This window comes from Suncus etruscus, chromosome 17 (assembly GCF_024139225.1).
Source record: "Suncus etruscus isolate mSunEtr1 chromosome 17, mSunEtr1.pri.cur, whole genome shotgun sequence".
Lineage (NCBI taxonomy): Eukaryota > Metazoa > Chordata > Mammalia > Eulipotyphla > Soricidae > Suncus > Suncus etruscus.
In genome coordinates, this window is record NC_064864.1 from 9,272,539 (window position 1) to 9,560,896 (window position 288,358).

The following is a 288,358-nucleotide window of genomic DNA, read 5'->3' on the forward strand; positions in this document are numbered from 1 at the left end:
TTAGAAACAGAATTAAAACCTGGGGCCAGAGAGATAGCACAGCGGCATTTGCCTTGCAAGCAACCAACCCAGGGCCTAAGGTGGTTGGTTCGAGTCCCAGCGTCCCATATGGTCCCCCGTGCCTGCCAGAAGCTATTTCTGAGCAGATAGCCAGGAGTAGCCCCTGAGCACCGCCGGGTGTGGCCCCAAAACCAAAAACAACAACAACAAACAAAAAAAAAAACCCTACGTAAAAGACAACAAAATTTATGCATATGTAAATTTTTCCAGTTGTGCTCCTGGCTTTCTCTTGCCTCTTTGCTCAGGAGTCACTCCTAGTGAGCTTGGATGACCACATGGGATGCTAGGGATCGAACCTGTGTCAGTCACATGTCCTACCTGCTGTACTATCCCTTTTGCCCTAAGTTCTTTTTTGAACCTTTTGAAAGGAAACGACTGTAGAATTAATTAACTTAATAAATGTCCTAGATCGGGCTGGATGATGGTGGATGGATGGTGAGGCCTTTCTCAGCTGGGCCAGGGCACCTGCATCCCCTTCCAGCTGGCAGGTTTGTGGGTTCAGGGTAGCAGTGAGGAAAAGATCCATTAGCAGTCAGTAGAAGTCAGAAGACATGAAGCTTTATTAATAATACCCTAGCCACCATGTGCGTATCCTACATGGCTTCTTTTTTTTTTATTTATTTATTTAAACACCTTGATTACATACATGATTGTGTTTGGGTTTCAGTCATAAAAGGAACACCACCCATCACCAGTGCAACATTCCCATCACCCATGTCCCAAATCTCCCTCCTCCCCACCCGACCCCTGCCTGTACTCTAAACAGGCTCTGCATTTCCCTCATACATTCTCAATATTAGGACAGTTCAAAATGTAGTTATTTCTCTAACTAAACTCATCACTCTTTGTGGTGAGCTTCCTGAGGTGAGCTGGAACTTCCAGCTCTTTTCTCTTTTGTGTCTGAAATTTATTATTGCAAGAATGTCTTTCATTTTTCTTAAAACCCATAGATGAGTGAGACCATTCTGCGTTTTTCTCTCTCTCTAACCTTTTAAGCAGTCCCATTCATCTGCCATGCATCTAATCCTGACTCTGCCATCTCTCCATGCTGCCTCCTCCTACTGAGACTTCTTGCTGAATCTCTCGCTGAATTTTTCTCACTCCTGCGGCAACCCCTTTATTAGCAACCACCCCTCCCAGATGTGGAAGGGTTTCCCTCTCCATGTGAGATAGCAGGAAGTTGGGGGGAAGAGAAACAACTACTACCATATACTATTCACATTCCCCTTTCTTTTTTAGGCCATCACAAATTACAAAGGAGAATGTAATCCTGTGTGCTAAGTCTAACAAAAAGAATTCCCGTGAATAGGGTAAGAGTTCCACCTGCCTGATTTCCAACAGTATTAAAACGAGGATGCAAATGTGACATTTGATACTTCTCCCAAGAAGGGTATGCTTTATAAATAATGAAACACAAGCTAGAAAGGATAAAAGCTAGAAAGGGAAAAGAAAACCTAGAATCTCAAAGAAGAGAGGTTAAATTTATGAACCAATATCATCCAAATATAACTTGTTTTCTGACAATGATATATCAACTTTCCCTGTCCAAGGTTTGAGCCTTTCTCTATGACACTAATGAAGAACTGATGCTTTCAGGGACTGGAATGGATGTGTGTAGCAGGTAGGGCATTTGCCTTGCATATGGCTGACCCAAGACAGACCCAGTTTTGACCCCCAACATTCCTTATGGTCCCCCGAGCCTCCCAGGAGCCATTTCTGTGCACAGAGCCAGGAATAACCCCTGAGCATTGCCAAGTGTGGCCCCAAAACCAAAACATATAAAAATTAAAAAAAAAAGAACTGATCCTCTGAGGTCTTGTTATTTAGGAGGCAGGAACAAGCTGAAGTAGACTGATATTAACCTGGATGCCCTTTTTGTTTGTTCTTTTTGGGGGCCACACCTGGTGGTGCTCATGGGTTATTCCTGGCTCTGCACTCAGAAATCACTCCTAGTAGGCTTGGAGGACTATATGGGATACCGGCGATCGAACCTGGTACGGCTGTGGGCAAGCCAAACATTCTACCTGCTGTGCTATTGCCCTGGCCTCAAAGGTCTGGACAATCTTTATTTTAACTTTGGTCTTTTGCCAAGAATGATGAATCACTCTGGGCTATTAGGACAATGATGACTGGAATGACAGACATGTTTAAACAGTTGTTGACACACTGAGGTATTAGCAGTCCTGAAATAGACTGTTGGAAAGCTGATGGCCTGTTTCCATCTCCTTGATTCTCAGAGAAATTTATCCAGCAAAGTAAGGGAATGTGCAATGTATCTCATAATAAGATAATATTCTAAGTGTCATACCTGAAATGAATTTAAGCTATTCACCAATATGTTTTATTAAAATATACTTAACGGGAAAAACATAGTAAGAAAAACTTACGTTAAGTTTCAAGAAAGGTAATTTAGAGAGACTTTAAATATTTAGTATATCCAATCTTTCATCCATTCAACAATTTTTCACTGTGTAACCTTTTAGGCTCTGGAAAAATCAATGAATAAAGACATGTCTGAGAACATAGTTTCAGAGATGAATGGGAGAGCCTCAGATTAATAAATCATAATGCAAAAAAAATGTAATATAAAAGTGATACATTCCTGAAAAAAAAAAAAGACAAGATGTGAGTGAATAATGACAAAGTTGAAGTGGAGAAATCCTAAATAAGAAATGGCTTTTTAGGGGCAGGAGAGATAGTATGGAGGTAAGGCATTTGCCTTTCATGCAGAAATAAGGATGGTGGTTCGAATCCCGGCATCCCATAGGGTCCCCCGTGCCTGACAGGGGCGATTTCTGAGCATAGAGCCAGGAGTAACCCCTGAGTGCTGTTGGGTGTGACCCAAAAACCAAAAAAAAAAAAAAATGGCTTTTTCAAAAAATAAATAAAGTGGATGGGACCCAAGGGCCAAGCGGTCTCAGGAGCATTGAGTGGAAATCAAAAATGGTCAAACCTAAATAGCCAATCCAAAGTCAATGACAATAGAATTAAGAGACCCAAACTACCACAAGCTAGACACAAAGGGTACCTGTTACACTTAGCAGTTCAGGGGGCTAAGTGTGGGGATATGGGAGGCATGCTGGGAACTATGGTGAAGGGAAGTCAACACTGGTAGTGGGAATGGCCGTGATTCACTGTCACTATATACCTTAAATACAACTGTAAAAGACTTTTAATTCTCATTGGTCTCAATAAAAATTAAAAAAACAAAAAGAAATGGCTTTTTCAACTTGAAGCATCTCTACTGAACTAAAAAATTAACTAGAAAAGAAGAGATCAATTTTAAGACTAAAAGCCCACATCGGTAAGTACCAGAAGGAAAGAGAAAGAGGGCTTCATCTTTATGATTAAGGATAAAGCTGAATTTTAATGGCAAGTTTTACATAGAAGTTGATGCATAACAATGCCTGCAGCAACCCTTATAGTGCAATGTTATTTCAATTGAAACTTTAAAATTAAACAAAATTGAAATGGAAGAAAAGAGGTCTATTCCAGACCCCACCCTATCTTCCTCTGGCCTCTCCAAACCTAGAGCTACATGCAGACAGTCACACATATGCAGCCCCCTTATCTAATAACCCCAGATTTAATACAGAGATTTGTTTTTCTATTTTGGGGCCACACCTGGCAGTGCTCAGGACTTACTCTTAGCTCTGCACTTAGGGACTACTCCTGGCAGTCTCAGGGGACTATATGGGTTGCCAGGATTTGAACTTAGGTCAGCCATGTGCAAGACAAGTGCCCTACCTACTGTACTACCTCTCTGGCTCCAACACTAATATTCTTTTTTTTTTTTTTTTTTTTTTGGTTTTTGGGTCACACCCGGCGATGCTCAGGTGTTACTCCTGGCTGTCTGCTCAGAAATAGCTCCTGGCAGGCACAGGGGACCATATGGGACACCGGGATTCGAACCAACTACCTTTGGTCCTGGATCAGCTGCTTGCAAGGCAAACGCTGCTGAGCTATCTCTCCGGGCCCACACTAATATTCTTAATTTTAAAAATTATACTTTGCAGGGGCCGGAGAGATAGCACAGCGGTAGGGTTCTTGCCTGGCACACAACAGATCCAAGACAGACGTTGGTTTGAATCATGGCATCCCATATGGACTCCCAAGCCTGCCAGGGGCTATTTCTGAGCACAAAGCTAGGAGTAACCCCTGAGCGCTGCTGGGTGTGACCCAAAAACAAAACAAAAAATTATACTTTGCAGATATTGCTAGCAGCTTAAAATGAGATTTAGTTATTGGAACTGAAGCTTGAATTATTTTTTCCTAATCAGCATTAAAAATGTTGGGGGTAGGAACGCACCTGGCCATGCTTAGGGTTTACTCCTGGTGACATTTGAGGAATGATATGAAGTACAATGGATCAAACCTGAGTCAGCCACTTGCAAGGCAGCCTAGCCTGCTGTACTAGTGCTCTGGCCCTGTAGAAATCATTAAAATAACAAAGAACTGTAAACAGAAAAACTCAGGAGTAAACAAGAAATATCAGTACTCACACGCTTTTAAGCAACTAAGCACCATTTATAATACCACAATCAAAATAACTTTTACCCCTGAGATTAATATCTATATTTTTTTATCAATTTGGACAAAGCGGAATGGCTTTCCTCTGGTTAAAAATACACCTACCTAGTTCTCAAAAAAAAAAAAAAAGTGCTCACCAACGAAAAAGAAATAGAAAACTTCTTAAATCCTACCTTGGAACTTGCATTTAAAGGCAGCATCCTGTAAATTTCCAATGAAACCATCAGAAAATATCAACAATTAGATCCTGGAACAAACTATACCTCAACTGAACTGGGGGTGTGTGCAAGTTCTGAGTTTTAACTCTCACACTTTCGCACCTTAGGGCCCAATTAATAAGCAAGAGCAGTCAGTATAATCAATACATTGATTTTTAGACTGGCCTCCTGTCTGAAATGAAAACCAAGAGTTACACTTAGAGTTCTTACAGCTCTGTCCCAACACACAACACACAATTTTAATTTTTTATTTTTGTTAACTGCAGATAACAGGAAGTCAGGGAAAAGAGCTTTCAAAAAATAAATCCATATAACCTTATTGGTTATTTGTGACCAAGGCTTAAAAAGATTCACATGAAACCATAAGTGGATTCATCTGGAATAATTCAACCTTCAAGAGGAAGCAAATGAGTAACAAGCTTTGTTTATGTTCTGAAAATATATGTAATCCCCAAGAAAGAACTGTCAGTTGGATTCTATCACTGGGTATGGTTTGTTAAGTATACAATTTATCCAGGCTAAGAAGAATATAGATCATACTTTACACCTACAAGACTCTACCAGCCTGGCACCACAAAAAAAGTTGAAAAAAAAATAAGATTTATCTAGTCCCCTTTGCTAAATCTACTGACTTAAGCAAACTCCATCTTCATTCCAAGAAATAAATGTCAAGACATGATATTTAGAGCTTTATACTTCATTAGTTGAGGTCTTCAGTGACAGTCCCTGCTCCCACACCAAAAACAATTTTGTTCTGTCTATATAAGATTATAAAAGTTTACATATAAGACTCGCTGGTGGATAAACAAGGTCATCACAAAATTGCCACTTATTAAAACATTTACTAGGGGCCCGAACAAAATCACTGAGGGTAGGATGTTTGCCTTACATGAAGTCGACCTGGGTTCTATCCCTGTTATCCCATATTGTCTCCCCCACCAAAAAATGAAACTGTCAGGAAAGATCCCTGTGCACAGAGACAGGAGTAACCCCTGAGCATTTCTGGGTATGCCTCTCCCCCCACCTCAAAATTTACCAGTCTATCTGTAAAATGGGCAAACAAGTATCACCTGGTCTATTTTATTGATTTTTTTTCTTTTTTTTTTTTTTGGCTTTTTGGGCCACACCCGGCTGCACTCAGGAGTTACTTCTGGCTCTGTGCTCAGAAATTGCCCCTGGCAGGCTCAGGGGACCATATGGGTTGCCAGAAATTGAACTCAGGTTTTTCTCTGGTCAGCTGCATGCAAGGCCATCACCCTTCAGCTGTGCTATTTTTCTGCCCCCCCCCCATTTTGTTGAATTTTTAAAAAGAGAAAAATACTTTTGTATCAGCAGGATAACATTTTTTTAATGAGGCATGACCAAGCAAAGCAGTCACCTCAGTGGTTCATGGGCCACAGTTGCAGGCAAATCTGCTGCTAGTGTCTGGGGCCATGCGGGTGGGTGTTAGGGTGCTGATAAAGTAGGATGCTCATTTCCTGTAGTCTAGGCAAGCAATAGGCAGGCTGACTTACCACTGTCTTTAAAAAAATTTTAATTGAGATTCTGTGGTTTACAATGCTATTAATAATGGTTTCTTGTGAACATAATTTTAACACCACACTCATCACCAGCCTACCCCTCCCTCTCCAGAGGACCCTAACATTCCTCCCTCTGACCCCTCAAACTCAATGGTGTAGACCAGTTCTCCTATTATGTTGCCTTTAGACCTTTGTTGCTACCTCACTGTGTATCTTAAATCCCACACATGAGAGATCATTCTTTACTTATCCCTTTCCTTCTGATTGACTTCATGCTGAAAATTATAGAATTTGTTGTTTTTTTTTTGGGGGGGGGGGGACACCCAGTGACACTCAGGGGTTACTCCTGATTATGTGCTCAGAAATTGCTCCTGGCTGAAGTGACCATATAAAACCATATAAGGTCAAACTTCGATCCGTCCTAGGTCAGCCACGTGCAAGGTAAATGCCCTTCTGCTGTGCCACTGCTCTGGTGAAAATTATAGAATTTTATTTTTTCTTAGGGCTCCATAGTATTGTCACTGTCACTTTTTTGTTCGGTTTTGGTTTTGGTTTTTTGGGCCACACCTTGTGTCGTTCATGGGTTACCTCGGGCTCTGTGCTCAGATCGCTCCTGGCTCAGGGGACCACATGGGATGTCTGGGATTGAAGCCACATCCATCCTGGGCCAGTTGCATGCAAAGCAAATGTCCTATCATTCCAGCCCATTGCCACTGTCTTTTAGCAAGCCTCGCAGTTACAAATTCCAGAATACAGTGGGCAATATGAGTTCATGGGGAAAATGGAAGGGCGCTGGAGGAAGAGAACTAAGCACTTTCTACAGTCACAATAATATTATTATAACATTACTTATTATAACATTGCTATACCATTACCCACTTGAGGAAACCTGAGAGTAATAAACAAATGTATTTGCTTTTATATATTCATAATTAACTCTAGTTCCTTTTTTGTTTTGTTTTGTTTTGTTTTTGTTTTTGTTTTTTGGTTTTTGGTCACACCCGGCGGTGCTCAGGGGTTACTCCTGGCTGTCTGCTCAGAAATAGCTCCTGGCAGGCACGGGGGACCATATGGGACACCGGGATTCGAACCAACCACCTTTGGTTCTTGATCGGCTGCTTGCAAGGCAAACACCTCTGTGCTATCTCTTCAGGCCCTAACTCTAGTTCCTAATTGACTTATATCTCTCATAAGGAGCCATATGGTTTTTCTAGCATGGAAATAAATTTAACATGTCATCAAAGTTCATAATGAAGCTTAATAAACAAATTATTTGAAAGTAAACTTGCCCAGTAATCACAAGAAAACCAAGGTGAGAGTGGTAAAATGAAAAAACAAGTTATTAGGCACATTAATTGATTTTGATCTGAAGGAATGAGTTTAACACCACAATCACAGGAGTTTAATTTTGTTTTGATTTGGTTTGTTTCTTCACCAATTCCCTTTCTGAACAGGACAACTAATCAAGGGACCCTACCAATCTCTGGGTGCAGATTAAAGAATTAAGCAGGGTGGCTGGAGGGGTGGCGTTAGAGGTAAGGTGTCTGCCTTGCAAGTGCTAGCTAGGATGGACCTTGGTTTGATCCCCTGTCAAGAGCAATTTCTAAGCACATAGCCAGGAGTAACCCCTGTGCATCACTGCCTGTGCCCCTCCTCCCCCAAAAAAGAATTAAGCAAAAAAAAAAAATTCTTTGCTGTCTATATAATCTGTGCATAAAATAATTTATTTTTTTATCTGTGATAAAAGAATCTAGATGTTCCCAAAGTGGGAGATTGAGGAAGCTTCTGACAAAGGCAGCGTGGGGAAAGGGGAGGCACTATGGAACAATCAATCAGAGGCCTGTCACTGGGGAAGGAGACTTGCAGAGCCATGACCTTTAAGGACTATAGGGAATGTCAGTCGCCAAGAGCAGTGGAAAACACCAACATCAACCAACAGTTCAAAAGAAGCTAATCATCGTGCAATGGATGCCACTGTCAAGTAAACCACCTATTTCATGTAAAGAAAAGGAAAACATAAATATTTCTTCTGTCATCCAGAGAACTAATAATCATCTAATTTTCCTACACAGAAAAAATATCTATGATTTGATGAATAATATATATTGGTCTCTACCCCTGGATCCTCAAATCCCTTGGGATTTTCTGGGTGATGGTAACTTTTATCCAATGAGATTACTCTTGGTAAACTCTTTGAAAGATCCTGGTCACCAAAAAGAAAGAAAACATTTTTTTTTTTTAAGCGCTGAGAACTAGGGGACGGAGAGATAGCACAGGGATAAGGCATTTGCCTTGCATGCGACCAACCTGGGATGGACCTGGATTCAATCCCTGGCATCCCATATGGTCCCGAGAGCCTGCCAGGAGTGATTTCTGAGCTCAGATCCAGGAGTAACCCCTGAGCACCTCTGGGTGTGGCCCAGCAACAAAAACAAAAACAAACAAACAAAAAAAGAGTTGAGAACTTTCAGCCCTGAAACTATTCTTTGAAGAGCATAAAAATGTAATGATTAGGGGCCAGAGAGATAGCATGGAGGTAAGGCGTTAGCCTTTCATGCAGAAGGTCATCGGTTCGAATCCCGGCGTCCCATATGGTCCCCCGAGCCTGCCAGGAGCGATTTCTGAGCATGAAGCCAGGAGTAACCCCTAAGCGCAGCCAGGTGTGACCCCAAAAACAAACAAAAAAAATGTAATGATTAATTAGTCAAGTGTATGTTATGGACCTATCTGCCAGGTAGGTGGAAAAGGCTGCCTACAGAAGAGAGGGAAGCTCTCTCTCTGCACCATCTGGACATTCATCAGTACTCATTACCAAAACCTATGTTAGTAAAATAGAAAATAGTAAAGAACTATTTTTGTTTTTGTTTTTGTTTTTATTACGAGCTGTCTTAACAGCTTAACCAAACCCAACAAGGGGCCTGCAAGAACCTCACATTTTTGGTTGATTGATGGAAAGCACAGCTGATAAAGTGATTGGCACTTAAAATTGGTGGTAGGGGCCAGAGACACAGTTCAGCAGGTAAGGCATTCGTTTTGCATGTATCTTAATTCATGGTTGGCACCACACAGTGTCGCCAAAGCACTGCCAGGAGTAATCTCTGAGCACAACTGTGTGCCTACTCCTGAGAAACTGAACTGGGGTACACGCAGTCTTGTGGGACTGAGTAGGTAAATATTTGCCTTGCAAATGGCCAACCTGTGTCCAATCATTGACATCCCATAATGGTTCTACCATTCAAGCCCTTGATTCCTAGGGTCACAGAGGGAGAGGGAAAAAGAAAACACTACTAAATGCCCTCTTTTGGCCTTTACCCATTTACAAGACTCCACTTGGTGTAAATTCAAAAAAGCCTGAGAGATAATGTCGGTTTTAAGATTATAAGCACCTGGTGGTGACCATCTTCAAGGTCATTGGAGCCTGTCATCCATTCTCCAGGTGCAGGGCAATTCCTTCTGAAAGTCAACTCCGCATTTAATCTGAGTTGACTTTAAGACTAAGTCAACAGTCTGAACATTCTACCCCTTTTTAAGCTCCTGGATATTAGTTTCACGGAGGGAGAGGTGAAAAGAAAATGCTATTAAATACCTCCTTTGGTCTGTATCCATCTACCTGACCCTACTTTGTGAAAATTGGAAAATACAAAATAGCCTCTCTTTATTGAGCTCTTCAGATATTGCATTTCTATCATTGTTAGGCTATGGAAATGCTGTATTGAGTACATTGGAGCCATTTTTCTCAACAGTGTATGTATATTTTGTGTCTATCACATTCATTTAAATTTTGTACTTGTTTCTTTTTTAAGGCTATCACTTAATAGACAATAGTGTTATATAAAAATATATTTAAGTGTAGGTATTTGCCATACTTAGTGTACTTAGGGTCTCTTTTCCAGCAGTGTTCAAGGGGCCATATGCAATGTTGGGGGTTGAACCAGGATTGGCAAATATCTTAACCTCAGTACTATCTTTCTTACAAGAGATCATTTTAGAATAAATTTCTTTACAATGCCTGTCTTGAAGATAGGCATGGGGTAAGGGGAGGTAGAAAATGGAGAGAAAATGGTGGCAGGAGAGTTGCACTGGTGAAGGTGCATTTTTATGGTTGAAACCCAATTACTAACATGTTTGTAACCATTGTGCTTAAATAAATTATTTTTAAAATAATTTTGGGCTTTTTTGTTTTGTTTTTGTTTTGTTTGTTTTGTTTGATGCTCAAGGGTTACTCCTGGCTATGCACTTAGAAATCGCTCCTGGCTTGGGGAACCATATGGGACACTGGGGATCAAACCGAGGTCTTTACTGGGTCAGCCATATGCAAAGCAAACTCCCTACCACTGAGATACCGCTCTGGCCCAATTGTAATATTTTTATCTGTGTTTTATTTGTAAATATGTTTTATGTATCTATACCAGATCATGCAAACATTCTCAGATGGAGGGTCATGAATTGAACAAATTGAAGTCATGCACTAGAGGAGGGGTCGAAAGTTTTAGACCCAAGATACTTGTACATTTTCCATTCTCAGCACCTTTATTCCCAAAAAATGTAATATGAATAAGCACTGCCAGAAACACCTGGGACTTATTACATATTGATTTGGAATTAATTTGGGGGTTTTTGCACATTTAGAAACCTGTGCCAAAATTTCTATAGCCCTCATATTGTTATGTGAGTCCATTTAGGGGTCATCACCCGCATTTAAGAAACTAAGATGTAGACCAAACAGTTAATAACTACCACCAAGGGCCGGTGAAGTGGCGCTAGAGGTAAGGTGTCTGCCTTGCAAGCGCTAGCCAAGGAAGGACCGTGGTTCGATCCCCCGGTGTCCCATATGATCCCACCAAGCCAGGGGCAATTTCTGAGCACTTAGCCAGGAGTAACCCCTGAGCATCAAATGGGTGTGGCTGAAAAACAAACAAACAAAATAACTACCACCAAACTTGAAACATAGAAGAGGGGACAAGTTAAGCCATCAGAGATAATAGATAATTTTCAGCCATAGTCAAGAAAAGCAGAAAAATCACTTAGCTGAATACAACTCAAATTGCTAACAGAATCATGAGTAAATGAAATGGCAGTTGCTTTACATCTGGTCAGTATAGTACTGAATCTGTCCTGGTATCATCACATTGCTTAAACCAGTGCCTGGTACCTGGCACCTGGCAAAAAATTGCCAAAATACTATGCCAGACACTATAGCAAAATCTATAAACTATATCAAATACTACTTCAAAATATCTTCATTTAACTTAAAACCCTTCATATTCATATGAGGCAGACAGCAGAGATTTCTCATCTCCTTTTATGGATGAGGTAAAAAAAAAAGGTTGAGAGACAAGAAATTAATTATCTGATAACATAGTCTTATATTGATAACATGAGCATTTAAGATTTGATCTTGTGAAGCCCTGTCATGAATCCAAGGAGTCACAATGAAAGGTTTCTCATCTCTATGGTTCCTGAGTGTCACCAGGATTCACTCTTGAGCCCAGACCAAAATAGTAGTTGAGTACTACAGAGTATTCAAAAAAATAAATAAAAGAATGATTGTTGCCATTTTAATGATAGGCCACATGGATCTGTCAATCATGATTATTTTTTTCCAAAAGTTACAAATTCACTAATTTCCCAGAAACTTTAGTCCCATATTTTTTAGTCCCATATGGATACCTGTGAATTTTAAAATTTCTTATTCTTTTATGAGTGAATGATGAACTCAATTCCCTTGAGCCAACAAGGACATACATTTTCTGCATGCAAACATTTATAACCCTCTACTCCTACCTAGATGTCCAAACATAGCTAATTGCTTTCTTTCTTTCTTTCTTTCTTTCTTTCTTTCTTTCTTTCTTTCTTTCTTTCTTTCTTTCTTTCTTTCTTTCTTTCTTTCTTTCTTTCTTTCTTTCTTTCTTTCTTTCTTTCTTTCTTTCTTTCTTTCTTTCTTTCTTTCTTTCTTTCTTTCTTTCTTTCTTTCTTTCTTTCTTTCTTTCTTTCTTTCTTTCTTTCTTTCTTTCTTTCTTTCTTTCTTTCTTTCTTTCTTTCTTTCTTTCTTTCTTTCTTTCTTTCTTTCTTTCTTTCTTTCTTTCTTTCTTTCTTTTCTTTCTTTGTCACACCCGGCATTGCTCAGGGGTTACTCCTGGCTGTCTGCTCAGAAATAGCTCCTGGCAGGCACGGGGGACCATATGGGACACTGAGATTCGAACCAACAACCTTTGGTCCTGGATCGTCTGCTTGCAAGGCAAACACCATTGTGCTATCTCTCCGGGCCCTCTTTCTTTCTTTCTTTCTTTCTTTCTTTCTTTCTTTCTTTCTTTCTTTCTTTCTTTCTTTCTTTCTTTCTTTCTTTCTTTCTTTCTTTCTTTCTTTCTTTCTTTCTTTCTTTCTTTCTTTCTTTCTTTCTTTCTTTCTTTCTTTCTTTCTTTCTTTCTTTCTTTCTTTCTTTCTTTCTTTCTTTCTTTCTTTCTTTCTTTCTTTCTTTCTTTCCTTCTTCCCTCCCTCCCTCCCTCCCTCCCTCCCTCCATCTTTCTTCTTTGTTTCTTTCTTTCTTTGTTTGTTTGTTTCTTTCTTGCTTGCTCTTTCTTTTTCTTTCTTTCTTTTCTTTCTTTCTTCCTTGCTCTTTCTTTCTTTCTTTCTTTCTCTCTCTCTTCCTTCCTTCCTTCCTTTCTCTCTCTCTCTCTCTCTCTCTCTCTCTCTTTATTTCTTTCTTTCTTTCTTTCTTTGTTTCTTTCTTTCTTCCTTGCTCTTTTTTTTTTTTTTTTTTTGGTTTTTGGGCCACACCCTGTGACGCTCAGGGGTTACTCCTGGCTATGCACTCAGAAGTTGCTCCTGGCTTCTTGGGGGACCATATGGGACGCCGGGGGATCGAACCGCGGTCCGTCCTAGGCTAGCGCAGGCAAGGCAGGCACCTTACCTCCAGCGCCACCGCCCGGCCCGCTCTTTCTTTTTCTTTCTTTCTTTCTTCCTTTTTCTTTCTTTCTTTCTTTCTTTCTTTCTTTCTTTCTTTCTTTCTTTCTTTCTTTCTTTCTTTCTTTCTTTCTTTCTTTCTCTCTTTCTCTTTCTTTCTTTCTCTTTCTCTCTCTCTTCCTTCCTTTCTTTCTTTCTTCCTTCCTTCCTTCCTTCCTTCCTTCCTTCCTTCCTTCCTTCCTTCCTTCCTTCCTTCCTTCCTTCCTTCCTTCCTTCCTTCCTTCCTTCCTTTCTTTCTTTCTTCCTTCCTTCCTTCCTTTCTTCCTTTCTTTCTTCCTTTCTTTCTTCCTTTCTTTCATTCTTTCATTACCTCAGAAATCATTCTTCATCAGCTCTCTGACTTTGTCTTCAAATTCTATTATCGTATGCCACCATTTCTGGTAGTATGCTACCATCTCTACTGGCTGTCCTATTAATGTCTCACACTTGATCTAGTTGCCTCCTAATTGACTTCTCAGTTTCCAATCTTTCTGGGACAATTCTAATAAATCTTCTAGAATGATGGGGATGTCCCACACTTCCACATTCTTATATGGTAACCACTAGCCATTTGTAGCTATTTGAAATGAATCCAGTAGATCTAAGAAATTAAAGCTATTTAGAGCTGGCATAGCACAGCAGTAGGGCATTTGCCTTGCATGTGACAAATCCAGGATAGACCAGGTTTGATTCTGGCACACAATATGGTACCCTGAGCCTACCACGAGCAATTTCTGAGCACAGAGTCAGGAGTAACCCCTAAACACTGCCAGGTATGGCCCCAAAACCAAAACAAACAAGCAAAAAAGAAATTAAAGCTATTTAATTTTAATTTTATAAGTCACATGAACTAGTGCCTACCATAATTGGATACCACATATAAAGAATAGGTGTCCAAACACATAATTTCCTGTTTAAAATCTTCCACTGGGATTTAAGGGAGAAAGGGAATAGTACAGGTGTCTGCTGTGTGCAGTCAACCCTAACCCAATTCTTGGAATTTTTAGGAGTGATCCCTGAGCACAGAGCCAGGAAGTAGTTCCTGAGCACTGTCAGGTGTGACCAACATTGGCCCCTCACAATAATAAAGTAAAATAAAATCATCCACTGAATTTGGAAGATAGCTCAAAGGGTCTGAGTACATGTTTATTTGTTTTTTGTTTTTTGGGCCACAGCCATTTGATGCTCAGGGGTTACTCCTGGCTTTGCGCTCAGAAATTGCTCCTGGCTTGGGGGACCATATGGGACGCTGGGGGATCGAACCGGGGGATCGAACCGCAGTCCATCCTACACTAGTGCTTGCAAGGCAGACACCTTACCTCTAGTGCCACCTCTCCGGCCCCCTGAGTACATGTTTTACATATGAGTATTGAGTATAATCCCAACACTTCACTGTCTCCAAGCACCACTAGAAATGACTCCTCAGCACTATGCCAGGGACCTTAAGAACCTCTGAGTATGCCCCTAAACCAAAAATAATAATAACTTAAACTAATTTATTTTAGAGCCATATAGTATAATGGGCAAGGTGTTTGCCATGTATGCAGCCAACATAGGTTTAATTTGTGACTTCTCATATGGTCCTCCAGTCCTGCCAAGAATGATTCTTGAATGCAGAGCCAGGAGTGTCCAAAAACCAACCAACCAAATAAACAAGCAAACAAAAACAAACAAAAAACCTCTTGCTGCAGTATAATAAAATTAAGAAAAATAGTTACCTAATACACAAAGTTCCAATTGCTCTGGCCCGCATTTACCTTCTGCCCTTAGCTCATCTATTCCAGCCACATGGATCCACTTCATGCCTTTCAAACTTATCCAGTTCACTCTCTAACATTTATGTGTCTTCCTTTCGTGGATCCTCTTATAATTTATCCCTTCTTTTCATTTTGAACCTATCTCTTCGTGGAGACATCTCTACCTTTATCCCTAACTGTTGCCTCAAATATTAACACTTATAAAATATACAATTTGTAGCATTTATTAGAACTGAAATTATTATGGGTGTATTTGTTTCCACATGTTTGTTAATATGCTAGATTTCATTTAGTTAGAAAAAATTGAAACAGAGAGATCAGAGGGGAGGAGAGAGAGAGAGAGAGAGAGAGAGAGAGAGAGAGAGAGAGAGAGAGAGAGAGAGAGAGAGAGAGAGAGAGAGAACACATATACAGCTTCACAGGCAGAACACATGTTTGCATACAGTGGGACACAGGTTTAATCCCAAACCCTGCAAGGTCCCCCAAACACCACCAGAAATAAACCCTAAGCATAGAGTTGAGCAAAGGGCAGAGACCTGGGAGTAATCCCTGAGCAGTGTCAGATAATGACCCAAAACTACCACCACTCCACAAAAAAACCCACTAAATAGAAGACCTTAGTTAATTTTTATCTACTTAGCACTATTCTAGTGTCCTAAATGTCAGACATTACAGATCCTTGGAGGTAAAGCCCTGAGGATAATATCCTGCAATAAATAGGAGAGGATCACATGTTGTTCTATTCTGACATAGGACTTACTGGGCACAGACAACACATCTTAAAAGACAAAGAACCAGCCCTAAATGAGGGGTTTAGAATTACTCTGAGAAGGTGTGGACAGTTGCAGAGATCATTTATCCTGTCTTTCTCTTTCCTGTTTCTTCTTACTAGCACCAAAGAAATAACCTCTGGACAGAATCAAATGATGAAGAGTTGCTGAAATCCTCTCATCTCCCTGCACACAGGGAAAGTAAATGAAAGATGGCAGGAAGAGATTTCCGAAGCCTGTTGTTTCAATCACAGTCCTCTGGGGGAAAGGTGTGGATTGACTACTCCTGTGATAAAGTCACCGGAATATGTGGTGGCTTTCAAGGCACGCACACATTGCTGGTAATGATGGCTGCTGATTGTCAAAGCTGCATTGTAGCCCCAACCTCAGCACAGGCTTATCTGGAAGCTCTTTGATTTCCTGAAAGGTTTTACCTAGGGACACACTAGATTTACTAAGACTTCCTTGACCTAACATATACAGACCAGGATAAAACAAAATAAAGCCTATGAATTTTTGTTTGTTTGCTTATTTTGTTTTGTTTGGGGGTGTACACCTGTTGGTTCAGAGGGGTTACTCCTGGCTTTGTGCTCAGAAATCACTTCTGGCAGACTCGGGGGACCATAAGGGATGCCAGGAATCAAACCCAGGTCCACCCCAGGTCAGTTGCATACAGGCAAATGCCCTACTGTGGGATTACGGGATTTGTCTGTCTCTATGACAATCAACTCCCACTTGGTTTCTCATAGTTATTTATTTATTTATTTATTTATTTTGGTTTTTGGGACACACCCACAGCACTCAGGCATTACTTCTGACTCTATGCTTAGAAATTGCTCCTGGCAGGCTCGGAGGACCGTATGGGATGCCGGGATTCGAACCACCGTCCTTCTGTGTCTAAGCCAAATGCTTTGCTGCTGTGCTATCTCTCTGGCCCCTCTCATTGTTACTTTATGTTTATTTTTTTTTTATTTTATTCTCATGTTATTTTATGAATGCAGCACCTCCAATTGGTATTGAAACCTGATGGTCCCACCTTCTAGGTGGGATGTTTTTCCATAGATAAAAGGCAAGGATGGAAGAGGAGATGTGGCTTTCATTCCAGGAGCTTCCTCCTGTGGGTTCTTGCAGGGTAGTCTGCGGACTGGAGTTAGGGCAATATGGGAAATTTCAAAGACTTTTCTTTCTTTAAATGTGTGTTTGATTATTTTTGCAGAGTGCCTTCTGGTTAAAACCTGTCTTGCTAGTGTTCAGGGTCAGAACCCAAGGGTTTAGATTTTAGACTATCACTGAACTATTGCTCTGCTCTGGAAATTGATCTCTCATATGATCCAACTATAGTACTCCCAGGGATATACCCTAGGAACACAAAAACACAAATACAAAAATGCCTTCTGCACACCTACATTCATTGCAGCGCTATTTACAATAGCCAGAATCTGGAGGCAAGAAACTCAACACAAGCCATTTACCAGTGTCCATAGGGTGATTAGTATTTCCTGTCCCAGAACTTTCTTGTCTATTAACTTTAATCAAATCATGTAGACCATCTATGAAAAACACTAATAATTCATGTGGATCATGTTTGTGTCCAGCAAACTAGTCATTAAGTTTACCAATAGCTATTTTGAAGCTTTCGGGGTTCATATGTCTATGATATGCACTTCCCATGGTTTTGATGATCTGGCCAAATTCTTCTGCTAATTTGTCTTTATGTCCCAAAGGATTATTCCTGTTAATGTCTAAGCAAGCTAAGCAGCCTCTTTCCTGCTGCTCTATGATCCCTCCTGCCTCTGATCTCTTTCTGTACCCCTCCCCTCAGCCTCTCTATTATCCTTTATCCCAAACAACAGCCCTCCTAGGTGGGGGTGGGACTGACCATCAAGGAAAGGTTGGCATATGGAATTGAGGGAGGGGTAACAAGTAAGGACAGATAGCTCACGTAATCCTGAGACAGTCCTGACCAGGTTTACATGTAAGATAATTCTGGGGTTTTTTTTTGTTTGTTTGTTTGTTTTTAATTTTGGTTTTTGGGGCCCGGAGAGATAGCACAGCGGCATTTGCCTTGCAAGCAGCCGATCCAGGACCAAAGGTGGTTGGTTCAAATCCCGGTGTCCCATATGGTCCCCCGTGCCTGCCAGGAGCTATTTCTGAGCAAACAGCCAGGAGTAACCCCTGAGCACCGCCGGGTGTGACCCAAAAACCAAAAAAAAAAAAAAAATTTTTTGGTTTTTGGGTCACACCTCAAAAATCTCTCCTGGCTTGGGGGACCATCTGGGACACTAGGGGATCGAGCCACTGCCTGTCCTAGGTTAGTGCATGCAAGGCAAATACCTACCACTTGCACCACCACTCAGGCCCCAAGTCAATTTTGTTTGGGGGGGTGGGGTAAAACCAAGTTGTAAAGAAATAAACTCTGTTTTGGGTCAAATAAGGTGTTAAATAACAGTCTTGCACTTCTAAATAAAGACCCCGGATCAGAGAGAAAAGCCACTTGTGGTTTTGGTTATCCTCTACTGAACTTTCTGCTTGCTGGTCTTAGTACTAGAAGCAGAAGGCTTATGGTGGAAGTTCCGGAACCTGTTCTGTCTCCTTGACTGTGTGTGGGTTATTTCCTGTGTCAGCGTTTTCTTCCAGACCCATGTCTCTCCAATCCCCTGAGGTTGGGGCATGAGGCTTCAGCTATATAAAGAGATATTTAAAGCCAATAATTCATTCACTCTTTCATTTCCTTCAATAAATTATTTTGGAAGTCCCTGCTATGTGGCTCTAAGAAGTCTGGGAAACTGAGATCAATATAAGGTGGCCTATGTTTTTCTTTAACTTGGGACAAACACCAACCTCCTCTGCCCTCCCTCAACTACCACCACCAACAACAACATGCCTGCTGCTCTTCCTCTACTGTCATAAAAATCTTTCTGCATAACTAAGTTGGTGAAATACAAGGTTCCACCCTCTGACCTCAGCCTTTGCTCCCAGGCGTTCCCGTCTGGGACTTAGAGGAGAGACTGCCACTTGCCTCTAGGGATGTTGATCTGGAAACCTCACATCATCGTGACCGAAAAACATCATGTGGAGAAACATTCTTAGCAATAAGTGTGAAGGGAATTACTGCACAGATGGAAGCAGACTTCCAAGACAAGTACAAAAGAGAGGAAAGAGAGAAAAGTGAGAAAGGGGAAGGATGTGAGTGAAGATGAGCAAAACCACTTTAAATTGTTTGCTGCCTGAATCCAGTCATGCCAAATACTAGTTGCACCTTTGCATTCAAAAAATGAATTTTTTTCTTTTATTTATTTATTTTTTGGTTTTTGAACCACACCCGGCAGTGTTCAGGGGTTACTCCTGGCTGTCTGCTCAGAAATAGCTCCTGGCAGGCAAGGGAGAACATATGGGACACTGGGATTCGAACCAACCACCTTAGATTCTGGATTGGCTGCTTGCAAGGCAAATGCTGCTTTGCTATCTCTCTGGGCCCCCCCCCCTTTTTTTTTTTTTGATTTTTTAATATATATATATAATCCTTCATCAGTGTAACTTTCCCATAACCAATATCCCAAGTGTCCTTCCTCCCCGCCCTACACCGGCCTGTACTCTAGACAGGCTTTCTACTTCCCTCATTCAGTCACATTTTATTATGACAGTTCTCAGTGTAATTATTTCTGTGACTGCACTGAACAATCCCTGTGGTGAGCTTCATGTCAGGAGCTGGACCCTCCAGTCCTCCTCTATTTTGTCTCTGAGAATCATTACACAAATGTTTTTCATTTTTCTCAAAACCCATAGATTTTTGATAAAGGTGCAATAAATCCTAAATGGAACAGGGAAGGCCTCTTCAATAAGTGCTGTTGGCACAACTGGCTAGTCACTTGTAAAAAAGCAAACTTAGACCTCCAGTTAACATCATGTACAAAGGTAAAATCCAAATGGATTAAAGACCTAGATATCAGACCTGAAACCATAAAATATATAGAACAACATGTAGGTCAAACACTCCATGACATTGAGACTAAAGGTATCTTAAAGAGGAAACAGTAATCTCCAAACAAGTGAAAACAGAAATAAATAGATGGGACTATATTAAGCTGAGAAGCTTCTGCACCTCAAAGGAAATAGTTCCCAGAATACAAGAGCCATCCACTGAGTGGGAGAAACTATTCACTCAATACCCATCAGATAAGGGGTTAATATCCAATATATACAAGGTAAAAAAATTAATTTGGGGGGGAAGGAGAAAAATTAATTTGTGGACTAAAGAGGGGAGAGGGACTTGCCTTGCATGCAGCCAACATGAGGTTGATCGCTGAGTCTACAAATGGTTCCTCAAGCACTGCCAGGAGTGACTCGAGCACAAAGACAGATGCAAGCCCCTAATAGCACACTTTCAGGTATGTCAAATCTCCAAAAATTCAACTTTGGACCAGAGACATAGGACAGAAGATACAGTGCTGCCTTGCATGTGGCCAACGCCAGTTTTATTCCCAGCACCATTTATAATGCCCTCCATAACCGTACCAGGGATCACTCCTGAGCACAAAATCAGGAATAGCAGCACCCTGAGTATTATCATGGGGGCACAAAACTCCCCCCAAAATCAATTTCATGATCATGAGGCAATAAATAATCTCTAGTGCCATGTATGTCCTTTGCTTTATTTCAAATACTAGCAACTGAACAAACTGAGATGAAATCATCATCTGAGACAGCCAGTTTAGCAGTACAACAATAGTATCATAAATGAGTCTTATTGTGCTAAAACATAAATATATTTATATGGTTGTAATGTATATACCATCACAGGCATGAGTGTGAGTATTGAACCAAAATTTCAAGAATGGAAACAAAGCCTACATACATTGATGTGGGCGCTCATACTTTTCCCAAGTATGTTTCATTAAAAAAATTAAAAACTACTACCTGAAGGGTAGACTGGTATGGGAATAAAGCTCTATGGTCAAATATTTTAGGGGAACAGAACATACTATATCTTCTTGAAGTTTCACAAGATTTTCTAGCAATTATATATGGTTAAAAAAATCCAATGCAAAAAGCTTTATAAATGTTGCTAACTGATTTCTCAAGTGTATACAGCCCTGCCATGGCATACATAAACTTAGGGGAACTCAGGAGACTCACCAGATATAGCCCCAGATTTTCCTAGTGTGAAGTACTGAAATAACCCCCATGGGGTTCCTCAAAAGGCCTGCTGTGGACACATTTTCCCCTGTGTGGATAGTTGAGGAATTCCTGAAGAGATAAACACATGCTTGGTATTACATTTTCTGTCATTATTTGGCTATCTCTCCTTTGTAAAATCTCAGGCAAAATTGTGGCCTCAATCAAATACTTTGACTCAGAAATTCCAGCACCAAAGATTACTAAGAGAACCCCTTTTCTGGACAATATTTAGCACCTAAAAGCAAAGAAAACATTTTTTTTTCTCTTTTTCTAATATGTCCTTGCAGCTTCAGTTTCTGGTAATCAAGGGTGTAGCCAGAATGCAGATCCTGAGCTATTGATTCTTCTCAGAAAAAGGGAACCACACCTTAAGGGATTTGGCTCCTTCCTTTACTTGACCTCTAAAACAATAGAGCCCAGCTCAGCGAAGACCATGTTCCTAGATATTTTCTACTTCCTAATAATCCCTGATTTTGCAATTGAAGTAAGCTTGCAAAGAGCTGCCTTGTGTTATAACCTTCTCATTTGTAACTCAGAATCCTTATGGCTCCCATCCATAGCTCAAGTATTGTTTACTGTTAAACTTTGCTTTGTGATTGTAAACATTCTCTACACCTCTGACTGGTTTTCTTTCCCTTATAAAGTCCCCTGCTTAAAGATTAAATTTCTTTCTGCCAGAAGATGTGTTGACCCCACATACTCTGTGTGTAGTTTCATTATTTCATATTTCATATTTCTTTTTTTGTGTGTTTTTTGGGTCACACCCGGCTCCATGCTCAAAAATTGCTCCTGGCAGGCACGGGAGACCATATGAGATGCCGAGATTCGAACCATTGACCTTCTGCATGAAAGGCAAACGCCTTACCTCCATGCTATCTCTCTGGTCCCTCATATTTCATATTTCACTGCTCATGCAACCCACTCTCCCTGAAGTAGATTCATTGAAATCCCACTGATGCTGTCAGACAGAAATCACCTCCAGCACAGCCCATCTGTTAAATTTCCAGGGCTGAAGCAGGAGTCGAGAAGGGTCTACTAGGACAGTGATAATGAAACTGATCACTCTGGACAAGCACTTGGCACTAAAAGGAGAGAAACAGTCAAGGCACCCCTCCATTAACAATAGCACAAACCACGGAGTCAAAGAGTAAAGGGGTATATATATACATACATACATACATACATAAATACATACATACATACATAAATACATACATACATACACACACATAAAGAGAGAGAAGGAAAGAGAAAGTGAGAAAGCAAGGTAGGAGTGGGGTGAGAAAGGGTGAGAGGGAAATGGGAGACACTGGTGATGGTGATGAGAAGGCTGCACTGGTGAAGGATAATGTATATTGTATGATTTAAACTCAACAATAAACACATTTGTAATCACGGTGCTTAAATAAAGCAGTTAATTTCTTTTTTAAATGTAACTTGGTCAGGGGCCAGAGAGATAGCATAGCAGTAGAGCATTTGCCTTACACACAGCCAACCCACAATGGACCCCAGTTTGATTCCTGGCATCCCATATGGTTTCCCAAGCCTGCCAAGGGCAATTTCTGAGTGCAGGGCCAGGAGTAACCCCTGAGTGCCAACAGGTGTGAATGCCTCCCCCCAAAAAGGAAAAGAAAAGAAAAGTAACTTGGTCAAATGGAAAATCATAGTACATTTACTGACAGAAATATTAATGTTTTCAGTGAACATGTATTAGCTAACCATCATAAATAATCACACACACACACACACACACACACACATACACACACACACACACACACACACACATATATATATATATTGGTTTTTGGGTAACACCCGGCGACGCTCAGGAGTTATTCCTGGCTCTACTCTCAGAAATCGCATGGGGCCCGGAGAGATAGCACAGCTGTGTTTGCCTTGCAAGCAGCCTACCCAGGACCAAAGGTGGTTGGTTTGAATCCTGGTGTCCCATATGGTCCCCCGTGCATGCCAGGAGCTATTTCTTTTTTTGTTTGTTTGTTTTTGTTTTGGGCTACACCCGGCGATGCTCAGGGGTTACTCCTGGCTGTCTGCTCAGAAATAGCTCCTGGCAGACACGGGGGACCATATGGGACACCGGGCTTCGAACCAACCACCTTAGGTCCTGGATTGGCTGCTTGCAAGGCAAACACCGCTGTGCTATCTCTCTGGGCCCATCCAGGAGTTATTTCTGAACAGGAGTAACCCCTGAGCAACGCCGGGTGTGGCCCAAAAAGAAAACAAAACAAAACAATACAAAAAAAAAAAAAAAACAAACAAACAAAAAAAAGAAATCGCTCCTGGCCGGCTCGGGGGACCATATGGAATGCTGGGATTCAAACCACTATCCTTCTGCATGCAAGGCAAATGCCCTACCTCCATGCTATCTCTTCAGTCCCCAATCTTATATATTTTAATAAATATTTTTTTCTTCATTGTATAGCTGAATAACTTTAGCAGAAATTTGACATATCTTTTTGACATGACATGTTTCTATAGTTCTTGTTTGGAGAAATGAATATAATTATATTCAATTCTAATAAAGTCTAATAAAGGAAAAACATAATGAAAATAAATAAAATTTTGTTTGTTTTTTGGGTCACACCCGGCAGCGCTCAGGGGTTATTCTTGACTCTACACTCAGAAATCGCTCCTGACAGGCTCTGGGAATCATATGGGATTCCGGGATTCGAACCAATGACCTTCTGCATTAAAGGCAAAAGCTTTACCTCCATGCTATCTCTCCGGCCCCTTTGTTTTTTCTTTTTTCTTTAACTAAATAAAATTTTTATGGAATTGACAATTTGTGGATTTCTGTAATGTGGCAATTCATCCTACTCTCCTTACCACAAGAAACTGCTTTTCTCTGCCTAGAATAAAATCAAGTTTTTTTGTTTTGTTATTGTTGTTGTTCCATAAAGGGTTAAGTAATACATATTTCAGACTTTTCTAGCCACATGCATCCCTGTCTTATACATTTGTTTTCTCTTTTCCTACGCTTTTCCCCAACTCTTCAATGCAAAATTTCAAAAATGCAAAATAAAACAGAACAAAGAGAAGAATTAATTTCTCAGTGGCTGCACAAAACTGGTTTGTGAGCCAGAGAATCATAGTTGCCACCTCTGGCCTGAATCTACATGGTTATGAAATGATTAATCATATTCTTGATGACAGTTGTTTGTTCTAGAAGTGGGTGCATAACCAAGTAAGGGCAATTAGGAGCTATTCCCTATGAAATTAAAATATGACTAAGAGATACTTGTCAGATGGCATTTTAAAAATGAAAAGAGAGAAAACTAAAAACAAGAAGCAATAATCACTCACTTTCTGTCAAGTGGCATGATAATGAGAAGCTAGAGCTTGATGGAAAGTAAAAATGAAGCAACTGAGAAGAAGGTGAGATAAATAATAGAGGAACGATTTCAAGGGCATTCTACAGTGCTCAGTGTTGTAGAATGAAGTTTTTCCTGCATTTCCAGATTGTTGTTTTATTTATATATCTCGGATAAAATGAATATCTCTGCTTTACACTATTCTCAAAATACGTTTAGTTCTTTTATTTAAATTTGGTAGAGGTATTCTCTGTAGTGGCAAGCCAAAGGATCTCATTAATATTTTCTGAAAAAAATTAAAAAATAAGCAATATATTTTGTTGCATCAGAGCCCTTTGTATGGGCTTGGATGGATGGAGGGACCTTTCTCTGCCTTCCCAGGCCATGTGCCTCCAATCCCCTTTAGCTGGTGGGTCTACTGGTTCAGGGTGGTGGCAAGAAAAAAATCCATTCACATGGAGGCTTCAGGAAATATAAGCTTTGTTCATGACCTATCCACCACATGTGTGGTCTATCATAACCATTTACGCTGGATCCTTATTCAGCCCAGCATACTAACTTGTCCTTCAGCCATCTTTTCTCCTGCTACTTCTCCATCCAGGTAAATCCCTCTTTTTGACCTTGAGGCCAAACCTTTTGAAACCTCCCCAAAACCCCTCCCAGAAATGGGAGGTCTATTAGCAGGTAAGATTACACAGGAGGAATGGGGGTGTGGTAACAATCTGCCCCTTTCTTTTTAAATCAAAAGAGCATAAATTCTCTTTTGTTGTCCTGGCTTCCGCCTTTAGCCAAAGGCGGGTAATATTTCCAAAGCAACGAAGTATACAGTGAGAAATTAACATATTGACCTTTTTTAAAAACATAATTTTTCTGCAAAATATATCTATAACTTAGAATTTTCTTAAAACTTTTTTACCCAAGCACTATCCTGGAACTTCCTTGTTCCTATTTTTCTTAATGCTATATAACTTTTTTCTGGAACTTTTCATGTTTCTATTAACCTTCCCTACACACAAAGTACAAAAGCATCTATACAGAACATACATTTAGAAAACAGGCTAGTACATTAAAATACACAGCAAAACATTATTATACCATTGGAAACATTAACTATGGGAAACAATAAAGCACATTTAAATTAGCAAGAAAATGACTTAAATCAAGAGATACACCTGAAACAAAGTTAGATGCAGGCGGTTTTTAAATCAAAATTTTAGTTGGGCTGTTATTCTTCCCCCCCCCCCTTTTTTTTTTTGGTTTTTTTGGCCACACCCATTTGATGCTCAGGGGTTACTCCTGGCTAAGCACTCAGAAATTGCCCCTGGCTCGGGGGGACCATATGGGATGCCGGGGGATCGAACCGTGGTCCTTCCTTGGCTAGTGCTTGCAAGGCAGACACCTTACCTTTGGCGCCACCTCGCCAGCCCCCTCCCTTCTTTTTTTTTTTTTTTTTTAATTTTTATATCACTACCTAATTTTATCCCATCACCAACACCAATTGTTCAGATGTGTAAAATCTGTGGCCTTTCATTTTATTCCTTCATCTAAAACCATTTGTCCAGATGTTGGTCCTTTCCCAGGCCATTCACCACGTGGCTTACTTCCATGGGGCCCCAGCCCCACAGCTGGGTTCGGGGCTGGGTTCACATGTGCCTGCCACCTCTGGCCACTTTTTTGCCCATCTAGCTGGACCTAAGTGGCTGTATCTTTTTGCTGAGAATGATCCCGCCTGCCACTGCAGCTGCTGTCTCCGCAAGCTTCTCAGGCTGTATATTTTCTGCCAGGCATGTCTGGTTTAGAGTTCAAAGTGATCCACGCTAAAAGTCCAGTCCGAAATTTTTAAACTCGAAATCCGTTTTTCATGCTGTAGGTCATGATTCAAGTAAATCAGTCCATTTAGATAAACTTTTTCTTCCTGATTCGTTTCCAATCAAGGCCCTCCATCAGTCTCTTAGGAGGCTGAGACCTTTGAAAAAGAAGGATTTTTTGTAACATAGCTTCAGTTCCCGGCCTCAGATGGGGGTGATCCAAGTTTTCACCACCCTTATTTCACTGGCCCTTCTGCCCCAGAAGGAGTCTTGGCCATCTTTTAAAATGGCTCCACATGGTGGCCCAAGGTTTTGGGCTCACTGCCACTGAAAAGAGCCAAAATCAAACTGAAGAACATAAGTTTTGCATGTTCAAGGTGCTGAGTTCAATCCCAGCACCACAAGAATCTGATAAATCCTAAAAATTGCTGGGCTGCACACTAATGAATATGGTTCCCAAAATAAAAAAATTAAATGAAAAATCAGAAAACTGTTTTTTTCTGATAGTACATCAAATAGTGCACTTGCTTTGCATGCAGCTGACATAGGTTCAATTCTTGGCACTCCACTGGGTTCCCTGAGCCCTACCAGGTGTGATCTCTGAGTGCAGAGCCAAGAATAAGCCCTGAAATTCTCCAGGTCTCCAAAATAAAAATAATAGTAATAATAATAGAATTAATTAAAATCAGAAAACTAGTGTGGGCAAAAATATTAAGAAACAGGAATCATCATATATTTCTAGTGGCAATAAAAATGGTGCTAGCCACTGTGAAAACAATTTTTACATAGTTTCCATATGACTCATCAGTTTCATTCCTTGGTATTCACATAAAAAATAAATTTGTGGTTCAAAAATGTGTATTCATGGGGCCAGGGAGAAAGTGCAAAGGACTCAATAGATGCTTTGCATGTAGCCTTATGTTTAATCCCTGACCATGCAAAGTCCACTTGGAAAGTACCAGATGTGAATCTCAAGCTGAGAGAAACCTTTGAGTCCAACTGGATATGATCTGCAAACAAAACAAAGAAAACAAATATTTTTATTAAAATTTTCCCATAGTAACTTTATTGGCAAAATTTGATTTATTTGATGAGAATATGAACAAAGTGTAGTATGTAACTATTCAATGGAATAATAGGAAAAAAAGAGCAACGTAAATTTTAGGACAACAAAATACTGTCCTAAATATATACTGATAGATATTCATTATATATTTCTCAAAATCCATAGAATAGGAGACCACAAAAGTAAATTTTAAGGTGAATAGGAATATTTGCTTTCTGTAACAAATAAACCATTTCAGTGTGTGACATTTAGATTGGAGTATACTTTACACTTGCAGGAATAGTGGCATAACAAAATTCTCTATATCTTATTGTCAATCATGCTGTGAATTTAAGTCTGCTCTAAAAAAAATAAACTTAAGACAAGGTGTTGACTAACATAAAACAAAAGATTAAGGAGAGACTTTAAAAAACTGAGCTTTGCATGTAGGACCCCCACATTAGAATATCAGTGCCTCATGGTCGTTAGCACAGAGGAGCTAATGAGCACTCTCAGTTTGGGCACAAAAATAAAACAAAATAAAGTAATACTAAGAGGCCAGGAGATAATACAGTGGTTAGCTGCAAAGATTAGGGTTTGATTCCTGGCACCACATGGTCCTTTGAACATCACTGGGTGCAGCCCAGGTAGCCTTCAGCACTACCAGGAGTAGTTCTAGAAGTCACCACCACTGCCAGGAATGACTTTTGAGAGGCCCAGAGTCACTGGGATATCCAGGGTAATCACAGGACTGTAGACCCAAAAGTATCATACTCTACTGCCCTTGCAGTGAACAACCACCATGTTGGTTATGAATTGTCAGTGGAATTCCTGAGTCTCCCAAACACTTGGGAGACCCCCTGCCAAATAAAATAATTAAACAAAAATATATATTCTGCAGACATATTGATGTATTTTATATGATTCCATCTTTATAAAGGCCAAAAACTGGTTAACCGATGCCATTATAGCTGAGAATACTGGATCATGTAACAAAGGAGTAAAGTTGAAAAGAGGAAGTGAGAGGCTTTTGAAGTCCTGTAACATTCAGTTTCTTAATTTGGTGACTTTTAAAAAAGTGTACTTTTAGAAAATTGTTATGTACAATGATAATGAGTGAAAGAAATACAATACCTATCTTGAATACAGACAGGGGGTGGGGGAGAAAGGACATAAGGGGCATTGATGGTGGGAATGTTGAAAACAAATTGTTATGCTAACTGCACCTATGCAAAAAAAGAAATACCTGCCACTTTTGCCCCCCCCCTTTTTGTTTCTTTTTATTTTATTTATATCTTCTAGAAAGAGGCTCCCACCTTTTTCATAGAACCTTAGAATTTGAATCATTTTGTTCTGCCTCATATTTCTACATCTTTCTACAAATTGAGAAAATAATTAAAAAAAAAAGTGGATGGGATCCAGGGACCAAGTGGTCTCAGGAACATTGATTTTAAAAAAAATAAGGCCAGATCTAAATACTACCCAAGCCAAAGTCAATGATGGTACAATCAAGAGACCCAAACTACAACAGTTATACACAAAAGGGTTCTATTACACCAGCAATCTAGGGGACTAAGGGTGGAGGTAGGTGTTGCATGCTGGGAAGAGTGGCAGAAGCATGCTGGGAACTCTGGAAGAGGGAGATCAACACTGGCGGTGGGAATGGTCCCAAATCACTGTCCCTATTTGCCTGAAATACAACTGTGAAAAACTTGGAATTTACAATGGTCTCAATAAAATTTAAAAAAAAAAAATGTTATGCTGAAAGCACATGCACCTTTTTTGTACTTTTTTTTTTTTTTTTAGCGGAGAGCACAAATGCAGTCCCTCAATACCACAAATTATGCAGTTCAGTTCCTCACATTTGTGGAAATCACAGGGGTCAGCACACCTGGAGTACAATGGATGTTTCGCCCTGGGGAAACCACCTTCGTGATCATGGTATCTCCCCTACCAGGTAAGTATGACCTTTTTGTACTTTTTTTTTTGTTTGTTTGTTTTTTTGGGCCACACCCGGCGGTGCTCAGGGGTTACTCCTGGCTGTCTGCTCAGAAATAGGTCTTGGCAGGCACGGGGGACCATATGGGACACCGGGATTCGAACCAACCACCTTTGGTCCTGGATCGGCTGCTTGCAGGGCAAACACCTTTGTGCTATCTCTCCGAGCCTGACCTTTTTGTATTTCTTTTTTTTTTGTTTTTGTTTTTGTTTTTGGGCCACACCCGGTGACGCTCAGGGGTTACTCCTGGCTATGCGCTCAGAAGTTGCTCCTGGCTCGGGGGACCATATGGGACACCGGGGGATCGAACCGCGGTCCGTCCTAGGCTAGCGTAGGCAAGGCAGGCACCTTACCTCTAGCACCACTGCCCGGCCCCCCTTTTTGTACTTCTAATAAGTTTATTTTAAAAAGAAAAATTAAGGAACAAAGTAATGATATACATAAAGCTTTCTACTTAAATAGATGATGACTAGGTCCTTTGTATAACAATATTTATGCAAGAACTTGGAAGCTTGCATTCTCTAAAGTAGCAAATCTTGATAAATATTTAAAATCATTTGCATTTTATTTCATTTCTCTGGATTTCCAGTAAAATATGTATATTTTAGACATTTTGAAAAACAGATAAAAACATAAAAAGGAAGCTTAATATCACCAATAAACATTGGGAAAGAGGAAAAAGTAAAATGTCACACTCAAGCTTTTTCCTCCTCACTAACTCCCATCTTACTAATTCCATCCACTTTTATCAATTTGACCCTTATCAATTCTGCCAACTTTTCTCTACCTTATTTATTTACTGACTCTGCAAATACTTAGTGAAAGGGTGCTTGAGACAAACACTGCTCTAATTATAGTTGAGTCACTGGTAATTGAATCAAAGAGCAGTGTTTCTGATATTGAGACAAGATCCTTAACCGGTGAATAAATGAGCAAACAGAAAATTATTAGCTAGTAATAAATGTTATACATAAAATAAGATAGCAATGGTCTATCTGACATTATACTATAATAATGTCAAACCAATGTAGATGGAGAAAAAAATACTACAAGTACAGGAAAACAAACAAACAAACAAACAAAACCAAAGGCCCGTGTGGCAACAGCACTGTGGGAAGGAAGGCAAGGAGTTATGAGATAAGGTTGCAAAGGTGAACCTGATGCACATTTTAAGAAGGTCATTTTTGTTTGTTTTTAAGACTTCTTACCATCATATTCCCTATTTTATTTTTAAATTTTATTTTATGAAAACCATTGTGACCTAGAGTCCTTCATAGTTGAATTTCAGTTATACAATGAGTCAGGACCCTTCCCATCACTGGTCTTAATCTCCCTCCACTAATGGCCCCAGAGTGCATCCTATCCTACCACCCTTTGCGCACTGGTCTGCCAGTGGAACAGGCCTCTTTGAGTTTAGATTGTTCAAGTTAGGTCCCTTGATTCTATTATTGACTTTGGCTGGGATATTTAGTTCTGTCCTTATTTATTTCCTTATCAATGCATCTGAGACCATTTGGTCCCTGGTCCCCAGTCTTTACGAGGGTTTTTTGAAGAGGGGAATGCCCTGTCTGGATTTTAAGTGTTGGAGGAAGCCAGTGAAGCTTGTTAACAAAAAAATAATATGAACCATTTCTAAAATTTGCATTTAATTTTCACTATGGAGAATAGATTTCGAGCACAGATTGCCCTTTGGAGCTCAGAGACTCTTCCAATAAGTCCATGGATGGAATTTGAGGTGCTCATTACTTAAAGAAGGGAAATCATATCACTCAGATTGTTAAGGAAGTAAAAATGTCAAAACTATTTTGTCAATCCTCCTCTTCCTTTTCCTCAACTATCAAGATAATTCTCTGTGATTTTTAAGAGTACCATGGTAACAGAATTCTCAATTTTGGCATAGAAAAGCTAATCTTTCTTATTATTGTCTTGAGATAATAGTTGCAAGCCTGGAATGAGGCTCAGCAGTAGAAAGTGTGTCTTATATGCATAAGGCCCTGAGTTCAGTCTCCAGATATATATATATATATATATATATATTATATATATATATATATATTATATATATATATACACACACACACACACACACACACACACACACACACACACACAAATAATGTCCTTTTAGAGACCTACTAACATAGATTCAGGGGGTCAGAAAGATAGTATAATGGTAAAGTGGGTAAGGCACTTTCTTTGCATACAACTGAAGATGATCTCTTAAAAATGTACATCAGGATAGAATAATCTCACTCTCACTCATCTGTGGAATTTAAGAAAAACAAAAGACAGTGTGGTAATAACATCCAGAGATAATAGAGATTGGCCCATAGTATGAAACTCACCATGAAGATTGGTGAGTGCAGTTAGAGAAATAACTACAGTGCCAGGGGTCTCAAACTCAATTTACCTGGAGGCCGCAGGAGGCAAAATCTGGGTGATCCTTGAGTGCAAAGTCAGTAGTAAGCCTTGAACATTGGGGGGTGTGACCGAAACAACTAAAACAAAACAAAACAAAAAAAGATTCCTCTAGGGCAGGGCCACAAAATGTTGTATGTAGGGCCGTTTGCAGCCCGAGGGCTTCGAGTTTGAGACCCCTGACACTGACAACTACCATGACAATGGCAATGAGTGAGAGAAGTAGAATGCTTGTCTCAAATACAGGCTTATTCCTCTGGGGGAGGAATAAGATTGGGGGCTTTGGGGGTTAGAAGGCTGCACTGGTAAAGGGGGGCATACTTTTTATGACTGAAACCCAACTAAAACATGTTTGTAACCATGGTGCCTAAATAAAGATATAAAATAAAATAAGATGTGCATCAGGTTCATCTTTACAATCTTATCTCATAACTTCTTCCCTTCCTTCCCACAGTGTTGTTGTCACACTGGACTTTTTTCTGTTTTCTACTTTTTCCTGTACTTGAAGTATTTTTCTTCTGTCTACACTGGTTTAATTATATCATCATAGTATAATGTCAAATAGAATGTTGCCATCTTATTTTATGTATAGCATTTATTACTAGCTAAGAATTTTCTGTTTACTCATTTATTCATCAGTTATGGGTCTTGTCTTGATATCCCCAGAAACACAGCTTACCAATGAAACCACTATAATTAGAGTTGTGATTGGCTCAAGCACCCATTCACTAAGTGTTTGTTGAGTCAGTAAATAAGTAGGGTAGAGATGGTAAATGGTAATTTTAAGATGATCCCAAGCATCACCAGGAGTGATCTCCAGAAATAGAACCAAAAGTAAGCCCTGATATAGTCGAGTGTGGCCCCAGGACTTTGAGTAAAACAAATAAACAAACAAACAAACAAAAAACAGAGTCAAAAGCAAAACGTGGGCTGGAGTGATAGTACAGTGGGTAGGGTGCTTGCTTTGCACATGGCATATACAATGTTCGATCCTGGGCACACTTTATGGTCCTTCAAGCTTTCCAAGAGTGATCCATGAGCACAGAGCTAGGAGTAATCCATAAAAACTACCACCAGCAGTGGTTCAAAAGCAAAAACAAAAAAAAAAAAAAATGTAACTTTAGGTATGATCACTAAACTACTAGTAATTTGAATTGTTCCCACAATTTAAACAGCAAACTTCAATAGTCTATCCAATTTATCTCAAATTCTAGAATCCTTGTTGCCAATAGGGGGAAAAAGGTAGCAGGTATAAAATAGTACTTCATCCAAAAATGAACATTAGATAACAAATTCTTTTTTTTCTTTTTTCTTTTTTTTTTTTTTTTTTTGCTTTTTGGGTCACACCCGGTGGTGCTCAGGGGTTACTCCTGGCTGTCTGCTCAGAAATAGCTCCTGGAAGGCACGGGGAACCATGTGGGACACCGGGATTCGAACCAACCACCTTTGGTCCTGGATCGGCTGCTTGCAAGGCAAACGCCGCTGTGCTATCTCTCCGGGCCCAGATAACAAATTCTTATCCACAAGTCTACACACATCGACTCAGAATTCCTAACAGTAGGAACTTGCTGGAGCTTGAAGCCCAACAATTACAGAGCGATAAATAATAGTCTGACTCTATGAACCCACACATCCAGGTCTTGGCTTAAATAACTGTAGGAAGCTGCATGGCAGATCATTGGAAGTGACTAGCATATTAAGTTAACTTTCTATTCCTTTACTGACATTGAAAAAGAGAAGGGGGCCCGGAGAGATAGCACAGCGGTGTTTGCCTTGCAAGCAGCCGATCCAGGACCAAAGGTGGTTGGTTCGAATCCCGGTGTCCCATATGGTCCCCCGTGCCTGCCAGGAGCTATTTCTGAGCAGAGAACCAGGAGTAACCCCTGAGCACCACCGGGTGTGGCCCAAAAAACCAAAAAAAAAAAAAAAAAAAAAAAAAAAAGAGAAGGATTTCATTTATCTACTATTGCACCCTTCAAGATGTAAAATTATATCTTCTCCTACTGCCAGAACAAGTAGACTCCATGGAGTGTTGCTGAGGCCAAACAATTTATTAAATGGCATGTAGAAGCTCCCATAAAAATGATTAATACACGTGCCCCCTGAGCTCTGAGTATCGTCATTGTTCAGACAGCCTCTTGTTTCTTTCTTATTTCTTTTTCTTTTGTTAGGTTTAGGATTAGTGAGAGGGTTAGGGTTAGATTAGGTTGTTATGATAAGGGTTATGATGTTTTTTATTGTCCCATATGAAGTTCAAGAGTGCTTGATCCATTTCTTTGAAAAATGTCGTTGGTCAGTTAGAGAAAGATGTGAAATGCCTGTCTTGAAGAGTCAGGAAGGGACCGGAGAGATAGCATGGAGGTAAGGCATTTGCCTTACATGCAGAAGGACAGTGGTTCGAATCCCAACATCCCATATGGTCCCCCGAGCCTGCCAGGAGCAATTTCTGAGCATAAAGCCAGGAGTAACCCCTGAGTGCTGCTGGTGTGACCCAAAAACAAAAAAAGAAAGAAAGAAAGAAAGAAAGAAAGAAAGAAAGAAAGAAAGAAAGAAAGAAAGAAAGAAAGAAAGAAAGAAAGAAAGAAAGAAAGAAAGAAAGAAAGAAAGAAAGAAAGAAAAGAAAGAAAGAAAAGAAAGAAAGAAAGAAAGAAAGAAAGAAAGAAAGAAAGAAAGAAAGAAAGAAAGAAAGAAAGAAAGAAAGAAAGAAAGAAAGAAAGAAAGAAAGAGAGTCAGGAAATGGGGGAAGGAGTTGTCATGTATCTTATCTTCCAACTCACTGATTCTGTCTTCAGGAGCTTTGACTCTGTTGGGGAGGCTTTCCAGTGAGGTTTTGATTTTGTTATAGTTTTTTTTTCTTTTTGGGGGGGTCACCCGGTGACGCTCAGGAGTTACTCCTGGGTATGTGCTCAGAGGTCGCTCCTGGCTTGGGGATCATATGGTACGCCGGGGGATCGAACTGCGGTCCATCCTAGGCTAGTGCTGTCAAGGCAGACACCTTACCTCTAGAGCCACCACGCCAGCCCCGAGGTTTTCATTTTGACTACTAAGTTTATAGCCCTGATATTTCAATTTGGAGCTTTCTTATTTCTACTTTCTTGTCCTCTTGATTCTCATTTATGGTTCATTTGGTTCATTCCATGGATTCTTTGAGTTCTTTGAACATCCTCCAAATTTTCCCTCTACAAGACTAGAATGATAGCATAGCAGTAGGGCATTTGCCTTGCATGCAGCCAATGTGGGACAGACCTGGGTTCTTGGGCATCCCAGATAGTCTCCCAAGCCTGCCTGAATCAATTTCTGAGTGCAGAGCCAAGAGTAACCCTTGAGAACCACCAGATGTGGACACACAACCCCAATAAAAAAGAGGAACTGCGAAACCATATTTTCTCTCTAAATCTTTCTCAGAGAAGTGATGTAGGTGGCTGATACTTCAGATGTAGGTGGCTGGGTTTTCAGATCCAACATCTTAACTGTAAAGCATGGTGGTATCCTGTGATGCTTTCCCATAGTGTCCTTTGCTGTATGTTTTTTTTCCCCCTACATGTTGTGTTGGCATACATTCATTAGAGGGTAAGCGCAGCCATGGAGTGAAGCAAAGTGACTGCACTCTTCTGCTTCTGTATCTGGGCAGGAGAAGCCTGTGTTCCCTCAGGAGAGGAGTGGTGTAGCCTCTCAGGTTAAATATGTTCTTTAGGGAAGGAGGCACTCGCCCCTCTGTTTCTCAGGGTTTCTGCCAGCCTCCAACTTCTCATTTCTTTTTTTTTTTTTTTTTTTTTTTTTTTGGTTTTGGTTTTTGGGCCACACCCGGCACTGCTCAGGGGTTACTCCTGGCTGTCTGCTCAGAAATAGCTCCTGGCAGGCACGGGGGACCATATGGGACACTGGGATTCGAACCAACTACCTTTGGTCCTGGATCGACTGCTTGCAAGGCAAACACCGCTGTGCTATCTCTCCGGGCCCCCAACTTCTCATTTCTATATTTACAGAACCAACTTGCATGAGTGTGAGAGTTCTGCAGGAGGAAGACTATTTTTGGTGTTTTTTAAATTTATTTATTTTACAATATATTTTGTTTGGGGGTGGGGGCTTACCCGGCAGCACTCGGGCAACTCTCCCTGCTCTGTGCTCTGAAATTTCTTCTGGAAAACTCAGTAAAACATATGGAATGCCAGGGATCCAACCAATGTCAGCCACATGCAAGGCAAATAACAATTTACCAATACTTTTGTTATGACCATCCCAAGCCTCCATTATTGGATAAATATAGTAGCATCCTGATTTATAACTTTTAAATAAAAATCTAAAAAAGGAAGTTTAGCTTTGAAGCACACCGCACTGTGCTCAGAACTTACTTGGAAATCTGCATTCAGGGATCACTACTGATAAGGGTTGGGAGGTCATAGGGGATGCCAGGATGGACCCTGCCCCAGTGGACTGTGTGCAAGGCAAGTGTTGTATCTAAAGTACTGTCCTTAAGTCTACTTTGGTTTTTCATTCATCTACATTTAATTTGTTTTTGTGCCATACTCATCATTGCTGGGGGAGTTGCTCCTGGAGGCAACTGGAAAACTAAGTAGTGTGAAATCAAACAGAGCCCTTCCACTTGCAAAGTGTTTTAAGCTCATTGAGCTCTCTCTCCTGCCCTTTCATCTAATATAAAAGCTAAAGGATTTTTTGTTATTGATGTTTAATTTTTATTAAGTTTATTAAGGCCAGAATGACAGTACAGTAGGTATGATGTTTGCCTAACATGGTTGAGTCAGGCTTGATCCCTGTCACCACGTATTTCCTCTTTCCATCCCAGAGAATTTCCTAAATCTGGGTTTTGCTGACTGCCTACACATAGCAACATTCCAGTGCTCCAATGTCCTTTGAGTGGTTTATAAATAGGCGATGAAAACAATACTTTGATTCGATTCACTCTTTTGGGGTAGGGATTTAGTGCAGTGGTGGGGTGCTTGCTTAGCAAGCACTAAGTCTTTCAGTTGATTGATTACCACCTATTTTTTGCCATGTGAATTGATTTAAAAATAAAAATCCCCACACCATTCAGTCCTTTAATAAAATCTGCACCATTCATTCTTTTACACACACACTCTGCATATCTAAACTTTTACTTGAAATAAAATTCTATTGAAAAGGGGGGGTGGCATGCACCAAAGGCCAAAGAGAAGTCAGCCAGAAAGGCATTTGCAATCAAATGGGTTTGATTCTCAGCACCCCAAATTGTTTTCCAGTACTACCAGGAGTGATTTATGAATACATAGCCACATATATATATATATATATATATATATATATATATATATATATATAGGTTGTGTCAGGGATTACTTGAATATATATATATATATATATATATATAAAGGGGTAGTTATCTTTTCTCAGGCACACACTTCTCTTTCTCTTACACCCACAAAGATGAACAGATTCTTAAATACAGAATGAACTCAATCTGTTTTTTCTAAAGGTCAAGCAATTCATCTTTAGGCCACACTAAGGCACACATTTTATTGTTAGCATTTAACACAACCGAGAAAAGTAAATAAATACCCTTTATTATTCAAATAAATTGTGTTTCGATTTTGTTTTGGGGGGTCACACCTGTAACTGCCCCCACCCCCAAAAGTACACTGGATAGAATAGCACAGTTTATATCATTCATTTGGTTTGTGGTTCTGGTTTGTTTTGGGGCTGCACTGACCTTGCTTTGCTCTCGGGGATCACCTCTGGCGGTGCTTAGAGGGCCATCTGTGATGCCACAGAGAGAATCCGGGTTGGCTGGAGGACACAGTGATAACAGCGTGCCACCATTCCCCTGTTCTGTCCACTGCCTCTTCGCTGGTGAGGTGCCCAAGAAGATGAAACTGAGGGGAGAGTCAGTACTAATCTCCACATAGGCCCTCGCTTCCTTCTCGACTGCAAACAAGATTTACAGGAGGTGACAATATAGCAAAATGGTTTTCTTAAATTTTGGGGGGAGAGGGCCCAGAGAGATAGCACAGCGGTGTTTGCCTTGCAAGCAGCCGATCCAGGACCTAAGGTGATTGGTTCGAATCCCGTTGTCCCATAGGGTCCCCCGTGCCTGCCAGGAGCTATTTCTGAGCAGACAGCCAGGAGTAACCCCTGAGCACCGCCGGTGTGGCCCAAAAACAAAAACAAAAATTGGGGGGGGAGAGAGAGGAAAAAGAAAACTTATCTAAGAGAGTATGCTGGTTTCTCCAAATAAAGGACATTCCTATAAAGTAAACACTCGCTATATTAGTGCACAGACTTCAGTTAAAATGAGCTGCAGTCTAATTTTTCTGCAAAGCTAATTTTCGGGGCCATACTCATTGATGGTTCAGGCCTATTCTCATCTTTATGCTAAAATGGGGACCCCTCCTGTCAGACTATGTGTGACCAGGAATGAAATCTTGGCCTTCTGTATGCAAAGCATGTGATCTGTCCTTTGAGTTTTTTCCCCCACCCCAGCAAAATTACTTGGCTTGAGACTTTCTTTGCAGAATCCATTGCTAGGGCATGTCAAAGACAAATAACTGGTGACCTTCAGTTCTACATTTAGTTTCTGCTTTAAAAAAAATAAGTCTATTGTTGAGTCTTTTGATGGGTTTTATGGACCCTGGCCTAAGGTTTGAGGTATCTTTTAGTCTGGAGTTGGGGGCCGCAGGCAAGAACTCCTTTACAGATCACATTGATTATATCACTTCTTGAAATGTATTGCTAAGCCCCAAAACTGTCTATTTCAGAAAGAAAGAAGTAATAAGAATTAATTTTTGTTTGTTTGTTTGTTTTGGGCCACACCTGGCAGTGCTCAGGCATTACTCCTGGCTCTATGCTCAGAAATCGCTCCTGGCAGGCTTGGGGGACCATATTGGATGCGGGGATTCAAACCACCGTCCTTCTGCGTCTAAGCCTTACTGTTGTGCTATCTCTCCGGCCCCAAGAATAAATATTTTTAATAAATCATATAGGTGGAAAGATACTACAGAGTTAAGGCTTTTATTTTGCATGAGGCTAACCTGGGTTTTGACCCCCAGCATCACATATAGCCCTACCACCCCCAGTACTGCTATAAATAATCCCTAAGATTAGAGGCAGAAATAGGCCACACCACACTATTATTTATAATAATAAATGCAACGTATATGATAAGATAATTTAACAGTAGGATAGATATTATTTTGGAATAAATAATGAAATATGGTATTAGAATGCTGAGCAGAGGAGACAATAAAAATATAACAAAATGTAATTCATGATTCTTAATTGCTTAACTATGAATATGTTCAACCAATTAGTCACTCGATGCAACACATTATCTGTTTGTATTTTATTTATTTATTTATTTATTTTGGTTTTTGGTTTTTGGGCCACACCCATTAACGCTCAGGGGTTACTCCTGGCTATGTGCTCAGAAGTTGCTCCTGGCTTGGGGGACCATATGGGACACCGGGGGATCGAACCACGGTCCGTCCAAGGCTAGCGCAGGCAAAGCAGGCACCTTACCTTTAGCGCCACCGCCCGGCCCCCGTTTGTATTTTATTTGAACCATTCTCTACACTGCTAAGAGAATAATCATTCCTCTTGTTATGTTTTATATATAAGAAGCTGAGACACTTCAGTTGCAGAAGCTTTTTATAGCCATATAGTTAGCAATGACTGGGGCCCTCATCTCCAACAGATTTACATTTGTTTACTGCCTCCACAATAACTTGACTCAAGCATTCGACCCTCAGGACAGATGCGGGTTCGATCCCTGGAATCCCTTATGATCCCCCAAGCCAGGAGCAATTTCTGAGCACAGAGCCAGGAGTAACCCCTGTGCATCACCGGGTGTGGCCTCCCCTAAAAAAAGTACTTGATCCTTAGACACTATACATATTCACTAATTATTTGTATGGAAATATAGATACTACAAGACAAAAAGTAAGCCTAATCTAGAGCAGGAAGGAACAGCTGAAAAATCAAAGGACAGAATCATAATGTCGGTTGTCTAATTCAATTAACTTTTTGGTACTAAGGAAATAACTGACATTTGCAGTAAAATGCAGGGTTTCTCAACGTCAGTGCCATTAACATTTTGAAGTAGAGATTTCCTTGTGAGAAATCTGCCCTGTAAAATATACGTCTTACATCTCTAGCCTCCACTCATAAAGTGTTTATAATGGTCTCTCATTGTGGTAACCAAAAATATCCCCATTCATGGCCAAAAGTCACCTACAAAAAAATACCTCCACTGACTGAGAACCACACATTTGTTCTTTTGCCATATATTGTTATTTAATTCTCATAATAAAAGAATTTCAAGCATTAATGAGTGAGAGAAGTAGAATACAGGCAGGGGGTGGGGAGGAGGGAGTTGGGGGGGCATTGGTGATGGGAATGTTGCACTGGTGAAGGGGGTGTTCATTTTTAATGACTGAAACCCAACTACAAACATGTTTGTAATCATGGTGCTTAAATAAAAATATATTTTTTTTTAAAAAGAATATGAGTGTCTTGAGCTACAAGGAATTAGTGGCAGAGCAGAGTGGCAAGAGTTAAATGACATTGTTCTTAAACTCTAGAGTCAGTATTTTTTTTAAAAAATGATTTATTTGACGGGCGGGCAGCTGGCAGGCCTCCGTATGTGCCAGCGGCCCCTTAGCCCGGCCTAGGGTAGGGGGGCTCGGACATGGGTCACCCGACCCCCCTCTCCCCCTTTCCTCCGGATCTCCAGGTGGGTTTCTGGAAGGAGCTGATGGGGCACCCTGGGTTTTCCCCACTCCCTGGCCGGGTCCGGACCCTGGCCTAGGGTGGGGCTTAAATCCCTGTCCTTCGGGCTTGGGAGGGTCTCTCTCCCTTCCTGGAGCAGGATTCTTAGCCAACACGGGCGGGCAGCTGGCAGGCCTCTGTATGTGCCAGCGGCCCCTTAGCCCGGCCTAGGGTAGGGGGGCTCGGACATGGGTCACCCGACCCCCCTCTCCCCCTTTCCTCCGGATCTCCAGGTGGGTTTCTGGAAGGAGCTGATGGGGCACCCTGGGTTTTCCCCACTCCCTGGCCGGGTCCGGACCCTGGCCTAGGGTGCGGCTTAAATCCCTGTCCTTCGGGCTTGGGAGGGTCTCTCTCCCTTCCTGGAGCAGGATTCTTAGCCAACACGGGCGGGCAGCTGGCAGGCCTCCGTATGTGCCAGCGGCCACTTAGCCCGGCCTAGGGTAGGGGGGCTCGGACATGGGTCACCCGACCCCCCTCTCCCCCTTTCCTCCGGATCTCCAGGTGGGTTTCTGGAAGGAGCTGATGGGGCACCCTGGGTTTTCCCCACTCCCTGGCCGGGTCCGGACCCTGGCCTAGGGTGGGGCTTAAATCCCTGTCCTTCGGGCTTGGGAGGGTCTCTCTCCCTTCCTGGAGCAGGATTCTTAGCCAACACGGGCGGGCAGCTGGCAGGCCTCCGTATGTGCCAGCGGCCCCTTAGCCCGGCCTAGGGTAGGGGGGCTCGGACATGGGTCACCCGACCCCCCTCTCCCCCTTTCCTCCGGATCTCCAGGTGGGTTTCTGGAAGGAGCTGATGGGGCACCCTGGGTTTTCCCCACTCCCTGGCCGGGTCCGGACCCTGGCCTAGGGTGCGGCTTAAATCCCTGTCCTTCGGGCTTGGGAGGGTCTCTCTCCCTTCCTGGAGCAGGATTCTTAGCCAACACGGGCGGGCAGCTGGCAGGCCTCCGTATGTGCCAGCGGCCCCTTAGCCCGGCCTAGGGTAGGGGGGCTCGGACATGGGTCACCCGACCCCCCTCTCCCCCTTTCCTCCGGATCTCCAGGTGGGTTTCTGGAAGGAGCTGATGGGGCACCCTGGGTTTTCCCCACTCCCTGGCCGGGTCCGGACCCTGGCCTAGGGTGGGGCTTAAATCCCTGTCCTTCGGGCTTGGGAGGGTCTCTCTCCCTTCCTGGAGCAGGATTCTTAGCCAACACGGGCGGGCAGCTGGCAGGCCTCCGTATGTGCCAGCGGCCCCTTAGCCCGGCCTAGGGTAGGGGGGCTCGGACATGGGTCACCCGACCCCCCTCTCCCCCTTTCCTCCGGATCTCCAGGTGGGTTTCTGGAAGGAGCTGATGGGGCACCCTGGGTTTTCCCCACTCCCTGGCCGGGTCCGGACCCTGGCCTAGGGTGCGGCTTAAATCCCTGTCCTTCGGGCTTGGGAGGGTCTCTCTCCCTTCCTGGAGCAGGATTCTTAGCCAACACGGGCGGGCAGCTGGCAGGCCTCCATATGTGCCAGCGGCCCCTTAGCCCGGCCTAGGGTAGGGGGGCTCGGACATGGGTCACCCGACCCCCCCTCTCCCCCTTTTCTCCGGATCTCCAGGTGGGTTTCTGGAAGGAGCTGATGGGGCACCCTGGGTTTTCCCCACTCCCTGGCCGGGTCCGGACCCTGGCCTAGGGTGGGGCTTAAATCCCTGTCCTTCGGGCTTGGGAGGGTCTCTCTCCCTTCCTGGAGCAGGATTCTTAGCCAACACGGGCGGGCAGCTGGCAGGCCTCCGTATGTGCCAGCGGCCCCTTAGCCCGGCCTAGGGTAGGGGGGCTCGGACATGGGTCACCCGACCCCCCTCTCCCCCTTTCCTCCGGATCTCCAGGTGGGTTTCTGGAAGGAGCTGATGGGGCACCCTGGGTTTTCCCCACTCCTAGGCTGGCTACAGAGGTTGGCTAAGGGGGTGGAGATTGATCTGGGGGGTGGCAGATAGCTAGCTCAGCTATACTTAGGCTGTCACTGGCAATTTCATACCAGTCTACATTTTGCAAACCACGCGGGGGCTCGTGAACATATGCTCCTCCCAACCATTAGTACCCCAGATTTACTCTTCTTAAGTTCAGTAACACACAGTTCTATTCTCTGACGAAAGACATACAGTAGATCTAACAAATCCCAGAACTACTTAGAAGAACAGAAATTAAACACATATTGAACACATATATCTTTTGAATATTTTATGGGTATTTTCTTTAACTGATGTAACTCTCTATATATTCTTCTACTATGATGTTTCTATCCACTTTTCATCTTGTCTTTTCTTTGTAAGCTGTTCAGTAAGGATTGTTGGTGGAACTGTCCCTCAGTTTGATTCCTATGATTGAACTATGTCATGGAAACTGCTGGTCTTGTTCCCATTGCCTCCAGATGCACCAATAACGCTTCATGGCATTGATCCTTGTTTGCATAGACACATTAAAATGGGAAAACACCATACATACAGATAAGTTCTTATCTAATAAATCTCAGTACAATGAACCTTACACCCTGAACATTGATATAATGACCTGGCACAGGCCTCAGAAGAATGGGCATCCTCCATTCACGCCGGAACCAGGCAAGCTATCTACGAAACATCCAAGGTCTTTTATAGCAACAGCTGGAAGCAGTCCTCTACCAGGAAAGACTCTACCAAGGGTCTGACATCGACCTCTTAAAAAGAGACTTCCGTTTACACTGAGAAGACTTGACAACAACAATGACCTGCTCTACAGGACATGGTTCTCTCTATTGCCCCATAAGTGTGAGGTGAAATGAGAGGATGCTCCGCACCATCCTGACTACAATATGGGATATGCAGACTCCAGGATCTTTAATACAGAAGCATGATACCAACAACAACAGAGACTAAGTGAGGAATGGAGGTGTATTGCCACTACAGAGGATGACTTGAATTGGACAAACTAGTGTGCCTGGAGCCTAGAGTCAGTCCTGTGCCAGGAAACTTCAGGGGTAGGGTCTCCTTGTATTTAGACCATAATTTGCCTTTCCAGATCCCTTATGTTTTGGTGGGCCTATGCAAACAAATGCCACTTTAATACCGTTTTTTACTATGTTCCCTTGACTCCAATCCTTAAGAAGAACAACCCACTAAAACTTTTGAGGCTAACTTAAACTAGTAAGCATATGCATGGAACTAGAGAAATGTACTTTGCCCTCAATGTTTAAGGAGTTACATAAGCCTAATGTCTTTAGATTATATTGTGTGCTGCTAAGAAATAGTATGTACTACAACTGGGGATTTGAGGGACAAAGTAATTGTATTGTACATGAGTTCAGTTTTGTTTTTCTTAATGTTCTTTGGCTGAAAGTTCAAGACTGGGATATCATCGATGGGACTACCGAGAATTCTGTTTATGGGTGATTGGGCTTCCACTGTAACTTTACCCTGTCCTCTTTCTTTGCATCTTTGTTGTCATAATTAAAATAATAATAAAAAAATTAAAAAAAAAAATGATTTATTTTCTTACAATGATAATATATTTATTTAAGATGCCTAGTTTGAAGCTTCTCAAACTGAGTCGAGGTGCAATTTTCTTATATTGTTTATTATTGTATACTAGAAAATGTATACAAAAAGCTAGTAAATCTCTAATAACACACAGCTACACATTTTCCTTGCAGTGAGGATTTACTTTCTTAATAACTTTCAAATATATAATACTGTATCAACTACAGTTCCTCTGCTATTACTATATCCCTAGGATTTATCTCTTTTATAACTGGATATTTATACTATTAAAAATCTGTATCTCATTTCCCTCTACCTTCTACCTCTGACAACCTTTAATCTGTTTTCTATATCTGAGCTTAGGTTTGTGTGTTAGTTTTTATATTCCAAGATAAGTGAGATCATATAGTATCTGTCTTTTCTCTGTCCCAAACACAATACTTTTAGATATTAAACAATTTCTCCCCTCTCTTACACACAAATACATATGGATACACAAGAATCTTTAATGTAAGTGGGAGAAAAAGTATGTGGCTTGTACAGGATTTGAAGAACCTGGTCAAATGCTCAAAGATTTATTTGAATTCACATTCCAAAGAAGGCCAATGCCCTGCATGAAAGTTCCTTAGATTCCATTGTCTCCACACTCCCACTGTGCGGGGTTGTTTTGTTTTGCCCTATGTCAACCCAAATAAATTCCTTTTATAAGTTCACAAATCATGCACCCATCCATCCTGACTTAACGTCTTACAGAATCTCATAAGCTTATCATTTTAAATAAATATAAAACTTAATATAAGAAGAACCTGATATAAAACTATAATAATATAGTTTTAAAATAATCTCATAGGTGCTGGAGAGTTAGCACAGTTGTAGGGTGTTTGTCTTGCATGCAGATGACCTGGGACAGATCTGGGTTAAATCCCTGGCATCCCATATGGTCTCCTGAGCCTGCCAGGAGTGGTTTCTGAGCACAGAGCCAAGAGTAACCCCTGAGGGCTGACGGTGTGGCCCCAAGCCAAAAATAAATAAATAAATACAATCTTTAATGTAAATGGGAGAAAAAGTATGAGGGTATATTAGAACCCCCAAACAAGAGAAATTATAGTCCTCTCTTGCTATGATGGTGAAAAATCGCATTATGCACAAACATCAATGTAGCTTGTACAGGATTTTAAGAACCTGGTCAAATTCATATAAAATAATCTCATAAATCAAATACTGAATAAAGATTGTAGCATGTTCTCAAATCTTCTGTTAGACATTTTTTCCCAAATTCTATTAGGCAGGAAAGCATCAAGACTCCACTCATCACACTACTTACATTTCCCTAGGCTGCTTCTCTCTGTTTTCACTCTCATCCCATCTTCAAAATTAAAGCTTTTCCCCTTTTATCTGGGAAATCAATAAGTTTTGTCAAATCCAGTATATTTTGTTATTTAAATAGAAAGGTTTTTTTGTTTTTTTTTGTTTTTTGATTTTTGGGCCACACCCGGTAATGCTCAGGGGTTACTCCTGGCTATGTGCTCAGAAGTTGCTCCTGGCTTGGGGGACCATATGGGACACCAGGGGATCGAACCGCGGTCCGTCCAAGGCTAGCGCAGGCAAGGCAGGCACCTTACCTTTAGCGCCACCGCCCGGCCCCCTAAATAGAAAGTTTTGAGGTTTTGCTACATTTAGAAAAAAAAATCACTTTATTTTTTATTGTCAGTTGGTAGCTGAATCAATAGTCCTCATCTAAAGGTACATTTGGGGGCTGGAGAGATAGCATGGAGGTAAGGCGTTTGCCTCACATGCAGAAGGTCAGTGGTTCAAATCCCAGCATCCCATTTGGTCCCCAGAGCCTGCCAGGAGTGATTTCTGAGTGTAGAGCCTGGAGTAACCCCTGAGTGCTGCCGGGTGTGACTCAAAAACTAAAAAAAAGATAATAAATAAATAAATAAATAAAATAAAGGTACATTTGTCCTCCTCTCTGCATTCATGACGATTCTTTTATTGTCATACTAGAAAGGTATATTCTACTGACTAATGTGTCAGTAAGGCTTCTACAATGTTCAGGACAGTTTCCCCACAAAATATTATCTAACCCAAGATGGTAGTTAGTCCCCTAATCTTTCCAGCATATAGACAGATACTGACTAATGTTCTGATTATATGATCACAATTGAATATAATAATATTATTTGAACTATATCATTAGAGGGGCTGCTTGATCACTAGTTCAAATCTCCAGGATCTTATGTACTTCAAGTGTGATAATGGCAGACCTGCTTGCCTACAGACTGTAGAGTCACAGTCATTTCCTGCTGCCTGACAAGAAGGCATCCGCCAGCAGTGCCATGAAGATAAGAGCTCCTTAAGTTCTACAACTAAAAAGACGTGCACTAGTCATGGCCAGGAAGTGGACGCTCGGTGAGCTAGTGTGAAAGCACAGTGTCGAGTCCCCAGTAAGGCTCACAAGCATAATTCATCTACTTCCATGAAGTGTATGAACCCTGGTGAGCACCACAGCTATGAGTATGCAAGCATCGCCTCTAAGAATGTGTGTGTACAACTCAGCAGCAGAGAGAAGGGATTTGGAGGGGGAAAATAAGCCAAATCATGGGGCCGGAGCGGTGGCATAAGCGGTAGAGCATTTGCCTTGCACACGCTAACCTAGGACAGACCATGGTTCAACCCCCCAGTTTTCCATATGGTCCCCCAAGCCAGGAGTGATTTCTGAGTGCATACCCAGGAGTAACCCTTGAGCATCACTGGATGTGGCTCAAAAACAAAACAGAACAAAAAAAAATGAGAGTTGTAGGAAAAGAGTTATACAGTGAACCAATATTTCTGTGATAGTTCATTGATCTCTTTACCTAGTAGTTTTTAATGTTCATATTTTCAATTTACAGACATAGTACCTCAAATTCATTTTTTTGAGTAAGCACCAATAATACTTTCATAAAAAACTACCTGGCCTAAAATAATAATGCTAAAATCACAATAAATAAAAATAAATGCATCCAACTCAAGTTCTTATGGCTACTTGACCCGTTTTCCTGTACTGTCTTATGTGCTTCCCAAATTGCAACCATATAAAAAAGCTTTCTTTTTTTAAAAAAAAGAATTACTTTATTTAAACATCATAGTTGACAAAGTTATTCGTAATACAGTTGTTTCTGGCATTCAATGTGCCAACATCAATTCTACCACCACTGTAACATTCCCTAAAGGGTAAAATGTGGTGAAGCTTTCTTTTTAAATTTATTACACTAAGGAAGTACTCTCCTGAAATTGCTAATCTTTTATCTTTCATCATTGTTCTTTCCTATAGGAATAGTGAACGTAAGGTCTGTTCAATGTTTTGATAAGTAGTTTCCTAGACATAAGAAATATATTCCTAAGCGGTTAGTCATTCCTTAGTAAAAATTCTTTTGAAATTATTGACCTTTGGAAGAAAGGTGACAAAAGAGAATAAAAAGCACTCATGGTTCCAACCCCCAAAATCAAAAAGTCAAGACAATTCTCCAGATGATATAACCTTCTAGAGAGAATTCTCTTTCCATTTTGATCGTGTTAAGATGAATAACAAAGGCATGTTTGATTCTATCTCATTCTTTATGACACATGGGTAGGAACTGACAATGTACATCAAAGAAATAGTTGAACTCCAGCCCAGAACTGTACATGACACATAATTTTTCTTGAAGTACAGAAAAAGTCAATTCACCCAGCAAGCTCTCAAGGTTTCCCATTCTATTTCTTCAGGGGAATTGCTATTCTACTTGAAGGGGAATAGCTATTCTACCAATTCTTCTATAATGCTGTTTTGAATAGGGAGATATTTTTCCAATGTACTAGACAATCTAGGGAATAATTTGAGTATAATGCAAAATTTGTCTTTATCAATGTATAATTTCTTTTTTAAGTACATCATAGCAATGTATAATTTCTTTTTTTTTTTATGTACATCATACCATTGTATAATTTCATTCTATTGAAAGCATGAGGTGAATGGACAAACCTTTACTAAGCAAAGATAAAACACACGTTTCAAGCATTCACTAGCTCCATCAAATCACTGTTCTAAACCCACATAACCATAACCAGTGTTAATATTTTTGGTGTGATTTCAGACCATCTTCTTTTCATCACTGTCTGAGAATTTACAAAAGCTAACGCATTTCTGCAGTCCAACTTCAGGCATTTCTTGAGGCAAATATCATGCTTGTTTGTTTCCCTTGTGCATTTATCACCACCTAACATTCACAAATCCGGGTTACTATTTCTACTGACTTCCTCTTTTTTATATGTTTGACCACATCTTTAAGTGTTTTTCCCTTAACCTCATTTTTCTCCATAAGCCCTGTAAGGGTTTTTTTTTTGTACAGTTTTGTAATTTGCTGCAGTATAGCACAAGTGAATTTATTTGAAAATAGCTAAGGACTTTCTATATGTTGTAATATATATTCTATATATATTTCTATATGTTGTAAAATATAGATAGACCTTGTTTACCAGGATACAAGGAAAGCAAAGTCAATGATCAATAAGAGAAAATAATCCTGTATGAGAGGAGAAATCATTTCCATAAAACCAACATAGTACCTAGGAAAGTAGATTTCCCTTGATTAACAAATTTAAACAATTCTATGAAAACATGATGCTGGCAGGTAGATTGAAAAGACCCACACACCAGGCAGAAACACAAACTTTCATATCTTTCTCAGCTCGGGTGGATGAACAATTTGACAAACAAACGTGATCACTTAAGCCAAATATTTTTCTTTCTTCTTAAAAACTTGTACTTGAAAAAGAAAAAGCTGGGGGGCCACCTGCAGTGCTCAGGGAACCATGCATTGGATAGAGGACTCCCATATGCAAATTTTATACTGCTGTCACAACCCCAAATTTCCACCCACCATCACCACCAAAGTGACTATATCCATTAACTATGTGACTAGCACATTCTTATTTATTGAGTGAAAATATAAATTTTTGTCACATATATTAGTTTGTTCCTTTGTCTTTTTTGTTTGTTTATGGCATACTTCTCTTCCCCCCTGATTTTTGCTTTATGTGTTTTTGGAGGACATACCCTTTAATGCTCAGGAATTACTTCTGAGCTCTGACACAGGAATTAAGCCTGGTTATGCTCAGGGAACATACTAGATGCTAGGGATTGAACTTAGGTAAGTCATGCACAAGGCACGAATCCTTCCCATTGTACTGTCACTCTTACCCATCCAGTTCTTACACAAGGGCCTTGCCATCTCGGTGCCAGTGGTATCATGTTTGATCATTTTCATGCATGAAATTTCCCTATTGCTTAGCAGCAGTCCAGCTTTTTGAGTTGTCTCTGCAGCAGGAAATTCCACTTTTATGGGTTTGTATGAGCTGATCAGACTCAACTAGATAAGCTGGTGTGATGATAAGCTTGATTTCTTTTTAGAAGGTCCTTAAGACTTTACTTGCTGTCTCTCTTGGCAATTTTTAAATGAACTATAGTTACAGTTTCCAGAGATTGAGAATGTTTTTGAAGGACAGTTATTTCTCCTTCATAAAAAAATTTTTAAATGTTTTCTGTAGGTGCATGAGACATAACACAGGATCTTAGACATGATGGTGTTTGTGAAGTGAGGCAATTATACATCAAGACCACAAATGTCAACATCAACATCATTGGAAGTAAACACATTACCTTAACTGTAATACATTAAAGAAAAGCACTTGTTCTTTTATGGACCTTGCAGTTTAGTGGACAAGAGAGCCATTATTAATTAATCGTATTAATAAACCTGGACAATGAGAAAATTCTACTGTGGTTATGTTATCTATTTGACATATAACTAAGATTATATAGTTCTATTTCTTGCCCCCTTAATTTTATTTTATTTTTGTTTTTGTTTTTTTGGGTCACACTCAGCAGTGCTCAGGGGTTCCTCCTGGCTCTACGCTCAGAAATCACTCCTGGCAGGCTTGGGAAACCAGATGGGATGCCAGGATTCGAACCACATTCTTCTGCACGCAAGGCAAACGCCTTACCTCCATACTATTTCTCCGCCCCCCCCCTTAATTTCTTACTTCAAAAATAATTGTTAATTTAGAGGAATGCTGCAAAAAATAATGCAGAGTAGTTTCTCAACTGAGGACTGTGTGGTCCCACTGTGTGCCCCCTGGATATTCCGAGGGCCATGGGTAAAAAAAAAAAAAATTGAGTAAATGAAGACCAGAGCATGAGACCAACTGGCAGACCAGAAGAAGCTACAGAAAGGAAAGCAAAACCAGAAGGGGTCAGGGTCAGAAAAAGACTGAGATCTTTTAATCCCTTGATTAGAAATCTATTCTTCATTAAACTATTTCATTAAAATAACTTTCTTATTTTTACAACACATTTACATGGTTCCCAAGTAAAATCAAATACCTCTGAGAGTTAGCTTTTCTAGCACCTAATCTTCCTGTTCCTTCTTATTTAAGGAACTCTGATCTTTATCCTTTTTCTTTGTGTCATTGATTCCTCCTTGCTGAGGAATTCCCTCCCAGTCTTTCTCACATAGACAATTACTTTTCAGGGCCCATTGCTTTTTTCCTATGGCATTTCTCAGGAGAAAGGGAAGTGCTATGTTGAAGCTTTATGACTTCTCTTGCCCAAGATGGCAAAGGTTAGAAGAGAATTCCTATTTAGTATTCAGGATACACTCTAAATCACTTACTTCACTCTCCTTTCCTTGGAATCATTGAATATAGCATATCAGATAATATTCCGATCATATATTTTTTCATTTTTTTTATTTTCTTATATATTTTAACCAGTTTGTTCCTATCATATTTTATGCTAACTAAAATATCATAATAGGGAATAGGCTTTACCCCCTCTGGAGAAGCTAGTGTTTTCACTTGAACATGTCTCTTTCTCTCTTTCCATTCACATTTTTTAAATTTTTTCCCAATAAAAACTGTTTTTGCTACACTAAAAAAAAAATAAAAATAAAATGCCATTCATAGCACAATTGACCATTAATTCAATAACATTTTGAAGAAAATCTAAAGGACGCTGGGATATGAAATGAACATACAAACTACAAGATGCATACCAGTTTCAAAAGTCTTATATTGTACAATATAAAAATATATCTTTGAATGAAGAAATGTGGTACAGATCATGCTGTAGTTAAAGTATCTACATTATGAGAACTGTCTTTGAAGTTGGTCCTAAGAGATTAAAAGTTGAACTCAGTAATAGAAACCAGAAAACTTGTCTGGAAGAAATGGATGAAAATGCTGTGTAAGCTCCCTTCTAGAGGGTGGGGGTCTGGAATACTTTATCAGAATCCTTTATTGCATAGACACAAGGGAAGTATGCCTTCGGGAGCCATCCCTGGAGGGAAATTATTGATTGCTCTGGTGCCCATCAGTCTGTACCCCACCTTCTCTAAAAATATTTCCCTCTTCTCCATTCTTAGAAAACTGCTACTTGTGAGCATGTAAGCAAGATGGCTCCATTGAGCACGAGTCAGCCATCTTCTACCCTGCCTGCCGGCTGCCAATAAAGCTCTTTCTTGAGTCATAACTATACTTCTCAATGACCCTTGAGCAACAGTGGAAAAGGACCTTAGCAGTTATTCTTCCTTCTTATGTTATATTATGCTGTTGTTGTTTTTATTTTGATTTCTGAGGGAGATAACCAAAGCCTACACCATTCTTAAAATGTACATGCTATGTTTTAAAGAAATTTTAAATGGTTGATTAAATGGCTAATTTAAATGGGTGATTTAAATTTGAGGCATTTAAATTTTAAATTTGATTGATTCTTGTATTCATATTGTGTCTCAACAAACTCTAAGCCAGCAAGTTAGCAAATATTGTGTCAGGAGCAGTCAATCCTGGGCAAATAGGTTCCTGCAAGTCTGATCTCTGTATTTTCATCAACCTGCCAATAACTAACCCTGTTTTGTGTGCATTTCTCTCTAAAGATAGCTTGCTTAACACTTATTGCTAACTCTTCTATAATAAATTCATTACCAACAAGGCTCTAACTCATTCTTAAGGGTCATTGATTTACATTAGATCTTTGTTTTCTCTCTGTATGATTCCTTATTACTTCCTAAGGTACACTAGGGAAATCTTATACTTTGCTACTTTTTATAGCTCTGTATATGGGACCCCCTTTAAACACTGGAAAAACAAATCACCTATCAGGGACTGGAGTGGTAGCACACCAGTAGGGCATTTGCCTTGCAGGCGGCTGATGTAATTTGAACCTCGGTTGGATCCCCAACATCCCATATGGTCTTTCAAGCTAAGAGCAATTTCTGAGCGCAGAGCCAGGCAGGAGTAACCCCTGAGTGCCATTGGGTGTGGCCAAACAAACAAAATCCAAACAAATCACCCAACAAAGGGGTTAGAGAGATAGTTACAGGGTGTTTTCCTTGCATGTTGTCAACCCAGGTTCAATCCCCAGCACTCCACATAGTTCCCCAGCCATACTAGCAGTGGCCATTGAGAACAGATTCAGGAGTCCCTGAACATTGCCAGGCATGGTCCAAACACCTAAAAAAGGAAAAAGAAAGAAAACTGCCAGCAAAGAGCATAGTAGATAGATCAGAGCACTAAAAAGACCTTGAAAAAATATACTTCATAGCTGAATTACTGACACGAAAAGGCAAAAGAATCAATGGTTTTATCTCAGCTGTAACATATCAAATGACTTAATTTTTTTGCTTGTAAATAACCGAAAATGTAGCACATGCATTTATTTGGGAGTTGCAAATAAATTTTAGAGATTAGGCAAATTAACAAATACAGAATCAGTGCATAAGGAGAAGTGATTGTATTTTAAAGTTAAAGCAAAGGGTTGAACAGATTGGTATGCACAATCAAGCCATGTCAAATGTTAACAATTTTTTATAGTTAATCTAATCCTTTAGATATTTTTTAAAAATAAATTAAAACATTATACATTACAGGGAACGGAGTGATAGCACAGCCGTAGGACATTTGCTTTGCAAGAGGCCAACCTAGGATGGATCCAGGTTCTATCCCTGGCTTCCCATATGGTCCCCCAAACCAGGAGAGATTTAGGAGTAACATCTAAGAATCACTGGGTGTAGCTCAACCCCCCAAGTTACACATTACAGAAATAGTTGAACCCCTTTTATCTTGGTATTTATTATTAAAAATTATACATTGTAGGGGGCCATAGAGATAGTATAGCAAGTACAGAGATTCTTTATTGCATGCAGCCAACCTAGGTCCAGTCCCTGGCAATCCATATGGTCCTTGAGTTCATGTCCCTAAAGTTTAGAACCAAGAGTAAGCCGTGAATACTTCTGGATGTGACTCCAAACCAAAATGAGCCATTGTTAGATTTAAATTTCGTTACGAATTTGAAGTCTCTGTAAAAAAAAAATATATATATATATATATATATATATATATATATATATATATATATATATATATTGGTCATATTGTGGTATTTGGGTTTCCCTTATTACTAATAAGTTCTAGCATTTTGTCATTTGTTTAGCGGTCATTTGGTTTTCTGCTCCTGTTGAATTGTCTGACTATATCCTTCACATTGTTGCCTCCTTCTGGTTTCTCTTTTTTCTTACCACTGTCAGTTAAATGATACGCAAATACCTTTCCTGGGACATTAGTTCTCAGGGATCCAGGCTAGCTGAGGTTCCACAATCTGGAATTTGGGTTTTCTACAGAGGCACTCAAAGGTTCAGTCAGAAAGGGAAAAAGCTTTGAGGGCTGTATTAGTATTTTACTTGCCATGTCTGGCAGTGACATACTCTACTTCTATATCTATATCTATCATCTATCTATCTATCTATCTATCTATCTATCTATCTATCTATAGATATAGATATAGATATAGATATAGATATATTTTTTTTGGATCACATCAGACAGCTCTCAGGGGTTCCTCCTGGCTCTACACTCAGAAATCGCTCCTGGCAGGCTCAGGGGACCATATGGGATGCCGGGATATGAACCACCATCCTTCTGCATGCAAGGCAAATGCTCTCCCTCCATGCTATCTCTCCGGCCCCTCCACTTCTATTTATATTTTACTATAGGAAATATTAGCGTATGTCACACTTAACTGCAAGTTGTGATGCCTGAGAGATACATACATAGTAGAGTAGTGCACTTGCCTTACATGTGGCTAACTTGGATTCTCCATGTGGTTCACATCCCCATCAGGAGTGATCCCAGAACTCAGAGCCAGGAGTAAGTCAGAGCACCAAGTCGTGGTCCTCCACCTCCCACTCCCACCCCACTCCTAAATCACCAATGAAGTTGGAAGATAATTATTTTTAAAAAGAGAGAAAAAACAGTTTTTGGTTAGCAATATAGTAACTTGTAACATTTTTTTATTTTTTAATCCCTTAAATTTTTTCTTTAATAATTTGTTTGTTTTGTTTTGGGGTCACACCCAGCAGCACTCAGGAGTTACTCCTGGCTCTGTGCTCAAAAGTCATTCCCGGCAGGCAAGGGGGACCATATGGGGGACCATATGATATCTATCCTATGTTGGGAGCTTACAAGGCAAAAGCCTTACCACTGTGCTATTGCTCCAGCTCCATCTTTAATAATGTTTTATTTAAACATAGTGGTTATAGAAATGTTCACGGTTGGGTTTCAGTCATTAAATGAATACCACCCTTCACCAGTTTAACTTTCACACCCCAATGTTCCCCATTTCCCTCCTCCCTCACCCCCTGTCTAACTTCAGACAGGCATTCTACTTCTCTCTCTCTCTCACTATCACTGTCATTGGTAATTCTCAGTGCAGTTAGTGCTCTAACTGTTGCACTCTCTGCTCTTTGTGGTAAGCTTCATATCATGGCTTGGTCCACCTGATCCTCAGCATTATTGTCTCTGGATATTATTACCACACTGTCCTTTGTTTTTCTTATATCCCACACATGAGTGAGACTATTCTATATCTATCCCTCTCCCTCTGACTCATTTCACTCAGCATAATAGTCTCCATATCCACCCATGTATAGACAAATTTCATGACTTCATTTTTCGTAACAGCTGCATAATATTCCGTTATATAGATGTACCACAGTTTCTATAGCCACTCATCTCTTGTTGGGAACCTGGGTTGTTTCCAGATTCTGGATATTGTAAAGAATGCTGCAATGAACAAAGAAGTTCAGAGGACATTTTTGTATTGTGCTTTTGTGGTCCTAGGGTATATCCCTAGCATTGGTATTGCTGGATAATATGGGAACTCAATTTCCAGTTTTTTGAGGAATATCCATATTATTTTCTAGAAAGTCTGGACTAGATGGCATTCCCACCAACAGTGAATGGGAGTTCCTTTCTCCCTGCATCCCAAACAGCGTTGGTTGTTCTTGTTTTTGTGATGTGTGTCAGTCTCTGTGGTGTGAGATGATACTACATTATAGTTTTAATTTGCATCTCTAAAGCATTTTTCATGTGCCTTTTGGCCATCTGTATTTCTTCTTTGAGGAAATGTTTATCTATTTCTTCTCCCCATTTTTGATGGGGTTGGATGATTTTTTTCCTTGTTAAGTTCTGTCAGTACGTTATACATCTTAGATATTAGCCCCTTAATCAGATAGGTTTTGGGTGAATAATTTCTTTCATTCTGTATGTGGACTTTGTATCCTCATCACTGTTTCATTTGAATAGAAGCTTCTCAGTATTTTAATATAATACTATTTATATATGTCTGCTTTCACTTACTTGGACAATGGTGTTTCCTCTTTGAAGATGCCTTTAGTCTCAATGTCATAGAGTGTTTTTCCTGTTTTCTCTTCTATATACCTTAGAGGTTTTGGTCTGATATCAAGGTCATTAATCCATTTTGATTTGACCTTTGTGCATGGTATTAAAAAAAGATTTAAGTTCACTTTTTTATATGTAGCTAACCAATTGTCTCAACACCACTTGTAAAAGAAGCTTTCCTTATTCCACTTTGTGTTTCTTGCTTCTTTATCAAAGATTAATTGGCTGTATGCCTAGGGATTATTTTATAAATACTCAAGTCTATTCCATTGATCTAAGGGTCTATCTTTATTCCACTAACATGCTATTTTTTTGGGGGGGGCCACACCCGGCGGTGCTCAGGGGTTACTCCTGGCTGTCTGCTCAGAAATAGCTCCTGGCAGGCACGGGGGACCATATGGGACACCGGGATTTGAACCAACCACCTTTGGTCCTGAATCGGCTGCTTGTAAGGCAAACGCCGCTGTACTATCTCTCTGGGCCCCTATTGAGAGTTTTTATTATGAACAAGTGTTGAACCTTATCAAATGCTTCTCTGTATCTATTGATATGATCATATGATTTAAAATTTTATTTTTGTTGATATGGTATATATATATTTGGTTTTTGGGCCACACCCAGCGGTGCTCAGGGGTTATTCCTGGCTGTTTGCTCAGAAACCTGGCAGGCACAGGGGACCATATGGGACACCGGGATTCGAACCAACCACCTTTGGTCCTGGATCGGCTGCTTGCAAGGCAAACGCCTCTGTGCTATCTCTCCGGGCCCGATTTGGTATATTACACTGATTGATTGCATATGCTATATCATCCTGGCATCTCTGGAATGAATCATACTTTGTTGTGGTGTATGACCTTCTTGATGAAATGTTGGATCCTATTTGCTAGAATTTTGTTGAGGATATTTGCCTCTGTTCATCAAGAATATTGTTCTGTAGCTTTATTTTTGTTGTTGTTCTATTTTTATTTTTGGCATTTGGTGTCATAGAAACTATTCAGTAGTGCTTTTGTTTCTTCAGTTTTCTGAAAGAGCCTGAAAAGAATTAGCAGAAGGTCCTCTTAAAAGGTTTTAAAGAATTCACTGGTAAATCCAGTTGAGCCTGGGCTTTTCTTTTTGGGAAGAATTTATGATTATCATTTTAATATCTTTAATAGTGATAGGTCTGGTCAAATATATCAGATCACTTTGGTTCAATCTTGGGTTCAAGAATTGTTTCATTTCTTCCAGGTTTTCTTTCTTCTTGTTTTGTGGCATAGAATTTCTCCAAGTAATCTCTGATTACTCTTTGAATTTTTGTAGTATCTGTAGTGACGTCTCCCTTTTGGTTTCTAATTGGGTTTATTAAGCTTCTCTCTCTTCCTTTCTTTGTAAATTTTAATATTAGTTTATCAATCTTATTTATTTATTTATTTTTTGATCTTATTTATTTTTTCAAAAAACCAGCTCCTGCTTTCATTGATCTTTCAAACTGTATTTTTAAATTGCCAATTTATTCATTTCTGCTCTAAGCTTTATTATTTCCTTCTACCTTCCTGTTTTTGGTTCATTTTGTTGATTACTTTCCAATTTTATAAACTGTGTCATTTACTTATTTATGTAGGCCTCTTCTTCCTTCCTGATGAGTGCTTGCAAAACTATAGGTTTTCCTTCAATACCACTTTTGCTTTGTCCCACAAATTCTGATAATTCATGTATTCATTCTTATTTATTTCCAGGAATCTTTTCATTTCCTCTTTGATTTAGTCTCTGACCCAGTTGTTCAGTTGTGAGCTGTTTAAAGTTGTGAGTTGTTAAAGTGAAGGGAGGGTGTGTGGTGTTTTTTTTTTTTTTTTTTTTTTTTTTTTTTATAACTGAAACCCAACTACAAACATGTTTATAATCAACGTGCTTAAATAAAAATATAATTTTAAAAAAAGAAATCACTCCTGGAAGGCTCAGGGGACCCTATGGGATGCTGGGGATTGAACCTGGGTCTGCCATATGCAAGGCAAAGGACCTACCCACTCACTGTACTATCACTCCAGCTCCCTTCTTTTCTCAAAATTCTTTTATTTCTTGTTGTAGGTAGGATCAATTATAGTTATTATGCTACCTTACATATCTGCATACAGTTTATAATCTTGATTACATGTGTGTGATTTGAATTAATTCTATGACTCTTTTTTCTTCTTTTGTTATTTGTTGTTGTTATTTTTTAAAGCCTCCCAGTGAGCAAATGTTTGCTGTTCTCTTTTGTTCTTTTTGACTCATCAGGAAATAAAAAGTTCCATTTCTAGGCCCCAAAAACTATTTAGAAAAGATATTTGCATTTCAGTGTTCATTGTAGCACTGTTTATATTAGTCCAAATCTGGAAATAACGTGTTTAAGAATAAATGACTGAATAAAGAATAATGATAAAGAATAAAGAATAATGACACATATTAGTTGTCATGGATCTGGAGGGTATCATGTTTATTGAAGTTAGTCAGAAGGAGGACAGATACAGAATGATCTCTCTTATATGTGAGATATAAAGGAACATAGCAAGGAAATAACTAATGCCCAAGGCAACTAAAACTGAGAACTGGTCTGCACAAAGCTTACCATGACAAGGGGACATAATGTAGCTGGGTGACATATTGGAGAAAGAGACACTGGGACAGTGGTTGACATGTTGGAGACAGAGACACTGGGACAGTGTTTGAAGAAAGTTGACACTCTAGGGGAAGGTGTGATGCTAGAATGTTTTGTGCATAAAATGCTATCAATAGCGGTAGTAAATCACCATGCCTAAAATAAAATAATATTTCAAAAATAAGTTAAGTGAGGGGCCAGAGAGATAGCACAGCAGTAGGGCATTTGCCTTACATGTAGCCAATCCAGGACAGATGGTGGTTCGAATACCAGCATCCCATCTGGTCCCCTGTGCCTGCCAGGAATGATATCTGAGCACAGAACCAGGAGTAACCCCTGCGAGCCACCAGGTGTGACCCAAAAAACAAAAATAGGTAAGTGAAATAAGATAATTTATACAAAAATCTGTGATTTCCCCCCCCCTTTTAGTGCCACCTATCATACGCAAACATTTATATAAGATATGTGCTTTATTTATCCCATGTCACATATTCCAGTTTAACTTAAAGATTTAGGCATGCACCATTCAATAAAGTCAATGATTAGCACTTATGTGAATCATTGTCTTCATTTTTGTTTTTGTTTTTGGGTCACATACAGCGGTGCTCAGGGGTTACTCCTGGATCTGTGCTCAGAAATCGCTACTGACTTGGGGGATTATATGGGACGTTGGGGGATCGAACCGCAGTCCATCCTAGGTTGGTCATGTGCAAGACAAACACCCTACAGCTAGTGCCATTGCTCTGACCCCACACTCACTCTTTTTTAAATGTTTTAGCTTTCCCTAAAATAGTAATTTTTGTTGTTTAAGCTCCCATTATTCACCATTACCATTATTTTATGCTGATACAGTCAGTATGTGTTTATATCCTATTTAGTTTCTTCCAAAATATTTTGCTCCTTATTTTTGATATTATATCTTGTATCTTTCAGAAGCATATCTAGAAATTCATTTAGCTCAGCTAATGAAGTTGGAGATAATGTATTTGTCTTCATAATTAATAATAATAATAAATATAACGCATAGATTCCAAATACATTATTTTCTCTTGGTATTTTGTATTGTGTTGTATTTTACTCTGTTTCAATTCTTGCTATTAAGAAATACCTTGAGGTGGGGCTGGAGAGATAGCATGGAGGAAAGACATTTGCCTTGCATGCAGAAGGTCGTTGGTTTGAATCCCAGCATCCCATATGGTTCCCTCGAGCCTGCCAGGAGCAATTTCTGAGCATAGAGCCAGGAGGAACCCCTGAGCGCTGCAGGGTGTGACCCCAAAGCCAAAAAAAAAAAAAAAGAAAAGAAAAGAAAAGAAAGAAATACCTTGAGGGATGAGAAAAAGTACTGGCTTAAGTCATTTGTTTTTATGTGTCTTCATTAAAAGAATTCCTAGAACAACATATGGTCCCTTGAGCACCGCCAGGGGTCACACCTGAGCTCAGAGACAGGAGTAGCTTGTGAGATTCAGGTTGGCTTTGTCAAGATGTTTGTATACTGTTGTAAGTTATTTATTGGTAGGTAAATACCTCTCTCTCTCTCTCTCTCTCTCTCTCTCTCTCTCTCTCTCTCTCTCTCTCTCTTTCTCTCTTTCTCCCTCTCTCTCCCTCCCTCCCCCCTCTCTCCCTCCTTCCCCCCTCTCTCCCTCCCTCCCACTTCTCTCTCCCCCCTTCTTCCCCCCCCCTTCCCCTTTTTTTAGGTTTTTGTTGTTTGTCTTTTTTTCACTTTTGGAGTAACCGCCCAGCAGTGCTTAGGACTTCACTCCTGACTCTAAGCTCCAGAATCACATTTCGGGGTCAATGCTATGCTGTGAGTTGCAAGGCAAGTATTAAACCTTGCCCTTGCTCCTTATTTGCTCCTTATTTTTTTCTTTTATATTATATCTTGTATCTTCCAGAAGAATATCTAGAAATTTATTTAGCTCAGCTATTGAAGTTGGAGATGATATCTTGGAGAAATATAATAGTTCATAGATTCCATGTACATTATTTTTTTCTTGGTATTTTGTATTGTATTGTATTTGTCCTATGTTTTTGTTTGCTTGTTTATTTTTGTTTTGGGGTCACAACTGGCAGTGTTCAGGGGTTAGATTACTCTTGGTTCTACACTCAGAAATTGCTCCTGGCAGGCACTGGGGACCATATGGAAAGCTGGGATTTGAACTACTGTCTGTTCTTGATCGACTGCGTGCAAGATGACCTACTGCTGTGCTATCTCTCCAGCCCCTGTTTTTTATTTTTATTTATTGTTTTGGGGGACACACCTGTTGGTGCTCAGGGGATACTCCTGGCTGTCTGCTCAAAAATAGCTCCTGGCAGGTACAGGGAGACCATATGGGACACCGGGATTCAACCAACCACCTTAGTTCCTGGGTCGGCTGCTTGCAAGGAAACACTGCTCTGCTATCCCTCTGGCCCCTCTTCTATGTTTTAATAGATTTTTGTGACATCTGTTCTTCAGAATTTTACTAATAAATGTTTGAATCCCTCTTGATTATATTAATATCACTTTGCCAATTTTAGCCCTCAAATAAAACTTTAATCTCTTAGTTTTGGAATGTTCTCACTCATTATTGAGTATTACCTCTCACTTCTTCCTCCATATTCTTGAATTCTTGAATACCTGTTATATGTATGTTGGGGCTTGTAATTCTTACCTCTAAGGCTCCTTTCAATTTAATCCATCAAGTCTAACTCCAAGGTATCAGCCCAATGAACCCTGGCCTATTGCTGCAGGCTTGACAGCTTAGTGCTCCAGCTCAGACCAACAGTGCTGGGGCCTCTAGGGCTATAGCAAACCGGAAAGAGATTGAACTGATTACCTGACTGTCTTTCTAGTCCTCTTGGAAGTCTTATATCTAGAGGAGAGCTAGGGGACATTGTTGCACTGTTGGATTAACCTGTCTTCACCCTAATCAAAGAGAAGGACCTCTAGCTAGGCTCTTTACTCCAACCTCTTCTCCACCCCCTTGGAGTGGCCCTATTCTTCCCAATAAAGACTGCAGCTCCCTCCTGGTACTGGGATCACAGAGAAAGACTTTGGGGTTAGACAATTTAGTATACTCGGAGCCTGTAGTTGGTTTTATGCCAGGATGTTTCATGGGTAAGGTCTCCCTGTTTTTAGGCCAAAGGTTTTTCCTTTCTACTTTCCCCATATTTTGCTGTACCTATGAAAAACAAATGAGCAACAAACTAAAACTACCACACTTACCTTTTTTATTGTATTATATATATGTATATATATATGTGTATATATATGTATATATATGTGTATATATATATATATATATGTATATATATATGTTTTTGGGCCACACCCGGCGGTGCTCAGGGTTTACTCCTGGCTGTCTGCTTAGAAATAGCTCCTGGCAGGCACAGGGGACCATATGGGACACCGGGATTCGAACCAACCACCTTTGGTCCTGGATCGGCTGCTTGCAAGGCAAATGCCACTGTGCATTTTTTTTTTTTTTTGCCTATCTCTCCGTATTGTATTATTTTTTAATCTCTTATATTTCAAATTGGGGCTTCCGCCTTCTTTTTTTATAGAAACATGGGGCACAGATTACTTTATTTTACTGCATTTCCCCCCATGTTTTTCTATAAAACTAAGAGGAAAGGAATAAAGAAAGGTTGGGGCCAGGGGCCAAGTGGTCTCAGATGTATTGGTGGGGAAATAAATAAGGACAAAACTACATATCCAAGTCAAAGTCAATGATAATAGAATCAAGAGACCTCAACTTTAATAATCTAAACTCCAAGGAGCCTGTTCCACTGGTAGGCCAGGGGGCAAAAGGTGGTGGTACAGGATGCACTCTGGGTCCATTGGTGGAGGAAGGTTGACACTGGTGGTTAGAAGAATCCTGACTCACTATAAATCTGAATTTCAACCATGAAGGACTCTGTACATCACAATGGTTTCAATAAAATTAAAAAAAAAAAAAAAAGACTGCAGCACCAGTATATCTTGGTGGAAGATCCCCAGACCTGTTTCATCTCCAGTGTTTGATTTGGATTATTTCCTGCAGCAACCCTGTTTCCAGACCCACTTCCTCATTCCTATTGAGATTGGGGTATGAGTAATTATCTACAATGTACTTTGTGTTTCTTGTTTTGTGTATGTTTAGGGGCCATACTTAGCTGTACTCAGGGCTTACTCCTGACTCTCTGCTCAGGGATGACTCTTGGTGGGGCTTAGGGACCCTGTGTGGTACTGGGGATCAAACCTAAGTTGAATATATGCAAGGAAGGACCCAAAAGACTGCACTAACTCTTTGGCCTTCTTTGCTGTATTCTAATTTTTTTTCACATCTGTTCCCAATTTTAATAATCAATTATTCCCAACCTGTTAATAAATCGGCTATTACAGGATTTATATTACAAATAGGTATTTGAGGGTTTTTATTTCCCATTTTAGGGTTTTACATTTTAATCTCTCAATAAATTTTATTTTATTCATTTATTTTTTTTCGGGGGGGGGGGTCCACACCCGGCGGCGCTCAGAGGTTACTCCTGGCTCTGCGCTCAGAAATCTCTTCTGGCAGAGTTGGGGGACCATATGGGATGCCGGGATTTGAAACGGGTCCATCCTCTATTGGCTGCGTGCAAGGCAAACGCCTTACTGCTGTGCTATTGCTCCGGCCCCCTCAATAATTTGGTTTTATTTTTATTATCTTCTTTATTATTGTTTCTTTTTTTTGGGGGGGGGCAAATCCAGTGACACTCAGAGGTCACTCCTGGCAACACGCTTAGTAATTGCTCCTGGCTTCGGGGACAACATGAGACGCCGGGGATCAAACCCAGTCTGTCCTGGCTCACTTGCGTGCAAGGCAAACGCCCTGCCACTGTGCTATCGCTCCAGCCCATTTTTCTTTTTTTCCTTCATTCTTCTATTTTTTCCCCCCGCTATAAATTTTAGTAAATTTCTTTTTCTGTTTTGTTTTGTTTTGTTTGGGGGGGCACACTCAGTGACTCTCAGGGGTTACTCCTGGCTCTGTACTCAGAAATTGCTCCTGGCTTTGGGGATCATATGGGACAGGTGGGGGGGGGGTCAAACCCAGGTCCATCCTAAGTCAGCAGCGTGCAAGGCAAACCCCCTACCGCTGTGCTATCGCTCCAGCTCCTCCCCCTCAATAAATTTTAAAACCTTCCGGTGGTTGCTCAATAATTTCCAACTTGTTCCTAAGTTCATCAGAGATAGTGGTCTAAATTTTTCTTTCCTTGTGATTATGTTTTCTGGTTTTTGCTATCAGCGTCATTTTGGTTTTTAGTATATATTTGGAAGTATTCCTTTTATATATTTTAAAAAGAATCTGAGGGCTGAGAGATAATACAGCAGGCAAAGCACTTAACTTTCTTTTTTTTTTTTTTTTTTTTTTGGTAGTTTTTGGGTCACACCCAGCAGTGCTCAGGGGTTACTCCTGGCTTCATGCTCAGAAATTGCTCCTGGCAGGCACGGGGGACCATATGGGACGCTGGGATTCGAACCGATGACCTCCTGCATGAAAGGCAAACGCCTTACCTCCATGCTATCTCTCCAGCCCCAGCACTTAACTTTCATGTATAGGACCCAGGTTTGATCCCAGGCACAATATAGGGTCCCTCAGTGATCAATATATGGTCCCAAGTGATCTCTTAGCACAGAGTCCCGAATAAGCTCAGAATACAGCTAGATGTGGCCCAAACTGCACCACAGTCCCCCGAACAATCTGTGATAAGTCTTTTTTTTTTTTTTTTTGATTTTTGGGTCATACCCAGTGATGCTCAGGGGTTACTCCTGAGCTCTTTGCTCAGAAATCACTCCTGGCAGGCTCGGGGGACCAAAAGGGATTCCGGGAACCAAACCTGGGCCTATCTCAGGCCAGCAGCATGCAAGGCAAATGCCCTACCACTGTGTTATCACTCTGGCTCAATATATTTAGCATAATTTTGAAGCATTTTCTGATGACTAATTCTAGGTGGTCCATGTCGAGACAAAGTTTAATTATATACCTGCAGGTATCCAGATTTAAAAATCATGCTTCATTTTTTTTTTTTATCAAAATCGTTCTCAATTGAAATTGATTTTCCATTGATTTACGTCAGCTGCTGATTTATTTCTTTCGACTGCTGTCTTTAGAAATGACTTTGATTCATGGGATCCAATAATGCGTGAACGGAAGCAGAGCGAGATGAGAATCAAGATAATTTAGCAGCCATTATCTCTTCTTGAGTGGGATGCAATGATATGTCAGGCCGGTTTTCTAATAAGTCTAAGATGTTTAAAAAGCATGTGGAAGAAATGGGGTGGTCAAAGACAGCAAAAGTAGGAAATGTGGATATGGTGGTGTGGGCCCAAGATTTTCTAAATAATGGACATTAGGATTTTGAAAGAGATTCTCAAGACAGCTCAGTGGTAAACAACTTTATTGCCAGAAGAGAAGCTCCCAAGTGGATCTAGTTATGCCCTGCAGAAGTAATTGTTCTACTCTGTCAGTGATTCTCAGATATACCTCAGTGAGTATTGGAGTTATGTCTGGGGACATGGTTGGCAGCCAGTGAGCAGAACAAGGAGTACTTTTGATAAACATTCTATAACGCATAGTGTCTTCCTGTTCCCCAGCAAATAGTCTAGTCACAAGAGTTGTAGGACCAGTGTTGAAAACATATATAATGGGCCAGAGCAATAGCATAATGGTAGGGCATTTGCCTTACATGCGACCAACTCCAGACAGACCTTAGTTTGATTCCCGGCATCCCATATGGTTCCCAGTGCCTACTAGGAGCGATTTCTCAGCACAGAGCTCAGAGTAACCCCTGAGTGCCACCGGGTATGACCCAAAAATTAAAAAAAAAGAGAGAGAGGGAGAGAAGGCATATATTTGGCCAAAGAATAGATATAGCCTCTAACTCATTAAATAAAATAAAACCAATATAAATCATTGAATAAGTGACTCTAAAACAAATCAGTAAGGCTAAAGAAATTAAAGTAAAAGTAAATTGATTAAACTTCTTGGGGCCAGGAGATAGCTCAAAGGACTGGAGCACACTGTGTATATGGGGGGCATGAGTTTGAGCCCTGGTATTCAAGATTCTCAGAGCATTGCTAGGAATTTTCACCCAGGAGCATCACTGGGTGTGATTACCTCCTTCCCAGCCCCCAAGAAAAGTCATCAAATATCTTTCAAGAAATGACAGCACAGATTAGCACATTTTATGAGTCCATTGAAATTTGGAGACTATGTGAGGACCAGTTCATACTTCGCTTGCTCCCTTGATTCTTAAAATTGTAAAATTTAAAGACCTGAATGATAGCACAGTGGTAGGGCATTTGCCTTGTATGTGGCCAATCTGGGATGGACCCGAGTTCACTTTCTAGCATCCCTTATGGTCTCCTGAGCCTGCCAGGAGTGATTTCTGAGCGCAGAGCCAGGAGTAATCCCTAGTGCCACCAGGTGTGGCCCAAAAACAAAAACACAAAAACAAACACAAATAAAGTAAAATTTAAAACGACAAAATCCTTCAACCAAACCACTCAAGTGTACCAAAACACTCGTATCTGACATTGCTATAAATAGGTAAATATGCAGCATTTCATCTGCAGTCATTACAAACAACAAAACATTGCTCTGTAATTTCTGCCATTATTTTTATTTTACTATTGAAAGTGTCAAGGCCATAGAGTAAAATTGGCTGCACAAATAGTATTAGACAAATACAGATTTTTATGTGGAGCTTTGCCATTAGATGATAATGCATTATTATTTTATTATTATTTTTGCCGTTATAGTTTTTGCAGTTTGAATTCAGGCCAAGGTAAATGTTATGTCTCTGATGGAAGTGATCATCAAAATTTCTCTCTCCTTCCTTCAGGCAGCTCATACGACCGACCATTTCTTCTTCTGATTCATTTCCTCCAGAAAGCCAAGGAGTTTTTATAATGATGTTATGAGGAGTTTTTATAATGACATTATTGGTTTTATAACTCGTGTTTCCAGTGGAACACTATCCCTGAACCAACATGGTGATAAACGGTCTGTTTATAAGAGGAATCCCTTTGACAAGCAGTTGAAAATTAGACACGCTTCTGCTTTGCAATAACAATAAAAAAAATTCACAGTGAAAAAAAAAATATAGCCCTTAGTTTACTCCCATCGAGATCAGCAGAAAGCCATCTGGAAGATGCTTATCTTCCAATTGTTTTTAAAATTTATTTTTAATTTTTATTTTTTTGCTTTTTTTGAGTCACATCCGGTGACTCTCAGGGGTTACTCCTAGCTATGTGCTCAGAAATCTCTCCTGGCTTCGGGGACCATATGGGAATCCTGGGGATCAAACCACGGTCAGTCCTAGGTTAGTGCGTGCATGGCAAATGCCCTACCCTTGTGCCACTGCTCCTAAAGTCTTGTATGCATGCAATCACTGCCTAGCCTACCTAGAAGGACAATGTCCAAATGCCAGTTTTTCTCCCAAATCCTGTGCAAAAATCAATATATTCTTGACTCTACCGCAGCGTGGGCCCTTTAAGTCAACCAGGCCTTCTTCAACTCCTCCCTCTGCTGACTTGGGGAGCTGCAGGTCTGCCTTTGGGGGAGGCAGTTAGTGGGTGGGAAAGCAAAGTGAAGGCCTGCTTGCCCCCTGCTCTGCAAGGAAGGAATGTTGCTGTTGCAAGAAGCTTTGCAAGTGGAAGCTTTAAGCTTCTAGGGGAATGGGGGAACAATAGAAACTTGTGAAGGATGGAAGCCAGGCCGCCCTTGAGATTCCATCACGGTGCTGAATAAAGTGGAAGGAATGCTCTGAAATCTGGCCTTCCTGCTGTGCTGCTGCTCCCTGGCTAGATTTTTTTTTTACCCCAGCAAGTCATTTTTCCAGAAGTTGTTTTCTTCTTTGAATGAGCTGCTGGTCCCATTGAACAGATCTTCCCAAGGAAAAGTTGGGGGAGAGGAATTATGGTCATTGAAAATCATTCCCATGGTCGCACTGGTGAAGGGGGGTGTTCTTATTTATGATTGAAACCCAACTACAATCATGTTTGTAAACATGGTGTTTAAATAAAAATATTATTTAAAAGAGAAAAGAAAATTGGGCTGGAGTGGTGGTGCAAGCGGTAGGGCATCTGCCTTGCACTGGCTAACCTAGGACAGACAGTGGTTCGATCCCCCAGTGTCCCATATGGTCCCCCAAGTCAGGAGTGATTTCTGAGCACATAGCCAGGAGTAACCCCTGAGTGACACCGGGTGTAGCCCCAAAACAAAAACCCAAACAAAAACAACTCGCAAAAACAAAAATAAAAACAAACAAGAAAAGATAAAAGAAAATTATTCCTATGGTCAAGGCAAGGAGATGAACTTCTAACAGGGTGTTTTACCTTGGTTACAGGTTTCCTGAAGAAGAGAGTGATTTTATTTATTTTTTTTTCTTTTTCTTCTCCGGATACAGGGACAGTGCCTGAGTTCCTGAAGGCTTCCAGCATTAAATAAGTAACTAGGAGTAGTTTGGAGTTGAATTGAAGTTGGCATTTCTGAACTGTCTGTAGGAAGCAGCCATCTTGGTAGAAGGATGATGTCATTTGGAACACTTGGGAGTTTAGTTTCCAGGAGCCACCGGATAACAGTTTAATCATTAGATCAAATTTAGGTTTGAAGATAATAGGAGTGGGAAGGGAAAAAAAGAAAACCCATTAAAATGACCTCTTTCTCTTTCCTCATTTCCAAAAGTTCAAAGCCATAGGAAATAAAAAAAAAAATAAACTACCTTTGGGTTCTATTTTCGGTGTCCACGTGTTGGTTCTTCCATTGCCTAAACTTGGATAAGAAGAAAACAAGTCTGTTCAGTTTCACTTTCCAATTTTTATACTTAAGTGAAAGCTGTTTTGTGTCAACTTTTGTCAACTCTTAGAGTCGCCTCACCTGCTGGGCCAATTTCCTGCAAGCCTCTCTTATGGGAGAGGGGAAATAAAAAGCTTTTATTGTCGACTTCTTAGGCTTCAAAAGCAGAACATGAGGGTAGTGAATGTTTTATTTGGGGGCCCTATTAAATTTTCTGGGATAACAAGGAAAACAGACTGGGTGATTTTTGTCTTCATCATCAACATCATCACTATTTGTGGAATAGCATCCCCTTGCATTTAATTAAATTTTGGGGGAAATTAGCACTTGAAGAGATATATTTCAGTCCACTAAAAATGTTTATCTATTTTCCCCCCTCTTTGGGTTAGATAAATAGATGTTTGTGTATTAATCTTATAGCGTGGCAGGCCCTGGCACTGCTTTGCAAGCTAAAGAGAGAGGAATTAAAAGAAAAAAAAGAATGCACCTTATTTAAACACTTGATTAAATTAAAAAATAAAATAAAAAACCTTGGGGGGTGGAGAAGGGAGGAGATGGGGCATTGGTGATGGAAAGGTTGCACTGGTGAAGGGGTGTGTTTTTTTTTGGAGGGGGGGCACACCCGGCAGTGCTCAGGGGTTCCTCCTGGCTGTCTGCTCAGAAATAGCTCCTGGCAGGCACGGGGGACCCTATGGGACACCGGGATTCGAACCAACCACCTTTGGTCCTGGATTGGCTGCTTGCAAGGCAAATGCCGCTGTGCTATCTCTCCAGGCTCGGGGTGCGTTCTTTTTATGACTGAAACCCAACTACAATCATGTTTATAATCACAGTGTTTACATAAATATATTATTAAAAATAAATAAATATTAATAAAACAAAAAAGTAATAGTACACGGTATTTAAGTATCCTCCCACACTACCATATTATAGAGAATAATTTAGTGAAAAGTAGACTTACAAAAAATATATGACATGGATTTTTTAAAACGTCATGTACATGCATCAACACCAGATGAGTTCACAACTCCAAGTATTTTAATTTTGAAGTAATATATTCTGATTATTGTGATATTAAAAAGCATACAACAGGCCCGGAGAGATAGCACAGTGGTGTTTGTCTTGCAAGCAGCCAATCCAGGACCAAAGGTGGTTGGTTCGAATCCCGGTGTTCCATATGGTCCCCCGTGCCTGCCAGGAGCTATTTCTGAGCAGATAGCCAGGAGTAACCCCTGAGCATCGCCGGGTGTGGCCCCAAAACAAAACAAAACAAACAAACAAAAACAAAAGCATACAAAAATTAAAAAAACAAATACAAAATAAAAGAATGCACCTTATTTAAACACTTGAGTGCAGCGCTTGTGTGTGTAGTTTGCAAGATCAGGAGCCAGAGTGCGGAGGGAGGGCTGAGTCAGTTGTGCAAACTCTTCCTTAAGCGGCTTAACCTGTGACTGTCTTCAGTCTGTTCCCTTCTTCCCTCTATCACCCCCCCCCCCCAATCTGCTCCTCCTGGCTCAGGAACTTTCTAGTTCTCCTAGCAGTTTACAAAGCTTCCAGAACAGTCTTTTAATTAATTAATTAATCAATCTATTATTATTATTATTATTATTATTATTATTATCGCAGAGGGACAGAGAAATCAAACTACCAGGCCTGCATGAACCTTGCAAACAGCCAGTCAGCCAGCCAGAGGGAGGAAAGAGACACCAGCTCAGAGAGTTGGGGGGCTTGGCTTGCAAATTAAACTGGGGGTGGTGGGGCCTGAGCCTGGCTGACTTTTGCAAATGTCCCAGGCACCTACAAAAATAAAGATTTTTTTATTTGGAGTGTATGGGGGGGGGGTCTGGCTTGCAAGCTAAACTTGGGGTGGTGTTGGACCCCCTAGCCTAGCTGACCTTTGCAAGTATCCCAGGCACTTGCCAAAAAAAAAAAGGTTTTTGGGGTGTAAAGGGGGGGGTCTGGCTTGCAAGTTAAACTTGGGGGGGTTGGACCCCCGAGCCTGACTGACCTTTGCAAATGTCCCAGGCACCTGCAAAAGAAAAAAAAAGCTTTTTGGGGTGTATAGAGGGGTCTGGCTAGCAAGCTAAACTTGCTGGCTGACCTTTGCCAATGTCTCAGGCACCTGCAAAAAATAAAAAAATAAAAGCTTTTTTGGATGTAAGTTGGGGGGGGTGTCTGGCTTTCAAGCTAAACTTGGGGTGATGTTGGACCCCTAGCCTGGCTGACCTTTGCAAGTATCCCAGGCACCTGCAAAATAAAATAAAATAAAATAAAATAAAAAAGCTTTTTTAATTTGGGGAGTCAAGGGGGAAAACTTGAATTTCCTTTTCCCAGGGGCTTGAGAGCCTGGAGGGTGGGAGATGGTATAAGGGGTTGACCTGGGAGGCCACAGTGCAGCTGTGGGTTAGTGCTTAGAAGTGGACCCAGGTTTCATCCTGCAGCCAGGGGGTGGGTGCCAACCAGGAGGAGGAGGAGGAGACAGGCTGGGGCTGGGGTGTTGCTTGGTGGCAAGTTGGCAGCTGCCACAAGTGACAAGCAGGCCTGGCTGGAGCTGGAGGCCCCGATTTCGGTGCAATACTCCCCAAGCCCGGGCGAGGTCTCTGTTCTCTGGCAGCCTCAGCTCCCTGGCAGGGGGAAGTTCTCTCTCCCTCTCTTTGCTCTCTCCAGCCACTCGGAGGAGCCTGCGCCCTGCTTGGAGCAGGCAGCTGCTCATTCCTGGTGCTCCCAGCGTGGGCCAGGCAGCAGGGCCTCCTCCTCCTCCTCCTCTTCCTCTGCACCCCCAATTGCAGCTCCTGCAGCTCCTCCTGCTCCTTTAGCCATGGCAGACAGCGCCAGCGAGAGCGACACCGATGGCCCAGGAGGCCCGGCCGCCATGCAGACATCTGGCTCCGCGGCCTTGGGCGGTGGTGGTGGTGGTGGTGGTGGTGGTGGTGTTGGGGTGGGAGGAAGCAGTGGCGGTGCTGGGGGCAAGTCTGGGGGCATCGTCATCTCCCCCTTTCGCCTGGAGGAGCTCACCAACCGGCTGGCCTCACTGCAGCAGGAGAACAAGGTGCTCAAAATCGAGCTGGAGACCTACAAGCTCAAATGCAAGGCGCTGCAGGAGGAGAACCGAGACCTGCGCAAGGCCAGCGTCACGATCGTGAGTGGGGCACCCCCCTTTCACCCCCCCAAGGTGAACCCGACCCGGGGAGAGGGGTTCAGGACCATGCACTAGCTCTCCAGTCCCTCCCATGGCAGGACTAGGCCTCTAACAGGCTTCTTAAGGGATTGGCAAGCTTTTGATCTCTTTATTTTTTTTTTTTTGCAAACTCGACCCCCCTTTCTTGATTTGAGCTCTGCTGGCTGTCCCCCACTTTCCATCTTACCCCCCCCCCCAGTGGGTGGGTGGTGGCTAGGCACGATAGGAAAGCTTGTTTCTGGGGTTCAGGTTCCTCCAGGCTCTGGGGATATGTAGTTTGGACACTAAAATCTCTCCCCCACCTTGCTGAGCTCTGTTGGTCCCCCACCCCACTTTCCATCCCCCCTGGTGAGGTGGGTGGAAGCCAGATGGGGCAGGAAAGCTTGTTTTTGGGGTTCAGGTTCTTCCAGGGTCTGGGGATATGTAGCTTGCACATGCCAACCCCCCTTGTTAAGCTCTGCTGGCTCTCCCTTAGTGGGGTGGGTGAGTAGGTGGGTGGCGGCCAGGCGGGAGAGGACAGCTTGCTTTTGGGGTTCAGGTTCTTCCAGGGTCTGGGGATATGTAGCTTGCATATGCCAACCCCCCCTTGTTAAGCTCTGCTGGCTCCCACCCATATCACCCCTTAGTGGGGTGGGTGAGTAGGTGGGTGGCGGCCAGGCGGTAGAGGACAGCTTGCTTTTGGGGTTCAGGTTCTGGGGATATGTAGCTTGCACATGCCAACCTCCCTCTCCCCTGCTGAGTTCTGCTGGCTCCTTATCCCTCCCATCTCACCCCCTGGTGGGGTGGCGGCCAGGCAGGACAAGACAGCCTGCTTTTGGGGTTCGGGTTCCTCCAGGCTCTGGGGGAAATGCAGCTTGCACCATTCCAAGCCCCCTGGCTGAGCTCTGCTGGCTTTCCCCTATTTCCATCTCACCCCCTGGTGGGCTGGGTAGGTGGAGGCCAGGCGGGACTGGACAGCCTGCTTTGGGGTTCAGATTTTACCAGGCTCTGGCGACTTATAGCTTGCATATTCTAATTCCCCTTTGCTGAGCTCTGCTGGGTCCCCCCCCATCCCACCTCCTGGGGGGGTGGAGGATGGCAGCTGGGTGGGACAGCTTGCTTGCTCTGCTCCTGGGGTCCAGCAGGTCCCTTGCAGGCTGCCCGGGATAGACACCCACATTTCCCCATTTTTATTATTATTATTTTTGCTTCTGGGGCGGAGGCCCTTTCCCCTTTCCCGGGCCAAGCCGGAGCCTGGCAGCGTGGCTGGGGAAAGAAGGGAGGGCGGGGTGGGACTTTTGCACAGTTCTTGGCATGCCTCAGGGATGCGTCCGTTCAGAATCAGGAGAGCCTGAGGTTGGTTGGGGTAGAGGAGAGGAGGGAAGGAAACTAAGGCCTGTGTCTTGTGGGGGTTGTGGTGGCCTGGATGGGGGTGCCAAGATGAAGCAGCTGCTAGGCGGGCACTTCTCTTGACATCTGGAAGAACCGGGAGGATAGAGGAGGTGGCAGCTAGTGGCCGGGTATCAGGGCATTTGACTTTTTGGGGGGCCCAGCTTGCCAGGCAAGGCAAAGAAAGGGGGGGTCTTGGATGCGCCCACCCCAGTTCCTTACCCTGGCTGGGTAGGTGGGAGGCAGGCAGTGGGCAGCTAGGACACTTCTGTGTCTTTACCTTGGGCAGGGTAAAGGGTGGTAAGCATCTGGATTTTGGGGTGCTGCTATCTCTCCCCACTAAGGTGTGCTGTGTGTTTGTTCCATTGGTGGTTTTTTGCCACTGAGTTCATCAGAGCCTAGAAGGGGAAAGATAAGGCTGGTGGCTGGGTTTTCCCCTGGTCTCTGGAGGCTTCTGAAGAGATTATTCTCCCTGAGATGAGCAGGGAGGAGTAAGAAAGAAAGGCCACCACTCACTCCAGCTATGAGGAGGTGAACCCTAACTGGGAAATAAAAAAGAACAGGGAGTGCTTTCTCTCACCTAACAGTCCTTGCCAGATGCCAGCTTGCCACCTCATTCGCCTGCAGAATTCCCTTAGCTTGGGCCACTTTATCCAGGTGAAAACACTTGCCAGCCAGGAAGGGAAAAGCCAAATGTCAAGAAATCTGAGGTCTTATATGGTCATAGCTCTTACATAATAATAATAACTCGTGATACTGAACACTCAAATGGAAGAAAAAAAAATCAAAACAAAAGAAAATGCATGCATTTGGGCAGTGCATCAAAGATTGCACCCTAGAGATGAAATAGGTCAAATTTAGGGTGCTCACTCTCCTGGGCCAGGCCCCCCCCAAAAAAAACATAAAACCTTCAGCTGAGGAATGAGTGAACATGTGAGTGCCAGTTCATCAGACATACATGGCAACTGGTTTGCAATCCCAGTTTTGATGGGAAAGCAGGTTTCCTTGCAGCGAAGTTTCAATGTGGTTGGCAACCTCCTGGAAGTTGATCGTGCTTGAATGGTCTGAATAGAATTTGAGCAATATCAGTGCCTCTCTCCAGACGGTAAAAGTCAAAGTTTTATTTAAGTGCCCTTTTGCTAGGAAGAGGGAAGGAATTTGGAATTCGCAGAGGCGGCCACTTCTGCAAACACCTCCTCCGTAGTGTTCTTGGCCCAGAGACACGTCTCTGTGGAGTGGAGGGTTGGAGAAGAGGAGAAGTTGATGGGCGCAGGTTTATTTAAGGTTCCAGTTGGCAAAGGAGAGAAAGGGTTAGGCGCCTGGAAAACGAGTGAAAGACAGGAAGAAGCGAAGCATGGAACAGTACCTCTAGCTTCTTGAAGACGGAGTAATTCAGGTTTGGTTGGGAGGCTGGAGAGGTGTAGACATACTATGAAAAGGTTATCTGTTTGACATTTTGACCGTGTTAGATGCAGGCCTGTGAGTTGCAGGCACATTCTGCTTTGCAGGGACACTTCATTCCTGGGGTATAACATCAGAGACCTCGGGAGCACTCAGCCACACACACAGGAGACTGTGTGTGTAATGGTAGTAGGTGGTGGCTTGCTGCACAGTTCCCTGAACTAAAACTGATTCTGAAACCAAATAGCATATTATAGGAGAAACTTTGAAATGGCTGTAGCTGATGGCCTCTGAGTTTCTTTTTTATTTTTATTTTTATTTTTGGTTTTTGAGCCACACCTGGTGATGCTTAGGAGCTACTCCTGGCTCGGCACTCAGAAATTGTTCATGGCTTGGAGACCATATGGAACACCTAGGATTGAACCCAGGTTCGTCCTGGGACAGCTGTGTGCAAGGCAAATGCCCTACCGCTTGCACCACCTCTCTGGCCCCTGTTTCTGAGTTTCTTAAGCCTCTCAGTTCTTCCTTAATCTCTGCATTAATATAGTCTGAGAGAAAAGGAAAAAATAAAAATCAATGGTCATTCACTGGTCTGCTTGCTTCCCTAGTGCTGGATTTGTATTGCAAGAATGGTGTTCAGCGCACAGGGATTTCCATTTGTGGAAGTTTTTGGAGAACTGACCCAGGACCCGGAGTGGAAGGGATTTTGTGATTTGAAAGGAGACATGGGTGTGACTCTATAAAGTGGATCTGTGGGTTCAGCGTTCATTGGGCAGCATCATGGTTTGGGGTTCGAGGTGAAGTTGTGCCCCTTGTAAGAGTGCAAGCGAATTTAGTTCTTGTTAGTTGTGATCTAGGAAGTTTGCGAGGGTCTTAATCATATGAGTGAAGGTTTTGCTAGATTTCTCACTGTTTTGATGTTTTGTGAATTTTGAGATCACACATAGCAGTCAGTGCTCAGGGCTTTTTCCTGGCTCCGTGTTCAGGGATCACTCCTAGCAGGGCTTGGGGGGACCCTAGGGAGTCCTTGTGATTGAGACCAGATTAGCGTGGTGCAAGACAGGTTACCTTACCTACAGTACCATCACTTTTTTTTTAAATTTATTTTTGGGAGGGTTCTGGGGTTACTCCTGGCAGGCTCAGGGGACCATATGGGATGCTGGGAATTGAACTTGGGTCCTTTCTGGGTTGGCCAAGTGCAAGGCAAATGCCTTACCGCTGTGCTATCACTCCGCCTCCCCCACTCACCGTTTTAATTTGAAGGGAAGAGGTCTTCATAGTTCAGTTACATGCTTTCCTGTTATTAGTAGCATTTATTATAATAATAGCTTTCATGTTCTCGGACACCAAAGGTAATTATGGATATTTTATCTTTTTTCTATGAACATGTTTAGGAAGGTACATTATTAATCATATCCTGAAAAAGAAAGAGGTGCCCCTTTTTTTATTTTTTAGTTTTTGGGTCACACCCAAAATTGGCACCTATTTTCACCCTTGATGTTGTACGTTTTGAGTTTGGATAAAAGAATGATGACAAATATCTACCATTTTGAGATCGGAGAATTAATTCAGAATTTTGAAAACCCTTTGTTTCTTTTTAATCCCTTCTTAACTCTTCCATCTTCTTTTGGAGGGGCCACATTGGTTATGCTCAGAGGTTTACTCCTGGCTCTGCACTCAGAAATCACTCCTGGCAGGCCCCAGGGAACCATATGGGATGCTGGGAATCGAACCACTCACCATCAGTTCTGGGTCAGCCAAATGCAAGGCAAATAAATGCCCTACCGCTGTGCTCTCTCTCTGGCCCTTCATCATTTTTTTTGTTTTGTTTTTGTTTTTACTGAACCCATAGTTATGTTTTTTTTTTTCCCCAAGCCTATTCCATAATTGGAATCATAAAGTAGTGCAGCCTTTTCAGATAGAGTTTTTCTTGGTAATAAGCACTTAAGTTGCCGTCGCATCTCCTTTTATGTCTTGATAGCTTATTTCTTTTTAATGTTGCATAATATAATATTCGATCGTTTGGATGAACCATAGTGGATTAATTTGTTGACCAAAGGTCTTGTTTTCTGGTTTTAGCAGTTAGGAATAAAGCTGTAATAAATATCCATGTGCATATTTTTTGGGGGGTTGTGTGTGTGTGAGTACAGATTTTTTTTTTTTTTTTTTGGTTTTTGGGCCACACCCGCCAGTGCTCAGGGGTTACTCCTGGCTGTCTGCTCAGAAATAGCTCCTGGCAGGCACGGGGGACCATATGGGACACCGGGATTCGAACCAACCACCTTTGGTCCTGGATCAGCTGCTTGTAAGGCAGACGCCGCTGTGCTATCTCTCCGGGCCCGTGAGTACAGATTTTAATTCATCTGGGTTAGTACCAGAGTTCATGTGTGAGATTATATGCTTAAGAGTACTTTTAGTTTTGCTAACTTCTATGCTGTCTTCCAAATTAGCTGTCCCGTTTGCTGCATTTTTCGTTTCTCACCAACTATGGATAAGTGATTATGTTCGCTTTGCATCCAGAAAGGGATGCTTATTGGCACCGTTTTAGATTTTGGCTATTATTTTTGTTGTTGTTGTTGTCTTGGGACCACACCCAGTGGCACACAGGAGTTACTCCTGGCTTTGTTGTTAGAAATCACTCCTGGCAGGCTCAGGAGATCACATGGGATGCTGGAGATTGAACCTGGGTCCTTCCTGGGTCAACCACATGCAAGCAAATGTTCTATCACTGTGCTACCTTTCTAGCCCCAAATTTTGGCCATTCTAATATCCACTATTGGGCCTTTTTTTTTTTTTTTTAATCAAAATTGCAAGAATTGACTAGTAACTTTTGTTGGCATTTATTTGTTCTTTTGGGGGATGTGACTGCTTCCTGGATCACACCAAGGGTCTTACAGGTTGGCAACATACACTTATATCGCCTGGCTACGTCCCCACCCCTACATTTTTCTCATTGGGATTTTGGTTCTATTGCTTTTTCTGACCTGGCTCTTCTTCCCTTCCCAAAGGACAGGTTCTTGGTCTCTGTATGATAGAACTAAACATCATTGGTGGGTAAGAATCTATTGTTCAAGAGCCTTCATCCATGTTCACAGTTTCTTGCTGCTCTTTGACTTAACAGCTTGTCCCTCGACTATTTATTTTTGTTTTGTTTTGTGTTGGGCCATACCGGTGATGCTCAGAGGTTACTCCTGGCTATGCACTCAGAAATGGCCCCTGGCTTGGGGATGTTGGGGATCAAACCGTGGTCCGTCTTAGGTTAGCGCGTGTTAGGCAAAGCCTTACCGCCTGCACCACCGCTCCAGCCTCGTCCCTAGACTATTTTATTTGGGACTTACAGGTGGAATGGAATTTTGCATGATCGTTTGTTTTTTTCCTCTCAGTAAATCAGCAGCTACTAGGCTGCATATCAGAGATCATGATTTCTTTTTTAGAGTGGAGAGAATAAATGAGCAATAAAATGCGCACTGTCTTCTTTTGAGTAGCTTTCATGCCTAGATTGCTAGAAATAGCCTAATATCAGTCTGACTTGAATGATGTACAGGTGAATAGGGGCTGAGGGCAAACATTGGCATGTCAGTAGCTTAAATAAATTCTCAGCTGGTATATGTTGGTGGTAATATGGTGGTTACTCTGCCTTCCAAAATGTTTTTTTTTTTTTTTGGGGGGGGGTGTAGGGTAGGAGTGGCATATCCAGCTGCATTGCAGGATTTACTTATTGGCTCTGCACTCAGGGATCACTCCAGACAGTGCTCACAAGACCTTATGTAGGGGCCCAGGAACTGGACTTGGGTCGGCTGTGTGCATGTACAATTAATTGCTTTGGCCTTGTGCCTTCCAAAATTTTGAGCTAGTTGTTAGAATCAAAATATAAACTAAATCCCACTGGGTGGGGCTAGTTTGCGACTTATGCAAATTCAAACAAGCTCCAACCTTATTTGGCTGAAAATTGAAGTCTGTAATAAATAACTTCCATTTAAGTGTCTTTTAGCTCTGAGATCAGACTTCTATTAGAGAACCTGATAGGAATATAGAAATGCAGAGGCATTTTGAAGTTGTAAAAACAAAATTGTATGACATGAGGAGAAAGTCTGGCTCTCAGAAATCACTCCTGGCAGGCTCAGGAGACCATATGGGATGTCAGGGATCAAACCCAGGTCTGTCCTGGGTCAGCAGCGTGCAAGACAAATGCCCTACTGCCGTGCTATCACTCTGACCCCAAGCTTTTTATTTTGAATTGCAATGCAGCTGTGTTTTATTTTAGATGGATTAAATTCTTGTCAAAGCTAGCAAGATAACCATTCACAGGTGTTTGTTCTGTTGACATGTTCTTGACTGGGAAACTAATGCTCCTGGAACATTATTTCTTATCATTAGGATACTGGCTAAGTGTTATTTTGCGGTCTCTTTCTGTTTTCCCACGACTGTCAAATTTTCTTTTCTCATAGGGCTGTCGAGCCCACAGCTGTAAATTTATCCTAGAGCTCCTATCAGCAAATTGCAAAGGGATTTTGTGGAGTGTTTTCCTTCTTTTAGGGAGAAGGATGCTTAAAGGGGAGTTTATAGTTGGCCTGTTACTTAGCATTAACTCAGCCTCTTATCACTGGCCACTAGGTTTAATGCATGTGATGTGATTTAGTGATCACAATTCATAATATTTTCTCAAGGATTTTCTGAGAACTCCCTACTCCCCTTAATATTTGCCTCTTCAGAGGTCACAAAATGATAGGTGATGAATGCGGATGGAAATGTGCAGGGTTCAACCTACAAGCACCAAAGAATGGCCTACTGGGTGCCAGATACTTTGATGTATCTCAGAGGAATGTGTGGGGCTCGCCCAAACACTCAGCAAGGGCTGCATTTGCCTTTCATTCAGCTTGGTCCTGGCTGGGTGCCCATGGGAGTCCTCCCCCGCCATCATTCTCTCCCCATTTTTCTCTAGGCAGGAGTTTCTGGCATCCAGGGGTTCAACTCTCCCCCCACCACCTGAGCATCACTGTCCCCCTAATCTTTGTTTTTTTTTTGTTCATTTGTTTTTGGTTTTAGGGCCACACCTGCCAGTGCTCAGGGCTTACTCCTGGCTCTGCATTCAGAAATCACTTCTGGCAGGCTTAGGGGAGCATATGGGATGTTAGGGATCTAACCTGGGTTCATCCCGGGTAGGCCGCGTGCAAGGCAAATGCCCTACCACTGTGCTATTGCTCTGGCCCCCCTTACCTGTGTCTTAGGCCCCTGTTATTCAGGTTAATTCTCATGTTTGTTTCTCTTCATTGCTTTCACCCCAGAAAGCTGGGAAGTGGGGAATTCTTCTATCTCTTGAGTATATATATATATATTTTTTGTTTTTTGGGTCACACCCGGAAGCATTCAGGGGTTACTCCTGGCTCTATGCTCAGAAATCACTCTGGCAGGTTCCGGGAACCATATGGGGTGCTGGGATTTGAACCATCGTCCTCCTTCATGCAAGGCAAACGCTTCACTCCATGTTATCTCTCCCGATCCCAACTCTCTTTGAGTATCTTTAAAGGAAACAAGAAGTCATCTTCAGGAATATTTGAATTATTTCTTTCCTTTCCTTTTGGTTTTGGGGCTATACCTGGAGATGCTCAGGGCTTCCTCCTGCCTCCGAGCTGACATCACTTCTGGTGGGCCCTTCTATCTCTCCTGCCCCATGTGGCTTACTAATTTTTATTTTCTGTGTTGTGATGGGGCCCATTGATTAAGAAAAAGCTCAGCTATGGAGCTAAGTAGAGGGGCTGTGCTTTTCTTGGGGCACACCAACTTGGGGTGAAAATGGTTCTTCTGAGTCAAAGAGGACCCCACTGCCGGGTTCCGTCTTGTCTCCATTTCTTGGGATTGTGTGGCTGTGCAGAGCTCAGCTGGGGTCTCTAGAAGCCCTTTTTACCTTGTCCTGGTCCTTCTCTCTCCCTTGAAGGAGCACTGACCTGGGGGAAAAATGGCTCTCTGAGTGAAAGGGGACTCCACTGCTGGTCTGTGTGTCTATCTTAGTTTCTTGGGACTGTGGCTTCCTTTCTGAGGCTGGCTGTTGCCCAATATTTTTATTTGTTTTTGTTGTTTTGGGACCACACCCGTTGACACTCGGGTTACTCCTGGCTGGCTATGCATTCAGAAATCACTCCTGGCTCAGGGGACCATATAGGACACCAGGGAATCAAACCACAGTTCGCCCTAGGTCAGCGAGTGCAAGGCAGATGCCCTACTGCTGTGCCACTGTTCCAGCCCCAGTTTGTCTCAGTTGAGGTGAGAGTCAAGGAAAACTTTTTTTTTCTTTTAACTCCCCCCCCCCCCCCCCAGGGAACACTTTTTGTTTCTAATTTTCCTTTTAATGTGATGATGATTGGAAAAAAAACAAACAAACCTACCAGTGGCATTCTCATTTCATAATCTGCGTTTTGCTGTGGACAAATTCAAATAGAAACAGGTGGTTTTCCTCTCTGCCCTCTTTGGGACTCTGGGACTTACCCACCTTTCTCCCTTTCCTGGAAGAGTTGTTGGGTGCAGCGATGACCTCAGTCCTTAGTCTGAGGAAACTATTTGGAAACAAAGGGTTCATCTGTTAGAACAGGGAATGCGATTTTATGGGCAGTTTTAAGCTCCAGTTCTGGAAGAAAGTGGTGTTGATTGATGGGATAATCTTTTCAGCATCTGTTGCAGATCAAACCAACCTGTGAGGCTGCCAGGTGTGAGTCCCAGTGAGCTGGTTAATCCCCTGCAGGGTATCTCAGGCCATTCAGCTCAAATGAGGCCACTTGTCCCTGGGAGCAGAGTAAGGTTAGTCAGACTTTGGTCCCAATTCAGCAAAGTTGACCATACCAGCTTAGAGGGCAGTGAAAGAATGAAAACAGCTAAAGAACATTTCTGCAAATCCAGAAATGTCATAAATGCGCGCCCTACCAGTTGCTGTCACAGTGTGAGTTGTTTGTACAGTTAGCATTTCTTATTATTGTTATTAGATTTTATTTATTTTGGTTTTGGGGCCACACTCGGCAGCATTCAGAGGTTGCTCCTGGCTCTGCACTCAAAATCGCTCCTGCCAGGCTCGGAGGATGATATGGGCTGCCAGGAATCGAATCTAGGTCTGTTGTGGGTCAGCCGAGTGCACAGCAAATGCCCTATTGCTGTGCTATCTCTCCAGCCTCTATTATTATAATTTTTGGAGTGAGTTTTGGTTTCGTGGACACCACCTGATTATTCCTGGCCCTATGATCAGGTGTGGTGCTGAGGATCAAATCCAGGAGGGCTGTATGCAAGGCAAGCACCTGGACTCCTGGCCTATCTGTCTGGCTCCTTGAGATTGATTTAGAAGGACTAACATAATTGAAAGAAAAATAATTATATTTGCAATAATTATATTATTATTATATTTGCAAATAATTTGAAATGATTTGCAATTAAGCAGTGTTTTGTTTTCTTCAATTATCTTAATATTACCACTTCTGATGATAATTTACTGAGCCTTTTTTGCTTTTGTTTCTACATTAGAAATAGTTTGTCATCAAAATTATTTGATGAGAGTCTGTTCATTCATTAACTCCTGATTACAGAATTACTAGCATTTTTAGGAGAAATCAACTCAATGTTAACATTTTTGTTAGTCAGAAACTGGAGTTGGAAGCACATCTGCCATAAAACTTCTTAGAGGACTTGGTCCTATAAAAGTTTGGTTCAGGGACCGGTGAGATGGCGCTAGAGGTAAGGTGTCTGCCTTGCAAGTGCTAGCCAAGGAAGGACCATGGTTCGATCCCCCGGCATCCCATATGGGGACCCCCAAGCCAGGGGCAATTTATGAGTGCTTAGCCAGGAATACCCCCTAAGCATTAAACGGTGTGGCTGAAAAAAAAAAAAAAAACAACAAAAAAGATTTGGTTCAGAGCTTTACATAATAAGTGTCTTCTCTTTGGGGCAATATATGAACTGGTTAGCATATTAAATATTGGATATATGTGATTATTGAGGAATATTTAGGTATCCAACAATCAGTGACTTGATAGATGTAATAAATGGTGGTTAAACAGACAAAACATGGAAGTTAATATTTAGCCATTTAAAATTGTATTTCACCCCAACTAAAGTCAACGACAGTAGACTCAAGAGACCCAAACTTCAACAAGCTAGACATAAAAGGGACCTGTGACACTAGCAGTCCAGGGGTCTAAGGGTGGAGGTATGGGAGGCATTGCTGGGAAGAGTGGCAGTAGCATGTTAGGAACTATGGCGGAAGGAGGCCAACACTGATGGTGGGAATGGCCTAATTCACTGTCCCTGTATGCCTGAAATACAACTGTGAAAGACTTGGAATTCACAGCGGTCTCAGAAAATTAAAAATACTTATGTATTTTAGTAATATTAAGTGTATTTGCAGTGTTTTACAACTATCTCCATTCCTGGTGATTTAATTAATTTTTTTTTCTTTTTAATTTTGGACCACACCTGGTGGCACTCAGGGTTATTCCTGGCTCTGCACCCAGATCTCATTCCTGGAAGTGCTTGGGGGTCCATATGCAATGCTGAGGATCGAATTTGGGTTGGATGCATGCAAGACAGACACCCCATTCCCCTCTCCCCCCGTGCTATCACTCTGGCCTCTGATTTAAAAAAAATGTTTTTAGTAGAAAGCATACTTATCATGTATTTGACCCTATATTCAGTCCCCTGCACTAGGTTTTAAAAAGTGTTTCATTTTATTTTATTTTATTTTTTTATTTTTGGGTCACACCTGGCAGCACTCGGGTTATTCCTGGCTCTACACTCCGAAATCGCCCCTGGCAGGCTCAGGGGACCATATGGGATGCCAGGATTCGAACCACTGTTCTTCTGCATGAAAGGCAAATGCCTTACCTCCATGCTATCTCTCCGGCCCCAAAAAGTGTTTCATTTTATGAATGTTGTGGGGGTCATACCTGATCTTGCTGTGGAGGCAGGTGTCTTGGTGTTCATAATGTGTCAGAGATTGAATCCACTTTCTTGTACATGCATGGCATGTTTTCTTATCACATGAGCCACAAACCTGCCTCTTTAAAAGTCTTTTTTAAAGTCAAACTTCTATAAAAGTTACTAGCTCTTTTTGTTTATTGTCCTAGATATTAAAGTTTTGAATTTGATCCTCAAGCATTTTAATTAAAACACAACAGTTATCTTGTTTCAACTTCAATTTTTATTGCCTTTCAGCTTTCAACGTTGAACTCATTACTGTTTTTCACTAGAGTTTTATACTACCCCAGCCAGACCTTGGGCCAACCCCTAATCTGGCGCTAATTGTATTTAGAATAAGGATCAACATGTCCAGGACACTGGAATGGACTAACCCAGAGTGAAGGGTTGTCTTCTCGGAAGGTAGCATTTTGCTTTAATACCTCCTACTTGCCTTTTTCCTTTTAATAAAATGAAACAAGTTGTAGGTCTTTAATTTTCTTTTTTTTTTATTTTTTTTTTTTTTTGGTTTGGTTTTTGGGTCACTCCTGGCTGCACTCAGAAATTACTCCTGGCTGTCTGCTCAGAAATAGCTCCTGGCAGGCACGGGGGACCATATGGGCCACCGGGATTCGAACCAACCACCTTTGGTCCTGGATCGGCTGCTTGCAAGGCAAACACCTCTGTGCTATCTCTCCGGGCCCTAATTTTCTTTTTGTTTTTATTTTTGAGCCATACCTGGTTACGCTCAGGGGTTACTCCTGCTCTGCACTCAGAAATCGCTCCTGGCTTGGGGGACCATATGGGACCTGGGGGATCGAACCATGTCTGTCCTAGGTCAGCCACATGCAAGGCAAGCGCCCTGCAACTGCACCACCGCTCCGGCCCCAGACCTTTAATTTTCTTAACAACATTTTGAGGAGACTGCAACTTAAGAAAGTTAAACGAGAAAAAAAAAAAACCCTGAAGTTAATAGCAATCGTTACTAGCATTTGCTTCTCTTCCAAATCATTGGCCTTGCTGTGATAGCTGATACTTATCTAGTGATGACCATGGGACATCCCTCTTAAACCCTTGTCACCTTTCCGTGTGATGGCATCACTGTCTGTGCAGCTATTAAACTAGCAAACAGAGGCCCAGAGAGGTATTATCTATCCCTGGCCCAGATCCCAGGTTTATGCAAGCTGTGGAGGGCGAGATTGAAATTCATTTTGGGACAGTCTTGTCTTCATCTTGTGGATATTGCCCTCTCTGCTGTGGCTGCAGAAAAAAATATTTCTTTTTCTTTTGCTTTTTGGGCCACATCCAGTGACTCGGGTACTCCTGGTTCTGCGCTCAGAAATTGCTCCTGGCCTGGGGGACCACATGGGATGCTGGGGGATTGAACCGAAGTCAGTCCTAGGCTAGCGCATGCAAGACAAATATCCTACTGTTTGCACCACCGCTCTGCTACCCACCCCCCTTTTTTTTTTGCCTTTTGAAAAATTCTGTTCTTTCTGCAAAGTCAAGGGCTGTCCCATTACCACAGCAAATTCCCAAGATGCCAAACCTAAAGGGGGTGTTTCCTGGACAGCAAATTCCCTGCCTGGGAAAAGAAACAGAAGAATTTCTCCCCATGTAGAAGAGTATGACTCCCCTTGCTGGCTGGCTCTATTGCCTTCTGGCTTTTGTGGGTCTTTCACCCAGGTATTGCACTCTTGGAGGTGCTGAGAGGACCTCAGCTCACAGCAGGGACCAGTCTGTCATCCTTCTGTTCCTTAACAGCTGTCTGGCTTCCATAGCAATAGTGGATGCTTTTCAACAAATATCAGTCTGCTTGGTGCTAGGCCATGGTCACAGATATCAAGTGAGATGAAATTGGGGAGGGGTTATTGCTGGAAAACTGATGTGTTAATGAAATGTGGGGATAGTGCTTTAAGAAGACAGTCTACGACAGAACCATAGAGCATGAACCATCTTGTTCTGCTTCATAAATTGATGGGGAGGAAAAAGGTGGATGGTACCAGTGGCAAGCAGTGTAATAATCAGACCTAAATATCCAACTCAAAGTCAATAACGATAGACTCAAGAGACCCAAACTACAACAAGCTCCACGCAAAAGGGACCTGTCACTAGTAGTCCAGGGCCTAAGGGTGGAGATTGGAGATGCATGCTGGGAAATATGGCGGAGGGAGGTCAATACTGGCGGTGGGAATGGCCCTAATTCACTGTCACCATGTGCCTGAAGTACAACTGTGAAAGACTTGGAAATCACATTGGTCTCATTAAGAATTATTAAAAAGGGGCCGGAGAGATAGCATGGAGGTAAGGCGTTTGCCTTTCATGCAGGAGGTCATCGGTTCAAATCCCGGCACCCCATATGGTCCCCTGTGCCTGCCAGGAGCAATTTCTGAGCCTGGAGCCAGAAATGGCCCCTGAGCGCTGCCGGGTGTGACCCAAAAACCACAAAAAAAAAAAAAAAAAAAAGAATTATTAAAAAAAGGAAAAAAAGGAGGGGTTGGGAAAAAGGAGACAGCTTAGAGGAGGTGATTTCAGGGGTGTGTGTGTGTGAATTGAAACAGAGCCTCAGATGTCTTATGAGACATGAACCTTGCCACTGAGTCATTCTTGGGGCTGCCAGTTTTGAAGTAAGACCTCAGGCCCTCTTAGATTTAACCTCAAATGTTTCCTATTTGCCTCCATTTTAAAAGAAAATGATCCAGCACCCCCTTGGAATCTACTTTCTTTAACTGAACACCCAGAAAGTTCCCATCTCCGCTCCCCTTAACTGATTTTAAGCTGTTCCTGTGTTTGCCCTGACTGGGTGCTGGGGTCCCCACAGGCACACCCAGGGCAGTCTTGTGGCCGCTGGTGGATAGTGTGTCACAGATGTTCTCTGCCATTGTCGCTAAATCTGGATTTGAGCAAAGAAACAACTGGAGAGAATGGACCCTTGGTAGGCAAGACTGGGGGCTCTGCTGCTGTAGATGAGAACTGTAGGGAAAGTCCTTGCATTTTTTTTTTGTTTGTTTTTTGGGTCACACCCAGCAGTGCTCAGGGGTTACTCCTGGCTCTATGCTCAGAAATCGCTCCTAGCAGGCTCAGGGGACCATATGGGATGCTGGGGGATTCGAACCACCATCCTTCTGCATGCAAGGCAAATGCCCTAAGCTCCATGCGACCTTTCTGGCCCAGTCCTTGCATTTTTGATGTTCTGCTCTGGCTGCTAGCTACAGTCAGTTGTTTTCTTCCTGTTTGGAGATGTCATTTGCCATCTATAAGATGATCTATCTTTGGGGGCCAGAGAGATAGTGCAGTGTTTATAGTATTTGCTTGCAATGTGGCTGACCTAGGTTTGATCCCCTGCACCGATTCCCCTAAATTTCCCTTAGTACTGTCAGGTGTGACCTCCACACCACTCCTCTTCCTAAAAGTGATGACCTATGTAATTTTTGGGGGTGAGTTGGGGCATTACTGGGATCCAGTTCAGGCCTCATCCATTTAAAACATGGCTATGCTGGGGGGCGGAGGGGACACACCTTGGCTTCTAGAAAGACTCTTATCTTAGATACTTCACGATAATAACCACAACTTATAGTCCTAATGTGTGTCTGGTCCAGTCGTCAACACTTTGTGCTTCGAGATTTCTTTCTTTCTCCAGCAACCATTTGCTGTCTCTGTGCGGCAGATGTTGGGGTGTAGAGTGTCTCATTAAGGCCACATTAAGTGGTAGAACTGGAATGGAAACACAGGCAGTGTACCGGGCTTGTCTGGTCTCTGGCATATAGAGTCTGTGCCATTTGGAAGCTCACCTACATTTTCCCACAGCCCCAAACCGTAGCTGCTTTAAACGGTGTGCAAAAGGTAATGTGGAGAGTCCCCAGGCTTACCTCTTTGAACCCTTGAATGGTGCAGAACAGAAGGCAGAGTCCACAAATTTTGAATGCACATTTCTTAAAGAGTGCTCAGTGAACTTGGAAGTGAGTTCTATTCGAATAATTCCCAGTCAGTGGAATGAAAACAAAACTTCCTTTAGCCTCATTGCAGACCTGCTACCCCCAAGGGAAGCTTCTTCTGACTCTGTGAGTTTGTTAATTTGTCTTTCCTATCATCTTCATCCTCATAATCATCAACTTTTTATGGACCCATAAGCAGCGCAGTGCTTGATGGTCCTTATAAATATACTTTTGGTATATTGGCAATTATAAAATAGATGGCTCCCCGGGGGCTGGAGAGATATCATAGCATTAGGGCGTTTGCCTTGCAGGTGGCCAACCCTGGATGGATCCGGGTTCAATTCCCAGCATCCCATATAGTCCCCAGAGTCTGCCAGTAGTAAATTCTGAGTGCAGAGCCAGGAGGAATCCCTGAGTGCCACCAGGTGTGGTCCCCAAACAAACAAAAATATAGGGTCTCCTCTGGGGTGCTCAGAGGACTGTATAGTGCTGGGGATCGAATCCTGGCCTCCTGCAGGGAAAACATGCTCACCTGGCACTCTGGCTCCATCGTTGTTGATATGACTGCAGTCACCAGAGGTTGCATATACATGTTCTTTAGTGTTTGCACTTTTTTTTTTAGCTTTGTTGTTCACATTAGCTTTGACAGACACATGATCACAGTGCTCACTGAGGTTTGTTCTCCTTAAGATGTGCTGGTCACATGGGTACTGGGGCTCACATTTTTCTCAAATTGTTTTAGGGAGGTAGGTTCCACACTCTGCTGTGCTTGGCGATTACTCCTAGTGGGTTTGAAATGCCGTGGGTTGAACCCAGATACCCAGATAGGCTGCCTGCATGCAAGGCAAGCACTCCATTTGTTATACTAGGACACCAGCCCAGCTATTATTATTATTGTTATTGTTATTATTATTATTATTATTATTATTATTTTATTGCTGTGTTGTGCTCCACTGCATCATCATCTGTGGAGTTGTTTTCAGTTTTAGCTCCTGGGATGTGGGGTGCTTGCCTTGCACATGTGAGCCCTGAGTTCAACCCCAGGATCTTCCAAAAAAGAAAAAAATCTTACCCCTTCCCTAAATGTTTGTCTCTAGATCTTGGGGAGAATGTTGAAAGGAATGTGACATAGCAGTGAACTAGGGCCTACAGAACTTGGGCTCTAGGAGGTTGGAGGGAGCATGCAATAGGTAAGACACTTGCCTTACATTAGTTCAGTCTCTGCCACCTTATATAGTCCTTGATCCTACCTGGAGTTGATCCCTGAGCAAAAGAACCAAGAATAAGCTCAGAGCATCATCTGGTGTGGACCAAAAATCAAAGTACTTGGGTGTTAGTTCATTGAGATTCTAGCGATCTTATTAGCGATTTTTTTTTTTTTATTGAATTACAAACTTTGAACTCAGGGGACTAGCTATAAATACTTAAATCTTTTGGGTCACACGAGAAAGACTTGCTTCCATTTTACTTTCATCCTATATCATGTCCCAATGAGACCATAGATATATCCAAAGTGATTTGGTAAAAATTGTGAACTGTTATCTCTGTGGAGAATAAAAAAATTTATAAGGACTTTTCACCTTTTTCCATTCTGTTTTTCAAAATTATTTATTTACTTTTAAAAATAATTTGTATTGTAACCAAAGTGCATTATGAATCTTTCACAGTAATATTTAAGGGACATAGTGACAATGAGTCAGGGCCATCAAAATTATTTTAAAATGAAAGTGATCCTGAGAAGCCACAGTCACAGAAACCATGTTGGAAAGCCAAAACCTCCTGTCACTGTCACTGTTGGAGGTCCCTGAGAGGCCATTGTTTTTCTACCATTGTAGGAGACTAGAAGAAGCTGCTTTCTTTTGCCTCTAGATCTCTCCCTGACTGTAGGAATGGTAGCCTGGAGACTTGGCTTTTGGGAAATGGGGTCACACCCAGGAGTGCTCAGGGCTTATCCTTCCTGGCTCTATGCTCAGGGATCACATGTGACTCACTACACTGGGTCCACATGCAGTGTTGGGGATGAGACAGAGACTGGATGGACACTTTGAAGGTGAAAGGAACATGCTGTCTTCCAGACTCAGGTCTGATTTTATTTTCTTGGCCTAGAGTCTTAGGGGATTAGGAGAGGAAGGAGTTAGGACAGCTTTTATAATTCAAGGATGCTGCTGGGAATGTAAATAAACAAGTCAAGCCAGCCAAAAGAATTGAGTTACTTGCAGCCCTGTCTTTCCCCTGTGTCTCTCCCCAGTGTCATTATTAGCTGGTTCCCTGGGGAGTTAAGTGGGCAGTGGCCCAGGCTGTTGGAATCTTTTGCTTTTCTTTCTCTTGTTAATCAGAGAGATTAGCACTAAGACTTTAACCCCCAATTTGAGTGGTTCTTCCTTGGTTAGGAGCTTTGTAACTCTGGGCCATTGCTACCTGGTGGGTGATGTGAAAAGAAAATTGGAATTTAGAAGTCTACAAGTAAAAACCAGTAGGTTTTCCTAAGTATAGTATTTTTCTAGTGTAGTATTTCTTCAATTCCTGAGGGGTCCACTGATCTTCTGGACCATCTGTCTGTATTATCTCTTCTTTCAGTTTTAATAACTTCTTTCTACCATTGGGTTCTTTGAGAAAACTTGGCCTGAAAGAGAGAGTAGTATAAAATAGGATGATTTGCCAGTTTTAAATGTCAGATAAACACTTTTTTACTTTATAGGTATGCTCGAAATATTGCTTGGAACATATGTATGCTGAGAGACTGTTTACCTGAAATGCAAGTTTAACTAGTTATATCCTGTATTTTTATCTGTGAATTGTAAAACACACATAGGACTACTTCATGATTCATGAAAAAAAAAAAACAACAACAACTCAAGTCTGCTATTTTTGGTTTCTCTCTGATATCTCTATGGTGAACCTGCCTGGCTTCTGGGCTACCAAACCTTGGGAATGGCACCATTATGCCTTTGTTCTTGATTTTGGAAGATTGACTCTGTGATTTGTTTATTTTTATTTGTATGTATGTATGTATGTATGTATGTATGTATGTATGTATGTATGTATGTATGTATGTACTTATACTTCTGGGAGTAATCAGTACCCTACTTTTCTCTCTCTGCATCTGGATTCACCCTCTTTCTCCTCTTTTTTCCCCTCTTCTCCTTCAACAAATCCCAGGTGTTGTTTCCTTAGTGTGACTTTGGCGCCTTCCATGGATCACAACTTCCTCTTCTTCATCAGGCTGCTCTGTCTGTCTTCACTTTTTCTGGCCTTCTGCCACCTACTTCCTTCCTTCTTTCAACCTCTGGAAACTATCTTTGACTGTCTCAGGTGTTTCCCTTTATTTAGCTTTATATGACCAACCATCTTGTGTCATTGCTCTTGGATGTGTGTGTTTGTGTTTTGAGGTTAGGGGCCTACCATGGTGAGAATCAAGACCTCCCACATCCCAGCCAAGTGAGCTTCATTCCCTGACCTTCACCTTTCCTTCTACGCCTGAGGTGACATAGAGATGAAGGGGCCTGTTGGCCTTTTACTGTTTGTGGGCCTAGGCAATAATCACCTATCCTTTTGGGGGACCTCAGCCTTGTCTTCAGTTCCTTGCCAAGACTTGTGGAGAATTTAGGGCTTGCCAGTTGTCAAACCAACTTGGCCCTCAGATGAGTAATGAGCCTCCAGAGTTTTAAGACAGGCCCAGACTTTGACTACTACATCCTAGTAGGCATCTGATCTCCCGGTCTATTTTTCAGCCCTGGTGGGGGGGTTCCAGGCTTATTTACTTCCCCTCCCTCTGGTGGCATTTGGCTTTGAGATCCCCTGAGCTGTGCTGTAGGAAAATGGCTAATGGGGTCAAAGTGCAATTCTTGATTTTTCTTTTTTTGCTCTTAGATTAGACCCAAACCAGAGCAGACCTTGCAACTTGAGAGAGGTAGAGTCAAAGTTCAGAGAAGACCTGAGGTACAAAGGAAACAGCTGAATGCTAGCTAAATTGCAGGGTTGAGGGGTGTGTGTCAATATTTGGGAGACTGGCTCTGAAGCCCCTGGTTTTGAACACACTGTTGCATTTCTGTGACTACGTGCAGAGTTGTTAGAGTCTATGAAATATTCTGTAGGAATTCAGAACCTAGCATAGTTTTTGTTTTATTTGTTTTAGAATTTTTGTTTTTGGGCTACACCCGGTAATGCTCAGGGGTTACTCCTGGCTATGCGCTTAGAAATCTCTCTTGGTGCTCAAGGCAGACACCTTACACCCCGTGCCACCACTCTGGCCACTATAAATATTTTTGTTGTTGTTTTTTGGACCACAGCGGGTGACTCTCAGGGGTTACTCCTGGCTATGCGCTCAGAAATCGCTCCTGGCTTGGGATATGGGATGCCTGGGATCGAACAGCGGTATGTCCTAGGTTAGCGGTGTGCAAGGACAAATGCCCAAGTGCTTGTGCCACCACTCTGGCCCCAAACCTAGCATAGTTTTTGTGGGTTTTCTTTCAGTTTAAACCTTTGCCCTGCTGGTTGGTCAGTTGTGCTAATTCTTTCTTTCTTTTTTTTTTTTTTTTTTTTTTTTTTGGTTTTTGGGCCACTCCCGGCGTTGCTCAGGGGTTACTCCTGGCTGTCTGCTCAGAAATAGCTCCTGGCAGGCATGGGAGACCATGTGGGACACCAGGATTTGAACCAACCACCTTTGGTCCTGGATCGGCTGCTTGCAAGGCAAACGCCGCTGTGCTATCTCTCCAGGCCCAGTTGTGCTAATTCTTAGGTAGTGAATTTATACCAGTTTCTTCAGGCAGACCTTGTTTCCTTTTTAATAAACATGTTTTTAGGAGTTCTATCTTCCTGTGGCATTTCTTTAACTTTTGCAGTTTGTGAGGTATCCTTGAGTTCACTTAAGCAGAGCTCCCCAAATTTCTTTGGTCTTCTGCCCACTCTTTTTTTTTTTTATCTTTATTTAAACACCGTGATTACAAACATGATTATAGTTGTATGATTACAGTCATGTAAAGAGCACCCCCCTTCACCGGTGCAACATTCCCACCACCAATTTCCCAGATCTCCCTCCTCCCTACCCCCCTACACCTGTACTCGAGACAGGCTTTCTACTTCCCTCATTCATTCACATTTAGAAAACACAAGTATTGGTGCCCTCTAGAAAATTACTTTAATCTGGGGTCGGAGAGATAGCATGGAGGTAAAGCGTTTGCCTTGCATGCAGAAGGACAGTGGTTCAAATCCCGGCATCCCATGTGGTCCCCCGTGCCTGCCAGGGGCAATTTCTGAGCATAGAGCCAGGAGTAACCCCTGAGTGCTTCTGGGTGTGACCCAAAAACCAAAAAACAAAAACAAACAAACAAAAAAAAATCAGAAAATTACTTGAATCTAACTGGAAACACCCCACTTTTGTAGCGGGCTACTGTTCACCTCAGTTCCTCATCTTTCTAGCAACTCTACCCCTGACTCCTGAGGAAATATTGATTGCTTTAGGATACAGCATTTTAACTTATTTGGATACTTACCATAAGCAATTTATATGCCTGTGATGTCCCTTAGAGGAGCAAGGCAGGTTGTGAATGAATAATAATCATTTTTCTTGCCTGGCAATGGGACTTGTGTGAGGGATCCCGGGGATTGGAAGGCAAGACAAGTAAAGAAAAGGCAGTGGACCCCAGTGACCACTGAAGGAGGATGCTCAGTTTACCCTTCGGGATCTGTTGGAAAAACAGATCCTGTGTGGACCTAGAACAGAGATGGGGACCCAGGCGATCACAAGGATATTGTTGGCACCAGGGACCAGGATCACAGAGAAGGCTTTGAAGCACAGAGGAGAAACTCTGCACCCTCATAATCCCCTCATGTGCCGCTCTCTGATCGGTCCATTTGGTAATTAGCTAACTTCAGGGACTTGCAAACTGGCCAGGTCACTTGTACCTGCAGAGTAGAAGGATAGTGGCAGAATCTAGAGCCAGAACAAGGTACACTAATAATGATAGAGAAGAAATAGATAGTAAAAAAAAAAAATCCCGGGGCCAAAGAGATAGCATGGAGGTGAGGCGTTTGCCTTATATGCAGAAGGTCGGTGGTTTGAATCCTGGCATCCCATATGGTCCCCCAAGTCTGCCAGGAGCGATTTCTGAGTATAAAACCAGGAGTAACCCCTGAGGGCTGCCGGGTGTGACTCAAAAACCAAAAACCAAACAAACAACAAAAAAACAATCCCATTCACATCAGTGCCGCACAAACTCAATATTTTGGAGTCAACTAAAGATGTGAAGGACTTATACAAAGAAAACTACAAAAGCCTGTTTTAAGAAATGAGTGATGGGCCCGGAGAGATAGCACAGTGGCATGCAAGCAGCCGATCCAGAACCAAAGGTGGTTAGTTCGAATCCCAGTGTCCCATATGGTCCCCCGTGCCTGCCAGGAGCTATTTCTGAGCAGACAGCCAGGAGTAACCCCTGAGCACCTCCAGGTGTGGCCCAAAAACCAAAAAAGAAAAAAGAAATGAGTGGACACGTGGAAATGGAAACACATACCCTGCTCATGGATTGGCAGGATTAACATCATTAAAATGGCAATACTCCTCAAAGCATTGTACAGATTTAATGCAATCCCTCCAAAGATACCCATGACATTTTTCAAAGACGTGGATCAAACACTCCTGAAATTATTTAGAACAATAAACACCCACAAATAGCTAAAGTAATCCTTGGGAAAAGGAATATGGGAGGCATGACTTTCCCCAATTTTAAATTGTATTACAAAGCAATAGTTATCAAAACATCATGGTATTGGAATAAAGACAGATCCTCAGATCAGTGGAATAGACTTGAGTATTCAGAGAATGTTCCCCAGTCATGAAAATGAAATGAGAGTGTTTGGCCTGGGCCACAGTCGAACACTTCATGGATGACAGAATGTTGGAAAGACTCAGGGGCTTTCGTGTTTGCCACAGAGGACGAGAGAGAAGGGCATTTTAGGGAGAAGGGTGTCCTGCTCTCAGGGCACACCAGGCCTCACTGGTCTATCTGGGATCTCCCTTACTCTCTTAGCTGTTGCTGCCACAGACACCTCTTTTCTAGAATCCACGGGGCTCACAATGTTCTTGATGATGGACCCACAGGACAGCTTCTGACTTGTCGCCAGCACAAGAAATGCTGGCATTGGCTAGCTAGCACCAGTTCTATTGATGATGAATGAATGGTGCAGCCCAGAGTCTAGTAGTACCTAAACTAGCTGCTAAAATGGCAACCTTGTGGCCTCCTATCGTAAGCTCTGGACCTCTAGTATTTAAACTGTTGATTTTGTTTTATATATTTCTCTTGGGGAGACTACTACTACACTAAGCTCAGAGCTTACTCCATGCTCTGCACTCAGGAACTCTCTGTCTTGGGAGTACCATATGGGATGCTGAGGATCAAACTCTGGCCCCTGATCAGATTATAGAAATAGGAGAATAGGGGCCCGGAGAGATAGCACAGCGGCGTTTGCCTTGCAAGCAGCCGATCCAGGACCAAAGGTGGTTGGTTCGAATCCCGGTGTCCCATAGGGTCCCCCGTGCCTGCCAGGAGCTATTTCTGAGCACCGCCGGTGTGGCCCAAAAACCAAAAAAAAAAAAAAAAAAAAAAAAAAGAAATAGGAGAATAGGAGTTTCCCATTCCTCTACTGAAGAAGTTTTTATTTTATTTTACCTTTTATTTTGGGGGGGGGTCATACCCGGGCACTCAGGGGTTACTCCTAGGTCTGCACTCAGAAATCACTCCTGGTAGGCTCCGGGGACCATATGGGATGCTGGGATTCGAACCATCAGCCCTGGGTTTGCCACATGCAAGGCTAACATCCTACCGCTGTGCTATCTCTTAGGTCCCTGAAGAATTTTTTTCAAATTTATTTTTATCTTATTTTCTTTTTTTTTTTGGGGGGGGGAGATTTTTATTTAAAGGTTAGGAAAATATGCAAGTCTGCCCCAAAATTAAGGTGAAATATACAAATCACCCACCAGCTTCACTTTTGAAATTGTTTCACCCACTAACAGTTGTGTTTGCATCTCTAAGGCTTTTGTAAACCCCTTGCCAGTGTCACACTTAAAAAGAAAAAAAATCAATTACTGGCTGGGGAGATAGCTTCAAAGGCTGGGGCTCATTCTTTTTTCATGTGGGGGCCCTGGCTTTAACCCTTGGCACCTCTTGCTTCCCCATCCCCCCACCCCAGCTCTGCTGGAAGTGGCTCGGAAAAAAAAATAGCAGTATTTCCCCACCTAAATTAGTGTTTGAAAGGTAAACAGCCAGGCCTTTCAGGAATCTGAAATTTGTCTGCTGCTTCTTTGCTTTGAACCTTTTACCCCAGTGCCCTGAGGCTGCTGACTAGAGATAAGAATCTCTTCCCCTCTATTCTGATTGCTGCTTTGCTTCTTGCTAACCCCAAACCATACCATTCAGGGTGGTTCCTTTTCTGGAGGGCTTGCTGTAGGGCTTCTCAGACCCCAAAGTGCTGTGTGTTTTGCTCTCAGATCACTATCCCCTGCATAAAAGAAAGCTTGACACTTGTAGTAAGGAGAAAGAACTAAAGCATAAAGCAGTCTTTGCAGTCTTCCCTGGAGGGTTTTTTTGTTTTTGTTTTTGTTTTGCTTTTTGGATGACACCCAGCAGAGCTCAAGGGTTACTCCTGGCTGGGGGACCATATAGGATGCCCGGATTCGAACCACTATCCTTCTGCATGCAAGGCAAACTCCTTTCCTCCATGCTATCTCTCTGGCCCTGGAGTTATTTTATTTTTATTTTTTGGTGGGGCTACACCAGGTGACACTCAGGGGCTACTCCTGGCTATGCACTCAGAAATTGCTCCTGGCTTGGGGGACCATATTGGGTGCTGGGGGAATCAAACCTTGGTCTGTCCTAGGTTAGCATGTGCAAGGCAAACGCCCTCTGCTTGTGCCACCATGCCAGACCTTTCTCAGAGCAGTTTTTTTTTTTTTCCAGGTTTTTGGGGCCACACCAGTTTGATGCTCAGGGGTTACTCCTGGCTAAGCGCTCAGAAATTGCCCCTGGCTTGGGGGAACCATATGGGAGGCCAGGGGATTGAACCGTGGTCCTTCCTTGGCTAGCCCTTGCACTTCTAGCGCCACCTCACTGGCCCCTCTCAGAACAGTTTTAAAGGAACCATGCAGTGCTGATTGAACTTCTGACTGCTGCAAGCACTCTAGCCCCCTTAATCCTTCTGCCTTGAACCCCAGAAGGTCTCCTCCTTCCATAAATTACTGGAATACTTGCTGGATTTGTAAGATGTGATCAGAGCCTGGTAGATAATGAAAGCTCATTCATTAGTTGGATTCATGAATTTTTTTGGAGGGGCAAAGTCTGTGAGTGGTGTTTAGGGTTTACTCCTGTCTCTTCACTCAGGGAGTCACTCCTGGCAGGGCCTGAGATCATTTGGGGTGTTGGGGATCAAATGTGGGTTGATTATAAGACATGCACCTGATTTTACCATCTTTCTGGCCCACCTGTGCTCACAAGGGTCTCAATTCTTGACTCTGGTGTTTACTAGGGATCAGGTGTAGTCAGGTCCTTTCCTGTGTTATTCTCACATATGTCTGGCTGTGTGTGGCTGAAAAATCACTGGTGTCATAAGTCATAGATTAACAGAGCTGCCAGGTTCAGAGGGTACCAGGCCTTGAACAGTCCTTGTGTTTGCAGGCACATGTCTAAACCTTATAACCCAGATTATTCATGAATGTGGGGTTTACCAAAATTATCTCAAAATAGTTGGTGACTTATCAGTTGTTGCTCAAATTGCATATTTGTTATATATCTGGGATGGCATAAATATTTCTTTTTTGTTGTTTCGTTTTTAAATCTTTTTTTTATTAATATCTTTATTTAAACACTTTGATTACAAATATGATGGTTGTTGGGTTTCAGTCATGTAAAGAACACACTCCCCCCTTCATCCGTGCAACATTCTCATCACCAATGTCCCAAATCTCCTTCCTCCTCACCCCACCCCGCCTATGCTCTAGACAGGCTTTCTACTTCCCTCATTCATTCACATTGTTATGGTTGTTCTCAGTGTAGTTATTTCTCTAACTGCACTCATCATTCTTTGTGGTGAGCTTCAAGGGCATAAATATTTCTTGACCAAAAAAGTATTTGCAAGCTATTAAGCTATTCTTCTGCCCCCTATGGACACTGCTGATATTCCTGGGGAAATATTATTCCTCTCTAGAGACTCGTGATTTTACTGGGTAATGGGAAATATCCTAATGTTCTACTCTCTCTCTCTTTTTTTTTGGTTTGTGGGTCACACCCAGCAGCACTCAGGGGCCACTCCTGACTCAGAAATCGCTCCTGGCAGGCTCAGGGGACCACATGGGATGCCAGGATTCGAAGCACCGACCTTCTGCATGCAAGGCAATTGCCTTACCTCCATGCTATCTCTCCGGCTCCTCTTAAAATTTGATTCCCCCAATTTTATTGAGATATAACTGATATGTAATATCGTCTAAGTTTAAGATGTGCAATGTGCTAATCTAATACTAAATATTACATGGTATTTAATTTACATCACAGTTTTAGCCAACATCTGGATTATCATGTATTAACTAAAATGTCCATTTGTTTGTTTATTTATTTTGGGTCACACCTGGCAGCACTCGGGTTACTCCTGGCTTTGCACTCAGAAATTGCCCCTGGCAGGCTCAAGGGACCATATGGGTTACCGGGAATCGAACCACCGTCCTTCTTAGGTCAGTTGTGTGCAAGGGAAATGCCCAACCGCTGTGCTGTCACTCCAGCCCTTCTTTTATTTTTTTTTTTTAATCGAACATTTTTAATCGCAAAGGCAGCCTTTGCCATGCTTTCCCCTTCCCCTTTACACAAAAAATGAGTCAATTTTACAGCATTTTACCACATAATTGTCACAGATTTTATATCAGAATTTTGGCAACAAAGTGGCATAATTATTATGTGAAGCTTTTAGTAAAAAAACAAAACAAAACAAAAACTAGCTATATTAGCATGAAGTGATTATGTAACTGCCATGATTATATAGTGAAATACTCTATTTTTTTTTCTTCTCTAATTCATTGGGTTTGGGGGAGTGTTCCAAATGATGCACCGATGACTTCCTCATACTTTGTAATAGTCAGACCATCATACATTGTTGGACTGTCTCTTAGCATTAAATATTCAATTTTTTTGGGTGGTTGGTCCCCAATGCTGTTTCAGTATCTTGATCTTGGACCATCTGGTTTCACTGGGAGCTAAGTCTAAGTATAGCCCAGAGGGAGACATTGCCTTTGCTAAACTGTAGTTTGCAAATGTTTTTGTACCAGCCAATGCCTTATGGTCATTAAAGTTCCTGGTATTCAGTTCTTATAGTCATTTTCTCATATTCGATCTCTTTTTTTGGGGGGTGGGTTTGGGCCACACCCAACGGTGTTCAGGGGTTCCTTCTGGCTATCTGCTCAGAAATAGTTCCTGGCAGGCATGGGGAACCATATGGGACACCGGGATTCGAACCAGCCACCTTTGGTCCTGGATCGGCTGCTTGCAAGGCAAACGCCGCTGTGCTCTCTCTCCACTGTGCTATCTCTCCGGCCCTATATTCAATTTCTTAATCTCTATATTGGTCCCATGAAGTAATCAGTGTTATTGTCCTATTTTATGGAGCAGGACATGGAGACTCCAAAAGGGCTGGGTGGCTTCCCAAAGTGATTTCCTACCCTGGAGAGTTAACAGTGCCAGAATTCACACTTAGCGACACTTTGAGATACTGCCTGGGTAAATTCCCAGAAATGACATTGCTGGGTCAAATACACTAACTATATGCAATTTGAATAGATATTGCCAAATTGTCCTTGGCAGCGCCTGTCCCATTTGCACTTGCATTAGCAGAATATGAGAGAGCCAGTAACCCCATGCTGTGCTCTTAGCAAACTCGGTTTTTTTTCCCAGACCAGTGGATGCAGAAGGGCATATGGCTCTAGGTGTTTTTTTATTTTTCAAGGTTGATGAGAAAGGTCTCTTTCACATTTTTGGGCCAGGTCTGGCTGTATTTAGAGCTTTCTTTTTTTTTGGGGGGGAGTAAGGGGTGTTTGGGCCACACCCAGTGATGCTCAAAGGTTACTCCTGGCTCTGCGCTCAGAAATCGCTCCTGGCTTGGGGGACCATATAGGACACCAGGGATCAAACCCAGGTCCATCCTGGGTCAGCCGCGTGCAAGGCAAATGCCCTACTGCTGTGCTATGACTTTCTTGTTCAGAGTTCAGGGATCTGCTTTGACAGTGCCCAGATCAGAGGTGGTGGTGGGGATCCAATGAACCCTGTTTGGCTGAGTGCAAGCAGAATGCTCTGACCCTATATGTCTTTTCTCGTGTGTGTGTGTGTGTGTGTGTGTGTGTGTGTGTGTGTGTGTGTGTGTAAGTAAATGCCTAGGTCATAATCTCTTATTTGTTTATTGGTCTTACTCTTTTTTTTGGTTTTTGGGTCACACCCGGCAGTGCTCAGGGGTTATTCCTGGCTCCGTGCTCAGAAATTGCTCCTGGCAGGCACGGGGGACCATATGGGACGCCGAGATTTGAACCGATGACCTTCTGCATGAAAGGCAAATGCCTTACCGCCATGCTATCTCTCCGGTCCCTGGTCTTACTCTTTATATTGGTGTTACTCTTGTTCATTTTTCTTTATTAGAGATGCATATTTTCTTTCCCAGTTGTGAGTCCCCCCCCACAATAGCACCCCAAATCCTGTTATTTATTATTTATTTTTTGTCTTTGGACCAGAGCTTGTGATGCTCAGGGATTTCTCTTGGCTCTATACACAGGAATCACTCCTTGTGGTACTCTCTGGGTTGCTGAGAGTTAAACTATATGCAAGAACACCCTACCCACTGTACTATCTCTCCTCCCCATAGTTAATAATTTTTTGATTTAATATTTGGTGGTTTTTTTTTTTAGCCACTTAAATATATTTTACACTTGTGTAAAGCCTTTTATAATTTACAAGTAGTTAATTGTTATGTTTTATAGTAAACTTTATGTTTACTCCTGGGAAAAACAAGAGTGGAATCAACTTCTGTTTTTGTTTGATTTTATTCATTTGAGAGAGTTAGTAGAAATTATAGCAGTAATGATAAGTACTTTAAATTGGTAAATTATTTGAATAACCAACCATTAGAGGTGTATCTAGTGCCTTTTCCTTATTTTTCTTTATAGTGGACTTTATTTTTTATATAGATCATTAATTGGAATATATTTTTGGAGATGATTTGATCACTGAGGTGGTTGCATTTTGAATTCAGTCTTGTGGCCTTTCCTTCTCTTCAGAACTTCTTGTTTGTTTGTTTTTGGGCCATACCCTGTGACTCTCATGGGTTACTCTTGGTTCTGCACTCAGAAATCACTGCTGACAGACTCAGGGAACCCATACGGGACGTAGGGGATCGAACCTGGGTTGGCCACATGCAAGGCAAACAAACGCCCAATCCTCTGTGCTATCGTTCTGGTCCTCTTCAGAACTTAAGTGTACTCAGTTGGTTTTATTTTCTTCTCTTGGACAGTTTCACACTATTTATCTGAGGTTTTAGCTTACTCTGTAGTTTTTCCATTGTCCTTGCTTAAAGATAGGTCTGTAGCTCTGGACCTTAACTTTTACCATCTTCTCCCCCATTGACCAGTTAGCCAGTGATCATACGCATTTCACGAATATTTCTGAAGTTGTTCCATAAGTTGGGTATTGGGTTAGGATCTCATGACAGTGTTCTCCTCTTGCAACTCCAGTAATAATGGAGGAAAACGGATTCAGAGAACTGATTTCACAGTTACAGAATTCAACCAGCATGTTCTGGGCCCAGAAAATAGGTTCTGCAAAAATCTTCGAAACAGTAGTAGTAGCATAGCAAGTTTGAGGAACTAAAAGATGAGTGTGGTCAGCGTCTGCTCTGGAAGTGTAGCCTGAAGAGAGATCTGGAAGTCGGTGAGGTCAGATCTGACAGCAGTTATAAGTGTGTTTCTATTGCTATTGAGCTTTGCTATGAATAAACCTAGGATAAACATTTTACATTTGTAAAATGGATGGAAGATTTAAAAAAAAAATTTTTTTTTTTTGGTTCACACCCGTCAGTGCTCAGGGGTTACTCCTGGCTGTCTGCTCAGAAATAGCTCCTGGCAGGCACAGGGGACCATATGGGACACCGGGATTTGAACCAACCACCTTAGGTCCTGGATCGGCTGCTTGCAAGGCAAACGCCGCTGTGCTATCTCTCCGGGTCCCAAATTTTTTTGTTTTGTTTTGTTTTTGGGTCATATCCGGTGATACTCAGGGGTTACTCCTGGCTATGAGCTTAGAATTCGCTCCTGACTTGGGGGGGACCATATGGGACTCGTGGGGGGATTGAACCAGGTCTGTCCTAGATTAGTGCGTGCAAGGCAAACACACTACTACTTGCATTTGTTTTGAGCCACACTCAGAGGCTTTTAGAGATTACTCCTGGCTCTGCACTCAGAAATCGCTCCTGGCTCAGGGGATCCTATGGGATGTTAGGGATTGAACCCATGTCCGTCCTGGGTCAGCCACATGCAGGGCAAATGCCTTACCACTATGGTATCACTCTGGCACTAAGAATATATATTCTTTAAATGTCATTGATAACCTGTCTGATGCTTACTTATCTATTTAACTTTGAAACCTGCTTAGATAAAGGAGAGAAGTGAATTGACCAATTACATGCTGATAGGAAAGATAGTGGCAGAACTTGAACCCCAGTCCCCTGGTTTTTAGACTGTTTATACTCTGCACTTTTTCTTCCCTGAGAAAATGTGTTAATGTTATGGGGGCCAGAGTGATAGTACAGTGAGTGGAGAGGGATTTTGCCTTTCATGTGGCTCATCTGGGTTCCATCTACGGCATCTCATATAGTGCCCCGAGCCTGCCAAGATTGATTCCTGAGCGCAGAGCCAGGAGTAATCCCTGAATGTCAGCAAATGTGGCCCCAAAAAACCAAAAACCAAAAAACGTTTTATGATAAAATCTTTTTTTTTTTTTTTTTTTTTGGGCCACACCCGGTGTTGCTCAGGGGTTACTCCTTGCTATCTGCTCAGAAATAGCTCCTGGCAGGCACGGGGGACCATATGGGACACCGGGATTTGAACCAACCACCTTTGGTCCTCGATTGGCTGCTTGCAAGGCAAACGCCGCTGTGCTATCTCTCTGGGCCCTATGATAGAATCTTTATATGTGTACAGAGATGCATTCCTCCCACTTCCATCTGAAACACTTTATCTGATTATAAAAAATTAAATTATTTCACAGGTTGAAGCGGTAGCACAGGGGGTAGGATGCTTGCCTTGCATGAGGCTTACCCGGGACAGACTTGGGTTTGATTCCCGGCATCCCATATGATCCCCTGACCCTTCTAGGAGTTACCCCTGACTGCTGCTAGATGTGGTCCAAACAATTTATTTCTCAATAGAATTATTATTTTATTGAGGAGCATATTAAAAATTCGACACAGAAGGGACATTCTTCTGGAAGGTGGCGTATGCTGTAACTGTGTCTGTCTGTCCTCTGTCCTTTCTGTCTGTCTTCTGTTTTCTAGAGCGGGGCCTCTGGAACTTTTTCTCTCATACAGCCCCTGTTACCCCAAGCAGTGCAACATGGATCTGCACTTCGAGAAACACTTCACATGCATTCTGCAGTTGAGGTTGAATTAATTGTTGGTGGTTGTGTGTTCAGAAACCTTTCACTGTTTCCAAATATTTTGCAACCCCCACACTGAGTTATGTGACCCCATCTCCAGTTTAGAAAGCTGTGTTGTAGAGCATCTAATTTAAAGAGCAAAGCTGAGTTTAAATAGGTTTTTTATATTCCAGAGACTGTGCCAATCTAGCACTTTCTTCAGTCGAATAAATTTGCCTTGCAAAAATGACATTTGGAGCCATTCTTTTTTTTTTCTTTTTTTTTAGTTTTTCCCTAGGTTATGCTTATGCCTTATTTTTTTTAAAAAAAATTTATTTGATTGAAATTATTGAAATCACAAAGTCTTTCATAGTTGGGTTTCAGATAAACAATGAATCAGGGCCAATCCCGCTATCAGTGTTGACTTCCCTCTACCAGTGTTTCCAGAGTGTATTCGCTACCACCACCTTTTGCTCCCTGGCCTTTTTGTTTTTAATCCAAATATGGCAAAAAGACACAAGCTTATGTAAACCTTCAGCATATTTTAGTACTGGAAGAGGAATGAAGAAGGGATTTTCTGGGGTCAGCATATGGCTGACATGGGACCAACCCAGTTCGATCCCCGGCATCCCATATGGTCCCTCAAGCCTGCCAGGAGCGATTTCCAATGTCTGAGCTCAGAGCCAGGAGTAATACCTGAGCACTGCTGGGTATGACCTTAAAACCTACAACAAAAAGAAGGAATTCTTTCACTACTGTGTGTGTGTGTGTGTGTGTGTGTGTGTGTGTGTGCGCGCGCGCACGCGCGCGTGTCCAAGAATGAATTTTTTTCTTTCTTTCCTCCCAATTTTTTTTTCCTTTTTTATTCCCACCCAAGAAGTCTGCACAAGCTCAGGGGCTACTCCTAACACCATGCTTGGAGCCACTTCTGCAATGCTCAGGGACCTTGTGATTCCACAAATTAAACCCACAAATAAAACCCTTATGCATGCAACACGTCAGCTTCAGATATGCCTGTCTTGTGCATTCTTCATTCAAGGGAGAAAACGGGGCACATTGGAAAGGTTGTGCTTCTGGGTCTTCTAATTTTAGATCTCTAAGTGTTCAGCTCAGCTCTTCCTGTCATCACAGGGATCGGTTATCAGCCTCCTAGTGTGTCAGGTAGTTCGCTCTTTAACCTGTGCCTGGAGTGAGTCAGAGATTCCATAGCTTTTGCTGTGCATTTTTTGTGTTGCAGTGTGATCTCTGAAATGTCTCTTATACTTTTCAGCTGTTGACTGCTTATGTTGGGGGTTACAAAGGGGGCCTGGAAGAAAAGGTAGGGTGGGCTCATGGGAATATCATGAAGTGTAGACACAGCCTTTGGGGTCTGAAGGGAAGATAAAAGTGAAAAAGGAGGAACAATTCATATTGGCATCTTTGCTAGGCAGGGATTGGATGTAGGAAATTTCTTATAGCCATGGACCAGCTAGTTGTCTGGCAGGTGATTAGAGAAGTATATGGGAATCCAGGATTGTCATCTGGGACTGCAGAGGATGCCGGATGCCAGAACTGGGTTGCTTATTAATGCAAGTTTGTGGACAAGCAGGAACATTCTGCTGGCATTTCTCCCCAAATTATATTCTGTGTTCTTCCTTTCCCCCATTCTGTCACTGGCTATCACTTACTGCTCATCTCTTATCTACAGCACAGCCCCATGTGAGATCATTTCAGACTTTTGTGTTACTAAGCAGATTCAGAGAATTTCATAATAGAGCTCAAATAAGGTCCTTACTTGATAGGAAAGGCAGGTCTAAAAAATTATATTGAGGGGACAGGAGAGTTTATGAAGCTGAAAATAGTACATTGAAAAAGGTGTGGTGGGTGGGGTGTCCTGCACCTCTTGGGTTCCCCAACACACTTGGTAGTGATCCCTAAGACAGAAGTGGGTGCAGCTCCTGATTACTGCCAAATGTGGTCCACTAAATGCTAACAAAAGTGATATCATTAGGGGCCGGAGAGATAGCACAGTGGTAGGGTTTGCCTTGCACGTGGCTGACTCAGGACGGACCTGGGTTCGATTCCCGGCATATCCCATATAGTCCCCTGAGCACCACCAGGTGTGGCCCCAAAACAAAAACAAAACAAAAAAAATTATATCATTAAGACTAAGGATGTAACTCAGTATCTGCCTTCAGTATTTGGGGCCTGAGTTGGATCCTAACTCCCTGTTGTAGTAAAAACAATGAAAAAAAAAAAACAATGAAAAAAACCCCCTGTAAATTCAGCATGTAAATTATGAAAGTGAAATGTCTCTCCACTTCTTTGTCTTCATAGTTGAAACCACTGTTTTCTAGTTTCTTTGGTTCTTTCTGGAGTTTTTCTGGATAGATTTTATACAGGTGTGTGTGTTTGCCCTAGACCCGTGCCTTAAAATACATAGGAATGGGATGACATTGAACATACTGTTACGTATCTTGTTTCGTTCACTTTTATTTTTTTGGACTTTTATTTTTTTGGACCAATCCCATCCTCAGTGTCTTTTCTCAACCGGGGTTCTCCCGCTACCATCCACAGGCCCTGTTTTAGTCACTTAGTGCTTTTTAGTTTTTTCTGTTACTGCACATAGAATTGCTTCATTATTTTGAACTTCCTGGAAAAATACCCATGAGATGGGGGCACTATAATTGACTCTTCTTTTTAGTTTGTTTTCTTGCTCACTACAAATAAAGTCACGGTATGCATTCTTTACATTTTAAGCCTAAATCTTAGTGTTAGTTTGTGTTACTATAGGATAAATACCTGGACCATGCAATTACCAGTTCAAAAGCATGTGATTTTTTTTTAATTAAAAAATTGGGGGCCCTTGATGCCCAAGGCCTAGATAGCCAGGCAGTTCAGCATTCAAAGTAGATGCTAATTTCTTCAGGTTTTATCTCCCCAGCCTATCTAGAGTTTATGCTTTTAAAGTTATTGATATTTCGTTCGGCAGTATCATGGCTATTTTGTTATTTTTATTTGTTTTGCTTTTCTTTGCTTTAATAACACATCATTTTACTCTGTTTACTTGGCCTTTTCTTTGTTCTGCAGTGGGGATATCTTTGTTTTGTTTTTGAAGAAATTGATTTTCCTCAGAACTGCCATGAACTTGCCTTTTTTTTAATTTCCCTCTTTGTGGAGGAAACTTAGCTTAGTTCTCCTTTAGTGTAAAAAGTATCTCCTGCCCTTTCTTTTAAGGCTTTCCACCTTCTTTTGTCTTTCTCTTCCCTTTCTTCTTAAAATTTTTAATATTTTGAAGAACTTTAAAAATTAGTCATGTTTGGATTATTTTAGTGTTTTCTTTCTCTCTCCTTTTTTCCTTCCTTCCCCCAACCGCCACAAAAAGGAAGCTGGAAAAAAAAAGTAAAATATAAAAGTATCTCTTTTGCATGAAAACCTTAGAAGCCAGTAAGAGACCAAACATACTTGTGACTTTTTTCCCCAAATGTCCTTTTGAAAATAAGTAAAAATAGTTAGATTTTTGAAGAGCCAGGCAGTGTGTCCAGGGACCAGGACGTGTGCCTTATATTGGCTTAAGCCCATTTTGAGCCCTGGGGACTGCATGGCCCCCCCACCCCCCATCATGGCTGGGGTGTCTGGCTCTTGAAGGGCCAAGTTGCTCTATCCTTCAGTCCAGACACTGAACTTTATTTTTCTTTTATTTTTGGGGGGGCCACACCTGATGACACTCAGGGGCTATGCGGTCAGAAATTGCTCCTGGCTTGGGGGACCATATGGGACTCCGGGGATCGAACCACAGTCCATCCTGGGTAAATTGAGTGCAAGGCAAATGCCCTATTGCTGAGCCATTACTCCAGCCCCTTGACACTGAACTTTACGACCTGATAGGCAGAGAATCACTGGATGTCATGTTTGGGCCCCTTAACAAACTGTTCGTGGGGTCCCTCCTGCCACTCTACAATCAAAGTAAAATATTGGGTGTTGAAGTGGCTTTCATGTCCCACTGAGGCCTGTCTTTCTTCAACATGGGTCAGGCCCTCAGATCACACAAGCAAGCGATGATCTTTGTAACATGCTTGGAACTCTTCGGGTATTCATTTTTGGGCTTTCGGCAACACAACTTGTTAAACTTTATCTGTTGCATGTTGTACCTTAAAAACAATTGTGCCTTAAAAAGTTTCTTAAAAACAGGCTCTACCCCTAGTCCCTGTCAGTTCACAAAATAGAATTCTTTGTCTTCAACATATCTGAGTACATTTTATACTTTATTACTATTGTTAATAATTTTGGTTTGGGGACTTAATCAGGGCTTACTCCTGTTCTGAGCTCAAGGCTCATTTTTGGGTGCTGGAGTTTTGAACCTAGATTGGCCATGTGCAAGGCAAGCCCTCTACCCTACCTGCCTTTTTAGCCCAGAGTTTTTAGACTCTAATGTAGAATTTCTCATTATGTACATGATCAAGTATTCTCCAGCTTTTTGTAAGTGGAACCAAAGGAACATAAGCTTTTAATATTAGGGTCCCAGATGGACAGAATTTGGAGTTGGAGCCATCTTGTAATAAAACTTAATTAGGTTTTCCATCTAGTATTAACTTGTGTTTTTAGGGGTGTTCAGTTGTTAGATAGGAAGGACCAAGAGAAGGTCAAGAAAAGGCTGAAAGAAAAAAAAAAAAGGCTGAAGTCTTAAACATAGATCCTCAGATGTGGAAGGCTCAGGTCACCTGGTTTGGTCTCATTGGAGATGCCCCATTTTCAGGTGACCTGGACAGAGAGATGAGCCATGCAGTTGGTGTGTTATGTCACTGGATTTAGCAGATCCTTTGTCTGTCTAACTGGAATCGGAGTTCATGCTCTATAGTGTTAAATTCTTCCAACATCCTGTGTGTGTCTCCTATGGATTGGTCCTCAGAAGTATCCAGAAACCCTTTTATAGGCCATATGCCTTTTATATCTCCTCTGCATTTAGTTGGTATTTTCAGAAGTTGTAAATCTGGAAAATGTCATTTATTGGGCACTACCACCATTTGCTATGCTTTGGACTTTGCAGCAAAAACAAAAACCAAAAACTCTGAAATTTCAGAGTCCCTGTACATATAAAATTATATTAATTTATATATTAATATAATTAATAATTTATTACAGTTTAATATAATATAAAATCATATTAACTGGGAAAACCATTTTTGGGGGGTGAAAGAATCTAGTGAAAATCTTTGAGGGCCATACCCAGCTACATCCTGGTTCTGTGTTCAGGGTTCACTCCTGGCAGGACTCAGGACCATGCGTGGAATTAGAGATTAAATTCGGGTCAACCTCTTGCAAGGCAAGTTCATTCATTATCTGCTGTACTGTCATTTCTGATCTCTGAAGTAAAATCTTGATGCACTTAAGTCCTGCCTGAGTCATTTTGTTTGTACTGGCTAACACATTTCTGTTGCACTAGCTTGAATCTTGGACTCCTGTAGGTGAAACTGAGTTTGGTTTGGGAACCAAATTCATTCTATTGGAGGGATGCAGTGCCTGCCAAGCTTGATTCTATCTAGTTTCATCAGCACTGTGGATGTGGTCCTGGTGATTTCCAGCTTCCCAAGGATGGGCTAAGTTTCCCTGGGATTAGCCATGGGCTCCTAGACAGCACAGCGGCGTTTGCCTTGCAAGCAGCCGATCCAGGACCAAAGGTGGTTGGTTCGAATCCCAGTGTCCCATATGGTCCCCCGTGCCTGCCAGGAGCTATTTCTGAGCAGACAGCCAGGAGTAACCCCTGAGCACCACCGGGTGTGGCCCAAAAACCAAAAAAAAAAATGTGTTGTTGCTAATTTTTTTTTTTTTTTTTTTTTTTGGTTTTTTTGGGTCACACCTGGCAGTGCTCAGGGGTTATTCCTGGCTCCAGGCTCAGAAATTGCTCCTGGCAGGCACAGGGGACCATATGGGGCGCCGGGATTCGAACCGATGACCTCCTGCATGAAAGGCAAACGCCTTACCTCCATGCTATCTCTCCGGCCCCCGTTGCTAATTTTTTTAATTGAGAAGAATTGGCCACACTCTTTGGTGCATGCTCAGGGCTTATTCTTTTTTTTTTTTTTTTTTTTTGATTTTTGGGTCACACCCGGCAGTGCTCAGGAGTTACTCCTGGCTCTATGCTCAGAAATCGCTCCTGGCAGACTTAGGGACCATATGAGATACCGGGATTTGAACCACCCTACTTCTGCATGCAAGGCAAACGCCTTAACTTCATGATATCTCTCCAGCCCCAGGGCTTCTTCTTGAGTCTGCTCAGGGATCACTTCTGGAAGGGTTCAGGGACCATATGGGGTGCCAGGGATTGAACCAAGTCAGCTATATTCAGTGAAAGTGCTCTACTCGCTTTACTGCCTCTAAAGAAAATGGTATTATAAAAATATTTGTATATGCAGGACCTTGATGGGGAAAGAAAGAATAAATACTTTTTCCCAAAGCTCATCAGGAACAAATCTGTAATTGTATGAGATGTGTGCCTCTGTTGCATGTTTGCAGATTCAAGGTACCTGTGTAATTTAAGTTCCGAGTAGAAAAATAAAGAAAAACATTAACAACATCTTATACCTGTTAAGTCATTCTTCTCACTCCAGAGTAACTCAGGTTAAATGAAGAATGTGCCTCCTAGGGAGAAAGATGTCAAAAAAAAAACTGTGTGTGTGTGTGTGTGTGTGTGTGTGTGTGTGTGTGTGTGTGTGTGTGTGTGTGAAAAAGAAATAAGCTGTTTGCCTTGTACCCAGGGAGAAAGATGTTAAAAAAAAAAAGTGTGTGTGTGTGTGTGTGTGTGTGTGTGTGTGTGTGTGTGTGTGTGTGTGTGTAAAAGAAATGTTAGGGGCTGGAGAAAGCACAGCGGGTAAGCTGTTTGCCTTGTACCCAGGCCTGGCATTAAGTCTCAGAGGCACCAACCACTGGGTGTGATCTCTGAGCTCAGTGCCAGGAGTAAGAGCTGAGTCCCCTGGGGTGTGCCCCTGTGCTGAAAAAACAAACAAAACCAAAGAAAAAGCCACTGTAAGTTTTGAGTCTGACTGAATTTTGTCAGCAGCATCTACCAAAAAGCACAGATTCTTTCTAGATGATGTGTCAAAATGTGGGGGCAGTTTTCTGGAAATTTCACTACCTCTCAATAGAAAGGACAAAGTCAAGACAGATGAAAGCCGTCAGCTAGTCATCTAGCAAGGAGAAACTCATTTAAACCCAAAGGGAGACATTTGGTATTTTGTGGGTTTTTTACAGTGATCTCGTTTTGTCTCACCTTGTCATGGTCTCAGAGTGACCTTCTTTGATGTGGATGTTCTCTTAGTTTATGCTCCACAGAACAACATGACTTTGTAGTTAAGTGTGAGATCAGTTGGTTAACTATATTGAGGTCTATCTGTCAGCATCAGACCAGTTCCGAGCTACTAAGGTTGGCATTTTTGTGTTCTGTTCTGGCCTTAAAAAAAAATAACATGAGAAAAATATCTACATTCTTGTTTTATTAAGTCTACACTTTATAATACAGGTATGCTTAAAATGGAATTGAACCTTCATGAATTGGATCTCTTAAGATTCTTACTTGATAGTTCTGAACAAAACCTACACTACAAGTAGAACCCCAGAACCCTTTCGGTCCTTGTTTTTGTTTTTTGGCTTATTCATGGACTGGAGTTACCCAGTTGTTAGGGTTTTTAGGTAATCCCTATGAACTCTCCTAGGCCCTCAGCCTTCCCTCCTCACCATGGAGTCAGGATAACAACAGTGACCTGAATTTCCTCAAGGCCCCTTGTGATGTAATGCTTCGATCTCACAATGAGACAGTATCTGCTTCCGAAAAGGAGCAAGCCTCCTGTGTGGCCAAGATGATGTGCCTTCTTCCCACAGAGCAGGCCACCTCAGCTTCTCTTTAACCTTCCCCACGGGGCTTGGCCTAGATGAATAATCACAGTTGTTAGATAACTGGGAGCCCCAGAGAAGAATTTTCGGAAGAGGGGGTGTCTTCATCTAAGAACGCTTCATCCAGGGAGACCTCATGGAGGTATTGGAATATCTCAGTCCAATTGCCTTTGAGAGAAGGGTTGGCGCGGTGAGTGTGGCATTCACAAACTGGCCCAGTGGTGAAGATTTTGGGGGTATCTGTGTCCGTCAGGGCTGCTGTGGATGGGACTTGACTAGTGCATGCTTTACCCTCTCTTTTCCTGCATTTTTAACTTCCTGATTTCTGACACCTTCGTGTCACTTACTTGAATGCTGATAATTGTTAAATCTGTGTTGAATAAATGGTCCATCTCATACCATCCTGGTTCCTGAACCAGGATGGGAAATTGGCAGTGGGATTGGTGAATTTTACATTGGCAGCATCCCCTGATGTCTTTTGAGAAAGGGCAAGGGGAAGAGCTGAAGGACATCCATCTAGTAGAGCTTTTAGGCCACTGGAAATGGTGGACCAAAAAAAGAAGAGGAACGAAAATGGAGATATACATTTGCTTTCATATAGTCCTTGTACATATTTTGAGAGACTGTCTCATTTTGGGGGGAGGGTGTCAAAATCTTTAGCTATTTCTCTCATTGGAACATTTTGAAATGACATCTAAATTCCTGAAGTCCTTAGATTGAGTCATATACAGGCTTTTTCAATTTTTCAATCTTTTTGATCCAATATTAACACTATTTTGAATATGACTATGGTACATTTCACACTGCAGTACAGCAAGTTCTGTCACAGATTTTTTTTTTCCTTCACATATTACATCTCTTCAACCCTATGGGGAATTTTATGTTAGAGGGGATTTATGTCTTAAAAAATTTTCTCTTGTGTTCATTAAGATTCATATTTCTTTTTCTATGCCTCTGGTAAGACTAAAAAATACTTCCCTTTATGTAAATATACAGCATTTTATACAGCATAAATATATAGCATTTTCCCCCCTTGGTTTGCTCTTACCATGATGAAGTGGGGGAGTACTTTTTCCTTTTTTTCCCCCCTCAGATTGAAGAGTGATATAGTTTTGTACCTTTATTTTTGGTGGTAGTTGGGGTATACACTGGTTCTGTGCTCAGGGTTTACTCCTAACTCTGCTCAGGGATCAGTTCTGGCAGGTGCAGGAAACCCAGATAGGATGCTGGAAATCAAACCTCAGGTAGTATTGGTACTATCTCTCTGACCCCTAGTTTCATGTTGTTACTTTATATGTTTTAGATTATCCTGTTGAACAATTATTGGCCTATTTTGTCCTTTCTAGGTGCGAACATCTGAAATAATAGGGCTGTGGTTCATTTTTCACAGCCTCCTCTAAGCATGGACTTTATTTTATTATTATTATTATTATTATTATTATTATTATTTGATTTTTGTGTCACACCCGGCATCACTCAGTGGTTACTCCTGGCTGTCTTAAGGGTCTATATGGGATGCTGGATATTGAACCACTGTCTGTCCTGGGTTGGCTGCTTGCAAGGGAAATGCCTGACCACTGTGCTATCTCCAGTTCCTAAGCATGGACTTTAGAATGGGTCATAATTACGTTTATCTTATTCACTCATTTAAATCTGCTACATGGGAGAGAAATCATTGAAAGTGTTAGAAGGGGCCCGGAGATATAGCACAGCGGCATTTGCCTTGCAAGCAGCCGATCCAGGACCAAAGGTGGTTGGTTCGAATCCCGGTGTCCCATATGGTCCCCCGTACCTGCCAGGAGCTATTTCTGAGCAGACAGCCAGGAGTATCCCCTGAGCACCGCCGGGTGTGACCCAAAAACCAAAAAAAAAAAAAAAAAAAAAAAAGAAAAGAAAGAAAGTGTTAGTGGTTTAAATGCAATTGGTACACCCCTCAGTCCTTCTTTCAGGCTTCTTTTTTTTTTTTTTTTTTTGTGGGGGTGAGGCACACTCTCTTTATACTCGGGTCACTCCTGACTACACTAAGGGATTACTCCTGGAGGTGCCTGGGGGACCATCTGAGATGCCAGGCATCAAACCTGAATTAGCTATGTGCAAGGCAAGCACCCTACCTGTTGCACTATCGCCCACTCTAATTTCTTGTATTTTTTTTCACCATTGCATATTTTGTACAACAGAATTTCCACCTTGATCATAATCCAAGGAAAAGCAGTTTATGCCGTTTCCCACTTACTTGATAGCCATAAGAAAACACTTTTGTTTTCTGTAAACTGTAAACCATTTGAGTGGTACAGGAGTCATTTCTTGCTAGTTTTTTGTTCGTTTGTTTTATTTTGAGGGGGTCACACCCAACTGCACTCTGGCTCTGCATTCAGAAATCATTCCAGGCAGGCTCGGGGGTCCATGCAGGGATGCCGGGATTTGAACCACCGTCCGTCCTAGGTTGCTACGTGCAAGGCAAACGCCCTACCGCTGTGCTATCACTCTGGCCTCATTTCCTGCTAAATTTGATTGGCAGTTTATTACTAGGACTCAACAGTTGTGGATCTGGTTGGGGCTCGTGATATTGGCACTGCATGATGAGTTTGGTGTTGGTTGTGGGCCCCAGAGCCATGTCTTTGGTGCTGGGGTAGAGTTGGTGCCATGCTGGCTTTGAACGCGTGTCTTCATAGATGCAAGACATATATATGTTCTAAAGCCTTCCTGTGGTTCTACTCAGCCTTGTTGAAAAATAGTGATGACAGCAAAAGCATTTTCTTGTCTTCACCTTTTTTGGGAAGTGCTTCTGGAGCTTTAGTCTTAATATATTATCTGATGAAAGCTTTTGCTACAAGTTTGTAGCTAGAATGCTCGTGTAGTTTTTTTTTTTGCCCTCACAGGTGGAGTAGAATTTTGCCAGATGTTTTTCATATGTTGAGATGAACATAATTTACATTTTAATATGGTAAAATATAATAATCATCTAATGTTGGATTAAGCCCTGAGGTATGTACTACTAGGTGATAATATTTTGCTAATTTTTTGTTTGTTTGTTTTTGGGCAACCCTGGGAGTGCTTAGGGCTTATTCCTTGATCTATTTTGTAGGGCTCAGGAGATCAGATTGGGTACCAGGGATCAAAGGCCATTTGGCCACATGCAAGGCAAATGTACAATTGCTTCAACCCAGACAATCTTCTTTAATCCACTTTTGTTTGTTTAGGGGCCACACCTCAGCTGTGTAAGGACTTACTCCTGGCTCTGTGCTCAGTGATCATTCCTGATAGTGCTCAGGGGACACTTATGGTTTCAGGGAAGGCCCCTTGGTCAGCTGCGTGCAAGTTAAGTACCCTATATGCTGCCCTACCTCTCAGACCTCAGTTAGCAAAATAATTTTGCAATGCTAAGTAAAAAAATTTATTTTGAGGGCTGGAGAGATATAGTACAGCAGGTATGATGCTTGTCTTGTCTTGCATGTGACTGATTTGGGTTCAGTCTCCTGCATCCAAATGCATATGGTCCCCTAGCTTACCAGGAGTGATTTCTGAGCTCAGAGCCAGAGCATCACCAGGTGTGACTACCCTCCCAAAAAACCCTCCTTCTTATTCAATTTTTTGAAGACATTACATTCTACTACTACTTAAGGCTTTCTCCCATAATATAACAGTAAAGCGGACTTTGACATTTTTATGGAAGCCTTGAAGGAAGGGTTAATTTTGGGTAACCTTGAATTTTTCAAACAGCAATGCTTTCTAGGTCAGTGGGTTTCTTTATCTGTGTTTCATGTAACTTGCTTGTAGAAAACAGCTAGGCCCAGAATCCTTTCTAGGTATAGGGGAGATTAAAAGACACATGTCAGATGCTCTTATGAGTAATGGTGTCGAGTAATTTATTCAGTGAGGCAGCCGGCTGGGCCTGTCATGTTAGTTATGATACATTTGAACCAAATGACAGGTGTGCAAACCAACATTGCCCATACTTGTGCTTGAAACTGTAAATTGCTTGTTCTTCAAGGTTTTTTAGCAACCTTCATTATTTTAGGATAGAATTTACGTTTGCATTTTGGTAGGCTGTGTAGCACACCAATTCTGTACCAATATCAGTGTTTTTTTCATGTACTAACATCCTATCTGTTCAGAACTTGGTGTGACAGACTCAGGATGGCCCCCAGCTTTTGAAGGTGCCTGGTATCTCTGTAGTCTGGTACTTTGTGAAACTTTGTCTTCTGCATCCAGGCATCCAGTAATGGAGTAGGATTCTCACTCATATGGCACTTTTTGAGTTGGATAACCAACCTGTTTGAGGCATAACTTTGACATACACTGCAGTTTTCAATTGCCCGACTTGCAGCAGGCCCTTTGGTGCTCGAAGTGTGTTTTCTTGGGGTGCAGATGTCCGAGGTAGAAAGATAAAAAAAAAAAGGCCCTTGTTCCTGAAGCTCATTTTTGACCAGTGCATGTCTGACCTCCTGACCCCCTTACCTTCTTTCTCTTCATCTGAGAGTTTGTCCATCCCAGACTTGCTTGATTTGGTCCCCTGTCTAAGCTGCCCCCCAAAATAAACCACCTCCACCAGACTTAAAACATCCCCCCATAACTTTTAGAAACTTTAGGAAAAGGGGTTTATTGTACATAGAATATATCTCAGTGCAATTTTTTGCACCTAAGTCTATTTTGTTTTATGTGCTTATGTATGTATGTATGTTTTGGGCCATACCCGGCACCTATCTCTGTGCTCAGAAATCTCTCCTGGCAGGCTCAGGGGACCATGTGATGTCAAGAATCAAATCCGGGCTCATCCTGGGTTGGCCACATGCAAGGCAAATGCCCTACTGTTGTGCTAGGGTCTCGGTGACTTCTGAACAAGCAAAGTGGGTTCACTTTGTGGCTCCCTTTTTGTTTTTCTCTGTTGTGTACATTTTTACTTGTTCTTAATTATGGCCACAGAATGGTTCCATTGTGAGACTAGACTTAACTTTCATTGATGGCCATATTTCCTGTTTCTCTCATAAATTTGTTATGAAAACAACACAAGTTGATTCTTATCCCATTGGGTAGAATCCCAAAAGCCCTTACCGGCCAAGGCCAGTGTGATAGGGCTGCCTTTTCCAGAAGTTGTGGAGGAGAATTCATCTCCTGTCCTTGTCCAAGGTGGAACCCACTTTGACTCAATGACCCAGAAGCTATTCCTAACTTCAGAGTCACTAGTGGCAGCTCAAGGTCAAGGACATTACAATGATGTCCTCTTTGCTCTACTTACCATCTAATTGCTTCAAACCCATTTAGAAGTAAATCCCAGTATCTTCTTCCTCTCACCCCTCCCACCCCGGGTTTTTGGGTCACCCCAGGCTGTGCTTATAGGCTACTCCCAAAGTTGTTCTAGGATCAGGTTGTGCCAGGGATGGAACCCTGGATTCCTGCAAGCAAACAGAGTACTCTGGCCCTTTCAACTCCTGTTTTGAAGATTACTTAATTAGCAAACTATTTCTGTTTAGTTCTTTAATTCCTCCTGGCCATGTAAAAAACTATTTACAGACTCTAGGCTTAGCTTAGGCTGGATATCTTTGGTAGGGGAGGATGATTTTGGCCCAGGCAAATCCTACATTGTTGATAAACTTCTTGTCTGGATGGCAATTACCATATTTTTCATACCATAAGACATACTATTTCCCCCCCAAAAGTGTGTCTTATGGAACAAATGCCGCCTGGAACCAAAGCCTGAGTGCAGAGGAGAATATCTAAAAATGATGTGTGTCTTATAGAGTGAAAAATATGGTAAATGCATACCCTCATGTATTAATCTCTGTGCATCTAGTTAATTTGTAGGTAATTTTCCTGTAAGTGGAGTATTTTAAAATGATTTTTTCTATCATTGAAACATAATGTAATTCTGAAGTCAATGAAATTCTAGTCTTGGTTGGGCAGAACAACAGAAGGCAAATGTTTTTTGTTTTTTGTTTTTTTTTTCTTTTTTTTGGATTTTGGGCCACACCCATTTGATGCTCAGGGGTTACTCCTGGCTATGCGCTCAGAAGTTGCTCCTGGCTTGGGGGGACCATATGGGATGCCGGGGGATCGAACCGTGGTCTGTCCTACGCTAGCGCTTGCAAGGCAGACACCTTACCTCTAGCGCCACCTTCCCGGCCCCAGAAGGCAAATGTTTTAATGCCAAAGAGAAAATTTCAGATCTGGGGGGAAACCAGTTTGTCCTTTGGTTGCCTACTTACTTGCATACCTGAGTGTAAGGTTCTGTCTTTTATAGCCTAGTTATAGTTCTGTTCTCTCCTGGCATATATCGTACATGTTTACAGGGGTATATTTGCTAGATTCATGAGTAAGGAAAGGAGTATATAAGAATTTCTGGTTAATTAAACATGTGTGCATTAGCCAGAAATTCTTTCCCTTTGTTTACTTTGGAGATTTATAAACTACTAACTGATCAATTTGGCAGCATTGTGGATATTGATAACTATTTTTCTTGGGGGGGGGGCACCCAGCAGCTTTCAAGGGCTATTCCTGGCTCTGTGCTCAGAAATCTTGCTCCTGGCAGGCTTGGGGGAACCATATAGGATGCTGGGAATACAACTCGGGTCCGTCCGGCCTTTGACAACTGTTTTTGTGAATTTATTACTATGTCATTGTCATTGACATGGGTCATGTAGTGCCACATAAAGCTTTGGAGATGTATTTGATTGGTTTTATTCTTGCTTATTTATTTTCTATTTTTGTAATTCATTTTCCCCCCTTCTCTTTGTTGATGTGATGACGAGAGATCTCACAGATTTACTTGTGGTGCTCCTTGGATATCGCCTAGTGGTCGTGCCATTGGAATTATACTCAGTGCATGAGGGCCAGTGCCAGGGATTGAACTCTCAACCTCACACTTGCCTTTTCCAGTGTTTTTGTAGTAATTTTCTCTTGATAATTCTATTTTTTTTTTTTGTTTTTGGGCCACACCCATTGGTGCTCAGGGGTTACTCCTGGCTGTCTGCTCACAAATAGCTCCTGGCAGGCACAGGGGAACCATATGGGACACCGGGATTCGAACCAACCACCTTTGGTCCTGGATCGGCTGCTTGCAAGGCAAACGCTGCTGTGCTATCTCTCCAGGCCCTAGATAATTCTATTTTAATTGATATTAGTTAGTCAACCATTTATTTCTTCACTCCTTCATTCACTTATTCATCTACTCACCCACTCATTCATTCATCTATTCTGGGCTTCCCAAGCAGTGCCTGATGGAAGTCAGCCAGCTGGTGGGTAGGTTTAATGCTAGGACCCCAGTATTATATCTGTATTCCTCCTTGTGCTGTCACATGTAATGCTGTGCCTGCAACTTTGCATGTACCCTGGCTATTGATCTTTCGCTTACCCAGCCGCTTGTAAGGCTACATATATGTTTTGTGTCCTCTTTCTAGTTCTCATCCCTACTCCATTTCTTAGTACTACAAAACCACAACCAAAAACTGTTTACTAAAATTGTTTACAGCTCTTTATAAAGACCAGCCAGAAAACAGTGTGAAGGAAAGGTGGGTTGCCCTGAAGTTGGCAGAATAAAATGACCTTTCGCAATGTTGTTCCACAGTCCTTGTCCCTGGGGCTAGAAGAATCGGAGATTTAATTAATGCAGGGTGCTCAGGATGGAGATGTATTTTTGTCCCAAGACTTCTGTGCTGAATGAAGCTTCACAGCTTTAGTGGCTTAGAGAAAACTGGGATGGATGCTGGGTGCAAAAGGGATGGAAATCTAGGAGCTGGGGTAGTGGGGTGGTGGTGGGCTCAGCTATTTTGGAATCTTCCAGGGCAGGGCCTTCCTCACCTGTAAGCTCCTGAGCACCTCAGGTGTTCTTCTCTGGCTGCTGGCTCTTTCTCTCACATCTCCTCCCTATGCTCTGTCTTCTCTTCTTTCCAAGGCACCAGTTAATACAGTATTAGGCCCCATCCTACTCATTTACCCCATCTTAATTTGATGACCTCTGCAAAGATTCTGTATCCCAATAAGGTCCCCAGATGTTCATAGGTGTTTGGAGTTAGAAATTCAACCTATTTTCTTGGCAAGCACAACATAGCCCCAAAGTAGTAGGGTTTACAGTGGAATGCCCAGAATGTCTGCACTGTGGAGCCTGAGGGTAGCAAAGCTTGCCCGCCTCCGGCATGTCTGTTCTCTTGTCTCTGCAGACAGCCTTGCACCTTTTCAGTTTGCGCTTTGTCACCAAAGGCTGATTGAGGGGCATGCTGGATTCCCTGCAGTGGCAGCATTTGGTTTTCAGTCTTGGGAACTTGGGAATTGTGTTGGAAGAATTGAGAACCTGTACTAGGTTTTTACTTGGATTTTTAAAGAGCAGATTAGTGAGTTTTCTGGGAAGCTACTCCTCTTCTAAATACACCCAGCAGACTTACATTTCTTTTACATTCTCTGCAAGCTTATCCTCTGTGATTGAACTCATGCACTCAAGGTGATGGCATCAGACCAGTGTTTTTTCCCCAAGTCTAGCTAGACCAGACGTATGCTGAGAGTCAGATTCATCTATTTGCCCTTGTAGAATAACAGAAAGTCTTCGTCTGTCACCTGTTAGTGATCCCCAAATTAAAACTTGGGAGGCCAGAGAGATAGCATGGAGGTAGGGCACTTGCCTTGCATGCAGAGGATGGTGGTTCGAATCCCGGCATCCCATATGGTTCCCCAAGCCTGCCAGGAGTGATTTTTGAGCCTAGAGCCAGGAGTAACCACTGAGCGCTGCCAGGTGTGACCCCAAAACCAAAACAAACAAAAACAAAACAAAACAAAAAACTTGGGGATCTTTTGCATTTCACCTCTTCAAACAATTTGGTTTCCACAGAAAGTCAGTGTCCAGAAGTCAATTTTGTAGACACGTGTAGCCATTAACTAAAAGAGTTTCTCCCATAGTTTTTGGTTTGTTGGGATTTCTGGGTTCACATACCTGGCTGAGGAATGCTGGGAGTTGCCCTTGTTGTTGGCACCTGGGATTGCTCTTGACATTGTGGAGTGGTACCTGAGATGAAATTTTGTGGTCTCAGACCTGTGAGTCAACCCCTTTGCTGAGTCACACAATTCTGAGCCCCCACTAGATACTTGAGTTTAGAGGAGATGCACTTGAGATCCATTGGCAGCTGCTTTCACATCTGCATCTGCTCAGGAGACTTCCAACTTTGGGGCTGTGAGCATAGGAAGTGAGTTACTTAAATCCCCATAGCAACTGCAGATGGATGGAAAGCCGAGATTGGGGATCTGCTGGATGGAACATCTAGCTGGGATAGTATCAGACACGTACGTTAACTGACATAGTCCTTCCAGGCAAAAGTTCTTGACATACTCTTCTGGAACTTAAGGGAGATGGCTTGGCATATCAGTGAGATAGGGAATTTGCAATATCAAAAATCATTGGTTGAACATTTCAATCCAGGACACTAATGTAATTAGGGTGAAGGGATACACGACCAACTTTATAAAATATATAAGCATTAGAGTCTGTACTTACAGATAACCATATTTATACAGTACTTTCTAGAACATACAACTTTTTTTCTTTATACTTGGCAATTTTTCACTCTTCTATAATAGGTTTATCCTTTTTCTGCCTCTAGCCTTTTCTCTCCTCTAAGTCTCTCTCTCTCTCTCTCTCTCTCTCTCTCTCTCTCTCTCTCTCTCTCTCTCTCTCTCTCTTTTATTTTTGGTTTTTCGGCCCACACCCGTTCACACCCGTTTGATGCTCAGGGTTTACTCCTGGCTAAGCACTCAGAAATTGCCCCTAGGTTGGGGGATCGAACCGCGGTCCTTCCTTGGCTAGTGCTTGCAAGGCAGACACCTTACCTCTAGCGCCACCTCGCTGGCCCCGCCTCTAAATCTCTTAATTGTGAGATTTATTTTTTTTGTGGGGAGGACTTATATTCGCTTCTAATTAGTCAAAACGATACCCTCTTTTTTTCCCCTAAACAAAAGAAATTGGTGCATTTGATAGGGATGGTTTTTGAAGTCAAATAAAAGGATCCCTCAGCCCCTTACAGGCCTGTACCCCAAGTCAGGGTGATGTTGAGGACAGTGCACTAAATTGGGAATCAAGATATTCAGACATAATCTCCCCTTTTGGTTCTAATTATTGTCCTTGGACTTGTCCTATGTCAGCGACACTTTGCCATAGAGTTCCTCTTGAGCCTGTGATTTTTCTCAGCTTCTGTGCTCTAAGGATCTTGGAGACTTGTCACATTTTACAGAAGGGAAAATAAATGTAGGCTTAGGGAAGAAGCACTTTTATGGAGCTCAGTAGGGAGCTGACAGCAAAGCTGAGTCAGTCTGATGGTCTCTTTATGGGCTGTTTGTATGTACTGGTTCAAGTTACTTGCTGTAACCTGCTCCAATATTCGAGAGGACATCATTCGTATACTGTTGAAGGGTTAAGTTTGTAAAGGATCCTAAAAATTTAAGACCAGTCATTTGGGTGACTGTCTCCCTGAGTGAATCTCTAACAGACCCTGGGATTTGCAACCCACCTGCTGATAAGGGATGGCAAAAAGCATGCTTCTGAACCTGAGCTATGTAAAGGGCCAGTTTGTGTGAAGTATGGTTGTAAGTTAAACCTTAGTGATGGATGTCTGGCTTTAATGTCTGGCTTTAAATATAAGTAAAAACTGTAGTCGATCTTGCATAATCTTAATTGACACATCAAAATGTAGTATAAATGAAGCCTCAGTTGAAAAATATTTTTAGGGGCCAGAGAGATAGCATGAAGGTAAGGCGTTTGCCTTTCATGCAGAAGGTCATTGGTTCGAATCTCGGCATCCCATATGGTCCCCTGAGCCTGCCAGGAGCTATTTCTGAGTGTGGAGCCAGGAGTAACCCCTGAGCGCTGCTGGGTGTGACCAAAAAACCAAAAACCAAAAAAAAAAATTTTTTTTAAACTACCCCCACCATACCCTACCTCCATGCAGGAACAAACCAATTGACTTTATATTGTTTGTTATAACACAAAGGCAAACAGAATTATTAAAACTTAGATCTATAAGGGTCAATTTGAAATAATTGTTCTATGTCTCCATGGTATTACTAAAGTCAATTTCTGAGGATTTACTGGGCTATGGTTGGTGGTAGTTGAGCCTTCTCTGTTAACTGTTTAGGCTCACTCAGCTTGATAGATTACTGTGTAGTTTCCCACCAGATTTTCTTCGATTCTACTGGTCTTGATGCTACTGTGAAATTTGTCAGTTTGATAAGGTTAAGTTGAGAAGCGGGGCCATTTCTGTTGGAAGGTGTAGGGTGTGGCACAGGGCTGCTATAGTTCATGTAGAAAGAGGAATCTGCACCCTCTTCCCAGAATGCCACAGAGGTATCAGTCTGGACCATACTGCCTGGAAAGTATCAACAGCCATTATTTTTTTTTTTTTTTTTGGCCAATTTCAGTGTTTGAATTATTTGTTGAATGGGTTAGAGTTCACACAACCCATTGCCATCTCCGGACCCATGGTGATGAAATAAATTTCCATCCTTCTTCCTTTCTGTGTTTTGGCTCTCATACATTATGATGAACTCTGGCATAACAAGTTCAAATCTTTCATTTTCACTGATTTACCAGTTTGACTGTTGCTCGTGGTAACTGTCAGGGAAGGGGGCTGTGTATCAGTAGTTTTTTAATGAAAAATAATTAAGTGATACTAATGCAGGTTTAAATTTTTTCAAAAAAAATTTCCCTAGTGCTGGGAATTGAATCCAGTATCACACATGGGGGACCATGTGGGATGCCGGGATTCGAATCACCATCCTTCTGCATGCAAGGCAAATGCCCTGCCGCTGTGCTATCTCTCCAATCCCCACAAATTAGTTTTTTTAATAATCCCTTCATTCCTACAAGAAGTTAATTTTTATAAATAAGAATTTTTTATTTTTGATAGCTCTAATTAGATAAGTGTTTATAGTTTTATTATTAAATGCATGCATTTTAAATGCCCTTATTAGATAAAACTGTCCTTTGGATCATAATATACATTCTTTAGCCTTTTTTTTTTTTTTTTTGTGGTTTTTGGGTCACACCCGGCAGTGCTCAGGGATTATTCCTGGCTCCAGGCTCAGAAATTGTTCCTGGCAGGCACGGGGGACCATATGGGACGCTGGGATTCGAACCGATGACCTCCTGCATGAAAGGCAAACGCCTTACCTCCATGCTATCTCTCCGGCCCCCATTCTTTAGCCATTCTTTAGCCTTTTGCCTTTATAATTTGCTATCTCTAGAAGGTCCTTTCTCCAAACTTAGATCTCTTTCTCATATTAATGAGTTTCCATTTCAGGAATTGTGATTTTGGTAAAAGCTGAACTGTTGAAAGGGAAATTAAGAAAACAATAGCTCAGAGCTGAGTTTAATCTCATGAAATAGCCCAGGACTGGAGGGTTGACTTAGCCAGGGCTCTTCTATAACCTGGGGTCTTCTTATTTTCATTGTTCTGCTGCCATAGACGTTAGCTAGCTTGTTGGAAGGAGGAACAAGCATGTTTAACACCTGCTTCCTTTTTAAACAGTTGCCATTCATATTTGCCTTCTACTCAAAAATTCACCTCATGACCTACTCTAGGATCTATTGGCCATCTGTAGAGATAGGATGAAACATGGGAAAGTTGCAACTACCAAATACAAGTACATTTTATACTTGGTATAGTATAGGTGGAGGTTGATATAGGACTATAAAGGACTGGACAACCTAGAGCAATTTACCTGGGGGCCGCAGGAGGCAAAGTCGGGGTGATCCTTGAGTGCAAAGTCAGTAGTAAGCCTTGAACATTGGGGGGTATGACCCAAACAACTAAAACAAAACAAAACAAAACAAAAAAAGATTCCTCTAGGGCAGGGCCACAAAATGTTGTATGGAGGGCCACAAACAGCCCATGGGCCGCAAGTTTGAGACCCCTGATCTAGAGCATCTAGACAGAATGTAAGATCCTCTTGGAGTGGTGCCATTTGTCATTCAGTATTGACTTTGACATTAGGGCAGTTGCCTCTGAAATGTGTGTGTGTGTGTGTGTGTGTGTGTGAACTCTCTTAGAAAGAGCCATTTGTCATTCAGTATTGCCTCTGAAATTGTGTGTGTGTGTGTGTGTGTGTGTGTGTGTGTGTGTGTGTGTACAACCCTGGGAGAGATGAGGGATTTCCAAAGTCCAACACCAAAGCTACATTCGCTGGGCTGGAGAGATAGCATGGAGTTACGGCATTTGCCTTGTATGTAGAAGGATGGTGGTTCGAATCCCGGCATCCCATATGGGCTCCTGAGCCTGCCAGGACTGATTTCTGAGCGTAGAGTCAGGAGTAACCCCTGAGCGTTGCCAGGTATGACCAAAAACAAAACAAAGAAACAAAAACAAATTACATTAGCACCCTTGTTTTATGTAGTTCAGCAGTGTGAGTCCGGGGTTCAATCCCCAGCACTCGGGGAAATTTTTTTGAATAAATTTGAACCTGCATTTAGCATCACTTGATTTTTTTTTTAAATTAGAAAAATACAACCCTTTTTTCCCCCTGACACAGAGGGTTGTCTCAGAAGCTCTCGTGTTGGCGAGCAGTGACAGAAAAAAAGAACGGATACTCCTGTGGAAAGGAAGTGTATGATGGATTCTGTGACCATGAATACTAATGTAAAAAGGAAGTGGTATAATGGGGTGGTGAGTAACGATGAGATGACTTTAGGTTTGGGTGTAAGTATAGCACTTTGGGGGATATGTGAAATGACAGGCACTAGTCTGCCAAGTGTCAGGCTGGGAACTTGTACCCAGATTCTCCACAAGCCTATGGGGAAAATATGGGAAGAAGACACTAAAGTGGCTGGAACGGAAAATGGGACCTGATCACGGGAAGAAGTCACTCTTTGGTTTTTCTTTTGTTTTATGTTTTGGGCTCACTCCTGACTATGCTTAGATTTTACTCCTGGCTGTGCTTGGGGACTATGTGGGATGCTGGAGATTAGGTCAGGAGCATGCAAGGCAAATGTCTACCAGCTATATTATCACTCTGGCCCTAGAAGTCACTATTTCTGACTACAGTAGGAAGTCACGGAGATTTGATGTAGACAAGGAAGACATCAGTTTTCTGTCTCCAGGAGCACCACCGTCTGCAGTGTGGAGCTCAGCTTGCCAGTTGGAATTGATGGTGTTTGGTAAGAGAGGCATTGAGAGATGGTGACTACAATAGAAAGAGGTTTAGGGGCCTGAGCAGTGGCGCAAGCGATAGGGCGTTTGCCTTGCACGTGGCTAACGTAGAATAGACTGCGGTTCTATGCCCCGGTGTCCCATATGGTCCCCCAAGCCAGGAACGATTTCTAAGCACATAGCCAGGAGTAACCCCTGAGTGACACTGGGTGTGGCCCAAAAACCAAAAAAAAAAAAAGATGTCTGGACTTGCTGGGTAGGCCAAATGGGCCTGAGTCAGGGAAGGAAAGAAAAAATAACTGTAAAATTATTTTAGAGCTCTGTTTGGGATCAGATATGTCTTGAAATGCTCAGTGATCTCCATTTGGAGCTGGTAAGTTTTGGTTGGTTAAGAAACCAGAGCCCTGTAGGGATGTCTCGGGCTCTAAGTGGTTGCATTTTTCTCTTAGTCTGGCTGCATTTAACACTGAAATTCATGACTTCAGGTTATGGCTTAGCTACTGTTCACTGAGCTTATCCAGGCTTGGTCAAAGGAGACGTGCTATTTTTAATGCTCCCCTGGGTTGTGCAAGTTAGATCAAAAGGCCCCAAGGCCACACCCAAGTTTGATGTTTGCTAGATTAATTTGTAAGGCTCAGTATGTAGTCATAGTCTTGTCTAAGGTTTGATTGTGAAAGGCTACCAAGTTTGATCAACACAGCAAAAGGTTCCTGGTCTGGAGACCAAGGAAACCAGGCATAGTCTTTCTTTTCTCTCCCATGGACATTCTGTTGCTTAACAGCAAGTTGTGTCAACTCATGTGAAATGTTCTCTGCCAGGGAACCTCAGAGTCTCAGCACCCTGGGCAGTCATTGGGGACCAGTTGTGTGGACACCCTTTGCCATGCACTCCCCAAACTTGAATTTATCATAATAACCCTGGTAGTTAAGTCTGTGCCCAAGGAGTCACTTTTTTTTTTTTTTGTTTTGGGGCCACACCTGGTGACTCAGGGGTTACTCCTGGCTCTGCACTCAGAAATTGCTGCTTGGAGAACCCATATGGGACGCCAGGGGATCGAGCCGCGGTCTGTCCTGGGTTAGTGCATGCAAGGCAGATGCCTTACTGCTTGTGCTACTGTTCTGGCCCCTCAAGGAGTCACTTTGATTTGATTGGTAGGAACCCTCCCCAGATCTAAGTTGCCAGCCAGTCACTCACCAATGCTCAATAGCCTGGCAAAGCAATTCTAGTTGACTCAGAGGCTTTGCTTATCTTAGAGCAGTTACTCCAGCAATCTGATTCCATAGTCTGACTGGCATGCCTATAGTAGCTCCATCCCTATGCCCTTTCCCTTGCCCTCATCCTAATGCATGAATATGCAGTATCTGAAAGGAAAAGAAAAGAGCAGGAGCAGAGTCCATAGGGAGTAAAGTTCATTGGTCAGAGCTATCATCAACCTGGGAGCATGGACTGCAAATGTGTGGGAAGTGACATATCCTACTTGGAGGTCTTGGGAATGGTTCTTTGTAGCTCTTAAAGATTGCTTGTCAGTCATCCAACATTTAATTACTTTGTTTGGGAAAGGAAATTACAGGTTACTCCCCCCCCCGCCCCCCACACAAACACATCGCTTTGTGGTGTTCAGGACCTGTATGGTAGCACAAACTCTAGTGACCAGTCAGTAGGATTTGCTTTCTTGAACATGATCCTGGATTCTTGAGCAGTGGAAGACAATTGCTGGGTAATGCATAGAAGGACTAAGGAGCTTCAGGATCAGCCTAAGACTTTGGTGTGAATTTTTATGCCTCTGAGACTTGGGGGGCGTAAAATCAGGTAGAATCAACACTTGGATCCTTGAGTGAATTTTCAGCTTCCTTTTTTTTGTTTTTGTTTTTGTTTTTGGGTCACACCCAGCAGCACTCAGGGGTTACTCCTGGCTCTATGCTCAGTAATCACTCCTGCCAGGCTCGGGGGACCATATAGGATGCTGGGATTTGAACCATTGTCCTTTTGCATGCAAGGCAAATGCCTTACCTCCATACTATCTCTTTGGCCCTCAATTTTCAGCTTCTTAAGTGATTCAACTGCTCAGAGCCTTTTGTCCCTCCATTTGCCTAGTTGAAATGTGCAGATCCATTATATGGATTAAAGGAGGGAACGTTGGGAAGGAATAAGCTGCCACAGTTCCAGAAACATTGTCACTACTGCCATGGCCTGCCATTGTCATGCAACTTAGCAATACATGGAGTCCGTGGGAGTGCTGTGCTACGTATTGTATATTTATGGACATTTCTGCTCCTCTTACTCAGTGGGAGTTTGTTAATGTGTCTGCCAGGCCTTTTTCATCTGTTACTGAGTGGATAAAATACTTAGTAGTTGTTTTTTTCTCCCTCTGTTCAGCTTAATCTCTTTTTAAAACCCTCGATTCTTCAGGCTGCTTTATGCAGCCAGGAGGTAAGGTCAGTTTATAAAGGTCTGGAGTAATAATGATGCTTTCCTGTAACTGCCACAAGGGAATATTCCCCTTTAGGGCAGGGCCAGTGGCAGCTAATTTTTATTGCCATCACTGCCCAGCACTGGTTATGAAGAGATGCCACCATCATATGTGTTGTTAAAATTTTTAATGTTTAATGGCTGTGATTGCCGTTCATTTGAATAAGTTAGGAAATTTTTTTATTGGGAAAGGGAATGCAGATTCAGGATACCTCCTGGACTTCTTGTTAGGGCTGTTCCCTACTCACATCAACTTAGGAAGCACATGGTTAGAAATACAGGATTCCATGGGGCTGGAGCGGTGGCGCAAGTGGTAGGGCATTTGCCTTGCACATCCTAACCTAGGACGAACTGTGGTTCAATTCCCTGGTGTCCCATATGGTTCCCGATGCTAGGAGCATTTTCTGAGCATAGAGCCAGAAGTAACCCCTGCACATCACTGGGTGTGGCCCAAAAAGCCAAAAAGCCAAAAAACAAAAAAGAAGAAAAGAAAAACAGGGTTCCACATTCCAGGGTCCCAGTGATAGTACAATGGGTAGGGTATTCACCTTTTATGGAGCAGACTTGGGTTGGATCCCTTTGGTCCTCTGAGCACCACCAGGAGTAATTCTTGAGTGTAGAGCTAGCACAGAGATGTTGAGAGCCCTGAGCATTTCTGGGTATGGTTTATAAAAGTAAAAAGTGGAGGGACTTGTTAGCACAGCGGTTAAGGTGTTTGCCTTGCACATGGCTGACCCTGGTTGGATTCCTGGCATCTCATGCTCTCCCAAACCAGCCAGGAGTAATTTCTGAGCTTACTTGGGTGTGGCCCAAAGTCAAAAACAAGCTGAAAAGATAACAACAACATTCAGCTTGGTATGGGGAAGTTTTAGGTTAGGCAGGAGGCACAATCCATGGTCAGTATTCAGTTAGGAGTGACCATCATGTGAGACCAGGTTTGTCTCCAGGGTGAATAGACCGTCAGTAAAGTTATTCTTAGCTTAGATTTTTGTTGCTTTTAGGCCTCACCCAACGAAGTTCAGGTATTACTTTGCTTTTTTTGTTCATGGATCACTCCAACTCAGGGGACTGAGGAAACTGTGGTGCTTAAGGGACCATATGGGATCTGGGAATTGAATCTGAGTTGATTGAGAGCAAGGCAAAAGTCCTGGCTTTACGATTGCTCTAGCCCCTGCTTGGAATTTTGGGGGAAAAACACCCCCATCCCTCCAACTTGGGTCTGATGATTCCCCTGCAATAAGTGCCTGGGACTACACAGGGCTTGCAGAGTTTAGCTTAGCAGTGCAGAAGCAGGGTGGTGGTGATGGTATGCCTGTGTACAGTGTTTAAAACATGTGTCCTGCTCACTGAACTATCTCTCTGGCCCCCATGTTGTCATTTTTATTTTCGTTCAGGATGCCTCTTGGGAAATGTACCTTGGAAGGGCTCTGTCCTTTGTCTCCATCTTCACTATCTCCCTCCCCACAGTGCCCCCTAGTGTTGACTGTTCTGGAGCAAGATGAGCTTTCCTACCTTCTTTCTTTCTGCACATGGTGCAATTGGGGACTCACTTTCCAAGACCTCATTGTCTTCCTGTAGCCTTTTCCGAACACCCCTGTCTTGATCTCAACTTGGAAGGAAACGTTAGAGGATTTTGTGGGGCTAGGAATTCCTGAGAAGGATTAGGCTTTGGTGGTTTCATTGAGTTAAGTTAAAAAAATCTGCTTTAAGAATATGTCTTCCAGTATTAAATAGATAACTTCTCATGGTGCCTCTGAGCCAAGCAAGATATCCCCTGGTGAGAGAGATTTCTATCAGAGTGAAGATCATGATTTCAGTGAGCAAGGTGGGGGTCACAAATCTGGGCATTTCTTTTCTTTCTTTTTTTTTTTTTTTGTCGTACCTGGTGATGCTCAGGGGTTACTCCTGGCTCTGCGCTCAGAAATTGCTCCTGACTTGGGGGACCATATAGGATGTTGGGGATTGAACCGCTGTCCGTCCTAGGTCAGCTGTTTCTCCTTTCACTGCCTGACTTCTGGCAATCTGTGATAATTGTGGTTTGAGGGTTTTTTATTTGTTTGCTTCATCTCATAGATTTTAAGAAATCTGAGATTATCCCTCTCTACTTTCCAGGACCAGTTTCTGTTTGCATATACTTGGGAAAATGAGATTACTCAGCTGTGATTCGCTAGTGTTGTCCACAAGAGAGAAAATGAGTTTTGGCAGTGTGATAATATCCTGCGCTATGAAATAGAAATAAAAAAACGTCCTTTTAATTTGGTCGCTAACAATACAGGTAGCTAACACCTGATCCAGAAGACTAACCCAACCCTCTCTCCTGTTGCCTCTCTCCTGTACATCCGTTGAGCTGGTCTGAATTATGTATCTTCAAAAGAGAAGTTTTGAAAAGGGGAAGTATCCCAGTTGAATGTGGTTGCTTGAAAATCACAGGCACAATATTTTATTGCTGTGTCTGTGAAGAGAGAAGCTATTTCCTGCCACCCTGAGCTAGAAAGGTCTAAGTCAGCTGAATAAGCCACATGAGCGAGACCATGAAAGCAGCCCTGAACCCTCTCTTAGTCTATAGAATTGTGACAGGTAGCTTGTTGTCATTTGTAAGTTTGTTTCAGAGCTGTAGGTACCTGGAAGAATGAGCTTCTGGGTTAAAATACTCAGATTCAAGATACCCTCCTAAAAGTAAGTTAGAAACTGTCTGGGTACAGTGGGTAGGTGTTTGGCTTGAATGCAGCCAACTCAAAATTGATTCCCAGCAGCATCCCACACCACCAAGAGTGATTATTTAGTGCAGTGCTAGGAGTAACCCCTGAGCATTGCTGGATGTGGCCCCTCCCAAAACAAAAACAAGAACTAAACACAGGTTTAGGAAATCTTTTAGGCTGTAGTATAATTTAGGCCATGGATTATATTTATTATGCATCATTATTGCATTTTGCTTAGTTGTCAGCTGAAAAAGATTTCATGGGGCATGTAGCTATTTTGTAAGGGTAGGGATGGGGGAAGAAGTTAGCAGATTGAGGGTGTGAATTATTTGGGGGAAGCATTATTTGGGTGACATACTCTTCTGGGATTAAGGATTTGAGTAGTTTGATAAATCTTGCTTTGTGAGTGTAGCATTAGTAGATAAAGGACTCTGGGGAGAGAAATAAAACAAAACACAAAAATGCAAATGAAAAACCCCTTTGAAAACTCCTTTGCATTAGATCCATACTCAAAGAGGAGGGAAAAAATGTGTTCTTATACTAAATAAGTTCTTTTTTTTTTTTTTTTTTTTGGGTTTTTGGGCCACACCCGGTAACTCCTGGCTGTCTGCTCAGAAGTTGCTCCTGGCTTGGGGGACCATATGGGACACCGGGGGATCGAACCGCGGTCCGTCCAAGGCTAGCGCAGGCAAGGCAGGCACCTTACCTTTAGCGCCACCGCCCAGCCCCTAAATAAGTTCTTAAACTTATTTCGTTTGTATGTTTTTAGGACCCAGATTTAGGCCAACTCTTTCTCTCTTCTTCATTATGACAATGAGTGTTTTGAAAACTAGCCTTGAGAATCTAACCATAATTTATAGTATTAAAATAAAAAAATGTTATCTTGGGCTGGAGAGATAGTACAAAGTTTATGTCACTTGTCTAGCATATGGCTGTGACTCTGGTTCAAATCCCAGTACCATATAACATGGTCCCCTTCTAGTGATAACCCATGTCCCCAAGTATGGTCCCAAGTGAAATGAAACAAAACAGTTATCAGCTGACTAACTTGAAAACAAGAACTTAGTTAGAATGCTGTTAAGTTGAAACCTGACTCGATCTATATTTGTATAGTATATTTATTTTGTCTTTATTTTCTTTCATATTTCTGTAAAAAAAATGAAAACATGTTATTTTGAGAGAATTTTTAATTTAATTTTATTATTTCATTTTATTAATTTAATTGTATTATTATATTCAAACAGATCAATGAATGGACAGGGTACCACATATAAACCATAAAACATGATGAACTCCTAGATTCCCATTGCACTACTTGAGAAAAAGAATACTGATCCCAAATGCATAAACACATCCAAGACTATACTTATTCCACTCATTGCTTAATTCCACTTATGATCTTATGGTTGTAGGAGTCATAAGCGGGACCCACTGGGAGGGGTCCACATTAGCAAGGTCACATTTAGTGCTGCATGGGATAAGAAATGGATTCATGCAGTAGCAGGGATTAAACTCAGGGCCTCCCATTTTCAAGACTATATCATTTGACTTATATATGTGTCCATATTTTATTTTCTGTATATTCTGTTTAGATATACTTGTATTTTATTGCATTTTGCTTTGCTGTGTAAATATTTTTTCTGAATAGTAATCTGGGGGTGTTTCTAGGATTAAAGAACAAAAATAGGAATTTTGTTTGTTGGTTTTTGATTTGGGGGCCATAGCCAGTGATGCTAAAGGGGTTACTTCTGGTTCTACACCCAGATGCTTGGGACCATATAGGGTGCCAAGAATTGATTGGCTGTTGTGCAATGCAAGGCAAGTTCTATACCTGCTATATTGTCTCTCCAGCCTCAGAATGTGAATATTTCTGAATTGCTTCTAAATACCTGGAAGAATTTTTTTTAGGCTAAATTCTTAGCTGTAGAATGTCATATAGTAGAGCATATGAAAGACTGTTTTCAAAATACTGTATGAATCAAAATGCCAATTTCATACTTTTCTTCTGCATTAAATGAGAATTTTCAGTGATGTACAGCATCAACCTTTGATGTAATTGGAATTCTTTCTTTTCCAAGTGTATAGAACTGGATAATATCAATTTATACTTTATTATGAGATTGACATCCTTTCATTGCCATTTCTTGGAAGTTCCCATTTTGGATGTTTTTCTTTTGGAGATTATGCTATTTTATTCAGATATTATTTATTTATTTACATGTATCACAAAGTGTCCTTCATTTTGCACTCATCACTCTGTGAAGTCTATTCTCTGCCTTCAACATTTTTTTCCAGCCATTTGATTATGGTTAGTAAAGGTGTTTATTTTTGTTCTGTTTTGTGTTTATCCTGATGGAGGCTTTCTGAGTGTTTGAGATCCATAATATGTTGACATTTTTAAACCTTGGGAAACTTTTTGCCATTATTACTTTTTCCCCAAATAATTCTAGTTTTCCTTTTCAGACCTCCAGTTACGCTGCTAGGCTGTATAATAGTGCCCATGATTAATGTTTGTCCCTTTTTTTTTTTTGGTTTATGGATTTTGGGCCACACCCGGTGGCACTCAGGGGTTACTCCTGGCTCTGTGCTCAGATATTGCTCTTGGCAGGCTCAGGAGATCATATGGGATGCCAGGGATTAAACTCCAGTCGACTGCATACTAGGCAAATGCTCTACCTACTATGCTATCGTGCCAATCCCTGTCTGTCCCTTTCATATAGTCTATTTTTTCCAGGTGTATAGTTTATTCTTTTTTCTTGCTTAATTGCATGTCATTTCATAAGATTTCAAGATGATTTTTTCCACCTCAATTTTTATTTGCTTGGGTTTTATTAACTGACTGTCTTTAGTGAATTCTTTTCTGAAACCAATATGCTACTGAGCATTCCAATGAAGTAATTTTACATTTCTAACATTGTATTTTAATGATTCCTAGTATATCCGTTATATCATCTAGTTTCCAATTCCACAGAAATGTATCCTCCATGTTCCCAGTAACTTTAAACATTTTAATGATAGCTTTCAAATAGCGGTATGATTCCCATATCAAGATCATCTGTTCATAGCTTTGTTTCTTGAACAATGGATTGTTTTTGGCACCTTTTTATAGTTGTGGTTTTTGACTTCAGACATTCTCTATAGAAGATGAACTAAATAGTACTTATGCCTAGAATTGAGTCTATATACTTGGTCATTTCATGTAGAATTCATCAATGTGAAACATAGGGTTGGGTTATGTTGGTATTTCATCCCTGCACAAGCTTAAAATTCCCCTGGTTGCAACTGCAACTGTTGGAGTTCGTGGATACCCCAATTTCCTCAATGATACTGTACCACCTCTGCTCCTAGGATCCTGACCTGCAGGATAATCTTCTTGCCTGCCCCTTCTTCATGCTGCTCTGTTGCTCCTTCTTGCTCTTTGAGAGACAAGAAGATGACTTATTTACTTCTCAGCCTTCCTCCTCTGATAGCCAAACTTCCTTAGGGAGGATTTTCTGTTCTGCTCTGGCTCTAGAGGCTTATATTTATCTGTATACCCTGGAGGGAGAGAGGCCTTTGGTTTCCTTCTCAGTACCCCCACCCTCTACCACCTTCTGGTTTTGCTTTAGCCCTTCTTGCTGACTCAGTGGTGCTCTACCTTGTCTCACCCTTACCCTGGGAAGTTTTGCTTTCTCAGAGTAATTTTAAATCCACACTCTTTCTCTAGGAAATTTTACCCAATTTCTGCATCTACCACTTGTTCTTTAAAATCATTACAATTCACCTGTTTTGTATTTTTGGTGGGGGGGTTGGGTCACACCCGACAGTGCTCAAGGATTACTCCTGGCTCTATGCTCAGAAATTGCTCCTGGCAGGCTCAGGGGACCATATGGGATGCTGGGATTCGAACCAATGACCTTCTGCATGAAAGGCAAACATCCTACCTCCATGCTATCTCTCCAGCTCCTGTTTTGTAATTTTATTTTATTGAAATCATTGTGATCGACAAAGCCCTTCATAGTTGAATTTTAGATATAAAGTGAATCAGGGCCATTCCCACCACCAGTATAGATCACCCTTCACCAATGGCCCCAGAGTGCATCCTATCCCACTGCCCTTTGCCCCCTGGTCTGCCAATAGAACAGGCCCATTTAAGTTTAGATTATTAAAGTTTAGGTCTCTTTTCTATTGTAGTTGACTTTGGCTTGGATATTTAGTTCTGTCCTTTTTTTCTCCACCAGTGCATCTGAGACCACTTGGCCCCAGGCCCCCATTCTTTCTTTTTTCCTTCTTAGGTTTATATAAAATGCAGAAATATGTGGTAAAATAAAGTAATCATGTCCCGAAGTTCTATGAAAAAGGCAGGAGGTCCTATTTAAAAGATAAAAAAGGGGCTGGAGAGATAGCATGGAGGTAGAGCGTTAGCCTTGTATGCAGAAGGATGATGGTTGGAATCCCAGCATCCCATATGGTCCCCTGAGCCTGGCAGGAGTGATTTCTGAGCGTAGAGCCAGGAGGAACCCCTGAGCACTGCTGGGTGTGACCCAAAAACCAAAAACCAAAAACCAAAAAAAAAGGAAAAACCTTTGGCCTTAAAGACAGTGAGAATCCTACCCATGAAGCATCCTGCCATAAGACTAACTACAGGCTTTGGGCATACTAAGTTGTCTAACTCCAAAATCTTTCTTTGTGGTTCCAGTAAAAGTTCTTCCAGTCATGGTTGTTGCAATCAGGTTTCTGTAATTACAGATCCTGGTTTTTGCACATATCCTATATCAAAGTTGGTGTCAAAGGGCATCTTCTGGTTTCATCTCACCATTAGGTGGTGATGCAGGGAACCCTATCTTGAAAGCAAGTTGTTGCTGTTCCCAAGTCATCAGGATGTCATATGAACCTACTCTGGAGCAAGTCAGTGCCAGTGCAGCCTTCCCCAGTGGAAGTCCGATTCCTGGCACTGATGCAGAAAACTGTGCTGGTGTCATAGATGGGATCCAGGGTTCGGGGGAGGAAATGACCTTTGTCTGATCTTCTGAATCCAATTCACTGTGACGAATGTACATGGTGAAAGGCCCCACTGCAATATAAAATTTATGAGTTTCCATTCCTATTAGATAAGAACTTGTTTCCATACATAAGATTTCCCCTTTTAACGTGCCTATGCAAAAAGGAACAATGCTACATGATACTACTGGTATATCTGGGATTAAAAATAACAAGCTAAACAATCCTTATAATCTAATTTTATATATATATATATATACAAAATTCTAATATAAATTCAGATACAATTCACTTGTTAAGCAGTCATCCCCACTATTACCGGAACGTTTGTCTTGCAAGAAACTCCTACCCTAAGAGGAAATTTCTTATTACGTTCTTTAGCCTTTGCTGATAATATTTGCAAAATAATTTGCATATTTATTTAAATAGAAGCATACAATGGAGGACTTTGGTATCTGGTTTCCTTTAACATCATTTTTCCAAGGCTCGTCTCTATTGTACTGTCAGTTTTCATATTTTGGGGACTTTCTGACTCTGGGGAATGAACCTTGGCCTACTGCATTCCCCCATGTTGAGTTCTGCCCTTGTGTCCAGACCACATTTTAATTATTTGGAAATTTATAGACATTCAGATTTCTTTTACTTGGGAGGGTCATTATGAATTATGAATGTTTCTTTGAATACTTATGCAGGTTCTTGTATGAAAATAAATGTTGAGTTTTCAGGAGTATATTTGGAGGAGAGGAATTGAGTCCTGTGATAACTGGAGCTCAATGTCTGGCAGGCTGCTTTCCAAAGTGGCTGAAGCATCCTACATTTTTATCAGCAGTGTGTGAGATGATAACGAGAGTTTCATAAGCTGTAATCTGTGGTAGGGTTACTTTCTTTCCAATAAGCTTCTTCAGGAAGCTTACTTCTTTTTGGCGTTGTGCTTGAATTCAAATTTTTATCATCTGTTTACCAGATTTTTGGGAAGATAACCCCCAAATTTGCTATATTAATTTTAAGTTTCTTAGAATTCATAGACTGTTTGGAGAGGGGATTTGAGATGTGATAGTGGTACGTTTTATTTGTCGGTTCATGTTTCTGCTGTGGGGGTGCTGCTGGAGAAGTGAGCGGCATACTTGGGGGGTGCTTCAGGGACTTAAGAGGTGCCTGGGGACCAAACCTGCACCTCATGCAGGCAAGTGACAGACTTTCTCAGCCTCCTCCCTAGAACTCTCATATGTCCTCTCTTTTCCTCCCTCTCCATCTCCCTCCCTCCCTCCCCCTCTCCCTCCCTCTCTCCCCCCTCTCCATCTCCCTCCCTCCCTCCCCCTCTCCCTCCCTCTCTCTCCCCCTCTCCCTCCCTATCTCTCCCCCTCTCTCTCCGGCCCTCCCTCCCCCTCTCCCTCCCTCTCTCCCCCCACTCTCGCCGCCCCCCCCCCCCCTGCTCCCTCGCCCTCTCCCCCGCTCTCTCCCCCTCTCCCTCCCTCTCTCCCCCCTCTCTCTCCCCCTCTCCCTCCCTCTTTCCCCCCTCTCTCTCCCCCTCTCCCTCCCTCTCTCCCCCCTCTCTCTCCCCCTCTCCCTCCCCTTCTCCCTCCCTCTCTCCCCCTCTCTCTCCCCCTCTCCCTCCCTCTCTCCCCCCTCTCTCTCCCCCTCTCCCTCCCTCTCTCCCCCCTCTCTCTCCCCCTCTCCCTCCCTCTCTCCCCCCTCTCTTCTCCCCCTCTCCCTCCCTCCTCCTCTCCCTCCTCTCTCCCCCTCTCTCTCCCCCTCTCCCTCCCTCTCTCCCCCCTCTCCTCCCCCCCCCTCCCACTCCCCCCCCCTCTCCCTCCCCCTCTCCCTCCCTCCCTCCCCCCTCTCTCTCCCCCCCTCCCTCCCTCTCTCCCCCCTCTCTCTCCCCCTCTCTAACCCCTTCTCCCTCCCTCTCTCCCCCTCCCTCTCCCCCTCTCCCTCCCTCTCTCTCCCCCTCTCCCTCCCCCTCTCTCCCCCTCTCCCTCCTTCTCTCCCCCCCCTCTCTCCCCCCCTCTCCTCCCTTTCTCCCCCTTTCTCTCCCCTTTCACTCATCTCACCCCCCCTCAAGTCAAATCATTTTATTTTAGATTGTGTTTTTTAGTTTTTGGGCCACACCCTATGACACTCAAGGGTTACTCCTGGCAAGCTTGGGGGACCATATAGGATGCTGGGGATCGAACCCGGGCCCGTCCCAGGTCAACAGCGTGCAAGGTAGACAACCTAGCGCTGTGCTTATCACTCCAGTCCTTATTTTTAAAGATTTAAAAAATACTTTGATTTCATTCTTAGCTACCGTAACTTTTCTGTGACTGTTTTAAATAATAATTTTTAATAAGTGTTTCCTGTCTGTGGTCAGCGAACACAGAATGTTATGGCCTTTGTCGTTTGATACTTTGAAATGTCAGAGATAATCTGCTGCTTCCTTGCTGCATCTTGTTTTCTTTCTTCACTGGTTAAAAGCACCGTGATTACCAATATATATTTTTTAGGTTTCTTTGTAAAAAACCTTCTGTATTATTTTCTAAAAACGTAAAAAAATAATTAGAGGAAGCCTCCCATAATATATCATCCTCTTCTCCTAGCTTTTAAAAAATATACGTTTTTTTGAGTTGTTACTGGTAAAATGTATTGACATATGTGATTTATCTTTACTTGAATTACTTGAATTTACCTTCAGAGCCAACCTAGAGAGCCATTGTTTTCACCTTAGCAGAGGTTTGGAGAGGTCATGTGGTTTCTTTGTGGAGACATAGTTGATTGGGGGAAGAGGGGAGGTTGGCACGGTCACCTACAAATTAATGTCAGTTCCACAGTGTGATAATATCTATTAACCTTCTGCAAGCTAGACTTTGCCAAGTCTGGCCCCCTCGCTGGTGCTCTGCTGTCCTAGGCCATGTAGAACAGGGGTCCTCAAACTTTTTAAACGGGGTGCCAGTTTGCTGTCCTTCATATCATTGGAGGACTGGAATATAGTTTATTTAAAAACACACACACACACACACACACACACACACACACACACACACACAAAAAAAAAAAAAAAAACCTAAGTGGGGCCGGAGTGCTACATAGCGGTAGGGCATTTGTCTTATACACAGATGGCCCAGGATGGAACTGGGTTTGATCCCGGTGTCCCACATGATCCCCCAAGTTAGGAGCGATTTCTTTGTGTGTGTGTGTGTGTTTTGTCACACCCGGCAGTGCTCAGGGGTTATTCCTGGCTCCAGGCTTAGAAATTGCTCCTGGCAGGCATGGGGGACCATATGGGACTCCGGGATTGGAACCAATGACCTCCTGTATGAAAGGCAAAGGCTTTACCTCCATGCTATCTCTCCGGGCCCAGGAGCGATTTCTGAGCACATCGAATAGCCAGGAGTAATCCCTGTGTGTCACCGAGTGTGACCTAAAACCAACCCAAACCAAACAAAAACCTAAGCACACATTTCTATGCGCACACTGCATATATCTTATTTTGAAGTAAAAACAAAACAAAATGGGAACAATGCAATATTTAGAATGAAGAACAGGGCTGATAGCACAGTGATAGCACAGTGGTAGGGTATTTGCCTTGCATGGCCAACCTGGGACAGACCTGGGTTTGATTCCCAGCGTCCCTAATGGTCTCCTGAACCTGCCAGGAAACATTTCTTTTTTTTTTTTTTTTTTTTTGGTTTTTGGGCCACACCCGGCGATGCTCAGGGGTTACTCCTGGCTGTCTGCTCAGAAACAGCTCCTGGCAGGCACGGGGGACCATATGGGACACCGGGATTTGAACCAACCACCTTTGGTCCTGGATCGGCTGCTTGCAAGGCAAACACCGCTGTGCTATCTCTCCGGGCCCAGGAAACATTTCTGAGCACAGAGCCAGGAGTATCCCCTGAACGTCATAGAGTGTGGCCCAAAAAATCAAAATAAATAAAATAAAATATAAAATAAAAAAACAAGTAGAATTAAATCAACAAATTTACCATATCCCAGTGGGAATTATGGGCCTGCTTTTAGCGGGCAAAAGGCCACATAGTTTGACGACCCCTGCCTGAGACTGAAGGGAGGGCAGAAGGAAAGGGAGTCAGAGAGCACATCCAACCCAGGAGGAGTTTCGATGAGTCAGCTGCTAAGCAGGACAGGCTGCAAAGACAAGAGATGGGCCAGATAAATGTCCTTCGGTGGGTCATATTTGACCTGTGGGCTGTAGTTTGAGGACCCCTGGTCTAGGACATAGGCGCATCATCAAGTGCAAACATTTGGCAGCTGGAGTGGAGTTGGGTTCTGGCCATGAAATGGGAAATACATGGAGGGATATGTTGGTGCCCTACACAGGGTGGTGTGGTGCCAACTGCCTAAACTGAAGTTGGCAGAGAGACACTGCAGTGGATACAGCTGATGTGACAACTCACAGTAGGGCCCTTCCAATCTCAAGATTCTTTAAGTTTTTGTTTTTGATTTTTGGTTTTGGGGCCACACCCGGTGATGCTCAAGGGTTACTCCTGGCTCTGCACTCAGAAATCGCTCCTGGTGTGGAGGACCATAGGGGATGCCAGTGGATCGAACCCTGATCCATCCTGGGTCAGCCTCGTGCAAGAAAGACGCCCTACCGCTTGTGCCACCACTCTGGCCCAGTTTCTTTGAGTTTTTGGTAGCCATCTTCTTTGTCTCCTTTCCCTAGTTTGGGGGGGGGGGGAAGCGTAGAATCGTTTAATTGTGAGAAGTAATGATTCTCCTCTGCTCGCTAGACACTTCATTATTTGTTGCAGTGCTGGAAGACAATAATTAAGTGCTTTAATTTATTGACTGTTAATGGATTTAATTGTAAGTTTATGTGCAGAATGTGGAGGAAGCACAAAATAAATTAGTCGCCTCAGACGAAAGGGAGACAACGATGATGGTTTGCAGTTGAAATCATATTCCCAGTGCTACTAGATGTGGATGGAGGTCTGTAGAGTTGTCGCAGGCCTCACTTGTCATCCAGTCCCGCACAACTGACACTTGCATTTCTGCGCAGAACGGTGACTGTCATTCATAAACCCATTGGCTTGACTGGTAATGGGAGCTAGTCCTTTACAAAATGGCAGCCAGCCCATCATCATAAGTTTTGGGGTTCTTATAGCCTCTTCCAGAATAAGATCCACATGCAGTGGATAAACTGGTGGTTAGATAGTTTCTTCTCTCTCAACAGTATGGTCTCCAATGCCTTTTCCAGCTGAGAAGTGAAGATCAAGTTTGAGTAGTAAGTGACTCGATTAAAGAATAGCAAATGAGGGGCCGGAGTGGTAGCGCAGTGTAGGGTGGAGTGATTGCCTTTTATGTGACTGACGCAGGATGGACGTGGGCATCCCATATGGTACCCCCAAGCCAGGAACAATTTCTAAGCGTAGAGCCAGGAGTAACCCCTGCGTCTAAGGCAAAAATACCTTACCGCCGTGCTATCTCTCCAGCCCCAGAATAACACTTTTAAAGAGAAGAGATCTTTGAATCTGAATAGCGTCTGGAATCTACCTAGATTATTAAGCATTAGATCTCCAAAATACTCTATTTGTATGTTTTTTTTTGTGGGGGGGGGGAGGAGGTAATCGCTAAAACAAATTAGTCAACTTAAAAAACATTGCTTTTAAAGCAAATGCAAATGTGTTATCTTCCAAGTGTCTGCCAGGCTGCTGCGTGTTTTCCTGTCATTGCTGTCCGGTAAATAATACCTGTAATTTTTTGCCTTTTTCTTAGGCTTGGCTAAGTCTAAAATCGCATCATTCTACATGATTTTGGTTTGGGCACTTGGGTTTTGTTGTATTGGCAGTGAGTGCTGCCGTTGAGAGGTTTGCATTGTTTTTGCACCATTCCTCCTGGTGCTGGGTCCAGGATGGGGAACTACTCAGTTTTGGAAATTGAGATCTTCCTTGGGCAGTTGCCTTTCCTGCCCTTATCTCTCTCCCTCTGTATTGAGAGTTTGAATATTCTCTTTCCATGGACCTTTGATCTTCACAATCCTTGCTGATAAAGAACACACACCAAGCACTCACATTGATCTTCAATCAGTGCCATGCCCTGGTAGTGATTGCATTGGGTGTTTTACTCATCAGCAGAAAATTATGCTCACTTAAATATGGCTGCTTACATACCTGTTGATTTAGTAGAGAATAATTTTCTCTTTACTAGGAATTTTTTTGGAGATGACTTTTATGGGTACAGTCTCCATATTCTCCTGATCTGTTTTCCTATTTTATTGAACACTGGGTGGCATAGGGCAGAATTAGGATGCTTAATGCACAAAGTTTTGCTTTGTTTTGTTTTGTTTTGTTTTGGGGTCACACCAGTGGCACTCAGGGGTTACTCCTGGCTCTGTGCTCAGAAATTGCTCCTGGCTTGGGGTACCATGTGGGATGCCAAAAGATCGAACTATGGTCTGTCCTAGGTTAGAGCTGGCAAGGCATACACCTTACCCCTTGCGCCACCAACCCGTCCTCCCCCCTGTTTGCTGATTGTTAAATTGATCTGTGCCTATTTGGAAAAGGGGTGATTGATTATACAGTTTGGGGACCATCTTCTTTTATGGTTTCTCTCTGGAAATTCAAAACTCAGGCAGAGAAGGCCTTTGATGGACCCTGTTAGATCTTCTAGCCATCCCTATAGATTATTTCTTTTTGTCTTAGAGGCCTGACAATGATATTTCCTATGAACACGCTTTGCCTAGCAATCAGTGTCTATTCTAAAACATCGAATACTTTCGTTTGTTATAACTTCTGTCTCGCTTAGTGCCAGGCCCTTTATTTTGGAAGATATTTTTTGGGGGGATAGGCCTAGCTCTCTTCCCCCCATCCTTTTCAACTTGTGCCCCTTTTCCTCAGGAAAAACTGCCGAGGAAACCAGATGCTTCGTGAACTTGAGACCCTGCTCATTACCCGTTCTTCTAATTAATTGAGATAAAATTCACATGCCATAAAATTCAGCCTTTAAAAGCATACAGTTCACTGGTTTTGAGTATGTTCGCAAGGTCGTGTAAACTGTTGGCATGATCTAAATTGAGAACATTTTCATCACCCCCAAAGCAACCATTTTCTCATTAGCAAGCAGCGTTTGCCTTTTTCCACTCTCCTGGTCACCACCCCCTCTCTCTCTCCCAGGCCCGAGCAACTCCCATATTTCTCAGTGTTGTGCTTTATATTACATTGAAATATATGGTCCCTGAAGTTTAATGGCTAGAGGGTGGCTGTGGGGAGGCAGCAGGTAGAGAAAGAACTGAAGCTTCATGAATAAAGGGCCCCCTTTATTCTTAGGGTCCCCTTCTCTCCTGTTCGGCTTCCTACTTCACCCACCCCTGTGCAGAGTTTTGGAAAGGTGGTTGTTGGCTTGAGCCTGTGGTTGTGATTCAGTTTATTAGCCCTCTGTTTTATCGACTGTCTGATAATGAGTGTACACTTGAGTCTGAACTGATAACAGAATTAATTTACAACAGCCTTTAATTCTGCATGCAGAACGGCCAGCACAAGTATTCCGCAGGTCCTCTTCCTACAGCTTGCGCCACCAACTTCGCCTTCTGTAACTTTGAGATGATCAAAATTCAAATCATAAAAGACTCTGTCAGTCAGAAGCAGAAAAACTTCTAATACAGGCATCAAGTTTGCCTTAAATACATACTTTGGATTCCTGCCTGTTGTTCTGGTTTGTGATCTTATAGCATATGAGCTGGAAAGGCAAGGAAGGATTCATTGAAAGGGAGAGGAGAAGGGAGGAACAAGCCTTAGGAGTTCTCTTGAATGTCAGTGCAAAGAGTAGACCCCCAGTAATGCTATGGAGTTGCCAGTTGTCTTAGGGACCCACGGGGGGGAGGGTGGTATTTACTGGGCACTCTTGGCTATAACAGTTAGATGTATTAACTGAGTGATTTGTATTCTCAATCAATTCACTTGGCCTATCCCCAGTGGATTTTGTTTGTTGTTTTTTTTTGTTTGTTTTGTTTTGGGGCCATACCGGTGAGGCTCAGGGGTTACTCCTGGCTCTGTGCTCAGAAACTGCTCCTGTCTTGGACCATATGGGATGCAGGGGGATTGAATCACAGTCTGTCCTGGGTCAGAATGTGCAAGGCAAATGCCCTGCTGCTTGCACCACCACTCAGGCCCTTCCCCAGTGGTTTCTTAAAACACTCAGGGGCTTGACCTCCCAGTATTTTCAGTTTTATGCAACTCTGCTGTTCATGGGGCTCCGCTTTATAAAATTGCTTTGGGACCAGATTGACTTTTTTCAACTGGGCCCATAAGACCACCATGGAGGGAATTTGCATATTATGGTGGTGGTGAGGGTTCCTTGTCACAGGAAGGAAGCAAGGTTGGAAGGAAGGGTGTCCATGGTGAGATAGAAGGTTGAAAAAATATTGTTCTAGGTCACTGACTGGTTCCCCAGAAACCATGTTCCTTAGGTTGGGGGTCTTGGGAATGAAAATGATAGATCCCCAAGAGTTGAGACTGATGGTTGGACCTTTGACAGTTAATGGTAGTTAATGGTTCCAAGCAGGTGTCCTTTTCTCCACTTTGGTTCTTTTGTGATATAAATGACAGATAACTGCAGATTCGGACTCTGTCCCTCAACGTGGGAGATCAAAAAGGAGCTCTGTATTTGGGAGAAATGCACCAAAGTGTTGGGAGTTTAAATAAAATTGCTTTGACACAAGTACTGTCTTTCTGAAAAGATTGCCTTTTCTTCAAGGATAGAAGAATGTTTTTCTATTCCGCTAAAACGTAGCTAGAGAAATGGCTCTAAGTAAGAATTATTTAAAATCTATTGAATTCTGCCAGCCCTACATCTGTGTTTAAAATGTAGTAATAGCATTGCTTGCCCTCAATTTTAAAAAATTTCCAAATAAAGGAATGGAAAAAACAAGAGAGGAAAATTTCTAGTCCTTCACCTCATGGATTCTGTTCCTTTGCATTAACTTAAAAATAATTGTCTGTTTTTTTTTTTTTTTGTTTTATTATTAGCTTGGCTTTCTCCTTTCAAGGAATGTATTCATGTATATCCATAGTGCTTTTTAAGTGTCCAAACTCTTTCAGTCACCTCCTGGAAAGGTGACATGATTTTACTTTCAAATGATTTGAATATCTCTGACCCACAGAAAATGAAATGTTGACTAGATCTTTTCATTAGAAACTTCTGAAGTGTGTTGGACTGGATAGAATGATCATATCTTGATGAAACACTTTCCCCCAAATTACCTGGGTAGTCAAATGGAGAAGGATCTTTCTGTGTTGTTTTTTATTATCCGAGGATTGCTTATGTATACTGCAGAGGGATCTTGACTTTGAGTTTCTTTTCAAAATTATTTGAAAAAGAAAGGTCATACATAGTACAGGGACATGGAAATAAGTCAAATTTGCTTTTATGGTTGCTGCTAGTTTCTATTTCTTGGGGTGTTTGATGAATTAAAAATATAGCTCATAGGCCCAGAAAAAATGGCTTAGTGGCTTAAGATTCTCCAGCAAGAAACCTTGAGTACTAGTCTCGGTGCTACTTTGCTTGTTGGGGTGATCTGGATGGCCATAACTGTGTGTGGGATCCCCAGAGAAGGGAGGAAAAACTCCATGTTTCATGGCTATCCCCTCTAAAAAGAAGTGTATTTCAGTTAGTAAATTTCTTGGTTTCTTAACTTTTCTTTCTTTTCTTTTTTTTAACAGCAAGCCAGGGCTGAACAGGAAGAAGAATTCATCAGTAATACTCTCTTCAAGAAAATTCAAGCATTGCAGAAGGAGAAAGAAACCCTTGCTGTAAATTATGAGAAGGAAGAAGAGTTTCTTACTAATGAGCTCTCCAGAAAATTGATGCAGGTACCCTCTCATCTTTTCTGCTTGCTTTCCTCTCGAGGAAAAAAAAAAGACTGATCTATAGAGTCCTTTGCTCGAACTATTTTTTTGAGGAGGCTGTTGCTAAACTTCTTTGTTGATAAAAAGTACCAGGCAGAGAGATATTTTTTTTTTTTTTTTTTTTGGTTTTTGGGCCACACCCGGTAACGCTCAGGGGTTACTCCTGGCTATGCACTCAGAAGTTGCTCCTGGCTTGGGGGACCATATGGGACGCCGGGGGATTGAACTGTGGTCCGTCCAAGGCTAGCGCAGGCAAGGCAGGCACCTTACCTCTTGCGCCACCGCCCGGCCCCCAGGCAGAGATATTAACTTCTGGTATGCAAGCCTGTTTTTGTAGTTCATGTGCTCTGGTATGATATTTTCTGCCCTATGCATTTCCAAAAAAATTGCTTAGGATGCCAAGGTTTTAGTATAAGAATAAGTGCTGTTGTGTTTTGGAAATTTGAAGATTTGCTTCAAAAGGGATGGTTCTTTTTGTTTATGTTGAATCTGCAATGATGTCGTAAATGATTAAAGTAGCCAAAAGTCTGTTTTGCACTAAAATATGAGATTATAAAATGAAGTACCTCTCAGCATATATAAAACATGAGATATATTAAGTAAAAAATTAAGTGAAAAAAAATAAAATGAAGTGCCAATTTTGGGGAAGGGAAAATAAGTTGTCAGTGATAGTTATGATTACACAAAATCAACTGTTTAAATGGATGCATATGTTATGAGCAAATGCAAGACTTATTCATATTTAACACTAATTACTAATAGCATATAGAACGCAACTCAAGATTTGCAAGTGAAATGTGAAAAGAATGTTTCTTCAGGAGAACTAGCTTGAGGGTTAATGACTAGAATCCTGAATTTTCTTTTTAAATACAGCTCTCCCAAAAGAGAGAGCCCGTATAAAAGTTATCCCAACTACAATATTGATGTATTTGACATCAAATGACCCTGAAAGTTTGAAATACCCTCTTTTATTTTCTACTCTGACATCTGTACTTTTAGTGAGATTGTATGTAGTAGAATATTAAAACTTCTAAAAACTCCCTAAAGTCTTTTATTACCTTTCAACTAAGAGGTTGATTAATACATATTTTGTATGGTTTGCAAGGGATTATGGGCCGCATTTGGAGGTATGCAAAGCTTACCCCTGCCTTTTTGCATAGAGATCATTCCTAGTGGTGTTGAGGATTGAAACTAGGTTTACCTCATGCAAGGCAAGTGTCCTACTGCCTGTGCTATCTGGCCCCCTAACCTGTATTATTCTTAAAGCGGGCCAGAGAAAAGAAAATATTACTGTAAAAATCATGAGATGATTTTACATACTATTCTGTATTTCTAGTACTATGATTTTTTCCCCTTTGGATGAGAAAATTCACAAGTAAGTAGATGGCACATCTGTGGTGTTATTCAAGGGCCAATTGGAGATCCTAACTTGGGAAATTTGAAAAACAAGTAATCAGACTTGATTGTAAAGCGAAGATTTATGGCAAAATTTCTACACTGAAACTTTTTATGTGCAGCTAATTTAGAGGAAAATAAAAGTGAGGGAGAAAGGTTAGCTTGACCTCTGACTATCCCTTTTTGGCAATGTTAGTTGATTTATTCTGCATGCTGGTTCTAGAATAATACCATAATTATAATGTGCGTTTTTTTAGTGTGTAATCAAATGACTTCTGGGGGAGGGGCACACCTGACTGCACAGGGCTTATTCCTGGCTTTGTATTCAGGATCATTCCTGGCAAGGCTCAGAGTACCAGATAGGGTGCCAGGAATCAAACCCTGGTCTGTCATATTCAAGGCAAGCACCCTGCCTGCTGTACTGTCTTCCTAGCCCTTATTTTTTTTAAATTTTTTTTGTTCTTTTGGTCACACCCAGCAGCGCTCAGGGGTTACTCCTGGCTCTATGCTCAGAAATCACTCCTGGCAGGCTCAGGGGACCATATGGGATGCCGGGATTCGAACCACCGACCTTCTGCATGCAAGACAAACACCTTACCTCCATGCTATCTCTCTGCCCCCTCCTATTATTTTTTAAGCTTCTGAGGCACACCTGGCAGTGCTCATGTTATACTCCCACTCCTTGCTGGTGGGAAGTTTTTCCTGGTGGTACTCAGAACATGTGATGCCAGGGATTTATCCTAAACCTCCTGCATGCATAGCCTTGTGCTCACCTTTTGAACTATCCTGCTAGCCTTACTGCCCTAGTTTTATAGAGTGAGGAGCTTTATTTTTTTTTTTCTGTTGGCATAGTGTCAGCATATAGTCTTTTTGATTTCTGATTGAAGTCCATCATAAAACATTTCACCATCCACCCAGGTAATACTCCTTTTCTCTATGAAGACATATCTTTATTATTTCTATTCTGCACTGTGTCGTTTAGAATCAGCTTCTCACTTTCTATTGCTGTCCCCTACCTACTTTCCAAAGGCATTGCTGTCCCTTAAAATAGATACGAAGTGTGAAAACATGAGGGCCGTGTGCTTCAGAAAAGGAAACTCATTATAGTATATACTTGACATGGAACATTTCAAAATTTGAATCTCTGAGCAGCCTATAAATAAGCTAGAACATGGAGAAATAGTTACTTCTTTCATAATTCTCATAGTTAAAAATACAGTTTTACTTATCCAGAAGAAAACACGCTTCACAATTTTACTAAAGCAACTCAATAATGCATAAACTCAGCAAAGCAGATCATCCCCAAGGTAGTATATAATGTGGCACTAGTTTTTCATGTGACCAAATCTTATGATTATCTGCATTGGAACAGGGCCTTGTATGACTGTCTAAATATGAAGACATTGGGGAGTTATAATTGGGTCTGGACTTGTTAATGATCTGAAGACTAAACAGACATGCACCCAAGGAACTAGTTTATTAATCTGAGACTTGTTCTTGGAATTTTGTGCTGATTTTCTTATTGTGTAATAAATCATATATAGTTGAATTTTTCATTTTTGATTATTTTGTTTTTTTTTGTTTGTTTGTTTGTCTTTTTGAGTCACATCTGGCTGTACCCAGGTATTATAACTCTGGGCTCTGTACACAGTGATCATTCCTGGCAGGCTCAGGACCATATGGGGTGCTGGGGATTGAACCTGGGTCAGCCTGGTGCCAGGCAAGCACTTCATTTACCTGCTGTACTATCGCTCTGGCTCATTTTTTATTTTTGAATGCATATTCATATCTAGGACTTTTTCAACTGAAGCTCACTTAGCAATTAAGCACTAATTTCCCACTTCTCTCTCCTAGTTCCTTCAGATTTGTTTTGGGGAGGGCAAAGTCAGGACTGGGAAGCAGCCCCCAGGCATTACTCAGTGGGTTCAGGACCCATTTCTGGAGGTATTTAACTGAGACTTGTGGATCTGAAACTTGGGTAGAGGGTGATGCAGTGCTAGTTGGGTGCTGGGGGCCACTAGGGTCCTGCTGGTTGGTAGGGATAAATATAGTATAGGATGCTGGGGATCGAACTCAGGATATCAAGTCTTGCCAGGCATTTGCTCTAGCCTTTTTTGCCATTTCCCTAGTCCTGAAGGAGATTGAAGGCAGGTAGTTTGTGATTTGGGTTCCTGCCAAATCCAGGTGCTGTAGACAATGTGACATGATAGGAGAGCCTTCAGTACAGGTACCAAGAAGCACAATCTGCCATTTTCTGATAAATAGCCAAAAAAAGAGATTTTTTTTTTTTTCCTATGGAAAAGAAGGGCTCAGGTACTTGTCCCCAAGGTTAACCAATTCTCTTCCACTTACAGTCCTGGATACGTTCTTGTTAAGTGTAATGAAATACAAGTCCTGGGATATTGTATTTTCATTCTCATTGTCAACCAGGATTGTTTTTTGTTCTTGTCCATGTTATCATGAAATGATTTTTTGAACAAAACTGTGGGGTGGTTGTATTTTTTTTTTTTAAGGACTTGATGAATTTCTTTAAGGCTTTCCATCACATTTTAAAACTGCCACCCAGCATGAAAAGATTGATCTTCATCTGAAAAATCTTTTAGAGTAATTGGTACCAGTAGACTTTTCCAAGGGTGTAATTATTGTAATAAGACTCTCTAGGACACTCGTGTATTGATGGCCTCTTGTTAGGAAGATCCCGCAGAGAGAATGTGAGTGCAGCAGAGGTTAGTCATAGATAATGGGTGACTTTACCTGTTTATCAGAACGTGTCTTTTTTGTCAGCCAAAGGCCACTCAGCAGAGGGGAAGCCTTGGGATAGGTCCTGCAAAAAAAAAAAAAAAAAGTAAATAAATAAAATTTTTTTGTTAAATGTTTGTTTTCAAAGTCAACTGAAAGGCTATTTATAGGAGCATTTTGGTTTTCTCGTCATGCTTTGGTTGTTGTCTGAGTCTCAGATAATAATCAGAAAATGCTTTTATGTGCATTTCAAAGGAATTTTTTAGTCCTGAGAACAACCTGAGATTATTGCTATGCAGGAGCTGGCCCATGGTGCTGGTATTTGATACCTTCAGAAGTGTAAGTTGTGGGCTATGTACAGAAGTTAGGAGAGTGCTTGCCTTGCACAAAGCAGACCGAGGTTTTTTTTTGTTTTGGGGCCACACCCTGCAGTGCTCAGGGGTTCCTCCTGGCTGTCTGTTCAGAAATAGCTCCTGGCAGGCACGGGGGACCATATGGGACACCGGGATTCGAACCAACCACCTTTGGTCCTGGATCGGCTGCTTGCAAGGCAAACGCCGCTGTGCTATCTCTCCGGGCCCGCAGACCCAGGTTTGATTTCCAGCATATTCCCTATGGGACCCTGAGCCCACTAAGTGTGATTTCTGAGGGCAGAGCCAGGACTAAACTTACTGAACATCATTATTTGTGGACACCCCACAAAAACAAAAGAAATGTAAGTAGGGTGGGAGAGAGAGGACTCCAAAGAACTGGAACATGTACTTTGAATGGAGAGGTCTCTGAATTTGGTGGTCCCATGCATTGCTTGCTGGGGGAGAGAGAGAGATAGAAGAAAGAGAGAAAAGGAGAGGAGAGAGATGTTTATTTAAAGACTAGATGGGAGGAACGGGAGATAGCTTAAACACATACACATGTTTTAATCTTCAGTGAAACAAACATGCACAAATCTAAACATCTGTATACTCAGCAAATAGATGTAAACAAATTAGATCTTAATTCTCTGAAAACTCTTTTCTAATCTGCATCTGTATGGTCCCAGACCATGGAGCTGAATATATGATGATGAGACATTGTTTGGGAGGGTTGGAGTAATATAGTTCAGTGGGTAGATCTCTTGCCTTGCACGTGGCTGGCCTGGATGCAGTCCCTAGCACTATTTATGGACACATGTTGCCCCCAGTCCCACCAGGAGTGATTCCTGTGGGGCGATCCAGTAAGAATAAGCCCTGAGCGCTGTGTGGCATGTGGCCCCAAACACAAAAGAATCGGCTCAGTCTTTTGGCATGGCTGCTTCTGGATGGAATTCATTTTGGAATGCCTTGAAGAGAGGTTGAATTTAATCATAATTCATAATTTTCTGAGTGAGTACACATACATCAGAATTTGATTTCTTCAGGGGGTAAAAACAAACTGTTACTCAGTATTAAGTCTCAGATGTTCTAGCTTTTCGTTTTTAGTAGCAAAATGCAGAACTACCATATTTCCCAAAAGGAGAATTTTAAATTCTGATGTCTGTTCAGTCTACACCCTTGGAAGCGCTGTTCTGGGCTGCTAGCATGTATGCTCAAGGGCTGCCCCGGCAGGTTGCTTGGTGGTTGTTCTACAGAATCCAGCTGGGGGGGGGGGCGCACGCAAACATGGGTATTTGCCCTTAGAGCTGTCTGCCTGTCCCCCTTAATGGAATGGACACTGCACTGAAAGCCTCCTGCATAGTCATTTGTGGGTGAAAGAATATTCCAGATGGCCACAGCTTAAACTTTAGTCTAATCCATTAGCTTGACTCCATCAGGCTTGAATTAAAAACAAAAAACAAAAAACAAAAAACTCAGGTCTCCTGGTTAACTGTAAACTACCAACCACTAATACCAATTGAAAGAGTCCTTAATGCGAATAATGATTTCTCATTATTATAAAGCCCAGTAATTGTGGCTTTTTCTTTTTGTTTTGTTTTGCTTTGTTTTTTTAACTAAACCTGGCAATGCTTAGGTGTAACTTCTGGCTCTGTGCTCAGGACTCACTCCTGGTGGTGCTTAGGGGAAACCACATGGGATGTCGGGAATTGAACTCGGGTCAGCTGCATGCAAAGCACATGGATTTTTTTAACAGCCTTTTTTGAGAGCTGAGTGTTTCAGGCCCACTTTCTGCTCTTTGGGAAGCCCTGATCAGTTATTGCCTCCACTCACTCTTCTCAGTACCACTTCCAAAGTTAAGTCTTTTCGTTCTACCCATGGATAGAATGTACTGATCTCTGAGTATTTTTTATTTTAATCCAACTTTCAAAGTTCAGACTTGAAAATAACAAATTGGCTTGTTTGGCTGTCTTTTTGATTCACCTTTGAAACTGGATCTTGTCTTTGGGAAATAATTCTACTGTAGCTATAATAAAAATTATACTCTTCTTCCTTTCAATCACAAATTTAAAGGAATTTGTGATTCCTTTAAATCACAAATTTTATTGGAGATTTAAAGTATTCAAGAATAAAGCATTCTTCTGGGTCTCGTTAAGTGACATGAATTATTTAAAAATTTTATTGATTGATTGGGCCAGAGAGATAGCACAGTGGCGTTTGCCTTGCAAGCAGCCGACCCAGGACCTAAGGTGATTGGTTCGAATCCCAGCATTCCATATGGTCTCCGGTGCCTGCCAGGAGCTATTTCTGAGCAGGTAGCCAGGAGTAACCTCTGAGCGCTGCTGGGTGTGGCCCAAAATCCAAAAAAAAAAAAAATTTTTTTTAATATTATTGATTTTTTTTTTTTTGGGAGGGCTCACAGCCAGCAGTGCTCAGGGGTTACTCCTAGCTCTGCACTCAGAAATCGCCCCTGGCAGGCTGGGGACCATATGAGATGCCGGGAATCAAACCAGGTTCCTCCTGGGTTGGCCGCATGCAAGGCAAATGCCCTACTGCTGTGCTCTCTCTCTTACCCGACTTTTTTTTTTTTTTAAATTATGATTTAATTGATTCCTGAAGTTAGAAACCTAGAATGAAAGTAGTTAAAAAATTTCCTAACTTCCCTGGCAAGTTGATAGAAAGAGAGAGAAGGAAGGAAATTGTGGGTCCAAATTCTGTGCTAAGAAATGATTCCTAGCTGTTTGGAAGGCTATCATACAATTGTAGTATTCTTTCATCTATGCTGGCACTGGGAGGAAGAATTTCAATATGTCCCCAAATCTGCCTGTTTGGTAATGATTTATTCATCTACCTCTCTTCCCCCTCGAGCATGGAGTATTTCCTTCTGATATTGCTTTAGTGCCTTCCAGGAGGATGTGCTTCACTAGCCTAAGAAAGGTTGAATCTCTGAGTAGCAGCCACGTCTGCAGACAATCCACAGCGACCACAACCTGAAGGCCCTGTCTGATGCAGACACACCAGAATCACAGCCTTTACCCCCACTAGTTGTCACCCAAGTCACTAATAGGGCAGTGAAGTCCTTTGCTTTGTACAGGCTTTGCAAGACAAAAGTTCATGGAAGGAGGTCTGTCTGCAGTTCTGTTTCATTAATGTTTGTAGCACCAGCTCCAAGGCTGCCATTCTATTCATTCAGGTGAAACTCGCTCCACCCCTTGGCTAGGGGAAAGAGTCCTTGAAATACAGTCTGCATTCAAAACAGCTAAACTGGGGGCTGGGAGCTAGTGCAATAAGGTTAGGGCACATGCCTAGTCTGTGCCCAGCCCAGGTTTGAGTCCTGGCACTACATGGGTACCTCTGTGCATTGCTGGGTACAGTTATACCAGGTCTCTCTATCTCTAGCACTTATCAGAACCAGGCCTTTGCAATGAATCACATACAGGCTTGCTTGGTAGAGAATCACATGGGGGCACTCCCTAAAGAAATAAAATAAAATACTAAAACTCAGCTATAATCATGCTTGTAATCATGGTGTTTAAATAAAGATTTCATATATTGAAAAAAGACAAAGGAAAAAATAAAATAAAATAAAATAAAATAGTTAAATAAGTGGCCCTCTTGACTTTCAGGTTTTTCAGGGCTCTAAATGCTGGCCAATTTTTTTTTTTTTTTTTTTTTTTTGCTATAATTGAATCGCTTATTGAACAGTGAGGCAGACTTTTTTCAATTCGGTTTTTCACTCTGTATTATCTGAACCTCAGCTTTGTCTGTTCTTTGTTCCTTTTCATGGGCCAGGGCACTTACACACTGTATTCACAGTACATCTGCAAAGAGCTCCTGGGATGTCTTTAATGCATTTTAAATGCTGCAACCATCAGAGGCCCACATTATAAGCCAGAATTTTCCCCGTTAGTAGCTTGCCCCCCCCCCCCCCCAAATCGCAGCCCAACATAATTTGCATGAAGATTAGAAAATAAAATAAAGTCAACGCCATTCCTTTCAAATTGTGCGGGTGTGTGTTGACATTATGGCTAGATTTGATGTATTCCCGGAGGCAGAAGGGTTAATTAAAAGCATCCTAGGCTGACTTTCTTGACAAAATGTGTGAAAACGCAGGTGGAGAGAGATTAAAGGTAAAATAAAAGTGAAAGTAAAAATAAATGAAACTGAAACTAGAGGCTGCTTTAGTCACTACAGTAGAGGTAGATATTGTTTCTAGCTGAAATTATAAAGCTTGGTTATATGTTTCTTCATTGCAGATGGACTGAAGGTAGCCATTAATGGGAATACATTTTAAATGGTTCAGATATTTTATAGTTACAAATATTATAGTGTTTTGCTTTTTTTTTTTTTTTTTTTTTGGTTTTTCCGACCACACCATTTTGATGCTCAGGAGTTACTCCTGGCTAAGCGCTCAGAAATTGCCCCTGGCTTGGGGGGACCATATGGGACACCGGGGGATCGAACCGCGGTCCTTCCTTGGCTTGCGCTTGCAAGGCAGACACTTACCTCTAGCGCCACCTCGCCGGCCCCATGTTTTGCATTTCTTGGGTAGGTTCATTTTTATTTTTTAAATAGTTCACAGTCATATTAGTCAGTAAATTACCTTAAAATGCAGAGTTATAGCCTGCTGCTAGTTTATCATCTTTTCCCCCTCTTTATTCATGACCCCTATGAGAAGGATGGGGTTTTTAATTTTAGTTTACAGTGTCTCCGCTTAGGATGAATGGATTCCATGGCTAAGTTCCAGGGGTCCTCAAACTTTTTAAACAGGGGGCCAGTTGACTGTCCCTCAGACCATTGGAAGGTCTGACTATAGTAAAAACAAAACTTATGAACGAATTCTTATGCACACTGCATATATCTTATTTTGCAATGAAGAAACAAAACAGATACAAATACAATATGTGGCCCGAGGGCCATAGTTTGAGGACCACTGGGCCCTAAACTCTATTTCTCAGAGGAAGGAATTGCTTGTTTGGCCGAAGAGATTTCCCACACAGTTGTCTGATTCCAGATCCTGAAGGATTTGTTCATCTCAGTGGTCGAAATGATTTTGAAACTTTATTTTGAGATGCTATTGAAATTTTAGGAAATTCAGGGGCCGGGCGGCGGCGCTAGAGGTAAGGTGCCTGCCTTGCCTGCGCTAGCCTTGGATGGACCGCGGTTCGATCCCCCGGTTTCCCATATGGTCCCCCAAGCCAGGAGCGACTTCTGAGCGCATAGCCAGGAGTAACTCCTGAGTGTCACCGGGTGTGGCCCAAAAACCAAAAAAAAAAAAAAAAAAAAAAAAGAAATTTTAGGAAATTCAAACTCTCATCTCTTAAGGCCCATGTGGATGGGAAGGTCAGATGATCTGCAGCATATATATTTAGCTGTAAAGGTCTGTCCTTGAGGTGAAGAGTGCTGACATTCTGGAATGTTCTACTATTTTCTTACCCTTTGCAAAAAAGTTTTATACAATTTTCCCTTTAGAAAATGACAGATGGAAGGACTGGGGCAGTAGCACACCAGTAGGGCATCTGCCCCAAAGGTAGCCAGCCCGGGACTGACCCGGGCTCTATCCCCGGCATCCTATATATTCTCCCAGCCTGCCAGGAGTGATTTCTGACTGAAGAGCCAGGAGTAAGCCCTGCGTGCTGCCAGGTGTGACCTGAAGTTTAAAAGGAAAGAAGGGAGGGAGGACGGAAGGAAAGAAGGGAAGAAAGAAGGGAAGAAAATGACAGATGGAGAATTCAGATACATCTCACTGACAATGAATAAAAGCCAGACAGAATATTATACTTTTTATTTTTTGCTTGTTTTGGGTTTTGTTTTGGGGCCACACCTGGTGATGCTCAGGGGTTACTCCTGGCTCTGCACTCAGAAATCACTCCTGGCAGGCTCGGGACCATATGGAATGTCGGGGATCGAATCCTAGTCAGTCAAATGCCCTACCCGTTGTCTCTGGTCACTCTCTCTGGCCCAAATACGATACCATTGTTATTTAAAAGCATTAAAGAACAAGTTTTTGAGAATATTAGCTTGAGATCAAAAGTGGGAGGTACTTGAGAGAAGACTTCAGGTTGAAGGGTGTCACCAATACTTGTTTTTTTGATGGGGGCACACCAGTGGTACTGAGGGGCCCAGGGTCCATTTCTAAAGATACTTGCCTAGCCTCTGTGAGCCTTGAGTCAAGGTATGGATCCCACAGGGACTGAAATCAGGCCTGTGCACCAAGGTTTGCTCTCCTACATTTTGAGCTATCTTCCTGGCTCTCCAAGATAGCTTTTGTTCTGAGGCCAGTTTTGATTCATGAAACAGCAGAGAGATCAGGAAATGACTTAGGGCCAAAGTTATCCGAAGCCAAAAGCTGATTCCCTGGTGCTACCAACATCCTGAGTCCCTGGTACAAAACACAATCCTAATAGCTCTGCCATCTCTGCTCAGAAACTTTGACTTATGCTCGATGATGCTACAAGTGATTCCTAATCTTATCTTGGCCAGATGTGTCTTAGTTCTGTAACTAAAGAGAGGGAACCATGCCATATCTACCCAAGAACACCATGACCTTAACTGTGACACCACCACCCCTTTTGAGCAGTAACAGTGACCCTGGTGAGAATCTCAATTTAAAAACTTGTGATCCCAGCTGGCCGCTCACATCAATTGCTGAATTCTCTGGCCAGATGTGCAAACCTGGAATCTGACACGCAACCCTTAGTAAGTCCCATGGCCAAAGTTTGTGCTTCACTACTGAGTGTGTCAAGATCACCCAGTATCTCAGCACCATCAACAGAGGGAGGGGAAAATAGAAAGAAGGAAAAAGGAAAGTAGCTGGCCCAGAAACCGAAGCTGGCAAAAAGTGTGGAATTGGAAATGAGTCTCATTAAACTAGGATCCAGTGAGGTGGATTGAGTGAAGCTGTTTTGAATCATCCGGGTGAACCAGAAACCATGGAATTTTGGCTTGGGGTTAAAGTAGACACAATTAGTGTACCTAGGAGAAAAGTAATTTTCTGAAGAAAAAAGATATTATCTTAGGCCGCACATTTGTATTTAACAGACATAGAAATTTATTAAAATATAAATTTTCAACTGCATGTACAAATGCAAGGAGAAGACACAGAGATATCAAATGTTATAAATGCAAATATAGAAAGAAATGACCTTTAAAGATACACTGGGTATGATCTGATCAGATAATAGATTGTAAGATTTCTTTTTTCCCCCTCAGTAGAAAAATATTTATTTTTAAAGATAGGGAACAAACAAAAATAAAGCCTTCCACTGATATGTTTTGCACTCTTATCATTCCTTAAAGTCTTGTCAGCAGAAAAATTGAACAAAAATTACTAGTCATCTGCGGGTACTCTTTATTACCGAGAAAAGTTAAGCATTCATGCTAGTGTATGTAAAAGGAAGTTACCTTAATCTTGCCATGCTAGAACAGACAACTTCATGATAAGGGACTCTTGAGTGTGGGGAAGCTTTTGAGGTTTGGTGGGAAAAGAGAAACCATTTAGGACTGTGGTTCTCTCATTTGGTCCCTTGTAGATGTGCTTTAGGGAAAGGCTACTTATTTTCTAGGATGTATTTTAATTTGGGGGTTTGGGCCACACCCCGGTGGTGCTCAGGGGTTACTCCTGGCTATGCACTCAAAAATCGCTCCTGGCTTGGTGGACCATATGGGACATTGGGGATCGAACCGAGGTCCATCCTGGGTCAACTGCGTGCAAGGCAAGCACCCTACCACTGCAATACCACTCCTGCCCTGTATTTTAATTTTTATGTTTACCTTTTGTGGGTTATTTAAGTCGAATTAATGCACAGTTGCTCAGAATTATCATCCTCTGTAGATAGATGAGTGTGGCCTCCTAGTGCAGCATCTGCATTTGTACCTCTGGTCCTTCTGGCACCATGATGAACCATGTCAAACTACTCATGTGCAGTTTCCCAAACTATGTTCACAGATTCTTTTAAGAATTGCTGAACATTTTGTTTTGTTTGAGATCCACCAGTTGCCCCATCAAGGTTTCAAAAACACAATGTTTCAGAGCAGTGATTCTCTTTATAAATTTTTTTAGTTAGGTGAAGGGGGGGGGGTGTTCTTTACATGACTGTAATCATACAACTATGATAATGTTTGTAATCATGGTGTTTAAATAAAGATAATTATAAAAAATATAAGAATAATAGAGTGGCTGTTTGCATAAGCACATCACAGGAAAATGTAAAGAAAAACTTCTAACCTAAACACAGGGTGTCTAAAACCAGAAACATGTATCAAGGAATCAACTACAAGCTCCTGAGAAGATAAATCTAAGACGTACATAGATCCTTCAAAGAGACGCCTGAAAGGTTGTGTAGCAGGCGAGAAGAAGCAACTTTTCTTTATTTTTTGTTGTTGTTGGTGGTGGTGGTGGTTTTTGGTATTTGGTTTTTGGGTCACACCTGGCAGCCCTCAGGAGTTACTCCTGGCTCCACGCTCAGAAATCGCTCCTGGCAGATACCGGGATTCGAACCAATGACCTTCTGCATGAAAGGCAAATGCCTTATGATTCTGCTTCCACCATATGGTGGTACCTGATTCTGGGGGATAAAAACAAGGGTCTGTGGAAGGCCAGGGGCTTTTGGCTGGAACTGATGCTGAGGCTTTGGACTTCTGTCTTGTCCACCAAATAAAGCTAATATTTCCACCAAAAAAAAAAATGGGGGGCATGGAGCCACCACCCCCTGGGAGTACTCAGGATTACTCTTGACTCTATACTCAGGAATCACTCGTGTCAGGCTCAGAAAACTACATGGGATGCTGGGGATTGAAATTGGGATAGTCCCTTTCGAGGCAAATGTCCTACCTACTGTTGTATTGCTCTGGCCCCAGAGCAGTGATATGTTTGTGTATACACATATATACACACATACATATATACACATATACAGTTTATATATAATATATATTTATATTTGCTATGCCATCTTTTTCACTCCTTTTTTTGTTTTTAGAAATGACCAGCGTGCATTGGTGATGGGAATGTTGCACTGGTGAAGGGGGGTGTTCTTTACATGACTGAAACCCACGTACAATCTTATTTGTATTCAAGGTGTTTAAATAAAGATATGAATAAACAACAACAAAGAATACCAGAGTGACAGAACAGTGGTAGGGTGTTTGCCTAGCACACTGCCGACCCAGTACTGACCCATGTTCGATCCCCAGCATCTCATATGGTCCCCCAAGCCTGCCAGGAATGATTTCTGAGCACAGAGCTAAGAGTAACCCCTGAGTGTCGCCGGGTGTGGCCAAAACCAAACCAAACCAAACCAAAAGAAAATTTATTTAAACACTGTGGTTTACAAGGTGACTTATAATACAAAACTTGTTCATAACACAAAGTTGTTTACAGTTCCAAAGTTGTTCATGCTCAAGCTTCAGTCCTAAACTGTTCAGCACCCTTTACCAGTGCATAGTTCCCGCCATCCAGTGTCTCCAGTTTTCCTCCCTCCCCCTCTATGCTGATATTTTTCTTTCCTCCCCACTTTTTTCCTTTTAGTCATTGTGGTTTGCAGTATTGTTAAGAGCAGTGATTCTTAAGATAGGATGGTGTGGGCTTGGTTGACCACTTGGTTAATTTGGAAAAGTACCTTCAAAAATCCCCTTTGCTAGCACGCAGTTCCATAAACTGCAAACTATTGTAACCTGTTTGAGTTATGTTGGAAAAGGCGTTCAAGATAAGTTTTCATTGAAGCCGGTATAATTGGAGTTGAGAGTTGGGAGAAGAGGAGAGAAAGAAGTGGGAAGTAGAGGGCCAGAGTGGTGGCTCGAAGCAATAAGGCACTAGCCTAGGACGGACCTCGGTTTGATCCCCAGGCATTCCGTATGGTCCCCCAAGCCAGGAGCTATTTCTGAACGCAGAGCCAGGAGTAACCCCTGAGCATCAATGGGTGTGGCCCCAAAAAACCAAAACCAAAACAAAATAAAACAAAACAAGTGGGAAGCAATAGAATTGGAGTGTAATGGCCACCTTGTGAGTCCTAAAGAGTTTTTTGAGCCAAGGTCAGAATTTCTTGTTGCAGGGTGTCAGGATGTCAGGGGATTTAGGGAGTGGGGGGGAGGGTTGAGCAAAGGTGTGAAATAATTTTGCTTTTCATGGAGAATAGAGGTGAAGGTGATGGCAGCAAGGGAATCAATCCAAAGGATTTCTGTGGATTGTTTTATGACAGCCGTAGCAAAGACAGTCTCCATACCCTTCCTGGTGAGTTTTGAAGTTGTGTCCTGTAGGATTTGAGGGTGGATTAGGAATGAATGTGAGAGAAAGATAAGATCAAGGGGGAAAAACAGATCTGTGATCTACTGGAAGGACGGACTGTCATCTTAGATGGGAAGACAGTGAGTAGAGTTTGGAGTGAAGGTCAGAAGTTCAATTGAGCTGTCTACATGGGGATAACAAGCAGGCAGCTAGACAGCTTGTCTTCAACAGAGTAGTCTGGCCTGGAGATACAAATTTAGTTGTTTGGTCATAATCCTCTTGAAGAGAACCAAAGATTTAGCTTAGGACTCAGGGCAAGGGCAAGCCACAGGGCTGGTGTGTGTAAGGTAGAACTAGCACAAAACTATAAACTAGTTATGAAAACAGGATAGATGACATAAAACTTTAAGATTTGTTTGTTTTGGAGCTGCACACAGCGGTACTCAGGGGTAACTCCTGGCTCTGTGCTGAGAAATTGCTCCTGGCAGGCTCAGAAGACCATTTGGGATGCCAGGAATCGAATCCTGATCTGTCCCAGGTTGTCAGCATGCAAGGCAAATGCCCTACTGCTGTGCTATCTCTCTGACCTGTGAAGATGTTTTTTAAACAAGCAAGTAACCAAAAGATTAGTCAACACATGAAAAAGTACACCACCTCATTAGTAATCAGCAAGAGCAAAATACAAAACCCACAAGAATACTTCTAGAGAATTCCCAGGCACTGTTCTCAGAGTGAAAAGGGTTACAACTGTTTTGAAAGCAATTGGACATTTCCTGATGAATTTGGAAATAGCCTTTGACCGTGACTTAGTTATTCTCTTTGTGGGTATACATGATGTGGCCACATGTACACATCTGTACCAGGTGAGTAGAAGGATGTTCTTTTTTGTTTTGAGGCTATGCTCAAGGGTTATTCCTGGCTCTGTGCTCACAAATCACTCCTGGGAGGCTCGGGGGACTATATGAACTTGGATTGCTTACATGTAAGGCAAACACCCTTCCCACTGTGCTACTGCTTGGCCCTAAAAGGATGCTCTTTGTGGCATTGTTCATAGTAGTGAAAAGCCAGCAATGGCCCAAATGGCTCCTTTATTTATAGAATGGGTAACTGAGTGCTGATATATTCACCTAATGGGTTAGTAAATTGTAGCCACAATTAGATATAACAATATGGGGGAATGAAATCACAAGGTCAAGGTCATAGAGATAGTACAGTGGATAGGACACATGCCTGGCATGTCATTTGATCCCTAGTACCACATAATGTCCCTTAAACACAGCAGTAACCCTGAATATCACTGGGCATACCATAAAAAAGGGAAAGAATTAAAAAACAACCAAACCACATAACAAATGTTTCAAAATACAAAAACTGTATATTTTCTTTCGAATTTTTAAAAAAAAGTTTTATGAATGTAAATATTTGAGAATGAACAGAATGACAAGCTGCCTATCAGTGTTAGGTGGGAACTGTAATCAGGAGGGCCACTGGGCTTTGAGAGAACTGGCGGTGTTTTATTTCTTGATTTGGATGATGAACTACGAATACCCCATTTATTATTACTAGCAATGGTGTCCTTTAATTGGCCTTGTTTTTCTTCTGAGGATTCATGGGAGAAAAAGTCCACTGAGGAAATAAGCATATTATTTATCCAAACAATCTTTGTGAACATAAGGTGTTTACCAGATGGCCCAAGTTGAATTCAGTCCTGGTCATAGCTCTTACTAGAGCGAGCATGTTATTGATGAATGACAGAGAATGTACCCACATCTCCAGGGTGGCAGCATATGTCGAGATAAGGGAGGGAAAAGACTTTGAAACTAGAGATTGAGATTTTTCAGCCTAGAGCTTCCTTTCACATCTCTGCGACTCTAATCGGTTATGTTTTCTTTCTAAGGTGAGGTTTCATTTTCTGTAAGATGCATATGATAGTGTCTGTCATAGAGATGCGGATATTAAGCACATTGATGTACAAGTGCTTGGTCTTTATTAAGTTCTTTGCAGTGTTGCAAAAGCTGAAAGCAAACAATGGAATACTAAACAGTTCTAAGAAAGAAAAAAATTTGCAGTTTGCTGCAAATATGGATGGAACAAGAAGGTCTGCTGAGTGAAGTCAGTCAGATGGAGAGGGATAGATACAGAAGGATTTGTAATATGAAGGCTAAAAGATAACACAGCAAGGTAGGAGCAAAGGCAACGTAGTGGGAAGAGAATTGATCCTTACAACTGAGATTGTTATGTGTGTGTGTAGATTGAAAGGAGAAGATGGGGGCCCTTGGAGGAGGGAAGAGGGTACACTGGTAATGGGTGTGGTGCTGGAATTAAATAAATACATGGGGACCCATAGTACCTCAATCAACAGCTTTCATAAGCAAGATGGAGGGCGCCATCTTGGCACCTGCTGTAACTCACAAGTTTCTTTAGTTTAGTTTGTTTTGGGCCATACCTGGTGATGCTGTGAGGCTACTCCTGGCTCCCCCTGCATTTAGAAATTACTGGCAGTGCTCAAAGGACATATGGGATGCTGGCGATTGAACTTCAGTGTGGCCATGCACAAGGCAAATATCCTACCCACTCTGGCCCATCCAACTCTTATAATTTCTTGCCTCCCTGTTCTAGTGTTAGCAGTAAAGGCTCAAATAGTTGGTCTTTACTATTTGAAAGGCCAACTAAATAAAATATATGTAATGAATGTGCCATAGAAATCTCTTCTAGTTCATAGGAAACCCAGGGTGGTATTTCCTTGGTCGTTATTTTCTCGCACCAGTTTGCCTAGATGCTGTGTGTTTTGCTTGTTGTAGAAATTTTGTTGGCAAGGGTTTCAGATGAGTTTTTGCATTGATGAATCCACATTTGGGTGTAGGTTTCTGTGATTGTAAGCTGATGTAAACACAAGTTCTTCCTGTTGGGGTCCTCTTGATTGTGCCCCAAGTTTGCTTTGGGACTCCATATATAGTCATGGAATATAATGACTTTTAGACCAGAGAAATTTTCAGATTTATAATTATATTTTGGCCTATAAACAGAACTTGTTTTTCGGTTTTATTAATGTTTTTCATGTGAATCCCGGAAACAAACCTTATAACCCCAATTCCATTGAAAACGTACTACCAGTTTGTTATCTATTCATTAAAGTGATTTCAGTTCTAGTGTTGTTGCCTTTTGATAATGTCAAGAATATATTGCCTGTGGCCAGAGTGGTGGTGCAAGTGGTAAGGCCAATAAGATGGACTAGAGTTCGATCCTTCAGTGTCCCATATGGTTCTCCAATCCAGGGGTTATTTCTGAGCACATAGCCAGGGGTAACCCCTGAGCATTAACAGATGTGGCCCAATCCCCCCCAAAAAGATTATATTGTCTAAGAGACTTAGAATGTTATAATATTTGAGATTGGCTTCATAATATATAGAAAATTGATTTTGAAAAATTTAATGGAGTGCAGAGCTGGTTGTGGTGGTGGTGGTGGTCGTCATCATCATAGTCATAGTTGTCATAGTAGCAAGCCCTGTGCATCATCAGATGTGGTCCCCCCAAAACCCAACAATACAAAACAAAACCAATAGGTCCATGAATTCAGGACTCAGGCCCTTTTGGAGCAGAAGAGCTTGAATTTACATGATAACCTGTTTAAAAGAAAGAGTTTATGATTTTTTTTTTCCTGGCAAACCGTTGGTGAGGCCAACTCTGTGATTATTGGTCTCTCAAGCTCCTCTCTCTAGTTCAGCTTGTTCATCTTCACACAGTTGTCACGATTTGTGGGCTGATGTGGGAGTTCTTCTTTAGGTGGCTCTTGAATGAATTTTTACTGGCAGCTTCTTTGTTCCCAGGTAATACGGCAGTTTTAAATGTTCTGTTCAGAAATTTCATGCCTTGCATCTGAATTGCCTGTCACCTGAGCTACGCATGGCAGAGCAAAGGAGACAGGCAAGCTGTTTGCTGGCACTGCAGAATTCCATTTCAGTGTGCCATGCTCTTTCCCAAAGGGCCTGTGTTGTTACTCAACCTTATCTTGAGTTCTGGTCATGCAAGCTTTGCCACCAGGTTTTCCTTAGGGTCTAGCTCTTGAGATTCTTAAAAATCAAAACTTTTTTTTATAGATGCTACACCTAGTTTAATCTGCATTCTGAAAGGAAACACCTAATTAGATCTTGACAGTGTTAGACCATCTGTCTAAACATGAATATTTTCTGTGAACCAATGAGAACTATGTATTTTCCTTGATTAATGTTCTGTGACGAATGTTGCTTGGTGGGCAAGAATTTTTTTCTGTGTTAGATTGTGTCGTTTATTATTTTAGTTTACCACAGGGTAAAAGTAATAATTTTCTTTGAAAGGGGGGATGGTTTGCCAAATTTAAAAAAAATGTCACATTTTAAAATATTGTAGGAAAAACTCAAATTGCTTTATGCAGATGGCCTATAGGCTCCTAGACTAAAACCAATAAATATTATTTAAATGTAGAGTTTATAGGCTATTTGAGAGCAAAGCTAATTTTCTGATTAATAAATTTCATCTCTTCTATAGCCTTTTGGATAAGAAACAGCAAAATGTTTATATAAACAGAAATGTTTCAGTCTTTGATACTTATTCATTGGAATCTTGTATATGAAATTCTGGCAACTCTTCTTTGTCCATTCCTCAGGGTTTTTTTTTTTTTTTCTTTTCCTTTTAATTAGTACTTGATCTTGCAGAACTAAAGTTTTAAAGGACTAGATAAAAATAGACTTGTCATAGTAAGCATCTCCTCACATCTGCTTCTTTCCTGGATCCCTGCAAGGTTAACCAGCTTTTAAAAAAATTTTGGACTAGCACATCAAAAGCAATAGTTGGAAAAACAGTATCATAGAGTCAGTATTTCCAGGCTTAAATGACTGTGTTAGATCTTTAACTTCTTTTAAAATTTGAACCAAGTGTTTGAAAGACTGGAAATTGTGTCAACTGTGTAGGTGAGGTATACTCATTTGGAGTTCCATCGAGGCCAGCCGAGATTTCTGTTGTCCACTGCATTCTGTGCTGGGCTTGCTTACAAAGATTATGAAGCAGTATGTGATTTATAGATTTTCACAACCGACACATGTTTTTCATACTTATTATTAGGTCTTTGTTCACAGTTCTGGCTCACAGCTCTTAAAAAAAGCCTTGGCATTTTTAAAGTGCTGGGAGTGTCACAGGTCTTTTGTAGGTGAATAAAGTGAACCTGGAAGATGCCTAAGATCTTAAGACAACCAATCTTCTGATTAGGGGGTTGAATTTCTAGGTTGAGCCCCTCTCCCCTTCCAAAGACTTCTAGGATAGGGGAGAAAGCTGGGAGCTGAGTTCCCTTGGTAAGGGCCCAATGTTGCACTCTATTAGGCCTATTTATCAAAGCATCCATAAAAATCCAAGAGAGGTTTTATTATTATTTTTTATTTATTTATTTAATTTTTATTATTTTTTTAGTTTTGCTCCATACCAGGTGGCACTCGGAGGTTACTTCTGGCTCTGTGCTCAGAAATTACTCCTGGCAGGGTCAGAGGACCATCTGGGATGCTGAGGGTCAAACCCGTGTCCTCCTTGGGTCAGCCGCATGCAAGGCAAACACCCTACCACTGTGCTACCACTCCGGCCCCAAAATCCAAAAGAGGTTTTAAAGTACTTCTGAGCTGGTAATTATGTGGAGATTTGGGGAGATGTACTTCTCAATTCAACATTGCTCTTTGTATTGCTTCTCTCTGGGATTTCCTGTAATAAATCATGGTCTTGGTTATGATCTAGTGAGTTCTATGCTATTTGTCTTGAGTGCCACATATGCTGCTCCAACAAATTCATTAAATCTTAGGGGTTGGCTCAAGAAATTGATTTAGACAACCAGTGGGTCAGAAACATGGACTCCAGCAACCTGGGTATATGCCTGCTTGCAGAGTGGATGGTGGTCCTAGGATGCCAAGTTCCCTATCGGTAGATTCTTATGTTATCTCTAGGCAGGGCCTGTCCATGCTGAAAGAAGAAATTGCTTGTGGATTTCTGGAAGATTCCACAAAGCACCACTTGGCTGCTGGATTTAGGAAAACTACCCCCAAGTAGCATACTCCAGGCAAGCATGCTTGTCTTGTTGTTTAATCATTTGTTTGTACATTTGATTTTTCCATATACCAAGGGCACAGTAAGCATCCCTTGAACTTGAAGTTGACCCCGCTCTGACTTGCTCAGATCTATAGCAGAGCACAAGTTTTGGGGCTCAGGGTAGACTGAGCCTTGTGCTGTTTCTTTTCAGCTGAAGCATTTGTTTAGAGAAAATTACCTTGGGGAGATAGGACTACACACTGAAAGATCAGTATTGAGGTAGGGGAGCATGTTTGAGTTTTTAGACCTGGAAATAAAAAGTTTGCCTTTGATAATTTTTACTTAATCTCCCCATGGTTCTGAAAGTATCCGCTTCTGTCATATCATTCCCTCCAACTCCTATTTTCAGTCAATAAAGAATATTAGGAATAGGGGCTGGAGTGATAGCACAGTGGTAGGGCGTTTCCTTGCATGTGACTGAACCAGGATGGATGGTGGTTCGAATCTAGGCATCCCATATGGTCCTTCAAGCCTGCCAGGAGTGATATTTGAGTGCAGAGCCAGGTGAGCACCACTAGGTGCGGCCCAACCCTTCCTCTCAAAAAAAGAATATTAGGAATAATGCAAAATTATAGATGAACCTTTTTGTTCAGAGGGTTAAGACACATACACCAAAACAAAACAAAACAAAACAAAAAAACCAAAAAAACAAAACAAGAGAATTTTCTGAACAACAAGAACTATGTTTTGGATAGTATTTGAATCAATGCACACTGTGAATGAATCACAACAAGGTGATATAGGATATAATTACGGAAAATTATTGTGCTTATTTTTGCTAAAGTTTGCTTGCTCATATACTGAAAATAGTATTAAGGGTTGGAGCTGGTGCAGTTGGAGAGATGACTACACTGAAAACTATCATAACAATGTGAATGAATGGGGGAAGTGGAAAGCCTATCTCGAGTACAGGTGTGGGGGGGGTGGGGAGGAGGGAGATCTGGGAAATTGGTGGTGGGAATCTTGCACTGCTGAAGGGGGGTGTTCTTTACATGACTGTAATCATACAACTGTAATCATGTTTGTAATCACGGTGTTTAAATAAAGATAATTATAAAAGAAAGAGTTGGAGCTGGAGAGATAATATAGCAGATAGGGTGCTTTCCTTATGCATGGCCAACCTGGGTTTGATCCACAGCACCCCATATGGTCCCTTGAACCCCAACAGCACACTCTGGTGTGGCTCAAAAATCCAAATAATAATAGTTTACTAAGTTAATTTTGTCATTATTTACCTCATCCTTTTCTGCATACATTATGTAAATCTGAGTAATTAAACTTGGTTATTAAAGCTGATGGAATTTTTTGTTGCCGTTATTTTTCATACCGTAAAGACACACTTTTTTCCCTCTAGAAGATGGGGGAAATGTCTGTGCATCTTAGGGAGCAAATACCGCCTGGAGCTGAGCCTGAGTATTTAAATTTTTTTTTTTTAATTTTCTGATGTTTTTTTGTTTGTTTTTGTTTTTGTGGTTTTTGGGTCACACCCGGCAGTGGTCAGGTGTTACTCTTGGCTCTCTGCTCAGAAATGGCTCCTGGCAGGCTCAGGGGACCATATAGGATGCCGGGATTCGAACCACCGACCATCAGCATGCAAGGCAAACGCCTTACCTCCATGCTATCTCTCTGGCCCCAGATTCAGTTTTTAATTGTGGTTGAAGCTCATGGGTTAAATTTTACCCCGAATTTTGGTATTTGCTAAGGATGACCAGGTGCCTTTGCCTGCACACTCTAATGTTTGGTTGAAGAACCAAAGTTTGAAGTCAGAATAACCAGTTAGGGATGAAAAGTTCACTGGTGTATGTTTGGATGTACGAGTAGAAATAGGCTGTATCATACTTACATGCTTACTTGTTTTGCATGACATTCAGTTTGAGAATCTTGACTTTCTCCATCTGTGTTTTCCATTTTTCCAGCTGCAGCATGAGAAAGCTGAACTCGAACAGCATCTGGAGCAGGAGCAGGAATTCCAGGTCAACAAACTGATGAAGAAAATTAAAAAATTGGAGAATGATACCATTTCTAAGCAGCTCACGTTAGAACAGGTAAGAATGGGCAACTTTCTCTATGCGTTTTTTTCCCCTAAGCTTTGTTTACAAGCTGGAGGATGACTTGAGGCATATACTAGTTTCTACTTTTTCTCCTCCAGTGGTGATGAAGATATTCTGCTTTGTACTTGCTCTCTCTCTCTCCCTCTCCCTCTCATCCCCCCCCCCCATACACCCCTACCTTTTGAAAACACCACACACACACACACACACACACACACACCTGCATTTAATCAAGTTTTAGAAGCTACCTTGTGCTACACTAATTTATAGCCAGGAATGGAATTAGTAACCCCTTTATAGTTTGTGGGAAAGTTGAGCCCGTGGCTGTGGAATTAAACATTTCCTTTCAAATGTTTTTAGAGTAAGCAGTTCAGCAGTTCTCAAATTCTTGGATTAGCAAACTTTTTTTTTCCTCTTTTTTGTGGAGTGGTGGTACAGGGTACACATTGCCTTGCTCAAGGGTTACTCCAGGTTCTACATTCATGGGGGACTATATGGGATGCTGAGGATCAAACCCAGGAATGCCATGTGCAAGACAAACACCCTATATTATACTATGCTATGGCCCCTTCTTATTGGAGTCCTGCTTTCTCCTTTCTAGAATGGGGGGAGACTTGGGGTCATACACTTGTCTATCTTGGTTCAGCCACTTTTTTTTGTTTTGTTTTGATTTGGGACCACACCCAACAGTGCTTAAGGGTTAATCCTGGCTCTATGCGCAGAAATTGCTCCTGGCAGGTTCGGGGGACCGTATGAGATGCCAAGGATTGAACCTGGGCACATCCCAGGTTGGCCTCATGCAAGGCAAACGCCCTACTGCTGTGCTATCTCTCCGGCTCCATCCACTTACAATTGTCTGACCATGAATTGAAATTTCTTCACTTTTCAGGACCTGAGTGTTCTCTCTCTCTCTCTCTCTCTCTCTCTCTCTCTCTCTCTCTCTCTCTCTCTCTCTCTCTCTCTCTCTCTCTCTCTCTCTCCTCTCTCTCTTTCTCTCTCTCTCTTTCTCTCTCTCTCTCCCTCTCCCTCTGTCCCTCTCCCTCCCTCCCTTTCTCCCTTTCTCCCTCCTCTGTGTCTCCCTTTCTCTGTCTCTCTCAAGTTTTAAAAGGTACTTGTGGTTTCCCCAGTCCTTGTTTTAGGCCTGCAGGTTGTTCCTTATGCTCTTTTGACACACAAAGGCAGTCCATCCAAGTTTTCATGCCACACAAAAGCTCCTAGTATGCCACACAAAAACTCTCTTGGCCTACAGACTTCCTAATTTGTAGTTTCTATTAGAGATATGATGCTTCTGTGAAAGGCTGGAGAAGGCCATGATATTCGCCCTATATGTGGCCCACCCTGGTTCGATCCCTGCCACCAGGAGTGATTCCTGGATTTCTGAGTGCAGAGCCAGGAGTAATCCTTGAGCATCTCTGGGTGTGGCCCCAAAACAAAACAAAACAAAAAAAAGATCCTTCTGGTGAGACTTATAAAAACACAGATGCAGAAGCAATGAGATGGGTGCTGCTACCTGGTTTCCTAGGAAATTTAGTAATATCAATGAAGGTCTCTCAGCTCTTTGTGATTTGCATGCTGGTTGGCATTTTGATATTGATAAATTTTTTCCTATAGAGCCTTCTGTTTTTTCCCCAACATTGGTATCTTTGCATATTTTTGTTCATACTAGTTGAATGGTTATTAAATCACTCTTTGTAGTTTCCTAATTGTACCTGAGAAGCAGTGATGGGAAGGTGAGATTTGAGAGGAAGTTGTGCTTTATTTTAAGCTACTTTTAACAGATTTTTGTTTATTTTGCATCTCATATCAAAGGGAGCAATGCTCCTTGTGTTTTGGGTTTTTAGAACTATGAATAATGCCCCCCCCCCCCAAATTATGTCTCAATCCCTTCCAGATTCCATTTCTAAAAAATAGATTCAAATACATTCTTATACATTCAAAGTAATCTATTCTCACCAATCATTTATCTTTGGAGTTTAGACACAATATCTAGATTTCAAAAGAAAATCTCTCCCCACGCCACAGGTTTATTTTGGGGGGTGGGGAAAGTTTCTTCTGGGACTGGAGCAATAGTACCACAAGTAGGGTACTTGCCTTGCACATTGCCCACCCACGTTTGATCCTGGCATTCCATAGAATCCCCTGAGCATGCCAGGAGTGATTCCTGAATGCAGAGCCAGAAGTAAACCGCCCCCCCCCAAAGTTCCTTCGTTTCTCCCCTCTTTTTCCCTAGGCTCCCCTCCCCTCAGTTCCAGGAATGACAATGCCTTAAAGTCTGTTCAAGTCAAGGTTTTGAAGATTCCTGTTTCAGGCCTGATACATCAGTGATAGATTATTGTCACAGTAAATATTTTTCTGAAACTTTACTTGGTCCTGGGCCTTGAGATGATTGATGGCTGTCAAAAAGGTCAACCATTTCTTCTATTTGTTCAAAGTCCCTTTGAGACTTTGGGGTTGAGGCAGTGACACCTCCGGTCCTGTTGTGGCCACTAGGGGGTGTTAGTGGACTGGTCCTCCAGTCCCTGGGGCAGGAGGTTGGATGGGTGCATTATTTTAAGTCCCTGGAACTTTAGTGACTGTCACCTGAGTGTTAAAAGTCAACACACAGGCTATTTCTAACTACGTTGGTAAAGAAATAGATTTCCACAATGGAATACATTCATGCATTGTGAAGGAAATAAATCTCCAAATCAAAACATCAAGTCCCCAAGGACATCCTAAAACCTTCCCTTCTTCGTTTTTGATATTTACAGGAAAATAAAATGTTGAGGACTTTACCCTTTTATCTTGTTCACAAATAGTTCATATTTAGGTGAGATGTTAGTTTTTTTTCCCCCTCCAGTAGAAATCTCTTCTGTTCCCATTAATGTTATCAGACCCTTACTTATGATACCCTTGACATTATCATTTTATGTTTTGTTCAGTATGTCCTGAACCATAGTACATAATATATCCTGCTGTACAGGTTATTATCTGAAGTTCAAAGGGTTGTATTAAACAGTGTGTCCAAATGATTTTTATGGAGTGCAAGCCTTTGCCCTTCTATCCAAAATTACTTGACTTTTAAACCACAAAGTACTTAGAGGCATTTTTTCCTGTGTCTTATGCCATACCAAAGTTTTATTGGAAGAATTGATGTGTTTTTGCACAGATGAGCTGGAGATTGGTTATTTGTATTTTGGAAGGCAATACAGTTCAGTGCTTGACCACTGGACTTGAAATCTCATATTCTCTAATATCCCATTTCACTTAAAAAATTAGTTGTACTGAAATACCTACATGCCATACAAATGGCTAATTAAAAATGACAATTCCCTGGCCAATGAGGCCACAGAGAACCCGCATTTCTCCCAGAGTCTCAGCAAGTTTTTCTCATCCCACTGTCTGAAGAGTCCACAAGGTACCAACAAAGTTTCTGCCCCCGTGGTTTTTTCAGCACAAGGACTCACCCCAGAGCTTGGCAGGACAGGGAGGAAAGGCTGATTGTTGCTGAAGCATGAGGGAAACAGACCAGCAGGAGTGATGGAAGCTGTGGGCAAGGACACTGTGGAATGTTCTGGAAAGTCAGCACCCTGATGGCTCTGCTAGCCTTACAAATGTGTATAAACTCAAGATCTACTTTGTCACAAAGACAACATGACAGTTATTTCATTCTCACACAAAAGCCTCAGAGATGATATATGTACACGGTCATATTTCTTCTGAACAAAAAATCATCATTAACCAATCTGGCCTAGATTTCCAGGCCTTCTGCATATGTATTTGTGATCTTCAGTGGCCAGTTGGATACTTTCAGATAATGCCACTGACCAGCTCGAGACAACAATATACACAGCACTCATCACAAACAGTGTTTGCACACAGGATCCGTATCTGAGTGTCTCTGAGTGACTTACAAAGAAAGGTTCAATGAAGACACACTGTCATCTCATTCCATAAAGCATCCTATGTATCACCAAGATTTCTTTAGTCAAACAGGTGAGGGGACCTTCCTTTCCCCTTCTATTAAATCCTTATTCCTGGTCACACGGGAAGAAGTTTCCCGAACCTTTGGTTTGGATTCAGGATACAAGCAATATTAATATTTATCATTTTTCAATAAGTGAAAAGTTCTTTCTTCTTACTTCACAGACCTGAATGAAAAACAAAGATATTAGGGTTCTCTGTTCAGTGACAAACTGGCATTTTAAGGCAAGCAGGATATGATCGATGAAGTTGGTCTGACCCACTCAGAATTCCTCTTGTTGCTATACAATGTGTGTGTTGATGAACTACAGAGCTAACTGAGGACCGAGCAGTACACTAGTATTTGACTGGGAGTCAGTCTCTCTCCCTTAGCAAAGCTACCTTCAAGAGAATGGCCCTCTTTGGCGGGGAGGGGAAGGGGCCCCTGAAAAAAAAAATTACAATCCACAAGGCCTTAGTGGGCACAGAGATCATGGTTACACAGACTGTGTAACCATAATCACAACCACTTTAGAACAATTTTATCAGCTCACAGATAAATCCTGTTCCTTTTCCCAGCTCTCATTCCTTACACAGACAGTGGACGACTTTATCTCTGCATGTTTTTCCATTCTGGACACTTCATAAAAGTGGAATGTTCTCATGACTCAATTTTTTTTGTTCTGGCATCATTTTTTTAATCCATGCTTTAGCATGTATCAGTACTCCATTTCTTCTCCTAATCAGCTAACATGACAATTATATATATATATATATATATATATATATATATATATATATATATATAAACATAAACCTCTATCATGATTACAAGCATGTTTTAGTTGGATTTCAGTCATAAATAACGTTATTATATAGGGGTAACACGTTGTCCTTATTCATCATCTGATGGATATTTGGGTTTATGTTTTCCTGGCGATTCTAAATAATGCTGAAATAATGTGAACACTCAAACATGAATTTAAATTTCAATTCTATACATAGAAGCAGAATTTATGGGTCGCATAGTAATTTTACTATCCTTTTGGAAGGACAGTCAGACTTTCCCAAAGTGATGACACCATATTGACTATATTCATCCAGGGCATAGGAAGTGGTGTCTTGTGGTTTTGTTTCCCTGATGATTATTGAAGTTGAACGTCTTTTCTTTCTCCCCTTCCCTTTTGTATTATTGTGATGGCCCAGGATCACACACGCACTTGGTTCCATTGGTGGGCCTCCTTGTATCTTCCTGTATCAGTGCCATGGATTGAAGTCATGGCCTCATATCAAAGGGGGCATTGAGCCTCTCTGTCTCTGCATGTCTGTATGTCTCTTTGTCTCTTCCTTCCCTTCTACGTTAAATCCTTCCTTTTTGTTTTGTTTTGGGGCCACACCTTTCTCGTGCTCAGGGGTTACTCCTGGCTTTGTACTCAAAAATTGTTCTCGGAAGACTTGAAAGGCTATATGGGATGCTGGGGAACGTGGGTCCATTCTGAGTCAGTCAGCCAAATGCAAGGCAAACCCTCTACAGCTGTGCTATTGCTCCAGCCCCTAAACCCTTCCTTTTTTGTTTTGTAGAGAAATCTCTAGGCAATCTCTATTCTGAGTCTTCTAAAGAAGGGGTGGGAGTGGGGTTGGTTCCACCCCACCCCTGTGATTCTTGGCAAATGGGCCAGTGGCTCAGTGGCAGAACCAAAGGATGTGAAAATGCCCAGGTCCTAAAATGTCAAGGATTATCTGCATTACCCTAGAGGTAATTCTGGGTTGAACTGAGGTCAGCCTCATGCAGAGAATGCACCTTAATCCCTCCACTATCTTTTTACTGGAAAAGACTTTAATATTGAATTGTAAGAGGCCTCTGTGTATCATTTGCAAATATTTCCTCCTGTTTTGTGACTATCTCACTGTCTTGATAACATCCTCGAAGGCTTTAGGAGTTGTTCATTGAGTACCAGCATTTGAATTGAGCACCTAGCATCTGCATCTCCTATCTACTACATTTTTGGTTTCACTTTGTTTTTGTTTTAGCAGTGCTCAAGGGCTACTCTTTGCAGGCTTAGGGAATCATACGAGATGCCTGGAGATCAAACCCTGGTTTGTTCCAGGTCATCCCCATGCAAGATAAACACCCTACTTCTCGTGCTATCACTCCTGCCCCTCCTATCTATAACTTGAATTGTCCTTTCAGCTGCAGACTTATCTATACTACTTGTGCTTTTGATGGGTATATTTTAGAGTCCATTGCCAAATAAGTCACAAAGATTTGCCACTGTTTCTTTTCCTAAAAGGTTTTAAATTTTGTTGTTTTGTTGCTGTTGTTGTTGTTGTTGTGTTTTGTTTCTTACTATCTGCTTCTGATGTTTAAGTCATTGCAGAATTTAAGTTTATTCTAATATATGGTGTGAGAGAGGGTTTTCAATTCTTTTTTATTCTTTCACATGTGACTGGCCAGCTGTCTTATTTGAGAACTTTGCTTTTCTTATCTGTAAACTAACTATAACTGCACACACGCTTCAGGTAAGAAGTGACTCGCACAATGCCATTGCTTCAACACTCAGCATGAGAAGACAGCTGCTATTCATTGGAAAGTAATCTATATTCTGAACCTAGCAGGTTAGACCTGTAACAAGGATATTAGAAAGCCTATTGGCAGGAATTCGTGTCGCTTCTACCGTATTTATTTTGAAGGTGTGCAGATTGGATTGTAAAGGCTTTTAAAGGGTACTTGTTTATAAAACTAAATTTACCTGGGTTTTGACACTTGGTCTTGGATTTCTATCAAAGTAGACCCCAGTAGCTCATATGCCAGTGGTCACAGGTCCTTTTTAAGAAAGTTTTTTTAACTAAAAATCCTGCCTTAGGCAAAGTCTCTGGGCTATAGACATGATTCTTTCAGTATTTTGCCACTTGTTTGTTTATAGAATCTTAGAGCTCTTACGGAGAAAACTAACCCGTGTCTTCACTTCCTTCTGGAAGCATGATGGGGACATCCAGAGAGAGGGCTCAGATCTCTCCTGTCCAGAACTCACTGCAGAGGAGGGCTTGGGTTAAGCTGATGTTAGGCATGGCCTGTCTTATGCCTGTTTCCACTTCTTAGAAATGAAGAGACTTGGGGCCGGAGTGATAGCACAGTGATAGGGCATTTGCCTTGCATATGGCTGACCCAGGACAGACCTGGGTTTGAACCCCGGTATCCCATATGGTCCCCCAAGCCAGGAGCGATTTCTGAGTACATAGCCAGGAGTAACCCATGAGCCTCGCCAGGTGATGCCCCAAATCAATCAATAAATAAATACATAAATAGATAAATAAATAAACAGACTCACCAGAGAGCTATACTTCCCTCTGGTCAAAGACCATGAATGTCTAGTTCATTAATTTTTATTGCCTTTCCTATCTTAGCATTCCGGATGCTTAATTCCAAAAGATAATTTATAAGCAAATGTACAAAAGCGTGTTCAAGAATAATATAAAATTGTTAAGTCTTGCAGCACTGATAGTCTTAAGCTCATCAAAATGGATTAGTCTGATTAGCATGATTCTAGTGTACTCAGGAGTTCACTCACTCCCCCCCCCCCCCTTTTTTTTTAACAAACTCTGGTAGCCACTGCTTTAATCCCTTATTGGAAGATGCTCATTGATACACAAGGTCACTTGTCCTTGTCTGGTCTTCTCTTTTCTTTAGACTATGGTAAGAACTTCTAGAATATTTCCTTAGTGTCAGACCATCTTGAATTGAGTGATTTCTGCCCACCAGGAAGGAATTTCTCACTCTGGAGGATAATAAGCACTCCGGGACACAGATTAGCTTATTATTTGTTAAAAGCTAAATTCAAGTAAGCAGTTGAGAGGGTTCTCTGTGGATTTGGCTTGGAAAGAAGATGGAGAAGAAGATGACAACAGCCCTAAAGTGAAGGTGAATTGGATACTTATCGATTATTAGGTGGCCCTCTGGAAATATTATGGAATAAATTAGTGGCGCTTGTGGTATACTTCAGCCAACACTTAACATGATTAATGGGGCCACCTTTCACTCCTCTCCTAGTTGACCTGGTTGAATTTCCCCCAGTTATTTCTGGAATTTGGAGTGTTTTATCTGAATAGCCCTTTCTTCCAAAGCACAGAAATCCATAGATATAGTTGGCTTTGGGGTTGGAATGATACTTTTGTTCACTATCATTCCCGACCGTATCTTAGCTGATGGACTTCAAGGGGGAATCTTCTCTGGCTTTAGAGCTTTATTCTTCAGAATAAACTGTGGTCTCAGATTAAGCATTTAACCTCTTTGTGAAACAGACTTGCCTAATTATAGATTTGTGGGGAGGATTTCTCTCCTATTCCTGTCTCTCCTCATGGTCCAGTCCTGGTGCAGAATTTTTCTGCTGTGGATGGCACAGGAATACATTTACATGGAATCCCAAATACGTGTTTTTGTAACTGCAGTTTCCCTAAAATTTTAGAAGTCCAGGGGAAAAAAGCAAAATGCATTTGAGAATCAAGGATTTGACTATTCAAGGAGCACAAATTAAAACAACAAACCCAATTTGTGTTAATGAAGAGGGACAATTCTGATTTTCTTGTTTGTTTTGGTACTGGGGCTTAAGCCCAAGGTTCCACATCATGAAAAGCTGCATGTCACCACTGAGCATTATGCCCAGTTCAAACATCAAGGGTTTTCATAGAGGAAGAAAGAAGGATAACAGGGGTGTGGTGATGGTCAGTGAAGGGACTGGACTACAAGGCAGAATGGTCGGGTGTATGGATCACAGCGGAAGAATAGATGGAAAGTAACCTTTCAAAGAGCATATTAGGCTTGCTCTTTCTCATTTCTTGGATAGTTAGTGGTTTGGCCCAGTCCAAGTTGAAAGGGCATGGAAGCTTTTTGTTTTGTTTTTCCCTGATGGTTTTTCTCTGGCCCCATTTTCAAATGAATTCCGATTATGTCATGCCAACTTTCCACAATCATACGTATGCTTGGGAAACGTTTCATAAAACTGTGCTTATGTACTTTGCACTGACTTAATCCTGTTTCAGTTTTAGCAAAACCTGTCACTGGACTCATTCTACTCATGAGTTTGAAAAATATTCTGTGATGTGCCCATTTTCCTGACCCCTCACCTATGTGGACCTGTTTGATCAGTATGGATAGACTGCTTTGCCCCCACCTCCCCTATCCTTGATCATTCTTACTAATTCCCTTTCTTTTTGCCCTGAAGGGATGTGAGTATTAAGTAGCTGCATGGGATCAATCTCTATTATTTGCTAGACCAGCAGCAAGGAACAGTTGTCCTGGGGAGATCGGGGCTAGAGGCCACTACAACCTCAAAGACTTGTATCCATGAAGTGTTCCCCAAATTTGCAGTTACTGCTTTTTTTTGTTTGTTTGTTTTTTTGTTTTTTGGGTTACACCCATCAGTGCTCAAGGGTTACTCCTGGCTCTATGCTCAGAAATCACTCCTGGCAGGCTCAGGGGACCATATGTGATGCTGGGATTTGAACTACCAACCTTCTGTATACAAGGCAAACGCCTTACCTCCATTCTATCTCTCTAACCCCTGTAGTAACTGCTCTTAATTCTGAAAATTTTCATCCCATTTCTGTGGTTCTTTGCCCTACTGATTCTCCAAGGAAATTTTTTTTAATGTAGCATAATATGGTCCTTTAAAAATTACTTGATTTCTTGGATCCTTTAAAAAGGATTTGCTTATTATGGGCTGGAGTGGTAGCCCAGTGGTAGGGTGTTTGCCTTGCAGGCAGCTGACCCAGGACGGACCTCGGTTCCATCCCCGGCATCCCATATGGTTCTCCGAGCCAAGAACGATTTGCTTGATTAAAAAAAAAAAAAACAGTCTGGGGCTAGAGAGATAGCATGGAGGTAAGGCATTTGCCTTTCATGCAGAAGGTCGTCGGTTCGAATCCCGGCGTCCCATATGGTCCCCGTGCCTGCCAGGAGCAATTTCTGAGCATGGAGCCAGGAGTAACCCCTGAGCACTGCCGGGAGTGACCCAAAAACCACACACACACACACACACACACACACACACACACTCCATTATCCAGTAAAATTTGGAAAATTGAATACAAAATGAAGGGAGAAAAGAAGTAGTCACCCACCAAACTGCCACTGATACTTTGTCTTCATCTGACCTCTTTCTCAGTTTAAAAGCTAGTTGTGTATTATGGTTTACTACCCCCCTTTTTTTTTAGTTCTTAAAAAAGGAAACAGCAGGTTGGGTGCTTGCCTTGCATGTGGCCAACATCACATCACTTTAATTCCCGGCACCACAGATAGTACCCCAAAAATGCCAGGAATAATCCCTGAATTCAGAGCCAGGTGTTCACCCTAAGCACCACTGGAAATGGCACAAAACCTTAAAAATAAAGCTGGCTTCTCATTTAGACCCTAGTTTCTTAAACTAAAGTGTATAACCTCAAAAAAAGAAATATATATATATATATATATATATATATATATATATATATTTTTTTTTTTGGTTTTTGGGCCACACCCAGCGATGCTCAGGGGTTACTCCTGGCTGTCTGCTCAGAGAAATAGCTCCTGACAGGCACGGGGGACCATATGGGACACCGGGATTCGAACCAACCACCTTTGGTCCTGGATTGGCTGCTTGCAAGGCAAACGCCGCTGAGCTATCTCTCCGGGCCCTCAAAATATTTTTGTTTTGAAATGAATTTATGATTTATTATTAGTAACTGTTTGATTTACATACTTATATATGTCTATACCTATATATGTGTGTAACATATATATGTATGTATATATATGTATGTGTGTGTGTATATATATATATATATGACCCAAGAAGGGGTCATGAGTAAAAAAAGTTTCAGAAGCCCTGATCTGGTTAGGCCACCTTTGACGCACAGGCAGGCATAAACATTAAACTCTGAAGACAGCATGGTGGGGAGTTGATTGAAGCATATCCTTGAGGTTGTTTGGGTCACTGAGTCTAAGGTGTAGACATCCTATGTACACACTTGGGAGAAGTGGGCCAAAGCGTCAATGCAGTCAAACAGTTTTGCACCATGACCTAGGGGGCTAGGCCAACTGGGTGTAGTATAATGTGCAATATCCTAAATAATGTTGAGGGGTTGGTTCTCTCTTCAGTTGAGCTGATTTTACAATCCAAGAACTGTTAACATGATATAAAACCAACTGAAGTCCCAGCTCAAGGCCTGTGGAAGTAGACTGGGGGTTCAGTTGAACCATACAGTAGTTTCTGCTGGATATGATGTGTGTTCTGGGGGATGAGTGTGAAAGATAAGGGAAGCAAGGGGCTCAGAATGTAAGAGATAAGTAACTTAAAGGTAGAAAATATATTTCGCACGTATCAGATTCTCAGTTTGATCGCTGGCACTTCCCTGCCAAATGTCTTAGAATCATTTTTGTTTTGGGTCACACCCATCAGTGCTCAGGGATTGCTTCTGGCATCTCAGGGGGATCATATAGGATGCTGAGAATTAAACCCGTGTTGGCTTCATGCAAGGCAAATGCCCTCTTCACTGTGCTATCGCTCCAGCCCCTTAGAGTTATTTTAGTTTGATACAAAAACTCCGTGTGTCTCATTTTTTTAGACTTTATTTTGAAATATAGGATTAGTACTTGTGGATCAGTTTATAGACAATGATGATACATATGATAGGAAGGAGAATATCCTCAATGTGTTTCCTTTGGATAGAAAGGCATCTCACTTCTTGAGATCCAATAGTGCTGATTTTTCTATTAATCAGAGACCCACAGACTACTAGACTGAAGGGTGGGACAGTAAATCTGGACATCTGTTTCTTAGACTATTTGCTTGAAATTTTGAAATAATTTGAAGAAGTCCATTCCTTTATAATCAAAGTAAGAATTTGGTTGCTGACTCAAATTCTCCTCAGCCTAACACATGTAGGAAATGAAAGAATGACTGTAAATTTACCATCTTGCGCAACGAAGTGGAAAAGATGTGTTAATGAATAGGAGAAACGATTGATTTTTATCATAGAGATAGCCATTTTTGGATCAAACACATCCAATTAAGGTTTTCTTAATGTTAAAAAAAGTTTATAAATAAACATTTTATTTAATTTAGATTTTGGGGCCATGCCTATTGATGCTTTGGGGGCTACTCTTGACAGTGTTTGGGAGGGGGGCATGAGATGCCAGGGATTGAATCCAGGTCTCAGGTAGGCATATTAGCCCTTGGATAAGTTCTCTGGTCCAAGATGCTTATTTTGTGATCATTGTTTTATTTCTTTATTTTTGGGCCACACCTGGCGGTACTGAGGACTACTCCTGTTTCTGTGTTTAAGAGCCATTCCTGGTGGTGTTTGGGGGAGCACAGTTGGTGTCAATGGTCATGTTGGAGCCAGCCAACATACAGGGCATGTCCCTACACCCCTTTACTATCTCTCCAATTCAAGAAGCTTATTTGTTTTTTAATTAAAATAAAACTACTGGGGCCGTAGTGGTAGTGCAGTGGTAGGGCATTTGCCTTACATGCAGCTGACCCAGGATGAACCTTGGTTTGATTCCCGGCATCCCATAATGGTCCCCAAGCCAGGAGCAATTTCTGAATGTATAGGCAGGAATGACCCCTGAGTTTTACTGGGTGTGGCCTTAAAACCAAAGATAAATAAATAAAACTCCTGCTAGTGGAACTGGAGTGAAGTTGTAGGAGTGAGGGCATTTGCCTTGCATGTGGCCAATCCATTCTGGCATCGTTTGTAGTCCCTGACCAAGGAATAAATGCTGAGTTAAGAGCCAGGAGTAGCCCCTTAGCACTGCCAGGGCTCCCAATCCCACTGATAGGATTGTAGCTGCTGGTATGATAATATCACATAATAAGGCTATTTCTTTTCTGATACAATTTTTATACTAAAAAAGAAATGCACACCTAATACTTCAAGATCTACTTTTCATCTATAGTAACTATGCACAGATGAAAAGACATGCAATTAAATTGTATTAGGAGTGTGTCCATTTTTAAGATTACATGTCTATATTTCTTGGCTCATTATATTTTCCTAGTATTATCTCTTAGACATATCAGCGAATGTTCTTTTCAAGTTGGAAGCAGCAAGAGATAAGGTGGTAAATTATTAACAATATTATATTCACCCAGGGAACAATTATGTTAATATTCCTACAGTTCTTTATGACTTTTGACATCTTCCTTTTGTTCCCAAGCCCCCTTCTCCATTTTTTGTGAGACCCTTATAATGTGCATAAATTACTTTTTTTTTTTTTAGTCTTGGGGCCACATCCGGTGGCACTCAGAGGTTACTACTGTCTCTGCTCTCAGGAATCATTCCTAGCAGGCTTGGGGGACCTTATGGGATGCCGGGGATTGAACCCAGGTCAGCCACTTGCAAGACAAATGCCCTACCAGCTGTGCTATGGCTCCAGCCCCATAAATTACTTTTTAACTATAACTTTGGACCTCCTAAACTTGAACGTGACCAGTTAAAGCCTTTTTTTTTCCTTCTATACTAACACCTTTATGGGTTCAGTATTGTTCAAGCAATGAGGATTACTAATTTATAATTTTTTTCTTGTTTCTTTATTTGGAAGCTATGCCTGGCAGAGCTGGGGGCTACGTCTGACTCTGAGTTTTTTTTTTCCTAGCCCAGGGTGTGGGACACCAGGCAGTGCTAGGGATTTAGCTGAGAAATCTAGCTTGCAAAGCATGTGCTCACTCTGTGAAGCAACTTCTCTGGCCCTACAACTAATTCTGAATTCTGAATTCACTTTTAACTAGCATGATTGTGAGTTCCATGGTGCCAATTCTGCTTTGCTATTCTAGGTTTACCCATTGGGAACAAATGAGGAATCTTGGTCTGACTTTAACCTGCAGCGTAAAGCCAAGCCTGTTGAAAAGGAGCGAAGTATTTAGCTGTCTGTTGTGAACATTCTACAAATCACCCGTATCCATTGGTGCAGGGAGCTCACAGATTGTGCCATCAGAAGTGCTTTAGTTAATCTGAGAATTTGATCTTTGTCAGTGGATGAGTGAGTCTTTTTGCATGAACATCAGTGGAAAAAAATGTGACCATAGGGTAAAAACTTCCAGCTATGAGAATAGGTCTTAAGAGCCAGTGTTTATGGACCATGTGCATAGTGATGCATATTTTACTGTAAAGTATCCTACAGTTTTATTAGTCAGTTATACTTACAGTAAGACTGAGGGGGCACAGTGCTCAGATGTTATTAGGACAGAGGTTGAACAATGCAGACAAGAATGCCCTTAAAGAATGGCCTGGGACTGAAGTAGAACTGTCATCCAGAAAGTGATTATAATATTATGTGAATATGCAGGGGCTGGAGCTATAGGGTTCAGGATGGACCTGGGTTCGATTCCCAGCATCCCCGTTGGTCCCCCAAGCCTGCCAGGAGTGATTTCTGAGCGCAGAGCGAGGAGTAACCCCTGAGCATTGCCGGGTATGGCCCCAAACCAAAAATGTCAAAACAAAACAAAACATTGTGTGATTATCCAACATTAGCTGAGTGCCACCTATTTATAATGCTTCACATAGATTAAATGGGTTTAATCTTTACAGTAACCCAATAAGCCTTTATCCCTTATTTTACAAGTAGAGAAATTGTGTTTAAAGTTTTCTTAGCAATTTCTATTGGGGGTGGTGGAAGTAAAATGGGCTACACCCAGCTGTGCTCAGGGCTTTCTCCTGTTTCTTCACCTAGGATTATCTCCTGATAGAATGGAGGGGATCATATATATATGCTACGATGGATCAAACTGGAGTCATCTACATGTGGAGTATGTGTCTTAACTCCAGTGCTATTCCTCTGGACCAACCCCCCCTTCTCTTTAGTAACTGATGGAGATGAGGTTGAACCCAGGCAATTAGCTTAAGGTGTGTGATCACCTTGAGCTAAATGCCCGGTGTTCTAATTTTTAAATTTTGTTGGGGTGTAGAATATATAGAAGCCACACCCGATATTGCTTAAGACTCACTCTTGCCACTTTTTCCCCACTATAGGGGTCACTCCTGATCTGTGGTCAGGGAATTAAACTTGGGTCAGTGACATATAAGCAAACTCCTTAACTCTTGTGCTATTGCTCTAGCCCTGAAATGCCTGTTTTGTTTTGTTCTTAGTGAAAAATTATAAAGACAGGCGTCTCTGCTAACATATTAATTGTAGATATCCTTAAAGTTATAGGATGGCTTTTCTCTTAGGAAAAAAATGAAGTCATGGATAGACATGGGAGAGTATAAAACTGGGTAAAATGAGTCAGGGAGAAGGGATCATTCTCATTTATGGGATATTAAAAATAAACATAGTATGAGGATAATACCCAACAATAACAGAGATGATGGACAACATGACTGGTCCATGGTAGGAAGCTTGCCTCAAAGAAGGAGGGTACAGGGCAGAGAAGGGACCGCTCTTACAATGATAGCTGAAAATAATCACTCTGGACAGGAACTGGGTGCTGAAAGGAGGTAAAGTGATATGCACGGTATCCATTCATTAATGATATTACAAGCCAAGTGCCTAAAAGGAGAAAAGGGGTGGGGAAGAGAGAAAGTGCCTTAGAGGCAGGTAGGAAGTAGGGGGTTTGGGGGACATAAGTGATGGGAAGTGTACACTGTAAAGGAATTGGTGTTGAAATATTGTGTTCTTAAAACTCAGCCATCAACAACTTTGTAACTACATTACAAATCTCAGTGATTCAACAAAAAAAATTTTGTTGTTTTAAAAAAAGCCACAAGAAGTGTTTTCCTCAGTCTTTCATTTGTACAGCTATTTTGGTGTTGCAGAGAGAAAAAGAAAACGTAGAGATCCTCATTGCCATATGAAAACATCTTCTACAGATCACATGGCTTTCTGCCTTTTCTCCCTCCATTCTTAGGTGTGGTGTGATCATTGCCTGTGCATCAAATCATTCCCACACAGGTCTTGATTGTTTAGGCTCCAGGCGACTTACTTGTTCTGACTCGGATCTGAGATGAGTAGCTGCTGTCGCAGAGCTGCCTTTTGTTTGCTTTTTTGTGTCACAGCAGATAAATGGTTTTGCCCTTTGAGTTCCCTTGAGAATTCCTTGGAATGGGGTGTACTGAGCAACTTTGAGTCTCGTGTTTGTGTGGCTCAAGAATATAGTTTTAGAAAGGGGAACTTACTTGATGTAAAAATAAAATATGATTGTGGTGTTTTCTGGTATTTGATGCATTGAACATCTTACAAGACTACATTTTATGTATGTATTAATCCCACCTTGCTTTATATCTGGGGATCTTTGCTCAGCGAGGGGTCTGCCCCTGCATGAGAAGCCCTTGATAGATTTGCAACCGTGTGATCCAAGGTCATTTATAAACCCAATGATTGAAAGGTAAATTGTGGGGTAGGAAAATAACTCAGTGATGAAGTGTGCATGCCTGCCATGCTCTTTGACCCAAGTTAGGGACTCAGCAGAGTCCCTAATGCACAACTGGGTGTAGACCCTGTTGACCTCAGCACCCCTGGTTCAGGCAGCTCTGCATTTCTGGGGCCCAGACACTAAATCATTCAGTGCTGTTGACTTGCGTATAAAGGGTTCCTACTGGCTATGTGCTATTGCTCTGGCCTTTTTTTTTTTTTTTTTAATTTTCTGATGTAAACAATTATATTTGCATTAGTCTTTATGAGTTTTTGTTTTATGGGTTTTTTTGTTTTTGTTTTTGAGCCTCACCCAGTAATGCTCAGGGGTTACTCCTGGCTTGCTCCTGGCTTGGGGACCGTATGGGACACTAGGGGATCAAACCGTGGTCCATCCTAGGTTAGAACTTGCAAGACAAGCACCCTACCGCTTGCACCACTGCTCTGCCCTCAACAACAGCATTTTAAACTGCTTTTGCTGTTGGTTGAACAGACAACATAGGAATAGTAATACTGTTCTTTCCTTCTTTCCTTCCTTCCTTTCCTTCTTCCTTCCTTCCTTCCTTCCTTCCTTCCTTCCTTCCTTCCTTCCTTCCTTCCTTCCTTCCTTCCTTCCTTCCTTCCTTCCTTCCTTCCTTCCTTCCTCCCTCCCTCCCTCCCTCCCTCCCTCCCTCCCTCCCTCCTCCCTCCCTCCCTCTTCCCTCCCTCCCTCTTTCCCCTCCCTCCCTCCCTCCTTCCCCTCCCTCCCTCCCTTCCCCTCCCCTCCTTTCTTTGCCACACCAGCAGCATTTAGGAGTTATTCCTGACTCTTTGTTCAGAAATTGCTTCTGGGAGGCTCAGGGGACCATATGGGATGCCAGGAATCAAACCCAGCTCCATGCTAGGACATCCGCATGCAAGTCGACTGCCCTACTGCTGTACTATCGCTCTGGCCTTTTTCCTTTGCTTGAAAAATAATTGCCCTTTTAAATATAATATTTCAAACATACAGACACGTGCAGAGTGAGACCATACAGCCATTTACCCATCTCTGAGAAGTTGCCACGTTCTACCTTGCTTACCAGCTCTCTTTCCTTTTAATCAATTCCCTACCAAAGTATAACTGATTTCATTCAGTCTCTCTTTGCTTTTCATTGGGGGCTTCATCTGGCTATGCATACTCCTGGCTCTGCTCTTAGGAGTGTCACTCCTGTCAGCCGCAGGAGACCATACGGATGCCAGGGATCAGACCTGGGCCTAAAACATCCAAGGCAAACATCCTACCCTCTGTGCAGTGCTCCAGTCTCACTCATTCTCCTGAACTCCACCAAAATCTACATTCCACCAGGGTAGATTTTTCTGGCTCTTTGGTGTCCTGCATTTTTGTCAGTATTACTGCCTATTATTAAGTAAATGAAATTTTGTTTAGCTTTGCTTAATTTTTGTGAAGTGGAATGCAGTTTGGGATTTCCTCTCTGCCTACTAAAATTTCCTTTTCCTCCCCAGAGAGAAGAACTAGGACTGTGAATTTCGTGTTTATTATTTTCATGTATGTCTTTATCTCATTAGGCATATTTCTGAGCACCCATTAACAAGTATGGAGAATCAGGTGTTTGAATTACTGGTAGAAATGACAATGTGATCTTTCTGTTTATTTGGGTAGCCAGTTGTTCCCCCTGGAGGATGTGCCTAATGGGTGGTAGGCAACTCAAACAAAAAGCAACTAGTAAGCTGAACTCACCCCAAACCTCCTTACAGAAGACTTTCCTCATGCCTGGATTAAATACTAAAACAAGCTGTGTACCAGGCAACATTTAATTTTTTTTTTGTTTGTTTTGTTTTTGGGCCACACCTGGCGATGCTCAGGGGTTACTCCTGGCTGTCTGCTCAGAAATAGCTCCTGGCAGGCACGGGGGACCATATGGGACACCGGGATTCGAACCAACCACTTTTGGTCCTGGATCGGTTGCTTGCAAGGCAAACACTGCTGTGCTCTCTCTCCGGGCCCAACATTTAAGTTTTAACATAAAAAATGTTATACGTTTTCTTAATTCAAGTTTCAAAACTAGATGCGATGAATGTTTTTATGCCAAAAATTTGCCTTCTCTCCCCCTTCCCTTCCATCTCTCCCCAGCTTTCCCCAACTAAGACCATTTCTTTCATTTTTTTACTTCCCCCAGTTGTCTCCAGCTGTTCTACTGGTTCATTCAGAGAATCTATACCAACTTGAAGAGACTCCTGATGCTCACTGAAACTTAATTTTTTCCCTTCCTCTAGTTACGACGAGAGAAGATTGACCTGGAAAATACTTTGGAACAAGAACAAGAGGCACTGGTTAATCGTCTCTGGAAAAGGATGGACAAACTTGAAGCCGAAAAGCGGTTGGTTTAGTCTTGCTGTTGAGTCATTGCGTGCGTGCGTGTGTGCATGTGTGTGTGTGCGTGCGTGTGTGTGTGTGTGCGTGCGTGCGTGCGTGTGTGTGTGTGTGTGTGTGTGTGTGTGTGTGTGTGTGTGTGATTATGGTTCTGCTCAGAGTGTGACTTAGGAGTATCCAGGAGGCATTTTCAGTCCTTGGTTAATGCCTGTTACTTAAATGTGTAAAATGAAAAATCTTCTAAACTGCATGCCTCAGTTGATGGGACCACTCTCTTTTTCTAACTGTCCCAGTAACATTTTTTCCTTAGTTGTTACTGGTCTATACTGAAATTTATCAAAGAATTCCCCTTTGATTCATTCTTAAAATGATTATATTTTAAAAATTTTTTTGGCATATTGAGCTTGCTTTCTCATTTGTTTTCTAATGTGCCTAGTGTTATACCACTGTTTTCATGTAGTGTTATTACACTACTGGAGAATGTACTTCATTAGGAAGGCTGAGATCTTAATAGAAAAATTAGTGTGTTTTTAAAATCTGTCATAAAGACATACTAGCCTTTGGCACTAAAATTCTTTGTGCCCAGTATATTTACTTGGATGTGAAATACCGTTCAACAGCAAGCAGTTCTTGATTCCTTTGTGCAATGCAAGCTATTGTCTAGCTCCTTTTCTGGGTACTGAATAATTGGGTGGATGGGACAGTGTCGAATAAAAATAGAAGGGTTACCTTACAGGACAGGGTTTGAAGAAGATCAGAGAGGTGTTATGTATGCAGAATGCATGTGATAGGTGCGAAAAGGGAGTTTCTTGAAAATAATTAGGAATCTACTTTATTATGATCTCTTGCTTGCCAAAGTTTTTTCATTATAAGTATTTGATTTGAATAAGCATTCATAAAGTCCTTTCAGTTCATTTCTAGAATTATAAATTATAGGTATACTACAGGCTTTAAGCAAAGTAAAATTCATAGAATTGTAGAAACTCCCCTGCAATTAAACTCATGCTCAGCTATATTTTATATCATGGTAGGGATATTCATTTGCATTATTAGAACTGTCCTAGTGAGTGAATGCAATAAGCATGAGGACCATTACAATGCATGGCATTCTGTTTTTGTCAGTAAGAGCAGATCTGAAGGGAATCGACAGTTATCTCTTGGGGAAGACTCAAAGGTACCAAGTTAAAAGCAAATCTAAGCAAATCCCATGGTGACTTATAAAAGAGATTGTCATACAATGGCTTTAAAAGGGGTTGTAAGTGGTGTCAGCTTTTCTGTAAGAATTCAGTTGGTAGTTTTTCTGTATATTTATACAAAGTTATTACATTGAGCAGATATCTAGTTTTCATTTTAGGGCTCAAAAGTTACCGAATATAAGAAATTTTATGTGGTTCAAATGAAATGATAATTGGAAAAGGTAGAACCTCCAATTACTAACCAGTCTTTTTTTTTTTTTTATTGTGGCCGAAGTGAATCACAAATATTTCACAGTAATATTTAAGGTACATAGTGACAATAAATCAGGGGCATTCCCACCACCTCTGTTCCCAGAATGCATCCCATATCTCCCTCACTTACCCCCCAGAATACTAGTGTAACTGGTCCCCACTAGTAGAGCTTGCTGTGGATTAGGTATAGATTCTGTTTTCGTTGACTTTGGGTTTGATGCTCAGGTCTGACCATTTTTTTTATTTCCACTAAATGTTCATGTGAGTGTCTGGACCTGGTACCATTCATTTATCCCCTCAATTTATGAGGCTAAACAAGATGATTCAATCAATGTGGTTCTGTTGGAGATATAGAAAAAGGAAAAGAAGAAAGAAAGAAAAAACCAGAAGGGTTCTAGCCAATCTTTTAGGTATTTTTTTAGTTGTTTACCTTTGCTGTTGACAGAAGGAAAGGATTCAACTTTTACATGCGTTAGGAACTATTTTCTGGAGGGAATTTTAAAAGCCATGTTTCTTCATATTTTGTCTTTCTCCAAGAAGGGAAACTAATGCCTATGCTTCAACTGAAAATGTTGAATTAAATTCTTTTAGTATCCCAATATCCTCAGGTCAATGTATTAAATATAGTCAGCAAGTAATAATTGAGTACCTGCTATCTTCCAGGCTAATAATTAGAGACAAATTTTAGAGATTTTTTTGGAATCTTTTTGATGGAATCTTTAGCTCTGCCCATGGCTCTGAACACCAACTGTAGGTGGTCAAATACCAATGTAAATGATCAGAAATATTTTGCAAAGCTGTGACTTCTATTTTTTAATAGGAACTTAGCTATGAAAATTAACCGGCTAGTATGCTGTTTGGTCTTCTTAAGGCAAACTTTTATGTTGTCATTTTCTTTTTCTCCATGAAGAATCCTGCAGGAAAAATTAGACCAGCCAGTCTCTGCTCCTCCATCACCTAGAGACATCTCCATGGAGATCGACTCTCCAGAAAACATGATGCGCCACATTCGGTTCTTAAAAAATGAGGTGGAGAGGCTGAAGAAGCAACTGAGAGCTGCACAGTTACAACGTATGTGACTCGGGTTTGCTGTTCTATCGGTAGAATCAGTACATTCACCTCAGATGGGTTTTCTATCATTATTGACCATTGAATTCACATGAATCAAATTTACACTATAGTCACAAATAGACACATAGATGTTTATATAAGCCTATCCTGATATTTTTATGTCTTTAAAGTATTTTATTAAGACAGAGAAAATAGTTATGACAGGTTACTGAAATAGAAGATCAATCACATAACTGCAAGAGGGTACATAATACAGGTATTATTTTTATTCTTTTCTCTATTAGTCGTTAGGAATATGCTAACAGCAATTGGTGGGAGATCTCAGGAGATCTATTTGGGGAATGGTGGCAAAAAAGTGTTTATTTTCATTCCTCCTACATATGAGCTAACACTTGCTCATGTACTTGAAGGATAAATGCTTTTGAAATGTGTATTTTTTATTTTAGAGAAGATTAAGGTGTTGAATTGGAAAAGGAACTGGCTTTCCTGAATATTTAAGTCAACTGTGCTGTTTCTTCTCTTTTGTTTCTGCTTTTGAGCTCAGATATGTTTATATAAATATATGGTGAAAAAAGAAAATTTCATCTTTGGTCCCATGTGCCAATTCTTGCAATTGCATATTTTTAATCTTTTTTCCAGATTTATGAATGTCTTTATGAACATTCTAAATAACCATGATAACTGTCATTAGAAATGATTGGTAAATCTGTGCAAGAGCAAAGAACACCTTCCGAGGCCAGAGTTATTTTACAGTGTTATGGCGCTTGCCCTGCGTGCAGCCAAACTGGATTTGATCTCAAGCATTTCCAGTGCCTGTCAGGAGTGATTTCTGAGTATAGAGCCAATAGTAACCTCTCAACACTTCCAGATATGGTCCCAAAACAAAACACCTCCAGAGGAATTCCAGGAAGTGCATTTGTTGGGTCAAATAGAACATAACACTAAAGTTCAGGGATTTTTTTTTTTTTTTTTTTTTTTTTTGTGGTTTTTGGGTCACACCCGGCAGTGCTCAGAGATTATTCCTGGCTCCAGGCTCAGAAATTGTTCCTGGCAGGCACGGGGGACCATATGGGACGCCAGGATTCGAACCGATGACCTCCTGCATGAAAGGCAAACGCCTTACCTCCATGCTATCTCTCCGGCCCCAGGGATTTTTTATTTTAATGCTTTCTTTAATTTTTTTTTTTTTTGGATTTTGGGCCACACCCGGCGGTGCTCAGGGGTTATTCCTGGCTGTCTGCTCAGAAATAGCTCCTGGCAGGCACGGGGGACCATATAGGACACCGGGATTCGAACCAACTGCCTTTGGTCCTGGATTGGCTGCTTGCAAGGCAAACGCCGCTGTGCTATCTCTCCGGGCCCTAAAAATTTTTTTAATGATATTTTCTTTCTTTATTTTTTTCTTTCTTTCTTTATTTTTTTTTCGGGCCACACCCGTTTGATGCTCAGGTGTTACTCCTGGCTAAGCGCTCAGAAATTGCCCCTAGCTTGGGGGGGACCATATGGGACACCAGGGGATCGAACCACGGACCTTCCTTGGCTAGCACTTGCAAGGCAGACACCTTACCTCTAGCGCCACCTCACCGCCCCCTAATGACATTTTCTGAAGTTTAAATGTATGTTCTATTGGACCCTGAGTTTCAGTCATGTCTCCTTCCATACATTAGTGTCATTCTCACTCTGTCATGTCTCTTTTTCACTTTTGTCACCTTGCCTACACACTGAATCCATACACCACATTTAGGTCCATAATTTAATCACTGCAAAATTCCTTTTGCCATATAAGGTGAGATATGTCACACCTTGGGACCAGAGTGATAGTACAGTGGTAGGGCATTTGCTTTGCATGAAGCCAACCAAGTATGATCTCCAGTATCTCAGGCCCCATCTCATCCCCAGGCCTGTCAGAACTAATTGCTGAAGGCAAAGCCATGAGTAATCCCTAAAAACCACTGCATGCACCCAAATACTCCTCCCCAAAAGGATCTCACATTTTTCAGGATTAAGATGTGGCTATCTGTGGGAATCCGTTATTTTGTTCAAACCTATACAAGTTTCCTGGATGGCTCTAGGGATAGAGCCAACTCTTGGGATTTTTTGGGGGGTGGGGACAGCATGCAGTGCTAGGGTTCCAACTCAGGGCCTCATATAATCTAGGCATGTGTTCAACAACTTGAGCTATTTACCACCCCCTGCCACCCCTATATATATTTGTCTTATTGTGCCTCAGATAATTTTTTTTTTTTTTTTTGGTTTTTGGGCCACACCCGGCGATGCTCAGGGGTCACTCCTGGCTGTCTGCTCAGAAATAGCTCCTGGCAGGCACGGGGGACCCTATGGGACACCGGGATTCGAACCAACCACCTTGGGTCCTGGATTGGCTGCTTGCAAGGCAAATGCCGCTGTGCTATCTCTCCGGGCCCCAGATAAAGATTTTTTAAAAAAATAATTGAGAACAATTTTTCCTGTAGCTGTTTCACAATTTGATCTTTCGAAAGATGGCACATATCAACAGGAGTTAATAAAGTACATTTAAAAAAAAAAAAAAGGATGGAAAAAGCTGAACCAAAGAAGCAGAAATGGTGCTTTGGTTTTATAGCTTTTTCTCACTCAGCAATTTCAGCCTCTATTGTCCAGATGACCAGCACCTCCAAATACAGTTTATCTAACCTTGGGCCTCTCCCAGTTATTCTTTATTCTGGCTTAATATTAGAATACCCTAGGATACTTTCACCATACTCTAGAGACCTCCTGTACAGAAATATGGGTTTGATTGGTTTGGAAGAGGTGTGGGCAATTGCACTTTTCTAACTGTAAACTTGAAACAGAACCCAAAATGTTGAGTCCACTTTTTGCATCCTTTGGTGATGATCTCTTTGAGTCTCTCTGGAAGCTGAAGATGGAGGAAACGGGTTGCATTCCCATGAGTCCTAGGAAGCTCATGCCAGTAATCTTTCAAAATCAGACATGGTTGGTAGGCCAGTAGATGGCACCCTCGGGATGTTCTACTGTCAGCCATCTGTGTCCATGAAACACCCAGAGGAGTTGGTCCTTCCACAGCTTGTGCCTTCCCACATGTTTCTGCATGCTGGGTTAATTGTAGAACTGCCACCAAATCTTTTGGCCATCATACCTGGTGACCGACATTCTTTTTCTATAGATTATTGTTTAAGGATCCCCTGATGGGTTCCCCAGATGCTAAAAGATTGCCATTTCCTTTAAGAGATAGTGTCTCCTCTTCAATTATTCTTGAAGCTTCATGACTCTTCGTTCTTTGAAGCGCCCCTCTTTATGAAAAGAGAGACAGCCTAGACTGATAGCCTCCCACCTACTTCTAGAAACAACAAATAATCCAAAAGGCCAATCTAGTGCTTCCTGTAGAGCCAGTGAAAAATGTTGCGTGCTTGCATATTTGAGATGAAATAATTTAAATCGTTTATATTAAGAGTGTACTTTGTAAATATTTTTCCCAGCACGCCTTCAATTAAAGAGATTTTTTTTTGTATCTGGATTAGACAGCAGGGTTTCTGGCTATATTGAAAACAACTGAGGAATTTAATGTCTTGTGCGTGAAATAGTGTTTAGTAATTTTTGTTTATTTTAATTTCTACAATAAGATTACTTGAGAACCTTGAGATATTCTGCACTAAAACTGTTGAAAATCCTTGGCTTTTCAAAGGCATCTGCTAAAACACTGACCTTCATAAATATTATTCTAAAAATGAAACTAATTTGTTGGGCTTGATTGTTTTGAAGTAAAGTCAATTTGTAAAGGAAAGTTGTGGTCATTGTGTATTTGGTTTATTTTGTTTGTTTGGTTTGGTTTTTGAGTTTTTTTGCTTCTTTCTGAAATCTATAAACTGTTAAAGTCTGTTGGCAGAGACAGGGACTAGGGAGATTAGGGAATCAAGGTAGACACTTAAACTTGATTTTAAGGTTATTTTGGTTCCTTAGTTACTATAGGCTCTCTGAAGTAGCCAGAAAAGGATGTCAGTGTTTTGCCACTAATGAACGAAGCATGTTACAGAATCCTGTGCAGAGCTAGCACAGAAGGCCAAGACATATTAAAGCTCTTAGAAACTCGTTAGAACAAGACTTTGGAGCCCCTGAAAGATGTCTGCCCCATGCTTTTCAGCCTCCTGGAGCGAAAGTCTGACTGGCCAAACTGGATCCAATGGAGCCCCAGAATTAGTCAGTGCTCCAACTGGTGGGTCAGTGTCCCAGTCAAGGGATATTTGTCATAATATAGATGCCGCCGACTCAAGAGCCTTATCATGGATTCAGGGGTTTGCTTGTTGTCTGACTCAGAAAGACTGTGTGTGAGCAGGGAAATGGAGTAACAGGCACCCTGAAGATTAGCTTTGCCTGAAATATTAATCTCAAGTTGGTCGTATGTCGTTTTCTATTTTATTAAACTGTTGTAGCTATTACTAGGATCTTGGGTCTTTTGGTTCCCATTCTGCCTTTTCCATCACTGCACCTTCGGGGTTATGAGCAAGTGTAACAGTCTCCCCCCTCAGTGGCTGTCTGGAAATGAGAGGGCTGAGACTTGGGTGCCAACAAAGAGCCTGAGGGTGACTTGTTTCCCTAATTGTCCCACCTTACTTGAAAAGCTAGAGAGAGCTTTGCTAACTTAAGTTCAACTCTATCATTTCCACTTCCATGTAAAAGTAATTCAACTTAAAGAGAGTGATGCCTCATGCCAGTGTTTTTTTTTTGTGTTCCTTTCTGAATGATAGCTGGTTGGCAAGCTTTGACACTTGGTATAGATGGTAAAAATAGACCTTCTAGGTATGGGGGGTTAAAAACCATCATCTGGTCAAGATTTCCTTTGCCTTGGCTTTGGAGCCGAGCTGCCAAGCTTCTCTACTGAGATTTTGCCTGTGCTGCATGCAGCTCTAATGAAGAATTCTTGCTTTGCAGATTCAGAGAAAATGGCTCAGTACCTGGAAGAAGAACGTCATATGAGGGAAGAGAACTTAAGGCTGCAGAGAAAGCTGCAAAGGGAGATGGAGAGGAGAGAGGCACTCTGCCGGCAGCTCTCTGAGAGTGAGTCCAGCTTGGAGATGGATGATGAAAGGTGAGTACATGGCTACTGAACCTTGTTTGCAAAATAAAGCAGCCAACCAACCAACCCCAATACTCAAACTCTAGGATGCCACTGTCAGTTTTATAGAAATAGTTATCTTAAATATTTATTTATTTTTGTTTTTTGGGCCACACCCGGCGTTGCCCAGGGGTTACTCCTGGCTGTCTGCTCAGAAATAGCTCCTGGCAGGCACAGGGGACCATATGGGACACCGGGATTCGAACCAACCACCTTTGGTCCTGGATCGGCTGCTTGCAAAGCAAATGCCGCTGTGCTATCTCTCCGGGCCCCTATTTTTTTCATAATGGCGAACAACACCACCAAAGTAGATAACCAAGAATGGGATAAATGGATGCAAAGAGGAGAAAAGTATTGCTTTTTAAAACTATTTAGAGGTAAAGATTTGGAGGTTACGTGAGGTTGTACATAGGGGCAGAATTTGCATTTGCTTTTGAATTAGTACAATCCTATGCCATGACTGTTTAAAGACTAGGAGTGTCCTAATAAATAGATTGGGTAAGTAAGAACTCACCTTAGGACAGGAAAGAAATGCAAACAGAAGCTATAGAACTAGCAAGTGAGCAGTACTGGTGTCAGCCAGGCTTTGCCTTGACATGCTTGTAACTAACCTTTTGTCAAATCAGAGTCATGCTTTGGACATCTAAAAGAAATGGTGAAAGCATTTTCCTCTCCTTGCTATTTTTCTCTCTCGGCCACAGTTTCTTGTCTCTTCCTCCCCACCCCTTTGTTTATTTTTACTTAGGAGCGAGTGTATTAACCAGAAGTAATAAATCCAAATTGAAAACACAGTTCAACCAGCAGAGAAGCCCAACACAACACAATTAGAAATTAGCCTTTCTCAAAACTGGAACCTTTTTATGGAGGGATTTCCTCTTCTGGGCTGGGGTCCCCTGGTGTCATGTAGTCATTATTAGAGGAGATGAAGCCTAGTTTATCTGGGAACCACTCCAACAAAACAGAGCAGCTGGGGCCTGACTAGGACCTGCTAATGGTGGTGATGAGAGAAAATGGCTGCAAATGCCCAAATCTTCTGCTGGACAACCTTGGTGCATCAGTTCAGTATCTCTTACTAAGTAGGTCAGTTTGCCGTGAATGGTGGTAGTCAAGAAAAGTGTCAGGTTTTCTATGATCTGTTTGGACAAGAAAAACATTTGTAAGGGCAGCCAATGGGTCCTCTTATTGAAAATATTTGATGACCGTGGAGGCTATCTAAGGAGCTAGGTAAATAGCTCCTTTCTTCAGGTCGTCTCTATAAATAGCCTCCTCCTTTGCAAAGACTAAAGATTATTCTGAGAAGTTTATATTCAGTCTATTTCACTGATCTCTTCCTAATAGGCTCTGATTCTCTCCATAATCCGTATCCTTTCCAAAGCACTTGATTGGAAACATGAGCTAGAATACCAAAGACCCTTTAACTTCCTTAATATACTTAGCCAACTGTGCTGGCCGATACACAGGGAAAATGCTTCCTTCGTTTCTCATTTCCTCTCTACTCCCGTGTGCTATGAGGAAGATGTACTCAAGTGTGGGATTATGGGATTTGTCTGTCTCTATGTCAATCAACTCCCACATGGTTTCTCATTGGATGTTATTTTATGAATGCAGCACCTTTGATTGGTAGTGAAAACCAGATAGTCCCACCAACTCCCACACTCAGGGATGCTTTTTCCATGGCCAAACCCCTGAAGCTACTTCTGGCTTCCATCTTTTTTTTTTCCTCCCATCAAAAAACTAGTATTTACTATGGAAGATTTCCCTTTTTAGGTCAGCTTAAATTTAGTTGCTCCATGAAGTCTTCTTTCGTTGCTGGGAATAATACATTTGGGGAAAAGAAAATGATCAGATACTGGAGATGTTTACAAGAATATTTATTCTTTTAAGGTAGGGGGTACTCCCAGATGACCCAAGGGCCAGTCCTATCAGATCTCAGCTAATGGCACTGGAAGTTCAACACGAGGGCCTACAGATATATTGCCATAAGGATTGCTTAGATCACCGAGCATACTCAGGCCTCTGAGGCCTACCCCCATGGTGCCTAGGTACCATATAGTTTCAGGGATGGAACCAGCATTGCTACGTGCAGGGCATGTTCCCTAACACATATCTTAGTTCTCTAACTCCAAGATGTTTGTATGTTGGCCATCAAGAGGTGGTCCCAGGCTGTCAGAATGGATGTGGAGCTGTGGAGAGGTCTGGCCTGCTGCCGCCATTATGGGCTGCTCCCAAGAGAGTGGGTAGAACTTGTGGTGGTTCTTTCATGGCAGCTATAGGAGCCTGGTTTTCCTCACGTCTCCTATAATTCAGCATATGAATGTCAGAGATTTTTCTGTGAGCTGAGTAAATGTCACAATCACACTCTCTCAAGGATAAGGATGATCTTTCTTTGGCCATCAGGCCTGTGAAGGATAGTTTATTGGGTATTTTTTTTTTCAAACAAATTTCTCTGCTTGCTCACAAAATGAAAACTGCTCTTCCTGATGCAGACTCGTGTCTATGTGACTTCTGAATCCAGAACAAAGCTAGAGTTGACTTGGTGTGGCCTTGTGTGGTGTGCCAAAGATTCTCTGAGCTTATTTCTCGTAATTGCACTTTGATTTTGTGACCGTTTGAGTAAGGAATGCCTTGCAAATGCTCGCCACTCAGTTTACAGGAATATCTCTCTTTAAGCGTTAGTCTGATAAGGTAAGCCTCAGAGACAGTGTTTGGATTGGGATCTCAACTGTAATGTAAATTTAGACAATAAAATATATGAATGTGTCTGTAGTTCTCGGGACAATGGAAGTGAATCTAGCTGTTGTGGGACAAAGTAAAAAGCCAGGTCATGACTATATTATGTGTCCTACTCAGGCACCAGGCCTTCATCCTTAGCTCGAAAATTCCATATTTTTTAACCTGTGCTCTTAGGAGACAGTTTTGCCCAACAGTGGTGCCTTGTGACTCTGGCTATTCATTTTAGCTAAGCACCGCTTTCTGAACATTTGGGAGTTTGATCTCAAGATGTGAACGCCAAAATCTTCAGCGTCATTCTTAAGAACTGTCAACACTGAGGCCATAGCGGTGGCACAGTGGTAGGGCATTTGCCTTGCACGTGGCTAACCTAGGACCCCAGTGTCCCATAATGGTCCTCTGAGCCAGGAATGATTTCTGAGCACATAGCCAAGAGTAATCCCTGGGTGTCACTGGGTGTGACCCAAAATCCCCCCAAAAAAACACAAAACAAAACTGTCAACCTAAAGCCAATCTCATCACTGCCCCCCCTTGTTTCTGCTTAGGTATTTCAATGAGATGTCTGCACAAGGATTAAGACCTCGCACTGTGTCCAGCCCAATTCCTTACACACCCTCTCCAAGTTCTAGCAGGCCTATATCACCGGGTGAGTATATGGTCTTGGCTACTAATATTTGATTGTGGGCCCGTTAAAAGACATCCCCAACTGTCTGTTGTCCTTAGCACCATTAACAGTAACACCATTAACAAATGTTCCATTGTCCTCAGTTAACACTCAGCACCATTAATGTCTGCCTGCATTGTTTTTTCCATGGTAGAAGTGAAGGAGCAGCCTTTTGGGATTCACTAGCAGAATTCTAGCCATGTGTGTAGAACGTGGCAGGACAGGGCATGTCTGTTTCCAGAGCCTGAACTTTCAAACACGAGCTGCCTTCCAGTGTTCCAATGATTCATGAGGGCAGCTCGACCCAAGAGAACGGGCTCTACAAGAAGGTACTAGGTCTGCTCTTGCCTCTGGCTTTGCTCCTCCGAGCCTGCCACTCAAAGGCGTGCTTGTCTTCTTCTCACCCTGAAAACTCTCCCCAGGGTCTCTGGCTCAGTACTGGCACAGTGCAGGGCTGTCAAGCCAGGTGGGCAAAAAAAAAGGATCCAGCAAAGAAAAAAGGAAAGAGGGGAATTGATGAGTGGAGGCCAGAAGGAAAGGTAGCAAGTCATAGAATAGTTTCTTGCGACCTAAGTGATGAAACATTTATATATATAAATTTTATATTTTATATTATTTACAATTATTTATTTCAATATATATAAATTTATACATAAAATTATATATATTGGGGCCAGAGCAAAATAGGGCATTTGCCTTGCATGTGGCTGGCCCAGGACTTACCTGGGTTCAATCCCCAGCGTCCCAGATGGTCCCTTGTGCCAGGAGCCATTTCTGAGTGCATAGCCAGGAGTAACCCCAGAGCTTCACCGGGTGTGACCCCCCAAAACCAAACAAAATTATATATATTATATGTATATACATTACATTTCGACATATATGTATATAACACATGTGATGTACATATTAAATATATACATTATATGTATATAGATTTATACATAAATTTCCATATAAAAATCTGTGATTGAATCACAGTGAGATGATACACATTTATAAAATTGTTCATGATTGGGTTTCAGTCATACAATAGCACACATTTCCCACCACCAATGTCCCTGTTTCCTTCCTGTGCTCCCTTTCTTCTCCTCTATGGCAGACATTTTTCTTCTCTCTCCCTCTCACCTCCCATTCCTTCTTCCTCTCTCCATCTTTTTTTCTTTTAGACACCGTGGTTTGCATCATTGTTACTGAAGGGTTATCAGATCTACCACTTTATCCCCTATTACCACCCAATCCCTGTCCAGAGTGATCATTCCCAGCCCTCATGTCATAGATGTCCCTTCTTTGCCCTAACTACACTCTCTGCTTTATGTGGCAAGCTTCCTCCCATGGAATGTTCCTCTTGGCTCCCGTCTCTATTATCTTTGGATATTATTACCATACTGTCTTATTTTTTTTTTTAATACGATCCTTCTATGTCTTTCTCTCTCCCTCTGACTCCTTTCACTCTCCATATCCATCCATGGATAAGCAGCTTTTATGACTATTCAGAACAACTTAGGTCTTAAGGTGTTGGTAAATTGCTTTTAACAGAGTTGGTGTGGGGAGGCCAGACACTGCAGAGAGGGTTGAAAATGGGGAGAGCCAAGTAAAGTGAGATGCCTGGTGAGTTGGCAGCAAGAAAGGCACTGTGGTTTTGGAGAGCAAAACGGGTTTGTGTTAGAGTGACAGTTGATCTTGTCTGTGATTATAAATTAAAATGACGATGTTTTTTGGACTAATTAAGGATAAATGCTGATGCAGTGGAGGCTGCCAGAGGAGAAGCAGAAGGGAGGAATGACTGGATTATGAAAGCATGTGCTCTGTTCCCCAATTCTGCTACATTAACATTAACATTTTTTTTTTTTAAGGGAACAAAGCAGAGGAAAGTCCTGGGCCAGCTTGAACAGCTTTTGTTTGCTTTGCATCATCATGATTTCTGAACAGGGGGATCATGGACCAAAGGCTTCGTCATTGCCTCTAGGGCCTGCCTAAACAGTTTCTGAATCTAGCTTCCTACCTTTATGTGGCTTTTTGTTGTTGTTGTCTGTTTTGGGGCTGCACCCAGTGGTTCTCAGGGGTTACTCCAGGCTCTGCACTCAAAGATTATGGAACCTGAGCCTGCCACTCACCAGGCAAATGCCCTGTCTGCTGTACTTTTGTTCCAACCCCTTGAGTAACTTAATTCTCTAAAAGCAACTCTTTCTAACTGCTTCTCATTTCCCCCCAAATAGCATTTGGGTTTCATTACTTGATAAGGGGCTTGTGATTAATTGCTAGAAAGCTATGAGTTAGGGAGAAACAAGCCAGAAGGGGATTTTTTTTATAGTTACTCATTTGAAGTTTGACTTTAAACGTAAAGGAATCTTTTGGGGCTTGTAATTGCCAGTTTATTAAATAGGATGCTGTAGTCCTTCATTATAAACAAATAAAAAAGCCAGACCTTGGTTGGAGAATATTAATTTCTGTTAATACTCCCAAGGAGTCTTCAGGAAAATCATAATGCCAGTTATTTAATTCCCCTTGTATTAGTGCCTGTAATAGGAATTACTTCAAGTGTGGGGCCTGCTTGTACATACAAGCAATCGGGTTTCCCCTTAAACTCCAAGACTCTTTTCCTCTGAGCCAGGCTAAGTGAGAATATTTCGATCCTTCTTCATTGTATAATTTCGTCAAAGTAGATTTTTACCTCCTGTTCGGGAACAGAATTATTCTTCATCTAGTTCACTGCATTGCTATAATCAGCACAGCCTGAGTTTTCAAAGTTTCTCACTTCTCCTTTGTTAGAGGAATTTATGATCGTCATAATTAAAGAAGCCTAATCGCTTCTTCAGCATCTCGTGCTGTTTGTATCATTTTCATTTCCTCTTTAAGCATTTTGGCTCTTCTTTCCAGATTTTTGTTTTGGTTTAATTTGGTTTTGCTCAGTGCTCAGGGGTTACTCCTGGCTCTGAGTTCAGAAATGGCTCCTGGCAGGCTCAGGAGACCATATGGGCTGCTGGGAATCAAACCCGGGTCCATCCCAGATTGGCTGCTTGCAAGGCAAATGCCCTACCGCTATGCTAGTGCTCCGCTTCTTCTTTCCAGTTTTTACTAACTTTTTTTTACCAACTTGTTGAAATATTTTGAGTGCTATGTATAGTTTGTATGAAAGATTCAGGAGGACATGAATTCTGTATAGGGAAAGTATCAGATTTCATTATAGGTCAGCCAGTATGTTATTCAGCTTAAAAAAAAAGGACATTACCAATTTCTTTCATTTTATTTAATTCGACTTTTTGTTTGGGGGTTGTCTCTAGGGAAATTTCTATTTCAGTGCTTGAATTTGATTCCTAGCAGCAATCAGAGTATTGAACCCTGGGACTTGCATTGAACCTGGATTGAACCCTGGGTCGATCTGGGATTCCTCCATGCAAAGCATGCACACCAGTTGGTTGAGTTATCTCCTTAGTCTTCAATTACTATGTTTTGATATGCCCAAGTAAGGGATGAGAAATAATGAAGTTTAGAAAGAGCCTGTACCCCACTAGCAATAAACATCAGAATTTCCCCCCCCCCCCCATCTTCCTTTTGGGGTTCAGGCTACATCCAACAGTCTTTAAGGCTTGACTCAATGCTTGATGGCAATTTTTGGCACTTTTCAGTGGACCATAATGTGGTGCTGGGGATTATACCAAGGTCAAACGTGTGCAAAATTTCTCCCTGTTTGCTGTCAGTCGGTCTCAGATCTTGGCTTTTAGTTCCATTTCTCAGCGAAAGGAACTCCTTGGAAAAATTTGTGTTTCTAGGGCTAAGACTTGAAATATATCACATAAACCTGGAAGATCTGAACATGCAAAAAAAATGAGAAACCTATTTAGACAGATGTGAGGAGGAGAGAGACATGGAGAAGTACATGTCCAAGCGAGGACACAGGTTTCTTCAGAGTGGAAAATGGTACAAGCAAAGAAGCAGAGATAAGCAAGCAAGATAACATATTCAAGGTGGAACACAGACTTGAATAGTAAACTGGGCCTCTAAGAACTTAATGAAAGGTTTGGAGGAAGTAGAAATAAATAGAAAATATACAAAACTCACAGGCTAAGTGTTATGCCGTTTATACATTTTGAGTCTTTAAAAACTTTACTAATTAAAGTGTGATATCACCACTCAATGGAATATTAACAGTCAACCATAAAAAAGAACTAGTTATTGGGGAGGGGAGGAAAAAGAAAGAACTGCTTATTGATATCCTTGAGAATAGGTGAGTCATAGGGAAGATATGATGGTGAATCAGAAACCAATCACAAGAGTTACGTGCTTCAAAGAATTTCATTTCTGCCAGATTCTCAAAGTGAGCAAGTAACGATGATAGAGAATGCATCATCTTTGCCAGGAGTGTCATTAGAGGGGAGGTATGATGATGATATTGAGAGGACTACCGTATTTTCCGGCATATAAGACGACTTTTGAAACAAAAAAAAAGTCAACTGAAAATCAGGGGTCGTCTTATACACTGAGTATATCCCGAAAAATGTTTCGATATGCTGCTAAAGGAAAATTGTCTGAATATTGCCACAAAACGAATTTTCCAACTCGATCGACACCAATCACTGCCAGGCTGCTCGGACTGCCTTTCTAACTCAGCCAATCCAAGCAGGCTTTTGATGCATCAAATTAGGCAATGTTCTGTATCCAAATCTACACTATAAAAAGCCTGCTCAGATTGGCCAGAGTCAGAGAGGAAGTCTATTACAGTAGAACCTTTGGACCTTTGCTTGTTGTGATTGGCTCACTGAGGTACATACAGTTGCAGCACAGGAACGTTCTGTCTGATACAGCGAATATAGGCCTAAACCTATGTTTTAACTGCAAAATTATAAGGTCGTCTTATATGCACGATCGTCTTATACACCGGAAAATATGGTAATACAACAGGGAGTTTCTTTATAGCAACAAAACAGTTCGGTATTCTGATTGTGGGGATAATTAATCAAATATGGACATGTGATAAAATTCCATGCAGTTGTATATGCACAACACTTATGAAAAATTCAGTTAAAAAAAAAAAGACAAGCCAACGAACTCTAACGAAGTCTATGTCACTTTCCTGGTTTTGACAATGTACTGTTGCTTATGAAAGATAGTGACGGAGCCAAAGTGATAGTACAGTGGGTAGAGTCCTTGTCTTGCATGCAGCTGACCTGGATTCATTCTCCAGCATTTTATATGATTCTTGAAGCTCCATCAGAAGTGAGTCCAGAGTCTAGAACCAGTTTAAGCTCTGAACACCACCAGGTACCCCGCTACCAAAGGTGAGTTTTGAGATCAGGGCTATGAAATGGCGATCGGAAAGAAGAGAAGAATTGATCCTTGTCTTTATGCAAGATATTCTCTGAGTGCTTTGCAGGAGTAATTCCTTTCAGCTTCACTATCATAGGAGGTCTCTGTAGTCATCCACGTTTTTACAGTGGACACATCTTAAATCCATTGTTACTCAGTGCCAAGTGGCAGAGCTGTGGCAGTTGGCCATTGGAGCCTGGGCTGATTGCCTCTGGAAAGGCATCGTGAAGCCCTGACGGATAGTATAGAGCACAGTATGGATGGAGATTTGGAGGTAGGAAGAAGGAGTAATTTTTATTACTTTTTTTTTTTTTTTTAATTTTTATTAACTGCCCGGGACTTAAGATTCTCCTTGGTTTGTAGTAGGACGAGAGCTTGGAGACTGGGTTTTGAGAACTATTGATTTGGTGCATCAAGGCAAATTTAGAGCCAAATGCAGAAACCCTGCAGCCTAGGAGCCAAAGAGGCTGTTTTATTACCATGGTATTTAAGGTTGCTACGGAGAAGTCTTTGAAGATTCTTGATTAGCAATTTAACACTTAAGCAGATTAGTGATTTCTTAATTAATTTTGAGAAACATTGTCCCAGAAATTCTAGCAAATAGGTTAGATTTTTTTTCCTACCTTATATATTTTTTATAAATTGGACTCTCTGAGCTGGTCTATGGGGGGCGGGGGGGGGGGGATAAGATTCAGCTTTCATAACCTTTAACTTAAATTTCATCCCTTGTATAAGAAAAAAAAAATTGGATCACATTCTCCAAAGCTCTCTTTCCTTCCTCAGCTAAATAAAGTCCTGGTGATTAAAATAGGCATCACATGAAATGACTCTTTAGCTCCCATAGGCTTGTTTGCACACAGAAAAGTGATAAGTAGAGTTCACTTTACTTTGCATCTAACAACTGATCTTTGGTGTGGAGTGCTGAACTATAATCAGTTCCTATCCAGATTTCCCTTGTTGCACTTTGGCTTTGTTTATGCCATTCTTTCTTACTGAATTACCCTTTGCTGGGGCCCCTAATCCAGATGACGGGAAAGCAAAGAATGCAAAACCAGGTATGTTTATTCAGTGAGCTGTGATACCCTAGTAGAGCGATCAGTGGCCAAGTGCAGAGACCGGGGCTGCTTTCATTGCTCTTCTCTACCCAGTTCTGATGGTCCCCTTGGAACTCTTTGAAAAATCCAAAAATATGGCTTTGGACCTCCCAACAGAACTTGTGAGTTAATATTCAGGGGACAGGCTTTACAACTCTTCAGAAATGATTCACAGATGAAGACTGAAGTGGGATGAGTGTCACAAATTGATTAGTTCTGACACTAAGGAATCTTCTGGGGTCCCTTGGAAAGGTGGGGGCACAGAATTTGGCTAAGAGAGACAGAGGTCAAAGAGTCAAGGTGGGTTCAAGCTCTGTTCCGTTTATTCAAAGCAAAAGGTGGAATATTTATACTCAATTTCTTGACAAGTCATAATTTTCAGACAAAATTAATTCACCATAAAGGCACAGGAGCAAATGGTTCAAGTCTTAGTCTGATGCAGGGCAGTTTCACTCCGAAGCCACTTTTGCTGTCTGAGTTAGCAAGATCAGTTCCCAGTGACTAGTATTGTTTTGGCCTTATTCAAGTTCATGCACTCTGAACTGGTGCCTGAAAGGTTACCCCTTGATATATGACTGCATGTAGGCTAACATCAAAGCTAGACTTGAGAATGGGTACTTATTCTCTAAGACTGACTAAATAAAGAATACTTGAAGCTATGCCAATATTCCTCATAAGGTGTGTTTATATATATCTGATTAATCTTTAGGAGAGGCTCTATGGAAAGTGAGTAATAATTATTAGATAAAGAATATTTGAAGCCAGGGCCAGAGAGATAGCATGGAAGTAAGGTGTTTGCCTTGCATGCAGCAAGACAGTGGTTCGAATCCCGGCATCTCATATGGTCCCGTGAGCCTGCCAGGAGCGATTTCTGAGCATAGAGCCAGGAGTAACCCCTGAGCGCTGCTGGATGTGACACACAAAAAAAGGGGGGTGCGGAGAGATAGCATGGAGGTAAGGTGTTTGCCTTGCATGCAGAAGGGCAGTGGTTCAAATCCTGGCATCCCATATGGTCCCCCGAGCTTGTCAAGAGTGATTTCTGAGTGTAGAGCCAGGAGGAAGCCTTGAGTGCCACCAGGTGTGACCTAAAAATAAAACAACCCCCCCCCAAAAAAAAGAATATTTGAATCATGTAAATGTTAAAACTGAGTAATCTTTAAAACGTCAGTGAAGTTATATCAATATTTCTGCCACATCCCCTTTTTTCTTGAATGCCTCCTGGACAGGCAACCAAGGGTTTTCAGGACCCTAATGCCCGTGAGTACAGGTTATTCTTCAAGCGTTCTTTCTTACAGACGCTATTTTTTATATGCTCTCTCTACGAGTACAGGCAACTTTGAAAAGTTCCCGAGACAGTTTTTAAAAATCCCTCCCTCAGGGTTCAAACTTGATGCCTTCCTAGGTCTCGGGTCTGTTTACATGGGGATGATGCAGCAGATGAGGTTCTTTCTTTAATAATTTAGTTGATTTCTTTGAATAGTTGTACATATTGGACTTCTGTTCATTGAATATGCTAAAATTGGTATTCCCTGTGGTGATTCTGTTTGCCTTGCACACACATGTCTTCATGTGTTAGTGTAGCCTTTCATATTTCCCCTTTTCTTATGTCTGGTCTTTATTCCTTTGTAATTTTTAAGCTTCATTCCTATCTCTCCATGTTTCCAACTTCTCTCTCTCCTCTCTCTCCCTCTCTCTTTCCTCTCTCTCTCCCTCTCTCTCTTTCTCTCTCTCCTCTCTCTCTCATTACTGGAATAAGAATACTTCACGTGGGGCCAGAGCAATGGTGCAAGCAGTAGGGCATCTGCCTTGTACAAGCTAATCTAGAATGGATCGTGGTTTGATATCCTGGTGTCCTATACGGTCCCCCAAGCCAAAAGCGACTTCTGAGCACTTAGCCAGGAGTAACCCCTGAGCGTCACCAAGTGTGGCTCAAACACCAAGCAAAAAACCCAAAAAACAGACCTTCACGTAAAATCTAATAATAAAAGGTGACTGTTATGTAATACCAATATTAATCATAGTACAATGCTGTATACCAAATCCCTAGAACTTTTCATTAAGCATTATTGAAACTTTTTTATGCTGACCAACCACTAGCCCCCTATTTCCTCCTGCCACCAAGCTGGGGCGACACTACTGTGGTCTACACTGTTGCTCGAGTTTGACTTCATAGTCAAAGTCCCATTCAGTGCCTGGCCTTTCATGACAGGTCGACAGTAATCGCACAACCTCCCTTTGTTTCGTGCATGCTGTCAGACTTGACAGTTTGTTTTAAAGGCCAGGCAGCTTTCCATCTGGCATGCTTATGCTGTGTTTTTTTTTTTTTCAATCTTCTCATCTGCCCATGAACATTTAGTTTGTTTCTGCATGTTGACTTATTGTGTATGACATTGCAGTGAGCCTCGGTGTACAGGTTCAATATCCTGATTTCATGACTCTGTAATATCTAGAGATGGGATCCTTGCATTCCCCTGTAATTCTGTTGTGCTGTGGTGGTTTTTTTTTTTTTTTTTTGGTGGGGGGGCATATTCGGTGGCGCTCAGGGATTACTCCTGGATATGTGCTCAGAAATCACTCCTGGCTTGGGGGACCATATGGGATGCCAGGGGGTTGAACTGCCTTATATCCTAGGTCAGCCATGTGCAAGGCAAATGCTCTACCACGGTGCTACCACTTTGGCCCCTGTTGTGTTGTTTTTGGACAGATTCCCAAGCAATGGAATTCTTCTCAGCTGTTCCAGGACCCTATTGGCCATTCTCAGCTAACCAGGTCATCTGTTAAGTTTAAGGGCCTGAGGATGCTCTGTTGTTTGGGCCCTGAAGAGTCAGGGATACCCAGGCCACCCCTGTGGTTCTGGGGAACCATGTGCTGCCAGGAATTGAACCTTGCTGAGCTCTTGCCAAACATTCCCCATAAGCTCTTTACTATCACCCAATCTAGCATTTTTGTTTTAATTGCTTTTGAGGAAACACCCAACTCTTCTTCCATCATTACTGCACCAGTTTCCATCTATGACACTGCATAGGGGTTCCAGTGGCTCCCGGTTATCACTGCTTTTGCTGTTGTTGTTGTTGAATTTATAATATTAATTATCCATATGTTAGTCTTAGGAAAATGCTTTTCCAAGTCTTTTCTTTTAGTGGAGCTATTTGCTGTTGTATTAGAGGAATTTCTTATTCCAAAGGAATGGAGTATTTTTGGATTTTTTTTTTTTTGTTTTATTTTTGCTTTGGGGTCATACCCAAAGATGCTCAGGGATCACTCTTGGTTTGTGGAACCTTTGGGGATGCCAGAGATAGAACCTAATATCTAACAACTGCTCTTCAGTGTGGAGTGATGGACTTTAATATACAAAACAATGTGCAAAGCCATGTGCAAGACAATGTGCAAGGCAAATTTCTTGCCCACTGTACCAGTCCTCTGACTTCAGGTTCTTTATATATTTATTATAGGTTCTAAGTCACTTTCTGAAACATAGCTTGGAAATATTTCTCCAATTTCATAGGCTACCTTTGACTCTTTTCACTTTATAGTTTTCACTTTGTAGTTATATTTGCTACTTAAATTTTGTTGCTTTTTGATGTCTAAAGCAATGTTTCTTAAGGCCTAAGCTTCTTCTAAAAATTTGGGAACCTCTGAAGCATTGTGTCTGCGGTTCAAGGGTTACTACGGGTAATGTTATGCCCACACCATAGCCTCACAGTTTAGTGCTTTGTACTGTTGTTGCTGCACCATTGTCAGCCTTGCTGAGAGCTGCCTTGGAGGCTGAAGCTCCAGGGCCATACCTGGTAGTGTCCAAGGAGGTCTAGGAAGTGCCCTTGATGGATCTTGGGGCCTCTAGGTAAAAGAAACTGCTTCGCTGTCAGGAGAGATGAAGTCATGAAATTTTCCTATACATGGATGTACACGGTATCTATTATGCTGAGTGAAATAAGTCAGAGAGAGAGAGAAAAACGCAGAATGGTCTCACTCATCTATGGGTTTTAAGAAAAATGAAAGACATTCTTGCAATAATAATTTTCAGACACAAAAGAGAAAAGAGCTGGAAGTTCCAGCTCATCTCAGGAAGCTAACCACAAAGAGTGATGAGTTTAGTTAGAGAAATAACTACATTTTGAACTGTCCTAATAATGAGAATGTATGAGGGAAATGGAGAGCCTGTTTAGAGTACAGGCGGGGGTCGGGTGGGGAGGAGGGAGACTTGGGACATTGGTGATGGGAATGTTGCACTGGTGATGGGTGGTGTTCTTTACATGACTGGAACCCAAACAAAATCATGTATGTAAATTAAGGTGTTTAAATAAAAAAAAAAAAAAAAGAAACTGCTTCATTCCTTTGAGCTATCTTCTCAGACCTGCCATAAGGTGTTTTCTCCCTGTGTTTTCTTCTGAGAAGTGTACAGTTTTGGGTCTTGTGTTTGTTTTAATTCATGTTTGAGTTGATTTTCATGTGCAGTGAAAGACGAGGGTGTGGTTTCTTTCAGCAGTCTGTGAAAGAGGTCATCCTTTCCCAACTCCTTCATCTTTGTGCCTTCATCGAAACCCATCATTTCTATGCTCTGTTCTACTCTGGCTTGGCTTTTTTTTCCCTCCTTTGTAATAGACATTTTGGTGTGTTTACCATTCTTTCCTGTTACTTTTCTTTTTTCTTTTGGTGGGTGACTGAGCATATCTGCATCGAAAGCTTCCTATGTGGTTGAAGTCACAGATAATTGAGTTGGAAATAACGCAATTTTTTGTTATCGCATTTCAGGTCTATCTTATGCGAGTCACACAGTTGGTTTCACACCACCAACTTCGCTGACGAGAGCCGGAATGTCTTACTACAACTCCCCAGGTCTTCATGTGCAGCATATGGGAGCATCCCATGGAATCACAGTAAGTATCTGGGAATGGGAAGTGACACACTTAACACCCCTTACAGGAACAAGTGGCTTGTTGGGGAAACTGGGAACATGCCCCTTGACTTTAAGCTTTCTTCTTCTTACTGTTAGTTGACCTTCAGATGGGGGCGACTCCCCAGTAGTAGTATGGTTCTAAACTTTGAGGCTGAAATCAGAATCCTTCCTCTGACCAATTACCTGTTAAGGATTGGCTGCTTGCAAGGCAAACGCCGCTGTGCTATCTCCGGGCCTGTAATTTGAACTTTTAACCAACTAGTGTCTTGTTTGACCTCTCACCAGAGGACCATTACTGTTGGTTGCCCAATGTCTATAATATGTATTAGCTTCACCCTTGTAGTTTGCTGACCCTCAGTATTCTTCCTGAATTCATTCCATTTCTCATTTTGCTAGACTTTTTCTTTCTGATTTTAACTAGGGGAGGATTTTTCTTCAAATAAATAGAATATTTAAAAGTGGGAATTTAAGAATTTGTAAGATTTGATAGTGTTTCTCAAAAAAAAATTTTTTTTTAAGAATATTCCCCAAAAGTTTTAGGGTTTTTTTTTTTTTTTTTTTTTTTTTTTTTTATTTCTGTTATTTGCTTTTAGGGCCAAGCCCTGTGATGCTCAGGACCTACACCTGGCTCTGAGCTCAGGGATCACTCCTGGTAAGGCTCAGGAAACCACATTTGGTGCTGGGGATCCAACCTGAGCCAGCCATGTGCAAAGCAAATGCCTTACCCACTGTACTATCACTCCTGCACAGTTTTTATGAACTGTATGTAGAAGCAGATGTCATTTTGTTTAGCTGTAGCTTTAAGGATAGTGAAAACTACAACTGATGTTATGGAAGAAACTGGGGACATACAAATGGTAGAAAAGATTTTAGAGGAGCATAGTCTCACGGAAGGGACTCTGTCCTCTGGTCGGCCAGTGCACACCTCTTAGTAACTTTGCATAGCCTTTTCATAGGTGCAGGTGTAGTCTTGATCGCATTTTTGTTTGGTTGGTTTTTGGGTGACCACACCCAACAGTACTCAGGGACTACTCCTGGCTCTGTGCTCAGAAATAACTCCTAGCAAGTTCGAGGAACTATGAGAGGGAGGGAGGGAGAGAAGGTGGGTGAGTTGGGTTGTTGGTTGGTTAGTTCCTGCCAGGCTCAAGGGACTATGGGAGGGAGGGAGGGAGGGAGGGAGGGAGGGAGGGAGGGAGGGAAGGAAGGAAGGAAGGAAGGAAGGAAGGAAGGAAGGAAGGAAGGAAGGAAGGAAGGAAGGAAGGAAGGAAGGAAGGAGGAAGGAGGAAGGAAGGAAGAAGGAAGGAAGGAAGGAAGTTGGGTGGGTTGGATGGATGGATGGATGGATGGATGGATGGATGGATGGATGGATGGATGGATGGATGGATGGATTTATTTGAGCCCCATGGGTGGGTGGGTTGTTTGGTTGGATTTACCTATGGGTAAATGAGGTTAACTGTGCAAGACAAACACCCTACCTAATGTGCTACCCACTCTTGCCCACATTTTTTTCTTGCTAGTTTAGAAACTGGACCTGGAGAAAGCAGGGGCAAGACAAACTGTTGCTTCTTTTCTTGTCTTTGTCGCTCAGCTCTTCCCTCGCCTCAAGTGCTTAACTCAGGCTGTTTTGTCAGCGCAGTCTCTATTCTAGACTGATCTCTGTTCCTCCCTCTCCACAGAGGCCGTCCCCCCGGAGAAGCAACAGTCCTGACAAGTTCAAACGACCCACGCCACCTCCGTCTCCCAACACACAGACCCCAGTCCAGCCACCTCCGCCGCCTCCACCTCCCATGCAGCCCGCAGTCCCCATGGCAGCCACCACCTCGCAGCCTGCCCCTTCGCCGCATTCGGTGCACCCCTCTTCCCAGCCTTAATGCATGTGGCTTAGTCCGAATCTCATGTGGGGACTGGTACCGTGGAGCCGTTTACTCAATGCCAAAGGCTTCCTTCCCTGGCATATTTGGATCTGACTTATTTGCACTGAGGTTATGTAGGCTTCACTCTTTAATTGTGTTGTAAGTGTTTGTCGGAAACGCAGCCAGTGTTGTGTGTCTACAACACTAACCAGACGACTTTTTTTTTTTTCCATCAGTGTTTTACTTGAATCTCCATGTACATCCTTCATTTCCTGGCTGGAACATTTGCTATTCAATATTTGTAACTCAGCAGCAGTGTGCAATTTTTTGCTTGGGCCCAGAGCTTCATTTTCCTGGCTTTTAGGTTTGTAAAATAAAAAGGGAAATCTTTTGTATATTTTTTTCATAAATTTGCAGAAAATTACTGAGCGGTTATTAGTCACCCACCCACCTCTACGGTGTCTACAGACATACCAGTACTTCAGCACTACAGTTCAAACCTTTGTAAATCTAACTTTTCAGTGTCAGATGGAAAGTTAGATGGATCAGTGCCCAAGACAATATACTGTTTAATAGAGCTTTCTACAGATACACTTTTTTATAGGTTATTTTCAGTATATCTCAACCTCCATGTCTGTTGTAAAAATGGATTAGCATAAAGTAACGGAGCTCATGGCTCTGCCTTCGCCGAAGACACGGGATGGATAATTATTGTATATGAAAGTGTGATTCTTTTATCTGTCATGTTAATCTACCCAAACTGGCCCTCTCGGACATGAGTTGATAAATGTCCCACCCACCAGCGATCGAGATGGCTGATGAGAATGTGTTCTTTGATTTTTGCTGCAGAAGGCATTGAGATTGTAACAAAAAACACAACTATTTTTCCCTTTCCATTCTTTGTGTTCCCCTAAAATAGAGTTTGAACAGATATTTTAAAGGTGCAAAATATTATTAGAAAATACTATTTGACATGAACGTTATAGGAATCTCTTGGCTTTAATGGCCATGGAATACATTATTGTGTGACCAGATAGAGGCTTTAGAGAGTAGCACATAGCATTGGTGACAGCTTATGTAAGCAAGTGCAGTATACAAAGAAGTATATTCTGAATACATGATTTCCATTCCTTTAGCACAAGTAAATCATTCGAATGGTTTCACTTGTAAGTGGAACACTCGAGTCCCTCTTAGTCCCCTGCGACATCTTTATTTTTGCTTTTCAGCAGTTACTGTTTTATACTTTGGTAGTAAAGTGATTTTTACCACCTGTGTTTGCATATTTATATATGCCGTGGACAAAAATAACTTACTAGAGAATGTATATTTTATGATGAGAATGTGTATCTGTTGGGTATGATCAGAGATCTGAAAATTAATTTATCAGTCATCTTTAAGTCCATGTATTGTAACAGACCATCTCTACTAGCTAGTTCTTAATGAATACTCCTAAAAATAAGGAACCATGACATTGTAGATATTTAATATTGTACAGTATCAAAACCTCCATTTTTGCCTTCAAATGCATATTTAAGAGTTAGAGAAAGAAAGAAAAAAAAAGGTCTTGTTCGGAGAATCGTGTTTGACTGGCATTGTAAGCACTTGAGGAAAAGCAACAGTAGGACTGTCCATCTCTTACTGCTTTGACCCCAGACTGAAAACATCACTCCTCAAATGTTTGGAAGTAATTGTACGTCTATCTAATTTTATTTATAATGTTTGTATAATGTGCAAAATCATAATAGCGTTCTCAAGAATGGGGAAGAAGTTTGGCATATAATTATAAAGGCTTTAGGTCTTTAATCTGATCAGATGGGTCCTATCAATCCTGGGGATTTCTCTCCGAGCTCCTGTTTCTCCTGGTACTTTACCATTCCGAGGAAATCCAAGAGTAGTTGGCAAACAATTTGCCTTCATGGTACAGTTCTCTTTTTTTTTTTTTTTCTGATAGGAGAAATATGATATATGTTTACAAGAGTCTTTATTTTCTTTTTTGAGATTATAGCCTTTAGTGCTTTGGGTTAGTGTCTTGTTCGCCAATGAGAGAAAGTTCATCATATATTCTTCCCTCTGCTTCCTGTCAATTTAGTGACTTCCTGAAAGCACAAAAGTCAAAACATTGCCATATGGTGAATGAGACAGCATTTGGATGAGCAAACAGTCCAGATAAAAGCCTTTTTTTTTTTTTTTTGAGAGAGAGAGACAGGTTCTTGACATGCAGACTTCTGAAGAAATGGAGTGCTGGTTTCTCCAGACTAGACATTTCATTTGCAAATGAAACCCAGCTTCTCCACACAGCACTTTGCAGCCGGAATCTAGTTTCTGTCCCCAGAACATTCACGATTGATTAAAACAAAACAAAACAAAACAAAACACTACTAGTAAGAATTCAAGCTGTTTTGTCTCCTTGAACACGCCAGACTTGGGTAGTACCTGTGAGGGCAATCATTTAGCCACCAGGGACCCAGAAATTCAGACCCCGAGTTCACAGAGGCCAATGCCTCCCTGCCTGTGGGAAGCGGACTTACCTTCCATGAGGGCTGACTATGGTGTTTCTCATTCTTGTTGTCCATGTACCCAGGACAGCCATGAACTGACTACCCAGAAGCCCTTTATAAAAACCAGTAGCCATCCCAAAGGCAGGTGGGAGCAATCTTAACTTCTTTTTTTCCTATCTTGCTGACAGAGACCTTTGGCCACCACTGTGCTGCTAATAGGATAAGTTCCCTCTGGCCAGATGACCACGCCTTTCATGCCTTTCATGCAAAACCAAATTAACTTTCCTAATACCTGCCACCTCTCTGGGCTCTGAACTGCTTTCTCTCACAAAGCATGCTGGCCTTCTAGACAGAATTCTCAACATTTGGCAGACGGTGGAAGTATTTAAGACTTGGTGTTAATTTAATGTCATTTTGCTCCTTCGTTGACTGCAAGGACTTTTCAATTCCGAGCTCCTCATCCGCTGACCTGCAAACCATGGAATGAATATGTGACCAGAAAGTGACTTTGTCACCAAGTGCTGCTGTCCCTTTGTAGTTGACTTTTAACCGATTCGACCAGGAATAACAGACTTGTGTTTTTGTTAACTGTTCAGTCGTAGGAATGTAGAATACGTATCAATCACTCTTTCTTAGCTAGACAAGAACTTTGTCTGTATGAAGCCTTGCTTCTAGGGAATGCCCAGTCAGGCAAGAAAAGCATAGTCACTCGTACTTGGAGAGCTCCATATTTTTCTTACTACAGAGGAACTATTCCTCTGGAACTTGAACTTCTGTCTAGTACTTGTCTTTTAGGTAACCAACACTGAAGACTTTGTAGTGATGACTACCAAAGAAATATACAGTAAAACAACCTTTTATTTCCAAATTATTGAAAGAGCCAGCCACTGATGCTGCTACATGAGTTCCATGCTCAAGAGCCATTATAAGAGATTAAGGGGTTTTTAGGTTTGGGGTGGTTTTTTTTTTTCTTCCTCCTTTCCCTTTTTCCTTTCCTTTTCTTTCTTTTCCCTTTTTCCTTTTTTCTTTCCTTTTCTTTTCCCCTTTCCTTTCCTTCCTACCCTTCCCATTTTCCTTTTCCCCTCCCCTTCCCATTCCCTCAAATAAAACATACACACACAGCTGTTAGATCATAATTACGGGGAACATTTTCCAGAATGCTCTGCAGTTCCTGCTAACTGCCAAGCCCTGGTTGCCTCCTATGTTCTTAGTAATGTGGGCGTGTGTGCTGTGTGTGTGCGCGTGTGCGTGTGTGCGCATTCATGCCTTAACTCTGGTTACTGCTCAACTTTAGTTCTTGACTGAGTTTGCCACGTCATCTAGATTGTGCTGTCCATCTCGATCTGAACTTCCTTTTGGCAAAAACAAAGTTGCAGGCACAACCGATTAAGAATGCATTTCTCCAGGAGAGGATCCGATCGGGTTGACCCTGAGCGGCCTTTGGACGTTTGGACATTTGGACATTAGGACTGAGAGCAAAAGTGGACTGTCAAATGGAAAGACAACAACAACAACAACGAAGAGAGCCAAGTGCAAGCATGTCTTTTTGCCCCTGCATATTTGTGCACACTGTATGTTTGTTCATGATAGTTTGTCTACAACTTGACTAGGTTGCAATTCTGGTAATAGTGGCAATCTTGACATTCTTGGTCAGAGTTTAGAGAGATGTAAGACTTCCAATTAATGTCTTATTTACTTTATGTTGATTAGTCTTTGATACATGTGCTGAATCAGAAACCTAAATAAAAATAATTTTTTAAAATGTACCTCTGGTGCCTGAACTCTTTTGTTTCTCATTCTGTTTCTCTCTGAGTCAGAAAATGAAAAATTCCCCTCGGTTGCTACTGGTAAACATCTAGCTTGGATTGTGAATGCTTAAGACTACTCTAGAAAGGAAACACGAGGGCATGAAAATTTGGGTACTATTGTGTTTATTTCATCAGGATGGTCACCTGGGTTGATTGTTCCTGAAAGTTTGTGAGCTGTATGCTTATGATTTGAGCACTATTAATGTTATATTTTGGTTTAAAGCTGTGAACCTAGGAGATTATGTAAGGGAACATCATACTTATTACAGATATACTCAAAAATAATTTTTTTTTTTTTTTTTTGGTTTTTGGGCCACACCCAGTGACGCTCAGGGGTTACTCCTGGCTATGCGCTCAGAAGTCGCTCCTGGCTTGGGGGACCATATGGGACACCGGGGGATCGAACCGTGGTCCGTCCAAGGCTAGCGCAGGCAAGGCAGGCACCTTACCTCTTGCGCCACCGCCCGGCGGGGTAGCCATATCTGGTGTTTCTGAGTCACTACTCCCAGTTCTGTGCTCTGGGACCAGGTGGAATGGAACCTAAATCCTCAAGTAAATCATGCCATCAACCTATTGAACCATCAACCAGTCAGCTTATTTTTTGACCTCTTAAATTCATCCTTATGATGTTTTCTTCATAGTTAGGCATAATTTTCTGGTCAGTTTTAGATTTGAGTATTTCACTGGTCTAGATCATCTCACTGCATCTCTACCTACAGTACTTTCTAGAAACCTTCCTTCATGAGTAAATTGAAAGCTTCCAATAATATTCACATCTAGCTATCTGTGGGCTAGTCCCTTCCACATTCTTCATTTGGAAAGAAACTATATTGGGACATTTCTACATATGTGGGGGTATACATATGGTTTGTGTGTTGCTCTCTAGTGAACCCCTAACAATTGGGATCGTTCAGCGGGTGAAAGCAGAGAACTTAACAAGATTTCCTCAGGTGGGGCCGGTGAGGTGGCACTACAAGTAAGGTGTCTGCCTTACAAGCGCCAGCCAAGGAAGGACCACAGTTCGATCCCCTAGCGTCCCATTTGGTCCCCCCAAGCCAGGGGCAATTTCTGAGCACTTAGCCAGGAGTAACCCCTGATCATTAAATGGGTGTGGCCCAAAAAACAAAAACAAAAACAAAAAAGATTTCCTCAGCATAGCTTTCCACAACCTACCATTTTGAATGCAAACTCTAAATCTTGGACCTTATTCAAGATAAGTGCTAATTATATAAGCAACTCTAATCTGGCTAAGCAAAATTCTGTTTTAATCTAATAAAGTGAGTTGCTCATTTGGTAAATTGAAATGATCAAAATGCCTCTGAGTCTCTGCTTCTGGCAGCTGGGGACTAGTTTTCACTTGATGAAAATGTTTACATTGCTCTGTACTCTGAAGCCAAGTCGTAATTTTAACTTCCAGCATTTGACTTTCTAATTTAACATAATAGGGGCTTGTCCTTCTACTAAAAGCATTTAAAGAAAATTGGGTATAACGTGCTTAAAAAGAAGTAAATTTTAATTGTATATATGAGAAATATATATATTTTAGAGTGTGTGCCCACATAAGTGCTCCTAAAATGGAAATATTTCCAATTATGTATTTATGTAAAATTTTACGTAAATTTGGGGTTTTGCTTTTGGGATTGCAGTGATAGCACAGTGGTAAGGCGTTTGCCTTGCACACTGCTGATCTAGGACAGACCATGGTTCGATCCCCTGGCATCCCATATAGTCCCCCAAGCCAGGAGCAACTCCTATGAATCACAGGGTGTGACCCAAAAAAGCAAAAAACTAAAATAGTACACAATTTACCAGAATCTGGAAACAATTCAGATGCCTGGCAATAGATGAATGGTGGGGAAAAAAAACTGGTACACATATATACACAATGGAATACTCTGAAGCCATCAAGAAAAATGAAGTCGTGAAATAAGTCAGAGGGAGAGAGATAGACACAGAATAATCTCATTTGTGGGATTTAAGAAATATAAAAGTATGGTAATAATATCCAGAGACAATAAAGATAAGGGCTGGAAGGATCAGCCCATGATATGAAGCTTACTACCAAGAATGGTGAATGCAGTTAGAGAAATAACTACACCAACAACTCATGACAAAGGTAGTGAGTGAGAGAAGTAGAATGCCTACTTCGAATATAGGTAGGGGGTGATGGAGGAGATGGGGCATTGGTGGTGGGAATGTTACACTGGTGAAAGGGGGTGTTCTTTTTATGACTGAAACCCAACTACAAACATGTTTGTAATCATGGTGCTTAAGTAAAGATATTATTTTTAAAAATATACGCAATTTAAAATAAAACATCCATTTGTATCAAATAGTCCAAACTCAATTTTTGTTTTATTTGAAGGGGGCACACTCTGGTGTGCTCAGGAGTTATTCCTACCTCTGTACTCAGAAATCACCTTTGGCAGGCTCAGGATCATATGGGATGCCAGAGATTGAATTTGGGTTGGCCACAGGTAGGGCAACTGAATACATTACCTGCTGTGCTATTGCTCTGGGCCCAAACCCAATCTTTGTTTTTGTTTTGTTTTGTTTTTGACATTCTCTTTAGGGATTGGGGAATATGTGCATCGTAAATATCGTAAAATATCATGTTGATATAAGAGATTGAGTTCCTGTTCCTTTATGTTATCTGTTACATCTTTCACCTCCAATTCCATATTACATCAAGTGATAATAGACTAAATTTATTTATATCTTTGTTCTAAAGATCCCCTTTCTACTTCTGAGTGGGTAAAACTAATAAAGCCATTTTCCTCCTCTTAAAAATTTCCTCTGTTGGGCCGGGTAGGTGGCGCTGGAGGTAAGGTGTCTGCCTTGCAAGCGCTACCCAAGGAAGGACCTCGGTTCGATCCCCCGGAGTCCCATATGGTCCCCCCAAGCCAGGGGCGATTTCTGAGCACATAGCCAGGAGTAACCCCTGAGCGTCAAACGGGTGTGGCCCAAAAACAAAAAAAAAAAAAATTTCCTCTGTTAAAATGATAAAGCCAGATTCAGAAGTGAAATTCAGAAAAATAAGTGGATTAAAACAGAAACAATTATTAAACACACTTTATGTGTCCAAGAGGCAAAGGAAAGTGTGAACATGAGAAAATGGAAAGCCTATGAAGACAGAATTTGAAGAAACAAAAAAATAATGCAGTCGGTGCATTTTTTAACCAAAAAATGTACCAATCTTGAGAATTTAATTTTATGCTCTTTATTTTATTTATTTATATTCGTTTTTGGGTCACACCCGGATGCACTCAGGGGTTACTCCTGGCTCTATGCTCAGAAATCACTCCTGGCAGGCTCGGGGGACCCTATGGGATGCCGGGATTCGAACCATCTCCTGCATGCAAGGCATATGCTCTACCTCCATGCTATCTCTCCGGCCCCTTATGCTCTTTATTTTGTCCCCGAGGGACTTGAAAACTCCTGATTTTCCAGTTAAGTTTACTTTGTCCTATTTTCCTGCCTGTTCCTCTCCCCTCCAGGTAGTTTTACCACATACTGGAGACCACTCGGGAAATTACTAATCTCAGAGACTGACTTCCCACTCTTAGTAATCACTCCCAACGCTGGGCACAAAGCATTGAGGTATAAGGCGATCAGGTACAGTGTGTCCTCTGGGCTTAAGATTTCTCTAAGTCCAAGCCTGAGTGTTAGTTTCCTCAGCTATAAAAGAGGGATCATGATGGCGTCGTGGTGATCAAGTGAAAATTCATATTGCAATATAACTTCCTAATAATTCTACAAATATTACTGGCAAGGGCACTCCTGGCATAGTTCAGGGAACATGCAAAATGGCAGGATCAATCCTCGGCTTCCCCCATACAAAGCATGTACCCCAGCCCTTTGAGCTAACTCCTTGACCTGAATCATTTCTCTCGGCTGTTGAACCATATCCCTGAGCTCTTACAAGTACTAATAATTTGAATTAAGCCAGGCATTGTAGAATGCACTAGGAGTTAAGAATCTGACATGTCTTTCACTTCTGTTACAGTTCACGAATGTGTTGCATTGCAATCGTGGAAAGGGCAGGAACACCCCGCTGTGCTCAAAGAGCAGGAGTGGATCAGCTAAAGAATATAGAACAGACAAATTGATCCAGAAGCAAATTGCACAAGTGGGAGGTCTCCATTTAGGTGGGGAGTGTTTGGGGACAAAGAGTACAATAAAAGTCTGGAGGTAAGAGAATCGATGCAAGTGGGTTTCTTTTGGGGGGGGGTGGTTTTCAAACCCAAATGGACTCGGAGCTTTTTCCTAGCTCTGCACTCAGCTATCACTCCTGGTCATGCTTGACGGATAACATGAGGCATTGGGGGAATTTTTTATTTATTTATTTATTTATTTATTTATTTATTTATTTATTTAGTTATTTATTTATTTATTTATTTTGGTTTTTGGGTCATACCCGGCAGCACTCAGGGGTTACTTCTGGCTCTACGCTCAGAAATAGCTCCTGGCAGGCTAGGGGGACCATATGGGATGCCGAGATTTGAACCACCATCCTTCAGCATGCAAAGCAAATGCCCTGCCTCCTTGCTCTCTCTCCGGCCCCTGCATTGGGCGGAATTAAACCTGGTTGGCTATGTGCAAAGCAAATACCGACCTGTAGTACAGTTTCTCCATCCTGCAAATGGATTTCTGGAGGAAGCTATGCCAGGAGGTGATTCCAAGAAAGAGTGAGAGAGAGAGATAGAGCAAGACCTCCAAGGATCTGTTGATACTGTTTGTATTGTAGGCATTTAGAGTTCAAGTCCATGGACTCTCCTTAAAAAATAACTCAGACACACTTTAGAGTTTAGTACTAGAATTTGGATTCATCAACTTTTTTCCTAGTGGTCAAAGGTATCCCTGAGGAGAATGACTCTATGTTTAGATATTTTGAATTGTGCCTGAAGATTCCTATAAAGTGGCGTTTAAAAAATTAATAAAAAGCATAAAATTAAATTCTCAAGATTGGTATATTTTTTGGTTAAAAAGGCACCTACTGCATTTTTTTTGTTTCTTCAAATTCTGTCTTTCATAGGCCACTTGAGGGTGGCTGACCATGCTTAATGAGGGACATTGGCAAGGTATCTTCTAATTTCTATGAAATACATATGCCAGGGGACATGATGTGTCATTCCAGAGCTCTCCATCATTTGTTTAAGCCTGAATATTTATGAAAAGAAAACTTTCCCAGATGTAGTAAAAGATGGTGTCCCTACCCTCATCAACTGAGAAATAACTTATAGACCATAGTACATCTTCAACTTCTACAATATAATGATCTGATATATGAGATGGTCCCAGTAAGGTTAGTTAACACATTTCCATCTGCTTCATTTAATTTCACCTACTTACAATTAAACATTAAATATATATATATTTAATATATAATATAAATATATGTCTTAAGGTAAAAAAACATTTTTACTTAAAAGAGAATTCTGGATCCTTAGACCAAGTTTGTGCTTTGCAAATCTGTGGCACAAAATCCAGATTCCTAATTTCTTTTGGAAACATTGCAAGAGGGTCTCATCCCTCTGTAGTGCAGTCTGTTGAGGATGGACGTAGGGATGGACAGAACACATGTCCTTCAGAAGCTCAGTGCTTACCCTTTGCAGCATCCAGGCTATTAAGTGCGGACTTTCAGGCTCTTCTTTGAGTTTGTGAAATCTCCAGGGATGGAGGAAGTTTGATATCTCTCACCCTCATATGTATAAACAAGAAGAGAGAAGGAGAGGGAGAGTAAGATGAGATCACTGGAATTTTGTTTAGAGAAACATAAGGGACTGTGCTAACTCATTCTTGTGAGCCTCCTAGGGAAGTTTAACTAAGCTTTGAGGTCGGATTATAGTATTTCTGGATTATTTTAGCTGTGATACCATATACATTGCCTCTAGTGCTTCTCAGGTCAATATCTAGCAGTGGTCCTCAAACTATGGCCCGAAGGCCACATATTGTATTTGTATCTGTTTTGTTTCTTCATAATAAGATATATGCAGTGTGCATAAGAATTCGTTCATAAGTTTTGTTTTTACTATAGTCAGGCCCTCCAATGGTCTGAGGGACAGTGAACTGGCCCCCTGTTTAAAAAGTTTGAGGACCCCTGGTAGAGTTTCAATGGGCTAATACGAAGCTATATGTCCACAACTTTGTAATTGGAGGGATATTATCAAGCGCAGCTAGAAATCTACTGTCGGGGCCGGGCGGTGGCGCTAAAGGTAAGGTGCCTGCCTTGCCTGCGCTAACCTTGGACGGACCGCGGTTCGATCCCCCGGTGTCCCATATGGTCCCCCAAGCCAGGAGCAAACTTCTGAGCACATAGCCAGGAGTAACCCCTGAGCGTTACCGGGTGTGGCCCAAAAACCAAAAAAAAAAAAAAAAAAAAAAAAAAAAGAAGAGAAATCTACTGTCTCAGACAATAAGCTCTTGTTTGTGTTGATAATTATTGTGGTATAAATATTTTCTCCATGGCTATTTTTTGTTGTTGTTTGGACACCATGCCTGGTGGTTCTCAGGGCTTACTCCTGGATCTGGACTCTAGGCTCACTCCTGACAGTGCTTGGGGACAAGATGGCGAACTGGAGAATCTAACTCATGCCAGTTGCAATCAAGGCAACTAGTTTTACCTGCTTAGTATCTCCTGTGATTGATTTTAATCCCAGATCTAAGAACAGAGAGACAGAGAAGATATAGTAGCAATTTTAATGATTTAATTATGTAAATAACAAATATATATTAAACATAATTGCTTATTAATAGAAAAATTGTGGGCTATTTGTGTATTAATTACCTTTATTTTTTAGAATTTTTTGTTTTATTTTGTTGTTGTTGTTGTTTTATTTTGGGTGGAATCCAGTGGTATTCAAAAGTTATTCCTGGATCTGCACTCAGGGGTCACTTCTGGAAACTTTGGGGACCATATGGAATATTGGGGTCAAACCTGAATAGGCCACATGCAAGGCAAGCACCCAACCTGCTGGGCTATCTCCAGCCCTGTCTTTAAATATTTAATTGAAAATTTATATCATTTAAGTTTTAGTGGCATCTATGTTGACCAGTTCACAAAACTGGAAATTGAACAATCGCTCTTGTGAGCAATTTGATGGGCCACGTCTAGAACTTTGTGGGCTGTGAGAGGTCAGGAAGTCTCCTAGGTCAGAAGGCCGGTCTTTTTAGTTCTCCGTTACAAGAGTAGTAGTGACAGTGGAGGAGGGGGCTCTCTAGGGGACCTCAAAAATCCAAGTTCAACTGCATGTTCAGATGTGGACTTGGCAAAGGACAAGAGGTTGGGAGAAGGAATCTCAAAATAGCCAAGGCAGTGGTTCTAATGGGAAGAATCCCATGTGTCAAATGGCAGACTAGAGTTTGTTCAGGGCATGCTCATCTCAGCAACGCATAGGGTTCTCAGGCAGACTTAGCAGATTCTGATCCAATCCTACCTCTCTGCTTCCTTTCTGTTTTTAGTAGACAGCCAGCATGGAAAGTCAGGGCAGGGGATTGAAGAGAGCCCGGACTTTCATTCCAAAGAAGCAGTGACTTTGCTGGGGACTGTTCACTTTCACTACTGGGTGCACATTTCCCCCTAGGTTACTTGTTTGTAGGCACTGAGACTGGGATAGCTGCCTGTCCCTTGTTCTGTTTCTCTTTGCTTTGTTTGGACTCTGGACTCTGAGACTCATGAGGCTGAACTATTTTGCCCAGAGTCACACACGAAGTGGCAAAGCCAACTGCTGTGACTGCAAAGCTTTGCCACTTGGTGGAAAAGAAATGTGGGAATGAGAAGGTTTTATCACCGTGGGCAACTTCCCATTGTAACTGTGCTTGACAGCTGCCACAAATCCTCGGGACCAGGAAAGTCCCAATTTAAGACTATAGGAGTTCAAAAAAAAGGGGATGCCTGTGACAGTAGAGAGGTGTCTCCACTTATATGCGTGTTTGTTTGGGGCTCTCAGAAAGCAGACACTTGTCTTGCTCTATACATAGTCACTTGAGAGATCAAGGATTCTTGGTTCAAAACGAAAATGCTTGGCTAGTTGTTTCTTCTTCTTCTTCTTCTTCTTCTTCTTCTTCTTCTTCTTCTTCTTCTTCTTCTTCTTCTTCTTCCTTCTTTCTTCTTCTTCTTCTTTTCTTCTTCTTCTTCTTCTTCTTCTTCTTCTTCTTCTTCCTCCTCCTCCTTCTCTTCTTCTTCCTTCTTCTCTTCTTCCTTCTTCTTCCTCCTCCTTCTCCTCCTCCTCCTCCTTCTTTTCTTCTTCTTCCTCCTCTTCCTCCTTCTACTTCTTCTTCCTTCTTTCTTCTTCTTTTCTTCTCCTTTCTCTCGCTTGCTCTCTCCCCTCTCTCTCACACACACTCACAAATACATAACACAATAGTAATAGTATTGCATTCTCTCTCTCTCTCTCTCTTTTGTATGTATTGCAGTCATTGGTTATTTTCCTAAGCCAGGAGGCTTGATTCTGTGTCCAGGATTTGTGAGCAATATCAAGACCCTGGAATAAAGGTGCTGGGGACAACATAGACAAAAACATCTGAGGAGGTTTCTAGGTTTATCACAAGCCCTTTTTAGGGTGCATCATGTACCCTTCATCCTGAGTTCAGAGTCCTACAGCAGGATCCTCAGAGAAGAGAGGGTTGCCTGAGAGGTAAAACAGTTACTGCTTGGAAAGGCCAAACTTCAAACTTCAACCAGTAGCAAATGTACATCAGCCTTAAGATGCTATGGGAGAGGGGCCGGGAAGGTGGCGCTAGAGGTAAGGTGTCTGCCTTGCAAGCGCTAGCATAGGACGGACCTCGGTTCAATCCCCCGGTGTCCCATATGGTCCCCCCAGGCCAGGGGCGATTTCTGAGCGCATAGCCAGGAGTAACCCCTGAGCGTCAAACGGGTGTGGCCCAAAAACCAAAAAAAAAAAAAAAAAAAAAAAAAAAAGATGCTATGGGAGTTCCTAGGTCTCTCCAACCTTCCTCTGCTAATTTTTTTTTTACTTCTATTGACATATGGCTGAATGTAAGCAGCCTCTTTCTGACATGTTCAAGAAAAATATGTCTAAGACATCTATACATTTTAGGTGCCTGTAAAAATATTTACAGACAAAATGATACATTTTGAATGTGTTGTACAATGAGTCTTGAGGATATAGAAAAGTGTAATATAGATAAACCAGATGTAGAGAAGACCATATGGGCAGAAAGAAAATCAGCTGTTTACATGATGGATAGGAAGTTTGTAATACTATTCTCTATTTTATATGTCTAAGATTTTCACAGAAAACTTTTCAGACATGGAGGCCAAGGAGAATCAAGATATTTAAGGCTAGAAAGTAACAATCTTGAGATTATATGAAAATAGATCTTGATATATCTATCTTTATATATCATATATCTTGATATATATTATCTGGATATATATCTATTTTGATATATCTATATCAAGATATATCTATCTTGAGGTCTTGATAATTTCAAGATTATCATTCTCAATCTTGAGGATGATAATGCTAGGAATGTCAACTCAGAAAATTATTATTATTGAGGGGCTGGCGAGGTGGCGCTAGAGGTAAGGTGTCTTCCTTGCAAGCGCTAGCCAAGGAAGGACTGCTATTCGATACCCCGGCATGCCATATGGTCCCCCCAAGCCAGGGGCGATTTCTGAGCACTTAGCCAGGAGAAACCCCTGAGCATCAAACGGGTGTGACCAAAAAACCAAAAAAAATTATTATTATTGCAAGAAGTCAGGTTTATTTTACCCACTCCTCTCCCAAATGAGAAACTTGGTAAGAAGTTGCTAGGAATTAAGTATAAATGTGTAGGCTTGTGAACTGTGAACTGTGAACTCCAGACAAATGGCTTAGAGAGAAGGATATCCTGGTAAAGTTAAAAGCAAGAGAATGTTCTTTGACTCCTTTTCTATTCCAATTACACATTCATAGAGGCCCAGGGTGTTGGTGGGGGCTTTCCTTTCCTGGGAAGAGTCGCTGTTTGCAGTTGTCTACATTTTTAAGTCAAATGTGATGCTACAGGTGTACAATTGGTTTGATTTTATGGAATTTCAGGGGTTGAGATGAATTCATGAAAGTCTGGCCTTCCTGGAGAAATTGTGGCAGTAAAGAGCTTTCAAAGTAGCAATCTTGCCTCCTTAAGGAAGTATAGCCTGAGCCCCCATAAATAACCTTGAATTTAAGAATGAGAATAAGGAGAGAGAGGAAAAAATAATGACCTTTTCTTTGTTTTCTGTGCTCTGAGGCGCTTGAGGCTTTCTTGAGTGCTTTTGCATTTAGGAGGATCACATGTGGTGTAGAAGATCAATTCTGGCTTAGCCACATGCAAGGCAAGTACTTACCTACCTACCCCTTCTCAGCTCTCTGACCACTTAATGGCTTTTTAAAAAAATTGCTGTATTTTCAGTGTTATATCTGTGGAAGTACAATGCTCACCTTGGTGCTTTTTAAATTGCCGATTTTTCTCTGTGGTAAGTGTTCATGGCTCATGGTATATGCCTTTCAGGTTGTACAATGTGCTACCAGTTTAAATAGCATGAATGAGCAGAAATAAAAGCAAGATGTAGTGTAAGGAGCCAAATGTTTGAAGTCTGGCTGTAGGACTTTCTTTTCTTTTCTTTTCTTTTAAAAAAATTAATATCTTTATTTAAGCATCATGATTGCAAACATGTTTGTAGTTGGGTTTTAGTTATAAAAAAGAAAGCCACCTTTCACCAGTGCAACCTTTCCACACCAATGCCCTCCTCTCTCTGCTCCCTCCCGCATCTGTCTTTGAGACAGGCATTCTGTTTCTCTCACTCATTTATCATGATAGTTGTCAGAATAGTTATTTCTCTAACTGCACTCACCACTCTTCGTGGTGAGCTTCATATCATGAACTGGACCTTCCAGCCTTCATCTCTATTATCTCTGGGTATTATTACAATAATATCTTTTATTTTTCTTAGAATCCATAGATGAGTGAGACTTCTGTGTGTGTGTCTTTCTCTCTCCCTCTGACTGATTTCATTCAGCATATTAGTTTCCATGTCCATCCATGTAGAGGAATATCTCATGACTTCATTTCTCCTGATGGCTGCATAGTATTCCATTGTGTAAATGTAGCATGGTTTCTTTAGCCACTCATCTGTTGTTGAGCATTTGGGTTGTTTCAAGATTTTGGCTATTGTAAATAGCATTTCAATTCTGTTTAATTCCAGGACATTAGAAAAGCTTTTAACTAGCTCATCTCATTAGCTCTAATCAGTACCAAAAGAAAGAATGTATAATAGTTCAAATAACTATGGGTATGAGCAGTACTTTTCTGATACTCTTGAGCATACTCAGAGTACTTTTCTAATACTCAGCGATATATCATCACAACTTCTGTTTGATGGTCTCATAGGACTAAGAATTGGAGATAACCTTCACTATTTTCCCATGTTCCTACTACATTTACACCAGATGGAATTGCTTGTTGAGAATCTGGGACAGTGACAATTAAACCAAACTGCTAGTAAAGCTTGACTTAACTTTTAACTGGTACCTAGATTTCCATCCATCTTCCTTTGCTCCTTGGTTTTCTTATTTCTAAAGCATGAACATTAGTTCTGCTCAGCAATCTGCAGATGATTAGTGAAGTGGAAATGGTAGTGGCTTAGAGAAGAAAAAAGTAATAATTTTATTTATCAAGCCATTAAAAATAAAATGCTCTTTTGTTTATTTCTGTGAGACTGAGAAAACAAGGGCCACTAAATTAGCATAAATATTCTTAGTTGTTAAAGATGCTTTATTATCAAGTCAGTGTTTCCCAAATTAGGTGTTCTCTGTTTAGTCAGGGAAGAGTATTGGAGTGATCCAACTGGTTGCCTGCAGAGCAACTGGTGGGAGAATGCTTTCTATTTACTTACAGAAAGTACATTTTCTGGGCTGGAGAGATAGTACAGGGTGTAGGCACTGGCCTTGCTTGCAGCGTGACCCCTGAACACTGTTGGGTATGGCCCAGAAGACTCACAGAGGAAGATTTCCAGATTTTCAATAGGTACTACAGGCTGTTTTTCTGCAAAAGGAGATCGGTAGACCAAATAAGTCTGAAATCCTCTAGCTTAGGCAAAGTGTAGTGACTTATGTTATTGATCTTTTTATGCATTGAGAATCTGAGGTAGGAGAAAACTACCCATATTTTAAATTCTGAGCCAGGTTGGACCTAAATTATCTGTGAGTTCTCCCCTGGGCTACATTTTTGTTAATATTGGTGTGATAATAAATATTACCTAAAAGCTTGGAGCCAATCCATCCCTTGAAGAGGCAAATTCAGTCTAATATTACAGTGCTTATTCATCTTGATCTCTCCAAGTTGATAATTGTTTGAGCATTTTTTTTCTCCTAGGATTTATCTACTTATCAATCTGGCTACAGAGAGATAAGAGTTAAATAGTCGAATACTATAGGTAACTCCATCTTATTTTTTATAAGTTTTTTGTTGTGGCTACTCTACTCAGATATAAGTAGATAGTGTATTGGTGATTAAAGATTGACACTAGAATTTGAGCACCTGATTCAGATATTGTCTCTGACACTGGATTAATTACATAATCCTTCAGAGTCATTTTCTCATTTTCCTTAGATAGCTGTGTGGAATATATATATATACATACATATATATATCAGTATATGACAACTGTTAATGCATAGTCCCACATAGCATGGCTTTAAAACACTAGGATTGTCATAATAATTAAGTTCCTATGATAGCTGAGAGCATTCATCTTATCTCTAAGTTCTTGTTTTTAAATATTCACTTTCTGAACATGCAACTTAATAAAATACAATGGCATTCTTCCACACTGACATTTCTTGGCAATGTGTGAATTATGTCTAAAACACGTGAGTTTTAAATCTTTCAAGATTTTTGTGAGTTTTTTATCGCCTCCCTTGGAAGTGCAGTGTTTCTTCAGAATTCTGATGCGCCTAATTCTTACAGTTAATCAGCTTGCAAAAGAGAGGATGTACCTTCCTTTCCAGAAAATGAGCAAGACTTTATCTCTGAGGGCTACACCTCTATCAGTCACTCTAGCAGCTCTTTCCCCGAACTTGCCTGGAAATGCAAACTCAACCACAGCGGTTTCAACGTGGCAACAACAACTTGGGATCAGTGTTCTTTCTCACTTCCTCCCCACTGACCCCCACCATGCTCAAACCATTCTTATGGCTTTGAAAAAACCTGGGTTGATTAAGGACAGGAAGTGAGTTTCCTGATAAATATTATCCAGGACTATCATGAACCCTTTTGTTGCTCTCGACCTTTTGCCTTTACTTTTGCCCTTCCTGCATGCAGCCAATATCCTCCTCTACTCATCAGGGACCTGAGTATTCTGCAAAGTGAACTATGAACTGACTCCATCCAACTTTCTCATTGTGGAGGGATGTTCACACCAGAGCTTAATGCATTTATTTAATAAACAACATTATTTTTTAATAATTTTTATTGTGATCAATGTGAATTACAAGTTTTTCATAGTAATATTTAAAATACATAGTTGCATTGAATTAGGGATTGTCCCACCACCAGTGTTGTCTTCCTTCCAACCCTGTTCCCAGCATCCCCCTCCTTTGCCCCCCAACTCTTAATATAACTGGTCCCCTCTGTGTATAACTTGTTGAAGATTGGGTATCAATTCTGTTGTTGTTGACTTTGAATTTGGTGTTTAAGTCTGATCATTTTTTATTTCAACTTAATATTCATACAACTGTTTGATTCTGGTACCATCCATTCCCCCCCCCCTCAATTTATGAGGTAGAACACAATGATTCAAGTTATGTGGTTTTGTTTGGAAAAAAGAAAAAGAAAAAAAGAAGATGAAAAAAGAAAAACCAAAATATAAAAAACAAAACCAACAAACAAAAAACTGGGAGGAGTCCATCTAGGAGATATAAATTTTGATTTAAGATGAAGGAAGGGAAAAAAGGGAAGAAAATCATAACAAAAAAGGCAAAAATAAATAAATAAACCAAAAAAAAAAACCACAAAAATCAACAACAACCAAATAGATAAAACACAAAAAAGAAGCAAAAATCAAAAAGACCAAAACCAGCAACTACAAAAAAAGCACCACAGCAACAAGTACAACAACCAAACAATAACCACATAGTAAATAAACTGTCAGAATCTGTGGGACACAGCAAAAGCAGTAATGAGGGGGAAACTCATAGCAATACAGGCCTATGCCAGGAAAGAGGGAAATGACTAACAACATATTTTTTTAGGGCATTTGAAGGGGACAGGACATATGAGAAGAAGGGAGTTCTTGAATTTTATTGGTTGAGGAACCATCTTTGCTTTCTTACTATCTTTACTGATGCCTCTTTTCAAGAAATATTTATCACAGCATATGCTTAATGACATGAACCAAGCTAGTTTCTCAAGCTAAAATTTAGTGAAAAATTTGGAACAGTTTATCAAATTGCATAAGATTTTTAAAAAGTCTTTTATAGTTGATGACAGTTTTGACAGCTAAAAAACATAAAAGGCTATGAAATCCCCCCACACGCCATATTTTTAAGCCTGGGTGGATGTGTTTAAAGCAGGGTAGCCACAAAGAATTAATAAACCAAGTCAGTCAGGAGAGAATCATGGAGTCAGTTGCTTCTCATATTGTGGTCCCTATCTTGTGCCAAACTAAACTGAAATCTCTTTATTAACCAACGAGGGTTAAGTGAAATCCACGTAGACTTTTACAAGTCAAAGAGCTTGGTGAAAAGAAAGAGGAAGTTGGGGGACCGACTTTGTTTTGAGTAAAAGCGGGGTGTGATCTAACAATAATCCTTTTGGGAAATATAAGAAAGAAAAATGAACAGTTTTTCAACAATAAAAATAGGAGTACATACAAAGTATTTAAGCTTGTATAATGACCATCCCCTCAAAATGAATGGAATAAAAGGGATTTTTCAGTGTAAGGTATAAGATACTTCTTTTTGGTGGAAAAAGATGTTTACATTAAAAACTCACTGATAGAGAGAAATGGACAGTGAAGAATTAGGAAAAGAAAAGCTTTTCTAGAGGCAGAGAGATTGTCTTGTATATAGCCAACCTCAGCTCAAAAATGATCCATATATGGTTTCTCTACAGTACCAGGGTCACATTGAGTGTGGCAAAAGAAAACAACTTTAAGAAAATTAAGAAAACTTTTCTAGATAGAAGCAATATCATTTACAAACTGAGAGCTAAGGCAATTGTGGCAGATTTGGAGAAATTGATGAATGTGTTTATCAGTTGAGGAAGACAAGTCATATAATCCCTGTGTGGTAAATGGCTTGAAACAGGCAGAATTCAATTAATAGCTATTGCCCCTTAATTTGTGTGTGTAATCCAAATTCAGAATTAACAGAAGGAAGCCCATATGCACTCTGAACTAATCACTGCTATTTTGTGTCACAGCCTCCCCATGTCAGCGTCACCCTTTTCCTCTACAATAGACTTTACCCTCTTCCCCCGCCTGCTTCTGAGTCTCTGCCAAGTGCAAATGATGGTGGTCAGCTCTCTTGATAGAATAACCAAATAAACAGTCTTTGCTTGTTCTCACGGGGGTGGTGGGTCTTTCTTCGTTCCCCTAGACGAGTAGAGATTCCTTGATATTCTACTTATTTTTTTCAACTCTTGGATTTTGTTTCCTTATCACACTAACGCATGGCATTTAGGTTTACAATCCACAAACACTGAGAAAACTGGACATGTTTGTGCTGAAAGGAGCGCTATTTTCTGTTAGATCAGAAACAGTAACTCAATTTCCAATTCTGCCATTTGCAATTCAGTTCCCAATTCTACCATCTATTAGATGACAGCCAACGAGTTCCTTGACTTATTTATTTATGTGATTATTTATTTTGGTTTTCGGGTCACACCCTGTGACACTCGAAGTTTCTCCTGGCTATGCACTCAGAAATTGTTCCTGGCTTGGGGGACCATATGAGACTCCCGGGGATTGAACCCAGGTCTGTCCTGGGTCAGCTGTATGCAAGACAAATGCTATACCACTATCACTCTGGCCTCTCCCTCGACTTTCTTATATTTCCTTACCACTTACTTAAAGGGACTAAGAAATTCTTTTTTTTTTTTTTTTTTTTTCTGGTTTTTGGGCCACACCCTGCGTTGCTCAGGGGTTACTCCTGGCTGTCTGCTCAGAAATAGCTCCTGGCAGGCACGGGGGACCATATGGGACGCCAGGATTTGAACCAACCACCTTAGGTCCTGAATCAGCTGCATGCAAGGCAAACACCGCTGTGCTATCTCTCCGGCCCCGGGACTAAGAAATTCTGCTGAAATACAGAAATCATAACTCATAATCTTCAAAGTTTGCATTAGTCATGCATCTCTAGGGACTGATATCTACCAAATTGCCTGCAATTACAAAAAATCTCTACTAGATGCAAAACGATGAAGAAGAGTAGAATCCGATAAGCCAAAAGATTTTCTATAGTTTTCTGACACAAAAATTCTATTTGAATTTACTCCTCTTTGATAAAAAAAAATCTCACAAAGTATTTTTAATCATAAAATAAAGCTGATCACCTTAAACATGGTTTTGTTTACAGTTATAGTTCACAACTGTAATTCATTGTATAAATTAATATGTATATTTTTTGGGCCCGGAGAGATAGCACAGCGGTGTTTGCCTTGCAAGCAGCCGATCCAGGACCTAAGGTGGTTGGTTCGAATCCCGGTGTCCCATATGGTCCCCCGTGCCTGCTGGGAGCTATTTCTGAGCAGACAGCCAGGAGTAACCCCTGAGCACCACCGGGTGTGGCCCAAAAATGAAATATATATATAGCCCTTGTATAGAATGGCATCTGAAATTGATCAATTTTACAGCAGTAACTTGAGCATACTTGCTTCTGCAACATTATGTAGCTAGTTAATACCTTATTAGTTAATACTAATGAGTTAGTTAATACCAGTTAGTTAATACTAACATATGTAGCTAGTTTATTATTTTATCAGGGTTGCTTTGCTGGATGTTTTCATATGGAATCTCAGAATGGATCTTTGAGAATGTCTTGATGTTGAAAACCAAAACCAGAAAACACTGTTATCTCTCACCTGCATTTCCACAAGGGAAAATGAGACCATGCAGTTTGTGGCAACTTGGATAGAATTGGAAGGTATGGTGTCAAAATAAGGGAGAGGGAGAAGAACAAGTGCCAGAGAGCTTCACTCATCTGTGGAATGCAGAGAAAGCAAGAGCATAGAGAGTATCAATGGTTAATAAACCCTGGAGCCTGGATTACAGACCTGAAAATACCAGCTTAAAGGGTGTGGTGGAAATGTTTGGAGGGAAGGATAAATGTGGACTAGAAGTAACACAGAGGCACATTGATGGAGTAACATATTGGTGGAGTATCTTGGACACTTATGGTAGTGGGATGAGTTAACTGTATACACCAAATCATACATATATTATGAATGGTTGTATCTGGTCCAAATATATTATAAAGCCTTGTTTTATAATCTATATTTTTGTTATATTTTTTTGCTTGTTTTGGGGCCACACCGGGCTGTGCTCAGGGGACTACTCCTGGCTCTATGCTCAGAAATCACTCCTGGCAGACATGGGAGACCATCTGGGATGCAAAGTGTCAAACCCAGGTCAATCCCATGGTGGCCACATGCAAGGTAAACACCCTACTGCTGTGCTATCACTCCGGCCCTTCTGTTATATTTTCTTAATATAACTCAGGGGTTACTCCTGACTTTGCCCTCAGAAATTACTCTTGACAGACTCGGGGAACCATATAGGATATGGAGATCAAACTCGGATCGACTGCATGTCGAGAGTAGGCAAACGCTCTACCCTCTGTGCTATCTTTGTTTCCAGTGATAAAAGTTTTTTTGTTTATTTTTTAAAGATTTATTGTAAAAAAAATTCTTCCAAAAGTGAGAGGCTCTTGTTCCTCTATGGACATGATAAAGTTAACATAAAATACATAAAAGGGCCAGGAGGCTCACTCAAAGGGCTAAAGCCCAGGTAGGTTTCTTAAGAACTACCAAGTGCCTGACTCCACTCTACCCCAATAAGAATTTACATATGACAGAATTTTTGCCTTTTAGGCAGTTATCTCAGAAGAAACAGATCAATAATCTAAGAACACATTGCCATTTAGCAGAGGAAAAGAAAAACTCTTTAGTTTTTTTTTTTTTTTTCTGTTCAGACAGTATTAAATTGTAGCTGCAAGTCTAGACTTTTTATTGACAACAAACCAGCCTGCTTCAGACAGACTCCTCTTGTCCACAGTCAGTTTCTAAAACTGGTCCTTGCAGATACATCAACATATTATTCTCCAGTGTGGACAATCATTCCATCCACAATCGACAAATCCATCTAACTTTCAACTTTACCAGTTGGCTTTTCCTTTGTCAACTAGGCAGGGTTGTTTTTATTTCATCAAGAGTGGCATCTTTTAATGGAGAAGCAGAGGTCAGTGTGCAAAGCTGATGATAATGCAAGGAAGCAAATACAGAACTGACACCAAAGTCTGCAGTGGTGATGTTTGGCAAGCAAACAGATGCATTTGGAAGTAAGGAGAGGGAACTCTCACATTCATGTTTCCAGTGCTCTGACCCTTAGTGAAGCTTCACCTGGAGATTCAGAATGAAAGCAGTCACAGGAGGTTCAACAGTCAGGTTACTCTATAAAATCACCTCATGGACCATATCTCCAACCCCAGGTAAATGAGTTAAAGCAGACTTGCTACATGAAATAATCCAGACCTTGGGGCCAGAGAGATAGCATAGAGGTAAGGCGTTTGCCTTTCATGCAGAAGGTCATTGGTTCAAATCCCGGCACCCCATATGGTCCCCCGAGCCTGATCTCTGAGCATGGAGCCAGTAGTGGCCCCTGAACGCTGCCAGGTGTGACCCAACCCCCCCACCCCCCAAAAAATCCAAACCAGACTGAGGATGAAATATGTTTAGTCTGGCAATCTTCAACCTCGTATGGAGTGCTAGCTGCCTGCCAGGTTTTTATTGAGTGGAAGGACCACTTCCACCACTTCCAGATGGGACAGTAAGGACAGAGTAAGGGCAGATAGCTCAGGCTATCCTGAGCCTGTCCCATCCAGGCTTACATCTAAGACAATTTCTGTTTTGGGGGTGAAACCAAGTTGTAAACAAACAGATACAAAGGAACCAGGGATGATCTTTGTTTTGGGTAAAATAAGATTGAACCCAACACTGTCAACAATCCCCTTCCTGCTAGCTCTAGTTTATTATTTCTTGATGCAGCAGAATGAAGGATGATAACAACCTTCACTACCAAACATCTCAACGGGTGGAGTTGAGAGCTCACTACAGCCTGGTCCCAGAAGTACAAAGGGTTTTGCCACCAGCACAGCACAGACTACTGGCAAGATCACCTTCTTTTGGGTGCTGTAGGTCAAAACCAGAGTTGTAAAACTCTTAGCTTTTTGTTTTTTAATATATAATTTTTATTTTGACCATATTGGTTTACATATCTTTCACAATAACATTTTAGGTACATATTAAATCAGGGGAATTCCCGTCACCAAATTTGTCCTCCCCCCTCCCTCTGTTCCCATCCTGCCTCCCATATCCCCCACCCTCACCCCCTGGGGCCGCCAGAACAGGTGGTCTCCTCTGTGTCCAGTTTACTACTTATTGATCATATACCTGTTTGGTCCTGGTATCCTCCCTTATTTCTCCTTCTATTTGAGAGGCAGAACTAGATAGTTCAAGTTATATGGTTTTGTTTAAAGAAAAGAACAACAAAAAAGTGGGGTAAAAATCAGATAAGCTGAAAATGGGGCTTATCTCAACCTCGGTTTGAGAGAGGACAGGAGAAAAGGAATTGAGGTACCACAACAATACAAGAAGAAATATCAAATAAAATATCCAGTGAGCAGTACAGCACAAAAAACAAGCACTACATAATAGTCTCGGTCTTGCAATAAGACCATGCCAGAGCACAAAAATAAAGAGAAAGATAAAATAACATTAGATGAAATTGGAGACATCAACTTCAATATCTACACTGAACACAGAAATAAAAAAAGATAGAATAAAAATAAAAATAAAAAATAAATAAAGAAGAAGAAAAAAAGAAAAAACAAAAAAGAGAAAAAAGAAAGAGAAAAAGAAAAAAAATATGGAAATTTTTTTCTCAGCATAGGCATAGTAAATGTTGGGGGCATTAGGGAGGGAATTCCCTCGACCTAGGATATACAAGGTTTCTCCCCCTTGAAGTATGCTGTCATGGGACTGTCCGTAGACTCCTTGTCTATTCATTTACTCTCCCTCGGTGCTATAGTGGTGTATGGATGACTTCTGCTTTGTTGTGGGGGATAAAATCAGCCCTCTGTATCTAGAGATCTTGATAGCTACACAGATCAAGAAATGACGCTTATGGTGAAGACTTTCTTTGTGGTTCTAGGAGCTCTGTTCCTTCCGTGTCGTTTTAATCCATCTTCTATAGTTGGTGGTCATGGTCTTTGCGTTGCTCCTAGGATGGAGTATGGGATAGACTAGAGTCTTTCGTTATGTTTCTAGAAGACTCGTTCAGGTCGCGATTGTCTCAGTCTGATCTCTGGAATTAAAGATTTTGTTTGTTGTTCAGATCCTAGGCCAGAGCCTAGGCTAGAGCTTTTTTAGTGGTCCCAGGATGGGTTCTGTCCAATCATGGTTGTATCCACCAGTCATCTGTAGATAGAGATCTTGGCTTTTGCACAGATCAAAGTGTGACTAGTCTTCTGATTTTGTCTTGTCGTTGGCTGGTAAGGTAGAACAACCTGTTCTTAGATCCAGTTGTTCCCATTTCCTCATTGTCAGTATATCATTTTCAAACTGGCACATGTTGTTGTCAGAGCAATATTAAGGCTTCCCCGGAGGTTTGGCTCCTGGGGCTGTTGTGGAGAACTGTGTTGTTTCTATGTCTGGGATTCAGGAGTCAAGGATGGACGGTCTGTGTCTAATTCTTTGGGGTCTACGTTGGGTCCACATGACATGTATTCAAGGTGGGAGATGTCCCTGTGTTGTAAAAAAGTAAGAGTTCTTATCCCTAGTAGATAAGAGCTTGATTTTATACCTGAGATTTCCCCCTTTTTTTAGTATGCCTTTGCAGGAGGAACCTCTCCTCTCTGTGGCTTGATACCGAATTTAGGGCCAAAAGAATCCCTACTGCAAGAACTCCACCCAAGACCTCCCTGTAGCAAATCTCTAAATCTCAAAAAGCCTGGGTGTGTGATAAAAAGGCCTCCTGGAGCCCACACCCCACAAGAAAACCTCAAAAGACAATGGGGAAGCCTATACTTCTCTTAATCTGTTTTTCCCCAAATGTAAGGTATCCTCCTCCACCACTTTGTTCCTTTTTTTCCTTTTCTCTCTCTTTTTTCTTTCATTATATTTATGCGAGCATACATATTATTATTTTTTGTCCTGTTTCAGTTTTCCTCTCTGTACCAGCAATATAATGTAGCACAACTTCCTCCTGCAAAGGCATACTAAAAAAGGGAAAATCTCAGATAACTCTTAGCTTTGTAATCAGTATAATAGTTGATACATTGAACGGTAAGAAATAGTTGATGGAGTCTCTTTTAAAGAAAATCTGTGAATAAGTCCATCAAACCTTTGTCAACATTTTGTCTAAAACCGGACTATGAATAATTTTGTAAATCACTATGGTTTAAATCATTGTTTTAGAGAAGCTGTTTTTTTTTTTTAATTTTTTGTTATTATTTACTGCACTTCTTCTTTCCCTCATTGATGTTGTGGGGCCCAGAAGTTGCACTCTCTCTGGGGTGCCGGCTGGGTCACACCAGTTTTGCACTCCAGGGGGTTGTGAAGCTCTTTCACATTTCACTGGGCTCGCACCCTCAGCCCAAACACTCAGATTATGGCGTGGCACTCACACATCATTCTAGTTGTGGTGCTCACAGGGGGTGGGGGAATGGGATGTTGCATCCCTCTTTTGTGGTGCTCCCCCAACTGTAGGTGGAGCCAGAAATTGCTTGTGGTTCCAGGGATCACAGACGGCCACTCTGCCAAGGCTGCACATGCAGAACATGAAGGATTTGAATTCAGGACCACATGCTTGCAGAACCAGATGCTCTAAATCCCCGTGAGATTCCTTCAGCCTCAAGACTTTTTCCATTTGTTTGGGCCACACCTGGTGGTGCTCAAGAGTTATTCCTGGCTCCACACTCAGCAATCACTCTTGGCAGGTTGGGGCCAAATGGGATGACAGGGATCAAACTGGGATCTATCCTGGATTGGCCGTAGGCAAGGCAAACGCCCTTCCATCACTGTGTGCTATCACTCCAGCCCCCTAAATAAAAAAATTTTAAAGCCCTCTGTCTACATTAATCATGACAAATAAAATCTTTTTGTGAACCTTTTATTATTTTCTCTATCCATTCAGATTTATGTTCTGCCCAATATTCTTGAGAAACTGACCATTTGACTTTAAGACAAAAAACAGTCTTTTATTCCTTAGCAAAAGCATGTGCTACGTATCTTGCATGCAACATTATTTTCCTCTGCAATTATTTCTCCCAGATTGTCTTATTTACATAATTGAGCATAAAATTTAACTACAATATCTTCTATTTCACAAAGATAAGCCTGAAGTGGAAAATTGTGAGCAGTCTCTCAGATACCAATATTTTGAAAGCAGGGTTTATGAATATACATCTTGCTTTTATGCTCTTATAATTTAACTTCCCAAGGTGGCAAAGATGCTGATTTACAAACCAAAATATAGACAGACATGAAGCTATAATAATATTGATATTGGTTAATCTTAGTAATGACTACATCGTTTTTCTCTTTTCTTAGAAATGATAGGCATCTTTAAGAATTGATCAAATTCTTTTTTTTTTTTTTTTTTTTTTTTTTGTTTTTTGGGCCACACCCGGTGACGCTCAGGGGTTACTCCTGGCTATGTGCTCAGAAGTCGCTCCTGGCTTGGGGGACCATATGGGACGCCGGAGGATCGAACCGCGGTCCGTCTCCTAGGCTAGCGCAGGTAAGGCAGGCACCTTACCTCGAGCGCCACCGCCCGGCCCCGAATTGATCAAATTCTAAAACAAAATTTTAAGGTACTAAAAATCTTGGAGACTACTTCAAATTTACATACTATAAAAATAAGTACTACTGAAGTAAATTTGTTCTGAAGAATGGTTTGATTTGATTAAACACAAATTTAGTTTTTATTATATTAAGCATCTGTGATATGCCTCTATTATAATAAGTTCACTTCTCAGAGCAGTTTTTTCTATTAAACTGATAATATTAGTTTAAGTTTCAAATTTATCTAAATTTTATGACCTTGAATTTTTAAAACACAGGTTAGTTTTTAATTACTTCTCACTCTTTCTCTCCTCCTCTCTTATTTTTTTTTTATCATGCTGGGGATTGAACCCAGAGTCTCAGATATGTCAGTATGTGCAATTCTAAGCCATGTCTCCAGCCATTAGGTTCACATCTTGTAAGTCTAAGAAATTTTGATTTCTTAATTCTAATTTCAGGACTACTTAATTTATATAAGGACTTGTTTTTGTTTTTAAATTTAAAAAAATTTAGGTCAGGGGCCGGAGAGATAGCATGGAGGTAGTGTGTTTGCCTTGCATGCAGAAGGACAATGGTTTGAATCATGGCATCCCATATGGTCCCCAAGCCTGCCAGGAGCAATTTCTGAGCATAGAGCCAGGAGTAGCCCCTGAGTGCAGCCGGGTGTGACCCAAAAAACCAAAAATCAAAAAAAAAATTTTAGGTCATACCTACCAGTACTCAGTGAATACTTCCAGCTTGCAGAACATGTCTGGCACTATTCAAGAGAAATGCAATGCCAGGAACCGAACTTGGGTCTTTTTCATGCAAAGTATATACTCCAGCTCTTTTGAGATATCTCCTACCAAAAGCTATATAAAGTTGAAACCAGTTAAAACACAAATCTTTAGAGAAATTTATAATATGATTTGTTAATGTGTTCTACATATTTGAAAATACTACACATACAAAGGATTATATCTTCAATTCTAAAATTTTATTACACTAGTTCCTTTTAAAATGTTGGCTTTTTTTGGGGGGGGGGAAGCATACCCGGTGATGTTCAGGGGTTACTCCTGGCTATTTACTTAGAAATTGCTCCTGGCTTGGGGGACCATTTGGGATGCTGGGGATCAAACTACGGTCCATCTGGTTTATCCTAGGTTAGCATGCACAAGTCAAAGGCCCTATTGCTTTTGCCACTGCTCTGGCCCCTAAAAAGTTGGCTTTTAGGGCTTTAGCAATAGCCCAGTGGTAGTGTGTTTGCTTTGCACATGGCCAACTTGGGTTTGATCTCTGGAATCCCATATGGTCCCCTGAGCTTGCCATGAGCAATTTCTGAGCAAAGAGCCAGGAGTAATCCTTGTGTACCACTGGGTGTGGCCCAACCCCCAGCCCCCAAAATATATTGGCTTTTATTTTTACCATAAAAATACATTTTAAACAAGATTATGCTTCTTAGCAGGCTGAGACAAACTACTTAACATGAAGTTTGAAATGTTCCCACCAAGTTTTGTGGAGGAGATCCTTGAAGATTTTTTCCCCTGTGCTACATACAGCTTTATGTGATCTATTGACTAACTTTTGAGCAAAGAGAAGAATCATAAAAGGTGTTTCCAAAACCTATTTAAGTAGATAAAATATTTAATCTGTTTTCAATTCACTTTATAAGCTCAGGTGATTACTTTGGGGACCCTTAAGCCCTGTGACAAGTGACAGCTGAAGTTTCAATGGTGATAGAGAGATTGGGAGGCAGGGTTGTAAACTGTGGTCAACAGCAGAGTGAAGAAGAAAAGTATTTCTAATGGGAACAGATGAAAAATTTTAGTAGGCTTTTAAACTTACTAAAGAAGGATGAAGGAAGATGAAAGTCAAGTGAAGGTGAGAGAGAGAGATTCTACATGAGAGCCAGATCAGAAATTTCCTCATTTCTCAAAGAACCCAATCTCAAAGGGAGATTGGGGGCATTGGAGGTGGGAATGTTGCACTGGTGAAGGGGGTTGTTCTTTTCTATAACTGAAATCCAACTACAAATATGTTTGTAATCATCGTGCTTAAATAAAGAAATTATTATGAAAAAACAAAGTTGGCCATTCCTGAACATACTAGATTGAATGAGAACCATCATGGTAAAGCATGGAGTGAGTGGGAAAAGTCAGTCAAAAGTGATAGTAATATTTGTGGGTGAAAGCATTTCTCCCCTTGAGTTATATTGAAGTTACAAGATATCTGGAAACAAAATCTGAATTAGAAATAGGATCTTTGCTGATGTAATAAAATTAAAGTGGAGTCACTAAGGTGAGCTCCAATCCAACAGGACTGGCGTCCTTATAAGAGGAAGAGAAATAAGAGATCAGAATGGAAAAGTTGGGCATGTGACAACAGCAGTTAAGAGGACAGAAGACAGGCAGAAATGGAAGTGATGCAGCAATGAGCCAGTGAATGCCATAGAGACAAGGAAAAAACTTTGCCTAGAACCTCCAGAAGGACCATGGCCTGCTGACAATTTGATGTCAGATTTCAAACTTCCAGAACCATCAGACAACAAACTCCTCCTGTACTATGTCACCTGTTTGTGGTATTTTATTAGGGCAGCTGTTGGTTACCCTTGAAGATTAGGTAATCAAATTAGACATAAGATCTTCAAGATGACAGCAAATATAATACTCCTAGGATCACTATTTTACTGCTCCTTACACAATTCCAGTTCGAAGACTCCTCACTCATTCAGTTCTCTGTTGAAGAACTGAAGGAACTTTCTACAGAATCTCCATAAAAGAAATTAGAGAAAACAGGAGAGCCTTTGAGAAGAGCCAGAGAAAGTAAGTGCCCTAATGAATCATGGTACCTCCTTAGCATGCTACCACAGACAAATGTCCAGAGTTGGAACAAGTATTGTGGACTCCTGAATCTGTAGGTCTCAACAAAGGAAGCCTGCAGGTGACAGTTGATCTTGGGATGACCTGCACTCCCTTGGAGACAGAAAACTAGAAAGCAAACAGGAAAAAAAAAAAAAAAACAGTTTCAGCTTTAGGAAGGAGAGGCTCCATCGGAAAAGATAACTGGAGGTGGTTGCAGGGTGGTTAAGGAAGAAGAGGCAGAGATGGAGCTGCTATCTATTTGATGGAGGTTTAGTCTTGCAGATGAAACAAAGGGACCTTTGCATATCTGTTGCACAACAATATTACCTATGCTTAAACTACTGAAGTGCACACTTGAAATGCTTAAGATGGTAAAGTGGTTTTATTTTTCCTTCACAAAAAAATAGAGAGATTTCTGCTGTGGATTGAGGGTCTATTGAAAAACAGAAAGAAAGCATTATAAGCATAATGTCAGATCAATAAGCATATACAAAGAAAAAAGATTAAGCAGAAAATAAGTAGAAAGTAGTGGGTATTTTGGTGTGTGTGTGTGTGTGTGTGTGTGTGTGTGTGTGTGTGTGTGTAAGAAAATTAGTCAGGGAGTTGTGTTTTTATTGTTGTTTTTCTGAGATCATCTTAGTTAAAGACGCATAGTATATATTCCATGGCTGACAGAGGTGGAAAGTAGGTCAAACCTGGAGTTTTTGAGAAGCGTAGGTAAAGTTTGGTGGGTATTTTGGCTCCAGTCATCAGGAGGGTCAAAGAATGGATGCATTTAATCACTTAGGAAACATGGCTATGAACTAGAGAGTTTGTGTTTGGCCCTGCCTTGGGAAGTTATCCACAATTTCATCTGAGTCACCTAAGGAAGGGTGGTGCCTCTGCAGTAAATCTTTTTCTGGAACACAGGGGTTGGGGAGTGGAGGGAGGGGAGCTGGCATCTTATATCCTTTGCTCTTTTCCAGGATTTCAACACAGGATTCAGGTAAAATCTAATATTGTCACCACCCCTTACAATCGCTCTTCCTCTTTCCCCCAGTTGTCTCCCTGACATGTTTTGAGTTGTGACTGTTTGAAGACATACTCTGCCAAAGTCAATTAGACCATCCGCATTCTTCGGGGCTCAGCACATGTGAGGTATTGTTTTCATGTTCCTGGCACTGGGCTGAAGACATGACAGGCCTTCTGTCACACTGTCCTTACATGATCTGGTTCTGTGGGTGGTGGGATCATTTTACAGGTGAAGAAGCTGAGACACAGGGAGAGAAAATAGCATGATAAATGTCATATTGCTAACATCCTATAACTGATGTCATTGTTTTTTTTTAAGGTGTTGGTTCACATGACCCCCTTTTTGGTATCCGGAAACAACTGACATATATTATCTCTATTCTGAAAATGTAAAGACCCAAGTTCAGGTGCCAGCAAGTTCCAGTGCAGCTTGCAGGGGACGACCCTGCCTTGCCCTTCATCCCAGCAATTACAGGTAATCCTTGGCATTACCAGTTGTATAGATACTTTATTGTCTGTTTCCTTTGCCATTTGGCATCTTCCCTTTGTGTCTTTCAGTGACCAAAAGCTTCAGTTTTATCGGCGCCCATCATTGGAGTCAGATTATTCACCCAATTTGAGCCTGACCTCATTTTAACTCTATGCCATCCATAAGATCTTGTTCACAAAATCGGGTATTGAGGAGTAAGGCTTAAATAGGTCTTTTGAGAGACATATTTCAACCTATAATAACCAGTAAGTGGTGTAGCCAAGGTTCTAAACCACTCTGAGTTCTGGAAGGAGAAGTCCCTTTCCATTGAAAATGTACAAGAGGGCAGGTAAAGCACTTGCCTTGCACAGGGCTGACCCTGTTCGATTTTCAGGATCACATATGGTCCCCTGAGCACTTTCAGGAGTATATTCCTGAGAGCAGTCCCAGAAGTAGCCCTTGAGCATCACCAGGTATGGCCCCCAAACAATGCAATAAAAAATCCCAGTGGGAATGTTACAACAATATTAATTGTTTTTTTCTTTTTCAGAAGGAGGGGTTTGAACCATCCCTGGGGTGCTCAGAAGTTACTCCTGGCAGGCTTAGGGAACCATATGGGATGCTGTGGCTCAAACCTGGGACAGCTGCATGCAAGGCAAACACCCTTCCCACTGTGCTATATTGCTCTGGCCCCAGGATATTTAGTTTTAAATTTAATCCTTTTTAAATGTTCATTTTTATTTTTTTTATCATGTACATAAAACACATGAGACATATATTTAAGGCAAACTCACAAATTATAAAGTGATAAGAGTATGAAAAAATAAAATAAAATCGAAGCTGTTATACGTTCTATGCTTTTTCTTCCTACCATGATAAAAAAATAATTGTCCCTGGCCTGTTGTTTTTTTTTTTTACTTTTTTTTTTTTTGGTTTTTGGGCCACACCCGGCGATGCTCAGGGGTTATTCCTGGCTGTCTGCTCAGAAATAGCTCCTGGCAGGCAGGGGGGACCCTATGGGACACCGGGATTTGAACCAACCACCTTTGGTCCTGGATGGGCTGCTTGCAAGGCAAACGCCGCTGTGCTATCTCTCCGGGCCCTTTACTTTCTATTTTTAACAAATGTCTTAGTATAAGAACACTCCAGTGTTTGGCATCTATAGTGAAGTATTCTAAATCACATTCCCTTCCAAGCCTAACTATCAGTGTTTAGTCCAAAAAGGATTTAGTTGGAAAAGCAAACACCAGGCTTCTACCAGGGGACAGGCAGCTGACAAGTGTCTGCATTATTATATTTATTTATTTTTTACCCCTCCCTATTATTATATTTATTACTTGTGTTTATTACTTGCCTGCTCGTATCTTTATTACTTCATGAACCTATATATTTGTCGATTTTCTTTTAACACTTCTGTTAGAGAGACAGAGCCTATATTTAATGTAATTTGGTTTTGAAGACAATATTCACTTTTGCAATAATTTGCTGTCAAGATATATGAACTAGAGTTTCTGGATCTGTCTCCCCTTCATATCCTCTAGCTCTTGAAGCATACTATTGTTTAGTTCAAGTTAAAAACATTTTTAATTTCATGTGATTACAAAGTTATTCATGATCGATGGGGCCAGGGTGATAGAACAATGGTAGGATGTTTGTCTTACACACTGCAAACCTGGGACAAATCCTGGGCATCTCACATGGTCTCCTGAGCCTGCCATGAGTGATTTCTGAGTGCAGAGCCAGGAGTAACCCCTGAGCGCTGCTGGGTATGGCCCCCAATCAAACAAACAAACAACAACAAAGTTATTCATGATTGAGTCCCAATTTCTTCAATGGTTACTAGGCTCTATCGATGTCCTCGGTTTCCCTTTCACCTCCTAGTCTGCCAAAGTGACCTTTTTTCTTTTTCAATTTCCCCCCTATTATAAACGATGGTTTACAATACTGTAAATCATGCATATTTCCTTATCTCTCCATTCAGCACCCAGTCTTTGAATAAAGTGACAACTGTCCTCCTGTCATAGTGGCCCTGACATACTCCCCCCCTCCCATGGAAAGCTTCCCACTAAAGACCAGCTCTTCTACTCTTCATATATGTTGCTTTCAACATTGCTATTCTCCTACTATGTTTCTTTATATCCTGCATATATGTGAGATCATTCTGTGTCTGTCCCTCTCTGATTCATCTCCTTCAGCATGATACTCTCCAGATTCATCCATGTAGCAGCAAATTGCATGCCTGTATCTTTTCTTATGGCTGAGTAGTATTCCATTGAATATATACACCATGGCTTCTTTATGTAGTTATCTGTTCTTAGGTATATTAATTTTTTTTAATAAGGCACCACTGTTGTAGAGGCCTTTGGATTGGCCCTCATATTGTCTTCTAATTAGATGTCTCCCAATTAGTTCCTTTGGTTCACATGTTAAAAAATGCTTTCCCAGCACCACCGGTAGAGTAAATGAACCTGAATGGAGTCTATAGTTAATCCTGTGACAATATACCCCAAGGATGGGGAAACCCCATAACGCTTAGGCCAAGTGAATCCCTTTTCGAATGACCCCAATATTTACTGTGCCAGTGCAGGAGGGAAAAAAAAGGCAAAAAGCACAAAACATTTTTTATCATTTATCTATTATTTTTTATTCTTCATTTATTATTATTATTATTTTTTTATTTTTATTTACCTATCTACTTTTTTGTTGATTTCTTTGTTTTGGTGTGGTTATTGAAGTTGTTGTCCCCATTTATATTTATATTGTTTTTTTTTTCTTCTTTTCTTTTCTTTCTTTAGGTGCTCCGCCATGTTTTTTAACTCAAGACCATGGCTTTTTTTGTGGTGCCTATCATTATCACTGGAGTGCTCACTGGATATTTGACAATTTTTTTTGTACTGTGGGGATGTTTCACCTTATTTTTCTCCTTCATCTCTCAAACAGACGATGAGAGCCTCTAGAAGGATTTTGCCCATTTTCAGCATATTAGACTTTTACCCCAGTTTACTACTTTTCTCTTCTTCAAATAAAACAACTTAACTTGAACTATGTAGTCCTACCTCCCAGTTAGAGGGGGAAATAAGGGAGGCACCAAGACCAAGACTTCTAAGTAGTAAGCTAGGTACAGAGGGGACCACATATTCTTGCAGCCCCGGGGGTGAGGGAGGAGGATATGGGAGGTAGGACGAACCAGGAGGGGTAGGGAGGACAAATCGTTGATGGGAACCCCCCTGATCTTATGTAAATATGTACCCATAATATTATTGTCAACAATATGTAAACTACTACGATCAAAATAAAAATTATATTAAAAAATGCTTTCCCATTGCCTCCTCATCTGGCTTTTCTCCCTCCCTTTGGGGGTGGGCTTTGTTTGTCCCAATAAAAGCTACTCAGGAGATCTGGATGAGGGCTGCCACCTTGGCTCATGGTTCCATGTGGCAGAGCAACTGGCTTGTGGGTGAACAGATTGTAGTGTGAGTTTCTGGCCTGCTCTTCCTTCCCAACTGTGTGTGTGTGTTATTTCCTGCATCAAAATTACTGCTGGACCTGCATCTCTTGTCCTACCTGGACTAGGGGTATAGGAATCCCTCTCCCTCTCTGGGGATTGTGGAACACACAACCCACCATCTCACACACCACCATCTACAAAGTTATTCTTATCTGAGTTTTAGGTCTACTATGTTCCAGCACAGGTGCCCAAATAAGTGCCAGATTCCCTTTACCAGTGCCTTCTGGCTCCCTCCCTGCCAACCTCTACCTCGTTTCATCCTTTAAGCCTGTTTCCGGGACAAGAACGTTTTTAAATTTGGTTGTTCCAGAAACAATGGGAAGTAAATGGGCTTCAGGTGCATCACTGACATAGAGGAGTGAACTGACTATATATCTAAAGCACAGTGTCAACAAAACTGAAGCAAGAGATCCAGGACACATACAATTTTATTTATTTAATTAATTAATTAATTTATTTATTTTGCTTCTTCAGACATCACCATGGAAAAACAAAGTTTATTTCTTATTTTTTATTATTTTAATTTTTTTTTTTTTTTGGTTTTTGAGCCACACCCATTGATGCTCAGGGATTACTCCTGGCTATGCCTTCAGAAATTGCTCCTGGCTCTGGGGACTATATGGGACATCAGGGGATTGAACCGAGATCCATCCTAGGCTAGTGCAGGCAAGGCAGACACCTTACCGCTTGTACCATAGCTTCAGCCCCAAGGTTTATTTTTTTAAATAATATTTTATTTAAGCATTATTATATAAACATGTTTACAGTTAGGTTTTATTTATAGAAAAGAAGACCCCCTTTACCAGTGCAACATTCCCACCACCAATCTCCCCCATTTTCCTCCTTCCCCACCCCTGCCTGTATTTGAGACAGGCATTCTATTGCTCTTACTCACTACCATTGTCATGACAACTGTTGGTGTAGTTATTTCTCTAACTGCACTCACTACTCTTTGTGCTAAGCTTCATATTATGGACTGGTCTTTCCAGCTCTCATCTCTATTGTCTCTGGGTGTTATTACAATAATGTTTTTTCTTTTTCTCTTTTCTTTTCTTTTCTTTTCTTTTCTTTTCTTTTCTTTTCTTTTCTTTTCTTTTCTTTTCTTTCTTTTTGTTCTTGTTTTTGTTTTTGGGTCACACCCGGCAGCGCACAGGGGTTACTTCTGGCTCTATGCTCAGAAATCGCTCCTGGCAGGCTCAGGGGACCATATGGGATTCCGGGATTCAAACCACCGACCTTCTGCATGCAAGGCAAATACCTTACCTCCATGCTATCTCTCCGGTCCCTCTTTTATTTTTCTTAAATCTCACAGATGAGTGAGACTATTCTTTAAAACACATACATTTTATTGTTCAGTTTATTTATTTGGCCACACCTGTTAGCAGCAGGGGTGGGGTGTTACTCCTGGCTCTACACTCAGAAACTACTCCTGGCAGGCTCAGGGGACCATATGAGGTGCCAGGGATTGAACTCAGATTGGCAGCGTGCAAGGCAAACACCCACTTGCTGTGCTATACCGCTCTGGCCCACACATACAATTTTTGAGGAATTATTTGGCAATCCTTAAGGATAGAGTAAATTAAGCAAATCTTACAGCAATTTTTTTTCAGGAGGGAACAGAGTGGGGGGTAGTTTTGTTACTGGATAGTTTAAATAAGCTCTTAGAACATTTGACAAGGTCTGTTGATGGTGGAGGGGCTGTTCTCTCCTTCTGAGTTATTCGAGCTCCCCTGAGGCCTCTGTATATTTTGGTAATAATTTATCCCACCTGTGACTGTCAGTTCCTTTCCACTGGCCTCCACTTGTGACAGTCTGGCTCATGTTTCCATAGAAAGCTCTCAGTCAGTTATTAATAACAGCCCTGTACTCACTCACGCAGGAGCATCTGGTGTTTTTCACAAAAGAGAAAGATCATCTCCTTGACTTTGAACTTCACTAGCTGAGCTTCTGACTAGTAAGTTTGGTTTGTAAAACCTGGGACATTTTTCAGTGTTGCTAGAATATGATTCTTGTTTCTGGTAGAGGGAGAAAAAAATAGCTAACACTTGGCCTCCCAAAATCTGTTTCCCCTCCTTGTATTTCAACATCCTTCTAGTGTTTATGACCCCGATTATAAAATAGAGTAATAAATTAAGAGTCTAATCATTTCATTTCCTTTTGGCTAACCAAAAGCATGAAGAGATTAGTAATATCTACATTACGTGACCAAGCCTGCAGCTCTGTCTGATATTATTGAATGCAGGTTTCTTCTTCATCTGGGTAGTTTAGAGAAAACAATGAGAAATCTCACATATGGAAACTATCTATGATGTAGTGTTGAACTTCATCCTTTTTTCCATGTTTGAGATTTCTATCAGAGAGTGCAACTGTCTTGTTCTTTGAATTCATTGCTACCTTGGTGTTGTTTGTGTGTGTGTGTGTGTGTGTGTGTGTGTGTGTGTGTGTGTGGTCAAAGGCTTTGTCTTTGCAGACTTCTTTATAATGGTTGTTTCTAAGGGTCCTGCAAACTAGGTCACTCTATTGTCTGTGTGGAAAAGTAGGACCTTGACTCCCAGAAAGGCTAGTGCTTTGTTCATTACTCCTTAGTGGTGATGAAATAGGATACTCCAATCCTTCTCCAGAATCACAGACTAATTTACTTTCTGCTTTGGCTGTATATGCTAGAGTCCATTGACCATTAATTCAGACTTCTTAATAAAGTGTGTAAGAGAGGTGTTACAATGAATTGAAAGGATGCTGATGATATGGAGCCCAAGCTTAAATTCCTAACAAGATGGATAAATAAGCAAGTGCTCAAACTCTCTGAATCTCAGTTCTTACCATGTGCAAAACATGATGGCCAGCAAGCAAGGGGTCAATGAGTTCTTACTATAGCAGCAGAAAGAAGAAATCTCATAAAAAATAGCTCTGAATAAATCCAGAAAGGGCTATGGTCAAATTTTAAAAAATGTTATAGATATGCCTAAAGGTTCTCATACCTAAATCTTATTCACTGAATATAGTCATTTTTTGGTCAGACTCCTCCTGGAAGGTTGTTCATTGTTGGGTTTTTAGGGCTCCTCCTTGGATATTCTAATAATGAATTTATGTGGCCTATAAGAATAGTAACTTCTCAGTTACTGTTCAGTATCTTCTCAGTCTCCCATCTATTTTTTTCGCTTTTTTTTTTTTTTTTGGTGTTTGGGTCACACCTGGCAGTGCTCAGGGGTTACTCCTGACTCTACACTCAGAAATCACTCTTAGCAGGCTTGGGGGACCACATGGGATGCCGGGATTCAAACCACCATCCATCCTGGATGGGCTGCGTGCAAGGTAAACACACTACTCTGGCCCCCATGTATATTTTTAAAACTAAGTCCTGGAAATATGATTCTGCCTTCAGAGAATTTCATTTAATACTTAAAACCCTGTTTGCTAACCCAGCTGCAATTAGCTCAACAAAATATTGACTGAATAACATTTAGCTTGTCTCAAAAATCAAATCCATACTTAAAGTTTAAAGGATAGATATTTGCTACCTGTGAATTGATGCAAGAAGCACATATGTTGCAGACCTACAAGAAAGTTTAGGTTTTCCTAAGTGCTTTTCAGAACAAAAAGAGACTTAGAACTTCTCCATGCTTCTCTGCTCCAAACTCAACCTCAAGGGAGTCACTGGCTTGGATATCTGTGTTCTGAGGATAAAAACAAAAGCCTGGAAATAATCTCACTCACACTCCTGCTCCTTCAACCGTGCAAAGGCTAGGTTGGATGGCACAGCTCTGGGGTTTTCTGTTGAAGTCTTGCAGTACTGGTCTCCAGACATGATTATGGGAAATTCCTCTGACCATATGAATGCATTCCACCCGGGATTTGTAAAGTCTGGAGAATTCAACACGGGGAAGGATGCTAACATTTTTTTATTATTTGGGTTGCTGACTATTTCTTCATGGTATGCTCCTGATCAAGTAATTTGTCTTAAGGACAATGCATGGTCTCCTGTAGAATGTAAAAATGTGGCAGTGGGAAGTTTCTGTTTTCAGGGGTTTTGATAGTGGAGTATTAAGATTTGTTTACTCATGTGAAGAAAAAAAATGTATTTTAGGACCACAGTATCTATTGATCTGAGCTATGGACAGAAATGGCCTGGAAAGATACAAACCAAAGAGATTGACATAGAAAAAAAATGGAAGGTAGAACCAAAAAGTTGATACAGAAGTGGTTGATATGCGGCCTGAGCGAGATAGCACAGTGGGTAGGTTGTTTGCCTTATAATCGACTGACTGGAGTTCGATCCTTGGCATCTCATATGCTTCCGTGAGCCTGCCAGGAGTTATTTCTCAATGCAGAGCCAGTGAGTGAGTGAGTGAGTGGCCCAAAATACAAAAAATAAGTGGTTGACACAGAACCCCTGGGATCTGAAGATGATCAAGTGATCAAGTCAACCCCTATCCCCCACACACACATACAAAGAGAGAAACCAGGCAAGTCTGCTGCTCTGATGTATATGTGCCTACCTTGTCTGTCTTACCATTGTTCTCTTTGAAATCCATCTCTTTTTGACTCATACGTCTGAGTGCTCATCTTTCTTTGCTATAGTAGATCAGCAGGGAATTGGTTATCATCCTGAATCTGCTATGTCATCGTACTAGCCCCATTTTATGAAATATCAGAGATCAGGCTGGTCTCATCTTTTTACCCATCCCTGGTTCTGCAGTGGCTAAGGTGAGAGCTTTGGAGCCAAGCATATCTCCATGGAAATTTACCTCTTTGTGTGTGATCTTGTGTCGCTCTTTGTGTGTGATCTTGACTAGTTGACTTAACCCACTCTGAGCTTCCATCGCTTCATCTGAAGAAACAGGGTTAACTTCATACATTTTTATGAAATTAAAATCAAAGTGTGTGCAGGCTCTTCTCAACTGTAGTTGCGAATAAAATCTTTTCAAATGCTCCAGATGAGGTGGCTGGTGGGGTTAAGTGTCTTATTCACTATCTGCAGAACTGATAATAGCCAGAATCAGGCTCTCAAGTCAATTGCCTCCAGCTGTCAACCTAAGAAAAAGACATTTTTTTATAATTGTTATTTTAATAGTCAACGTTTATACTCTACAATAACTCCTACTTTGCTTGCAATTATTAAGCAACTATTAATAAACTAATTCATGTCAGATACCACCAGGTTACTGGGATCCAGGAAGCATAAGATAAACCTCTTTTTCTAGGAGTATAGCAACATGCAAACAAACAGCCATAATAAAGTATGAATATTGCAGTCAATTTCTAATATGAGATTAAGCCTTAGGAAAGTTTTATCACAGAGGGAAATATCAAAACTCATGGAATAAATATGAGCTCCACAGTTTTGAGGAAAGAGATCTTGAGAAGATTATTACAGAGTATACCATCTACAAATTGGCATTCAGACTAGAATGAATAATAATACAAGTCACCATTTTCTTTTATTAAATAAAATAGTTAATGAAAGGTTTTATTTTATTAAATGTCTCTTTTTAAATTAAATGTTTACTTTTATTTTATTAAATGTTTACTTGAAATATATGGCCTCTTGTTTAATTTTCATAGTCTCCTAAGGGGTAGTTACCATTATCGTTATTATTCCTTTTTTTTTTTTAAATAATTGAAGGGCCATATGTAGTGGTTCTCAGGACACGCTCCTAGCTCTGTGCTTAGGGATCACTCCTAGCAGTATTCTGGGTACCCTGTGCTATTCAAGAATGGGTTCTGGGAAGACTACATGCAAGGCAAGTGTGCCCTACTAAGTACACTATCTTTCTGACTCCTAAAATTCCTATTTCATAATGTACCAAGGAACCAGAAGTTAACCTAACTTGTTCAGAGTAAGTAGATTTAGTTAAACTTCACTCTGATTTCAGACCCATTCCTCAACCACCGTGTGCTTGAAAACACTCTTGTTTTCTGTTCAGCAAGTGTCATGGAAGTCAAGTTGAGTAATTATCCAACAGAAGGTGATCAGTGAGGGGCCAGACTCATACTCCGGAGTATGAGGCATTTGCCTTGCTGCAGCTGACCCTGACTGGATACCCAATATCACCATATGATCCCCTCAGAACTTCTAGGAGTTATTCCTGAGAGCAGAGCCAGGAGTAGCCATTAGCATTGTTGGGTGTGGCTTCCCATCCAAAAATAGAAGAAAAGAGATAATAATCTCTGGATAATAAATCACATATAAGTCATACATTTTTGTATAATTTTTATGAACATACTTATAAAATAAAGGTGAAAGTATATTACCAAAAGAAGCCAAGCCATAAAATTCAGTCACAACTGACAATTCCTTATCTGATAAAGTAATGGTTATTTCAACCACAAAATAACTGAAATACTTAGATTATACTGAGATGATGATAAAATATTTAAATGTTATTGGAACCAGGGCCGTAGAGATAGCATGGTGGTAAGGCATTTACCTTGCATGCAGAAGGATGGTGGTTCAAATCCCAGCATCCCATATGGTCTCCTGAGCCTGCCAGGAGTGATTTCTGAGCATAGAGCCAGGAGTAACCCCTGAGCACTGCTGGGTGCGACCCAAAAACCCAAATATATTGGAACCATAAACAATGTCTTTCCCATTGGATTTCTCTCCCTATTGCTTCCTTCTCTCCAGAAGGCACTAAGAATAAACTTTCATGGAATGGTGCTCTGAAACTAGAATAAATATGCTCTTATCTATATTGTAAAACTTTCCTTCTTTTCTCTTAATTTGATAAAAGTTCAAAAGTTTAATTCAAATTGATCTGAATTGTTAGATGGTTAAAGAGTGACATCATAAAAACTGAACAGTAGGCCATCATCTTGAGGGAAATTGAGCTTTGTTATATTTTCTGTCCTTTATCCTGCCTCAAAATGTATGCTTCTACTCTAAAATGTTTACACTTTTGCTTTGTATAAACAGTTTTTCAAATCCACTCTGATTCTTGGATCCATAAGCATATACAAGAGCATATAAAAGAGCATAATCACAGAGAGTAAAAGCTAGTAATAGAGAAAAGCTACTTTCAACCAACCTCATTGATAGTGAGTTATTAGTGGTAATCTGTGAATGTCCCATCTGCAAAACTGCAATGACCTGCATTGGGTCACTGTAAATATGCCAAATTCAGTATTCTCACATCGAGAGGGCAGCTTGTAGGACCATTTACCCCATTGTTCAACCAGCAGTTCACATATATGGAAAGGAGACTGAATCAAAAGTGACAGGTCACTGTTAATAATGATGGGTGGTGGGGCCAGTGCAATGTTACAGCAAATAGAATGTTTGCCTTGCATGTGTCCAACCCCAGATCAATTGCGAGCAGTCCATACAAGCCCTGAGCACTGCAAGGAATAATTCCTGAGTGCAGAGCCAGAAATAATCCCTGAGAGTTGCTGGATATGGCCCAAAACAAAACAGAAAAGAATGACAGGTGGATATTTCTGTTTAAGTGCAGTCAATTTTGAATACAATTTTTTTTTCAAAAGTTGCTTGTATTTGGATAGCATAAATAAATTCAGGTAGTTGAAAAAGGGTGGTATGTGTAGAATGAAGTCATGGGGTAGTAGTGTCCTGTACCAGAAGGAAATACTGAATGGCTTTACTGAGTTACTCCTGCTCCCCAAGGTGAATAATCATGACCGTCTACATCCTAGCCCTCCATCAAATTATTATTTTTATGCACATGACCTATCTAATAAAAATGAATAGATTGTATAATTGTCTCATTTTCAGTGTGAGTCTCAAGGGAACGTGGGTCAGTATTTTCTTGACCATTTGTTACAGATTGAGCAGTATTAGCAAATTCTTGTTAGAAAGGAAAATATTTTTTGAAATGTGATTCATGCATTTAAGGTTAAACCTTGAATCCAATAAAAAGTGTTTTTCTTTTGATTGAAAAAAACTTTAAAAAAATATGTTATGTTCTTTGTCTTCCAGGAATCCACACCTAATGAGGGAAATAGCAGAGGTTGTGAGAAGTTGAGAAAAGGGTGTTGACTTCGGACTAGCAATGATTTTCTAAAACAGAGAAGATTTTATCTGTTTTATTTTCTATTTGCCAAAGGTCAGTCTTTGGAGAATACTATTTTTCTTTGAAGGGGAAGGATATTGGGTCACACATGAAACTACTTAGAGGCTACTCTATGTCTAAATGAAATCTAAAGTATTTTTAATCAAAATTTTAGATAGTAAATGGAATCACTAGTCCTATTTGATAAGTAGGAAAGCCAAAGAAAGAATAAAATTCACTATTAAAAAAAAACAATTAGGGCCCGGAGAGATAGCACAGCGGTGTTTGCCTTGCAAGCAGCCGATCCAGGACCAAAGGTGGTTGGTTCAAATCCCGGTGTCCCATATGGTCCCCTGTGCCTGCCAGGAGCTATTTCTGAGCAGACAGCCAGGAGTAACCCCTGAGCACCGCTGGGTGTGGCCCAAAAACCAAAAAAAAAAAAAAAAAAAAAAAAACTACTCTTGGATCTAAGTGCTTAGGGATTACTCTTAGTGTTTGGGCGTCATATACAGTGTTCAGTATTGAACCAGGGCTGGATGTATAAAAGCCATGTGCCATTCCCTTGTACTATGGGTGTGGTCCAGGAAATAGCTTTATTTTATGGATCCAAGAATCAGAGTGGATTTGAGAAACTTTATACAAAGTAAAAGTAATAATTTTAGAGGCAGTTTGATGGCATGAACATGCAGTTTGATGGCAAAATAAAGAACAGAAAATATAACGAAGCTCAATTCCCCTCAAGATGATGGCCTACTGTCCAGCTTTTGTGATGTCATTCTTTAACCATCTAACAACTCAGATCAATTTGAATTAAATTATTTGGACTTTTATAGAATTAAGAGAAAAGAAGGAAAGTTTTAAAACATAGATAAGAGCATATTTATTCTAGTTTCAGAGTACATTTCATGAAAGTTTATTCTTAGTGCCTTCTTGAGAGAAGGAAGCGAAAAGTAGAGAAATCCAAATGGGAAAGACATTGTAGTTCCAATAATATTTAAATATTTTATCATCATCTCAGTATAATCTAAGTGTTTCAGTTATTTTGTGGTTAAAATAACCAGTACTTTATCAGATAAATAATCTTCAGTCTGTGACCAAATTTTATGGCTTTGCTTTTTTTGGTAATAAGCTTTCATCTTTTTTATAAGTATAATCATAAAAGTGATACAAAAATTTATGACTTAAGAACTTACAGAAGACAGGTTTTCTCATGAGTATGGTCTCTGTAGACAGAAAAGTTTAGTTTATTGACATAAAATATATGCTGCAAATCTATTAAAATGCTTTTTAGGAATTTTCATTTGAGTGATCTTCAACATGTAATGTTGTGCAAGTTTAATATATTCAATGCATTTATTTGATACATTTATCTTACAGAATTATTGCCATAGTAGCATTAGCTAGCAACTGCGATCCTATTAATATTATTTTTCCATCTAGTGTTGGGACTATTAAAACCAAATCTTTTAGCAAGCACAATGTTTATAATTTACCATTGTACAATGCAGTAGGCCTTTATGACTTACTTACCTACCAGTGTCAAGTATGTGCTCTTAAATTGCATCTCTTCCTTCCTCCTACCCCCAAAGTAATGAGCATTTTAAATACATGGTGAATGTCTGCCCCACTAAGAAGATTCCATCATTTAAGTTACTTTTCTGTGAAAGGTTCTAGTTTTAGCTGTGCAATTCTGTGAAAAGTTGAAATGAAGATATCATATTTTTCAACTATTATTCATTACTTCCTTTCTGACCTCTTTGAGAGTAATTTCAGAGCTTGCCCTTGTAGGCTTCCTGTCCCTCCACTTTGGATTCTGTTTCTCTACCTAATATTACCTTTTAATGTGCTTCGACTCAGGAACCAATGTTGCTAAGAGACCACCCGTGCTAAATGCACTTTTCTTCTAGCAAGAGCAACCTAAGCGAAAATCAGGAGCCGTGATTCCTACAACAACCTGGGATCAAATCAGGTGAGAAATGGGTTTACACTCACTCTTCCATCACCACCTGTTCTCTATTTCAGTCTTTCTTGAATTGCTCTGGAAAAGAAATCCAACCCCCCTCAGATGAGAGAATGAAGTTGGAGACTGAGGTTTAATAGGACTGTAGTTCTTTGTATTATTTTCACTTCTTGTTTCTGAAAGCATAAGCAAAAGGATTGTTGAGTGTATAGGAAATATTAAGGATTTACTTTGGAATTAATTGTTCTATGATTTGGGGCAAGTCACTCCCCCTCATGACTGGGGCAAGTATTACAGGAGCTAGTTCAAATTACTAAAAGTGAGGGAAATAGCAATTGTATAAACCTCATCTATAGACCCCCTTGCTGTTGTTGTTGTTGTTTACTTTCTCTCTTAGTTTTCGTCTTCTTTCTGTTTTTTTTCAATGCAAGTGGAAATATCTAATTCATTCTTGTTGCTTTTTAAAAGTGTTGTTGCTTATTAAAAACTGAACATGAATAAGGAAATACCTAGGCTTATTTGGCATGCATTTCTTAAAAATGAATGATTTAAAATTCCTTCCTTGAGAATCCAGAGCGATAGCACAGAGGTAGGGCATTTGCCTTGCATGCGGCCGACCCAGGATGGACTTGAGTTTGATTCCGGCACCCTATATGGTCCCCTGAGCCTGCCAGGAGTGATTTCTGAGCTCAGAGCCAAGAGTAACCTCTGTGCACTTCAGCATGTGGCCCAAAAGTAAAAATAAATAAACAAACAAATAAATAAATAAATAAATAAATTTATCCTCACCTGAGAGACATTTGGAAAAATATTTCAACAGTATGTACACCACATGGTATCTTATAATATTTCATTAAGAATCCAGCTGGGGGCCCGGAGAGATAGCATAGCGGCGTTTGCCTTGCAAGCAGCCGATCCAGGACCAAAGGTGGTTGATTCGAATCCCGGTGTCCCATATGGTCCCCCGTGCCTGCCAGGAGCTATTCTGATCAGACAGCCAGGAGTAACCCCTGAGCACCGCCGAGTATGGCCCAAAAACAAAAACAAAAACAAAACAACAACAACAAAAAAAGAATCCAGCTGGAATGTTGCACTAGTGAAGGGGGGTGTACATTTTATGATGGAAACCCAACTATAAGCATGTTTGTAAACACGGTGCTTAAATAAAGATGTTATTAAAAGAAAGATTCTAGATGATTTTAATAGCTTTGGGAATGTCAAGAAAATTAAGCATTTGATATCTTTTTAACTTAGTGATGTGATTTTGAGGAAATCAAGAAAACAGAAGTAACCTTATATTGTTAATTTTTTAAAACTTTTTTCTCTTTATTTAAACATCTTGATTATAAATATGATTGTGATTAGGTTTCAGTCATGTAAAGAACACCCCCCTTCACCAGTGCAACATTCCCACCACCAATGTCCCAAATCTCCCTCCATCCCACCCCACCCCCACTTGTCCTCCAGACAGGCTTTCCAGTTCCCTCATTCATTCACATGATTATGGTAGTTCTCTGTGTAGTTATTTCTATAATTGCACTCACCACTCTTTGTGGTGAGCTTCATGAAGTGAGCTGGAAGTTCCAGACCTCCTCTCATTGTCTCTGAGGATTGTCACAAAAATGACTTTTATTTTTCTTAAAACCCATAGATGAGTGAGACTATTCTGCGTCTCTCTCTCCCTCTGACTTATTTCACTCGGCATGATAGATTCCATGTATATCCATGTATAGGAAAATTTCATGACTTCATCTCTCCTGACGGCTGCATAATATTCCATTGTGTCTGCCTCTCCCAAGTCTTCAAACTTTTATTTCCTGGCTATGCCAACTCTACAGGTTTGAGGAACAGAAACTTCATGGATGCCAAATAGATCTATGAATGTTTTTGCAGCTAAGACTTCATAAATAAACTCATTACTGATAACATGAAAAGAGAATGATCATACTGATAGTTCTCTAGGCTGTTATATAAAGACAGTATGACAGGATAAAAAGAAAGGGAATTGGATAGAAATGTCTATAATTGTCATTATAAACTAGTAAAAAGTGAATAAAATATATTAAATCCATTGAGAAAAATATTTTAGTTCATGAGTTAATTGTAAAGACCATAAGATCTTCCTAGAAAAATTTCTTTACACTGAAAATACCTGATTGATTTTAGCTAATCCAGATGATCAATTTGTTTACTTGACGATACTTTTCTTTTTTTCTCTAGGGAAACAGAAACTGTGGATATGACGTGTAAAAACTGGATATTAATTTCCACTACTGCCCCCACAAGTATGGAGGATGAAATTGTGGGAAGACTACTCAAAATTTTGTTTGTTATCTTTGTTGATTTAATGACTATTATGTATGTTGTTATAACTTCGTAGAACATGACTTTCTTAACTTTCCATGTACACTTTAAATTAAATTCCAGTGACTAGAGCATTGTCCTTTCATATGTTTAGTGGTTTTTAATTTCTTAGTATTCTATTTTAGTAGCCAAAGGACATTACAAAAATACAATGTGACCCAACCTTATGTATTATTTAGTAATTTTTGGTTTATAAAATATTCACATACATTGAAACAATTCTCTTTATGAAGCTATATTAGAAGTAGAATGCCTGTCTCAAATACAAGCAGGGGGTGGGGGCATTGATGGTGGGAATGTTGCACTGGTGAAAGGGGGTGTTCTTTTTTTTTTTTTTTTTTTGTGGTTTTTGGGTCACACCCGGCAGTGCTCAGGGGTTATTTCTGGCTCCAGGCTCAGAAATTGCTCCTGGCAGGCACAGAGGACCATATGGGGCGCCGGGATTCGAACCGATGACCTCCTGCATGAAAGGCAAACGCCTTACCTCCATGCTATCTCTCCGGCCCCGGGGGGTGTTCTTTTTATGACTGAACCCCAACTACAAACATGTTTTTAATCATGGTACTTAAATAAAGATATTATTTTAAAAAATGGACAGAGTAAAAGGAGAATAAATTTTTCATAAAACTTTATCATTTAGGAAACGGAGAGATAGTATAGCAGATAGGATGGTTTCTTGGCATGGTCAACCTGGATTCAATCCCTGGGATCCCCAAACACCATCAAGTGTAATTCCTGAGCACAAAACCAGGAGTAACTCCTGAAAAAGTCAAGTGTGATCCTAAAAAAAAAACCAAAAAACTTCATCATGTATAACATGGCCAGTATTTTGCAAGTTAAATAAAATGTTTGACTTGAAATTATGAGCGATGTTGACTTTTTATTTATTTTGGAGAGCTATTATGCCATTCTCAGATGTGCCCAGATGCTATTTCTTACTATGTGCTAAGGTATAACCCCTGGTAGTGTTCTGGGGACCATATCTGGCACCAAAGATTTAAACCAGGGTCATGGCCAAATTGAATTGAAGTGCCTTAGCCCTGGCATTTTCTTTCTTGTCTTGAAGATGACTTTTGTTTTGTTTTATTTTTGGGGCCACACCCAGCAGTACTCAGGGGTTATTCCTGGATCTGCACTCAGAAATCACTCCTGGCAGGCTTGGGGAATATCTGGGATACCGGGGAATTGAACCCAGGTTGGACGCAAGGTAAATGCCCTACCCACTGTGCTATCTCTCCCTTCCCTTGAAGTTGATTTTTTTTTTTTTTTTTTTTTTTTTTTGGTTTTTGGGTCACACCCGGCAGTGCTCAGGGGCTACTCCTGGCTGTCTGCTCAGAAATAGCTCCTGGCAGGCACGGGGGACCATATGGGACACGGGGATTTGAACCAACCACCTTTGGTCCTGGATCGGCTGTTGACTTTTAAGGATTAAATACCTGCATGGTGGGGCTGGAGAGATAGCATGGAGGTAGGGTGTTTGCCTTGCATGTAGGACGGTGGTTCGAATCCCGACATCCCATGTGGTCTCCCGAGCCTGCCAACAGTGATTTCTGAGCGTAGAGCCATGAGTGATCCCTAAGCATTGCCGGGTGTGACCCAAAACAAAACAAAACAAACATAAAATTACCTACATGGTATTTAACATGTCAAACTTAATATGTGATCATATTTCCATACAATATGCCAACAGTTGACACTTGTTTGCATTCTTTTCATCCTTGTGTAGATATATTAGTGTTTTTTTGTATTTGTTTTTGTTTTTTTGCCTTCATCCGTCCACCCCACATAGTTTTCTTAACCTTGAACAGTGTTACATTTCTGTCAACAAAAAAAAGTAGTTAGGTTCAGAGTTTTTTTGGGGGGCGGGGGCTGTGGGAGTGGGGAGGAGTCACACCCAGCAATGCTCAAGGGTTACTTCTAGTTCTGCACTCAGGATTCATTCCTGGAGGTGGTTGGGGATCAAAAGAGGTACAAATGATTGAATCCATGCCAGTCTCATACAAGAAAAGCTCCCTATTGGCTGTGCTATTGCTCCAGCAAGGGATGCTTTTTAAAAAAAAAGCAAAAGAACAACAACAAAAACAAAACAAAACAAACAATTTAAGAGGGACCAGAGAGATTGCACAATGGTTAGGGCTTTTGCCTTGCATGTGGTCGACCCGAGTTTGAACCTCGACAAGCCATATGGTCCCCCGAGCTTGCCAGGAGTGATTTCTGAGCATAGAGCCCTGAGTACTGTCGGGTGTGGCCCCCAAACCAAAATGCCAATAAATAAACAATTTGAGAAAGGAGGGAAAACAGGATTTAGATTCTGTTAAGTTTCTCTTTGAAACTAAAGCTCACAGCATATCGTTTAATGTAAAGTTTAGAGTAATTTAAAAAAAGTGGATGTTTGTTTCCCACATTTTATTGCTAAAGAAACTAAATCTTGGAGGATTTATGCTAGTTTGAGACTGTAACTAGGAACTGGCAAAGCCATTGGACCTTCACAATCCTTAAAGGTAAATAATAAGTGTGGCCTGCCTGTGTTCCATCCCTGTCATCTCATATGTTTCCCACCCCCCAAACATCTCCCATGCATCACCAGGAACAATTTCTGCACACAAAGCCAGAGTAAACCCTGAGCAGTGCTGAATGTGGCCCCCCAAAAGTTTAATAAACAAACAAAACCATGGAATCAACTTTTTGTTTACAATAATGCATTATTTTACATCCTCAGGGTGTGTTTTAGTATTGTCCCTATTTTCTCTTATATATTTTTTGTTCCACATTTTAACTATCACCAAGAAGCAAAATCAAGGGGCCAGAGTAGTGGCACAGCAGTAGGGCGTTTGCCTTGCACGTGCTAACCTAGTTCGATCCCCTGGCATCCCATATGGTCCTCCAAGCCAGGAGCAATTTCTGAGCAAAGAGCCAGGAGTAACCTCTGAGCATCACTGGGTGTGGCCCAAAAACCAAAGAGGGTGGGAGGTAAGAAACGAAATCAAGTTTATTCCATTAGACATTGCATTCTCTTTCCCTATTTTCATTTCCTATTTTTCTGACAATGTTAAATCTAATGGTCAAACTTCTGTTTTTTAAGTTCTTGAAAAACAAAGTTCTCTTTATTTTTTCTATTTGGAGAATGGAGTGTGTGTGTGTGTGTGTGTGTGTGTGTGTGTGTGTGTGTGTGTGTGTGTGTGTGTGTGTGTGTGTGTTAGGGGCACTTGCTTCACAAAATTCTGATTTCTTTCTTGCAACAACCGTCTTCCCAGATTTGGCCCAATCATTAATGTAAGATTTCATAAGAAATTTGATGAAGTGTAAAAGGAATTTGCAACCTTTGTGACTTATTTCTCAACTGACTCTTCACCTTGCTGTGGCCTTAGAAGGTTAGTCATAAACTAAATAGAGTTAAATAGAACACTGGCTGTATCAGAAAAGCCTATTCCTTTTCTACTTTAGCTATCAGACACTTTCCTTTGCATACAAGGGCCACTTCCTATAAATGTGACATATTTCTCCATCTGTTTTGGATTTCTTTTTGGAAGCTAATATGTCAGAAGGGCAAAGTGACTCCCAGCCTCAGGCAATTGTTTTGTTTTCCAGGTGTTTATAGATAATAAGCAATGTAGCCAGAAGCTTCAACTCTGAAGCCAGATTGTTTGGTTCCAAATCTTCCTTTCACCTCCTACAGTTTAATGATTTGTGCCTCTACTTCTGTGCCTAGAAGATAACTACAAGGTCATTTGCAGAGAAGGTGAAATGAGATAAAGAGTGCAAGGTACTTAGCCTAGTATTTGACATACAGAAAACACACAATCCACAGTGCATTGCTGGTTTGGCACGCAAATGAGATATGTGAATTCTCTTCCAGCTGATTTTTCGTAAGCCCTAATGACTCTGTTCTATACTTAAACCTTGAACATAGAATTACTTCACAGTGGTCTATTCTATTGGTCCACAGATGCAACTATATTCGCTGAAATCTAGGCAGAGTTTTGCAGGTACAGGTCTAAACTGGTCTATCCCACAGTACTTCTTTTGGCTATGTTCTTTTGGGGACTTGGCATTTTTAAGTAGGTATTATAATAGCACTCAAGCAATGAAAGATATGTGACACGTGCTTCTTTTTCAATAACTAATCAGTCTTAATATGTTGGGTTTGGGACTTGGTGATCAAAGACAAGTCACTTTTCCATAGCATTTCAAGCACATTTGTTGAGTTCCTTTTTGCCACTGGGTGTACCCCCCAAAAGAAAAATAAATAAAAAATTTCTGCTCTTATGGAATTCATAGTCTAATGCGAGTAGTGGTGATGGTGGGGAGGGAAAAAGGAAAGAAAGAATTTTAGTTGCGGGAACTTTAGGGGATGAAATTATGAAAGTTTCTGTGAACAATTATTCTAAAGACTTCTAGAGGAAGTAACTCTTGGGAGCTTGTTAAACAGGAAGCAGCTCTCATTCCCTCCAGATTTACTAAACTGAGAATCTGCCTTGTAACCAGATTCCCCAGTGATTATTATTATTATATATTATAAATTACTATATATAAAATAATACAGTTTTAACAAGCACTGCAGTGGAGCGTTCTCCACAGACACTACAAGTTCCTGCCAACTATTTGCTCAATGGATCTGGGACCTCTGGATAAGTTGATCAACCTCTGTGGGTTCTTTTTTGTTTTGTTTTGTTTTTGATTTTTGGGGTCACATCTGGCAGTGCTCAGGAGTTACTCCTGGCCCTATGCTCAGAAATCGCTCCTGGCAGGCTTGGGGGACCATATGGGATGGTGGGATTCGAACCACTGTCCTTGTGCATGCAAGGCAAATGCCTTACCTCCATGCTATTTTTCCAGCCCCCCTCTATGGGTTCTCATACTACTTTGCTAATAAAAATAAAGAGGTGGGAGAAGCATACATATATAATACATTATATCTATTATAAAATATAACATATATGACAATATAAGTATAATATATATTGTGTTTTCACATCTCATGGAAAGACTGTGAATATTAAATGAATGGAATTGACATTTACATGAAAATAAATGGCACTTAAAAATATAATAATGAAAAAAAAAACATAAAGGGAGCCTTCCCATGCCTAGCTAAGAGTAATAGGCACTTCTAGATGGTTCTGGAAATGCTCAGATGCACAGCATAGAGAAGAGAAATAAATCACTCTAGCAAGTGAAAGACCACCCAGAAATGAAATTTAATATTTTACTGCTTGACATCTTTTTAAAAAATATCAAAATTGCACAGACTGAAGTTGGACAAAGTCCTCCCAAGTGGGATCTTATCTGAACCTTTTTGGTGTATGTAAATGAGCTTCCTACCTGGGAACTAACCTAAGGCTCAAGTGCCTCTTGGACTGTGTCCTCCAGATTGCAGGCATGAAGCCCTGAAGCCCTCAAAACATTTGTGTCGCAAACTCGAGAAGGAACATGGTGCTATAGTACTAGAGCTGCAACATGGATTCTGAAAGGATTATTAATATAAGACATTGTTGTAAACAGCAAGAACACAGAAATAGGCTTAAGAGACTATGTAACCTAAGAGTCTTGTAACTCCCTTTAGCAGAATTGAGTGTATAAATGGTAATAAAACTCGTGGATTGGGTATAAATGTATATATATACACATATACATATGTATATATATGCAGTATGGGTTAGGGAAATTGAGTTGGTTTCTAAGCTTTTATACACCTCAATATTCTACTATAGTCTACCTCAGTTGTGGACCAACACAATAGTTTTAAGGGTTAAGGCATTTGCTTGATTTACCTGGATTGATCCCCTGTACCCACACGTGGTCCCCAGACCAGGAGTGACCCCTGAATATGGAACTTAAGTGTAAACATTGATCACCACTAGGTGTGGCAAAAATAAATGAATACAAATTTAAAAAAACTGGGGCCGGATTGATAGCACAGCGGTAGGGCATTTGCCTTGCACACAGCGACCCTGCATGGACCTAGGTTCAATCCCTGACATCCCATATGGTTCCCCCGAGCCTGCCAGGAGTTATTTCTGAGCCCAGAGACAGGAGTAACCTGTGAGCATGTAGAGTGTGGCCCACCCACCCCCAATTAAAAATCTACATTGTTCAGTTTTAATATAGGTTTGCAGGTACACGAAATTTGAAAACTCTGTTATATTGAACATGATTCAACCTCAAAGTGAACATGATGGTGTTTCTTAGCCTAATACCAATATAGATGTATTTTTCTAGCCATGCTCGAGCTCAACCATCTACAGTTGATACAATCTCATGTTCTTGAATTCTTCCCAGTTCTATGGCCCTTTGATGCATGATTTGGAATTTGAAAAAGGTCAGAAAATGTCTGCCAAAAGTTTTAATATTTATAAATGGCAAGTAAGTACCAGAACTGGAATGTGTGTTAAATATTTTGCATACATTTACACAATTAAATTGGTGCTAACAAATCTATGAGTTATTTCCGTTTTATAGATAAGAAGATATAGGAGGAGAGGAAGTAAGTAAATGCCTCAATTCGCACAGTGCATCCTTGAATGACACAGCTAGGAAGTGAAAGAACCAAAAAGACCCTGAATTTAAGGCCATCTGCCTCTAGAACTTTGCTCTGAACTACTTAGTTATCAGAAAAATTCATTAGCTCACTGATTTGTTATTGTGAAGGAGACAAGTTAGCACTGTAGTGAAACATCCCGTCTTGCACTCATATATTCAACAAGCAAATATATCCATGGCATATGTACACTTATCAAAAAACCACGCCTTGAGAATAATGTTTTCTTTTTTTCTAAACCTGCAGATCTATAATGTAGTTTAGAGTCATTGATATCCATTGTTCCATATAAGTGTGAAATAAATAAGAAAGAAAACCAATACTAGAAAATTGTATTCATCAGTTGTCTCTAAGAGAAACAAAATAAGAGAACATACAGAATCAAATGACAAATCCTGGGTCTCTGATTATGCAATATTATTACCAGGCCATGGTTAGAGAGACTGAAAAGAAGGAAGTGTCTGGGAGTGATAGTCAGTGGTAGAGAGCCCTGGTAGTACAGTAGTGAGGTGTAGTAATTATGTACACCGAAGCCATACAAGTTAATGCCACTGTACCCATGTTATTTAAACTAAAATAAATCCTAAAGCTTTTTTTTTTTTAAGAAAAAAAGTCATTTGAGCTAAACTGACCAATTGCTAGCCCTAGGTTATGACATTGAATTAATTACTTTTATAGAGACTCAGGTCAGGCTTTGAGAGTCCCCTCAAAAGGAGACTCTTCATTTTATAATATGGAGGCATTTGTGTGTAGATGTAGAGTCTTTATTCTGGGTGTTGTTTGCTATCAAACTGAAAAAAGTCCTATTCACTGAGCACGCTGTGGGAAAGTTTCCAAGATGGTCTGTCTGAGATCAGCAATGAGCCCTGATGTATTTATACACTACAGAAAAGGCCCTCTAGGAACACTGGCATGTGACTTGGGTCCATAGCAATGGACATCCAGCCCGAGAGCAAAGAAGTCTATGTAGCTGCCTACCCAGTTCTGAGTCATTTGCCCATTATGCTGACTGTTCTCTGGAAGCTAAGTATCTCAACTCCTTTTCAAGGAATAATCCAAGGCAGAAAGATAGATATTTTGCTATCACAAAACGTACCTATGACTTAGATCATAGTGATTCATGTATACTAAGTACATATTTATCAAGGACTCACTACTAACATGTGTGGTAGGCATAGGGAATAGAGTGGTGATAGAACTTGTCTTCTAGCTGGGGGTTGCAGATAACACTGTTAAACATTTGATCATTATAGATTGTATTAAGTGATATGGAGAAAATTAATAAAACAATGGGAGGGTTTTCATAGAGGAAGAATATTTTCAGTAGGAAATTTGAAAAAGGGGCCGGAGAGATAGCATGGAGGTAGGGTGTTTCCCTTTCATGCTGAAGGATGGTGGTTCGAATCCCGGCATCCTGTGTGGTCCCCTGTACCTGCCAGGGGCGATTTCTGAACCCCTGAAGCGTTGCCGGTTGTGACCCAAAAACCAAAACCAAAACCAAAAAAAGGAAATTTGAAAAAAATATTTCGTGAAATGGTGGATTGTGTGTTCCACAGTCCCCAGAGTGGGAGAGGGATCCTCTTGCCCCGAGTCCGGGTAGGACAAGAGATGCAGGCCAAGAAGCAATTCCAATGCAGCAAATAATCCACAAGGAATAGCAGGCCAGAAACTCACACTGCAAGCTGTTCCCCCAAAAGCCAGTTACTACCACTTGGAGCTGAGATGGCATCTCCTTCTCCATGCCTCCAAAGCAGCTTTTATTGGGAAGAATAAGGCCCACCCTTATGGGAAGGGAAAAAGTCAGATGAAGAGGCAATTGGGACTGTGAAAAATATAACTGTATGGGCACTACAGACAATGACCGGGATTGGACAAACTAGTTTGCCTGGAGCCTAGAAATGGTCTTATGTCAGGAAGCTTCAGGGGTAGGGTCTCCTTGTACTTAGGCCAAAGTTTTTCCTTTCCATGACCCCCATACTTTGGTGGGCCCATGCAAACGATAATTGCCACACTAACATTTTTTTTACAGTGCTCCTTTGACTCCAAACCTTTAAGAAACCACTAGTAAAAATATCTGGAACTGCAAAATATAATGGTTTACATTAGTGTTAACATATATACTTTTAGTTACACCAGCATTCTGGGGGATAAAGGAGGGAGATAAGGGATATATGCTTGGGAACAGGGATGAAGAGAGGACGACACTGGTGGTGGAAAGGCCCTCATTTATTGTCACTGTGTACCTTAAATATCACTGTGTAAGATTTGTAATTCACTTTGGCCACAATAAAAATAAAAAAAAAACATACACTACAAAAAAAAAAAAGAGGCAATGGGGAGACATCTTTTTAACATGTAGACCAAAGGAACCAATCGAGAGACATCTAATTAGAAGGCAATATAAGGACCAATCCAAAGGTAACAAGTAACCAACAAATATGACCAAAGTTTCTTATATAATTGTTCTGAATCAGCAAAAGTCAGCTTATGTTTGATAAGCTTTTCTAATATTTGTTTCAGATCCAGATATGGGTTAGTGAAACTTTCTCACACAAGAATATAGACTCTGAATACTGTCAATGTTTTGTGGGTTTTTTTTTTTTTTGTACTGGAGAGCATTACAATTTAGGTTAAACAACAAATTCTCTCTCCATAGGTTGCAATTTTTTTATAATAATTTCAAAGAGATCATGTCTGTCTCTAATTTGTTAGGAAGCTCCCTTATTCACTAACGAATTCAGAAACTGTAGTCTCAGAACAGTTAAAAAATATGCAAGGGCTTGAGCAATAGCACAGCAGTAGGACGTTTGCCTGACACGCAGCCAACCCAGGACTAACAGTGGTTTGATTCCCGGCATCCCATATGGTCCCCGAGCCAGCGAGGAATGATTTCTGAGCACAGATCTAGGAGTAACCCCTGAGCGCTAAAGGGGATGGTCCCAAAACAAAACAAAAATAAAAAAGACCCACCCAAATGCAAAGCTGTGGTATACATGGTACCCCTTCATTAGCAATAATGCAACCACAGTGTCTAAAAGGGAAAAGAGGGAGGGAGGGAGGGGGAGAGAGAGAGAGAGAGAGAGAGAGAGAGAGAGAGAGAGAGAGAGAGAGAGAGAGAGAGAGAGAGAGAGAGAGAGAGAGAGAGAGAGAGAGAGAGGAAGAGAGAGAGAGGAAGAGAGAGTGGAAGAGAGGAAGAGAGAGTGGAAGAGAGAGAGAGAGAGAGAGAGGGAGGAAGGAAGGAAGGGGGAAAGGGAGGGACGGAGGAAGAGAGGGTAAATTGTCTGTCCCAGAGGATGAGAGGGAAACTGGGGACACTGGTGGTGGGAAGTAGGCATGGTGAAGGGTAGTGTGCACTGTATGACTGAAACTCAGTCACAAACAACGTTGTAACCATGGTGCTTAAGTAAAGTAATTATTAAAAAGGAATACTTAAAGTCAAATATGCTTCTTGTAGCTTTTTTTTAACAGAAGTTTTAAGCTATGATATACAGCACCCAATCCTTTATTTAAAGTATGAATTCAATTATCTTAGTAAATATATAGAAATAATGTACTAATGACAATAATACCACAGGACATTGCAGAACCATTTTATCACCCTAAAAAGAACACTCATAGTTGTCATTTGTTACTTTGCATTTTCCTCTCCATATCTCTCCACATCTATAACTGTGGATTACATGAATCTACTTTCTTTACAAAGTTTCCTATTTGGGAGAATTTTATAAAATAGAATCTTTACATAGTATGTTATATATTTTGTGTCTGTTTTCTCCATATCTGAATAATATTCCACTGTAGGAATAAACCACATTTTGCTTATCTATTTAGCAGTTGATGCACATTACATGCTTTCTCCATTTGTAAATATTAGGTATAATATTAATCATAGATATAATTCAATTAGCAACTTCTGTATAGGAATGCATTCATCTTTCTTTAACATACATACCTATTTGTGCATTATTGGGTCACAATCTAAAATGTTTTAAGGAGCTTTCAGACCATTTTACGAGATGCATCATATCTATAAAGCTTTAAAATATTTGCTCTTGATCTCTAAATAGTTCTGATAGTTTCAGAACATCATGTATTAAGTAGAGGTAGATTATGAAATAGTGATTAATATTAAAAACATTTGCCTTCTTCCCCTTAATCTTATTTTATTGTTATGGTTTTCATTTCTTTTCTTTAAATGTTTATTTTATGTTGTCTAGCAATCATAATAATATTTAGATTACCCATTGTATGCCAAAATGTTTACAATTCCTTCAAGTCACTTACATCGATTGAAAAAATCAAGATCCAAGTTTTCACGAATAGTGATTAGACTTGCTTAATTAATATTTGGAAACCTACTCTAAGATAGGTATGTGAAAGATGCTGGATTTTTTTCTGTTTCATACTTTATGTTTCAATTAAACAGTTGTATGTAGGAATCCTAGGAACTATCTGTGATTCTTGAAACTCATTTTTGGTAGTAGACCCTTTGTAAATTGAGTTTTTAATATTGTATCCATTAGTTGTAGTCTTCTCTTGATAAAATATTTTTTGGTATATTTAGTGAGGCAAACTTTACTGATTGCACTTTTCAGCATGAGAAGAGTTCAAATATGTTTTTGTTTCTTCACCTCACAGTAATGTCTATTTCTTGAATTTTGACTGGTATGTTGGAGTACAGTTTACAAAAGATCCATTGCAAAACAATCTTGACTGTCCAAAGAAAAGTTGAACGTCGAGTCTTTCCAAGAATTACATCTATGTCAGAGCCCAACCTTTTAGTACATTGTTAACAGAGGATGGGCCTAAGTTGTAAAAATATTGATATAAAATGGGTCAGGTAATAACTTAAATTACTTGTTAATGTTGGACTGGTGAAGGGGGATGTACTTTTTTTTTTGGTCTTTGGGCCACACCCGGCGGTGCTCAGGGGTTACTCCTGGCTGTCTGCTCAGAAATAGCTCCTGGCAGGCACAGGGGACCATATGGGACACCGGAATTTGGACCAACCACCTTTGGTCCTGAATCGGCTGCTTGCAAGGCAAGCACAGGGCCCTGTACTTTTTAATGTACTTTTCTATGTACTGAAACCCAAACATGTTTTGAACTGTGGTGCTTAAATAAAGATATCAATCGATAAAAAAAAAAGTTTTATATATGTGAATATATATAAAATGTTTGCTTTTGGGGACACATCCAAGATACTCAGGAATTCCTCCTGATCCTAGACTCCTGGAGATCACTCCTGGTGAGACTCAGGGGACCATGTGAAATGCTGGGATTGAACCTGGGTTTGACTTCATGCAAGACAAGCACATTACCAGCTCTAGTCTCCAAGAGTGGAGTTATTCAACTTTATTGATTTCTAGATTTTGTTGATTTCTGAATTTAGTTGTGCTTGGCTGTCACTGCTGAGTGAATTTTAAGAATTACATATATGTTTATCTGAGAACTTTTTCTTATGGCAAGGATAGTATCAAGAACCTCTTGAATGCAGGCATACATCATATATTCCTGACTACTTCGATAACATCGTTCTTAGGCTCACAAGTAGTATTTAGGAAGCCCTGGTTGATTCCTGACCAATCAGATTGCTCCTTCCATGCCAGGACCTGAGGATGTGGTACAGCTCAGGCCAGTAATGCTGGGTATTACTTAGGCCTCTACAAACAGTACTCTAGGGCTTCCATGGCTGCGCCCAGAGATGCTTAGGGATCTGGTGTTACTGTTGTGTGGAATGAAATCAAGGTGGTGGAAGAAGCAAGGCATACTCCTTACTCCTGTACTATCTATCTCTCCTGCCATTGATGAAATATTTTTAAGGATGTTACATAGGAAAAGTATAATTACTTGTGGATTGACAATGGGGAATAATTTATATTTGTAACTTATCTTCTAGTATTAGATAAGTATGATCAGAGTCATAGTGGTAGTGGATTCTCATGAAAATAAGCATCTTGCAACGTTTATTATATATTGTGTTATTTCAAGAACTATAGGTACATCTTCACAACTGCCATAAGGATCAGTATTATTATTTCCCCCCCCCCTTTTTTTTTTTTTACAAATGAGAGAAAAGGGTACAGAAAAGATAAGCAACTTCATCAAGATTTCTGAGATAATATGTAAACTTTGACTTCAAGGTTGGTACTCCTATCCTATATTCTTCCTTCCTCTTATTCAACCCTTTGAATTTCTGGTTTAACATCTAACATTTTTAGTAGATTAAATATGCATTGAAGAAAGATCATACTGGGTAGTTTCTAAGTCCTAGTCCAAATCCAAATTTTAAGCAAATGCTGCAGGCTCAAGAAGCTTTCACAACCACATATGATTAAGAGAATTGAATAATCAAGATACAATGATTCTTGAAAATAGTACAGTACTCTGAAGTAGTCTCACTGTGCTTGATTCTAAGAATAGATGAAGTATGGGGGGTCAATGAGAGGAGATGGCCCTATTAATCACTGTACATGACCTTATGTCTCACTTCTATAATGGGTACCAGAATCCAAGCAATTGTCCAATTGTACAATCCAAACTGTGGGGCGTAGCACCCTAGCCCGAGAATTGCAATGATTTTTTTTTTTCTCTAACAGATGGAAAGATTGGGTTGAAGATAAAAGGCTTGTTGGCATGCCTCACGTTGAATTAGCTGTATATCTGAGCTTTGATCAATGTCTGTTGTTGCTGCCAAAGTGTCTTATCCTTCCTTTTCAGAGCTTTTAAGACTGCTAATCAATTGTGATTCTTTTGGTTAGGAATAATATCTTTCCAGTGAAATTTTAGCACTTAACTTTCTGGGGTACCACTACTTGCTATCCTGGTAGCAAGTAGGTCTTCCACTTTCTTTTCCTGTGGCAAAATGTTCATGAACTTGTGGTCACATTATCCAAATGACAAATTAGGAAAATGAAAACTGATGATAAAAATTTGTAACATATTCAAGTTGTAAATATTTAGGTGCTTCTTGTTTATTTCTTTAACCCAAGAAAATGTTGGTTTAAGATAGTTTTCTTTTATGATTCCTTTACCTGACAATATATAAGACATTTCTACACTGTCTGCACCTTCTTTCTGCATATTAATTGTTCAAAAGTACCAGATACTGGGCTGGAGAGATAGCACAGCTGTAGGGCATTTGCCTTGCACACGGTTGACCCAGACCAATGGTGGTTCGATTCCCGGCATCCCATATGGTCCCCTGAGTCTGCCAGAGGCGATTTCTGAGCACACAGCCAGGAGTAACCCCTGAGTATCACCGGCGTGATCCCAAAACCAAAACCAAAACCAAAACCCAAAACAAAACAACCCAGATATTATCATAATGCATTGATGTATACCATAATATAGTATTACTTACAAAGTATTAATTTAAATTTTAGTTTTATTAAATATTTTCATAGGTAATGGTTAATATCGAATAGAACTAATTTAAAAACTACTGATATTCAATAAAAATCACATAAATATTGAGTTTAATTGGGAAGAATTTACCTGTATCTCTAAGAAAGAACATCTCAGGCATATTTCAGTTCTATAACTGGTTATTTTATCTTTGATTTGGAGAAGCAATTAAGCAAATGTAGTAGGATAGAAATGAACAGAGAACAACTGCTCCTGATAACTGAAAACTCTGGAATGCCCACAGGAAGGGTGTAGGCAGAATCCCAGCCCTGTGGAAACCCCAGCAGCAACACCCTCACTTCACAGTTGCTACCACCACACCAGTGGCCCCGACTTTACTTCACTGCTTCCTTCACCACTGATCTCTGTAGAGATACCTAACTGACAAAAACTTCCTTTAGGCCAGTTTGGGGGCTGAAAACTCTGAGATCTCTGGGAACTCGTCTGTTCTCCCAGAAGCTTCAGCAGCCACAGCCGAATCCTTCAACCTCTACTATTTAAATTCACTGGCCCAGCTCCACAGATCCTGGAATTTCTCGATCCTGACATCCTAACAGGAACACACCAAATTAGAGATGAAAGTAGCACAAAAGCCATGTACTCAGTAAACAGAAACAACACAAATATTCAACTAGAATTTAACTAGCTTTATAAATCTTCAGACAATGATTTACTTACCTCATTGAGAAATATAACAATTATTTATAAATTTTCTGTTACTGAAGTTTTTTCAGCAATCTCATTATCAGGTATAATAAGAAATATATAGTATATTAATTTGTGTCAGACAATGGTACAAGCTTGGGGGTGCGTGGAAAATTTAAGACAATGGAGGAAGGAATGTTTAATAATGGTGGGTTTAGTGTTGGGATGTTGAATGCCAGAAACAACTGTAATGTGAACAACTTGGTAAACCTTGGTATTAAATAAAGTAATAAAAAAAAAAGAGAGAAATGAACTGAGAACAGTCTTGGATGGAGGTAAATGTGCTAATTCATCCTCTTAGATTGTCTTTTTAGTCTGCACTAATTTCAATTTTCTGTTCAAACTCCTATAGAATATGTATGATTTGCATGATTACATTTTTCTTGCATGTGTGTACATGTTTATTTATATTTTATATTAACTCTAGGTTTTATGTATTATCTGCCATTTTTGATCATATTTAATAAAGTGATATTTGACATGGTGAACAGATCTAATGTAACAATATTTTTCAAGTTAAAAATGCTAAGGGCTAAAGAGGTAGCACAGAGGTAAGGCATTTGCCTTGAAAGTGACTGACCCAGGATGGACCTGGGTTCGATCCCCAATATCTCATGGTCCCCTGAGCACCACCACGAATTATACCTGAGCACAGAGCCAGGAATAATCCCTGATCAGCAAGTGTGTTCCCCCCACAAAGAAAATAAAAATCAAACAACAAAAAGAATAAGTTTATGTTTATTTTAAAATAATGTTCATCTCTTCTGCCCATATTTTCATAAGGACAAATTAATTCCATTGGTAAATTTCAGTTCTATAGCCTACTTTCAGGTATAAACTCTTCTCTGATAATGCAGTCTCTAATATGATTAGATTATAGGAGCTATACATTATGTATGCATATATATCCTCATAAACAGATTGGTCTTAAATTGTACTGAGAAGAAAACTTTCTTATCTTCTTCAATATTCTTATAGAGGATCTTTGGTACCAACCACCAGAAATACAGCTATAGAAAATGAAAGCTTCTTTTCTAAGTGTGGATGTTGGAATCCTGATTGGACCTATGATAGGTCCTATGTTAGGTCTTAAATGGACCTATCATTTTTGGACACTCTAACTTTTGTTAGTTCATTTAAATTCATGTATTTTCCATCTTTAAAGTAGATATAAAGCAGCAGTTCTCTATAGTATAAAACAATACAATAGCTACAATAATTTAGAAAAGAATAGAACTTACCAGAGGAAGGAAAATGAATAATTTTAATAATCTGTTCTATATAAACAGTTACTAGCAATTTGTGCATTATTTATTCATTCGATTATTCATTCATTTATTCAACAAATGTTCACTGAGAAAAAAGTTGCCACCAATGTGGTCAAGTAAACAGGGACTGATCCAACACCTACTCTCAGAAATTTAGTTTTACTCCCCACCCAAAAGAAAGAAATCAGGGGCCAGAAAGATAGCATGGAGGTGAGGCAGTTGCCTTGCATGCAGAAAGACAGCGGTTCGAATTCTGGCATCCCATATGGTTCCACTGAGCCTCTCAGGAGCAATTTCTGAGCGTAGAGCCAGGAGTTACCCCTGAGCGCTGCCGGGTGTGACCCCCCCAGAAAAGGAATTTAGTTTCATTGAACAAACAGACAGTGGCACATTACACATATCATTCATCCCATCCATACACATGTACTAAATACTTGGGAAACTGGCACATATGAAATATGGGTAGTTTTTGGTTCTGGCTTTGGAATTGTGTAATGCCAATTGGGAGGTATGAAGTGAAAGTATATATGTGAACACATACCTCTGTAAGAGTTTTAGAATTCCATTTTCATGAGAATCTACAACAGGGGTTCAGAGCCTGTTTTTTGGTAGCCTGGATTCCTTGATTCAAATCCCTCCTGTGTTATGCAGGGGTGAATTATTTAGCTTATCTCTAGTTTCTTTTCCTCATCAGCAAAACTCAGCTAAAAAGAACAGCACCTGCTTGTTAGGTCAGTTGTGAAGTTTAGATGAGTTAGTAATACACATGAGTTGGGAGCCTTCAGGGAAAATTCTTAGCAGCCTTAAATGTCTTTCTAGTAAAATGCCTGACACAGAGGCAGGCAGGGGAAGGTGGATGGGAAAGAAATTCGAAATTGGTGACAGGGAAGGTACACCGGTGAGGGGTGGTATATGTTCTTTGACTGAAACTCAACCATGGACAATTTTGTAACCAGGGTGCTTAACTAAAGTAATTATATAAACATAAAAAAGAAAGTTATTTTGAAAATGATCATAAACCTTGCCTCAAAGATCAAAGAACAGAGAAAAGGGATTTGGGAATACATTGATAAAAATTAGTTTCTTTCTGAGTTGATTAAAACCTTCTCAAAATTGCTGTTTATGATAAATGTGACTATACTAAAAGTCACTGAATTGTATACTTTAAATGAATAAATTGTATAGCATGCAAATTTAATGTAAATAAACCTGTTTTATAAATAAAAAATCAAATAAATGTCTTTTTAAGTAAGGTGGGAAGGACACAGGTTTAGCGGTCAGCCAGGACAGGGCTCAGATCTCACTCCTCTGACCTCTTGAGTCATTTAGTAAATGAGCTCTCTTAAATTCCAGTTTCCTCATCTGTAAACTGGATTTAAGACTTAACTAGATAAGATTGCTTTGAGGAATAACTGAGATTGACATTATTCCTAGCAATTAAGAACAACTACCAAGGACTCAAAGAAGAACCTTTTAAACTCTTGCCTAAACTTAAAAATCCAGATAGTAAAATAAAAGTTAAAATCAAGAAAATAATAAGCAATGCTCTAGATAATTTCAAATAAAATGTGATATGGTAGACCTTTACATTTATTTTTAACCTTTTAAAATGTGTCCTTTTAAGTAAAAGCTATGCAAGCCAAAGAGGACACAATTTATTCAGTATTATGGTTTTCTGATCTTTTGTCAGAGTGTGAAGGAATAAAATGGAATTAATAGCATGATTTTTAGTTCTCTGAGCTAACTGCTATAGTCTCTAAATTCTATTTTTTTTTGTTTGTTTTTGGGTCATACCTGGCAGCACTCAGGGGTTACTTCTGGCTCTACATTCAGAAATCGCTCCTGGCAGGCTCGGGGAACCATATGGGATGGCGGGATTTGAACCACCATCCTTCTGCTTGCAAGGCAAATGCCCCACCTCCATGCTATCTCTCCAGCCCCTCAAATTCTATTATTATTACCTTTTTTGGGAAGTGGGAAACACCTGTAAATACTCAGAGTTTACTCTGGCTCTTTGCTCAGGGATCACTTCTGGTTGGACTTGGGGGGCTTTAAGGAGTGACAGGGATTTTAAAACCCAGCTGCGCAGTATACAAAGCCAGTGTCTTGGTCATTGTACTATTTTTTAACCTTTTTATTAGTGATTTTTATGCTGCAGTGAAGTATTCTTGTAAGTATGCTATCATTCATAAAACTAATGGAAAAAAAACTTGTTCTGGTGTAATAAGTTAGAAGGTAATTTTGTGATCCAAAAAAAGGGGCCTCAAACACCCACTTTCTTTTTTTTTTTTTATTAATCTTTTTTATTGTGACCAAAGTGTATTACAAATCTTTCACAGTAATAATTTAGGTACATAGTGGCATTGAACCCAGGGCATTCCCACCACCAAAGTTGTCCTCCCTCCACCCCTGTTCCCAACATGCATCCCATATCCCCCTCCTTTGACCCCCGGATTGCTAGTATAAGTGGTCCCCTCTGTGTCTAGATTGTTGTAGATTGGTATCGAGTCTGCTGTCATTGGCTTTGGCTTTGGTGTTTAAGTCTGATCATTTTTATTAACTCAATGTTTATACAACTGTTTGGTCTTGGTACCATCCATTTTTACCCCTCAATTTATGAGGCAGAACAAGATGATTCAAGTTATGAAATATCCACTTTCCCCAAATTCACTGATGCCTTCCTCTGCTCTTCCTAATTCTGTTTCCAAGCTGAAATGGAGATTACAAAGCAATTTAAGGTCAACTGATTATTTGTCCGTTTGCTTTCTAAAAATTTGTGATTTTTAAATGGTATAAAGGGGGGGGTGAAACATGTTGTAAATTACGTGCTTAATAGTAAACATTTTTTCATAATAATGAAAGGCAAAGAAACAACCTCTTTTGTCCAGGCTAATCCCACTGTACAAACTTTTCTTTAAATGCACCTTCACAAGTAAGGTGCATTCAGACCATGCTTCCTGAATGACTTGCATTGCCTCTCATTCCATTTCACAAGTACATTGAAATTTCCTGCCTGAGGGAGATGCAAAGGACAGGGGCCAGGTAGCACTCTAAAGTCCAGTGACTTTGAATTTATCATCTCTCTAGTAGGTCTTAGATCTTTGCTATGGGATGAGAAACTTCCAATGATAGGTAGGTCATTTTAATCTTATCTCTGCCAATTTACTTTCCCCACACCCAAGCAAGACCTAGGGGGAGACGGGGTGACCAGGAGCACATCCTTAGCTCTTGGTCAAATTCCATTCCTAGGTTAAGGATCAAGATTAGACTGGATTTCTGAGCTCTCTTGGCTGTCCAACTGCTCTGCTGAGGTGTGACTGAACAATGAACCTTCTTCACTAGGGGGTAGTGGCAATTTTTAACATTCCAGCTTGGCAGTAGATGACCACTGTACCCGATGCCAGTTTTCTAGGTTTTCCAGGTTGCCTTCAGTCCCTTTTATTAGATCATGAGTTTGCTCCCACAGCCAGTTTAAATGTTTGACCCCTGAGCTTATGCTGAGTCTTATGCTAAGGTTGGGAGCCTGCTGTGTGTGTAAAGATGAACTCATTTTCAGTTCTTAGTTGATAGGGCATAGTGTGGCCTTCGCTGGTCACATACTCTCAGAGAAATCTGGGGGAAACTTGGTGGAGATGAGAACATGGACACAGAGCTCTCAGAACCCAGTTGGTGCACAGAAATATTCTTCAAGAAGCATTTCCTTGCCCCTCAATCAAAGTTTGTATACATGGATATGTTAGACCCAGGATCAAGATAGTGCATTGGTGTCTAGAGAAATTGGAATCAAAGAAACTTATGTTTTTCCATTCTATACATTCTAAAAATAAGTTTAGTTGTAACATAGAGAGAAAAAGCTCAAAAGTATCAGTGTATTTAGAGCGATTCATTGTTATCAAGGGAAACACAAAGGAAGTCAAATGCAGAACATAAGATGTCACTATATTGTTTGGATGGCCCCAGAACTAAATTATTTCTGTTTAGTATAATTTTCCTTTCAGAAAACATTCTGGACACCACTCTTGCCTCACTCTTTCTGGATAAAATCAAACGACATTTTAGAAAGGGCCTTTCTTTTAGAAAGGACCAGTCACCGCCACCGCGTCTCTTATGTTCTAACAAGCATAGCTGGATCTCACAGGCTTATTATTATTTTTGTTTGCTCTTGTTTTTTTTTTGGGGGGGGGGCTACACCTGGTGATGCTCAGGAGATACTCCTGGCTATGGTTCAGAAACCCTCCTGTTTAGGGGAACCATATGGGACCCCAATTATTAATTTTGATTCCACTGTCCCCTTGACCTGATTTCATGATGCAGATATGGCTTTTGGAATCTCACCCCATTTTCTAGATAAATAAAGCAAGAGCAAGGGTGCTTGATCTAGTTTTGGGGGAGCAAATGCAGAATGCTGGAGATTGGTCTAGGTCTTAAGCAGTGTGTGAAGGGTAATTTTCATCTCCAAGAGAAGCTACTAGAAGCTTTCCAGTAATCTGGCTGGCTCTACAAGGGGAGCAGTGAAAGTGCCAGCTAGTTGATTTTTGAAAATAATATCGTTATTTAAACACGATTACAAACATTTTGTAGTTGGGTTTCAGTCATAAGAAGAACACTCCCTTTCACTTCTGCAACCTAGCCACCACCAATGCCCCCCCACCCCCCATTTCCCTCCTTCCCCATCCCTGCCTGTCTTCCAGACAGGCTTTCTACTTCTCTCACTCATTGACATTGTTGTGATAGTTGTCAGTGTAGTTATTTCTCCAATTGCACTCATCACTCTTTGTGGTGAGCTTCATATCATGGGCTAGTCCTTCCAGCCCTCATCTCTACTGCCTTTGGGTGTTATTACAATCATGTCTTTCATTTTTCTTATATCCCACAGATGAGTGAGACTATTCTGTGTCTTTCTCTCTTCCCCTGACTTATTTCACTCAGCATACTAGTTTCCATGCCCATCCATGTCTAAGAAAATTTAATACGGATTAGAAAGTCCAGTCCCCAAGTATCAGGAACGGTTCCAGGCTGCAGCAAACTCGATGCAGCTCAGAGTCCCTGCTCTGACAGTTCAGCCAGGCTGGGGGTGCATTGGATTTGTGGCGTCCAGTTGCAGGACAGACAGGCCAGCTTCTCCCTTCAACTCAGGGTGCTGGGGTGAAGGCCTCCCCCGCTTTCCTAGGGCGCTGCCACAAAGGAGAAAGAACCCTTGGCAGGGCAACCCTCTCCTTGCACCAGCCGCACTGACTCCACAAAGTTCTGGGGCTATTTCTCTGGGACCGCTGCCAGCTCAAGCCACTCACTGCTCGGACCAGGAGATTCCCAGGCAGGAGGAGCCGGGAACACCAACAGAGAGACCCACACTCAGCCCTGGCCCGGGGACCCCGCACTTTTGCACCGTCCAAGGCGCAGCCAGGCTAGGGCGCATGAGTGCGCGCGCACCAGGCACCAGGACAAAGTGTCCAGGGCTGGCATTGCATTGCATTGCGCAGCGCTCAGACCGCCCCTAGAGTCCTGGGGACCCTTGTGGACCCCGAACCTAGACTTGGGAGTCCCAGCCGGGCCCGGTGGTGGTGCAGAATGGAGAGAGGGCACAGTGCCACGACAGCCAGCTTGGCCGCCTCCACCGCCTGCGCCCTGGCCTCCTCCTTCCCTCCCTCCCTGTCCAGTCCCAACCGGTTCAGACTGGCCGGAGTGAGTGCCCTGCAAGGAGGAGGAGGAGAAAGAGGGGGATCCCTGGGAGGAGGAGGAGGAGGAGGAGGAAGAGGAGGAGAAGAAGGGGGATCCCTAAGAAAAGGAGAAGGAGGAGGAGGAAGAGGAGAAGAGGGTTGGAGGAGGGGGGACCCTTGAGGAGGAGGAGAAGGAAGAGGAGGAGGAGGAGGAAAAAGAGGAGGAGGAGGAGGAGGAGAGGAATCCCATAGAGTAGGAGAGGGGGATCCCAGGGAGGAGGAGGAGGAGGAAGAAGAGAAGGAGGAGGAGGAGAGGGAGAAGGAGGGGGATCCCAAAGATGAGAAGAGCGGGATCCCAGGACGGAGGAGAGGAGGAGGAAGAAGAGAAGGAGGAGGAGGGAGATCCCATAGAGTAGGAGAGGGGATCCCAGGGAGGAGGAGGAGGAGAAGGAGAGAAGAAGAAGAAGAAGAAGAAGAAGAAGAAGAAGAAGAAGAAGAAGAAGAAGAAGAAGAAGAAGAAGAAGAAGAAGAAGAAGAAGAAGAAGAAGAAGAAGAAGAAGAAGAAGAGAAGGAGGAGGAGGAGGAGGAGGAGGAGGAGGAGGAGGAGGAGGAGGAGGAGGAGAGGGATTCCTGGAAGGAGGAGGAGGACGACGATGATCCCTGGGAGGAGGAGGGGGGATCCCCGAGAAGAGGAGGAGGAGGAGGAGGAGGAAGAAGAGGAGGAGGAGGAGGAGGAGGAGGAGGAGGAGGAGGAGACAGGAGAGGGAGGAGAGGGAGGAGGGGAGGGAGGAGGGCTCCCCGGGCCAAAGGAGCCTCCGGGGCGGAGGGAGGCGGGAGCGCAGGCGAAGGTGGAGCCGGGTCGGGCGGCCGGGCGGGAGCCACTGCGTGCTGCGGGTCTGGCCTGGCCGGGTCTGGCCGGGTCGGGCGGCCCAACACTCAGCGGCCGGCCCCGAGCCGCTGCGCCCCCCGCCCCGGCCGCCCCGGGGCACCCCAGCCCCGCGCCTGCCCTGCGCCCCGAAGCCTGCGCCCAGCCGGCCACCCAGGTAAAGAGCGCGCCGGGCGCCCCGGGCCACCCCGCGCCGTGCCAAGGCGACACCCCGAGTCTGGGTGGAATCTGGGGGTGCGGGGAGGGGTCCCTAACACCCTTTTAGGTCCATTTCTATTTTTTATTAGAAATATTTTTTTGCAGGAGTGGGTAGTCATGGGGGGTCAGACCTAGGTTCCAAGTTTGCATCTATAGGTGGACCCCTGGCTGCACCCCACCTTTTTTTAATGGGGTGCTGCAAACTTCTTGGGGTGCTGCAAACTTCCTAGCCTGTAAGTTTTCTCGGGGAAACCTGAAAGTAGCTAATAGGCACAAAGTTGAAAAATGGGGGGGAGAAAGAGAACCCCATTTTGATGAGCCAGCTCTATTTAAAGTCTCTTAGTTTCTGCTAAAACCAAGTTCCCCTCCTCCCCAACCTCGAGGTTTTAGGTCCATCTCTATTTTTTTTTTTATAATTAGTCTTTGCAGGAGTAGATAGTTCTGAGGGGGTTCAGATCTAGTCTCCAAGTTCGCATCTCCTACAGCTGAACCATCTCCCCTGGTTGGACCTCAATTTTTGTCTCTTTTTTAATGGGGAGCTTGCGACTTTCTCTGGGAACCTAAGAATGGTTAATATGCATATAGTTGAAAAGTGGGGGGAGAAAGGGAGAACCCCATTTTTGATGAGTCAGGCTCTAATTTAAAGTCTCTTAGTTTCTACTAGAACCAAGTGTGTGTGCGAGTTGGGGAGATCAGGAGGATGTGTCCAGGACCCTAGAGACAACTTTGGGGACCAGCTGATGGCTGGCAGGGCAGAAGGTGTTTGTGAGATCCAACCTAGCGGGCCCAAGAGGTCTGGGAAGCCCCCAATTGCTCTCTTTGGGCTGGAGCTGTTCTGCAGTAGCTGAGTTGGGGAGTCCTGCTAGGAAGCAACCCTGAGTTTTGCTCCACTGCAAACAGCCTACCAGGCTGGGCCAGCCCCGCAGAAGGCTCAGAACCAGCCTGTGAATCCCGCTTTGCATCCAGCACCCAAGGGTCCGTCTCCCACTGCGGGAACCTGGGTACCAATGCTGCTTTGGCTTCCCCCGAGTAACTACGCTGGTACTTTGGCTGGTACTTTGGTACACTGGGAGGCTATGAAGAGTTGACAATCATTTAAGCACTTTTAAGTGCTGACTTTGATGTCATCAAAACAAACAAACCTACAAATAAAAACAGTCCAGAGTTTCAGGATGCCAGTTTTGTCTAGCTCAGGTCCATTCCTGCCAGCGATGTGCAGGATTTACACGAAATACATTACTTATTACTTTTGCACAGTTCCTATAACAGCTTTGCTGAGCTTCATTAGTTTGGTGTGCATTTTTGTTGGTTTGTTTGAAATCTTGAAGATTTGGGGAGAAGGTCAGTTTGCAGGTGGAGCCCTCACTTACACCCTCCCCCGAGAAGGATTTTGAGTTGTTCCTCAGAAAATAAAATCTCTTAAATAGCTTATGTCCTAACAGTTTCTTAGGTTTGAGTTGGCTTCCGCTCAGAGAGATCGTTCAAACTGGTTCAGGCAGTGGATCGAGGCAGCTATAAAATATTCTGAAACAACATGTGTTCTGATAATAGGGTTGATGCCCATATTATTTATCATTGCCAGAAATACTTTTTTTTTAAAAGGCTCTGGGAAATGGGCATTGCATAATAAAATAGCTTAACCTGCAATTTGCAAAGTTTCCAGTGCTATAGCTCCCCTGATTGCTTAAAAACATCTTTCTCTGAACTTTTTTGAGTGTAGGGGTGTAGGGTAGTGTAGGATGCCAAGGGTAACAAGACCTGTCATTTCTATAGGATGAAAATAGAAATATGACAAAACATCTGGAGGGCTATATCAGGACACTCAGTCATATACACACGCAGCTTTTGGTGTTGATCTAAAAAGATGTAGGTGATTTGTGTGTGACTTGGTGTCTGCCTCTGTCAGAGGGCAGATCACAGTGAGTCAAGGATAGATTCAGTCATGAAACTAAAGTTCGAGGATGAACCATAAACAATTATGGTCAGATGTTCATGCTTTGCTTCTTATCACTAATCTTTTGAATGCCCATTTAAAAAATTGGTCTTTTGCCAAGACGAGGTATTTCCATAAATTAGTTCACAGATTGCATTGCTGAAGGTAAGTGCAAAAGGAATAATGTATTACTTGCCTAGCGACAGCTCATCAAGAATTTTAGCGACTAATTTCTAATAAAAAATGTCAAGAATGCATACAATTAATCTATGCTGGTTTTCTGTCAGGGAAGACTTTTCTGTAGACACCAAAAGTAGTCTTCTTTAGGTAGGTTATGAAATTGAACTAAACTTACTGTTAATTAAAGAGCATATGATCCTCGCCTTTTATTGGGAAAGGTAGGCATAGTAATAATTATTGAAAAGCAGGTAGTATGAATGGAGTAATAGCAGCAGCAGAGAGTGTGTGTGGTATTAACTGGTAGAGAAATTAAGAAATTCCCTCAAGGTTTAGAAACTAAGTCACGTGTTGTGGTGGGTATACTTATTATGGTGATACTTGAAGATGGAGGAAGATTTTCCTGCTGAAAAGGAAACCTGCTTAGAAGAAGGACTCCAATAGCCAATGTCTATCGAAAGACACACAATTCCTCAATTCCTCTGGGTAGTTGGAATATGGAATTTAAGAAGTAAGGTTGGCAATCAGGATTAGATGTTGTTGAGATCATGCAGATGGTCTACTTAGGTTTGATCCCCGCTACTACATGTTCCCCAAGAATGATGCTTAGAATAGGCAGAGTCAGGAGTAAAGGCCCAAAGCAGTGCTGGGAGTATGGGAGTATTCCCCCCTGCCCAGCCTCCATTAAAAGAAATGAAGATGTGCTTCAACATTATTGCTAAATTTATGCATCCAGTGTTAGCATCCCATAAACTGTAGATTATACTTTAAGTATAATATCTGTTTCTATAGGTGATGTGTTTCAAATAGTCTCATGTTTGATTAGGATAATTTTTGTGGGTGGCCAGGACTTTTCGAGCCAAATTCTTGGGCTAAGGGGATGACCATTCCTGGCGATGCTAGGCCAACTAACTAAAACCACAGTTTAGTGTGAGAGCCCTGCTGTGCCAGGGGTCCCCAAGGTCATACTCATCAGTGTTGGGGGCCTTCAGTACTACAGTCAGGGTTTGCAGGAGACTGTGAGATGCAAACAGGGCACCTGGACTGTCTTCCCACCCCTCTGTGCTTTATTTAATTCTAACAGATTGCTCCCCAAACCTGCATTTTATGGTGTAATAACTTCATAAAATGCGATTCAAACTTCGTATAGGAAAATATTTTTATTTGGCTTACTCTGTGGAGTCAAGCTAGTTTCTCCTTTTTGCTTTAATTGTGTATAATAATGGTTTTAAATGTTTATTAGCCATCTGTCAAGAGAACTTATGTCTTACCTAGATATATAGAGAGAATTTAATTTTATAGAATAATTTATAAGGACACATCTGGTAGTACTTGGGGGCTATTTCCAGCTCTGTGGAAAGGTAGGGAAGTAAAAGGAGGTGTTTCTGCATGGCAGTGCTCAGGGAACCCTGGGGTATTGGGAATCAAACATGGGCCTCTCATTTACAAAAGCTCAGCCCTTTGCATTTTTCACTCCAAACCCTTAGACTAAGGATTTTAAGGTTACTTAGATAAGCAATTACTTAGATGGTGGGATCAAGATCCGTCTTATTTTTTTTTGTTTTGTTTTGTTTTTGGGTCACACCCGGCAGCACTCAGGGGCCATTCCTGGCTCCATGCTCAGAAATTGCTCCTGGCAGGCTCGGGGACCATATGGAATGCTGGGACTTGAACTAATGACCTTGTGCATGAAAGGCAAACGCCTTACCTCCATGCTGTTTCTCCGGCCCCGGGACCAAGATTTGAACCTAAGAAGTTTGTCTTATAAACCTGTCTTTTGAATTACTGTGCTATTACAAACCAAGGACATAGTACATAATTGTTTTTAGTATATCTAGAAATTGGGTCCGTTATCTATATATGTGGCATTTTTTACTTTTTCTTTGTAGCCTTCATTCCATTTTCCTAATTTCATTTGGCTTTATTTTATAAATTGAAATATAGGTGAATAGAATATTACCTTACTTTTGAGGGTACAATATAATGATTTTCTCTGTATTTGTATGTGTAAATATGTAAATATACATGCATATAGAATGATTACTACAATAATAAATTCACTTAACATCAATCACCATGCATAATTACAATTTATCTTTTGTTGATAACAGACTTTAAGATTGTTTCTTTGAAACTTTCAAATACTTTAGTTTGCCTCCAAGGTCAATTATTTCTAATATTCCCAATGGATAGTGCCAAAATAACTATCTATCTGTCTGTCTGTCTGTCTGTCTGTCTGTCTGTCTACTCTCGGTTTTTTACTATACATACTTATGATGAGTTTAATTTGTAAATTAGATATAATAAAAGATTAGTAAATATAACCATAATAAAAGCTAACAGTTCTAACAAGGTATTGCAATAAAAGTTTATAAATGTGATCTTTTTCTCCCAAAGTTTCTCACTATGTGTAGAAGCGTTTTTTGTTTGTTTGTTTTTTTGAATCACATTCAGCAATTTTCAGGGGTTACTCCTATCTCTACACTCAAGAATTACTCCTGCTGGTGCTCAGGACACCATACAGGATGTTAGGGTCCACAAGGTTTAAGGCAAATAAGTGCCCTAATTCTCTGTGCTATCTCTCTGTCTCTGTATATTGCATTTTCTGAATTGACCAGTGAGAGAACTAAGGGAAATATAAGTGTAATCTTAATTGTATTTGCATTTTGATCCTGTGATAGGACAATGTGAGGGTATGGAAGTAACCAGAGAGAACATGCCCAGTCAATGAGGGCCAAAGGACTTTGTTCCAGCAATTCTTCTCTAAGAATTTGCGCCCAGTGTTGCCACATGTTCTGATTTTTTTGGTTTTTGGGTCACACCTGGCAGCACTCAGGGGTTACTCCTGGCTCTAGGCTCAGAAATCACTCCTGGCAGGCTCCGAGGACCATATGGGATGCTGGGATTCGAACCACGTCCTTCTGCATGCAAGGCAAACACCCTACCTCCATGCTATCTCTCCAGCCCCATGTTCTGATTTTTTGATAGAAATAATAAATGCACATCTTATGTGAATTCTTCCAATTTTAAAATATTGACAACTCATTCAAATTGTTTAAAAAAGAATTGATGTCAAATAAAACATTTTTAGAGGTTGGATTTGACTGGAACGTTGTCATCTGACAGATAATTTGAAAGGTTCCTTCAGATTTCAGAGTTCTTAGTCATAGACTCAATTTGTCTTATCTCTAACCTGTTTTTTTCCCCCTTTTGTTGTATGTTATATACAGACTAGTATGATTTGGGAGGAGCTATTTGGCAAAACTCTGGACTATAAAAGCTATATGAAGCCTTTAAAGTCCAGGGATGTCCTTTTTCCTGGACTGTGATGTTAACATAGTTCAAAGTAACCAGCAGAAATTTCTTGTTTTAATTTCTTCTTTTGGGATAGTATGATTGAGGATTTAGCACTATTTCTGTTAAACATCTTCTCCTTTCTTTTACTTCTTACTCCAATATTAAATTGGAACATTGATCCTGGTTTCTGCTTAATTAAGTTGTATTTTTAGTCTTCAATTACCTTCATGATTTGCACTTGATAAAATTTCACCACATAGTTGGTCTTTGTACTTAAATATAGAGCAATCTGGGGAGTGTTCTTGGATTATAGTTCATAAGTTAAGGGCTTACCTATTTTTTATTAATAATTTTTATTTTGACCAAAGTGGATTACAAATCATTCACAGTAGTATTTTAGGCACATAGTGACATTGAATCAAGGGCATTTCCACCATCAATGTTGTCCTCCTTCCACCCCTGTTCCCAGCCTGCATCCCATATCGCCCCTCCTTTGCCCCCCCAAGCTGCTAGTATAAGTGGTCCCTTCTGTGTCTAGCTTGTTGCAGATTGGGTATCGATTCTGTTGTAGTTGGCTTTGGATTTGGTGTTTGAGTCTGATCATTTTTTATTTCTACTCAATGTCATACGACTGTTTGGTCTTGGTGAAGGGCTTACCTTTTTTTTGTTTTTGTTTTTGTTTTTGTTTTTGTTTTTGGGTCACACCAGGTGATGCTCAGGGATCACTCCTGGCTGTGTGCTCAGAAATTGCTCCTGGCTTTGGGGACCATATGGGATGCTGGGGGATCGAACCTCAGTCCCTCCTAGGTCAGTCGCATTGCAAGGCAAATGCCCTATCGCTGCACCACCACTCCAGCCCCAAGGGTTTAACTTTTATGAGTTTTCATAGTACAGCACTTTAATTAATTTTAAAAATAATCCATACATATTTATATTTTATTTATATAAATTCCAGCAATAAAATAAAAAAGAAAGTGAAAGTAATGGCTCAAGTTATATGATTCCTGACTAGTTAAAAATGGTTTGATGATTATGTTCATTGCTAATTCTGGTTCTTCAAACTATGCAATGAAATGATTTATTTTAAAAGCTGGAATTTTGGGGTTGGATGGGGTGTATTCTTAGCTCTTGTTACGAGCTAATTTACAAAAAAATAAGCGGGACTGAGTCTAACTAAAATGTTCAGAGCCGATATTTACAATGGGAAGGAAGCATCTGTGTATATACTGCAAGGATGGCATGTTCAAATAAACCACATACCTTATTGTGAGTCAGATAACTGGAGAACAACAAAGGCTTTTAATGACAGTTCTGAGCCAGAGTGTCCTGTTCTGGCTCCATTGGTGGGTCACTTCAGAAAGGGTGTTAACCAGCATTGGACATGTAAAACCATGTAAAATCAATTCTGAAAGAATCAGACAGGTAACTGGTTGTGAAAGAGATAATATTGTTTTAAAAAATATTAATCCCCATTATTTACAATACTATTATTATTGTATATTACTACTGATAGGGTTTTATGTGTAAAATGTTCCAACACCACACTTTCCATTCACTGGAATGAATTTCCTGCCCCCACCTAGTTTAGAATCTCTCCCCAGCCTATTCCACCCATTTCTTTGCCCCAAACTCAGTTCCATAGATTGGATCTCAGGTTCTGTTGCCTTTGGGCATTAGTTATTTCCTTACTATGCCTTTGTATATCCCATATCTGAGAGAGATAATCCTATATCTGTCTCGCTCCTTTTGGCTGACTGCACTCATCATGGTACTCTCCAGATCCATTTTCATGGCTCCAGTATTCATTGCTGCACTATTCAAAGTAGCCAAGATCTGGGAACAACCCAGAAACCAAGAATAATTGACTAGATAAAGAAAACTATTGTGTGTATATATATATGTATATATATGTATATATATAAATGTATTAGAATACTAATGATATATTATAGATATATCATATTATAAATCATATTATATATTATAATTATACTAATTATATTATATACTAGAAGTATATACTAGAATACTAATTAGAATATTAAAATACTAATACTAAGAACAAAGATATAGCATCTGCTGTCAAATTGGTAAAAGATTTGGAATTTACAGACTTACACCATAGCTTTTTTTCTATAGACGCACCTGACCAAAAGATTCACATAGTTTTTACATGCTCTCCTCCCGTTCACTTAGGCTTCATCTCCAGGTGTCATTCACTGCATAAGATGCACTTTTGGGGGGAAAAGTGTGTCTTATGGTAAGAAAAATACTGTAGTTTTATCCATGTGTTAGGATAGTTGTTCAGTTTTAGTAGTGGTGACTCTAGATTTCATCGAGGTGGTGACTGCATGTATCTCCTTTGTCCCTTAATGCCTTCTAAATGCATTCAGTTCATTTTGTTGAGTGAAAGCTATTTGATCGATCATTTCAGTATATCGGAGATTTTGGTAAATATTTGGCAATGTTTTGGTAAAAAAACTTAGCAATATTTTTATGAAGGATCTCATTCATTTGACTAAGATTTGTTGAACTTGTATTATGTGCCCTCCACAATCTGAGTGCTACAGGTATAAAATAGGCTTGTGGGTTAGCTGTCTTAATAATAATATTATGATTAATGCTAGACTAGTCAGATTTTCCAACAAAATATGTGTGAGACCTCGAAGGAGGAAGGA

General features: G+C 41.2%; 2 protein-coding genes and 1 non-coding gene across 3 annotated transcripts; 2 read left to right on the plus strand and 1 right to left on the minus strand.

Moving 5' to 3' along the window:
• Window positions 1–28,963: 28,963 nt before the first annotated feature.
• LOC125995153 (U1 spliceosomal RNA) lies at window positions 28,964–29,125 on the minus strand. Its single transcript, XR_007490743.1, has one exon. It is a non-coding gene; the product is annotated as a U1 spliceosomal RNA (small nuclear RNA).
• Window positions 29,126–70,791: 41,666 nt separating this feature from the next.
• On the plus strand, window positions 70,792–210,505 carry CCDC6 (coiled-coil domain containing 6). Its single transcript, XM_049790524.1, has 9 exons — window positions 70,792–71,112; window positions 144,215–144,364; window positions 167,128–167,256; window positions 185,846–185,949; window positions 188,301–188,461; window positions 193,385–193,541; window positions 196,844–196,944; window positions 208,113–208,237; window positions 209,934–210,505. Exons 1-9 carry the CDS (start codon window positions 70,792–70,794, stop codon window positions 210,126–210,128), a joined length of 1,443 nt encoding a protein of 480 aa, XP_049646481.1. The 3' UTR covers window positions 210,129–210,505.
• Window positions 210,506–257,489: 46,984 nt separating this feature from the next.
• MRLN (myoregulin) lies at window positions 257,490–257,630 on the plus strand. The gene has a single exon (XM_049790531.1). It carries the CDS (start codon window positions 257,490–257,492, stop codon window positions 257,628–257,630), a length of 141 nt encoding a protein of 46 aa, XP_049646488.1.
• Window positions 257,631–288,358: the final 30,728 nt, after the last annotated feature.

Bases quoted from the DNA above. Each gene is read 5' to 3' on its own strand.
- CCDC6 (XM_049790524.1), top strand. From the start codon at position 70,792: ATGGCAGACAGCGCCAGCGAGAGCGACACCGATGGCCCAGGAGGCCCG. The intron at 188,462-193,384 runs GTATGTGACTCG...CTTGCTTTGCAG, and splicing joins GAGAGCTGCACAGTTACAAC to ATTCAGAGAAAATGGCTCAG. The intron at 208,238-209,933 runs GTAAGTATCTGG...CCCTCTCCACAG, and splicing joins GAGCATCCCATGGAATCACA to AGGCCGTCCCCCCGGAGAAG.
- MRLN (XM_049790531.1), top strand. From the start codon at position 257,490: ATGACGTGTAAAAACTGGATATTAATTTCCACTACTGCCCCCACAAGT.